Source organism: Synchiropus splendidus, chromosome 12 (genome assembly GCF_027744825.2).
Source record: "Synchiropus splendidus isolate RoL2022-P1 chromosome 12, RoL_Sspl_1.0, whole genome shotgun sequence".
NCBI lineage: Eukaryota > Metazoa > Chordata > Actinopteri > Syngnathiformes > Callionymidae > Synchiropus > Synchiropus splendidus.
Window position 1 is genome coordinate 19,849,787 of NC_071345.1, and position 283,748 is coordinate 20,133,534.

The 283,748-nt window shown below is 41.8% G+C and overlaps 20 protein-coding genes across 35 annotated transcripts in view; 11 read left to right on the forward strand and 9 right to left on the reverse strand.

Annotated features, from left to right (window-relative positions):
* Positions 1-1,439: 1,439 nt before the first annotated feature.
* Positions 1,440-5,832, reverse strand: fam210ab (family with sequence similarity 210 member Ab). 2 transcript variants are annotated; one of them, XM_053881238.1, is made up of 4 exons: positions 5,708-5,832; positions 3,881-4,302; positions 3,486-3,597; positions 1,440-2,179 (listed from the first exon to the last, which is right to left on the reverse strand). In XM_053881238.1, exons 2-4 carry the CDS (start codon positions 4,276-4,278, stop codon positions 1,868-1,870), a joined length of 822 nt encoding a protein of 273 aa, XP_053737213.1. In that variant the 5' UTR covers positions 4,279-4,302; positions 5,708-5,832; the 3' UTR covers positions 1,440-1,867. The 2 variants fall into 2 exon arrangements, with proteins under 2 accessions (XP_053737213.1, XP_053737212.1); XM_053881237.1 differs by lacking the exon at positions 5,708-5,832 and adding an exon at positions 5,375-5,661.
* A 26,280-nt stretch (positions 5,833-32,112) lies between these two features.
* Positions 32,113-54,765, forward strand: mc5ra (melanocortin 5a receptor). Its single transcript, XM_053880696.1, has 5 exons — positions 32,113-32,221; positions 45,688-45,904; positions 49,119-49,225; positions 51,685-51,873; positions 52,680-54,765. Exons 2-5 carry the CDS (start codon positions 45,749-45,751, stop codon positions 53,245-53,247), a joined length of 1,020 nt encoding a protein of 339 aa, XP_053736671.1. The 5' UTR covers positions 32,113-32,221; positions 45,688-45,748; the 3' UTR covers positions 53,248-54,765.
* Positions 54,766-56,032: 1,267 nt separating this feature from the next.
* mc2r (melanocortin 2 receptor) lies at positions 56,033-63,700 on the reverse strand. Its single transcript, XM_053881167.1, has 3 exons — positions 63,584-63,700; positions 59,875-60,388; positions 56,033-57,348 (listed from the first exon to the last, which is right to left on the reverse strand). The coding sequence occupies exons 2-3, from the start codon at positions 60,249-60,251 to the stop codon at positions 56,805-56,807; spliced, it is 921 nt and encodes a 306-aa protein (XP_053737142.1). The 5' UTR covers positions 60,252-60,388; positions 63,584-63,700; the 3' UTR covers positions 56,033-56,804.
* Positions 63,701-65,884: 2,184 nt separating this feature from the next.
* On the forward strand, positions 65,885-80,875 carry zdhhc3a (zinc finger DHHC-type palmitoyltransferase 3a). Of its 3 annotated transcripts, none has more exons than XM_053880807.1 (7): positions 65,885-65,985; positions 66,933-67,326; positions 68,210-68,334; positions 68,858-68,954; positions 69,353-69,434; positions 70,464-70,594; positions 77,301-80,875. In XM_053880807.1, the coding sequence occupies exons 2-7, from the start codon at positions 66,991-66,993 to the stop codon at positions 77,505-77,507; spliced, it is 978 nt and encodes a 325-aa protein (XP_053736782.1). In that variant the 5' UTR covers positions 65,885-65,985; positions 66,933-66,990; the 3' UTR covers positions 77,508-80,875. The 3 variants fall into 3 exon arrangements, with proteins under 3 accessions (XP_053736782.1, XP_053736783.1, XP_053736781.1); XM_053880808.1 differs by lacking the exon at positions 77,301-80,875 and adding an exon at positions 72,913-73,590 and having other exon boundaries at positions 65,904-66,088; XM_053880806.1 differs by having other exon boundaries at positions 65,908-66,088.
* LOC128768157 (transmembrane protein 42-like) lies at positions 78,868-80,694 on the reverse strand. Its single transcript, XM_053880810.1, has 3 exons — positions 80,480-80,694; positions 79,660-79,806; positions 78,868-79,580 (listed from the first exon to the last, which is right to left on the reverse strand). Exons 1-3 carry the CDS (start codon positions 80,633-80,635, stop codon positions 79,449-79,451), a joined length of 435 nt encoding a protein of 144 aa, XP_053736785.1. The 5' UTR covers positions 80,636-80,694; the 3' UTR covers positions 78,868-79,448.
* Positions 80,876-81,018: 143 nt separating the features above from the next.
* On the forward strand, positions 81,019-83,369 carry kiaa1143 (KIAA1143 ortholog). Its single transcript, XM_053880809.1, has 3 exons — positions 81,019-81,216; positions 81,646-81,796; positions 82,209-83,369. The coding sequence occupies exons 1-3, from the start codon at positions 81,019-81,021 to the stop codon at positions 82,412-82,414; spliced, it is 555 nt and encodes a 184-aa protein (XP_053736784.1). The 3' UTR covers positions 82,415-83,369.
* A 4,106-nt stretch (positions 83,370-87,475) lies between these two features.
* LOC128768249 (IgGFc-binding protein-like) lies at positions 87,476-105,205 on the forward strand. Its single transcript, XM_053881000.1, has 26 exons — positions 87,476-87,550; positions 91,693-91,740; positions 91,823-91,947; positions 92,311-92,391; positions 92,761-93,410; positions 93,803-94,230; positions 94,379-94,542; positions 94,832-95,002; positions 95,690-95,915; positions 95,979-96,224; positions 96,521-96,622; positions 97,789-97,936; positions 98,322-98,442; positions 98,991-99,323; positions 99,672-99,843; positions 100,204-100,301; positions 100,654-100,784; positions 100,879-101,048; positions 101,173-101,387; positions 101,466-101,660; positions 101,767-101,955; positions 102,025-102,434; positions 102,502-102,620; positions 103,232-103,428; positions 104,660-104,798; positions 105,040-105,205. The coding sequence occupies exons 2-26, from the start codon at positions 91,695-91,697 to the stop codon at positions 105,057-105,059; spliced, it is 4,896 nt and encodes a 1,631-aa protein (XP_053736975.1). The 5' UTR covers positions 87,476-87,550; positions 91,693-91,694; the 3' UTR covers positions 105,060-105,205.
* Positions 99,875-114,004, reverse strand: LOC128768250 (dysbindin-A-like). Of its 3 annotated transcripts, none has more exons than XM_053881004.1 (10): positions 113,830-114,004; positions 112,268-112,321; positions 111,741-111,791; positions 111,427-111,487; positions 111,011-111,146; positions 110,062-110,185; positions 109,752-109,774; positions 108,585-108,731; positions 108,283-108,414; positions 99,875-107,822 (listed from the first exon to the last, which is right to left on the reverse strand). In XM_053881004.1, exons 1-10 carry the CDS (start codon positions 113,883-113,885, stop codon positions 107,584-107,586), a joined length of 1,023 nt encoding a protein of 340 aa, XP_053736979.1. In that variant the 5' UTR covers positions 113,886-114,004; the 3' UTR covers positions 99,875-107,583. The 3 variants fall into 3 exon arrangements, with proteins under 3 accessions (XP_053736979.1, XP_053736977.1, XP_053736978.1); XM_053881002.1 differs by having other exon boundaries at positions 110,062-110,194; XM_053881003.1 differs by having other exon boundaries at positions 99,876-107,822; positions 110,062-110,194; positions 111,011-111,143.
* A 474-nt stretch (positions 114,005-114,478) lies between these two features.
* On the reverse strand, positions 114,479-125,213 carry LOC128768182 (serine/arginine repetitive matrix protein 1-like). 2 transcript variants are annotated; one of them, XM_053880868.1, is made up of 9 exons: positions 125,111-125,213; positions 124,580-124,646; positions 123,217-123,348; positions 121,764-122,385; positions 120,275-120,413; positions 119,429-119,601; positions 119,081-119,218; positions 118,117-118,349; positions 114,479-117,469 (listed from the first exon to the last, which is right to left on the reverse strand). In XM_053880868.1, exons 3-9 carry the CDS (start codon positions 123,259-123,261, stop codon positions 116,444-116,446), a joined length of 2,376 nt encoding a protein of 791 aa, XP_053736843.1. In that variant the 5' UTR covers positions 123,262-123,348; positions 124,580-124,646; positions 125,111-125,213; the 3' UTR covers positions 114,479-116,443. The 2 variants fall into 2 exon arrangements, with proteins under 2 accessions (XP_053736843.1, XP_053736844.1); XM_053880869.1 differs by lacking the exon at positions 125,111-125,213 and adding an exon at positions 124,894-125,040.
* Positions 125,214-127,386: 2,173 nt separating this feature from the next.
* On the forward strand, positions 127,387-133,882 carry LOC128768183 (uncharacterized). 2 transcript variants are annotated; one of them, XM_053880870.1, is made up of 8 exons: positions 127,387-128,386; positions 128,721-128,839; positions 129,901-130,004; positions 130,159-130,333; positions 130,407-130,515; positions 130,671-130,756; positions 131,980-132,050; positions 132,336-133,882. In XM_053880870.1, exons 1-8 carry the CDS (start codon positions 127,838-127,840, stop codon positions 133,373-133,375), a joined length of 2,253 nt encoding a protein of 750 aa, XP_053736845.1. In that variant the 5' UTR covers positions 127,387-127,837; the 3' UTR covers positions 133,376-133,882. The 2 variants fall into 2 exon arrangements, with proteins under 2 accessions (XP_053736845.1, XP_053736846.1); XM_053880871.1 differs by having other exon boundaries at positions 130,225-130,333.
* LOC128768184 (aldehyde dehydrogenase, mitochondrial-like) lies at positions 133,865-147,156 on the reverse strand. Its single transcript, XM_053880872.1, has 13 exons — positions 146,931-147,156; positions 141,773-141,877; positions 141,548-141,688; positions 141,001-141,080; positions 140,059-140,170; positions 139,194-139,322; positions 138,842-138,955; positions 137,723-137,825; positions 136,624-136,808; positions 135,863-136,027; positions 134,555-134,712; positions 134,241-134,355; positions 133,865-134,104 (listed from the first exon to the last, which is right to left on the reverse strand). Exons 1-13 carry the CDS (start codon positions 147,045-147,047, stop codon positions 134,072-134,074), a joined length of 1,557 nt encoding a protein of 518 aa, XP_053736847.1. The 5' UTR covers positions 147,048-147,156; the 3' UTR covers positions 133,865-134,071.
* An 8,893-nt stretch (positions 147,157-156,049) lies between these two features.
* fbl (fibrillarin) lies at positions 156,050-161,842 on the forward strand. The gene is made up of 9 exons (XM_053881011.1): positions 156,050-156,195; positions 157,325-157,462; positions 157,862-158,020; positions 158,161-158,255; positions 158,367-158,537; positions 159,088-159,220; positions 160,256-160,368; positions 160,927-161,072; positions 161,199-161,842. The coding sequence occupies exons 1-9, from the start codon at positions 156,186-156,188 to the stop codon at positions 161,221-161,223; spliced, it is 990 nt and encodes a 329-aa protein (XP_053736986.1). The 5' UTR covers positions 156,050-156,185; the 3' UTR covers positions 161,224-161,842.
* Positions 161,843-162,362: 520 nt separating this feature from the next.
* On the forward strand, positions 162,363-205,217 carry dyrk1b (dual-specificity tyrosine-(Y)-phosphorylation regulated kinase 1B). 2 transcript variants are annotated; one of them, XM_053882146.1, is made up of 13 exons: positions 162,363-163,017; positions 195,236-195,402; positions 197,876-197,995; positions 198,112-198,300; positions 198,681-198,828; positions 198,918-199,067; positions 200,686-200,822; positions 201,041-201,187; positions 201,263-201,403; positions 201,520-201,640; positions 202,291-202,473; positions 202,759-202,862; positions 203,607-205,217. In XM_053882146.1, the coding sequence occupies exons 2-13, from the start codon at positions 195,334-195,336 to the stop codon at positions 204,120-204,122; spliced, it is 2,025 nt and encodes a 674-aa protein (XP_053738121.1). In that variant the 5' UTR covers positions 162,363-163,017; positions 195,236-195,333; the 3' UTR covers positions 204,123-205,217. The 2 variants fall into 2 exon arrangements, with proteins under 2 accessions (XP_053738121.1, XP_053738120.1); XM_053882145.1 differs by lacking the exon at positions 162,363-163,017 and adding an exon at positions 184,857-186,717.
* Positions 205,218-206,247: 1,030 nt separating this feature from the next.
* ppox (protoporphyrinogen oxidase) lies at positions 206,248-214,347 on the forward strand. 2 transcript variants are annotated; one of them, XM_053882147.1, is made up of 14 exons: positions 206,248-206,534; positions 206,937-207,045; positions 207,709-207,799; positions 207,917-208,051; positions 209,477-209,592; positions 209,796-209,928; positions 210,103-210,247; positions 210,423-210,616; positions 211,323-211,383; positions 211,453-211,571; positions 211,643-211,756; positions 211,816-211,965; positions 213,704-213,746; positions 213,807-214,347. In XM_053882147.1, exons 3-14 carry the CDS (start codon positions 207,716-207,718, stop codon positions 213,941-213,943), a joined length of 1,431 nt encoding a protein of 476 aa, XP_053738122.1. In that variant the 5' UTR covers positions 206,248-206,534; positions 206,937-207,045; positions 207,709-207,715; the 3' UTR covers positions 213,944-214,347. The 2 variants fall into 2 exon arrangements, with proteins under 2 accessions (XP_053738122.1, XP_053738124.1); XM_053882149.1 differs by lacking the exon at positions 206,248-206,534 and adding an exon at positions 206,703-206,802.
* A 123-nt stretch (positions 214,348-214,470) lies between these two features.
* Positions 214,471-221,313, reverse strand: rbm42 (RNA binding motif protein 42). Its single transcript, XM_053882150.1, has 12 exons — positions 221,073-221,313; positions 220,073-220,129; positions 217,741-217,867; positions 217,590-217,659; positions 217,394-217,471; positions 216,532-216,647; positions 216,316-216,471; positions 216,119-216,253; positions 215,434-215,551; positions 215,268-215,365; positions 215,033-215,129; positions 214,471-214,653 (listed from the first exon to the last, which is right to left on the reverse strand). The coding sequence occupies exons 2-12, from the start codon at positions 220,126-220,128 to the stop codon at positions 214,541-214,543; spliced, it is 1,164 nt and encodes a 387-aa protein (XP_053738125.1). The 5' UTR covers position 220,129; positions 221,073-221,313; the 3' UTR covers positions 214,471-214,540.
* A 755-nt stretch (positions 221,314-222,068) lies between these two features.
* On the forward strand, positions 222,069-233,037 carry LOC128768118 (phosphatidylinositol-3-phosphatase SAC1-B). Of its 2 annotated transcripts, XM_053880742.1 has the most exons (20): positions 222,069-222,147; positions 223,409-223,506; positions 225,338-225,412; positions 225,636-225,763; positions 225,839-225,988; positions 226,253-226,312; positions 226,544-226,577; positions 226,697-226,798; positions 228,022-228,107; positions 228,194-228,280; positions 228,353-228,421; positions 228,502-228,581; positions 229,782-229,880; positions 229,984-230,122; positions 230,546-230,615; positions 230,695-230,767; positions 230,929-231,022; positions 231,212-231,304; positions 231,386-231,443; positions 232,014-233,037. In XM_053880742.1, the coding sequence occupies exons 1-20, from the start codon at positions 222,119-222,121 to the stop codon at positions 232,148-232,150; spliced, it is 1,761 nt and encodes a 586-aa protein (XP_053736717.1). In that variant the 5' UTR covers positions 222,069-222,118; the 3' UTR covers positions 232,151-233,037. The 2 variants fall into 2 exon arrangements, with proteins under 2 accessions (XP_053736717.1, XP_053736718.1); XM_053880743.1 differs by lacking the exons at positions 222,069-222,147; positions 223,409-223,506 and adding an exon at positions 224,660-224,862.
* Positions 233,038-233,876: 839 nt separating this feature from the next.
* pomgnt2 (protein O-linked mannose N-acetylglucosaminyltransferase 2 (beta 1,4-)) lies at positions 233,877-240,721 on the reverse strand. Of its 3 annotated transcripts, XM_053881063.1 has the most exons (4): positions 240,478-240,717; positions 240,353-240,409; positions 239,287-239,364; positions 233,877-236,914 (listed from the first exon to the last, which is right to left on the reverse strand). In XM_053881063.1, the coding sequence occupies exons 2-4, from the start codon at positions 240,397-240,399 to the stop codon at positions 235,021-235,023; spliced, it is 2,019 nt and encodes a 672-aa protein (XP_053737038.1). In that variant the 5' UTR covers positions 240,400-240,409; positions 240,478-240,717; the 3' UTR covers positions 233,877-235,020. The 3 variants fall into 3 exon arrangements, with proteins under 3 accessions (XP_053737038.1, XP_053737040.1, XP_053737039.1); XM_053881065.1 differs by lacking the exon at positions 240,353-240,409 and having other exon boundaries at positions 240,630-240,721; XM_053881064.1 differs by lacking the exon at positions 240,353-240,409.
* Positions 240,722-241,680: 959 nt separating this feature from the next.
* Positions 241,681-258,554, forward strand: snrka (SNF related kinase a). Its single transcript, XM_053881376.1, has 8 exons — positions 241,681-241,929; positions 242,429-243,140; positions 251,241-251,382; positions 251,949-252,161; positions 253,855-253,989; positions 254,211-254,412; positions 255,431-255,540; positions 255,639-258,554. Exons 2-8 carry the CDS (start codon positions 242,552-242,554, stop codon positions 256,684-256,686), a joined length of 2,439 nt encoding a protein of 812 aa, XP_053737351.1. The 5' UTR covers positions 241,681-241,929; positions 242,429-242,551; the 3' UTR covers positions 256,687-258,554.
* Positions 258,555-259,904: 1,350 nt separating this feature from the next.
* On the reverse strand, positions 259,905-278,932 carry ano10a (anoctamin 10a). Of its 3 annotated transcripts, none has more exons than XM_053880988.1 (14): positions 277,601-277,810; positions 277,378-277,520; positions 277,089-277,286; positions 273,818-273,952; positions 272,734-272,853; positions 272,477-272,661; positions 271,249-271,633; positions 270,647-270,702; positions 270,496-270,570; positions 270,148-270,336; positions 269,639-269,830; positions 268,051-268,179; positions 264,831-264,947; positions 259,905-260,774 (listed from the first exon to the last, which is right to left on the reverse strand). In XM_053880988.1, exons 2-14 carry the CDS (start codon positions 277,499-277,501, stop codon positions 260,745-260,747), a joined length of 1,935 nt encoding a protein of 644 aa, XP_053736963.1. In that variant the 5' UTR covers positions 277,502-277,520; positions 277,601-277,810; the 3' UTR covers positions 259,905-260,744. The 3 variants fall into 3 exon arrangements, with proteins under 3 accessions (XP_053736963.1, XP_053736962.1, XP_053736961.1); XM_053880987.1 differs by having other exon boundaries at positions 277,597-277,810; XM_053880986.1 differs by lacking the exon at positions 277,601-277,810 and adding an exon at positions 278,353-278,932 and having other exon boundaries at positions 259,906-260,774.
* The window catches only part of abhd5a (abhydrolase domain containing 5a), a 6,194-nt gene continuing 800 nt past the window's right edge, over positions 278,355-283,748 (forward strand). The window contains exons 1-7 of one of the 2 annotated variants that reach the window (XM_053880990.1): positions 278,356-278,630; positions 278,932-279,012; positions 279,726-279,811; positions 282,028-282,403; positions 282,889-283,043; positions 283,236-283,347; positions 283,421-283,607. In XM_053880990.1, the coding sequence (XP_053736965.1) occupies positions 278,596-278,630; positions 278,932-279,012; positions 279,726-279,811; positions 282,028-282,403; positions 282,889-283,043; positions 283,236-283,347; positions 283,421-283,607 (1,032 nt within the window). In that variant the 5' untranslated portion in view covers positions 278,356-278,595. Of the gene's footprint in view, positions 278,631-278,931; positions 279,013-279,725; positions 279,812-282,027; positions 282,404-282,888; positions 283,044-283,235; positions 283,348-283,420; positions 283,608-283,748 lie in introns of both variants that reach the window. The other variant, XM_053880991.1, reaches the window with a different exon arrangement.

Below are 283,748 nucleotides of genomic sequence, written 5' to 3' on the forward strand. Positions count from 1 at the left end.
GAGAAGAGGAATGATGCTCAGTCGATGCAAGACAGAATGCATGAATGTCAAAGAAGCACAGGCAGGAGGGTGGGTAAAGATGTGGGCGTTGAGCTGGTGAAAACAAATGAGTTCAAGTATTTGGCATCAGCCATGCAGTGATCGACAGTAAAGGAGGTGAAGAAGAGAGTGCAGTAGAGGTACAAAAGGTACTTGTGAAAAATATTGTACGACTAGTGAAAAATAAGCGTCAGAGATGAAGATGCACAGACTGAGGTGGTTTGGACAGGTGAAGAGGAGGAACAGAGAGCATGTTGGATGAAGACTGTTCTGGGCAAAAGAAGGAGAGGAAGACAACCGTTTGGGTTAATGGACGTGATAAAGGAAGATAGAGGTGTGAGTAGGGAGGATGCACAAGATAGATTACAGAGGAGAAGGCTCCACTTTAATCTCATGCTAGCATTTAACGACACAGTGGGCAGTGAAAAGTGTGTTCCAGGCATCTGGTAAACTGGAGGGATAAAACAATACAGCTGCACTACTGATGCCATTTGACATGCAAAAAACACGTGTGCCGCAGAAGGTGTGCTGGGTAGTTGGTTTTTTATGGACACTGTCGCCCAAATACACTGTCAATCACCATGATGCCACGTTCTAGCGCAATTCTAGAATGGAGATGAAATATATCTTGAATAGCCCACCATGACGATAATACAGATGTCAGTACAATAACCAAAGCTTCTGAGTCACACGTGGACCACCCATGCAACTGCTGCTCGGCCCTCTTCAAAGTCAGTCCTTCTGAACTTCAGTAGAAACAAAAGGAGCCAAAAGGATTCAAGAGATGAGTTGGACAGCTTGGGTCCCCGCTGACCCCCCGATCCTCTCCACTGCCTTAACAGTTGTCACATGTGAGCCATGCAGATCAGCTTCCCATCAGGACTCTTTCAGGACGTGCGGCTGAGCCTCGTCCTCTTCGCAGATGTCCCGGCGGGAGAAGCGGCAGCTGCAGCGGACTGCATAAACAACTCTACCTTCGTTTTGACAGTAGAGGTCACTATATCTTACATGAACCAGGATCACCGCCATCATCTTCTCCTTTTGTTTCTGACAGCAACCTGGGCAGGGTCCAGGACCATATGGACCCATGCAAGCTCCTGTCCAGTCGGACATGTCCTCATCTTTATTTCATGAGTCAGCAGACGGTGGAACCCAGGTGAATCTGAGTGCATTTGGGGGACTTCTACACCAGTGGACAGGCACTGGCAGCCCAAGAGCTCACACTCTTTGGCCATATGGCTGCGGTTGCAGTGCAGGCTGTGGACCACCTACTGCCACTCCAGTCGCTCTTCATGAATTTCTTCCAGTGAACCAGCACGTGAAGAACAAAGAGCTTCACGCCAGGAGCCAAGAATAATCATTCTGAACCCACGCAACACCACGACTTTGATTTAGTTGCAGTTTATTGAAATTTCCAGAACAGAAAACTCAGTCGGCTGACAGTCAACATTTTCTGAGCGTCTCCATATGGAACGAGCGTCGGCAACACATCCACACACGTAAACTGTTGGGACCTCTCTGGTTAGCATTAGCTGTAGTAGAAACACAATAGAAAAACTGTGAGCGACCACATGCAGACATCCAGCCTTCACAAAGGCTCTGACTAGATGGACAACAAGAAGTGTCAGCTGCAAGTGTGGATGAGCTCTGTGAGCTCTGGCACTGTCTCGGCACAGGAAACATCTCTAACAGGGTCTGGGAAAGTGCTCCGGAATCGTTCTGTCAGCTGGTCATTATGACCGGATGGTGACAACATGTGCTGAGTGAGTCGTGAGGTGAGGACAGTGAAAGAAAGTGCAAAGCGTCTCTGACGTGCAGCGATTCTGTCTTATTCTTTCTTCCTGAAGAAGGCTTTACTCTCAGACACCCTGTCTTTGGTTTCCTGAATTTTCTCAGACAGTTTATCTTTAGTCTCCTCCATCTTTTCAGAAAATCGTTCTTTTGTTTCTTCCATCTTTTCAGAAAATCTCTCCTTTGTCTCCTCCATCTTCTCCGTTAGTTTCTCCTTCGTCTCTTCCATTTTATCCTGGATGTAATCCTTCACCGGCGGCGGGGTGGACAAGTAGCCGTGCTTCCGGAGGTATTGTATGGACAGGGACGTTCCCCCCAGTGTGACCGTGTACCTGGCTGGAGTTGCTATCTGAGAGCAGACAAAGACATATCAGAGAAGACTCACCAATTCAGCCCGCAACCTCTGAGTTTTCAAAACCATATACTAGTGATTAGGGATGCTCTTTGGTGCCGATCACCATCCACCACCAATCACATGGATTTGTATTAAAAATGAGACCTGTGTACATGATGTGAAAACATGAACCGTTAAGTCATTTTCATTCAGACACGTATAACTCTTCAAGAAGGCAAAAAATAGGAAAAAAAATTACCAAAAGGACAACTAAAAAGCATTTAATTTGATGTGAGACGTTGCAGTTAGGTGAGTCTCTTGAGACTTTGCTATGTCCATGAAAGATTTACATACTGGCCGCTTGTAGTGGGACTCTGAGACACAGAGCGCTGCATTTCCACTCCGAACGTTTTCAAACATTTCAGACTAACCGATGCTGTACCTGTCTCCAAAACGGCGTCAGACTTGGTCGTTTCCGTCTCCGCATTAACAACACCTGAGAGAGGCTGCTCATCTAGCTTGGTGAAATGAATGATTATTTCTTGGGCAACTACCTTAGCGTTCCGAATGTCATACTGGGACCGGTGGGTGCAGCTAGGCTGCTGCTGAGGAAGCAGCAGTCTCACTTTCATGAGCCCGAAAAACTCTGTGCTCTGTCAAGTGTTGGAGTTTAAAATGTCGTGTTTAATTTGAAGGCACATCCCTGCACAACATCTTCCCGTGTATGTGCTGCAGGATGCTAACTTTAAATGACAGATTGAAAGAATCTTCATGGCAGACTGCTGCAAGTAGGGAGGAGCGGACACATCACAAACAGTGGGGCTTCACCAGAGCACTGGCTGTCACACATGATCAGTTGTTGAAATCAGCAGTGACAGGTAGTGATCGGAATTCACCGATCACGCTGAAATTGGCCGATCATGATCAGTGACCAATCATTTTACAGCAGACAGTGACTGGTGGCCTCTGTAAAGCAGGACCTGTTTCATGGAACCTCATCTACCTATCACTACCATATACCTTCAACGGGCCTAAAACAAAATTGACTTTGCGCTGTTATGTAGATGAGAAACAAAACACTGCAGACACAGCGCAGCAGACACCTCTGAGGCCTGAGGGCCGCTCTCTCAAGCTCACTCACCGTCTACCACATTTCACCCCAAAATAAAGCAGTCTGTTACATTATGATCATGAACGCAACAGCGTTTTCTTCTTTGCTGTTTGCGAGACACATAGTGCCACGTACAGGCATGGCATGCATCCTACACAGCTTTCCCATTTTCAGCAGGAAACCCAGGAGTGCATGTGCTGAACACGTTACCTTGTACATGGCGTAGGCAGTCAGAGCGTATCCGCTGGACGAGTCTCTCAGAAGACCCACCAATGACTCAGGAAGACCAATCATCTCTAGAAATGGCACCACGTTGATGCCTCTGCAGGAAGCATAAAAAAAATCACTTTGGCCCAATTCACAGAGAGAATAGCACAGACGTTACACAATTATTATTACAGATTGTGAGTCACTAGACTCTGATTTGGTCAAGTCCTTCACTTGTAAACAGATTAGTAATAACTGCACTGTATCCCTGGACAAATCATCATACGGATGGACTTGAGTAAGATGTGTTGAGAACAGATTGAACAACAAGACCCGTTGGTGACAGTGATTTCAGTATGAAAGTGAGAGTTGTGTTGGCCGGTTTGTTTTGAACTCACTGCATAGCAGCATAGTAGAAGCTTCCAAACCAGACGGTGGAGGTGACGACGTGCACAGGGATCAGCACCTTCCCGTACTGTTTGAAAGTCCTCTTAAACCTCTGTACCAGACCGATGGACTTGTCCTGCAGGGGGTCCACCTCTTCAGGAGTCGTCTCTCCTCTCAACTGTGTCGTGGACTGGGCGTCGCCCTCTGGGGGTTGATGTTTGGGCTGATGCGCTGCCCTGATGCTAGAAGAGGTCGACAGCAAGCAGCAGCCCGGTGAACGTGTTGGGCAGAGTCGAAGGCCCTTTGCTGCCACTGTCAGTTCATCAGTGGTGAGGGCTAACAGGAGGGGGCGCATCGTTGACACGCGTCTCAGTGTGCCATTGCACAAGACGTGCTTCAGTAAGCTCATCTTCAGGTGCACCTTCTGAGGCAGCTGCGGACAAGACAGAGGATCACAGTCAAACATAAAAACACATTATCCAAGACAAACTTAGAAGATCAACCAGGCTTGAAGTATCATGGTCCCTTTAGACTGAAGCATGTTGTGTAACACTACAAGAAAGCAGTGAATAAGGACAGAAATATTGTTTGTTTATTGTAGTTTTGTACTGTTAAGTGTTACAAAAAAAACCACTCTCTTTTCAGCAGCTTGTGAAATAAAAAAAACATGTGCGACTTGCTGGTCTTATCAGCGCCAATATAGCTGAACTTTACTGCAGCGCACTCAGAGAGCAAACCGCTCCTTCATTCCAGACATTGGTTGGCTCATAAATGCAGATAAAAGCTGATGTATAATCTTTCCCTTTTGTTCCTGTCATATTTGGGGACAGCGCAAGGTGCCTGTGCTCCGTTGTGACAACGGGGGTTTTCCCAATCTCAAGATTAAGATTCAGAAAAATGGTAGACAGAATCTGACGGGCGTCACAGAAAAGAGGTTTCCACTCCACTACCTGAACTTTGTATTAGATTGATCAATTGTAAGTAGCTATGTTACCTGCATTTTTTTATTTAATCTACTGTTGGACATGTCAGTTCTACATCAACTAACGTTATGCTGAAGTAATTTTAAGACACTTGTGAACTGGTGGTACAAATAGCAATTGTATTCTTTAAAACAGTACAAGGCTTTATTATGATAATCTTCAATATTTCAATCATTTGAGGGCGTGCAGTACACAGTGACGCCCAGTGTGAAGTGGAATGTTTCTTTTTGACCCCAGGCCTCATGCTACCGTCCCACTGTACGTCAGGTACAACTGGAAAACCTCAGACACACAAACCGGTACATGAACAATGATGTGAATAAAGTAAGGAAATGAAAGTAAGGAATTAAATCTTACTATGGGACACCGTTCAGGAAAATAAATGAGGTGCCAGCTGTGAACTTGAGGGCAAGTAACTCGGATCAGTTTTAGTGACGCTGCGATTCTATACCAGCACGACTCAATGTGTTTCAAAACTGCACAATATTGCGCAAATATCAGCGAACTCTGGAGGAAACAAACCGAGTGTGACTTCTGAGTCAGTCCAACTGCCATCACCGGAAGCCCGAGCTGACCGCTGCTAGCTTCACTCTGGCTTCTGCGTTGCTACTTGACATTGGTCAGTTTCATCAGCAGGCTCCGAGGTCAGCGCGGACAATCGGACTGATTTAACTCCTCCGCCTTTAGCGTCCAACTTAATACGGTTGTTTCACACTGAACTCAGACGAGCCAAACCTCTGACAGTTGCCAAAAAGTTAGCACTGAGCTAAGCTGCTGGACCAGGTGAGTACGTTAGTTCATAACCATCATTAAAAAAAATATTAACGCACCAAACAAAACGTCTAGGTCACTTACATAAACGTATCTAAGGGGAAATGGAGCCAGACTCCGCAGTCCAAACGGCCATTGCAGCCTACCGAGGCTGTGAGTAGTTCAAGGACCACATTGCACTGCCTGCATGGAACGAAGCATGTACCGCCACGCACAATGCATTATGGGAAACAAAGTTCTCCCCCCGCATTTCGAATGAGTGCATCAAAAGCCAAAAAACACAACTACCCAGCATGCAACGCGAAAACCTCTCCTCCCATTCGTGGAGCAGAGGCAGGTTTCGCTTACACTCTGCACCGCGGCTGACCTTCACGTTATCACTATTCTATCTTACTAGATTTATTGTTCGCAATGGTTATCCAAACATTAAGATAATACTGTCAGATATTTTCTGATTTGTGTCCATGTCAAGTGTTGGAGCGTTCGCTTTCGCTTTTTTTGTTCGTAAGTATCATATTAGTATCATATAAGTATCATATATTTTTCTCTTAAATTGACATGTCCAGACAAATGGCAAGTGTACTTAGAGTTAATGTACATTTGTGTCGCGGAAACATGGACGACAGCGCTCACGTCCCAACGCAGTGACCTTTTGAAGTGGTTAAGATCCGCCACTAGATGGCGCCCCAGTTTAAAGCTCGTCTCATTGGCCACCCACCGCAAGGCATTTTCTCTTTCCCTGTCATGGCGTTAGTACTGTATTAGTATCTTTTTGTATCGTTTTTGGATTGTTTTACTGGTGTTCGTCGCTACATATTGCAGTCCATTCAGCCTGATTAAAATATCTTGGGAATAAGTCAGGAAAATTAACAGAGAAGCAATTAAATGCAACAAAAACATGTCAGTTCATTCTTGTTTTCAGGTACAAGCACTTGAAAAAACGGATGACTTAACTGGTTAGGTTCATCAAGCGGAACCAGGTAGACCCCCTCACTCGAGTATTCCTACATCAAGTGTTGAAAATTACTCTTACAAGTTTAGAACACAGAACATATTTTGGAAGGAAGCTGTCCTGAAACCGCAGCTGTTGGTGAGTGACTGAGGGTGAACGACACAGTGAGAGGCTTTGAAAGATGAAGCCTTCACTGCCGTCGCTGTTATGAGTTGGACGGCGACTGTGAGTGGCCCAGCACCTAAAAATAAACAACCCGTGCATGTTCATTGAACAGAACGGCAGGACAGATGAATAGGTAAAAAGTGACACAATATGCTATTATGGACAAAGAATCATTCGCTTTTATTGGCGCCCACGTCCCCAGATCAAGACCTGGACTGAAGAACTACACTGTTTCTGTCATCGGTTGTGTATTATAGTCAGTTTTGTGTTCGTGTTGTGGGTGCGTATTGTTTTTTTTTTTGTTTGTGTGTTTAAGTCCTTCATGTGCTGCTAACCTTCAATGGTTTAGCAGAGTCATCAAAGACTGTCCATACTGTGTCATGGACCCTTCCGCCCCTTCAGTGACTTTTTTTTCCCCAAATGAGATTAAGATTTCAGAGTGTTCAAATTTTCTGCAGATCATTTTTAGATGTGTTCTGGGCAAGATGTCAGCTCGTCTGCAATGGAATACATAACCAGTCACATTTATTGGAGAGGGGCTTTACGTGAGAGAAAACACAATTTCTGAATTGAAGGTCAGGGTTTCATTACACTCAGGAAAAAAGGCTGAATGAAGCTGGTGGTTTTGATTGGATGAGTGTGCAGCAAACACAGATGTCTCTGTTAATTTGTTGATGTGCCTGCCACCCTGACAAGGCTCTCTGTGATGCAGAGCAAAACTGCATGCAGAGCAGTGAAACTGGGCTTAAAACGAAGACTTGTGGCTTTTAACAATAGTAAAAACCCTCCACAACCGTTCAGGTGTGTAGGAGGAGTGTACGCAGTTAAGCAGCAGTTATCTCTCAAAATTCATTTCTTACATATTCAGCAGATTTGTTGCACTGTCACGGTAACAAATCATGTCTTGGACGAGACGTAATTGGATTAAAAGGGCAAAACATCACATACTTCTGCATTCCACTCCAAATCTGATGCCATTACATGTGTGTTTGCTTGTTCTCATACTTTACTCAAGGGCAGAAATGAGGAAACCGGATGTTGGATTGGATAAAAACCTTTCATTTGAAAGCCTACTGTTGTGTAAATGGGTTTGTGTTGCTCCAGTATGGATCGCAGTTGATCAGAAAGAAGTGTGCTTTGGCCCTCCCAGTTGGTATGTTTCACACCCAAAGGACACATTTGGGAAAATCTAGTGCAACCTGCTGTTTGAGCAGTGGACTTAACATTGAAATCGTGCTGGTTGCATGCCCTTGAAATCAAAACGCAAAATTCCCATCTGACTCAACTGTGGCTGCTTTCAAACGGCCAGAATCTGAATCGTTGAGTTGAAATGTTTTATTCGGGTTTTCTGGTGATTTTATCTCCTAAATGAGTGAAGTAGTCTGTGAAAACACTCAGGTGGTAGTTTCAAGGTAGTTGCAGAAGTTTTTGTCAAGATCATTAGTACGGAGCGATAGTGCTTATTTTTATTAATTACAAACCCTCAAAGTGTTGGGAGACAACTTACTTGACAAAGTCAGATCCTTGTACAAACCTTCCTTTGATGCAAGCATGCCATGTTGAACACCCATACTTTTTTGTTGCTTGCAGTGTCTAGGGTTCAACTGCCATAGATAGGAGAATAACTGCAGCCTCGCTGAGCTATAATGTCTCTACCTCTATAACAGGGACTGTGTCATAGTTGGTGAGAATAAAAGATTAGGAATCTCTGCCTGGTAATTTTCCAGTATCAAGAATTTTAGGCACATTTCCTGAAAGGTGCAATTCCATAGAATGAGGAAGTCTGATCTACATATTGTGCTGTAGAAGGTGGAAATCCAAGGACTATGACAGTCATTTTCAAAACATACAAGCAAGCAAGCAAACAAACCAGGCCAGACCAGTGGTCTGGATTTTATTTTATGTAAAATTGTGTAAAATGATGTTTGATGTTTATAAAATCATACTAAACACAGTATTACACAATTCAGTTCAAGTCAATATACCAGGATGCATGAATTTCTTTCCATCTCCTCAAATACATTTTGTATTCCTCACATGCGAAGATAGATGGCATTTGTCATATATAGCACGACTTCGATATTGTTACACTATCACGATTGCCTGACGTGTCAGGTTTGTATTGGGCCTGTATCCTTCACTGCAGTGAGCTTCACCATCTGAGTGGAATTCTTGAAATTCCAGACACAGTTTAGTCATCAATGGAAAGAGCATGCTTGTGCTCAACATGAAAAATTCTGTCCATTAATGAATTTTGTTTATTCTTTTAAATGCACAAAAAAGCAACAGACAAAACAAAAACATAATATTATGATATAAAGATACATGATATCCGCCACATATAAACCACTGAAATATTTATTTAATATAGTGTAGCGACTACTGTCGGTGGTGAAAATATTAAATTTAGGTAAAACATCAGAAAAAGTGTCTTAATTTCAATGTTAATTTAGGGTTACAGTAATGTAAATATTTTAACCATGAGTTAGAGGATGTGTGATGTTCAAGACTAACTGGTTCAAAAGCTGAATAAACAGTTGTTTTTATCAATAAGATGACTGCTTCTTTGGCAACACCGGCATCATAATATACTGACACCTTTGGTTGTTGAAAGTTTGAAGTTAAACACTGCACATTAATTATGGCTGACTGAGCCACAAGGAGGCGCTGAGATACGCTATATTAACATCCATTTACTTCAGCTGCTTCCAAGAGGAGTGACTTTTGGAACCAGAGAGTCTGCCTATACAATGTTCCTATAAAGCTGCGCCTTTGGCTGTCATCGTATGGAATGCAAATCTTTGGACCTGTTCCCTTGCATGAGTGGACAGATCAACTCTATGTCCCATCTGAACCATGGGGAACAGTAACTTGCCCTCCGGAGCTACCATAACTGTACAGCATCTGTCTTCTTCTCAGACTTCTGTTTTCTCTGAAGACAAAATGCGTGACACAGTGGAGATGTTTCCCCTGTTCCCACAGCTCACCATGAAACATACACACAGTTTTTTTTCTTTAAATGGCAGCAAAATTGCGCTGTATATTTCTGAAGATTTGTTCAGCCACAATGGTCCCCCATGTTTCTTTATAATGGCAGTGAAGTTTTCCATTGAAAGTAATCTAACAAGATTGCCTCACGATTGTCACAGTTGGCCCTTTTCTCCTCGCTGATCCTGAGAGCGATCGTCATGGCTCGCAGCTTCTCGAAAGCTGCCATTTAAGAGCAAAAGATTTTTCATTTCACTTTCACTTAGAAGGACTCACATCAAACTATACACCTACTATGATGGAAGTCGGGGGGAAAAAAGAAAAGAAGTATTTGAGGCGCTCACTTACTGGACTGCTTTCACTCTTTCACTCCAGCCAAAGTGGAGTCACCACTATGACTCTGTCACATGAGGATTTTCAGCGTTTTTTTAAAACTTGTCACTGACCCCATACATGAAGATAAAAAGTCCGGTGTTTAATATTTCATTAATGTGCACAGGCTCATATACCACAATGCTCAGGAAGTCCTACAAGCCAGAAATCTCGTGTGATCATGCGGGACAAAACGCAAATGGCAATAAACATAAACATTTTAGCAGAAGAATTCCAAAAGGAATGAGTGCAGCACGTCCGTTTGCTCACCATACTTGCTGCCCGGACAACTCAAGGAACAGATCGGTGAGGACGGTTGCAGGCAAAATCGAGACTAAAACAGCCCAAACACCGTTATCTGTGAGGGCCCCATTAACTTTACCTGCAGAGAGAAATCTGTTTTTGTGGCTGAAGATTCGGATCCCATTCATCTGTAGCTGTTATCTACTGTAGAGTATTTGTACGTTTGCATTTCTCGTCTTGTATAAAAGCGAAGCAGGATTTTTAAATAAATGCACAAAGACAGTTAAATGTTCGTGTAAAACAAAAACTGAAGCCAAATGAATGTTGGACAGTAATTGTGTGCCTCACAGACTTGCATAGATGTGTCATCGTCACTAGATCTTGTTACACCTTAAACAGGGAAAGAGCTCCAGAGAGTTCCACTACTAACTCCAACGATATGAGAGAAAAGAAAGCACCACAGACTATGTTATAAAAGACTCTCAAATGAGCCGAGATCAGGGCCAGTAGCACTTAAGGTATTCGGTAGTTGCTTCTTTAGATGGTGTAGCGCGCTCTGCAGCCACCTCAGTGATGGCCTCTTGGATGCAAAGCTACTTCTAAGTGAATCAAATTCAGCGTTGTTGCACCAGCCGAGCCCCTTCGACTTTCAATGACGTTACAAGTGGAATATCCTATTGCCTGATCTGTGTGGCGTCAATCTAAACAACCTCTTCAGTTTCAGTATCTTTGAAGGTCATTGAAGAAACGCTAAGTGGTGACTGGATGGTCTGATGGCACCAGTGAAAGCACAAATCTGTGCTTCTTCCCAAATGATGAAGATCTTCATAAAAAAGAGTAGCGACATTACACATGTATCCATCCGTCGATAGCGAGCCTGGAACAAAGCTATAATGGTGTAGTGAACACACAGTAACGTCATTTAGGGTGTGGACTCATTACAGTTTATCATCCAGAGGCTGCAGCAAAGATTGTGGATTCGGAGTCACAGGATCTGCACTGGTGAGTAGGCGAGAGATGGCAATGTCATCTAATGATGTTAGTGGGCTGCCTGCTACTGTTTCAGCTGCTCTGACTGTTCAGAGCGGCACCATGAGAGGCCTCGAGAGCCTTTGAGCAGGAGGCGCATCTGAAAATGAAACGTGACTTTGTTCAAATCTGACCCCAGGTACAGATGGTACGCTACTGGGAATATTTGCAGTCCAGGAGGAGCACTCTCTCTCACAAAGGCTCTGTTTTAACACTAGGTAAAAACCAATGCGGTGCTGTGTCCCTGATGCTGACCCATGAGTGAAGATCTATTGAACTCAGGTCTAAGACAATTAAAATTGCACTTACCCCTTTGTCTGCAGCTAAAAACAGGTCATTACTATTACTATTAAAAGTGCACTCTGTCTACTGTGACCATTTCTAAAACCTGAACTGAAACTTCTCAAAGAGGTCTTATTTACACATGAAAGGAGCTGAGGAAAATGGCATGTTAAAATACCAAGCCGAACAGAACGAAGAGTTGTCTGTGAGTATGGCATTAAGAGCACAGGAGGTGTTTTTCACCCTGGTTAAAATCTTTGCTTAAATAGAGAGTGTCCAAGGTTCAGAACTAGCTGATGGTGCAGCAAATATGTGATCTGGAGGTGTTATCTGCCACCTTATATCTTGTACTCTGATATTTAAAAAGTATTAAAATGGTACAGTGGTCCAGCACGGAATCAGATGCACTCGATGCTTAAAACCAGCATTTAACATAGCGGGGTTTGACTGTTGTGCAATAATAAGATCAGACAAAAGTGACCATTCTTCCTGAACTGCCATCTGATAGTTATATAATGACTCTTTACAGATTTGTTTTGGGACTTATAGTAGTCCATCTTTCCCATACGTTCCTTTGTTTCTACAGCATTCTTTCTTTAATTCGTTGGTGGAATCGTTCAGCAGAGTTGTGAGGGGTGGGGTTGTTTCATTGCTTTGACAGAGGCGACAGGGAGGTTTGATGTTGATCTGGATCGTAGGCAGTTAAGATAGCAGGAGTGGATTATTCAGGTAAAAACAACTGTAGACCGTGAGTTAAAAAACACTGGTGGTGGTGGTAATACAAGTGCGAATAAGCTGGTCCTGGATATGGCCTTTCTTTTCGATGTGGGGTCATTAGTAAGGTGTATGAGGTTAAACAAGTCCAAAACATCAAGTTACTGGCCATGGGTTGAGAAGGACAGCAGACGTGGATGGTAAAAACCAGGACAAAAACTCGGAGAAATGATGATTTGTTGAAAACCTAGTGACAACAGCAGTTGTAAAGACAAGTCAGTGTCATCTGGGATCCAGAGGAGGAAGACAAGAAGACAAGAGAGCAAACAGTCAAGGTGAAACTCAATTAGATATCCTTCATTTGTTCCACAGTGAGGGAATTCAACAGCTGTGCAGCCAAGAATAAAAAACAAATGGGGAACAGGTACAGGACATTAGCAAGTGGTATCAACAATGTGCCTACCAGACCGTGAATAAGGGAAGTGGTGTGAATAAGACACATCATTAGGAATATCATGTAGACTTGAGAGATGTGGGTGCTGCTTATCCCTGAAATGGAACGTCTTCTATTATGACAGGCTTCGCCAACAGGAAACCGGACAGGTGTCGTGCAACGACTTGTGTGTGAACACATCCAGAGGCGACGGTCTGTTTTCACAGAGAACTCAACTGTGTTCGGGAAGTGAGAAAACCTCTCCACAAGCGCACATTGAAACGCAACAATGACTTGAGAAATCATTAGTGAGCTTCTCTATTGACGGCTGAAAATATCTTAACATCTTGTGACAAGAGGGTGACCAACACTTTTACACGCCTCGGACTGAGAAGAGCGTCATGCGAGCATATTTTGCATTTCATGTTTATTAACCTCTCGTGTCAGCTGAAGTTGAAAAAAAAAAACTACAGAACACCGTGTCTGTGACAACCAGGCTCAATGATTCTTTGTTTCATGTTTTCCACTCTAGCTGAGATTTGAATAGGCACTCGTCTGTCTTACATTCTGTGCAGTTGCAAAAGTTTATGGCTAAATATTTTTACTGAATCTAGCGGTGTGGCTATTCCTTTGCACAAAGAGCCTAAAGAACCACTGGGAGTGTATGATCATAACATTTCTCATGATACGATATTGACAAAAGATTTGGAATATATGGAGAGTTCTTGCCCCAAGTGGTGGAGTTTAAGTATCTCGGGGTCTTGTTCTCGAGTGAGGGAAAAGGGGAGCGTGAGATTGATAGACGGGTTGGTGCAGCGGCAGCAGTGATGCGGTCGCTGTATCGGACCGTCGTGGTGAAGAGGGAGCTGAGTCACAAGACGTATTTCTACGAGGAATGAATACAGGATCTACTATGAAAATTACTCGCAGAATTAAAAAAAAACCTCTTAAAAATAAATATGATTCATGATGATTAAACACTATCTAATCTAATAATAAATGTCCTACGACCCTTGTAGATTTTATGCAACATTATCAATTAGGAAAGGATTAGGAAAAAATGCAGATGCAAGTATAGATACATTTTTAAATATACTACAATGACAGAAATTGTAACCTTCATGGAAACAGTGGAAACATTCAATAGTTACATAATTTGATATAGAAAAGGGAACCATTTACGAAGATTAAAGGTGAAAGAGCAAATATAAAAAAAAAATCGGAATCAGGATCCATTGGCAGTCGCAGTGGAGCTGACATTATAGGACCAAACTTTTCATGGCACAGAGGTCCGGCACATTCCTGTCTAGTGATATGTCAGACAGAGGTCAAGAGGCTGGGCCAGACAACTCAGTTCGTTTGGAACAAAATTCTTTTGACAGATTTTCTGATCATTCACTCCTGATGCATTCACAAAATAAATAAATAAAAGAGCATTCAATCAAAATCTGTCACATTTTCAACTTTTGAGGTTTATGGCTGTGTTTAAAGGGGCCCTATCCCGCTCGCCACCAGAGAACAGTAGCAAGTCTCTTTTATCAAGACACAATGTACAGAACAGTTCTTCACATCCTGCTCCAACATTTTGATCTGCAGTGATCTTGAAGTCTCGTCTCACCTACTCAGTTCCAGTTGGTCAGGGTCACGCATCGGTCATGCCCGTCTGTGAGCGAGCCGAGCCTCTGCACTCTGCGCAGTCTGCGCCATGGAGCAGTCCAGCAGAAAACACACAGATTTCACAGTTTTCACAGAGTTCCGCTTGTGTCAGTTAAAAGACTGAAATGACCAAACTGAGCTCACATGTGGATCAGCTAGTGTCAGCACAAGCCTGCCAGACTCTCCTCTGAACCAACTGTCCCTGTCATGGCTGGTTTCACTTTATTTCAAGAGGAATCAACATGTTTTTCCCTTCGTCAAAGCAATGATTGACAGGCCAAGTCAGTCCTGCCAAGTTTCCGGAGGAGAGCCGGTCACGTGCTATGAAAAGTAAACCTGAAGTCTCAGTAACTACTTTTAACACAAGAGCTTCTTGTATTAAAGTTTGTCAGATTTTCTTTTCAAGGAGGGCAGCAGCTGCGTGAACAAGATGGACGGGGTCACCTGTCTCCAGATCAGCTCACCAGCTGCTTGTATTATAAAGACATGTATGATACGGATTCAAGTTAGCGCTTCTTATTGCCAGACTATGTGTGTACAGCAGAATGGGTGGTGGGAAGTGTTACACTGCAGTACCATACATTTCTGATGCCAGTTGTAATGCTGTTTTTGGGTTGTATTGAATCAAATTAAATAAAAACATACACAAAACAACATTGTTTATCAACTGTTTATCAAAGGAAAACCCGCCATGCGGGGAGCAAACTTCCTCATCAAGTCATCTGAGTTGAGACAGGAGGAAAAGAAAAACACGTCTGACTACTTAAGTGACAATTGGTACTGTAAAGCACAGTCCTGCTCCAAATGGTGTCTGTCCAAAAAAAAAAGAAGTCCTCACATTTCAATTGTTACAGAGTTGAGCTGCTCTTCAGATGTTTATATTAGTCTCAATGATTCATGTGGAGGAAAAGTAATTATTATTGATCTTTGTTTTTGAAACATGAATGTTTGTCGAGACTCACAACTTTGACCTCTGACACTTGACCTAGCTAATGCTGTCAATATTATGACTTGAAAGGACACTTTATTTCATTTTTGTTCAGCTGTCTAGGTCTAACCAATTTTGAATTTTTTGAATTTTCTCCATTCTCTTTTCAGTATTGTCAATGAATGTTGTAGATTGCCTTCATGGTTAATGAATTTCTGTCTGAAAACGACGTGTCAGAACACCTCACAGGTGTCGACGTTATATAATTGAAAAGGTTTTAGTGGCTTTCGTTGTGTCTTTTCAAAGAAATGATCTCATCTTTGGAAGGATGGATGGAGGATGAGAGGAGAGGAGCTGACAATTACTGTGTTCATATTTGCTGCCTTCTTTGTGGCGAGGGATGATGTTTGCAACATGTGTCCTGTTTGTGTGATGTCTTCCATCAGCTGTTTTCCATCAGTTCTTATTTTAGCTTCTTGCAGATTTTTTAAACATTTTTTTTCAGGCAACTGAACAGTGACCCTGCCGAGCAAAGGATACATGAGGTAATATGATGATGACTTTTTTGTCTGTGGTGAAGATGTGATCGACTGTATCTTCACTTGCTTCCTGTCGCAGGCTTTTCTGAGCACCATCATTTTTCTCCTTATCAGAAAACAGAATTTGACATGGTTTCTGTCGTGTTTGCTGGAACTGACTTGATTATGATTTCAACTTCACGTCCCACGTTGTCTCTGACTTATCTGTTCTGGTTTGGTTCTACATCTCTTTCAGCTGCCTCTGCTTCCTCAAAGATTCTTAGATTATTTGTCCTCGGTGTAGACTCCAGAGTATCATTCTTTTTCTGTCTTTCCTTCCACTTTCCTTTGGCGTTGTTCATGGCTGTGCCAGCCTGCATTGAACACACACTTCCCCTACGTCTCCTTCCAGACTCCACTTGTTCCCTCAGTTTCTATATCCCCAGAAATCCCCAGACTCATCATGTCCTTCTCTACGTGGTCCATCGTTGCTGTCATTGACTTCTTCTTTTTTAGTTATATTTTGGAATATTTCTAGTCATTGCAGCGTACATTTTTTCCATGAGCACATTTGTTGCCCGTGCTCAAAGCTGCCTCTTTGTCACAATCCCAGCTAGCATCAGAAGCGTATGCCTCCCTCTTGCTTTCTTTTTCGGTATGTCTGGTTCTTTTTTATCAAAGGATAAATCCCTCAATTCCCTCATGGTTTTCAGACACTGACATTTTCAAACTATATTATCAGGAGTCAGTTTTCTCGTGATGGCTTTTAAGCCATTGCTGTTGTGAGTATCTGTCTGCTTTGCAGACTTCAGTCTGGACTATGAAGCCTGAGGCGATCAAGGCATCCTTCCAGTGGTCTGGGAAATCTGCTGGGCTGCCAGCCAGACCCTGGTGTTTTTCAAATGAGGAACCAGAACCAACGCCAGAGAAGGTGACTGGCTACCCACTAAGTATCCTCTCTCGCCTATTAGCCTAGCATGCTGGAGGGAGAGTCACGGGCTGTTTACAAGGTGAGTCCTTCTGTCCCGGTTCTGGAGACGCTGCCTCTCGCCTGGAATTGGGTCCGCCAGTTACTTGGTGCGGATCCTTCTGCCAGGTGACAGCATGGACTGGAGCTGTCCTCCAGTTATACGGAGAGTTCTCCTCCAAGTGAGCAGCAAGCCCGAGACACAAGTCAGCCAAGTATCCTCTCAATAATTCAGCCCAGTAAAGTGCTGATATTCAAAAACTGTGTGTACTCCACCTCAGACACACCAGACTCCCTTGACTAAATACTCTTAAATGAAATGAAGCTTAAAGTACAACTGTGTATTTACAGTTTGGGACCACCACACACACACACACAGGTTCAGAAACAACACAACCTTTGGTAAAACTTACTGACATGCATGTTTAAATCCTTGTGTGCTCACTGGATCAATAGCTTTGTTGGTTGTATTGTACACATTAGTAATGCTACACGTAAATGTTAGGAGCCCTATTGTGCTTTCTTCAATATTTAAATCTCACATACTAGTAGAGCAGCTTGGCATCAAGACTGATGGCACTGGGCAGCACCTTCAGTGGTGACTGATGTCCACTGTTAATCATTTATTTATCTATTCATAATTTGTTATTTATTTAGCTTCTCTTACATGTAGTTGTGTTATGTTCCAAATGTACTTGCAAAACAATTAGGAACTCAGCCAGTGATACTCTTTTGCATCTCTTTATTTCCTGGTCTGCAGGACTACAAACACACCTATGTATAAGTGGGCAGGTGAATCACACTTGCACGATCTGTATTTCTACCCAACAGAAAGTAGTGCTTCTATTTTATAAAAATAAAATAACATTGTATTTTTGCAAATACATAACAATTCCTCCCTTCTAGCTATAATACCCTTATTATAGAGAAAACACGTATCATCTATAAAAGGAAAAAGAAATCTGAAGCACCATTATTTAAATAAAATCCAGACACCATATTGCCTATTGTTGTTATTTTCTTTTAACGTTTACAAACTACAAGTCCAATCTCTGTAGGGGTCTTCCTCTCCTCAAAGGGCAACGCCGTGCAGAGACATCTGGTTCGGATACACACTCAGGGTTGACAACCTCTGATGTTTGGTTGGTGTTGGTCTTGGCAGTGTCATCCAAGGCACCAAAAGCTTCATCTGAGTTCTGAGAAGGGTCCGCAGTTTGTACTGGTGTCTGCACTTGTAAGCATGATGCATCCAGCAGCTGGTCGACGTGCCTGCGCCAGACCACGTTGCAACCCACAGAAACGTTGTAGGATGATGGTCCTGTCTTCTCCACAGTCTCACCTGACTGCCACTATTGGTTAGGAGTACCCTAGCCAATACTTTCTGTCCAATATCAAAGGTCCTCAACCTTCTCTGCTGTTGGCTGGGCGAAGATTGTCTTTCCTGCACATGTTTCTGGATGTCTGGTTTTAATAAGTCCAGGCGTGATCTGAGTTTCCTTCCCAAGCACAACAACGCTGGTGTCTGTCCTGTTGTTGCATGGACAGTGTTTCTGTACGCCAGCATGAAGTTGGAAACCTTGTGTTGTAGTTGCAGTCGCTTTCTTAACCATGAATACTTCAGGCCACTTTGAATGTGCATCCACGACTACGAAAAACATATGGTCCAAAAATCGGCCAGCATAGTCCACATGTTTGCGCTGCCAGGGGGTCGCAGGCCACTCCCACGAGTGTACAGGTGCGGTTTGTGGTTGACGTGGAATTTGCTGACATCCTGTTCATGACTTGGACTAAGCCTCAATTTGGCTGTCCATGCCAGGCCACCACATGTAACTTCTAGCAAGACTTTTTATTTTTACCACACCTAAATGTCCTTGTGCAATGAAGTGAGAACTTTGGAGCGTAGTTTTGGTGGGACAACTACTCGTGCACCCCACATTATGCATCCTTGGCGGGTGGTCAGTTGATCTCGTCGGACAGAGAACTCTTTTAACAGAGGATCCACAGATGCAGAGGCCAACCATTCATAGTCAAGTTGTAGACCATTGACAGAGTTGGGTCATTCCTTGTTTCCGTTTGAGTTTGTGCACTTGTGATGGGTAGTGGTTCCATCTGTGAGATGTGTAAAACCAGGGCTGGGTCAGTAACATCTTCAACCTTGGGTAGTGGCAGGCGTGATAGACCATCAGCATTTGCATGGGACATGCTCACTTTGAAATCTCTGCAGATTCTGATTTTGTCGCTGTTCTTTTTTTCAACAGGCACTGTTGCCGTGGCCCACTAAGACCAATCGACTCTAGACAATATCCCTTGCTGCATCAGATGTCAAAGCTCAGCTTCCACTTTGGGACGTAGTGCGTATGGTACAGGACGTGACTTATGAAACCTTGGTTTCACCTTATCATCTAGCTCGATACGAGCTTTGATATTTCGCAGTGTACCAATGCCACCTCAGCACGTTTGTCCAATATCTGTTGTGCTTGTTTCTTTATGCCATCAGATCTTTCTTGGCTTGTGGTTTGCAGTGCTTTTATTGCATTCCAGTTCAGCTTTATGCTTTTCAGCCACTGTCGTCCAAATAATGGTACCCCTCCTTGTTTGAGCACATACAACTCCAGGTTGCACTTTTGATTCTCATATTTACTTTTACTTTCAGCTTCCCCACTGGGGAAGTGCATGTCTTAAATCTGACAGTTTCATTTCGGGGAAGTACCTCTTGTAATCTTCCAAACTTATGATGTACAATGCTGATCCAGTGTCCAGTTCGATTTTCAACTTGACACCATTCGCCTGTAACTTAATCCAAATGATCTCATTGTGATCATGTTCTGTTGAACACAACTCCATGCAAGCCATACTCTCTCTTTGAATCACTGGAATCTGTGTGTGTTACTTCATGAACTTTTCTGTCTCTTCTCTCCTCCCTGTTTCTATGTCTGTATTTTGACTTGCACATTTTCTGTATGTGTCCATTTGACACACGCTGTCGACACACTTTGTCTTTAAACCAGCAATCAGATGAGTTATGAGACTTTTTCCCACGTCTGTAACAGGGCTCAACACCTTTATCGTGTTGCTTAAATTGGATCTTGTGCAGGGAGTTGGCGGCTGTGTTTTTTCCTTGCAGCTCATCTGCATCTTTTGCAGCAGTTTCCAGAGGAATAGCAATCTCTAATGCCCGATTTAATGTCAGTCCACCTTGCGACAATAGGCGTTTTTGTATGCCCCACGTACGAGCTGGTCTCTCAGCGCATCTGAGAGCCCTTCCCCGAACTGACAATGCTCAGACAACCCGCGCAGCTCCGCCATATACTCCGACACAGACTCGCTCCTCAACTGATTTCTTTTGTGAAACCTGAAACGCTCCGCTATCACCAGTGGTGTCGGATTTGAATGTCGTCTCAGAACTTCTGTTATCTCGGCAAACGTTTTGTCTGTGGGTTTAATGGGAGCAATGAAGCTGCGCAACAAGGTATAAGTCTTTGCGGCCATGACGCTGAGCAGGACTGCAACTTTTCTGTCCCCATGCACTCTGTTTGCCAGACAGCACTGTTCCGCTCTCTCCAAATATGTCGTCCAATCTTCCAGCGTGCCATCAAAAACATCCATATGACCGACGCTAATTCTTTAAAAGGTCTACTTTACCAGCGGAAGGATAGCTTCGTCTCCGATGCACGTATACGCCTTTCTTGCAGGTGCATGTATTTGCAAAACAATTAGGAACTCAGCCAGTGATACTCTTTTGCATCTCTACAAACACACCTATGTATTAATGGATAGGCGAATCACGCATGCATGATCTCTGTATTTCTACCCAACAAAAAGTAGTGCTTCTATTTTATAAAAATAAAATAACATAGTATTTTTGCAAATACATAAGTTGTTTATTACGGTCTGTTTATTTATATAATTTGTTTAAATATTTAATGTGGGTTAACTTTGTGCTTTACGTTTGCTGTTGCTTCTTGTTTGCTGCATGCAAAACTCCTGTCCTACTTGGCTGCTGCCCATCTAGAAAGAAGCCAAATAAACAAACTAACAAAACAAAAACACTAAACTTAATCTATGGAGGCGTCATAGCAGGGTATTTAGGAAAAGCCAATACATGTTCCTCTCCCAAACAGAAAAAAGACCCATGTCAGTGAAAATGTTGCTCCACAAAGTCAGATGCTGTAGGTCATCAATCCCATGATCCTTTGCAGGTTACATGAACAAGCTTTTGTGGCATCAGGTCTAATGGCTCATTGAGTTTTATTAGCAAAGGTATTTTGTGTGGGCGCCACATTTGTTAATATTAAAGGCACATTTCTGGGAAATGGATGAACTCTTTGAAACTTAACTCTGAAGATCCAAGCATGGGAAATAGTTTAAATAAATCAACCTAATGATTTAATATAATTGTTTGGGCACTTATGTAACTAGGTTATGTAAATTTATGTCTCACAAACATCTGATTTATTATAGACTAACACTGGACATTTCTGGGAAGTTATAGTTAAAAACACATGCAAAGGACCGAGTCTGTATTGACAAGACAGGCGTGAAGATGCAGAACAGCCAGCAGGGATAAGTGTTCAGCAGCAGTAAACGGAATTGTCAATAAAGTTTTGAGATTCAGGACACGGGGTGACTGCTTATCAACAGCCGGGGGACTGGTTCATCACCCAAACCAGAAAAAAACATATTTGACTGTACCTACTGAACACAGTTGTATTTGACTTTTGCGATGAGTCAGTGTTTTTCATGAGCAGAAAGAACAACACAGACTGGCTGAACAATGAAACAAACAAAAAAAAAAATCCGACTCCTCGTCCAAAGGAGTAAAAAAAACAGCACGTCCTTCAATCTATACGCAGCCTGGCGCAACACTCATTGGGAAGTACATTCTGGACACAGTGCATTTAGAAATAAATATGACAGATAATTGTAGCCCCAAGCTCAGAGCCAAGTTAACAGATGGGATGAGCTGTTCATTCGTGTGTATATATATATATATATATATATATATATATATATATATATATATATATATATATATATATATGTGTGTGTGTGTGTGTGTGAAAGTGAGTGAGTGTGAATGAATGAAAATTATTACATTATATTTTTAGATTCAGTTTAGTCATCAGAGAGTGGAACAAGACAAACATCTTGATGTATTGACTGAGACATTTATTTCATAAACTGTTCATTTAGATTTGTCAGGTCAACTACATTTTTCTTATCAAGTATGTGCAAATTAAATTTTACATCTAAGATGTAATTCTGCCTTGTTCGGGATGTTTATGTTTATAAATCACCCAGAGGTTACTGATTATTATCATGGAAACAATTATTTAAGAAGAGATTTGCCGTAAAATGCTGACAGATTCCACAACTACTCACTCAGGAAGTGCACTTATGCAATGTTACTGACTCACGGACCGTCCATGATTATAATACGACAGTTTTCCCGTATAACGTCACTGTATTGTGACTAGCCTCAGGTCACCCATGACACCGGACAAGTCATCTGCTAATTAGTTTTTTTTTTTCTTTTTTTTTTTTTTTTCAGAAGCTAGAAGCTAGCAGAAACTATCTCCTCCTATGATACCGTGGTAACTGCACCCCCAGTCCGGGTTAGGAAACTCAATGAATCAGTTCTCATTGTTCACTCGAGAGAGTCGTCATCGCTATATGTTAAGGTGATGTACGGTATAGTAAACTGGAGACTCTGAAGTAAGGGAGGACAGTAGCTCAGTCAAAATGACCAATTCAAATTTATTTCCCAAAAGTCTGAATCATCGCAAATGGAAAGCTGGAAAATGTCCAACCAGTAGGTGACCTGCAATAAGAAAGGACTACAGTCTCCGGACTGTACCACTTCCAGTCGGCCATGTGCTGGGTTGTATGGAGGGTTCACATGCAAATTTGAGGGCAGCAGCTGGGAGGTGGAATTCTTGGAAACACACATTTTACTGGCCAAACCGTCCTAACTAAACCAAACAGCAAGTTTAATCCTGAATTTGAGGATGAAATAGACTGAACAAGGTTAAGGTTAGCCAATTATTTTGGATGGTTAGGGTTAGCACTATGTCAATGAGAAACGTCACAATGTCCAAACAAGGTTATAACTGTACTTGGCCCACCAGGCCAAAGTCTGCAGTGTGAAAGAACCCTTAAAAAAAGGTGTGAAGTTTCACAGGAGCAATTATGGTGTAAACCTTGTCTGGTGAAGCCCTCTCAGAATGGTGCAGAGTGGAACAACCATCCAAAGAGCAAAAAAAGATGAGGAAAAAATCCAAGACAGAGCAATTAAAATGCAAAATTACATTAGTGCCATCGACTTCACTGCTTAAAAGAAGAGTTGCCGGTGTTTAAAGCCTCTGCCTGGTGTGACGGAGGAACAGAACAGGAAGGAATGGTAGGAAATAGAAGCCTGAGAAGCAGAACCTGAGAGCCAGTCTGAGACTGGACACAAACTCAATCAATAAGACGTACACGTGTCTGAGGATTCTGAAGTGAAAGGCTTTTAAAACTGTAGAATCATGATACAGTTTCTGTCATTCATGCTCTTTCACGCCAATGCATAACCACTGTAGAGGCCAAAATGGAGTATTCTGAGACTGAACTAGTAAGATGTCTTCACCCTCACGCTGTCTTCTGATGAGGTGGTGATGAAAGGCTTCTTCAGCACCACTTTATATAAGACAACCTCCATCTGTGAGCAGCAGAAGGACAGACTTCATTAGTGAAGCGCAGCCACATCTCCTCAAGCTTTTGTTCCTCAACAATAATTGTTCCCTAGTAACAATAGCAGGGATACAGCGGTGAGTCTCAGCACATCCACCTACTTGTTGACGCAGTGAGTGAATAGATCACAGGTCACATTGGTGGATCGGCAACAAAGTATTTCTTCACAAATAATACATTCACTCATTTGCTACCGCCTTTGTTCACTTAAACCTTTATCCAACACCGTTGGTTTAGCATCTCTGTACTTTAATACTGTAGACCATAGACGGCATCAACCAGGATTTTAGTTGGGGAAGCTTGGAAATTGGAATTTTAAATTGAAGGAAATGTCTGACTTGTAAGAATCTGTAAAAATGTCTCTTTTTCTGTACTTTTCTGGAATGACTGAATGCAACCCTTCCTTGCTTAGCCTGTACAGTTGTATTATTAAAACCACCCCTCCTGCCACTGGAACAAAGGATTTTCTGCTTTCATGAACAATGCCACCAATGTACGGACAGATAAAGAAAGGAAATCAACATCTCGTTGTGTTTGGATGTCAGAATGTTCTAAACCTGTCTGCGTCTGCCATATCTCTGTTCTTTCAGGATCAACTCTTCATTAAATGGAAAATCTGCAGTCTCTTCCATGTCTTTTCCAGCCAATAGCTTGAGTCACAACACGACACCAAGCCGTCTTGTTCACTAGCTCAGGTAAACACCGGAAGCTCTTGATCCAGTCGGACAGGAAAAGGTTTTTACCATCCAATTCAATATATATATAACTGGATCTGTTTCTTATTGCGTCCTGATGGGCCCCTGTTTGCGTCCACAGTTGTAGCATGACATGGGCCTGGCTTTAGTATGGTGGAAATGGAGGGGTTGAGTTTGTATGAATCTATTGTTACCAAGACCATCAGACCTGTATGAACACCTCAGACCCCAGGCTTAATGATCCAGCATTCCAGCGTAGCTCGCAGCACCTGGGTGCGCAGCAGCAAAGTGCATGGCTGGCATGGCTGGACTGTTCTCCTGGACGCAGGTTTTCACTTCAGGATAAAGCACCCGCAGGTACCACTCCAGTACAGTGGTTCCCACTTGGTTCCCCTTGTCAAGTGGCCGTACTTCACTCCACTTGCAGAAAAGATCCTTCAACCAGGTGTAGTCTTATCTGGGCTGGTTTCACAGGCTCTGAACTACAGGCGGTTGGTCTCAGCATTGATCTTGAACTTCTTTAGAATGACAGTTTTCAGCCAATCAAAGTCGAACCTGCGAGCAGGATCCATGGCAATAAACGCAGTCTGTGCCTCTCCATGCTGTAGCTAAGCTCTCAAAGGTGGTCAGATAGTGCTTGATGGTCCAGCTTGGTCATCTGGAGTTGGCAGGTCAGGTGATGACATCTACCCAGTCTCTTGTGCTGCCTCCACCTCAAGCTGGAGCTGCGACACCAGCTGTGTCAGGATGGAAAACAAAATCATGGCCATTGCTGCGTTACGAAAGGAATATGACTGAGAGTTACATGTTCATAAACCTTTTGTGGTTGAGAGAGTTGTTGATGTACAGTATGTTTGATGTTTTATTTATTATAGTGCATTGAAATCCATTTCTCCTTCTTGTTTTTCTCTTCCTCCTTTCCACCTTTTGTATTAGTTCGGGTGTTAATCGATTGTGTGTTGGTTTGGGTTAAACCTCTCAGGGGGCTTCTGAGGTGAAACAGATGAATGCATCCTTTTCTTTGCAAGCTGGAAATCACATCTTTATTTAACAAAAAAAACCCCAACTAATCGATTCAGGGACGCTGGAAATAAAACTCCCGGATTGCAGATGATTGCAGTCACTTTCGTCATCACTCTGAGCAGGAAAAAAAAGTGCTCAAGGACAATTAAAAATGGAAGCAATTAGAAGGCACAATCAATTATAAGCCATTTCATGTTATTCAGCCAAATGTCAGACTTTCTGCTGCCCACACAGAAGGCAATGCATCTGTGCAGTGTGTGGCTTCCATAAAAGAATCTAAATAGTATAGTCACAGCCGCTGTAACTATCTCTTCCTGGCTTTTGTTTTGTGAGCCATCCTCCCGTTTCTCTCTCCATACCAGTAAAATGGCAGGCCCTCACTCGCCATGACTGTCGACTGAAGCCAAGATTATGAAGCCAAAATCTTTGTCTCTCTCAATCTATCGAATGGCTGTTGTCTTAGTATATATCACCCATTCATATGGGCCAGTAGTGGGCTGTGCTCACCCCATTCTACGAGCCAATGGACATTCATAAAATGAGATAAATCAGTTAGGAAGTCACCTGCTGCTGCATCCACTCACCATCCAGCTATCCGCAATTCTGGGGCCATTTCTTTCTCCTCTTGTTGAAGGGCAGTTCTTACTAGGGTGAAGTGGGAAGGCAGTTGACCCCCAGAGATGTAGACTTCAGTCCGCGACTTGGACTCAAGTGGCACTTACATCACACCTATTGACTTGAGACTTGACTTCTTCTGAAGGACAATGGACTCAAGACTCGACCCGAGACTGGACTCGGACTCGTACTTTGTGACTCGTTTCCATGCTGATCTCCAGCCCACATGCGTGCACAACCCGTGGCCAGCAGCTTAACGAATAACGGCCAATGTCAGCGCAGAATCAAAGATGATGCATCAAACACCAAACGTTAACATCAAACTGCTATTTATATATTCCATCTTCAGCAACTCTTCCATTAACATGAGCAGGAAGTAATCGCTGTATACACAGACATGAAAATTGTTTGCAGCATTAACGCGTTTCATGCTCGGCAGCTGTTAAATGGATATGTCAATAAAGTGTAATATTTAAAAACAATCAGTATGGCTCCTGATGATGTCATAGACATAACAATAGGGGGGGCTAAGTAGCCTGCATAGTGACTGACAATCGCTCCTGTTATTCTGTTGGACTTGTCTAGGACTCAGGACCAAAGACTTGACCTGCAAAAAATGACTCGTGAGCATCTCTGGTGGACCAAAACAACATCCCAATGGAGGTGTGAAAGTTACGAGCAGAGCAAGTAGTGAGCTCACTGACCAGGCTGTTCAATGTAGGCTTGAAGGCTGAGAGGTTGGAGAGGTGTGCTGTAGGATTGACCTCACCCCAGGGATCAGCCCATTCCTGTTTGCTATTGTTGTGGACAGACGGTGATGCGGGAGGAGGCCCCGTCAACCATGATGCTTGCTGACAAAAATGTGATCAGGAGTGAGAGTGAAGACAAGCTGAATGAGATACTGGAGAGAAGAGGAATGATGCTCAGTAGAAACCTCCTGCTTGTGAAAAATATTCTTCCAGTACTTAAGGATAGCAGACCAGATCGCAGCCTCTCAAGTCCCTGAAATCAGCCCAGCAACAACCATGTTAAAGTTGTGCTTTGTCATTAGAGATTAATGTACTTCACCACCCAGAAATGGTATGCAGCTGAGCCTTGAGAGACAGAGGTCTTGTCCTGACCAGTACATCCTTCCTCCATGTTACCAGTGCGAGACGAAGAGACTGAAACACTTTGTGCAGCACATAACACAATGCTGTCTGTTGTGAAACTCTATTGTTTAGTCAGTGAAATATCAGTGTGTTTTTATGGGGTACATCATTTCGTCAAACTTAATCTGAGACAAATGGTGGCGTTAGGTTCCACTCATTATCAAGTGACTCATGAAAATGGATAATCACCAGCCTGAAACCAGAAGAAGCATCTTCAGCATGACGGACTCATCTGCTCCACGTCAGTTACAGTTTGTGAGTGTGAAGCCAAGGGGCACAAAATCTTTATTAAGCTTTCAGACTAATTGCTGGAGCATTCTTGGCAAGTCCACATGTATTCATCAAGTGTATAAGATTCAGGGAAGGAACAAGACAAACAAATGTAATAGTCAAAACAGTGTCTTCTTCTCTCTGGGGTGAACTTCCAAAATTGACACAGAAGGGCAGACAAACTGTGTTTGGCTTTGTTTAACCTGTTTAACAGAGACAAACTAGTTCAGCAGTCATCTCACTGTAACTAGAGAAATAGAACAAACTCATTGCAGTGGCTGAATATTTACTTCCTATTCTTTTTCATGTGCGAGGGAGATTTGGTCGCATAATTGATCACAGTTTCTGCCTCAGGAGTCTATCAATAATCAATGTGTTTGCTTGCGCGCATCGGGATGAGATGAAAGCAGTCCAGTACATGTTTTGTATCCATACAAATTTTGATCAATATTTGCTGCGGTGTTTGTTTCACGCTTGTTGGTTAATATGCAAATACTCATATTGATTCCCTTTATGTAAAAAATTGTACCATCCGTTACGGATCACTTGCTCCAACGCCGTATTTGTGCTGGTATTGCTGTTCACAATATATCCACCGGGGAGAGCAGCCCACAGTCAAAAGTTTATGACAACAGCTAACTCTAAAACCAACATGGTGACTGTGAAGAAGTATTGAAAATGTCCTTCTCGCACAAAAGACGGAAAAAGAGGCGGCACAGTAGAAGGTGGTGGTCGGTACGGTGGTGAAATATATCGCGACTGGAGGACAGGGAATTTCCATCATTGGCATGTCTTCTTCACCCATATCTGTATGCTTTGCACCAACAACCAGAAATACGAACAAAATCGAAGCAGAGCATGGACAGAAGGCTTTGTCTGTGTCCAGATCTGTATGTAACATTGAGGTTCAATGGGCCTCAAGTGTCTGAGCTCTACAGCATTTTATTTCTAACCCTTGCTTTGTGAAACTGTTTTCATCTGCAAATAGACCGCAAATTGTTCCTAAGTGCATCTCTATCAATTGTGAAATTACAAATAATTGTGACATAATTGTGCAACAGTGCAAAATACAACCAGGCTTTTACACCACACTGCTTGCCTTATGATTTGCTTTAGAGTTTCACAGAAAAGGCTGCGTTCTGCTCTTAAACTTCTGTTCAGGAAGACACTGATCTCCATCGACTCAACCTCCTCAGTGAAATCCAGAAACAATTCATAACTACTGCTGGATTTCATCTTTCGCAGATACACATCTGTCATATAGTAACTGACTGTTGTCCAGACTTAAATGTTCATCTGACTGAGTCTGTTTATTGTGCTGTTGTTCTTTATTGACAGTCATGGCCCATGAGAATGAGGTTACCTCCTGTTTTTGTTTTTTGTTTTTTTTTATGCCACTCATCTAGCTTCTGATGAACCCTTCAGAAGGTTAGTGAAGTCGATTTGTTTTACAATAAATTTCAATTTTGATAAAACGCATTGTAAAGTGTTGACTCTGCAATTCTAACTGCACACATGAAAATTCAAATTCCATATTAATGACGCATTTAAATCACAGTGGAGTTCGTCCTCTTTGGCTTGATGGAGGAATATTCTGATGGCATGCCTTGTGCTTAACATCATTTTGGAAGTGTGATGGGTAAGTAGTAATGCTATAATTGGTGTTTAGGGGTTTTAGTTGAATAAGATCTTACTGTGCTTCAACAGGAATAATGGAAACTCAGTGGAACCTGTAGTAGTAAACAAGTTGTACTGTTTTGTACTGTTCATATTTGTCTGACCTGTTACTACTGTAAACATTCAGTCTCTCTCAGTACTTGTTTGGAATCCTGACCCCAAAAGATAAGCAGTCATCTGTTCATAATACAAGTAGTCACGGAAGACAGTCGAATCTCAATTTAGAACCCAAGTTTTACGTATTCACAGCCTGCATGCGGCTGGTTTGTGGACAGTGTGGCATTTTTTTTACTTCATGTGAGGCACTGGACGAGATCTTGCATAACTCTGTCCATTGAAAAAATGATGTCCAACAACCTTCTATACTATCAAGAAGTTTTGTGTGTAACTTGATGTGCAATGTGCGTGTTCCTCGGTCTTAGCCGATGTCTGCAGTGAACACATAAACCTGATATCAGCAGTGTTTTGTAACTCGCGACCACGATGACCTGCATATGTGTGGATTTATCTTAAGGCGCATTCACACAAGGTCTTTTGATACTTAGTTCTCGCTACCTGTCAACTTTGCCAGTTCGTCTTCTACTGAAAACAGAACCAGAAGAACTTGAAGTCACAGAGGTGCATTACTCAGTAAGTGACTAAGGCTATCCTTACACGGTCCATAAGTTTTGCTGGAAAACCAGGTACAGATCTGACACAAGCATTTTCGAGATCTTTGGTGGGAGAGACTACTGCTTGAGAGTCTGAAGAAAAGAGGCAGGTGAGCGGAGAATCTGGAGTCATCGGGATATCTCTCATCCCCTGAGCAGCATCCGGCATAGACCTGGAAGTAAGAGTTCAGAGTGGGGAGTCTGTGATAATGAAGCTTAGAATACCGGAAATTGAAAGTCTGGAGAAACTTGTTTTCATCCAAATCAGCTAATTTCACCCAAAATCTGATAAAATCAGAAATGAAGGAAGACGTGCGAAAACAAACAAATATGGTGGTATAGCTGGCTGCACTGACAGATCAATCTCAGACAAGAGGAAATGGTCAAGCTGGACGGGTTCATGACTTTGTCACAGCCAAACTGCACAGAAGCGCACATTCAGAGCTGGACACGCACCGGGCACCTCTTCACTTCTGGAGAGACGTCACTCACTCGGCAACCCCTCCCACATGCAGCGGCCACACACATAGACGAACAGCGCACCTGCAGCAGTCACTCTACAGTCACTCCTACAAAAGACTATTTTAAGGCTTGGAACGCATTATTTCTTTTTCCATTCATTGTAATGGAATGTAATGGAAAAATAGAATCAGATTTCGAACAAATCGCTTCTCGAACGGCCGTCTGGAACGGATTGTGGTCGAGAACCAAGGTACCACTGAACTTGTTCTCCGGACTTGTTCAACAACGTTGTTCTTCATTTATTTGCCGAGCTCCTTGGTCTGCATTGTGGCGATTGGTTGAGGAGATCATATGACACTTGAACTGCACTTCTTGATTGAACTTCACTTCTCTACTTCTGTGAGTTCTAAAGGTAAGTGGTTGAATTCATATGTACATGCCACTCTGCCTGTACGTACTGTACACACACACACTCACACACACACCAGGACCATACATCAATCAATATTAATTCAATTGAATTCTATGACATATGACATATTGTAATGCAACATAAGCAGTAAATTCTTCCTCAAGTCACTGATGGTCCAAGGTCACATGGCTAGGCTGTTGTCCTTCAGGACATTGAGGAATGCAGGTAGTGGAGAGATGTTTGGGAGCGTCATGGGTCATTGTAGATGCTGTATAACGCTGAAGTTCAGTTCAGAGGTTTCCCTCTCCTGTCTGACTTTTAAATAACTTAATTAAAGACGTCACGTGTTGAGACACAACTGTGGAGGAATGTAAACACCCGCCATGTTGAATGAGACAAACCCCACAGGGGGAGTGAAATATACAGCAGTTGCTGAAAAATAATTCCAGATGGCAGCAGCAGTGCTGAAGAATCTTACTTTACATGCCGTGCTCTCACACAGCTCTCGGCTCTCCATACAGAGGAGGATTTCAATCCTCAGTCACAGACAACATCACCAGACTACAATTAAAACATCACTGCTGGATAACCACCATGTTTGTTCATACATTTGTGTTTTCATTTCGATTGTAAAATGAACCATTCTTCCAGTGTGCTGTCATCACGTGACCAGTTCCAGTAAAAACCAGCAGAAACCAGAAGACTTTATGAAACACAAGTCAGTGAAGTATATCAATGTTCATATAACTGTTCAATGTTCATTCAATATTGTACACAAACACCCCTGAAATCCTTATAAAATGCTGCAAACAACCTATGTGGACTTCTATCAAGGTTTGAATTTGGCAGAGAATGTCTCCATTTCATTAATTTTCCCTAAACAAATCTTGTCATGGAAGTTGTGTCTTCATGAAGAGATGGAGACTTTTCTTGTTAGATGCCCAAACTACAGAGGCGGCCATCTTTACCCACCATCTACATCTATGACTGTCTTCTCCCGGCCAGCTCTGAGTCTCTTCATCCAGATCCATTGACCTGCTGACCAGAACCGCCACTGTACCACCAGCTCTTCCAAAACCACCATATCAGCATCCTGAGTGAAGAAATAAATACTTACTATACTATAACTTTCTACTGCTGCCATTTGCCATTTTCATCCATCCTTTTGAAATAAATGTTTTGCTTTCATACCACAGCGGTGCCGGGAAAGGAGTACATTGTCACGTTCTGTCACAGCTAAGATCACACTTCTGTTCTTCTGTCGTGCATGTGGAGGATTGGCTTCAGTGTTTTCTCCTGTCTGGTGTCAGAGCAGTTGCTACACCAGTGTCCAAAACTAATACAAGCGCTGCCTATTTACTTGTGCAATACTCCATTGATTTTGAGTGGATCCTTTCCATTGTTTTTCTGAGGGCTACAGTGCCGTAAATCCACCAGCAACAACCTCTGTGGGGGTGCTTCATTTCTGTCACTCACTGAATGTCGTGTTTGCACTGTCAGATGTGAAAGGAGGCGTTTCTCTGCCGCCCTCCTCCTTTTTCTCTCTCTCACTTTGTGAAACACACAGCAGCTCTGACAATGCCTCAGACCGTGATGCTCCTCTGAGACACCATCCAGTCCCTCCGAGCCGACCGTGGGTCCAGTTGGAGTCACTGCACGAGGGAGAGGTGAGTCATCTCTCGTGTGTATGTTCTAAAGACGACCTTTATTCAGTAACCTGTTACTCATGTTTTAGGGAAGATGTTTCACTGCGGCGCATGGTAACTTCGCATTTAGCTCAGGAGCTGGGGATGCTCAACTGTTCCTGACTTGTAATTACTGGCTTCAGGGGGTTTGAATGAAAGGAGCTCCCTTTCAGAGGCTCTTTATATTTTGGTACATTTGTCAGATAAATGGTGTTATGTAACAATGAATGAGAGGGACCAGATTTAGGAAAAGGTGAAATGAAACATTAGTTTCAGTCAGACATTTTGGCTTCTCTGTTGACATGAGCTGGCCATTAGAAGCTGCACTAGTGAATTGTCAGAGATTATGAATCTTTCAATCGGCATTAAGCATAGGATGCATAGTTTAGTGGCATGTGGCCAGATTTGCTTGAACTTGTTGAGCTCTGCATCAGTGAGAATAATTCATCGCCTCTGAACACGATAGCATGGACGTCCTGCTGCTCTCCTCCTCTCAAATTTGCCTTATTTCCTGTGCGAATCCTCCAAATTAAAAGGTGATGAATTGATGTTCTAATTCACTCCCAAAGCAATTCATCCTACTGTGGGGTTGTTTGTGTATATTAGCTGCAGATAAAAGCATCCTCCACAGAGAGCAGTGCCAGCCATCGTTGGAAAACGGACCAAAAAATTAGACAATAGCGTTCCAATTTACCACCTTTGAGGAAGGCGCCATTGAACATCCATGATTGTCGGTCTTCTTGACAATAGATGGTCAGCATGTTCACACTTTTGATGAAATATATCTTACCTCCGCCTTGACAAATGGCTTATAGCTTATTTGCTCCCTTTATCTGGGCTGGCAGCGTTCACATCACAGCACCAGTTGTGCATCCCAGACGCCTTCAAACCTCCTCCATGTCCTATCGTTTCAGGGGTTGTGTATGTAGTGTAGTCCCCAAAATAAAAAGTGACTTCTCATATGAGTTCCCATTATTTCCGCTTGGAGCCACAAGCAATCAAGGTTAAGGAGTGTCCCCTCAGAAGCATTATGCCAATAAAGCGGCACTATCTTTGGTTGAATATGAAATCTCCAAGGCGTTTCTGCTTCCAGAGGCCACAATTTTCAAAAATGTTTTTATTCTCTTTGCCCTCCGTGCGGTAACAGCCTGAAGAATCCTTCTGTTCCAGCATGCTACATGCTTGAATGACTGTCCCTCCAGGGGTGGAACAGCTGGTGGGAAAGCAAAGCTACAACAGGAAAGAAGACATAGATGTTTGATCTGCATTTTTTGGGGGGTAATATGATTGTGTGTCAAACTCTACAGCACAGATCTGATTTCTGAAGTGTATATGTGTATTTAACATACTCTGGGCACAGTAGCGTAGGAGACTGGAGGGTGACCACAGAGCAGACAAACTGGGGGTTCTCAAGAAGTCTGATGGTTTTCTGACAGTTGTAACGGTGAAGTGTTAAATGTCCTGCTCAAGAATGTGACTGTCAACAAAGCTCATCTCTAGTTTTGCTTCTTCTGGTCTGTTTACAATATAAGGCCAGACGGGTATGGTGTTTTAGCTTTTGTTCATTGCCAGCTAAAGCTATAAAGATAACTTGATTAACCCGAAATACCTCGACTACAACGTCACATTTATGGAATAATAATACTAATATGAAATCTTTAAAGCACCTTTTAGACCCGCCATGTCACAAGGTGCTTTACATAAGAACAGGATTAATATCAGCACAGGGCACAAAGGAATCAGGCATGGTAAACTGAAAGACAGCGATAACAAAGGGACTAGAGCACAGAGGTAAGTAAAAGATAACCAGCAAGGATAAAATTCCCCTTGGCAACTCTGTCTGTGGTGGTCAGTATATATAAATCATAGCTGGGAGCTAGACCGTGGCAACCTTTAAACGTTATTAGAAATACAGTTAAATCGATTCTAAAACACACAGCAAGCCAGTGTAGAGAGGCGCAAACTGGGGTGATGTGATGTTGTCTGCTATGAACAGTTAAAAGCCTAGCAGCCGGGTTTTGCATCTGTTGGAGGTGGGAGAGAGATTTTTCGGCAAAAGCAGAGAGGGAGTTGCAATAATGTAGGTGGGGGAATGTGAGCGTATGGGTGAGTTTTTCAAGGTCAGTGGGATTCAGCATTTGGTTTGACTTTTTAGATGACTCTGAGTTGTTGGAAGCAAATATGTAGGTGAAATGCTGACATGGAGTCAAAGATTACACCGTAGTTTCAGGCTGTGTGGGTTTTTTTGTCAAGTATGGATATGTTGGGACACGCTGAAACAGCAGGTAGGACTTGAGATAATGTGAGGTATAACTATATATATATATATATATATATATATATATATATATATATATATATATATATATATATATATATATATATATATATATATATATATATATATATATCAAAGGCACCACCATTGTACAATAACTAAATTCAACAGGACACTGTGTGATGGAGAGGAACTTTTGCATCATACAACTTTTACCAAAACAATTTCTTGTTTTGAGATAACTATCCCTCCCAAACCTCCCGCTTTGCCAAGCACATCACCAGAATCAGGCAACATGACATCAGGGGGACAAGCAGTTTGTCAACAAAGCAGCAAATAGAGGTCTTTTGTTTCATGCACTTGCCCTCTGGATTAAAGAGGAATGACGTCAATGTGACTGAATGATCACAGAAGTAAATCCAGGTTGCGACTGAACTGTGTCAAACTATATCTACAAACTATATATAAATTATTATGGTTCAAGACACGGGGAGGGACCCGAATGCAGTGATGAAAGTCGCAGGTGGCTGGAGCGAGTAAAAACAATTCTTTAATACAATAATCAAAACACAAAAAACGGACAGGAACTATAAACTGAGGACATCAACACCAAATGCGGAGTGAGGAAACACAGGCAGGGGCAGGGAGAAACCATGAGGACACGAAGCAACCATCTGGCCACGCAGACTGGAACCCGGGTGTAGAAATCAGCGGGGCTTGAGCATCTGATGAGCTCCAGCTGCGTGGCCATTAAGCTGGAGGGAACAAAGGAAAAGGAAACAAAACAGACAACAACAAAATAAAAGCCGGGGAAAATACACAAAATACACCTGACAAAAATATACGATTACAGACACCTTATGACTACAGGCTTGTAACAGCTCAGGGGTTCATACAGCTTCAGGAATAAGAATATAGTATGAGGCACTTTTGGTGTATGCTTTTTTTTTTTTTTTTTTTTACAAGAGTATAATAACAACTTGTAATTTTACATAATCTTGATGTACAGACTTATTGTTAGTGAACTTATTCCAGTTTTTGGCTGAATCATATTTTATTGTGAAGTGCATTCAATCCAAATAGGAACACATGCATGTGAATACAACAGGCTCTGATGGGTGCCATGAATGGCATTGTCTTTATTTGCATATTAATTATAATTCTAGAGAAATTAGGTCATTAGAACGCATTATAACACAACAGAGAAATGACCTGTTTTATTCTGCCGTTGTTTCAGTCATGTTAGTATTTGGTTCTACTGCGTAGGTTGCACATGTAAATATTTGTAGTATTCGGCTCTGTACATGACTAACAGCGTTTGTCTCTCTGGTGGATCAGGTACTTTCAGTACTCTTGATTCAACAAACACGTAATTTGTGCATGCAGTAAAATCTCAACCTCAAGTATCAGTATCAAGTAATTTATAGCGTCCTTTCTTGTAGGAATAGCGATGAGCACAACACGGAAAATCATGCGCAATGATCAAACTACTGTAGACATCTTCTTGGTGTCATCTGCAAATAGTGCATGGCTCACTCCACAGAATAAGACTCTTAGTATCAGCAGTCTGAGTCACAACCACTGTGAATGAATTAATGATGTAATCACAGGGAGGAAGTGAGAAAGTGAGGCTCGAACTTTTCAAGTCTGTCTAATTAATGCCCTCCACACATGCAGAGGGGATCTCGAGACAGCCGTCGGTGGCACAAGTGAGTCAGGAACCCACTCGCTGCGTTCAGACAAATTAAGAGACAGCTCTGGGACTCTAGAGACTCGCCAGAATAGCTCTGACTTTTTGTCTTATTTCCTGTATAAACAATCGTTTCAACTTGACTAAAATCCCAGTCAGTTCGCTGGCTCATTTGGTGAAGAGCAGCACGAAACTGGGGCTTGGGAGCGGTGGGTTGACCTGATCTATCTGTTCTGAGCAAGGGGTAACCCGAAACAAGCGTCATGATTCTTAGGCTAATATTTGTCAGAGCAGCACACAACCCTTTTGGATTTGTAAATTACCTCATATCACACAATACACACACCCATCCAGACAAATTAGCACATGAACATACCTGTCCATCAAGTCAACTGACCTGGATCACCATTTATTTACACAGCAGAAAGGCGGCCATGTGCCGCAGTTTAGCATTCCGACATGTTAGCCCGGTTCACCCATAGTAAGACCCGCCCAGTGTTGGTCATCATAGCATAAAAAGTAGTTAGGTGCAGTTACAAATTACACCTCTCTCCATTCACTCTGCACAGAAAAACTATTCTTCACAATCCACACATATATATATACATATATATATATATATGTGTGTGTGTGTGTATACAAATATTTGCCACAAGAAGCCACATTTTTAATTTGAATGAATGTGGTATATTGCTGAATCGAATGATGGACCCATACATACATTTAAACAACAAAATATTGTTCATTTTGCATCCATTTGACAATAGCACAATAAATCCCAATGGTGGCTATATTCAAGTTTTTATATCACTTTATTTAAACTAAATACTATACTAAAATATTTGTATAAGAATTTCAATTTTATAAGAATTTTAAGTACATTCAGAGTAGTGGAAACCCTGGTCATTATGTAGCGAAAAACCCCAACATATATAGATAGATAGATAGATAGATAGATATAGATTTAACAGTTTGCTCTCCAGACAACAGGGAACCTTTGGAAGTACACAAGTTCCTGGTCCACTGATCACTGTGATGCACAAGACACGTCGCAGCAAGGATGGGAACAACAAACATGGAGGAATCCCTGAACAAAAGCAAACAAAAGCATCTGTTTGCTTTTGCTCCAGATGTTTTTCGCTACACAATGGCCAGGGTTTTCCACTACACGGAATGGACTTGAAATTCTTATAAAATTAAAATTCTTACACAAATATTTTCAAGACATTAAAAGAGTTTTAGTTTAAATAAGGTTATATAAAAACTTGAATGAAGCCAGTAAAATGTATGAATTTTTAAAATACATGCACAAGACACATACGCCGGATGCAAACCAGGAACCTTGTGACACACAGGGATGTGCTTTAACCGCTCTACTGCCGCTAAGTCGCGTGACCAGCTGTTTAGGTGAGCCTTACATAGGATGTGGCTCTTTTCAGCATCACAGTAAAACAATGTGGGACTGGTTGGCCACGCCTGGCTTAGATTGTCCGAACGTTGAGTCAAACGGTCCATGGCGTGAACGTGTCTCGGTACATGCAAATCCCTCCCTCCTCAGTGTGATCAAGTTCTGGACAGCGACTCCAGATCAATAGAAAAGCCTTGTTTGTGCTTGGATCATCTGGGATCTCTGCACGTTGAGTAACTAACGTCTGACAACCATCAATAGTTTTATTAATGAATGAACATTACAATTGGTCGCCTCGCTGTGCTGGTGTGTTTAAATGGTGATTCACGGAAGCAAAAATCAGAACACGACCCACACAACACTTATGTCAGTGCCAGGACGTTCAATGGTGAAAGTGAGGTATCAAGACCGCTTCCAACAATTGTCTAGCTAGGATCTCAGTCATTCATTGATCATCGCTTCATACTGTTCATACTGTTTTGTCCTAGCAGCGTCTGTGCCGAGCGCGCACACTCGTGCATTGAGGAGCCCGGTTTTGCTACACATCTCATATAAGTTTGTCCACGGTATGCGTCTTACTCAGCAAGTTTCAGAAAGAAACAGCATACTTGAAAACGTGCATGAATAAAGGGGGGAATGTGCATGGATGGTCAGCTATATTTTTCCTTGAATTTTTCTGACAACACACATTTAAAAGAACAATGAAGGACTTTACATGCATATTTTGTTGGGCTGTCAATTTTTAATCTCATTTATTTGCACTAAGGCTGAGTTAACTCACGATTAATGGCAAATTAATTACACTTTTTTTTGTAACTGTTCTGAAACCTAAAGGCAGATTTTGTCACTGCTGAGATGTCGTCGCAGAGGTGTTCTCCGTTGTCGTGGCTGAATGTGTTTATGGACATACTCCTCGGCCTCAGTGTTGGAATTAAATATCTTGGTGTCACCGTGGTGCGTGGGAATTACACGAGCAGGGAAAAGAAATCCATGTCTTAGTCCAGCTTGTCTCAAAACTCGTCGGATTACATTGAATTCCTTTCAGTCTTTGATCACTTCAGCAGGCAGGTCCGGGAAGATGCTGATCCGATGTCCCTCATAACTCAGCGGCGGTTTGGAGCCAACTATTTGCAGCACTCGCTCTTTCACTGGGTCGTGGTGTAGTTTCGCGATAACGATGCGAGGCTTGCTGGACAGTCGGCCCATGCGATGCGCTCGGTAAAGCTTAATCCCGTGAGGAAAGTTGACTGTTCCCAGGATCTTCAGTAATAATTCAGTGACAAACGCCGTCGGGGAGCCTTTTTCCGCTTTCTCCGGGATCCCCATTATTTTTATGTTCTGTCTCCTTGACCGTGCCTCTAAGTCACAGAGTTTAGTTGTCAAGCTCCGGTTAAGCGACGTCAGCCGTTCACAAGTTCTCTCCAAGTCAGAAACGCGTGTCTCGTGGTCATCCCGAGCTTTCTCCAGTCCGGTTATTTGGGCTGAGTTTTCGGATAATGCTGCTTTTACGCCATTGAGTGACGACATCAATCCATCGAACCTGTTGTCCATCTTTTTGTCCATCTGTCTAATCGCTTCAAGTATAGATGACGAAGTATTTTGTGACGTGGCCTCGTGAGCCGGCGAGCCCTGTGAGGTGCCGGCGAGCCCTGTGAGGTGCTGGCGAGCCCTGTGAGGTGCTGGTGTGGTGTCGTCGGAGTGGTGCTCCTCTTCATCTCTCAAGTGCACATCCGACTCGGCGGGGAAGTTTTTCTTGCCTTTGACCATCTTGTCTGCCTCTTTCTTGTATTGTATAACATGTTGGAGATATGTATTTTAACTAAATATGCATAAAGTGGAAGAGCCGAAGAAAAACACGACTTATGCCATAGCCTGCTCAGTAGCGCCCCCGAAAGGCAGATTTTATCAACACACAAGTGGCCAATATTGCTTACAATGTAAAACTTTTATCATGTCTTTCCTGGGCCTCTGAGGTTATTCAGAAGAATGTTCTTCACAGTATCTGTTATGTTGGCTTGCTGTACTAGACAAATGTTTGCGTGAGGAAAGAATTATTGGCCACTCTTGTGTTGATGACATCTTCCTTTAGGTTACATTCAGAACAGATGAATCAAAAAGTGTGATTCACAAGTGAACTCCACTTCATATTGATGTGTGTTGATTCACTTAATTTAAATCAGTATATTGACAACACATGACAATTAAACTTCCCCAAAAGAAAGAATTAACATTTCAGCCTTTGTGTGTCTGTGGACACAGGTATTCTTCTGAAACTTCAAGCTGCCGCCTCCGTTTGTCTCTGTATTGGCTGCACTGGTAAAACAGTATAAGCTTTTTTTTTTTTTTTTTTTTGGTCTTTTTGTCTAAGTGCATGGACTACACCCCAAACATTAACTTTCATTTGAAACTGTCAGGTTCCTCATTTTCAAAAACGTCAGTGTTCCAATGTAGTGATGGGTAGATGAGGTATCATGAAACACAGACAACTAGCCAATTTCTATGTTATTTGGGTTGGCCTAAAAATTGTGCAAAACTAATTTTAAAAATAATTTTCTGGGTTATTGTGCTCATATTTCACCAAAAGTCTTGGGTTGTTTTGGTTATCCCATGTCTTGATTTGTTTTTTTTTCTTCTTTTTTTTTGTCTGCATTATTTGGCCAATATGACAAGTTTAAAAAACATTTTTCACATTTGTGTACAATTGTCTGTTTGTTCTCAGTTTGAGCAGCATTGCACAGGCAGTACAGCTGACAGCCTGCAACTTGCTGGTTTGAATCTAGCTGCAGCATATTGGAGTTGTTGAATCCCTGGCGATATTTTTGGTTGCATAAGCACTACATAATTATTAAAGAGCCTCTTAAAACATTTCAATGTAATTAAATAATGAATACAGTTTAGCTCATTTTGAGGTAGCATTAACCCCAAAATTTGGGTTTAAGGTACGTATAATATGTAATATATTTTAATATATTATTAATTTAACACCAAGACTGTGGGTCCCTTTGAACCGAAAAGTGGAGTTAAAAACAAACCAAAATGTCTTGCTTTTAACTCATCTTTTTAGAGCACGGCGTCACATTTTTCCAACAAAGCTGGAGTTTTCAGTCAGAAGAGGAGTGAGAGACTTTGAGGATGATCCCTTGAGAGAAAATGTGATCTTGGGTAAGCACACATTACTGCATTTTGAAACAGGTGCTGGGTTGTATAGAAACGCTTATGTAAAGCAGAGACTCTGCGTTTGATGGTCAGCAGCAGGACGTGTGACACTGACTTAATAAAACTGGAGTATTTAAGGACCTCAGCCAGCGCTTCTGAAAACAAGGTTGTTTAATGGTGCATGAGTCTTGAAAAACAATCGTCCCTGAACAATACTTTTCAATATTTTTAAGAAGTTAAGAAGAAAGGCCTTGTATAATAGCATTATATTTAATTTAAAAGAAGAAAAGCCTTACCAGAATAAAGCGGAGGTGTGGTGCACACACCTGCTTGTTTAACAGTAGCTCAAGTTTTCATGAAGCAAGATGCTAACTGAGGCTCCTGTCATGTTTCTCTGTCTCTAGAGTTAAATATACAACCGTCATAACTCCTCTTGGACATTATTATAGGAAGTTTTTTGTTCACATTCTCTGATGTGACAGACTAAAGCCTGATCCAGAGGGAATCAGAGTAAACAGCACGAAGAAGGAACCCACAAATATTACAGGTTTCCTGAAATTGTTAAAGCAGTTTGAGGAATGTATTCCAAACCTGGCTGAGAAAGACCATCAACTGAGAGACCTCCTCTCTTACTAGAAACAGTGGGTGTGGGGTGGATCTCAGCAGCAAGCGTATGATCATTTGAAAGGTTGGTCTTCACTGTTTTTGAGAGCTGTCAGCAGATGCATTGTCCTTTGGGTTGGGAGCAGCTCTCCAGGGGATAAGTTGGCGGTGAGACGTTGGGAGACATCTCATCAAGAATCAGACCACCACCTCAGTATGTTTATTGGCTATCAAGCGCTCAAAGGTCTTCCTCAATTTTTGTCTCAGCCTCATGAGCTACAGCTCCACAACCAACCACACACTAGCTAAAAGTCTGCAGCTGCCGCACTTACTTGTGCATCAGTCAGTCGAGAATCAGAGCAGAACTTGCAGCGGCTTTCTGGGCGGGTAAATGTGCAGGTTCATGTGAGAGCAACAGATGTGTTATTATCGGACACTGTTGAGCCTCACCAGTTTGAATCGAGCTGGACGCCACTGGATCAACCAAAAAAATACACACTGACTGACACTTATTATTCACAACCAAGTTCAGTTTGAAGAAAAACTTAATTTACAGTTTCTCTGTGCGTACTGAATCATTCAGCTATTTGCTCTAGATGGTGTCTTCTTTTCAAAAGAATGATGGTTTTCATCTTTGTTTACGTCCTTATTGTTTTTAAATATAAAATAGGAAAGTGGGACAAAACAGCATCAAAAGTGAGCAACAGTCATTGTCCACCAGGAGAGTAAAGTATTCACTGCATTTTCAACTCATACATTCTCAACCTCTCAAATTCCCTCCAAGGGACTTGGAGCAGAAAGTGAGGATTAACATAATGATGTGCAGCCATGGAACTCAGCCTTTTCCTTTCCAAATATCACTGAAGAATAGCTTTTTGTTGACAGCCTGTGAGGTGTGTCTGATCTTTGCTGGGGACTCGTGCACTCATTTGCCTCATAAGGTTTTGCTGTAGCCGCTCCTGGCAGTTGTTAATCCAGGCAGTCTTGGTGTATATTTGTTTTGGTTGGTCGGTGCACAGAACCCAGACGCTCCATTTCAATTGGCTCAATATTGCTATTTCAACATACATACATCGGCAGTTAACCACCACTTAGTCTCAACAGTACATGCTAAAATGGCTTTCCAGTGAATTAATCCGATAAAACATAGGGAGGGTTGGGAGTGTTTATTTTATTATTATTAAATTATGGTAATTTATGACTGACTTACGGAGGAACAAAAGCACTTGGTCTCTGTGCCACCGAGTGTTACGCATCATCCATTTGCAATTCTAAACAACACTCAAAACAGCAGGTTTGATGAATCACCCATTATTGATCACCAGGAACCTCTGTGTACATTTCATTATTTCAAGTGGTGATGGTTTTGACACATACTGCTTCAGAATAAATTGCACTTCACGCATCCTAAAATACCATTTCTGCGAAAGCAGCAGAAGAATCTCGTATTTTGTTTGTTAGTGCATGAGTTCACTACTTTTGCTAGCATCAGAACGTGGTTCTCTATCATCACAACAATTGAGGCTTTTCTGATGCATTCCTTTTTGCTGCTGTAAATTTGACATTTCTAGTCCTGCATTATCTCAAATTATATGATGAGATGTCGCAAGTGAATGCTCATCAGAGACTGGCCATTTTGCTTTGGTAGAGAGCTCAACACCTCAAGCTGAACCATTTTACCGACCTGTGAGGCAGGAATCTGGATTCCACCACCACTGCCTCTTGAACGGCAGCAGTCAGTTCATCAGCCAATTCAGTTTGTCTGGTTAGAAGTGTTTTTGAGTGCAGTTCATTCAGTCATAGACTGAATGACTGAGGCAAGAATCCATGGCTGACAACCTATTTTTGGCTTGAATATTAGAAGTTGCTCTTCAGAATCAGAATCAACTTTATTGCCATGGTCATTGGGGATCCCACCAACTAGGAAAGTGCTTTGGAATAAAGTGCTGCCAATCAAATAAAATATAATATATGCAATATGTGTAAAAATACAGATTGTTTGGTCATTGGTAGAAAAGAAACCCATCTAAACCTTTACATGAATAAATGGCCTTGTCAGTTTATTCATTGTGTTCCGGAGAAATATGAGCACTCTGTTAAACGTGATACAAGTTACATAGAGTGTGGACGCAGGAACGGAGCAGTATACGCAAATGTAATTAACACCCTTACTGTGGGGAGCCTTACAGAGGTGTCATCCTTCTTCTTCAAAGGAAAAAGCAATTTCAAGTGCTTTATATACATGAATGGTTTTGCACTTTTAATCTCTCTTCCAAATCAAAGTAAGAATGTGAGCCTGTGCGCTTCCCACTCAAGTATCTCTTACTCATTCTTTGGTTTATTCTTCTGTCATCTGAGTCTTTGATGTGGCTTTCTGACTCATCTGTTGCTTTTCCACTATTCCAATTCTCATCAATGGATGTCACTGGCCCAGTGACACTTTCTGTCATGGGTCACACGTTGAGCAGATTCCATAGTGGACCTTTTCTTTTGCTACTGCCTAAATGTAGTATGCAGTATGAGCATCATTTAAAATGGAAGACTCAAGAACAAGGACTTCGAGGATGAAGGAAATCCCTGTAGACTGAAAAATATGGCTTTAAAATATTTTGCTCTACCGTGAGTCTCCAGTGGCTGAATTGATATGCCAAGCTCCATCTTCAGATGATGCAAAGATTTTGCACTCAAAGAAACAATAACATCGATGGGGATTAGAATGTTACGACTGCATATCTGTATTCACCAAGCAGTGTGAGAGTCAAGTAGAAAGATTATTGAAGGCACAGTTAATAACCGGACTTGCATTGACAAAATGATAATGAGTAAAACCATCATGCCATATTGAATACATAATGGCTCTGAGGTATTCGTCCTTTTCATGCTTAATTAAATTTGAAGGTCAAAATAATGACACGGTCGGTGGATTCTTCACAATCCACCAAATAAAAATATCTGGACCACCGTTGGGACAATTTAAGTATCTTTTGAAACAATCAATATTGTTTCAAAAGACCTATTGAACGCTGCAGTATGGTCCTTCTCGCACACAAGTCTATATTTTGAGACATTGACATTAGAAAGACGGAACTGAAATCTGTCAGACGTGCATTCTCCTCCTGGGCAGAAGAGTGCCGAGACACACATAACCAAATCATAACCGAGGCAGTACGCTAGGTTGTGTTTACTACCGGTTGAGACAGTTGCACAGTACTGAGTAAATCAGAAACAACTTCATCTACATGCATCCTTGTGTGTGTCTAGTTCATGCACACATGCACAACATGACATTGACTAACATCTCAAACTTTATAAAGCAATGACTTCAAACCAGAGCATCTTCATGATGAGGGACTTACTGCATCATTTAGAAGGAGACTCCATTCTCTTGCAGTGGAAATTCCACCCCGTCACCCTCAGGCTCTTTTTGGTTTTGATCTTGTTTCTCTCAGTGAATCTCTTGTTCCGTCAGCTTAGGAACATTTTTTTTAATGATACATAGCATTCGCTGAAATATTTAAAAACACTCCATAGGTAGTTTTTTTTAATGTCTTAATGAGCCAGAGAAATTTGAAATGAACGGCTTCCTTGTGGTGACATGCTCATGCTCCACCACCCACAGATGTAAGATGGTTAGAGAGCACAGGGCTCTGAATCGTATGTGGAAAGTGGGAAAACAAATTTCTGTCCCGTGATGGCCAGCAGGCATGAGCAGTACTGTACAGAGACCATGATGACATGTACACATTAAAGCAAAGTATTTCAATGGTCATTTGAGAGTGTCACAAGTTTTCGTCAGGGGTTCCATTGCCTTCGAGGCGCAGTTAAGAAAGAAACAGATCAAATGAGCTTCCTCCATCAGCTGAGTCCACAATCACTGGATGCTTTTCTCATTTTTGAGCCTTGTGGCTCTTTCCAATTTTGTTTTCAAAGATCTCAAAAATATCTTGTTGGTTCAGTTGGCTGGAATAAATCAAACACATGTTTGTAACACAAGTTACACAATGCACAATAAGTTGTCTTGACGCTTCCCAAAAAATGTTCTTGACACAAATTACATCATTATATTTTCACATCTTGATAATAATATCTGCTGAATTTAATGGGGGCACTGGTTTATGAAATTTATGTTTTGGTACATTTTTAATCCTTGAAAAAAACAAATTACAGTGAGTGTTGCTTTGCGCTCTGGTCCAACACAAGTCTGAAAGCATCATTTCTGCATCCATGTCTTGACTGGTTCGATGATGTGTTTGGCTGTAAACAACTTTTCTTTGTTTCATTCTTATCAAAACCGTCTGACTCTTCTTTCTCAGTCTGCATGAAAATGCCCTTTTGACTGGGTCAGCACTGTCTTGGTCAAGAATTGCTGCCAGGATGAACATGTCTTACGAGGAGCAGATGATGAACTCCACCTGGAACTACAGCTACTCCTACTATGGCACCAACTACACCCTAGCACCGCCAGTGCTGCACCACACCGTCAGCACCTCGAAGCCTGCAGCATGTGAGCAGGTGCACATCGCTGTGGAGGTGAGTCCAGAAACATGCTGCTCTGAGCACTCTCCCACAACCGTCCACTGTTGAACTGCATGTCAAACACGTTCTAAACACACCAACTGGAGCAGCAACATATGGCCAACAGTGCCTCTTGTCTGTTTTCTCCATGTGGTGGTTTGTGAGAATATGTTTACAAGGGTTTGTCAAATGTTTTAGAAGCTACTGAGCTACTGAACTTTTATAGATGATAATGCACACTGACATTCTGATCAACCCATCCTCACTCCCATGGCGTATTATATTGACGTTGGGGAAACTATATTTTTACGTCCTCTGCAGACATCATTGTCGCAATGTGGAAACATCATGTTTCCGATTAAAGCATGGCCCGCCTTCGAGGCATAGCTTGACGTCGTGGGCAGCACGTCATGTAAAAGAAAGACGGATGTTGGGGTTAGGTAAGACGACCTTTCAGTCACAGTTACTTCCTGAGAAGGTATAGAGGGGAGCCATGTAAGGGCTGGTGACAGCTAACATGATTCAGTGATGAGAGCTTCTGAACGTCTAACCACATGAACCCTTTGCCTCGTGCTTCTCCTGTGAGTAAAGACCATGGCAGTGGGATATGTTGCCCTGAAAGACTTCTCCTAATAAAAGATTACATTTGGTTCCTACTGACACAATTGGAACAGTTTACATCAGGGGTTCCTGCATGCATTTTTTGGATCAGCCTGAGACCCCAGGTTTGGGTATTTAGGTACTCCACACTTCTGCATTAAGTTGGGTACGGCCAGGAGAACGGAAGGATGTGAGGATTGTGAGAACAGAAAAGATTGCACTGATATACATATGAAACATTGTTAATGGATGAAAGGATTTTGTGTATTTGATTCCATCTTAAGGGCAATGACTTCATAATCGTACTCATGTCTGTCTCCGACTCTAATGCTTCCTACAATTCAAACCTGGTGAACACTGTTCTCTTCCTGAGTTGTGCAGCTAAATTGCCATGGCCAGAGTGTACTGGTCCCCCCAAAAAAAGGCTGAAAGAAAAATTGGTTTGATTGAACCTTCAATACGGACTGAACTGAATAATAGTTGCACAAGGAAGTACTACATCACGAAAGCACTGACTGGATAATATACATGACTGGTACACACACTGCTTCTGTGGCATGTGTCTCACTTAGATCGCAGGGATCAGTCAGACAACAACAAGAACATAGAAGTGTTTTACCTCTGGGCAGTCAGTTCTGTGCAGGGCACACAGGTTCTAAGGATCTGAGACTGCAAATGAATCAAGTAAAAGCAGTACAACTAGGAGACTGGACCACTGCAACTGTGCATTACCAACAACAACCAACGTATGCTGAGAATACAAATAAAAGAAGATCACATTTTTACACTGACAAAATCTAGAAGGTTGAACTGTAACAATTAATGTACGGTGTGTGAAAGACCAACGCAGCTGAAGACCAGACCAAAGCAGGCACACTACACGGATGAGATTACAGGGTGAAGAGAAAAGTTGTGCGACTGTGATTACAGGGAATGACAGCCACACAAGTGGGCAATCAAATCGCAGAATCTCAGTGGTCCTCTAAGAGGCACTAGAGCTATGGCTCACACTCATCTGCATGAAAGCTGTGGACTACGATGAGGCACTCAGCAACTCAATGCAGAAAGGCTGCCTGCTCCTCCGCACCAGGAGAATGTTTCCTGCACAACTCACAGGTGGGACACTGAGGGAACATCTCTAGTCAGCCATATTCAGAAAAGCAATAGAAAATAAATGGAATGGATGAAACAACATGGATAAAAGGTCTCTCCTGGTCTGGAGGGTTCTGAGCTGCCTACCAGATGAGATGAGTTCCAAGAGTCCATGTGTGGGGTGACAAGAGTCCACCATAATGCTCCCTGCCCTCTCTCTAGTCCTCGAAGAGACTACTGATTGCTGATTTGTAACCGCCCAATTTGGTGACTCGTAACCACCCAATTTGGTGATTGTAACCGCCCATTTTGGTCATTTGTAACCGCCCATTTTGGTGATTGTAACCGCCCATGTTGGTGATTGTAACCGCCCAATTTGGTGACTCGTAACCGCCCAATTTGGTGACTCGTAACCACCCAATTTGGTGATTTGTAACCGCCCATTTTAGTGATTTGTAACCGCCCATGTTGGTGATTTGTAACCGCCCATGTAGGTGATTTGTAACCGCCCATTTTGGTGATTGTAACCGCCCATTTTGGTCATTTGTAGCTGCCCATGTTGGTGATTGTAACCGCCCATTTTGGTGACTCGTAACCACCCAATTTGGTGATTGTAACCGCCAATGTTGGTGATTGTAACCGCCCATGTTGGTGATTGTAACCGCCTATGTTGGTGATTGTAACCGCCCAATTTGGTGACTCGTAACCACCCAATTTGGTGATTGTAACCGCCTATGTTGGTGATTTGTAACCGCCCATTTTAGTGATTTGTAACCGCCCATGTTGGTGATTGTAACCGCCCATGTTGGTGATTTGTAACCGCCCATTTTGGTGATTGTAACCGCCCATTTTTGTCATTGGCAGCCGCCCATTTTGGTGATTGTAACCGCCCATTTTGGTCATTTGTAGCTGCCCATTTTGGTGATTGTAACCGCCCATGTTGGTGATTGTAACCCCCCATTTTGGTGACTCGTAACCACCCAATTTGGTGATTTGTAACCGCCCATTTTAGTAATTTGTAACCACCCATGTTGGTGATTTGTAACCGCACATTTTGGTGATGGTAACCGCCCATTTTTGTCATTCGTTGCCGCCCATTTTGGTGATTGTAACCGCCCAATTTCCTCTTTGTAACGGCCCATTTTGGTGACTCATAACCGCCCATTTTGGTGATTTGTAACCGCCCATTTTGGTGATTGCAACCGCCCATGTTGGTGATTTGTAGCCGCCCATTTTGGTGACTCATAATCGCCCATTTTGGTGATTTGTAACCGCCCAATTTCCTCTTTGTAACCGCCCATTTTGGTGACTCATAACCGCCCATTTTGGTGATTTGTAACCGCCCATTTTGCAGATTTATAACCACCCAGTTTGGTGATTTGTTACTGACTGGATCCAAGATGTTTTTGTTGCGAATGCCTTGCTTCACACGGCGCCACCATTGCAGCCACCTGACACGGTCACATTTTGAAATTGGCGTCCAAAAGCTCCCAGGCCTGGTGTCTCACCATTATTATGCTGTCTTTAAACTTGGCAGGTATTTCTGACCCTGGGAATCATCTCACTGCTGGAGAACATCCTGGTCATCACCGCCATCATCAAGAACAAGAACCTCCATTCACCTATGTACTTCTTTGTGTGCAGGTATGATATTTTGATGTCATGTACTATTGTAGAATGCAGTGAACATCTCATCAACATGAAAGAACTATCCTAAGTCACTGTTGTAAAAAGTTGGTTAATATTATCTGATGTGTACAGTGAATGTTCTGGGTGTCATTGAAGTCATGGAGAGCGTTTATAAATCTACCAAAACAAATGAGCTGTTCGTGATCTTGATTTAATATTCAAACAGTATTTTGCAATTGTTATTCCATTTGTGTAACTGCGCTTTTGATTTTGTATAAGTGTAGTGTTTTATTTATTGATTGTGAAGTTCAATGAAACGTTTTACAAATACACTTAATACTTGAACAGATAAATAGCATCAGAAAATGTTCTACAGTAATGTTTCACATTTCATTTAAAACAAAAAAGTTCAGGGAGATCCAAGGCCGAGTAGCATCCAGAGATGCCATTAGCGCGTTAACTTTGTAACTCAGTAGCTCAGTAATCAGATTAATGTTACTGTACTATAATTTTTGTAAGATATAAAAACACCACCTCAAAATTTCCCTTCTAATTTTGTTTGGACGATGACGGCTGCTAAATATAACTTGCAAAGTGACTTGTAATCTAACTTAGTTACTTTTAAATTCAGGTAATCTCAAAAGTAACAGAGTCACTTTTTAAGGGAGTAGTCAGTAGTCGGATTACTTCTTCAAGGTAACAGTGGCAACACTGGTGGCATCTCTGATCAAGTTTGGCCTATTGCTGGCGGACTACGCTGGTTGAGAAAGCATGGTGACATGGTTCTCCATGAAACCAATCGGTTGCTGTGGTACAATGCTGAGGACTGGATAGTGACTGCAGAGTTCTAAATTCATATGCTGTAGATTGATGGATTTAAAAAAAGAAAGAAAATAATATTAGAGGACAAAAAAATGCATATGTTGGAAAGGCAAGTCATATTGAACAGTGATTGTTGGTCTATCTCTAATGATACGAGCTGTGACTGTGCTCAGATTCATTCTTTGTTTTATGAGACTGAATTGTGTTTCTGTTCAGATGGTTGAGTTAAGTTGGCATGACAGTACAGATTTGTACTTTGCTGGTTCATAATGGTTAAAGTGAATGCCTGGATAAAAGAACAATGACTCATGACTCATGACAGACTCATGTACACAATTTGGTCCTATCAGTGACAAACACGTGGTTTACGGTTAGTTAGTTATGTCTTCCACTTCAATCTGATGTACACATCAAGTGTTTGTTTCACATGGTGAACTTTTCTCCCGAGCATTCAGTCTTGGTATACCACCTGCAATGAGGTGCCCCCGGGTACAATTCTACGTTGTGCGCTATTTTAACACAGATCTCACTAAATCAGCCAGTTAGAGTTTATTGAATGTATTTTGATTAGATCAGCTTCACTCATGAAGTCAAGGCAGTGAATATTTTCGCTCAGTGAGCCCAGGAAACATGCTTCGACTGTATGTTGCATGCCATTGCTTGCACAGTGTCAGGTGGAGTTGAAGTAGAGTGTCTCTGAGCTCACACAGAATATGGCTGGCTTCACACAGCACAGCGAACAGAGATATGATCATTGTATTTCAATGGTAAAAAAAATACTTTCCACAGGCAATAAAAGTTTTATCAAAATCGACTGTGGTTTTCATTGAAGACCAAATCATGCTGTTTTTGTTCCTTGCCTCGTGACTAGAGAGGCACAACTGTCTCTTGGCGGAACAACTTGGCGGTAATAAAAGCATTTCCATTTTCCAAATGGGAATAAGGTGACAATGAACAGATGATTAAAGTTAAGTGGTGCAATGGATTTCCATCTGGATCCAGGAATCGTTTGAAGGATTTGTTTCTGGTCCATAAAGATGCAGCACTGTACTGCCTTATTATAAAGACTGTCTAAAGCAACTGCCAAAATGGGTTGCTGTGTGTACTACATTTCTATAGGAATGCTGAAGAAAACCATTGGAGGCATACCGCAACTCACATTGGGGACCAACAGCCTCTCAGGAATGAGTGCTGTGTTCATTGACAGTGCTGTAGCTGAGGCTAAGTATTGGAATGACCCTTCAAAAGAAAGTCAAAGTTTTAAATACATAATATCCAGAACTAAAAAATGAACCCAAAGTTTAGTCGAATCAACACCAACAGGAAAAAGAGAAACAGCATGAGGAGGCGGGGCACAGGCGAAGGTCTCATTCGAACTCAAAGCCTCAGGTTTGGTGCTCCAGCAGAAAAATCACACAATTACAATGAGAGTGTTGCTGTGGATGTGACTGCGTCACAATGACATATTGTGTATTGGCAGGAAGCAAGATTTTTTTTGCAGGCGAATTGAAGCAAGTCTGAGTGTTCGTGCATCAGACCTCATTAAGTTCGCCTGAAACAATGTTGCATTTGTAGTTCACTTCATTTTTCTGTGAGTTATTTTTAGTACTGGTACAGCCCAAAGACACACCTTCCGCCTTTTATTTTTGCAGTTTGGCCGTTGCTGACATGCTGGTGAGTGTGTCCAACGCCTCGGAGACCATCATCATTTACCTGCTCAACAACAGACAGCTGGTGGTGGAGGACCACTTCATTCGGCACATGGATAACGTCTTTGACTCCATGATCTGCATCTCAGTGGTTGCGTCCATGTGCAGTCTACTTGCGATAGCTGTTGACAGGTGAGCTGCAGCATCTGTTGAGGTGATTTAACATGAAGAGATTTCCAGGACACAATCCACAATGTACAGCACATTCCCAATATTCTTATTCTGGCACTGTCCACTGGCCAAATTGCAAAACCAATACTCAAGAAAAACTCGGATGGTGGGGTGAACAGATCACAAGGTGAAGTGAATTCTAGGCCTAGAGGAAGGGTTAATAGCCCCATGTGAGACCCAACAAGACATCACCTAGAAGAGACACTAAAGGACAAAACACAGTGGTTGTTTTCTACTGTACAGACCTGGTCTTTATGGGAGAGGTGGATGACTGCCATCAGGTGCATCTAGCTGAGTTCTAATAGAAAGTTGGGTGGCCATTTGCACCAAACCAATTTGAGATGTCTGAGCTCTAAATAGTTCTTATATTTAGATGTGGCTCTCAGTTCACAACGCTTGCACATAGCAAAAGCGTAATTCTGGAGTTTGCAATGTAGGTCATGACCTTTGATCAACAGAATCTGACAATACCGTCAGTGTGACTATGTCCAAATAATTTTGGTAGCATTTTAGTTGTTTCATTACATGTGTGCTACCAAAATGATGATAAATAAATGAAAAATAAATAAAAGAATGTAACCACATTCTTTTACAACAACTTTTCTGGGGCTATTTTTTTTTATTCCTGCCACAATTGAAAGCTCTTGTGTGGACATGCAGTATCTATGGAATGATTTCAACCGTGCAGAACTCATTGGTTTTGGTAATAACAGAGCAAAATCTCTCCTAACACCCCTTTAATTGATGTGACGTTCTACTCTTGACAGGTATGTCACCATTTTCTATGCCTTGAGGTACCACAATATTATGACAGTCAAGCGAGCCGGATGCATCATCGGAGGAATCTGGACCTTCTGCACAGGCTGTGGGATCATCTTCATCATCTACTCAGACACAACCTCTGTCGTCATCTGCCTGGTTGCCGTCTTCTTCACCATGCTGCTGATTATGGCTTCACTTTACAGCCACATGTTCATGCTGGCTCGCTCGCACGTCAAGCGCATCGCCGCCTTACCTGGCTACAATTCCATCCACCAACGTGCGAGCATGAAGGGAGCGATCACACTCACCATCCTCCTTGGGATCTTCATTGTATGTTGGGCGCCCTTCTTCCTCCACCTAATCCTGATGATCTCCTGCCCACGGAACCTCTACTGCGTATGCTTCATGTCTCACTTCAACATGTACCTCATCCTGATCATGTGCAACTCCGTCATAGACCCGCTCATCTACGCTTTTCGGAGTCAGGAGATGAGAAAGACTTTCAAGGAGATCATCTGTTGCTACAACCTGAGAAACGTCTGCAACAACATCTCTCTGACGGGGAAGTGCTAAGGCTCTAAGTGCTAAGACAGTGAAGGAAATGTGGGACGACCCAAATTGGGGCAGCAAAATGACAGAGAAGGTTGAGTCAGATGTTCTGGGAAGTCACTTTCTTGTGTATAATGAAGCATTCATGTGTCCTGTGCTGGTGAAAGTGACTCACTGTGTTTTAAAAAATGCATCTGATATTCTGGTGAAGCTTTTTCAAAAGAGCAGCTTGTGGTACCTGAATTATTCTTTCAGCAAATATAATAGGACCATCTTGTACATGAACATCACCTTGTCCTTATTTTCCAGTGGTCTCTCTCTCTAAAGTGTATCCATATTTCCACGCTTTTTATTGTGCGTTGGTGTTTGACAGCTGCCTTATCTTCTTGTTGTTGCTTTTCCGCACTGATGATGGATGTTTATCCTGGAGTTTCAGACTCATCAGGATAATGTATCCCAGTAGTTTTGCCTTGTAGCTTTGGCTGTACAAAACATGGTATGAAGTACAAAACCAGCAACACTTGCCAAAACCACTTAGAGACTCCATCATTTTCCAGAAGAACACTTGTCACTTGCTCACAAAGATAAAGAGGACAACTTCACCAAACCCCATGACACATTTGTACCTCTTGTGTGTATTTGGGAATGAGCTCCAGTGACTTATGGTGTGTCTTGACTAATAGTGCTGCTGTGTATCGTGCTGTTCAGGACGTGTACCCAATGGAATTTTTATGATGTACGAGATAAGCAAATTCTAGGAGTCAAACTGATTTCAAGGTTTTAATGACACTTTGAGCGCTTTCAAACCAAATCAAAATAGAAACTTAAATAGAAACGACTACAGTGAATCACTAAGCTGTGTAAAGAGGAGTTAGAATCCGTGTGCATTAGCTGAGCCAGAGCAGGGTCATTGTACAATCCTGGCCAAACAGGTATCACTCAGCTTTCTCAACTCTTGGGTTCCCCAAACTCATCTCTGCTGACATACCTTCACTTGATGATGTTCCAGTCTGGCAGAGTGTGAGGTGTGAAGGCCCATTTTGACCATTCTCTGGCTTTCCTTGATGGATTTGGCCTGTCTCAGAGGCAAAAACTACCCTCCAGCACGAGTGGCCAGCCAGCACATGAGTAGGGACGTAAGGGGCTCCTCGCTCAGCCACAGTTCATGACAAACACACTGTATACCGAGCCATTGTAGAACCTTTAAGCTGTGAATCAGCCTTATCGAAAAGCACAGCTGACATGCTGTATTATTATTATTAACCCGTGTCACTTTAACTGATGTTGGTTTCTATGTAATGTGTGAGAAAATACTAGAAAACAATCCCATAGAATTTGACTGCGAAAGGCATCCGAGAATGTAAAAAGTGAAAGATTGAGATTGTTATATATTATTATAAAATTTTATTACTGAGATTTTCTTTTCTTTCTAATTGTTCATATCCAAGCTTGGAGTTTGTATATTGTAAACGAGATGTGAATATCTGTATTTATATATACTCTAGGGTGAAGTATTTGCTCCAGAAAATGTGTATAAATTGTATCAAGTAAATAAAGTTGCCTTGTTTGTTGCATCGTCATTGCTGGAGGGTTGCTGGAGAAACAGTTCCATCATTGCTAGACTTATCTTTCACCTGTCATTCTACAAAGACATCAGCATTCCAGTTGTTTGTGATGTTTACCCAGCATGAAAGTTACCAGGCTGTATGGCTATGCCGGCCTTCCACATGTGATGTGTTTTCTTCTTGTCAAGGGATACACTGAAATGAAAATGAGAAAACCAAAGCCGAAAATCCTGAACACCAATGGAACTATTGATGGCTATGGCTGTGTGCTTCACACACTAAAATGAATGCACTGCAACGTCAAAATGAGAACTGATATCACACTTGCATTATAACGTGGATCAAGTACAGTTGTGATGCATTTAACTGTTTCCTGGAAACAATACTTCTTTCTCTTAAATAAATGTGCTAAACATAGGTTTAACTAAATAACAAGTCGTATATTGAAAGCATATGCATAGAATGTTTGAGTAATAAAGTAAATTCACACTCATACCATAATCACAGTAAAAGTGGCGACACAATTGAAGGTGCTGGATTAAATGAACTTGAATAGACATTTATTCATATGTATCCTTTCTCAACCTGACTGATAAGCTCATGACTGTACCTATTGTGAGAGTTGCTTTATGTACATCTGAGGCCACCATAGTCTGCACAGAAAACTATTATTGAGCTAACTGTGCTACATGCTTGAGCTGATCAAGCTAACATAAACAAGGAAAATGTTACTTTCATGTCTACATCTGTTTTCATCAAAACATCCTCAATCCCCTGGTGTGATATATTGACGTTGGAAAAGTGGACTTTTGCATCCTACACTGACAAAAAAATCCAACCTTCAGCATAAAATGTTTCAATGGACTAAAAGAATGTTGTCCTTCCATAGTGTTCCTGGCGGGGCGGTGTACTGCGTGCGTTGGCAGGAGACAGGGAGATGTGCTGCCGCTCTCTTCAATGAAAACTGACTGGATGGCAGTTGCTATTTATTTAGCGCCGTACGTGGCACTCCTCCTTCATGACGGTACTGAAAGTCACGGATTGATGGCCTTTGAATAGCACTTTGACACGATATTATTGACTACAGCACCATCCCATGGCTTACCCTAAGGTCAACCTCTGTCTCTTTTCAGGTGTCATGCTATCATTGTGTCAACATCTAACACTGAAGGCTGCCTTTTTCGTCAGTACAGGACGCAAAAGGCAACTTTCCCAACATCAATTATATGTCATGGGAGTGAGGATGTGTTTCAACCATCAAACAAACTACCAGTATGTTTGCAATCCTCCAATTGTGCTCTTCCTGGGACGAGTAAAAAAAACATCTGACAGGTGTTGGTCAGACACAGCATGTGAGATAAGGAACAGTGTTTCAACGTGAGAGCTCAGCAAACTCTTTGTCACCGTGAAATTAGTTAAAAATTATTTAAAAAACACTTTCAGAACCAAGAAAACACAACATCAAACTTCAGGCCCTTTCATGGATTTCAAGCACCCACACAAACATTGCCTTTAGGTATTCTCTGTAAGAGACTGTAAATCATCTCAATAGTTAAGACATTTTGTGTCATATACATGTCATACATGAGACTTCAAAAGAAGCCCATCTTCCTCTCTAAAAAACGTGTAAAGGAAAATGAAGTGTTCAGTAGACATTATTGAAAGTACTAAAAGAAGTCAAAGAGCATGGGATGACCCAGACTGAAGGTCAAGATAAAAAGCGTTGAGGAAGAACATCTGCTGTGGCCTTGACAATTGATTTACCACTATACTTACAAACCCTGCTTTTCGCTTATCAGCTCTGTACTGCACTGAGATTGAGGACTCTCAACTAAGCACTAAACCAAGTGTGCTGTAGCTTTAAAAAAGTTTGAAAAATACTGGACTAGAATATGCGTTTAATAGTGTTTCATTAACCTTCGCCCAGTGCTCACTTTGGCTTTTTTTTTTTGTGTCACTCAAATATTTCATGATTCTGCACCTGAAATCTGTCACATTTCTTTGCAGCTTGTGCGTTCATTTTGAAAAAAGGAACATCTTCCTGAAGGTGTGCCTGAGCTCAGCACTACGGTAGGCGTAGATTGCTGGGTCAATGAGAGCGTGGCTCATCAGCAGCACCACATGAAGCTGGAAGAGTGATCGGTAACACTCACAATATGGGTTCATGGGACAGACTGCCATGATGATGAGGTGAAAAGAAAAAGGTGCCCAACAGACGATAAAAGCCCCAAAAAGGATGGTGAGTGTCAAGGCTCCCCTCGTGCTGGTGCCCCAACGCTGCTGTCGCTGACACCTCACACTCTGCCCTGTTGGAAGAGACGCGATCTCCCTGGCATGGATGCGAGCCAGCATGAACATATAGACGTACAGCAGGCAAATGATCACCAGTGAGATGAAGAAGAAGACCACAAAACAAATTAGGATGAACTTGTAGTCAGAGAACCAGATCATGAGGCCGGCCATGACACCACATGTTGTCCAGATGGCTCCCAAGATGGCTGCTGTGCGCCGCATGGTCATAATGTGGTGATACCGCAGGGCGTAGAAGATTGTTATGTATCTGCAAATAAAAAAGAGACACAGACAGACAGACAGAGAGAGAGAGAGTGAACATGAGCTTGTTAAATATAGTTGGGTCATTTGACTTCGCCAGACAAATCAGTTGGTTCCAGCACTAGATCTTGATGAACATCACAGACAGATCCCACAGGAGGAATTGAGTAATTCATGAAAAGTTGAATGTTGCCCAACAGTGACTCAACATTAACTTCAACTGATCCAGTAGAATGAGTTTGTTATTCAGCAAAATATTTTTACAGCGTTTGTGGCTGACATAAATGAAATACAGACACATAATGGAATCAAACTGTAAAACCTGAAATGTAAGAGTTTTTTTGGAGATTGCTTTTCCCAGACAGATTGTCAGCTTTATGTGTTTCTCAACAAAGTCCATCCTGAAGACACATGTGCGGGTTTGTCCAAACTTACTTACTTAAATCTTGCTCTGGAGATGAGTGCTCATGCAGTACACACGTTAAAGTATTCCCCAACATAGGTGGAAGAATCACTTAAAAATATTATTTTAGTAAACTGAAAATAAACATCAACAATCTATAATAATAGTCAACAGTGACCCTTGACCTTTCATAATTCGTTAAAAGTTGAAAAGTGCAGCATCTCACTAGAGACTTGCATGTTATATTACCCTATTTGTGCTGACATGTGATTTATTGTGTCTGCATTATAGGCACTTAAATCAGAGCAACATATAGTCATGTGTGGATACCAACCGTACCGCTGCATAGCTGCGTGTAAACAGCTCCATATGCTGTAATAAAACCCCAGCTGGACATATTTATACACTAATGTACCATAGGTTGCTCAGTATCTCACTCCTTTAGGACACAGGACAAAGAGAGAAAACAGATTTGCTGAAAGGTTTGTTATTTCCTATGTAAGACTCCTATGTAAAACTACAGCTTTAACAAGATTGTCCACACAGAGCAGCATACTAATGACGCCGCATAGTAAACAGTAGGCCATCAAAGCTGGAGATTTCTCTCTTGTTGCATTGCACAGCCAAATGAAATTCTGTCTTGTTATTCAATATGATTCGAAATTGAATTTGAGACTATTCAATGGAGATTATTGACTTGTTTGAAGAAATAATGTTTATGGCGGTTACTGTACTAGTTGCTGCCTTTTTTGAGGTGCAATTCAAGGCGTATGTGCTAAATCCTGCCTTAAGAGTCAAAGCACATTTGAGTCTATGTCGATGTTGGTGCTCAGCAGCTCAGCCCCCCAAATTTCCTCTGTTTTCTTTTAAAGACTTTAAACACTATATATACTCGGGAAAAACATTTGTAATCCAATTGATTCCAGAATGGTAACTAGCACAAGGAAGGATTTTTTGTTTAAATCTCCCATTTTCACAGTTAATTTTCTCTAATTTATTTTTTTTTTTTTGTGTGTGTGTTGTTATGCACATTTTTTTCTGATCAGAAAACCATTTTTGCGGTAGATTTGCCATATACTACTTTTGCTTTGGTTTTGTGTTGTACTTCCTGTCATGTTTCTTCTTTGTTCCGGAGAGCTTTACTTATATCATGTGCCTGGAACATGAATGGATCAGCCAATCCTTCGCACCAGAAGTGGGTGCCAGATAATTACACACAATGTAGTACAATATTCACGGTAAGAGTGAAACTGGGTTTTGTCATAAAAATCAGGGTTTATAGATGTGCTTTTGTTTTATTGCTTAAGTTTTGGCTGTTATGGGGGTGTTATCACCTGTTGTGTAAACCTATGGCGTCATATATTGACGTTAAGAAAGTGGACTTTTGTATTCAATATTATATTATTGATATTAGATATATTGATATTATATAAAGAGTGACATTTGGACACAAATTTAAAAGAATTTCTTTCTCTTGTTTGTTGGTTTAAAAACAAAAAAAATAGAAAAAAAATCTGTTTTACCTTTCCATTTTTGTTTCAAAACAACCAAATTGCTTTTATTTTGGAATCCACTGGTTGCATTAATTATCTGCACGGAAAACAAGCAGCCTTTCTATCAATGAATGCCAAAGGCTCAGGATGTCAATAATTTTACCAGGCAGACTTGCTGCCGTCAAATGGAAGCAAAGATATCACTTTCATTAAAATACATATGAATGTTCATCTTTGCACCCAGCATTTTCGCAATCATGTGTGCTGCATCGTGAAGTTACTGAAGAGTTATTATTCTAAAATAAGGATAAAGGAAACACATTCAGAAGTTCAGGAAAGTGACAAAGTGAATCAATCATGACTTCTGTATTCACTCCCACTTTCTTTAAACCATGCATCATGGCAAGTCTATCTATTGGGTTACGAGGCGTCCCTTTTACCTTTGCTGCCTCGTGGCTTCACAACTGCTCATCTCTGTTTACACAATTACTGACCTGGGAGTTTGAAATGCCAGTGGCAACCTGTGTATTTATTTGGAACATTATGGATTTCAAAAAGAAATCTCAGTCTAATACAGGAATCTGGTTTTGTCTGACATCTAAATGCCATTTGGTTTCCATGTGAGTCTGTTACTTACCGATCCATGGCAATTGCAAGGAAGCTGAAGATAGAGCCCACAAAGGACATGCAGAGCAGAAGGTCCATCACATCGTCCACTTTTCTTTCTGAGTTCCCTTCCTTTTCTAGCTGCCCAACGTCGGCAAACACAATCATCACAGTCTCAAAGGTTTTGGCCAGGCTGGCAGTGGTGTTGAAGGCCGCCAGGCTACAGATAAAGCAATACATGGGCGAGTGAAGGTTCCGGTTGCAGATGACTGCAACCACAACAAGTGCATTCTCCAGCAGGCTGACCACTCCGATGGTGAAGAAGACAGGGAAAGGCACGTTAACCTCTGGACAGGCTGACTGGTTGGTTACGCTCAGGTTCATGGTCGGCAGATGAGATGGCTCCATTAGTAAATGTTTTCAGTCCAGCTACCTCCTTGATGCCCTTAGATGATGGTTGAATGTCCAGTTCTTACTCACTTTTGAAGGAGCAGCTGAATATATACACACTTAGTTTATCTCCAGTTTGGTCTGAGCTATTTCACCTACAGAAACAAAGAATGCTTCCGTTAGTTTGTTGCCCACAAATTGTCTCCCTGCAAGCACAGTGTCACTGTGACTGTGATCAAACATGAAGAACTTCATTCATACTCCATTTCCCAAATGAATCGTACGACCTCTAGCCAAGGTCTGACAGCTCATTTCTGCTTCCCTAATCTCCCAAAACGTTCAGCCTCACTGATGCCACACAGAGCTTTAACAAACACTAGTAACAAATGACTATATATAATAATAGCTTGAGAGGTGAGGAAGATCAGAGAAACGACTGCAAAAGTTATGTAGTTCAATATGATAATGATGTTTAGAATACTCCCACCCCAAACTTAGCGTCACACTGAAAATTCTGCTAATATACAGTATGCCGTTTCCTCCATTTTCAAGCTACTAACCTTTGAAATAGTGATATCAATATTGAATATTTCATTGACAACATTCTGGCGCCTAAAAGGTTAATGTGAAAATAAAGAGCATAGATCATTTGTTTTTCCTCTGAATGCTTGTTCTTCTCTGGCTGATGTGTTTGTGCTTGCTGTGCAGCCATGAATTACTGTGAATGAAGAGATCATTTATTGTCTCATGACGTGGGTTGTCACTTTGTACAGTCTGTGATTGAAACATAAAGGCTAAGAGTACAAATAAGGGACAATCACAAGGGAAAAAAGACAAAAGGATTGAGAAGTCTAACTCAGTGCTGAAAGGGAAAGAAAAGTTATAAAAGCTGTTATTATGAAAGCGTTATTATACGAAAGTAATATTTATGAAATCATTATTACATGACATTATTATTTATGAAAGTATTATTGATGAAAGTATTGTTATGAAAGAGGTAGTCATGATCCTCACGTCAATTTAGTTCAATATTTCATCTAAATGGCCTCCCTCCCTGTCTTACATCATCCTATAAATCCCCATCCTAAAAAAAACAACAACATATTTTACTCTGCATCAAAGCTAGACTGATATAGGCCACTCCTCTCAGAAAATATACAGACTACAGTGCAAGGATGGTATCTGTTTTCCTTCTTAATCGACTCGTATGTGTCATAGAAATACCACTGTGTTGTTTTGAAGGAGTGAATGAAGAACACACATATGGTTATCACTGTGTTGTAATGAATAAAATATGATACTTTATTGACCCAATGTCTAAACCAGTTTTCCAACCTTTTTGAAGGCTCATGATGATGATGCCTTTTGTTTTATTTTTTTACAAACTTGACTATGAATGCAGACTATTTGCAGTAGATAATTGAATTATTGAGATGGGCTGAAATGAAAATTCATGGCTGAATCCGAGAGGTAACAAATTTTGAATTTAATAAATCAATTACAAAATTGATCAAAGCCGATTTCCCACATCATCAGTTCGGAACAAATGTGAAAATGAAACCTCAGTAATATCGCTGGATTTAATTCTGTATGGCAAAGAATAGCTGCAGATGTTGCCATTTATTCACAATTCATAAAACTATCTTGTTTTATGGACAACGAAAACATGAAAAGACTTACTTGTTTGTGTCTCTCAATTAAAGAGTGCTTCATGTTTTCAGTCTTTCGGTTGACAAAATGCCTTATGTATGATCCAATGTTGATCTCCTCAAACCACCTCAGCAATGTATTTATGAAAGACTGAAGTGACCAGCACAGTTAAATCAGTGTGCTGAGGGTGAGACAGGAGGCACTGTTGTTGTAGCCTTGAGAACTGCTTCACCAAGGCTGCCAAATTTGTTTGTCCTAACAGTTTGACCTGCAATTGAAAGACCCACCAAGTTTGACTGTGACGTTTCAGTCATAAAAGTCTTATTTGCGGTGAACGTTTTTGACCGAAAGTGGCCTATAGCTGAATTTATGTTTTTCAGCTGTAAATTTTTGGCGCATCCCTATTAATTTACTTCAAAATGTTTCCATACTTTCCATAATTGGCTGAAATTGGATGGTTTTCACAATCTGGTGCAGCACACTGGTGGAAAAACACTGATCTAAACAATGTCACAGCCATGAACTAGTGGTGCAGGCAGCATCTGTGTAATGTAAGTAATCTCAGTCACCCAGTGAAGGTCAGTCCCTGGTCTCACTGATCAATAGCGGTTTCACCACAGGTCAGAAAACATCACCGGGATGACAGTTCTGTTGAACCATGATGCAGCATTACAAACGTCTTACTCAAAAAACCCACCGAGGTCGAGCCAAGTGGAAGCTACAACTCTGATGGATTGGATTTTAATGCTGGTGGGCAGCAAGATCCTGCTGAACATTGGTCTGCTTCAGTAACCTCCAGTCATTCATGCACGCAAGCGTTGGGTAAACATATAGAATTATAGAAAAAGTCATCTTGGATTTTTTTTTTTTAAACAGTTGAATCATGTCAGATTAATTATTTTTATATATTAATTATTACTTTTTATTGTTGAATTTCACATTTTGAATTGAATTTGAAAAAGGATTTTTTTGTGTGTTTTTTAATTAATTTTTTTTTTTATTCACAGCCTTTTCATATTTGATATAAAAACTGCTTTAGGTGTTTTCTAAAATGTCTGATCGGGTCTTGTCTTCAGTAATCACATCTCACGTACAATGAGGTGTGTCAGAAAAGTTCCAGGAATGGTGTCACAAAAAATTATATTTCAAACCCAAACTACAAACTAAGAGGCTTCCCATTCAAAAGTCTGATCTCAGCTCTCTGCAGCCAACACGCTTTTTTCCACATGATTTTACACACAGAGAAAACTCCAGTCAGAAGCATTGGAATTGCTCCAGCAAGTGTACAGAGATGGGACGATGTCACGCTCTGGTGTTTTTGAAAAAGGTTTAAAGAAGGACAGGGAGGAGATAAAACGTGGACGATGACCCAGACAGACACTTCACTGTGGTGAAGTCCATTTAGTGTGAAAAAATTAGTCAGGCATTGAGTGATCACATCATTCACTAGATTAAAAGCTTTTTTTTATTAGGACTCCAGGTCATAGTTTGCTAAAATTGATGAAAAACTATTTTCCACAAAATCAGTTTACAGCAAAACGTCAGGAGCCAAACCTCAGTAAAATGGCTGAATTTAAATTCTTTATGGCATGGAATAGCTGCTGATGTTTCCAATTATTCATAGTTTATAGAACAACCTCGTTTTTGGACAACAGAATCATAAAAAGGCTTTGGAAAAGAGATTATATAAAGGGACTTACTTGTTTGTGGCTCTCGATTAAAGAGCGCTTTATGTTTTCAGGCCTTCAGTAGACAAATCATTAAATGTAATTTTTGATCCAACGTTGATCTCTTCAAACCACAGCAGCAATGCTTTTCTGAAAGACTGAGGTGACCAGCACGGTTAAGTCAGTGTTATTTTGGGCGAGACAGGAGGCACTGTTGTGGTAGCCTTGAGGACTGGTTCACCAAGGCTGCTACATTTGCTTATTCCAACAGTAATGAGTCCAGTTCAGAGCAGTTTGTTTTTTTGTGCTCTGAGAAACTGTCAGGTGAGCGGTGGGAAATGGACCATTTGTCTGAAGATATGATGACATTAATTCATGAACAATTAGAACCTGTTGACAATCTACGAATGAGAGATTACATGGATTTGGGAACATTCTCTCTATACACTATAGATCTATGCTGATGTCTATATTGGTCCGTCACTCGCAGCTTGACTCCTCTTCTCACACACACCCAGAGAGAAGAAGCCGGTCAAATGCGTAACAGGTTGTCAGGTTGTTTTCAAACCTGATGTATGTCTAAATTGACCACACACCTTCATGACTGATGATGAATGATGGAGTGTTCCTTGGAGTGTTTGCTGCGACACCAAAGACTGTCTAACAGAGCTCATGGCTAATCTAAGTCTCACTACAAGACTTGATCAGACTGCTTTTCCACGTTTTAATGGTTAGCTTTAACAGTGTATATTATAATTATATTATTATATTTCATATATATTATTGTATTTTTTTATACTTGACTGAAACTGTATATATATATATATATATATATATGAAAATTCGGACAATCTGACAAAGTAAAAAGACATTTGGTGGTCAGACAGAACACTTTCACAAAGGCGTGAAAAAAGCTGATGCAGACACCTGACAGATTAACAAAATAACCACAGGAAATGCAACAGAACAAAACAAGCCCAGGATGACCATTTACCATATGAAGTTTAGCAAATGAATTTGAGCTCTAAAACTCCACAGCTGACCAGGCAGGTACGTGGAATCAGCCCGAACTGTGTCCTGGTTACAAGCACTTATTCAGCCAAAATGACTGTTTAGTGCAATCTCCTCTCACGCGTTGTAATTAATTTGACATTTGCAATACACCTCCCTGCATGGAATAACGTTGCGTCTGAAACATTACTTATAGTGCAGTCAACATTTCACACAAACTGAAAAGGAGCAGAGTGAAGAACAGTTTTTATCATTTTCCCCTATAAGAGTGCTTGTGATGTGAAACTGTGTGTACGGTGTATTGTGCATTACAGTCAGCTTTTCAAAGCCAAAACAAAGCTACATGTAGATGACAATACAGTAGGAACTCTGCTGAAGACCCAGGTGCCAAATGCACCACCTACGCCTGAGGTAATGTGCTCACAGAGATATATCACTTATCTTTCATCAAGATGGAGGCACCTCAGGCGTCCATACAAACCCACTGAAGACCACAGAAATGTATCCCGACTGAAGTTAAAAGAGGCTGGGTTTTTTGAGGCAACTTGTGACGGGAAATGCTGAAAGGAGAAAACAGTTTATAAAAACCCTGACCACAAGCAGCCGGGAGAGATGAAGAGGTTGAGAGCGCGTGAATGGAGAGTGGTCAGCAATATTTCAATTGAATTGCTTTTCTCTGTCATTACATTATTGCTCTAATGAGACCATGTTATGCTGCTGCGAGGGACACACCTCACAAAACGGTAGCAGTCTTGTTGTTGTTGTTTCAAAAGATATATGCTGACGCATTCGTTCGTCATCGTAAATAAGCGATGATGCAGGTGTTGACTAGAACTGTGTATCAACGCTGACACCTCCTGGTCAAAGCTTGCAATCACTTGATCTATAAAACGGGGACGTTACGCCTAAACTGAAGGGGAAAACCAAGTGTTCCAGCATTCCCGTTGTAATATGATGCATTCATCTAACAGATTGATGATGATGATGATGAAGAGTTTACAGCCAACTCCAGAGGAATTCTATTTCACACCGTATTATTATTACTGTTGTTGATGCTCTCACTTATTTTGACTGAACATGGGAGTTTCCTATCAGAATTATATTGGAAAATGGTGATCGATTCTTTTAGTAATTAAAAATATATTTATAATAAATTATATTGGATAGGTAGATTATTGTAATATGTTTTCATCTGTGTATGACATGTATGTATGACATCACAATTTCAGTATTTCAACATTATGTGAAATGCATAACCCCACCCACTCTATCTTAGATGTATATTTAGATTCTCACTTTCCCAGGTTATTATTCCATTATCGTGATGAAGCTGCATACAAATAAAGTTGGGTGGAAAAAAAGAGGCGCTGGGAATGACGTCACGATCTACGGGGAGACGCTCTACCTTAGACATACAATAAAAGGTATATAGTGTCGGTAAAGAAAGTGTCAGGCATCTTGATTCTCTCGACTGCGTTTTTTTCCTTTCTGCATAACGCAAGGACACTGACAAAAATATGAAACCAGGTCAGTCATGGCTCACTTCTGTTGGTTAGCTTGACAGCTAAGCTAGGCTAATCATGTTCCACTCCTGCTCAGTAGTAGCTCTACTTAAAAAGTGGATGTTGTCTTCAGACGTTTCACACTCGGGTATTTGTTCATCTAACATGTGTTTCAGTGTCCGGTGCTCATGAGGCGTCCCAATACCTGCTAGCGTTAGGGAAGTGTGTCTTTTTGACAGTGAAATTAGCTGGTTAGCAACGTCACTTCGCAAGTCCACCTGAAACAAATTGTGTTTTCGTGAACGTTCGTTTCGTGAAAGGCTTCACAATACTGGTTAGAGACGTCTCTGCAACATGTAAACACAGAGACGACATTCTGAGGTGGCGTCGTTTTCGTTTGAGTCTAACCGAGCAACATTTTTGTGAGGGGAGCTCTTTTCCTTTGCTAATCTCGTTGTTTTTAGGTGGCTTATATAGTTTTGTGCACTTGTCATATGGAGAGTAGAGTTGGTTTTGAACACTGCTTTGTAGAGATGACTTGTATGCTGACGAGTTAGGGTGTGTTGCTTTTAAATGTCTCCGTAACAGTGATGTTTGCACAAAGTAGTTCTTCAAGACGATAATCTTCTCGAAGCAGCCTGGTAATAAGAAGTACAATGTTGTGAGGTTTTCTCCCAGTGATAACGGCTTTCATATTAGATGCCCAAACTAAAGTGGGAGTAACTCAGGTTAAATATAGACTTAGGCACGTTTCTTTGAAGGTTGGGAGTTTTTTTTCCTACGACCGTATTTTTATATGTATGTATGTATGTGTATATGTTCTAATGTTATAATATGTAACATGTTGTTCTCATGTTTACCCTCTCTAGCATGTAGTGACTAGGACTGAATCCTGAAGGTGGATCAGGTAGCGAGTTTAGATGAAGCATGAAGAGCCCAGTCCACCGATGCAGAGATGTGGAGCACACCCGAGGACAGGCTGGGCAAGGATCCAATTGCCTTCAGCCTGAACACCGCATCCCTATCTCCAAAGATGTTATCACTTCCTCGTCTGCCTCTGCCATGTGGTTCATAAGGGACATCTGTGGCATCGTCTGTGCCATTATCACTTGGCTGCTGGTATTCTACGCCGTGTTTGTGGTGCTATTCGTTTTGCTGTTGCCCTCCAAAAATCTAGTGTACAGCATTGTGAACGGATCTGTGTTCAACTCACTGGCCTTTCTTGCACTTGCCTCACACCTCAGGGCCATGTGCACCGACCCTGTAAGTTTTGTTTTTTATACACAAACTTTAAGTTTTTTGTCTGCGTTTTCTATCCTTATGAACACTAACTCATGAAGCGAAGAACAAGATCTTGTCAATAAAAAGCAATGTACTGTAATATCTAACACCTCTGCACCTCTGGAGCTATTGAAGAAGCTGAAAGGGCAACTACGTATATTTGTACATGGTTTCACCTTCTGTGTGTTCAGAAACACAAGTTAAAAAAGGCTTGAGACATTACAAGTGACAAAGTGGATTTTGAATAAATTAGTGAAGAAATATTTGTTACTTTTGTTCTGATTATTCGCACAACATGGTAGTGGGGACAATTTAGCAGGGCTATCAAAGTCATAGAGACATGAAATGTGGCACAGACGCAATGGTCTACATTTCCTCTACTCCTGATACCAGCAAATTGATTCCAGTGACTCACTGTTTCCTTCTGTGCTAAAAATGTTGGGTAACATGTATACTGTTGGACACAGAAGAAAACCTTAACTAAAATATTCTATAATTAATTATAAAAAAAAAAATTCCTGTAAATACCAGAAGACAAATAGAATTTTTGGGAAAACACCAGATGTTTGCTGAAATTGTTTTTGCCCAGTTCGCTGAGATCGCATCACAACCCATGCGTTTTTGTCTTGTTAATGACATTTTTAGGCTGAGGTGTACAACATCCTCCAGTTCGACCCAAGTAGAATGTGGATCTCGATTAAAGAGTGCTTTACGTTTTCAGGCCTTTGGTAGACAAATCATAAAATGTAATTTATGATCCAACGTTGATCTCCTCAAACCACAGCAGCAATGCATTTATGAAAGACTAATAATAATAATAAAACATGTGCTGTCTTACTAACAGTCTTCTTCTTTCTGTGTTCAGGGAGCAGTACCAAAAGGGAATGCAACTAAGGAATACATAGAGAGCCTTCAGCTAAAACCAGGCCAGGTGGTTTACAAGTGTCCCAAGTGCTGCAGCATCAAGCCTGACAGGGCTCACCACTGCAGGTTGGTGAGCCTCCTGAGCCACAAACGTCTATGGATAATAGAAAGACTTGATGCTCTCACTTATTTTGACTGAACATGGGAGTTTCATATCAGAATGATATTGGAAAATGGTGATCGATTCTTTTTAGGAATTAAAAATATATTTATAATAAATTATATTGGATAGGTAGATTATTGTAATATGTTTTCATCTGTTGGTAGTCAATGTATGACATCACAATTTCAGTATTTCAACATTATGTGAAATACTAGGAATGAAACTTTCCTTTTAGGGAGATACTGCTGTTACTATACTCATGTCAACAAATACTCTGGTCTTGTCAAGGCCTTCTGCATGCTGCGGTTTGTCCGTGATGGTGGATTAGCAATAGCTAATATAATATTATATTCTGAGACTTCATTTCTTACTGAAAATCATCAGGCATCCTGTTCACCTTAAACAACTGAATGACATCTGGATCGTGATTCATGTCGGACACTGCAAACTTACGCTTCTTCTGTTGCTTTCACTTGCTGTCAATAGTGTCTGTAAACGCTGCATAAGAAAGATGGATCACCACTGCCCGTGGGTCAACAACTGTGTTGGGGAGAACAACCAAAAGTACTTTGTGCTTTTCACAGTAAGTTGAAAAACACACATTTGCATACAAAAACACATCAGCCATTTTCAATAGTCATTGTCAATTTGGTTAGCACATGAGTATAGTTTGCTGTTGCATGTGAGTGAGTTGTTTATATATGTCAATCCATTTGTCACAGTTTGTTTACAGTTACGGGGATGTTTAAACAGTCCCCTAGTTGAGTCAGTACTTGGGAACAACATTGAAATACATCAACATTATGACCTTGGGATACAAAACATACTCAATTCATTCTGAGCTGAAGCCTCACATTCATAAGCTTTCTTTACGTTTGGGGGCTAAAAATGCAGTTATCTGAGCCTCATTTTTTATTGACAGTTTCACTTGATTTGTTCATTACTGTTTCCATCTTCTAAGCTTCTCTTTGTTGTTTGCAGATGTACATCGCGCTCATCTCTCTTCACTCTCTGATCATGGTGGTTTTTCATTTTCTCAACTGCTTTGAAGATGATTGGACAAGTAAGTTTCTATTGTGTCTCTCTATTGATAAATTTAGGACACAGAGGTTAAAATCAATGGGTCACCTCCATAAGTAAATGGAGCAGAGAAGAAGACAAATGAAAAATCTGCACAACATGATGGATCTGGAAAATGGATCTGACACTGAAACTGCTAGATTACTCTGGAGAAGAGACTTTAAAGATCAGAAGTAACGGACTGACAGTAATGAACAACATAACATAAAGGACATAACACAGACACAAGTGTTACACACAGCTGTAGGTGCAGAAATTGTTCTTCACTCTGCTTTTCAGTCTCTCTAAAGTGTGAGAATAAATATTGACTACAATAGATCCAGTCATCCTTTAAATGTCATTATAAAGTTGCCAACATGATTGCAAAAGTAAATGCATATGATGTTGTAACGTTTCTTGAATTGCTGTCCCAAATAAGCTTATGGGTGATAGCATATGATTTCAAGGGAATATGCCATATGGCAAAATTATGTATTTAATGCAAACAATGCAGATTGTTATTTATTATTAGATTTATATTATATTTTTTGTTGAATGTGTGGATTACTGCTGTCCTCCCCTTTTAATAAGATGCTACATTTAATGCACAAAATTTCTTGTCCATATGATAATCTGCATAATCAAATGGACAAGTAGGAAATCACAAAGACTTTTTTTTTCAAGTTTACAGTTCTTAAGTAATTTTTGCATCTTGACCAAATATTCAGTGAATGTGAATTGTTGTTTCACAGTTATTGACCATTAAATGAATTGTGAATTTAACCATAACATTCTCACTTCTACTAGTTTGAACATCTTCTGCTATGCCTGTCTGGAGTGGTGAGCATGTCATAGGTCATTTGTCAGCAGTAGCCTGTAGATCACCCTAGTGATGCTTCGCACGTATTTCTTTCATAGAAAAGTGTTAACCCACTGCAACAGTTTCCTTTTTTTCTTTCTTATTAGTTGGAGACTAGTGAGTCAGTATTTAAGTGCTTGTTGTGCTTGTCCTCTGCCTCTTTCCAATCTCCAGAGTGCAGTACCTTCTCTCCACCAGCAACTGTCATCCTTCTCATCCTCCTGTGCTTTGAGGGCCTCCTTTTCCTCATCTTCACATCTGTGATGTTTGGAACCCAAGTCCACTCCATCTGCACCGACGAGACAGTAAGTGTCACCCTCAATCTTGCTTGTTGTTGCTTCCTCCCTGTTTCTAGCTTTTTCTGCAAAACAAGGTCTCTGATTTTCCTGCCAATACTCACTTTCCCTCCTACCTTATATCCATCAGAGCATATCAATCTTCTTTTTACCTTTCACAAAAAGTGGAATTGACTCTTGAGAGTCCAAATATGTCAGTTATTTAAGAAAATACTATGTTATCTTTAAATGCCAAGCTCATGGTCATAGTGTCATTGCTGTAATGTGTAAAAAAATCTGTCCTTGATTTTCGAGGATTTTGTGAGCAGATTAAATCAGATATAAAGGTTGCAGGTCCACCTTTTTAAATGAGAGATTGCGTGTTTCATGAGAGTCAGGTTTATTGTCTTAAATATGAACACACATGGAATCCTGTGCCTGCAGATCAGTGTACTGTAAGAATAACAGTCTATGGCATGCAATAAATAAATATAACACACACAAGAGGGATAGGTACACAAGCACAAAATGAAATTGATCAGACAGAGTTAGAGGTTTTTGTACGTGGACTTGTCTTACCTTTATACCCAGTTCAACATTCCACTGAGGACCTTGCATTGCACTTTTGAGAAACTGGATACTCCGCTGTAATAGATGATGATATGGTATTATACCAGATAGCAAATCATCCATCATTGCATTATTATTCCTTACAATATTCCCATAGTATTTTAAATTCAAAGGAAGGGAAATGTAAAATTGTTCCATTTACACAGTAGCCTTTAGCTCTGTATTTATCTCTCCCTGTCTGTAATGTCCCAAGACGGTTTCTCGTCTAAAGATTTTAGCACCGAGAGCACCATCTAGTGGGTGTGATTATAAGGGCATCACAATAAGGGCAAGGTCATCAGCCCTTCACTCATGAAAACACTCATTTGTTTGTCGTGGGTTCTAAAATTCATAGATACAATCACATCTCGATACAAAGTGAGTGTGTAGTGTGAGAAAATATCCTTCATTCATTTATAGTTTTTGGCTCATTTTTGATATGTGACCCTCTCGATAATTATATGTGTAGTTAGATTTTGATTCAGTGTTTCTTCCAGCTGATCTAACAATATGGCTTTTCAGAGGGGAAGGACACTTATCAGATCGGTCACCAATAATCTTCCCATTATTCATCACCGACTAGGCATGCAATTGCAATTGCTTCCGCAGCCTACACACACAATGCTCCAGTGCTTTATAAACATCCATAATACAAAAGTAATGTGTTTTGAGTCATGTATATGGAAGTTTCTTAAGATGAGCTCTCCGTTTCATGGATAAATGAATTCAGTTGCTACCGAAAAACTCTGGAGCAGACTTGTCCTCTGCTGTAGTCTGCAATGACAGAGCAGGATGTTGCAGAGAGATGGTGAGAAGATTGTTCCTCAGCATCTCTGTATTAATTTCATCAATCATTCAGTGGCAATCCCACTAAGTTCATCACAGTTCAGAAATCTAAACCTAATCGTTTATCTAGTTCACATGCTGTTGTGCAAATGGCACAGACTTTGGGGATACTTCAGGTCTTTAACCTTTCTGGAAAATTTGAGTCTATTCTGGTACTTTGTACGTGCCCTTGGCATGGGTAGTGCAGCTCATCCAGAATGGCACACCAATGTGTGCTGTGGCAAGAAAGTTTGATGTGTCTCCCAACACAGTGTCAAGACCTGGCAGGAGAAACAGCACTCATTTAACCACTCACGACGACCAAGGATACCATCACCAACACACAACACCTGAGACAGATAGGCTTCAGCACTTTACTTGAAAGACCTCCACAGTCACCAGCTCACAGCTTTCTAATGGAAAAGAACATTTGCATCACAGATCACGGTGCAGCAGAAAAATGTTGTCTGTGTGTATTCTTTCTTTTCCTCCATTTCCTGCACAGATCACCAATGAAAGGATTGTTAATGAAATGGCACCACAGACAAAATCTTGTTACATATTAGCTGTTTAATTAACCTTTCAACATTTGTATGCCCAATCGTCAGCTTTGTGGGTGTGTGTGTGCTATTTTTCGCAAGCTGTGAAAGGTTGACCCTGTTCTGAAACATCCTTTTTTTTTAAGAATTATATGGTCACCGTAGAGACAGGTCCAGAGACACACTGTCTCCGTCAGCCCAGTCAGCCTTCCTTTGCTTCCCACTATCGGTGTGCCACTCATGGTCAACAGATAAAGAGATGCATTCGATAAAACAGAACTTAAATAAACTGGGACAACTGTCGAACACAGACAGGATAGTCTTCGGTGAGCGGGTCAGTAAAGCAATTGAAGTTTGCTTGTCTCTTGTTTCCAGGGTATAGAGCAATTGAAAAAGGAAGAGAGAAGATGGGCTAAAAAAACTAAATGGATGAACATGAGGGCTGTATTTGGACATCCTTTCTCCTTATTGTGGTTTAGCCCCTTCTCCACCCCTGAACATGGGAAGGCTGAGACCTACCAGTATGTGGTGTAGGAACATGTCACTTGGAGGTGGACAGTTTGGATCCGTCTTTGTCTCTTGGCTGAGATTGTGAGATTCTTAAAGCTTAAAACTGTTCACCTGCGCCATCGTCCCGTGTCTGCTTTCTCTGTTGTTAAAACACTGGGCCACTTTTTTGTTGTTTTTCATGCCAAAACAAATGAACTGCACAGTTTCTGAACTCTCATCACTGTGATGGTTCTTTTAGTTTTCCTGTGCTATTGTTTTATTGCTGTCTTCATTCTTAAGCAGCAACAGTAATCGCATCAGTAATGGCTTGGTGGCACATGAGAAAAAATGTCACGACCTCTTACACCAAGTGCATGTAAAATCCCAACATAGACTCTGTGCCAAACAAAAAATGCTTCAACCGGCTGTGCTGTAGGACAAGACAGAAGGGGATGAAACATGGCTGGAAAATGTTGTCAAACCCATCACACTAATGAAATACCTGACAGAATCTTTGACATATGAACTCTTCAAAGTAAATTCAAGTAAAAAAAAAAAAAAAAACACAATTGACTCATGATGCTCATGAGTTTCTCATTATTCTATATTTCTCCATTATTCTATATTCTATATTATTTCTCTATTATTCTATATTAAAATTCTGATCCAGATCGCAGCATCGGGTTTCAAAATAAGAGTCTGTGTAAACTTTATTTGTGGTCATTCATGTCTTTTCCCTCTTTTTGTAAGAAAAACAGATTTTTATTGCCATGAGGTTAGTGCTGCCGTTTGTGCCACAGTTGAGGACTGTGCTTCAGAATGATTGTTACATAATACATTCTGAGCTACTCATATCAGCTTTGTAAGGCTGCAGGATCCATTCAGAAGGACCATGCATGCATGGGACTTGGCCCTCCAACGATTTGCTTTTTCTACATGTGGAGCACCTGACAAAAAAAAATTACTTCATAGAGTCCAAGTGTCATTGGAGAATACTACGAAGGCATTCTGTGTTCTAAAGACCATTCGGTTTGCAAGCAGAGATGCAGATAAAAGCTTGCTGGAGTTGGCAACCTCTTACCTTGTCTTGAGAAATACTGTCTCAGTCCAGCTACTCCTTCCAGTACAGTGTTTTTCAACCTTCTTTTAAGCCACGGCCTCTGTTCATTGAAAAAATCCTGAAAAAAAACAACACATTTGTGAAAAATTCAAACTACTGACACACTTCTATTTTGGCATGATATTTGCAGAAACAAATTGCAAAAAAGATATTTGTTTAAAAATGTCTCCAGAAAGGGGTGGGGCTATATGGCAAAACTGTATCATGTCATGATTTATTTATTAATTTAAATAACTTTGGATTTCATCACAATCTCTTTTGCATGATCTTATTCTAGTTCAGGGAATTTCCAGACATATCTTTTAACATTATTCACCTCTGCTTGCTTCATAACTACAATGGTTCTTTATCTCTTCACAGTTTGGAGCGCATTTATTTGGCATTTAGTTTTAGGCTACTTTTAAACCACGAAGCAAACTTTGATGGTCTACGAGCGTCAAAGTTTGGAAGTGAGACGTCATGTTAGCCGTTAGCTCTGCTAGCGCTACTGTGCAGTGAGTTGTTGGTGTTGCGGGTCTGAGAGGGAACATCACTCTATTGTGAAGGTGTGTGGTCAAGTTAGAGGCACATCAGGTTTAAAAGAAAGAATCTGACCAAAGCCACGTAATCTGCTCACATTGGTACATCGTCATTATGTTCTAGTTGTTTGTGATTTAATGACATATCGCCCACCTCTCTCTCACGGCACATTGGTGTTCTGGGGCACATGGGTTGAAAAACACTGTTCTTGTTCATGAATCCCACTTGCCCATGATTTTGACCACATGGAAATCCAATGTACTTAAAAGTGTTGTCAACTTTTCATGATCTGAGAATTCGCACGTTTGCTTCTGGTGTGTTGTAAAGGTCCAATATTATGCAAGACTATCCAGCCAAGTACAGTAACACTGAAAACAAATCTGAACAAACAAATACTATATACTCCTTACGGCAGCTGATTCCAGTTTTATATCCGCATTTATTTTCCTTGGTCTGACGGCAACCCTCCTCAAACTCAAAAGTGATTAAGCAGAATTCCACTTCATCGGTACCAAACCCACTCGTTTATTATTATTATTATTATTATTATTATTATATAACACTGGTAATGATAATAGTAATAATAATAATTACCAGAAAATGTTAACTGTCCTGAAAAGTTTTATTTCCAAAGGAAGCTTGGGTTGTCCTCCCTAATTTCCTCCACATGCTTATTCATGACCTCAACAAGTGTGTGTGATTTCTTTTCTGCAGTAGCTGTTTCAAAATACAAGTCTGTGTGAATGGTACTTACAGCCTTCAATCCCCACAAGTGCATTTTGTGAGAGCAGAAGAGCCTCTGCTGCCTGTTGCTGTACATTGCTCTTATAAAGCCACTGAACCTGATCAATGGCCGTGCGTTACTTTTGCTTTGTGCCGCTCCAGTGTGAGCCTCTCTCTTGTGTGCGGTGAAGTGATTCCCTTAGTCTGAGTCACTGATTGTAAAATCGAGCTGGCTGTCAGTAACCAGTTGATTCAGTTAACAAGTCTGCTTAATATGGGACCTTTACATAAGTGTGTATCGTCATGATGAAGTAACTGTTCAATATGGCTAAAATGCTTCACTCCACTCACTCACACACACACACAAAGACATTCCTATTTTATTCATATATTGTGGGGACCGCTCAATAATGCTTCCCCAGCCTCTCACCACAACCCTAGCCTTAAAAAACACATGGCAAACCCTAAACAGGACCTAAATCAAAGTTAAATTCAGGTATAATGACCCTGTTATTCTGAAGCTCAAATTGAGGCTTAACCCTGTGGGGCCCAGCCAAATGTCCCCACAGTCCTTACAAGGACCCCCCCGCACACACGCACACACGTACACACTCACTTGGTGTGGTTAAAAACGTTACAGCCACATGCTGTCACGCTGCATGCTACCTTTTCTTTTGTTTGAGTTTTAAATGTGTTTTGGATGAACTTGTTTTACATTCTTCTGTGGAATTGAAGAGAGCGCTCTTCGTCAAAGCCAATGGATTTTAGCTGGACTGAAATTCGGCTAAAGTGACCCTGTATGATGCCACACATTTGTACATTTTGTTATCTTGCTGCTTTGTACATTGGGTTTCTTTTTTTGGCTGTGAACCGTTTGTTTGAATGAGCTGATGGACACCTGTTGTTTGAATCTCTTCTGATAAAGCGGCTCTGGTGGAGTTTTGTTTTTGTCCAAGAACTTGTGATTTCTGACGAGAGAATTCATTGTTCTCATTTGCTGCACTCTACGGTTCGTCTTGTATTTGATATTAAAGGTTTTCCAGGTTGCCACTCACCCGTCTCTTATATATCTATCCCAGTCTGTCATGCCACTCCCTGTCTAACTGTCTGTTTTGAAAGTGTTCAACATTCATTCATGTGTTGTGCTTGATAACGGCTCTTCCAAAAGCTCTCTGAAGCAGACAGTAGTCTTGTGTGAGGTAAGCTAGCTGCACCACTATCACAGGGTGTCGTCAAGAGCATGCAGGTCTGAATTGGAAAGTTGACAAACTCTTTGTGTCTTCACACTGGATGTTTCAGCCAAACATGAATGACTGCGCTTTTTTTTTTTTGTTTTGTTTTGATAACCGCATGGTATCATTTGTAGTTTTGAGAACTTTATCGTGTTGTGGGGCTGAATTTATTTCTTTTTTAATCTGCTATTTTAATAACCATACTCACGACTGTTTCCCTTCATCTTTTCTCTTATTTTAATGTACAGATTTGGACAGTGAAGAATGATACTTGGGTTTCACGTTCACCCATATGAGTCTCAACACTATTCTCTAAAATCTGTGTGTTATGACAAGGTCTGTTTATTCAATTTGTTGAAACAATCACTCAAACGTTACAATAGTTTGCTGAAGGCCATTCAACGTGGATAAAGACCATTGCACGTTAATATAATGTAGTTCCACATTAGTGAGCCCAATGTCAGCCAGGCTGAGGAGATGAAAATAAAAATGAACTCTTCTGTCTAGTCAACAGTTTTGAGTATTGTATTAAAATGGAGATGAACGATCACTTTGTTTTTACTTTGTTCAAATTTGGTTTTAAACCATTATGTCTCAGTTTCATTGTGGTGCTGCATGTCACAGACTCACATGCTTTTGCTCCTGTCAGCTGCTGACACTGGTTCTTTTTTCATCTGCAGGGAATCGAGCGTCTGAAGGGGGAGACAGGAAAGTGGGGGAAGGTGCCATGCTGGGAGGCCATGGAGATGGCCTTTGGTGGCTCTTTCTCCCTGTCCTGGTGCAGTCCCTTCTCCGGCCTAAGCTGTAAGACTAGTCCTCCCGCACACAGTAACGTTCCACAGGGGGAGATCATCGAGGAGGACGTCATTGAAATCCCACTCAACTAGAGAAGCAGGGCAGATGAACTCAGTTGAACCTTCCAGCGATTTCTGTGTGCTTTTCTTTCATATTCTACAAGTAGCTTAGTGAAGATGTCCTCTTATATATCAACTTTACCTCATAAGGTTTATGTAACGGTCCACCAAACATGTAAAATACCACTCAGTTAGTATCTTGTTCTGTAAATAAATTTGGTCACGGCAGGCAGCATGCACATGCCTGATGGTCCATCTGGTGGGTCACCAAATCCTCCCAGAGTGGAGGTCAGCATGGCCATTTTTGGTGACAGTTTGTCATTTTCACTTTACAGATATAAAAAGGATAATATGACCAGTTTCTCCAAAGTGCAATAGCCAGCCACTTTTTAAGCAAAGCAGTTGAAGGTGCTACTGAGGACTTGGTTCAGTGGGATGCTGCTTATGTGCAACACCGTAGCACAATCCTCACACAAGTTCCTGGTGTAACCACAATTTAAATGCACTTCAACGTTAAAATATGGGCTATATAGGCGGTTTTATGGTTCACCTTCATAAATTTGCAGTGGAGTATTTTCTGCTTTTCAAGGTCATAATTGTAAATCGTCCAAATTATTTTGTTCTATTTGTAAAGTGAAAACAGCGGCTGGATGTGTCATAAATACAATACATGGACTGCGGCTCGCCAGCCGGTCAGCGAGCTTCCTCAGGGGACCACTGGTCACAACAGAACTCTAACCCTAATGCTGCTCGAGATGTGCTGCTGAAGCAGGTTTTGTAACGTCAACCACTCTGTGCCTTATGGGTCTTCGACAGACAAGGTCCCAACCCTGTGTTGTTTTGATCCTTGACCTTTTTGTTGCATGACTATTACCTTGCACATGTCCTTCTTAGAAGATAACAGAGATTAACTGAATTTGAATTTTGGAGTTTTGAATGGATGTGGAGGAGACCGCAGATGCTGCTGGTTGGTGGGGGTGGTGAATTCTAATATGCACTACACAATTTTACAAGATGTACTTTCCGCTTTGTTAACACAACATATTTATGAACTCATCTCAAGAGGGCATAGCCATCAATAAAGTGAAAAGTGGGTCTTTGACTCAGTGGGATTCTTGTTGATGTTGGCATACAAATGCAATTCGAAGAAATACCGCAGTCATTGTTGATCCAAGAGTTTGGTGTCCACGTTCCGCAATGTTCGGTTTCCTTAAACGGCCAGGAGATGTTAGCTGATGTCTTCTGCTGAAAAGACTGGGACTTCCTCTTCAAAATTCCTCTATTTTGGACAAGGTTTTCCAACCTCTGGGTCTTGAACAAATAGCAGCTCTCATGGGTTTCCTTGTGGCCGTGCATCCGTGAGGGTTTTTTAGGCCTGTTAGCTCTGGCCAAGGAACCTTTTAGAATCCAAGTGACTCTGACACTGCTGTTTTAGCGTTTAACTTATGCTGTTGTTCTAAATATTCTTCAATTCATGGGCTAAATTTATTGTCCCACCTTTTGGTTTCCAAATAAAATATTTTTTGCATCGTCATTTGTTTTTATTGTTCCAAAGTCAGTAATGGATAATAATTTATTGCAAGTTGTTTCCAAAAACATTCTTATTGGGTCATTTATGTTGCTAAAGTCACTTTCTAACAGCAGCACTGGAAATGATGGAAGCTCTTGCATTAGAAAGAAAAACAATCTGTACAACCAGAAGCACACAGCTTGTGTTTGTTCATCCCCTTATGTTTGTGTGTCCACAACATAATCGATTCCATCGTGGGCCAATCACTGACCAGCCTGCTCCCTCAGGTCCTCAGGTCAGAGACATGGTCAGCTGCAGGAAAGTCCATCAAAGAGTATGAACCTGTCTGAACTCCTGCAGTACGTTGCATTTGTTGGCAGAACAGTGGCTGGGTCTTTGGAGCAAAGAGACATAAGTCTAACAGTTGGAGCAGTGTTAAAGTTGAGAGATGCTAAGTCCTCTCATTATTTGACTTTTTTGTCCTGGTCCTGGGGCGAGGATCCATGGAGAATTAAAAGCCCACACAGAGTGATGGTGATGCCAACCCACCACAGAGCTGCCTGAGCCTCTCCAAAGAGCCACCGCCCGAGTGCAGCCTGGTGGGTCAGAGGGAGAAAAAAACAGACGTTATAATCAGTCACAGCCCTGTCAGGAGAAGGGCTTTTGTCCGCTCACCGAAGCGATGAAGTTGGTCGCAGTGGTGGTGACAGTGGCTGTGGCTGAAGAGGAGCAGTGTCGGAGAGCCTTAGAGAAGAGGTTCCACATTACAGTGTTGCTGGTCAAGAGTAGCCCTCCACACAAGAGCCGCAGGGGGAGGTGGAGCTGGAATAGAAGTTGACTATTCAGAATGTCCCACTGTTACTGTGAAGTCTTGAAGCAGTTCCTCATGTTTCACAACTCCTAACGTCTTTGAGCGTGTGGTGATTCAAAGTGGTCTGTCAAATAAGCTATATAACTTATAAATGGGTTAGAGATCACACCAACTGTACCTGTTACTGTGTGCGATTACAGTACAGTCATTCAGGTTCTCAAGTCTGAAAGAAACATCCCTTGTATATTTAAGCACCTCCAGATGCTCAAGTAGCTCAAGACGTCATCAACTCACGCTGACCCATCACCTTTCATTTGATTTACATATCAAGATGCTACGGTGTTAGTACACTTAATACATGTGAAGACTGCCCCAACATTCTGCACATTTCTTTCCGATTTCGATTAGTATTTTTTAACCTTGTGTAACCGGCTAAAGACTTAGTCAAAAGAACTGCCAAACTTCAAACTTGTTTTGTCGCGTGAGCGTCTGTTTCCAGTGATGAATGAGTAGACCTGTACATTTATAAGACGTTGCTTCCAGAATCTAAACTATTACCACTTCCAGCTGGAGCTGAACTACGAACTGCTAACCTGAGTTGAGTGTTTGGAATTTAGACGACCAAACATATCAGTCCTCGTATGTGAGAGGAAGCAGGGAGTCGCTTCATTGGCAAGTACAAACCCAGTCGCAGGTTCCTGTTTGGATTCCGGACCAGCCGCTGAGGCTGGACTCACACATTAGGACCAGGTGGTCTGTCCCGAGAGACAGCTTCGCTAACAGAGACGAGGTAGCACCGAGGAGTCCCGCTAAAGCAGCATAGAACGATCCTGAAGTCATCTTGTTGAATTGAGACTCTCGCTTCCGTCAGAGTTCTTCTCAACGCGGGGATAAGAGTTGTTTTGATAGTCAAGTTATAATGTATGAAGCAATGGATGTCTTCAAAATAAAATAGAAAACGGAACCTGTTGATACAAATCGATCTTACTTTACATTATTTTTATTACTATTTCGATCGAACAAATAATTACACTACTATGCAGACAAGTACATTATTTCATGGACAGTTGTGGATGTACATGCACACAGTGACACAACTTTTATTTTAAACTGAGTAATCAGCTTCCTCATACACAGTATATACGTTCACTTGACAGCAGCGTTTACACCAATCACAGACCCGTCTGAAGTCATCTGACATTGCGCGACGCGGTCTCTTGTATATGACGTGGTTTTGTTTGGGTTCAACCTCACGCTCTGCTAGCGGGACCGAGAAAAGTCTCACCTTTTGTGTTTCTCATTCTGTAATGAATAAAGGAAAGGTCAGCGGAGTTTCGTGGGTGAAACCGGAAGAACCGACCTTTCTGAAAAAGTTTAAAAACGATGTTGGCTACAAAGAAGGTCCGAATGTTGATACAAAGGTAAATGGAGGCTCGTGGCGCGCGTCATTGGTTTGTCTGTGTGCGTGTGTGTAGCTATTGTTGCTTTCCAGCACAGCACTGCTACATTTCCAGATAATGAGAGTATCGACTAATATGATGTGAAACGCCAAATCCTGTTGAAGAGAACACTCGTAACGTCGGAGGGTGTTCTGCCCCCAGCGTTCTTGTCACATGCTGACAGGCTCTGAAGGACAGCTAGCTCTGAAGTCTGCTAGCTGAATGTCGAGTGCCTCCTCCCCGGTCTGAGACCGTTGCTTGCTTGGCACTTCTGATGGGGCAACATGCTGGTGCCAGTCACTTGTCAGGCTGGCTTCAATAGGTTAGATAGATTGCGTGTGGCAAATCCTGGTTGAAAGTGCAAAATGATGATAGCTCATCTGTCATTGAATTTTTTTGTTTTCTTCTCAGCGGCAGGAAATGCCGACGTTGGACGATGACAGTGGAAGCGATCGTGAGGATGAATTGCCCCAAGTAGTGGTTTTGAAAGAAGGAGACCTCACCACAGAGGAGGCAAATCAGCTGAAGGAAAAGCTTCATCCCAGCAATGCAAAAGACCAAGGTCAGACCAGTTGTGAGGTGCTGCTTGTGGTGTGGTGTGGTGGTTGTACTGGTCTACATATAGTCTGACTGGACAGATTTAGGCAGTTTTATTTCTTTGCATTATTTTCCCACTGTTATACTGTAATTCCCACAATACCAGGGCTCGTGCTAAAAGACATTCACAATGCAGATAGGATTGTGACAACACTGACTCCAATGGAACCGTTGGGATTTGGTTTCAATAATAAGGAAGAACACATTATATTATATTATATTATATTATATTATATTATATTATATTATATAGATTAGATTAGATGGCCATTGTTAGTCCCCAGTGTGATGTGAATAATGCTTTATACAATTTAATAATGTCACGTGTTGTTATAAAAAAAAAAACATTGGATAACATTACGCTGTTCTGTCAACAGAGGAGTCACAGGCTGATGGCAAAATCCTCTTCAAGAAACCGACCAAACGATCCTCCTCTGACAAGTTCCAAGGGATCACTGCCAGCTCCAGCAAGAAGAAGAAGGATGCAGGGGAGAAGGAGGAGAAGAAGGGGGCCAGTTCAGGAAAGAAAGTAAAAAACAACAGCCTTCTTTCTTTTGGGGGTGATGAAGAGGAAGAGGACTGATTACATCCGTCCGCTGTACTCGGGAGGAACCAAACAAGCATCGGAATTCATTGTGAAACTGCAATAACCATGTTCCAACAGTTTCAGTCTAATTTACTTTTTTAGGATTTCCACAAATGCACCTCTGTGAAGCGCAAACACATGCCGTCTTCCTGTAGTGGTCAGAAGGGTTCAGTGATGCAGACAGCATATGCATCACTGTTTCCAGCAGTGATGCATATGCTGTCTGTGAACTCGACATATTTCTATTGCTTTCGAATAACATCAGATGTAAAATGTAGTTTTGAAGTTCAGCCCAATGTCAAGAAACCAGCTTAGTTTCTATATACTTTGTTAGCCAAATCGTAGAGATAAACAGGCAGATGATGTTCCTTCACTCTTGTCCCAGGTACTTGTAACAGTCTGTAACAGGAATAATGCCGAGCCGGAATCTACCTTTCCGGCTTGCTTCCTTGGCCTCCTATTTTTCATACACCTAAATGTGTGTGTGTGTGCGAAACCATCCCTGGTGTTACTTTGTACTATATTATTCTGGAACTCCTTATTGTGGAATATATCTAGTACATTCAATGTTTTATTGAATATAGATTAGATAGATAGAAAAGGAGTTGTGACGTTTGATCAAGAAACGTTGCATTCTTCTCAATGTGATTTCATGGCTGTGTTTTAAATGTGTTCATGTTCAATGATTTTTTTTTTTACTTTGGAATAGTAAAGTGAGCTTGATGTCAGTTATCGTTGATGCTTATTTGGATATTAGAAAGAATGATTCTGACATGGCGTCCATATTAAATGCGCTTAAATTAAGGCCACCCAAGGACAAGATATAAACTGTTCTGTATTTTAAGGGGCCTCTGCTCAAATTAATATCACATCATGAAAAAAACAAGACAAGAGGGGCACCCGCAGAGATTCCCCTTTCCACCTGAAATGGCAGCAATAAACCTGCCTTTGGTCCAAATCCTGCGTGGACACTTCCATGGGAAGAAGCCGTTGATGAAGCTTTTCCAAGGGAAAGCTGTGATAATGCCTGGCAGCAGAATGACAGTAACCAGGCTGGTCAGCATGAGCACGTTGAACTACAGAGACTTGCTACGAGGGGATTTGGAAACATTTTGAGCCTTACACAGAAAGAGAATGACCATTGGATTTAACAGCTTTATTTTTCAACGTAGCCAGTCATTAAATTCCCAATTGGTAAACTCCTCATCTTGGTCACCTGACCAACCCTCCACAGCTACCAGCTCATCATGCTCAAATCATTGTTTAACACCGGGTCTGAGTATGTATAATAACAATAACAATAAATTTCCAATTATTTAGTTATTAGTATTTTTTCAATCATTAGTACACAGCAGTCTGAGACTGACAAGGATATTTCAGGTTTGGGTCCCGCCTAATCCATTGGTCACGGTCAGACATGCAGACTGGCAGGAGGCTCGTTCACTCTTTCTGCTCATTTCAGATACTTTATGTGTGAACGACTGGACTAACTTTTAATATGTGAACCATTTAGTGGTCTAAAAAAACTATGATTGACTATGATGGGTCACCTAACAGGTTGCTTTGTGCGACAGGTTAATGGCATCCAGAGCCTGGAAGCCAGAGTGAAGTACCAATGAACACATTTCGAAGGAATAAAATAGTGAACTTTACTGAACTGAGGGAGGCCATTCCTCAGATCACGGGAGTGTGACATCACATGGCTTCGCCATCACGCTTACTTTTGTTATGAAATCCTGCAACCAGCACCTGCTTGAGTCAGTTTTGCGATAATTGAGCGGTCGCATGAGTACTGCACATCAGCCATCTTTGTAGTCCTTGACACTCTCACAATGTAAAAGAGAGCAGTTTGAGAGAGGCGGCCAATTTTATAAACTTAAGCTGCTTTTCACTTTTAAAGATTTATACATTTTTGATGTGAAGCTGCAATTACCCTTCAAGTAGTGTTTCGCATATTATATTTTTAAAAACATATCCACACCTGGTGCAGTAACTAAGCAAGAGTTCAACATTTTAAGTCATAAAAGTCGGACATGCGGTCTCCTCAGTGTCTCTCCTCTCAACTCACTCCTATTCTCTACCTGCCCAACCTCATTGGGTGTTACCTGTTCCCCACTTACATTCATTCGTCCAGCATGTCCCCTTTGTGTCCATCCATTTCTGGTCATCGGAAGCAGCCCAGACAAGACCAATGACATCACCATTCCAACGTGGGACTAGCAATTCTGAACCCACGGAGTCTGGTCAGTAGAGGAGGGGATTCCAGGTGAACCTGTCTCTTGATAAGACATTCTATCGCTGGCCCTGTTCTACACCCCTTGCTTTGGAGCGGTAGCACTGTCATTTGATCTGAACTGTGACCTGCAGGACATTCACTGTCATCCTTGTAATGTTGACAGTGTTACATCCTGGGGGCACATCCGTGGGTGGACATGAATTCCACCCTTGGCACATGTTGGTTTAGATCTCTATCTGACAATTCGTTGGAGTCACAGGGATAAATGCCGACTTGGGTCAATATTAGCACTGACTTATTAAGTATCACATTATTGACATGCCACCTCTGATCAGGATCTCAAATACAACTGTCACTGTCCCGTGGCAATGTGTGTATTCCAAAGCTACTACTAACATCAAAACAGTAGACAGGCGAGGTTTTTTTTTTTTTTTTTCTTCAGGTAATCATCTTTATGAGATGATTTTGAATATGTAATTAATTTAAAAAAAATGCATCAGAATGTTTTATCAAAACGTTTATTGAACATATATGATGTTTATGATGTTACGTTAAGAAAACAGAGCGAGAGAGTGCAACATCACAAATGTTTTGGCAACAAAATGGTGCCACAGCACAGACAGGTTTCAGTCAAATTATTGGTCCAAGTCAAGGCATACAATAGGAAGGCAAGACTGGGTGGAAAAGTCTAAAACTCAAACTAAGGAGTAGATGGCACCGGTCAGAAAGCCGGCACCGACGGCGATAAATAATACCTGAAAACACGTGTCAAGAAAACGAATACACTTATGAGCAGCAGGGAGCCGGATGCAAGCCGAAGCATGGAGGACAGGAAATCCATCATGTGCCCAAATATCCAATGTAACAAAGTAACTCTCTGGAATTCAGGCGAAAGCCGCGAGAAAACGTTGTGTTCGTTCATGTTCCAGCACGAGCCAGTGTCTCTTTGAGATCAAACTGCCAACTGGTGGCGAGACCATTCATTGTAGCTGTAATTGTGCCCATCTTCTGTCAAGCGTACAAAACAGCACACCAAAGAGGAAATAGCCATACACAGAGTGGTAACAGGATCATGTCAGTAACCACCACCCCCTTATCGCCGTGTGGGCACCAGGTTTGTTTACAGTTTATCAGGAAATCTTTGGCCAGGAGCGCACAATGACGCAGTGAGAGACTGTATCCTTATATCAAATGTATGTGTGGTCGCCAGCTGAGACATGGCGGATTCCAGATCCTGGACAAGGCCAACTGGGGTCCATTACATAAATCTTGCTGACATGGCTGACCAGTTTATCCACGATCTAGAAGTCTACCTTGAAGATGAAAACAGAGAGCACCATCTTGAGGACCACTGCAGAGGGACGAAGACCTGTGATGAAATCAGACCAGGAATGACCAGGAACCAGGCAGAAGACGGGTGGTCGATTTGATGACTTGGCTGGGAGCAGGCAGTGCAGGTGGCATCATACTCCATATATCTGCGGAACTGCAACAGGAACAATACTGGACTCCAGGATGTTAGGAACCTCTGGAGGACTTGGGAGCTTTGAGAATGACGCCAGGAGGGCTCATACCAAGATCATGCTCTTGTTCTTGTGCCTCCAACTGGACCCAAAATGACAAGTCACTCCAATATTCTAATAACATTTGTGGCTTTACCGGCACTATTTGTCTGCATCCAACAGTCAACGACTTTTGATGACGAGGAGAGGTGCAGAAGAAGACGACTGCATCGGACACAGCTGGTGTGTAAACAAGTGTGTGTCTAGGCTTTCGCAGACGTGACTGTTGTCTGAGTTCATGTAGCAGCCTCACAGCAGAGTAAGCATAGACTTTATTTCATTTAATTTCCAGCACTTCCTCGACATCCTTGTCATTCTGTAAGCAGAGAATACAACACACCCAGGCTGGAAGCTGAAACTTTCCACATTCAGTTTCCAGTTCTTTTCAGATCACAATTGCCACAGAAGCCTGTGGCGACTCAAAGGAAATGTCAGTGGGAGAATGTCATGAAAGATTGGTAAAAATAAATCAATAGATAAACCAATAACCATAATATTCTTCATGTTATCAGCATTAATATACAGTAATTAATTACTAACACATTCAAGTATGTGAAAATAACACAATAAACCAATGTGTATGAACAAAGATAATGACGTAATATTAATAACATTAAATGTCATTTATTAAATTATGTCTATATTGTACTTCTGGATTTACAAATATGTAAGTTTTTCAAAGATAAAGATAAAAGGTTAATTGACATTCCAGTGTGTAACAGTGTAGCTACAGCACACTGTAGCAGGAACTTCAGTGCATCAGTACGTAATGACGTAAGTAATGTCATGGACACTGCTGCAGACTGCCACACATCAGGGCGCCTCATGTTTGTATGTATGTCTTTTTGGAGGTTTCACGTACCCTGTTCAAAGCCCTAAAGGGGACACATAACCCCACTTCAGGAGTGTTACTCCAGACAATGCCGTTTCTACTGTACTACTGGTGGAAGCGCACCGTTGCCCCCGACTTTATTGTCATTACCATTGAACTCTGCAGGACGAACAGTGTGTCCACACACACATATTCTCTGAGTATGGAACAAGAGTTGCCAGCCTTGATAATGGCTAAACCTGTTCAGGTGTTCGCCTTTTGGATCTCTCCGTGGAGTCAGCTAGCATATCATACGCTGAGTCAGAAATCTTTCATGGCTCACTTGTCACAAATAAGTCCTGCTGTCAAAACACATCCATTAGAAACATCACTATTCAGTTTGCTTTTCATTCAGGTGGAACACCTATAGTGGCCTGTTGTTTTTTGACTGCGGTTTCTTACAGGTATAAATTTCTCCCCACCCTGCTCTCTTCAGACTCTCTGATGGTGAAGAACAGAACCAGGTAGAGTTGGACCTCGATTAATTCTGTTATTTGTCTTCTGTGTTCATTTCCTTTTATACATCTTGCCAAGTGAAAGTTGGTGCGGACCAAGGTTTCTCTGGCTGAAAAGGAAGGTGTTGGATGGAAAGTAAAGTTAGAGGGAGATGGGTAGTTTTGGTGATGAGATTCTATTTTGTGTTTTACGTACCAATATCTTGTTACTATACTGAAGTACTATCTGAGTATCTGTAGCTTAAGATGCAAACTGTTCAGCAAAATTAATTTTTAAAATTAATTTTTACTAAAAAGCACCAGAATAGGTTTTTGTTTACCGCAGTATCATTGTACAGTGCTTCTTCCATTTGTGGTTTGAGGGAAGGAGTGAGGGAATGATATAAATGTCATCAATGTTGAGATTGTCTGGAACACAATGTGTCATCATCGAAAGTGTGGCAGTGCATTTGTTGTCATGGGTTCGCTATGGTAGGGTTGTTGTTTTTCATGGTGTGGAATGGTGCAGCGAGATTCCACAAAGGCAGCGCAAACTAACGTGGCAAACTCGCCGATGGCTCGCCTTCCACCAGCAGTGCAATAGCCAATCACACTCAAAATCCTTGTCACTCTCAGGTCACACATTGAGAAAAAAAACTGCCAACAGGCTGGTCTCAATAAAAGATACTGAATGAGGACCACTGTCAAAAAGAACTTGAGAGGTGGAGGAGAGAATGGAGGGATGGGGGATGATGTTGTCGATCTCTGGCACACAGTCAGCAAAGTTGAAAGGATGTTGGTGGCAAAATCCAGGACCAAGAAGCGACCTCTGCAGATTTTTTGAGAATTGGTTGCCACAGATTTATGGTGACACCATTGCAGAGTCTAGAGAACGCACTGACTTGGATACGCAGAATAGGGCTACACGATAATCGCTTAAAACATTGTCAAGCACGATAGTGACATCGCCAGGCAGTGTGATAGCTGATATCTATACTTTCTTTTTTCCTGACTTTTTGACTTTTATTTCACTCATTTAAGTATCACAACTGTTAATATAACAATTCCCTGTGCAGGTTTGTCATTTGTGATCCGTACGGTGCGACCATGACTGACTGTAATTGTCACAGGCCGGGGTGACTGTGACAGATGTTTTTGGTCACATGAGTCCCCATCACAGCATGATATGACGACGCAAATACACTTTGAAGAACAGATGACAACTCAGGATGCCTTAGCTGCAGTGACAAGAAAGATGAGTAGGAAGTAACCTGCTTACTGTCTCAAACCCAGGGCTTACTTTACATGTGGGCCGTCTTCCGTTTGTTTACTTTCTCTCGTATCACACGTTAGCGACCCATGTCTGACAACATGAACAATACAACATGTATGTACAACAGTATGTTTGTATTTCTTTTTAAAGCAACAATGTGTAACATTTAGACATAAATAGATTATTTTCAGATTTCTTGAGACGACAGGTTTCATTTTGAACAGTCCAAGTCGGAGTCAGACCCTCCAGCTCTCTGTTAAACGCGCCCTTGGACTATGTAACTTTCTCTGAGCGAGCCGCCCAAGGCGTGTTCTGTGCGTGGCGTCACAAGTCCCAACTCCACCCCACTGCAACACTTTACGACAGAAGAGCAGAGCGACCTCAGCAGCGAGTTGAGTTTCATCAGCATCATGTCAGAAGAATGGAATGACAGAGACAGATCCCCGACAAGTGTCAATATAGGAGATGCATTTACAGCCTGGTGAGAACTGAGAGCTACCAAAGGCTTTTCATCTGATCCTGTGGCGATGTTTCTACTCGACTTGTAAGTCAATTTTGTGTTCACTGCTGTCTCTGTTGTGTTGGCAAATCATTGTTTCTATATTAGTGTAGTGTACATATGTTTGCAGCGAAACAAGTGAACTGCAGTGCTAAAACGGGATAGATATACTTCGTGTATGGTGAAAATAGTTTATCAATAAAATGATTGCCAGTGAAAATGACTTGCTCACGTTCTAACACAGTTATGGATGTTTGTCTGCTGTTTGTCATATTGCACCGTCGAAGCATACAGTGAACATTTAGCTGGCCGAACCGATTAGCCACAATGCTAATAAGGCCTGTAAGGCATTCTTTGTGCTAACTGCGGGTCTTGGGTGTGTTATCAAATGCGGGGAACTTATTTTTGAGATGATAACAAATGTGTAAGTGTCCGTTAGTCATTTTACTGCGTTTATCACGGTAGTATAGTGTAGAGTAGTATATATAGTATATAGTATAGTATATAGTATAGTGTAGTGTAGTGTGTAGTATAGTGTAGATATATCCAGCGAAACATTTTCGCTCCGACATTAGCCGCTGGCATTTATCAGACAGAAAAATAGTCGATTCACTGTCATTTGCAGTGTTTATGGTCCATCTGGTTTGGACAAGTTTAACATTTTATATCTCATGTTCTATCTGTAGCTGCCGCCGTTGAGTCCTCTGATCTGCAGACCTGCTCGGAGCTGCAGAGAGACGCGACCAGCGCCACATTTCATCATTCCTGACAGTTGTTCTGGAACTGACTGAAGAAGAATTGTTCCTAACTCTGACGTCTGTGTCCATAGTCAACTCGTAATAAATGTGTGAACGGATGTTTGATCGCTCTTTGTGTGCTCCTCATTGAAACACACGAGAGTCATAATGTAATAAAGCCAGAGGAAAAACACTACTCCTTCATCTTTATTTTTCAACAGTGCTATGAACGACGGCGAGGCACCGCCATGGCTTGGATGAGCGCCGATGAGATGAACATGAACTGAACTCAAGTGTGCATTCCCTGCATTCCACCCGGACATATGAGGGAGAGAGACCCTGATGACGTTGCATCTTAATGATTTATTTCTCATAACTAAAAGATCGCAGTCAGTATATGGTTAAACTGCCCCCTTTGCTTCATTCTGAAACGTGCAGTCAAAATAAAGTTTTAGAATCTGGGTCCGTCGGTCTTGCAGCTGCTTCCGCCTCCTTCCTCTCCTCACTGGCTGCATGACGGAGTTCCATCTCTGATGTTGAATGATAGATGCTTCTAGAGTGGCCTTTGCAAGTATAAGCTGGACAGTGTTGTGTATATTGCCATCTGTGACTACATTTTTCGCTGTTTCGTCACGGTCTTTCCTCATAAACAAACGTGGGATTTTGGGTGGGACCGGAGACCCAGCTTTACAACAGCTTGCAATTACACTCATTTACCTGTGGCTCCACCAAAAACAAATATTTTCAATCCTGCCTACAGCTGCTTTAACAAACAACAGTGGGCTAGCATTCAGGCTAACCTTAACATCGTCATACCTCTAACAGAAAATGCTGTAGCTGGCACAGCACGACAGCCAATGACACGTGTCTGTTTGCAGGACCCTATTTGTTATTGTTATGGACATATTGAAGGCTGAGTTCCGTCAGGAGTCTTCAAGGATCACGATGTCATGATATTGATGATATAGTGATATGCAATGTGTGTAAAGAGGAGATGAAGGACGAGCTGGAGAGAAGATAAATGAAGCTCAGTAGAACCAAGACAAAATATATGAGAGTGGATGAGCGAGAGGAAGGAGCACAAGTGACGATGAGATAGTAGACACAGGGTGGATCAGACACACACCACTGTCAAATGGGAACTGTAACAGAAGAGTGGCAGCTACAGTGAAAGGGAAGCTCTCACACAAACATAAGAATCAGAGTTGGGAGAGTCAGAGTCAAAGATGCTCAGGTTCTCATTGGGAAAGATTAGGAAGGGCAAGATTAGAGACAAGTATATCACAGGGACAGCTCAAGCATGTTGGATGAAGAATATTAGAAATAGAAGCACCAGGCAACAGAGTTGACAAACTAATGGTTGTGCAGAGGAGGATATGAAGAGGAAAGGTGTGAGTAGGGAGGACACACACAGGATGGATGATAGTGAAGGAAGCTGCCTTGCTGTTTTAACCCCAGGCGGTTTTGTGTCTCTGTTGTACAACAACAAAACTTGCTGCTTCACTTACTGTTCAGCTGTGCATTGAAGTGCATTGCTGCTTAATTCGAGAAAAACAAATCCTGAGCTTAGTCACCTGGTAAACGAATAAGTCACTTGATGTCCTGATCTCTTTGGTTCTGTCATTTAAAATGACCTATATTTTTCTCTCTGTGGTTCATCCAGCAATGTACTTCAGATTGCTTGTCTGTGTGGCTGCGGCACTCATCACAGGTAAGAGGCCAGTGATATTACCATGATCATATCTAGTGATTTTAATATGTGGGTGCGTGTCTAAAACCTCACTCTTTTCCAGTCTGTCAAGGATGTGATGAAACAGGGACCGACTTCATTACTGCATTTCTTCCAAATTTCTACGGATACTCCAAACTACAACTGGTTATAACTGCTCAGGACTCCACGGCCAAAGTTCGTATATCGGTAAGAATATATTCATTTTATCATTTTATATTCAATTTTATATGTGTGCTAATCCAGTACAAATAAAAACATTTAGCCTTGTTTTCCTGCATTGCTTTGTTAGTCATTGTTTTTCTTCACAACATTTAAATAGGTGAAGAAAACAGGCTTCAGTTACACACAGTACTAGAGTCAAGAACATCCAGTCAATAAATTTCACTGATCTGTTTGTCCAAAAGTAGAAGATTAGTCTATAGACAAACCAAGTATAAGGGGGCAATGTCATAGCGAAGTTGATGCCAGATTAACGGTCCAAACCAGGCTGGAGTTTTCAGACGGTGTTGAAGCACAACAATAATGATCTGTTTCTCTTAATGCTTTCAGCGGGGTTCGAAACCCATCAAAACCTTAATGGTGAAGGCAGGTGTAAGCCACAAGGTTCAGGTCAAACAAAGTATCAAGAAGGTGAGCGACTGACAAAATTCATCCACTCTTAAATATCTGTCAAATTACAAAACATGTGCTCATGTTCGTACATATACGACAATTAGTGATGGGTAGATGAGGTGTCATGAAACAGTATTGCAGGGTTTGAGGCCATTAGTTGGCGCTCTTGGTTTAGACATGACGTGAGGTTTCATTGAATTAGTTGTTCAAGTCCAAACATTTTACAGCAGACAGTGCCACCTGGAGGCCTCTGAAAATCAAACCTGAAACCTCATTTACCTTTCAATACCGTGTCATGACACCTCATCTACCTATCATCAACTACAATGTATTATGTAATGTATACTGCAGTACTTTAATAGCAATCGCTTTTCGTTGTGTTTCCAGGGACTTCTCAATTTCTTCAAATCCAAACCTGTTTGTAAAACCCACTGGGTTGACCTCCCAAGGAATTTAATGCTGCAACGTCAGCTTGTTACTCCAAATTCAGCTATCCACATTTCATCCAGCAAAAGGATCTCAGTGGTCTCGTTCAATCGTCAGCGCTACTCTGGAGATGGAGCAGTGGTTTATCCTACAGACAAGCTGGGTAGTACGTACTATGCCTACACTCCAAAAGGAAGTTTGACGAGAATGGATAAGCTCCTCGCTATTGTGAACGGCCCTCGTCCCAACATAGTCAAAATTATACCATCTGCTGATGTGAGTATAAATAGACGGACCAAATGGCGCCGAAAGAAACCAGTGAGCTACCGCTTGGCACCATACGCATCCCTCCTTGTCCGAAGCAGAACATCCTTAACTGGGACCGGAATTTTTGCAAAAACACCATTGGCTGTCTTAGCAGGGAACCAGTGTCTGAAACTCAAACGGTTTTGTGAACATGTCTACGAGCAATTGCCCCCGGTGAGTCTTCTTGGTACCGAGTACATGGTTCCCAAACCAGGCCAAGCCATGAGCAAAAACTGGGCTGCGATTGTTGCTGTTGAAGACAACACTGACGTGACTGTCAATAAGTGCCGCCGTCCTCAAAAACAGTTGAGTCTACTACACACTTTGTATTTCACGCATTTGTCATGTCTATTATGTATTTTTATAAACATGAGTGACCTGGAATGCATGCAGTTTCTACACGAATAAAAGTAAAACATTGGGCCATCCATATATCACACTAAATACAGCTCTTGCTTTGGAATTCAATATGTACTTCCCAACCATTGAATCATTGAATGAGTTTATGCTCATTGGTGGCATCAGTTAAATTCATATTGGCCTCATTGTAAATCCATATTTCCTTATTATGCGCAGATCTAATAGACAGGGAGTGTCACTTTGGGGTTGTCTTCACACTGACACTCAGATATCATACTGTTTGTGTAAAGTGTGTGCTTTAAAATAAGTGAAATAATACGGAATTATCCTCCAACAGGAAGCTGATAAGGGCCGGCACACACACCGTGGTGGCCTTTCGCCAACCGATGATTGTGCAGAGCAACAAGCCAGTGATGGTTCTCCTTCTCAGCGACAACCACCCTCATGATCCGTTCATGTTGAGCCTGACGCCTTCCTCAAGGCTGGCAAGTGGCTGGACGGTGGAGACAATGGCTGGACTCTCCAGTACAGTGGCCATTGTGTCGGAAAGAGAGGGGGCTCACAGTGTGAGAGTTTGCTCAGCGGATACATGTTGGCCACTGAAATGGAACCAATTTCATGCAAATATGAAGAGGGTGTGGTCAAACGTGAAAGTTGGTCATTCGCAAAGTCATGTGACAGTCAGCGGAGACGCCCAAATGGCAGTGTATGTTTATGGAGGTAAACACCACCATGGGTATGGCGCAGCTGGTGTTTGTGCTGATGGTAAGAGACATTTACACCAAAGCTAATAACATGTTTGTCCCTGTCTGTGTGTGTGTGTGTGTGTGTGTATCTTTGTGACCAAGCTCATGTCTATGTTTAATAACGTTTCAGTAATAATCACAGTATCTTTACTGACTGATTTTTGCAGACAGTCCTCCACCCACACCACCGCCTGACCCCTGTGGGAATGTGAAATGCAGAGTCATGCAGAACTGTGTTGGAGGGAAGTGTGTCCATGCTTCCACAGCAACCTGCCATGCTGTGGGTGACCCCCACTACATGACATTTGATGGCCGACGTTTTGACTTCCAGGTGAGGAGGCAAACAAAGCATGATCGTTTTATATCATCTGTACAACAGATGTATTTCTTTTGTTTTCCGAAAAGTAGAATTGCATATAGCTAATAGCTGTGTCATTCTGCCAAAAACAGAACCGCATTCGCATAGTTGGTTGTTTGGGAGTGTGAGTGCTAAAAATCAAATGTATGAGCTGACTTTCTGCTACACAACAAAACTTTAGTGGATATTTAGCCTCAAAATGTAAGTTGGCGTCGTTGTTCTACTTTCATTTAAACCTCTGCCCTTGTTTTGTGTTGTCCAGGGTTCCTGCACATACATTATGACCACTGTCACCAAGACAGCGTCAGACTTGGTGCCATTCACTGTGACAACAAAGAATAATCACAGAGGAAACCGGCGAGTTTCATACGTGAAGACAGTGTCTGTCCACGTGTACAATCATGTGATTGTCATTGGCAGTCGCAAAGTCCTGGTAAGTCCCCAGCAGAGTCCTCTCTAAATTGAACTGACCATGTCGCTAAGTGACTGTCATTTCATTGGTTACTAACCTAGTAAAATGTATGAACTTTGATAGCTATGCGTCCATCTTTTCCACCCTTTTTCACCCACATATCTGAGGTCATATTGTGGAGGAGAGTTGTCAAAATAACACTTGCCACTCCCCAGACTACAGCCAACACAGAGTTTCAAACACAAGGCCACTGATCAGCAGAGGCCACACAAAAAGAAGCTCACGTTGATGTCATCCACATGTGGACGAAAAGGGCATTCTCCAGCAGTCTGTCTATTTACGCCGATGAGCATGGGTATTCTAAGCTGTCGCTTTGGCACATGCATGAGTCAGAGCCCATCCCCCAACCTGCAGCAGAACCTCAAGATACAGGATGCGATTCGAGGTTTCTCCGCTTCACACAGCTCAGACTAATGGTTTGCCTTTGAGCTGAATTCCATTTGGGACAGATTCAGCAGTAGCTTCCAGAGATGACCAAAATTTCATTTTGAGAAATGTGAACATGATTCCATTCTTTATGTTTGCCAGGAGAAATCTTAGTCTGACTCACTGTCCTGGTGGTGCATCCGTATGATTGTTGCACTCCTCTTTCATCTATCTGACATTTGCACGCAGTGTTTGTTTAATGACTATTATGTGTGTCGCTAGGTTGATGAAGAGCGGCAGAACCTCCCAATCACTTTGTCCGGTGGCCGAATCACTGTGAAAAAGATCTTCTCCAACTACATCCTCACCACAGACTTTGGGCTCACTGTGAAATATGACTGTAATATGAGGCTTTACATCACTGTAACATCATCATACTATCACCACCTAGGTGGTCTCTGTGGAAATTACAATGGAGACAAGACTGATGACCTGCCAGAACCTGCAGGTAAGGTTCTATACTGATGGACCAACGTAACCACCTCACGCTGACAAGCGGCTCTCCTGGCAGGCTCCAGTCTCTCCACTGTGCTGGCTATGATTCAGAAGTGGAAAGTGAAAGACTCTGACCTCTTCTGTCATGATAACTGTGGCGGCCAGTGTCCCAAATGTTCCAAACCCCAACAAATCCACTACAGCCAAATAAATCACTGTGGAATCCTTGTTGAGTCTGGTGGACCGTTCTCACGCTGTCATAAAGACGTCAACCCTGCCATATACCTGGACAACTGTGTCTATGATCTCTGCATCAATAAAGGTACACACCACTCTGATGATCTCATGTAGTAAGGGCACAAAGGAGTTAGTTAGTCAAGTTGAAGCAGAATGCTAATCCAGATTAAAATCAATGTCAATATAGTTTAACGGTCATATTTCATGTCCATCTCATGTACTCATCGCTGCTAGCAATGCAGCTTAGCTCAATAAACCTCCATCAGCTGGTCAGTATGCAGGTACGAGAGGAATCATGCCAAGTTCTTGATAAATTGAATTAGGATTCTTCCTTCTAGCATCCTTATAGAGTTTTGATGATATCCTCACTTCTATTACTAGGCTCCAAGCAGATCCTCTGTGACAGCCTAAATAGTTACCATGACGCCTGTGTGTCCAAGGAGTCGAAGGTCGACGTAAACTGGAGAAAAGAAGTGAAGTGTCGTGAGTATGAATCTTTAACTTTTGTGTTAACTTGTGGGGGCTGTGATGGACAGGCAACTGCTGACCCAAGACTCCAAGCTTTACACTTACTCTTCAAAGAATTTGTTTCCCACATATTCAGATGCAATACACATACTTTGCATGTGGATTTATGGCATTTTGCTGGATAGATTTTCTATCTGCTTATTCTATTGTTTATTGCTTGGATTGTTATGAGTCTGTGTGTGTGTGCCTGTGTATGTGTGTGCAAAGTTGTATAGCTATACTTGTGGGGACCTTTGCTATTTGGGGCTATTTGTAGGGACCTTTTGCTGGTCCCCACAAGGTTAAGTCTCAGTTTGAGAATTAAAGCTTCGAAATAACTGGGACAGTAATTAAATTTAAGTTTGGTTAAGAGCCCTGGTTATGGTTAGCCTTTTGTTTTGGATTGTTAGATTGAGGATGAGAGGCCTGGGAAAGTCAATGAAATGTCCCCACAAAACATACAAATATAACTGTGATGTTTGTGGGTATGTTTTGCCATACTTGTCAGTACCAAGTCTTATCAAGCCAGCTTCTCGTGAGGACATTTTGGCCTGTCTCCCAAGGTTTAGTGGGTTAAAACGTCAGTAAAAGTAGTTTGTTATGATAGGGCAAGTTTGGTTCAGAGTCCTGGTTAAGGTTAGCTATGTGTTTTGGAGGGTTAAGTTAAGGGTGAGAGGCTGGGGAAAGCATTATGCCAATCAAAGGTCCTCACAAAAATCTCAAAAGAAATGTGTGTTTTTGTGTTCTTGTACTTCGATCTTTGTGATAACCTGTATGAGTTTTTGATCAACAGAGTGAGGACATTTTTGCAAAGTGAGGGCCAGTCCTCACTTTGTCAAGCCTCAGTTTTAGGGTTAAAACTACAAAATAGCCAGTTTATTATATTATTCAGTTTGGTTAGGAGTAAAGGTTAGGTTTGTCCATTTGTTTTAGATGGATAAGTTTAGGGTGAGAAGGTAGATGAAATAATCCATCACGTCAATGAGCAGCCTCCACAAATATAGAGATGCAAACAGGTGTGTGTGTGTGTGTGTGTGAGAGAGAGAGATAGTGAGCGAGAATGACAGAGAGAGAGTCGTACTGTTTATTAGTTTTTTTTCTTAGCACTTCAAATCTGAAACATCATGATGTCCTGTCCGCAGCCATCCTCTGTCCTCCTGGAAGTCATTATGAGGAGTGTGGTTCGGCTTGTCCTGCATCCTGTTCATTCCCCAACAGCGAGAAGCAGTGCAAAGCCCTCTGTGTGGATGGATGCCAGTGTGACAAGGGCTTGGTGCTCAGCGGAGACAAGTAATTCAGGCATTCTAAATGTGGTCACAGCTCACACTGCCAAGGAGGTCATGTGATGATGATGATGATGATGATGATAAGAATGGCCTTTCTGGACATGTTGACCATGGGCAGGGATCATACTTCCAAAATGCAAAGTACTTTCTGGGTCCACGAACCTTTTGAAGGATTTGTCAAAGCAGTACAAGCTCTCATCGTCTTGTCTGACTGTAACTTGCTTTTTCATTTTGTTTTTGTCATGTCATTTTACTAGAATCTAAAGACTAGATTCCTTCATTAGCAGATCGGGCCATGAATGGTTGTAGTATAGTAAACAGATTTCTAGCTATGGCGGATCATCCATTTTAATATTCAAATGTATTTTTCTGTTGCTTGTGTCTCTCAGATGTGTTCCTAAGTCCAGCTGTGGATGTCAGTACCAGGACAAATATTACCTATCAGGCACTTCTTTCTGGGAGGACAAAAAATGCACTCGCAAGTGTCATTGCCTGAATCAGCAAGTCCAGGTGATGGAACTTTTCAGATGCTATATCCTGTTTAGGTGCCACTGCACCATGTGTGATGAAGGACAGGGTCTGTTTTCTCCCTCTTCCTTCTGGGATCCAGACTAGGATCCGTATCTTTCCCTGACTGTTGAACTGGAGGCACATAAAGAGTACTTAGGTCTGATGCTGGGTTCATTATCTTCACAGTATTGTTTCATTGTTTCAGTCATGTTTGTATCGTTGATTGTTATTGTTTTTTGTATCGTATTGTTTTGCTTATTTAACTGTATGTGGCTTGTTTTATCTTGACATTAACCACATTATTTAGAAGCATTTATATCCTGCTGATTTTTAATGCTGTCATCAGCAGGCCTCAAAGTATTCATCTTTTTTTTACCTTTCTGGGAAGCACCAATTTTGAAATAATGAGTGGTTATGTTAATGTTCATAAAGATTTTGGACTAAAGGCTGTCTACATTTACAAGAGAATGGAATGTTTCCGTTGTTAATCGCTGTATTTGACATTCAGTCGCACTGGTTTTTGATGATGTTGCCCTTAATTCCAACAGTGCACTTCCAAGACCTGCAAAAAGAATGAGCACTGCGCCTTGCTGGATGGCGTCAGGGACTGCTACCCAGTGTCCTACACAAGATGCCAGAGTGCCGGAGACCCTCACTACCAAACCTTTGACAAACGGCGGTTTAATTTCCAGGGCACCTGCACATATGTTCTATCTCAGCTCTCAAAATCCGCGGACAAGGAGCTGGAACCTTTTCGAGTGTTGGTACAGAATGAACACAGAGGCAGTAACAAGGCGGTGTCCTACACCAAGTCTTTCTCCATTACTCTGTTTGGCAACATCACCATCAGCATGAGCCGCAGCAGCCCCGGCGTCACCCTGGTGAGTTTCACACCCACAGGGACAGATATGCTGAAGGTTCACATGTCTATATCACATATCTGTGAGTGGTGTCAAATGTTATAGTCAGGATAGATGAACCACTTAAAGTTCATGACAGACTGTCTCATTTAAGTATCACATCCCTGGCATTTCCATGTTTCACACAACTTTGTCACTGGAACAAGAGAGTTTTGTGTCCTCATAAGAATTCAATATAGCATAATATTGCGTCTGAATGATGAAAGACCGTGGCAATGAACATACTGCAAGTCATCAGGTGTTTGGGTTATACTGTCTCGACGACAGTGTCTTCACCATCGTATCTACTGTCACATCTGTCATATCTAGGTAAACAATCGACCGGTGAACCTACCGTACATCCTGGACGACGGAAAGTTGACAGTGTTGCGGGAGGGATACTTTGCAGTTGTGAAGACATATTTTGGCCTGAAGCTATGGTTCAATTGGGACAGCCATGTTAGCATGAGGCTTCCCAGTACATACGCCTCTGCCACAGAAGGTATGCCACAACATTTCTGCATGAAAAGGGAATGTTTATTTCAATCTCCTCTAGTAGATCCCAGTCACATGCAACATCTTCATGACTTATTATTTGCATTTTATTGTATTGTTTCTGATACATTACATGTTGTGTATACAACATCTCATCTCATTGTACATTTCACAGATGTTTCACGATAGATAGATAGATAGATAGATAGATAGATAGATAGATAGATAGATAGATAGATAGATAGACAGATAGATAGATAGATAGATAGATAGATAGATAGATAGATAGATAGATAGATAGATAGATAGATAGATAGATTTCCAGCATGAAGGTGGATTTGAAAACAGAGTAAAATATCTTTTGCAGGGCTGTGTGGGAATAACAACGGCAAACCTAATGATGACTTGATAAAACCTGACGGTCAGCTGGCAGCAAATGACAATGTTTTTGGAGACAGCTGGAAGGTTGGTGAACAACTCTGCTCTATTAAATGAGTGTCATGCAATGCAACTCTTTTACACTCACACTTATTCACACATTCCACACTGTCCGTCTATAGTTTTTTCTGCGTCTCAAAAACTGTTTTGATACTATATTGACCTCACATCTACTGTAACTTGTACCTCATCACTCCAGCCAGTTAGTTGTGAGGACTTCTTCTTTTATAGAGTAATAATGCAACAAAGGTCCGTGAGTACGACAAGTGTGAGGCGGACCAAATTCTGAAATTCTTATCAATTCATTTTGGGGAGACAATAAAAAACGGTGACCAGGTATGTCTGTATTTTGCTCATGAAATGTGATGGATTTGAATAGGTTGGAGGAGAGCCTGGCTGCACCAGCAAATGCGCTGGTGATAGTTGTCCTCACTGCACTCCGGGAGAGCTCAATCATTACCGACAACGGCGCTACTGTGGCATCATAGCAGACAAGTCAGGACCATTTGGGTATGACAAAGCACTTCTCTAGTTTCTTAGTTCTCATCTATTTATTTGTTTTAATGGCTGCAATGGGTCAGAAACCTTTGTTTTCTCCCTCCAGAGACTGCCAGAGTAAAGTGAAGCATGAAGACTACATGGAGGACTGTGTCTTTGACCTGTGTATGTACGAAGGTCACGTCTCCGCTCTGTGCATCATCCTTTCAACATTCAGCAACGCTTGTCAGGAAGTGGGAGCAAGATTGAAGCCTTGGAGGACGGACGACTTTTGTCGTAAGACAGTGTCTAATTTTGCTTCATGATTCAGCCAAAAAATATTCATCCTTTGCTTGAATTGTAGCCCATCTTGCTCAAGTAGGGGAAACTTGGGTCATCACCAGGCTTTTTGTCTCAACAGCTTCCTCCTGTGGCGCTAACAGCCACTATGAGCTCTGTCCCTCCATCTGCCAGCCGACCTGCTCCAGTCTCACTGTCCCAGAGGACTGTGATGAAAGTGCCCGCTGTGTTGAAGCCTGTGTGTGTGATGATGGATTTCTGCTGAGCAATGACAAGTGTGTTCCTATAGCAGAATGTGGCTGTCAATATGATGGACAGTATTATCAGATTGGGCAGGTACTAGTTCAACTGTTTCCATGGCAACTATTGAGCCTCATCTTGAGTGTCTTGATTCCAATGTTCTGCCTTTTTCAGGCCTTCTTTCCTTTAGAGTCATGTGACACCCGATGTGAGTGTTCAGACAACGGGGCAATAGAGTGTGACAAAGCCTACATTTGCCCTGAAAATGAGAAGTGCGAGGTGAACAGCGGCCAGGCATCATGCGTTTACTCAGGTTTAGGATCCTGTTCTGTCTTTGGAATGCAAACAATTCAGTCCTTTGATGGGAAGGTATGGGAGAATTTGTGTTGTTTAGACATTTAACAGTTTATCTTTAAATGTTTTTTTAGTAATGTCTCAATGATTTTGACTAAGATCTTGAATGTTGATCTTACAGGTGTATCCTCTGTGGGGCGACTGTTGGTTCCACCTGTCAGAGGTGGAAATGGAGGCGGAGGGGAGGCCTGCGTTCTCAGTGTCAGTGCTTCAGCAGTCTGGGAAGGATGGGAGAGTCACTCGGAACGTGGAGCTGGAGGTTTATGACATCGGAATTACAATGGAGACTGGTGTTATTGGGGAGATTAAGGTACACCATTTTACACGCCTGGCCGACAAATCAGAATAGGCCACATGAGCTGTGATGTTTGTGTCTCAGGTTGATGATGACAGAACCTATCTACCTGTATATCTGTCTGATGGACGGATCAGAGTCCATCAAAATGGTATCAACATCATCACTGAGACAGACTTCGGTCTGAGTTTGTCATACGACACCGTCGCCAGCATCCTCTTACAGATTCCATCCACATACGCTGGCTCCCCCTCTGGTCTGTGCGGCAATTACAACGCAGATATTTGTGATGAAACTGAAGACCCGGCCAAGTTCCTAGTCAATGAAACCACTCCCTGTGAAGTGGGCTGTGGCACAACATCCTGTCCCAAACCAGACAGAAAGAAAATCCCAGAAGCTGAAAGTAAGTGTGACATCATCCGAGCTTGGTCTGGTCCGTTTGCTCGGTGCCACTCCACGGTTTCAGCTTCCACTGCCTTTGACGCCTGTGTCAGGTGAGAGCATGTGTGAAGGAAGGATGCACACACAAGAATGACTACTGAAAAGTGCTATGATTTCCAGGGAACTGTCCATGGATGGAGGAGGGGCTGACACTCTGTGTCGCCACATCCAGCACTATGTCACTGCTTGCCAACGTGCTGGAATACAGATAAATGAATGGAGGACGAAAGACTTCTGCCGTAAGTTTGAGTCCAGATATTTGTAACATGTTCAGGAAATGTGGATAATGGGACAAGAGACAGGTGACTTAATTTTAGGGTTCCATTTGGATTTTTTGAGCGATTTATCACTCAACAGAGAGAGGGAGGCAGTGCAAGCTCTGAAACATCCTTCTTCATGAGCTTCTTTACCACATCCATGGACCTCAGTTGTTGTCTTTCTCTCCCTCTTTTGCCTGGTATCTCCATCCCTGTCTCTCCTCTCCACATGTTACAGTAGAACCATCTGAGACTGGGCTTCCTAAACTCTTCTCCAAACCTTACTTCATGAGCTGTCCCTCTGATATACTGGATTGCATGATCTTGCCCTCCGAGTCACTCTCACTTAAAGCCATGGCATCTTCATCAATGATCTACTGTGTGTCAGAGCCACTGTCCCCAACATTATGGGAGGCTTCACTGCTGACCTTCTGCGTTTCAGCAGTGTAAAATGTCCCCCCTCCGCATGGAAGGAGTTGCTGCTATATGTGACATCTCGTGAGAGTGTATTGCACCGTCAGTTTGTTGACATTTTCCCTAAATTTGAACACATCTTTTTGTTGATTCTTCTCAACCTTTTTTTTCCCATACAGCTGTGACATGTCCACCCGGGAGTAGCTACAAACTGTGCTCCTCTTCTTGCTCCTCCACCTGCTTTTCCTTGGAGAAAGCAGACTCCTGCCCAGTGTGCCAGGAAGGTTGCCAGGCTGACAATGGCCTGATGTGGGATGGAAACCAATGTGTGTCTGTTGACAAATGCGGCTGTGTGTTGGATGGACGGTACTACAAGGTATTGAACTGTCTTTGTCGCCTAGTATTCTGGTGCACGGCTTAGATGAACAGCTCACTTCTAAAGGGGAGGTTTGCAGCAAAAAAGAAGGCCAAAAACATGACTCACCGTCTAAAATGGTTTATCACTTTTAGGAATTGATTGCTTAATCAGGTGTCTGTGCTACCTGAGTGCGGACTGTTAAATACCTGTTTTTCAGCAAGCACCTCCGGATACTGTTTGGGCAGATGAATGTGCTTATATCTATAGCATTCAGATTCAAACATGACTTCATTCGGACACTTTAGCTAAAGGTTAAAAGGGTCCTAAGAAAAGATCGTATTGTAGCCACCAAAATATTGGCTTTTCTACAGCTCAATCATGAACCCTTTGGTTCGCTCATGTCGCGTTTGGGTCAAACTGTGGCCTCATACACTACAGGCCAAAAGTTTGGACACGCCTTCTGATTCAGTGTTTTTTTTTTTTTTTTTTTACTACTTTCTACATTGTATATACATACTGAAGACATGAAATATATGAAGCAGGATATATGGAATCATGTAGCACAGAAGAAAAATGTTGGATAACTATGTTTCATATTTTAGATGACTCACAGTAGCCACCTTTTGCTTTGCTGGCAGCGCTGCAAACCCTTGGCCTTCTTCATAAGCCTCATGACGTAGTCACCTGTTGGAAAACCTGATCAGCTGACTACATCATGAAGCTCCTGGCAGAATGGCAAGAGTGAGGAAAGTCGTCATCCAAGCAAAGGGTGGCTGTTTTGAAGAATCTAAAATATCAAACATGTTTTGAGTATTTACACACGTCTTTGTTTACTACATAATTCCATATGTGCTCATTCATAGTTTTGATGGCTTCAGTGAGAATCTACAATGAAAACACATCGAATGAGAGGCGTGTCCAAAGTTTTGGCTTGTACTGTACTTCTACCTCAGTACTATTTGTACCTCTCACTGGCCAGTCAGTGGGTAGTGACATCAAGGAACATCCAAACCCTGTAAGGAGTAGGGGTTAAAACTGGCACCACGACCTGTGTCTCGGCCACAGACAATCCTAGTACAACAGCACATGTGTAGCGCTGAATCACAGGGAACCATGACAGTTGCAAAGGGCCATTAGACTGTTGGTCAAGACTTGATCCTTGAGCTGTGTGCGTGTTGTATTTTCCCACTGTGCCATCTACTGTAGTGAAATCCATGACGCCTTATCAATACGAAGTGTGTCCTCTCAGTCAGGACGGACGATGCTCCTCAATGACTGCTCCGAGAGCTGCACCTGCCAGTCTGGACAGTTCAAATGCTCACCAGCCAGCTGCAAGGAGGGGGAGGAATGCTCCAGCAAGAATGGAGTTTTCGGCTGTTATGCCACAGGTCAGCACAGAATGATCATGTTACACCATTTTTTGATGAATGACACAAGTGAAACTTGTTAAATAAAAGGACAGCAGGAATAATAGAACAGAGTTCTTTTGAGTTCCACTATATTGCACCAGAAACCTTAGCTTGTCAGTTCACAGCATTGTGTCATAGTACGACCTAAAACATATATGACATTGAGCTGGTTGGAAAAATCCACTGGAAGTGTTGTAACTGATGTACTTTGTTTTTGCAGTGCAACAAATCCCTGAATAGAAGTGACTGGCGCTTCTCTCTGCTGGTGTATTTACAAGGAATCGGGGCCTGCAACTGCAAACTGTTATCAATGTAAAGCTTCTTTTTTCCTTTGGGGCATTTAAAAATACAAAAAACAATATTAAATAAATATCTTTGAGCAAACTTAAGAATATTTGTCAGTGTTCTTGAGCATGTTCCATTTGGCTGGTGCTTTATCCAAGATGGATAAAGGGGAGAAAAGACTGAAGAGAAAAGATTGTTAGTCATTTTTCTGACCTCGTTGGGGATTAATAAGAATAAGAATAAGAATAAGGATAAGAGTGACTAGTAGTCACAATCATGGTGGGTGTTCCGGGACTCAAGCACCCACAGAGATTCTCCATTGACATTGCATTGTCATTGCATTCAATGCCAGTGTAGAAAATATCAACAAGCTGTTTTCAGCTTCAAAAAGCCAACTGCGGTCTCATTTCGATTTTTGAATGAAACCAATGTACCAGTGCAGCAACAGCACTATGGTGAGATCGTGAGATGAATGGAGGATCTGAGAGAGAAGATCTGATAGGTTTGGAGAAGCGAGGTGCTGATGGCCTTAAAATGTTACCTGGACCATTTTTGTTTAAGACATTTCATTTAACTTGTATTTAACCAGAAGCCAGTTGTTCCATTCACAGTGTTGTGGTGCTCTGAAAATCTAAGAAACTTATCTACCCTTTCAATTTGATTGTTGACAAGGATGAGGCAGGGATGTGGGAGGATATCATCAGAAAAATGCAGGTGGTAGTTAGTGACAAGAAAGTCTAAACCAAATTCACGGTTCAATACGAAGCCAGAAATGAGTGACGCATGAGAGGAAATACACAGAGAACAGTCACCACGGGGAGCAAATAAACTAGACGAGAAAACTATAGATTGATAAACTTTAATGCCTGTAGAACCAAAGATTTTGAAAAGGACTAGCAGCAGACTTGGGAACTAAAATGGCTTAACTGTTGGCTGAGGTTGTTGAGTTAACAAGGTTTTGTTCTTTATCTTCATCTTTTTTTATCTTTCATCTTTCTGGTGAGTGGGACTTCCTCCCTCTGTCTGGTGGAAACTGACACTGGACATTCAAAAACCAGCTCGATGATGAGTGAAGTAAGAACAACGGAAAATGTCAGCAGTCGGAAGTTTGAGGCAGGTGCAAGTGAGAAGAAGATGAGTGTATGCTGAGGACATCAGGCTTTTTTTATTGAAAAGGTAACAATAGAGAAGGTGGCATACTAAAAGAAATCGCCAAAGTAACCGGCTCATACACTAACTATGCAGCAGCTTCATGAAGAAACTGATATTTACCCATATATTAATATTGTCTTTCGCGTAATTGATTCAACATTAGTCTTTAGTGTTGTCATGCTGCCGACAAGCAAAAATTCCCATTGTGGGATGATTAAAGGCTATCCATCTAATGTTAAGTATTCTGAATGTAATGAGTCCAAACGGACAGCTGGCAGTAGCACTACACACTTCAGATGAGACAAACAAGACACGCAGAAGGAATGATAAAACCTTCAAACATAAATCCACATCACAGTGATTCAACCGCATGTTGTGTTGTAGAAATTCAAAATGTTTTCAGCTGTTTTTATGGGGAAACTATAGAGCGACCAGAAAAAATAAATACATTATACGGCTCCCAGCTAAACCTTGAAACCTTGTCTGTTGTGGAAAAATTTCATTAACCAATGAACAGAGTCCAAGCACGCAACCGCTGCCATTCCATACCCATGATGCCTTTTCACCACTGTCTTCAAATGTAACTAACATGAACCAGTGGTGCTCACCACCGAGTACAAAGTGTGGTAAAAATAAGGAAATCTGTTCTTCATTCTGCTCTGGATCCTGTCATGACATATGAATTGGCGGAGTGATAATGGATGCAGGGGATAAAACAGCTTGAGGGGGACTGGAGGACCGAACACTGATATCATCATCCACTACATTTTATATTGTGTACTGTTCCCAAGTCACCACCAAACACATGCAGAAGTCACTCACTGAACAAACACTTGAGGAAAAAGTCACTGATGTGAAGTCCGACATATTTTCACTTGCTTGATCCAATATGGCACCAACGAAGGCTGGCCTGGAATTATCGTGCGTTTTGTGATCAGCCTTTGTTATTTGTGGGTTATTTCTTTTATTTTATTCATGATAGCACTTTAAACCAAAGCACATTCCTAGTTGGTGGGATCCCCACTGACCACGGCATTTCTGATTCTGATTCTAAAGCATATGGGACATTCCCTCCACCATGTCACCAGACTTGACAGTGAGCATCCAACTACAAGCAATGGCTCTTTCAGAATTTATTTCAATGTGGCTCAAGAAGAGTTGAGCTGGGAGGCGTTGCACTACTCAAAACACATCCTGATTTGTCTTTTCATAATATATCAAAGCCTCACTCTGCTTACCAAAATGTCAGATTTCTGGAAACTTTAAATACATATTTACATCAAGAGAATCACTTGCAGGCAGGAGGTGGGGTTAATACCTCCTGGTGCTAAGTGGAGTCACTGTCAGAAGCCCTCAGTGGGGCAGGCTCTTGCAGGCTCACCAGGGACAGGTCTGGTTGAACCTCTTCCTCGTCCGACTGGACCAGGAAATCTTTGCACTCCTCACCAGTTGCTTCGTCTTCAGGCATCCATTCTGCATCCTGATTGGATAGTTGGTCGTTTGTGGGCGGGGCAAGGATCATGGGGCTTCTCATAGAGTCAGACGAATTTGACTCAAGGTCTGGACCTGGGGAAGGTAGAATTCATTTAGACACTGAGCTTCATCACATGATGATTAGCAGCTCACTTCTCCAGCATCCTCATTCATCAATACAAAACTCAGGAGATGACTGGTGTTTGAAATCTGGTTCGTACCAAGCCATGCATCTCACTCAAGAGCTCTCCTTGATCCTTTTAGGAGTAAAGGTGACCAATGAGGACGTTGCAGGGTGAATAAACTGAAATGACCCTTCACCTCATCACCACTTCAACCCCCCACAGATGTTAATATAAAAAAAAGCAAGAACCAGAAACAACATCCCAGCCAAATATGATCGACTGCTTAAAGAACATGTCAATAAGGTCATCGTGTGTCAAACATCACCTCAGGCTTCATGCTCACTTGTCCTCTAGATTAAACAGAAAATATGATCTTACATGTCACACAGAGTTTTTGGTGGGGGACTCACACACACACAGAAGACTACCTGAGGTGAGCGATGAACCGGTGCTAACGTCGTCCGCCGTGGAATTTAGGAAGTCATCCAGGGCTTCCTGGTCTGACAGATTTGTGACTGTCACCTGATCCAAAGCCAACACATCAGCCTCAGACGTCAGCTCTGCGCACAAACACACACCAAGTATTTTCACTGTCAGTCATCAATATTTGTGACTAGAACAGTGAAATCCATCTGTAGCTGTAGCAGTGATTGTTTTACACTCTGAGGTGCCATCGCTGCTTATTCACTGTTCATCACATTTGATTCAAACAGAGAAGCACATGGCTCACCTCTGTGCTGCAAGTGTCCAGTTGAGAGATATTGTTTAATGTCCTGGTTGAACGCTTCCTCGTAGACTTTCTGTCGTTCCTTGAGTTTCTGCTGCCTGGCCAGCTCCAGCTGCGCCACCTTCTGGGCATGCTCCATGTTCAGCTCCACTGAGAACATTCACGCACACTAGTCACGTCAAGTAGCTCACTGGCCATCACATATGGAATGCCAGGAGTGCCAGAGTTAAATGATAAAGAAGGAAATGGGATTGGAAATGGAGACATTAACTGGAAACAAAGTGGAAATACATTTCGAAATACATAAAAAATTGGCATAAATATAGTCATCTATCAGCCTATAAGGCCATACCTACTCACAGAAATAAAATGGAGATATGGAAAATAAATGAGGAAAAACATGGAAAAAAATAAAAATAAAAATGTAAATATGTGAGGAGGAAAAAGAGGAGTCGGTAAAAGAGATGTTGGGATGAACTTGTTTTAAATGTGTATAAACAAATAAAAAAAAGATATATGCATTTCCTTATCTATATTCTTATTTCTGTGACAATTTATGTCCTTATAGGCTAATAGCTGACTTGACTATATGCCAATTTTTACGTATTACGAAATCCATTTTCACATTGTTTCCAGTTAATGTCTCCATTTCCAATCCCTTCTTTATCCTTTAATTCTGGCACTCCTAATCACAAAGTGACAGGAACGATTTGTGATTGTGAAAAAGAGAAATAACAGATGCAGTTTAGTATTTAAGGACTGTGTCAATTGCTATATAAAGTGCCTCAAATGGCCATGCATCTTAGCCACTGCAAGAGGTTATAAATACCAACTGTTATCCAATACAATTCGGTGAGGGTTTTATGCCATTGGAATACCTATGTGTCAACAATGCTGAAGGTTGCCTTAGGACACAAAAGTGATTCCCAACATTCAATATATTACACCATGGCAGTGAAGACAGGTTGGCCACACACACCCACTTACACATCAGAGCGCCCTCTCCCGGCCATGCAGACATACAGGTTTTGTGTGAAGAGGAGCATTCTAGGACCTAAAGACTCCTACAGAGTCAAGTGGCTAATATCTATCAGTTGGAAAGGGGATTTCATCATTTTAGGTGGCCACCACGAGACAAGGACCATTTAAAAAGAGGTAATGATGACTTACCCTCCAGAGCCTCCATTTCTTTCCTGAAAAAATAAACAGTAGCAGTTATTTGTCTCGAAGAATGCAACATGAGGGGCTGGTTTCAGCAAGTCACAGTCACCACTCATCTACCATGTCAGAGGAAAGCCGAAAATACATGGAAACCAACTAACTCTCATAAATACAAAGCTGGCAGCTGGTTCGGTTTCCAGTACTGGACACATGACTTTGATAAACAGATGAATATAATTTACAGAATCGACACGTGTTTCACTAAATTTAAGGCGACGTGATATTTTCACTAGAACAAAAAAATGGTCACTAATTGCACCTTTTCTTTTTCTTGTAAACTTCAAGTTGGTTGACATGTTGCTGTTTGGCATTCTGTTGTTCGCACTGACAACACAGTGTCTCCAGGTACACCAGTCTGCTCTCCATCTCCTCGAAGTCTCCTTCTAGATGAGCTGCGACAGAAACACGAGACGCAGCCAGATTCTGAATGTTGTTCAGTTTGTTAACACGATCACAGCTCATAATTATTAATGAAAATATTTTTTTAATCTGGTGAATTTCATCTATCAGTTTCACGATCACTGCTAGGACACGAGTCTTCTCCCTCAACATCAATGATCCCCCTGTTCTGAATCTGGCTGAGGAGTCTGATGAGTGGTGCCAGTTCTAGCGTGTACTTTCTGTTGTCTGTTTTTGCAGGAGTGAGCTTCAGTCATGTCTAAACGCAAAATGGAGTACATTCATTTAACAAATCCAGTAGTTATGGCAACTATGGCAGAGAATCGTGTAGTCTGTTAGTAACATCATCCACAATGCAAACTGTTCTTAAGTTATTATACACATTATTTGCTTTGTTGTGTGCAGCACTACCTATTTTTCTTTATGTACTCCTGCATTGTCACTATAATTCTGAAATTTGATTTCCATTTATGTGTGTTTAACGTCAAACTGTTTGAATAATTATAGTTTCCATATTTGTATGCTTCAAAAACTGGTATTTTGAAAATAATCTCTAAAAAAGTGAGAACTGAGAATAATCAGAAGTCAAATGTTATAGACGTATTTTTGGCCCCCTCTCCCAGCTCTAGCTCTGTTGCATGTTGAAAAATCCTTAAAATCAGCATCATTTGATATTTAATAAAGAAACAAGTATCAGTAATAACAGCCGTTCATAGAAACCAAAATATCTTATTGACTTACATTTAATTTAATTATGAACTACATTTTGTCCAAGTAAGATGAAACCCAACATATCTCAGGTGCCATACCGATGGCTGCCGTGACGGCATCCAGTTCACTGATAAAGGTTGGTAAAGTTTGCAGTTGCTCCTGCAGCTGTGTGAGTGCCGATCGTCGCCTCTCCCAGTGAGCTGAGAGCATCACCACGTCCCCATCTACTGCCTGCTGACACAAGAAATATCTGTGAGTCACAGGTTCTGAATGCTAACTTGTTATATTGGAGCGTGGAGTAACCGAAACTTGTTCATTTTCTATTTCATTGATGTATTTTTCCTGTGCTGCATAACACAATAATCATCACACTTATTCTTAGATTTTTTTTGTTTGGACAAACCTAAACCAAAGGCTAATTAAACTGAGGAGAACTTTAACCACAAGTGAGACAACACTTTTCGCTGAACATTGGAGGAACTGGATGAGAACATGGCAGGTCAATGGAACTGACCTCAGCGGAATGGGCAGCATCTGTCGTTCTCTTGTGGAGCAAAAACCAGCTCTCCTCGTACCTGCCCATACGCACATTTACACACACACACACAAATAAGTTAGCGGGTCCAAGCACGGGTGTGATGACAAACCGTTTGTGTGAGTTCTTCTTCTGTGCAACTGAGGTTGAGGTTGCTTGTGCGCCATCAGCATATTGATGCATTGCCTGGTGTGCTGGTGCTTGTGTGCAAGCCACATGTCCACAGGTACATGTATATGGATCAATGCAGGTGAGAGATTTTGAATGAGTGTGCTGTGTTTTGAAGCATGTACCTGCTTAGGATCTCCAGGCCGGCACTAAAATGAGGGAAACTCTCCTCCAACCTGAAAAGAAGAAACCATTCATTACATTTAAAACTCCATTGCTGCTGCATAAAGACTAAAATAGATAAAGTGCTTACACTGCACACACAACACGCATATACACAACTACTGTGACAGCTACCCTGGTGCTAAGCTGAGGTGCAATGCACATTTGATAAATCTGGAGAGTGGGAGGGGTCATTCTCTGGGAGCAATGTGTTCATCCACGAGGCCATCGCAGCTCACGTATATTTGTTATTCCATTCGGGAGCATCAGGAATAACAAAAATGCCACACACTACATATAGCATGTGTGACAGAGCTCGGACAAGGTGTCTCCTAATCTTGGAACAGACTTTGTTGATGTTAAGTCGACATGTACTATTCACAGTGATGGAATAAATCCAGGAGATGAATGCTCACTATGAGCACTCTAGCTGATCGTAATAAAACTTCACATTCATGACTGATTTGTTTGTTGTTTCTTGGAAACTCACCGAGACTTTCGCTTCACTTTGCCTTCTTTGGATTTGTCCCCAAGAGTCTTGAATCTGGAGAAACAAAACAAGTTGTGATCACAAGATGGATCCATGGATCACTCAAATTGTTGACTCAATACACTGAGGGTAAGTGGGGTTAGAGTGTAACTATCACCTCTCAAACATAGTGTACATACACACAGACACTAATACATGTACTAATATGTGTCAGGTAAAAGGAACCTGCAACTCGACTTATTACAAGGAGTGAAAATGAAAATCAATTACAGCAGAGACCTCGTCTTCAGTCAAATGCTGTGACTGCTGCTTCTTCTTAGAGCGGTGATGCTAAACACTGCTTAACAATTGCTCTGGTTTGCTGATAAAAAAGCTTGATGCTCGTTGGGATTCTCGTGGTCGATATTATTTATTATGAGTGTAATAATAGGCGGGTGTAACTTTGCAGAATACACCCATTACATGGCTAACTCCAAGAAATTCACCCGCATCTTGTCAGCCAAACAGTTGAGTGAAACATCGTAAAACCAAATAAAATGTATAAATAGCATTGAAGAAAAAGTAAAGCTGATGACTAAGTCAATAGATCAAACCAAATCAGCAACTGTTTACAGTTTAATTTGAGTTCATTCAGGGGAAGCGCCCATGACCCCAGCATCTCCCCAAAGGACGCCCATCCTCAAATAAGAACAGAGTCCCTCAACGATATTGTGAAAGAAAGTCTGATGTCCGCAATCAAGTTCTCCTGTTTTGTTATAACAGGAAGTTTTGCCCTAGATTTTGACTAAAAGTAAGACCACAGTTGGGAAGCACCAGACAGGTTTCTGCAAACAGTGCCAACACACTCAGCTGGAATTGTGAAAGTCAGTGATCATTTTGCCTTTGTAAGTTCATTCAATAACTTGATACCTAATTTGAAAAGAAATATTGCCACTGCTCTTGATCTAAAACTTAAAATTAAGCATTGCGTTAAAGGACAGTTTGTATCTTGTATTATTCTATTGTAAGTCTTTTTTTAATTAAATTATTTTTTCTTAAACTGAACTCTGCAGTTATAATAGAACCGTAAGACTTTAAGCTCCAGCTAAAGATTTACTCAATTTCTTATACAAAGAGACATTGTTCTGTTGTCTAGCAATATACACCATAACAAGGCATTTTATTGAGATTTCATCTATTTTCGTTTTGTTGTATTTGATATTGGAGTAAACCCCAAATACTTAGGATTCAATAATATAGTTGCTGGACGATCCTAGGGCAATGTTTTACAAATGTTCAACGATAAAATAAGTCCAGCCATTGTCGCCAACGCAAGAGTGCGCTAACACTTTCTGACAAAAATATTTTGTGTCGAACTCCCACAAAATGACACTGTCAGTCATCACATGACAGTCACATGAAAACAGTTACATGTATGTGAGCAGTTCCTTATCTGCGAAACGAACGCCTTTCCAACAGAAACGCGTCCAGATACTTTAACACACGTTTACAAATGTGTTTTGTGCATATACACTCCTGTGTGGTGTCATAGATGTTAATGCTGTGAGAGAAGACGAACTAACCCTGTAGTTAAATCCTGCTGGACCATGTGAAGTCTTTCCCGGATGTTCCCGAACATGGTTCCGCTCAGCAAATGGAAGCTGTTACATGTATATCAAAAGACGTGAACAAAAAGAGAAAGTAAGATGAGCAATCTCTGGCCAGCAGAACTAGCAGGCTGACTGCACAGGGACGATTAATAATATTCCCTCAACTCAGACTGCGAGGCCCCGGTGTATGACGTGCAAAGTGTAGTGTCATGAAATGCGGATGACGTGCTGTTAATCTAAAGAACAACATCCCCATCAAAATAGCCACTGTGGACGATTTTTGTTTGTTTGTGATTCAAACATTTTAGAGTCATAATCATTAACAAATGAGTTTGTGAGAACTCGCCACTCCGCCTTTCAGACACTACTCAGGATAAACTATGTAGTTCCTCATTGGTCATAAGACAAATGGGCACACCACTGCCACCTTGTGTTTCGGAGTGGCAGCGTGCCTCATAACTACGACAAATATACCACATAACTAAAAATGTTTCCTCATCATTGTATTTATCTATTGTCTATCTTGTTGATCTGAGGTGGCATTTAAAGAAACGTTTCCATTTTTTCATTTATTGCTGTCATACATGAGAACAAACATATTTCCTGTCTAACAATTACATTGCTGCAAAAAGTAATGAAGACACAATTTTGTTTCGGCTAAAATTTATTACTTACAGTTTTACAAATTCCTCAAAATCCACTTTAAAGAATACCTGATGTTCCAGTACTGTCTGACCCTCCATTAATCATTAATCATACATTTAAAAACAATGGAGGAAAACGGGATATCATCAGATATCAGCAGTTAAACATGTCTCCCAACATTCCTCCTGCTCTTGGAACATAAGGTCTTCTGTCTTTAAATATCAAAGCGCACACACACAGACACGCACACAAATATTAAAAAAAAACAAAAAACATTTTACCTAAATCTGCATTTTTATCCGTTGTAGCACCTGGAGAAACAAGTTAACAAGATAAAATGTGAAAATTTAGGACTCTGTGACTCATATTGCAGAATGTTGTGCGTTACATTTCAAAAGGTGCAGGAGTCTCAGACCGATCTACAAAAGGGCTCTGGAGTCGCAGGCGTTGGTTGCAGCCAGTCAGCGACAGATCAGTGTGGCTTGTTTGGTTGCAGCTAAGACCTGCTTCCAGGGAAGCCCTTCCAGGTATCAGTTTGAGAGCCCTGGGCTCAAGGGTTGCTGGTGGTGCAACCCACTTGTAGTGTCTACTACTTGTCCCAGAGAGTCAGCCGATTCCTGAAACTTCAACTGGAAATATAAGGGTATTACTCATGAAAGAATTTAAAATGTGGACAGTTTGATGAAGGTAGAGCAGTAACCAAAGAGGAGGCAACAAAATTGCTCAACACACTGGCATCTACACACATTACACCACCCATCAGTGCCAGTGGTGAATGGCAAGGTAACAGTGAGGCAAGAGGGGATGATGTGGTCACATCTGAGGCTGCAACACTATTGGTTAGTTTAGTAGAGGTGTTGGGTGAAAGACACCACTGCTTGGAGATGGCGTGTCATCCGCAGTGCATAGCAGTTGGATGTGCAGTTTTTGACTGCATTATAATGGCCCATCAGTAGTCATAATGATCATTGCTGTTTGTGGAGGATTGTTGTTGAAAAATTCCACAAGATTTAAATGATGGAAATTTTGCATTTGAAAATAATAATTTAAAAAAAACATTAAGACAGTCACAGCTTTTCACATTGTGGCACTGGCTCCAATAAGAGCTGATTGTTTGCTCCAGTCCATCACAGGTTAGCATCCCCCAAATGAAGACAAAGACAACTCGAACAAGATCCCAACAAATCGCCCGCCCCTCTTCAACAGCTGGGCACATGAGAGTAGTAGCTGCTGGCAGCTGTGTAGGCGTCTGATTCAAGAGCAGATGACAGCACCAACCATTTCATGACGTCATCAGTGCGGGAGCCATGTGATTGTTTCAGTTCTCTAATAACTATTTAGACTTAGTTCAGATGCTCTAGAAGCTTCTGGATGGGTTCGGTTGGTGGAAAATAAGAATCAGCAGCTGCAACAGGGAACTCATGGAATGTTCTCTCTTAAGTGGGAGACATTTACAGCCTCACTAGTAACGAGTGGGCAAGCTTGCTTCTGTGTTTGGCTCCGTATTTTAGAATGCTAAACCTAAATCAAGAACGGACCAGCAGTCTGGCCTGAATAAAATCGGTGCTGCCCACACGCTCAGCAACAACAGAGGAAATTCAGTAGCATGTAAACAGCGCCTTCACAATTGCAGTGCAGGGTAAGCAAATACTTATAGTACATTTTTTCTTGCAAAATGGGGTCTTCATGTCAGTTTGATTCCAAGCTCTCCACCAGACTAGACCTGTCTAACTAAGTCAAACAGTACCAGCTTTTCACTACAACCAGGTTCCTCCAGCATCTCGTCTTCATAGAGGATCAAAAATATCTTACATCACAAACCAAAGTGTACCGTCAGTATCCAATTCTTTGGAACCAACTCATTATTAACATAACACTATCCGGTGCAGATTTCTAAATCATCGAGATCCAGTTCTGAGACCGGGCAGTTTCTCAGGAGGAGTTAGCGCCTAAGGATTCGAGGGCTGGTCCGAGTGGCTGAGGTAGAAGACTTGGTACGGCTAGGACGTCTTGTGGAGCCCTTGGAAGAACAGCGACTGTCCTTGTTGGAGTTCTCCGTGGAGTCTCTGGCAGCAAGGTCGGAGTTGTGAGTAGAAAAGTTGCTGGCTGGTGAGGTTAACCTGCTTGTACCATGTTTAGCACCTTTAGAAGCGGCGGCTCTGGTCACTGATCTAGAAACTGAAGTCCTTATTGTCTGGGTGGTTGTGGAGGAAACGTTCTCGCTTCTCTGCAAACATCTCGTCCTCATATGAATGCCGTTGATGCCGGTGACCGTACTGCGCTCACACTGAGTGATGACCTTCTCCACACACGGCTGCACCGCTGTGATGCTCACTAAACCAAACTCTCCATTCATCTTCTCCCGCATGTCTTCTGTGACTAAATTGCCTCTCATTTCTCTGTCATCAGACGGGCATTTTATCAGTCTAGCGTTGAGACAGTCATCCTTCTCCGCAGTCTCACCCACGGGACCGTCACCATCATCCATCTTGGGTGCCAGAGTCCTGCCCTGCTTCAACACTCTTCGGTTTGAAGGGTCTCGCTGTGGTGAAGTGGCTGGCTTTGTATCTGGTGGAAGACCTCTCTTCCTCCTGGACAACCTTATGATTCCAGAGCCGTCCCTACGCTGTCCCCTGAACGCACCATTGGTCAGCTGAGCTGCAGCCCTGCTTCCTGAGTTCTGATGGGGTCTGTTGGTCTTGGGCTTGCAATAGACCTTTAAAACACTTTGGTGGCTGAGAGGAAGGCGCGGATTCGGAGGCAGCTGGTGGTTACTGTTTTTGGAGAGGTGTTTATGGTTCCTATCCCGTGAGATGCCTTTGGATTGGCCTTTTACTTTACAGGTATTGCTAGGCTTTGGACTGGGGCCCGGGACTCGCCTGTCTCCGACCGCTTCCCGAGACTTAATGGGTGGGAGGGACCTGCCATTCGAGGCTCTTGATTGAGAGGGTCTGGGTGTCCTCACAGCCTGGAGCACCAGAGAAAGTATGGATATATTAAAACAACCTCATCCCCAGGACAGTAAAAGACAGTTCTTTGGTTCAATTCCGCCTTTTGAGAGAATATAACCATTTCACATTTGGATTTATGTTTTACTACTATTTTCTCCTTGATTTTTGTAACTTCACTTTTTTTCCTACTACATGTTTTTACCTTTCAAATCATATTTTAACTATTGCAGGGCCATTTAAGAAAATATTTTTTTTAAGAAAGTCCCATTATGGGAGACACGTACAAAAACACAAACAAAATACATAATACTTTCAGGTCATTTTTTTGCCACCCCATTACTGACAAGATGGACTCCATTTGAGATATTTAGGAGTGGGATTATCTCAGAACATCTGATATCAGAAACTAGAAAAGACGTTGTTTTTATTTGTCCCATGCCTCTTTATTATAAATTTGCGAGTGTGCACCGATAATGTTCAATTTCAGAGCACTTTTCAGGTTTGAAACTAACCGCCCACAGCTCCTCGAGACAAAGTAAGCTCTCCCCTAACATGATCCATATAAGGTATAAACTGAAACTGTTTTTCTGGTCGTGCAAAAAGGGAAACCAGTCCAACACCAGCAGTGGTCCGTTATTATTCATGAAATCTGAATAATGATCACCTTTTTATTCCTTTTGGCATTCAGGAGAAGCTGTCTGGGTCTCAGGTGACGTCTGGTGGCTCTTGACTTCCCATCACCACACTCCCCTTCCTTCATCTTCTTCTGCTGCTGCTGCTGCTCCGCCCCTCGCCTCTCCCTCTCTCTTATCCTCTGAGCTCGAGCACTTAGAGGGCAGAAAGGGCTGACCTTCACAGGTTCAGGGGTCCCGTTCAGAGACCCAGGGCTGCCCACTCCTGCAACATGATTTCATAAAATCAAACAGCTGCGTTCTTAAGAGGCAGAATCGAGTGGATACAAAAGTGAATATAGAGGGATTACTAAACTACACAGCAGGATAACACAAAACCATTTTTTTATGTTTTTATAATAAAAGCAAAATGACTAGAATCCATACATTATGCATGAAATATGGTTTATGTTGGGGGGCAAGGGGACACAAGATATTATTTATTAGTTCAAAGACCAACATTGCCAATAGAGGAAGTAAAAATCTGCTCACACCCTTTTCAACAAGAACATCTAACATGACAATAATAAATCATTTTCACTGGATGATTTTAAATTCAAGTAAAGCTGTGTATGAAAGACAGCTTCCTTTTGTTCCATTTTACTCTTGAGACTAACATTTTTAGTGATTTCAAGGCTAACCTCATAAACTTGCAATATCTCATGAAAAGTTCAGATTTTTACAAAGAGAAGACTTCCTCATTTTGCATCAGAGAGGCCATGAAAGAACAACAGGACAAAGTCATGGAATATTACTGGTATTTCAGAATGCTTTGTAGAATTATTTTGTAACAAAACTGATGAAGGTATTTCTCTTTGAACCCTTTTTATTTAAGTATAATAGCAGGGATCCAATTAAAGAAGATGCCTGTGAAGCTGTCACAATTTGATGCATGAGCTGTAGCTCCTCTCGTGGCCGTTTTAAATATGCAGCTTCTGTATGTGGCAGTTTCCTTACGGAAAAGGCTGACGTTCTTCCCATCAGGCTCTGTCGTGTGATTGATGGACAGACAGGAAGTCAGGTGCTGAAAGCCAAGATGTTCTTTGCTTTGTCTGCTTGCTAAGAAAGTCATGTTGTTGGGCAACGCTGCTGATCCTGTATCGAGAAAAGATCATGCAAAAAGTTTGCTAAAGTTAGCAAGGAAAAATAACACAATTATCATAACAGTACATCATACTATCACCAGTTTATATGGAAGAGAAAATCTGACTGACAACTGTAATCTTTCAAATGTAATTAACATGGAAACATACTCTACAGTGAGTAGATCAAACTAATAAAGCATAGAATCTCCATGGGTTTTACCTCTCAAACAGAGGAAGGACAGGAAGTCTTCGGTTTTGGGTCGACGTCTGGTCAGACAGGTGACTGTTGGGAGGTGGTGGGAGTTGTTACAGCGGTCCGGCATCATCACTGCAGACGGTCCTGGAGAGCTTGGAGGCGACTGAGCAAACTTCCTCTGCGCCTGCAGCCGTGGCCTGAGGATCAGCACATACACACACTCAGAGGAAGCATCCTGCCAAGCCTAAGACCACCCGCAACAGAATCTCCCAATCACACTGGAATCTGGATCCAGACAGCAATCCGTTGTTCTTTGTTCCATTTCACATATTTCATCCAAAACCATCCATAACTTTTCAAGTCATTTTGAACACAGAGGGAGACACATTGGCAGTGGTAATTGAGGGTTACGAAAATAATGATATATGTTGCAGATTATTCAAATTCACTGAGCATTTAATCAAAGCAAATTCCCTCATATTAACCTACTAATGCCCAGGAAACAGTACATTTTTACCTTTCGACACCTGGTCCTCCTTATCCCAGATGGCATAAGAAGGTCAAAGGTCAAAGGTCAAAGTCTCAAGACGTGAATATAATAGCTTATTCTTTAATTCTATTTATTTCCCCATCAATGCTTTTTCGGGGAGAGGCTAAATAATTGAGGGAATGCCCTACAGCTCTGAGTGCATCATCCGTCATGAGCCTCTCGGTTTGGTTTTCTATCATCCAAACTCCAATATCTATTCTCAACATTACTATTTTAGGACGCACATGACCACATTATTTCACAATGCTGTGAACATGTTTCCTTCTAAAGAAAGCTGATTTCAAACATTGAAAAAAAAATCAGAAATAACAAAATCTGACCTCTTGTTTGTCAGGTCTTCATTGTCACTGAGAAGGCTGGCAGGGGGGCAATGTTGAGGGCGTGTCGGTGGGCACCAGCTCCAGCTTTGATTGGTGGTCTGGAGGGGCTGACACTTGCTGGTATGGCTCACCACGGCACCTTTATGGAGCAAGAGATGATGTTACAAAAGGGACTGGGGATTGAAGAGAATTCAAAATGAATAGCAAGTTGACTTCTACACCAGCTATGTCAGTTAATAATGAACAGATAATAACTAGCTACTGCAACAGGGGCAGTTTCTTACAGTGACTAAACAAAAGCAAACATATCAAATCCAGTCCTTCACCGTTTTAAGATCAAACTTGTTTTACAAGTTAACTAACGTCATGAGAACGCAGTGGTTCTTGCTTGGAATCACATTGATGTGCTCATATTACACTACATTTTCCCATTTTTGGGTTCCAGGAGAGGCACAGAGTAGAAGATGAGTTCTACATATAAGAACACCGTGAGATGATTCCAGGGGTACAGTAAATTTGGGCTGCTGGACTGGACACACTGACCAATAACAAGTCGGCGATTAGCTATGCGGGTCAGGCCTACAGCAACGTTAAGGTCCATAAGCTCCATAAACTCCATAACCAGGTTATCCCACCAAGTTCTTATTTTCCTTCCATGATGGTTGAGGCATTTTCCAATGTCAGGATTCGCCAAGGGGCATCTGATCATACATGGGGGGCCTTGTCACAAGTCGCCATTCATCTTCATCTTTAGTGACCCTAAAGTGCACTGTCATGAGTTCGTAGTGCCCAAGTATCATGGATTTGCACTTCCATTTTAAACAATTCTGAAAATTAATGTGGAAGGGATGAGGGAAACTATTCCACCTGTACTGCAAAGCAATGCTCTTTCAAGTGTCATTTAGTTACATCACATTCCTAATGGACTTACAGGAAGTCCAATCAAACTGGCCTAACACTTTCCATCCACTTTGACCACAGATTGTAAAAATAGCCCAACTGCACTCTCATAGAAACGTTTTTCATCACAAAGATCTTATGTACGACGTCCTTGTAACAGCCTTTTTACTAGCAGCCTGTCAAATGCTCAGCAGTCTTTGGTCCTAACTTATTGAGGCTGTCCAGGGCTACCTAAATATGAAAATGGAAATGCCACTGAACATATATTCTGCATGTATAAATGAATCTCTGACCAGTAATTCTTAATAACTGTCACCACACCGCCAGCATGTGCCCCCCGTCCTCTGTAACATCTAACATTTGACTCTGTTGATGTCCATTGTACTTCACAAATGTGTTCCCAGTTCTCTTCTGCAATTGTAAGCCTATTTCCCTCTCCTGTTTTTCTTTTACGAAGTGTGTTCCCTCGTCACTACTCGAGGTGACTCGACATGTGAATTGTAACAAGTACCTTTTTATGACCCAAGCTTTGAAGCTGTCATCGTATCGTAACGTCACCTCTTGTCAGATTTGACAGTCAATCACTCACCAGTGAGTCTTCTGGGCAAGTGTGAGCGTAGACTGCGTGCTGGAATGTGGGCTTTCTGTGGCGTCCGTGTGTTTTCAGGAGCGCAAGTCTTCACCGATTTGCTCCGAGTGTTGCCTGTTTGTTTTGCAGTTCCGGGCTTCTTGCAGTGGAGCAGCGGCAGTTGTGTCTTGTGAGTCCGTAAAGTCCTGGTGGAACCAGAGGTGCTGTGGGACAGTCGCTTATGTCCTTGCTGGTGTTTGCTCTGAGCAGCTCTCTCTGCACACCGCTTTGATTGTGTCGAGTTCTTCTGTACAAACGTTCTTTTTGGCGCGTGTGAATCCTGAGAAGAGTTGTTTTTTTGCACTTTGCTGGCGTGTCCATGAGATCGTACCTGTTTCGGAATGTTTGCATTCTGTGTTTTCTTGTTCCTCTCGGTGTGTGTGCTCCGGGATCTGGGTTTGACTTCTTGCTGTGGTGGTTTTGCTTTCCGACGGTGTGTTGCAGTGCTGGAAGAGCATTTTAGTGTGCGTGTGTGTGAGTTGTAGTGTGTATGCCGGTGTGTATTCCTGAATTCTTTGAGGGAGAGGAAGAGAACTTTGCGGACCAGACGTTCCTCATACCAAGGCATCCCATCGCTGATGTCCTGCAGATACAAACAGATCGTCACAAGCATGAGTGACTGAATGTTTCCATCAGGCAGCAAAAAGCACAGATAGTGGCAGTTTACAATGAGCTAAAAATGGGTCTAAAACTCTAATTCAACCAGCCTCTACTTGACTGTGCCTAGAGGAAAACTAAATGATTTATTGCAAAAAGCACCTTATAATGAATCAGATAGAATCACAAAGAATAACAGTTTCAATTTAAGGGAAAGTTGTGATCCAAGATAAATCTTGTGTCATTTGTTTCATTCAAACATTAAGGAGCAAAATGGACAGAAAGATGATGCTGTATCAATAACAAACTTCAACATTCAACACCTAACTGACTCTGTGAAAGGGGCTCATTCAAAGTAACAGTTATTTTTAGGCAGGAAAGGTACATTTCTAGCATGTCAGTACACGAGTTTAGGAACTGCTGTGCAGCGAAAATAGTAAATATTGTTGTACGGTTACATGATCTATAATGCCAAAAATTGCGCACTAAAATAAATATCTTGTAAATAATGGTAGAATGATAAAGTATGAATAAACATGTTCTAATATTTGCATATATTTAATATTTGCAATAACTATTTGCTACAATGTGTATTTACAACTTAACTGCAATAACTAACATGTACAGAAAATGTGGGTCACATGTTCTGTAACAATGTGAGCCGCAGAAATTATATGGGGTTTTTTTTTACTATTCCTGTTGGGAATTTAACAAAAATGTAAACAAGTATCTGAAATCTGAGTGTATAGACCTGATGCAACAAGTACTAGTGAAGGTGCCAGCTGACCATTTTAAAGCATATTAGCAGCAGACTCACATATTTCTTCTTGATGATGTTCCGTTTGGGTCGGTCTGTACTCATCTTGCACGTGTAACTCTGTGGGGCACATGAATTATACCGGAACCCACTTCCTCATTATCTGATTCTCTCTCCAGACGTGACCCTTTTCTGAAAATGACAGGAAAGAGAAAAACAAAAGACGACTTTAAAGACTCACATATCAGTCACACGCAGTGTTAAATCTGGTGACATCTGCTGGTGGGTCTGCAGATTACTGTACGATTCGTGACCTCACCGTGGCCTCCCTAACTTGTTCTCTTTGTCCAACTTTCCATCTGATTTCTCACACCTTCTCCTTTATAGTCATCCCTGACTCTTCTAACGCTGCTTCTTGTCTTCATGGCAGGCCTCACTACTGCTGCCACTCATCACGCAGCACCCCTGACAGTCATCTCCAGCTGCCCCACCCTGTCTGCACTCTATTCTTCAGCTCCCTTGATGTCCATTAGTTTAATGGGATGACGACCGTGACTCTTCATCCTAAAACAAACAAAAGGTAGCCTCTTCTTCCGTTTGAACAGAGCTTTATTGCCATTTAACATTTACTTTCAAACTGTAAAAGTTGTCCAGCGTAATGGGCTTCAAACTTGCAAATGTCTCTTTATTTTCCCAGTTAATGCTTTCTATTGCATTGATTTTCGATGTGTGAATTACAATAGCAAAATTAATTTACAACATAGACATGTTTTCAACTTTTTCATGGCAACAGCACTATTCCATCTTTTTTAATTTTCAGTCCATAAATTGAGATTGTAGTAGGATCACGAGACGGTGAATCAATGTCCCGGGAAAAATGTGTGCAGAACCTCAATCTGATATCCTTGCTGGTGGCTAGAGGTGACTCACAACATCAGGTAACTCACTATATGATTTTAGTAAATGTGTGTATTTTTCATGAACATGTTTAAATGTAAGTTTATTTATTCTCATTTAATTATTGACAAAGCAATATTGTGTAATGCTCTAAGAGATTTCTCGCCATATGTGTCTCTTGGTCTATTTACATCAGCGGGACTGCGGTAAGGTTGTTGAAGGATGATTTACTACACACCAGGGCACTGAACCTTCGAGGGAGAACTGGTATGTTTACTCTTGGCCTGGTTCCTGGGGCTTCACCTGGATGGTATGCAGACAGGTAAGGCAGGGCATGGCCACACTGACTAGCTCAACCAGTGGTGACATTTACAGTGAGCGTCCTTGTTCAACGCTCTGCTATAGCTACTGACCACAAGAGCTGCAGACGGACCTTCTATGCTCATGATGCAACGGCCATCATGAACTACGTCATGACACAAGTGTGTTTGTTACCGGTCATTCCAACAAGCAGTGGAGAACCAACCTGCTACATTAGCTCGACCATCCTCGCAGTGGGAGCTGCCCTGCTCAGCGGCACCGAGATGGACGATCTGGAAGAGAAGAAGACGGAGTTGATCCGAGCTTGATCTCATCAGAGATTATCATGGAATCACGGCCCGGTGACTGTGCTCTACTCAGCACTGCTGGGTTGATGAAGGAATGAATGGGAGTGATGCTGGGTGTCCAGGCCGCACACACACACTCACACTGACACACACGAACAAACGAACACACCAGTGCCGCACCAATCAACGACGATTCAACCCCTTATCAACAACAAACTCTACGTGAATCCACCTTCCGCTGAACGGCTGACCGGTCCCCCTTCGGCCATCTGCGGACTGGCGATGCCCGTGACGGCCAATGTGGATGACAACTACATTCCCGTCCCGGTCACATAAAACAAAGCATCGATGTGGAGACTCGATCATCCGCCAGCAGCAGTGTAATAGACTCATCCAGAAAGCAATGCGCACACAAACAGCAGTTGCTTGAGACGGAGAGTGACACAAACCTGGGCCTGAGGAGCTCATCGACAACGGTGGGTCCCGGTTATTGAGCCCCTGAACTAGGGGTGCCGTTGGGAGCAAGGGAAACAACCCCGCTTGCATCTCGTTGCGCCGTTATTACAGTGTTTACGGTTGACTCGAGCCGGATTCAGACCATTCATTGTTCACGGAGTATTTCTGTCAGCATGTCGATGTTTGGAACGACGGAGAGGATAAAATAACATTACTGTTCAATAACATGCACAATCCTGTCTCTGTTGTCATTTTCTAAAGATACTGTATTTGTAGATTAGATCGTTAAAGAACACTGTTTTTATGGATCGACTCTGAGCTGGAATCCAGAAATTCAAGATAGAAAGATAATAGAAAAACATCCAAGATAGTCTCTTCAGTGCGAGAGGATGGTCAATGCCCGGGAGTTTCTTAGATATATCTAATATGTCTACTCACAGTGCAAACTCAGTGTCAACATAGAATAGAATAAAGGCTTCAATGAACAAAATCTAAAAAATAAAATAAATAAAATCCCGACACACAGAGATCATTTTCAGACAAGAAACACAGACAACTGGTATTTTTTTAAAAACAGTAACTTTGTTTCTGCCAGAACTAATTCGAGGAGAACTTTTGATGTTACATGATCCGGAAATTAAACTTGGTCCGCCATCATTTTGGTTCTCGTTCAATGTTTTGTCAATATTTATGCCGCTTTCCCTCTTCCCTGCAGTTTAGTTAAATGAACTTGTAAACGTCGCGCTTTAGATTCTCACAGGGGTCTGCGACTGAACATCTTGAACGCCGTAAACTACTGATGATGGTCATCAGTCGGATTCTGTTGAGCATCTACTGCAGTATTTATGGCTGAGGTTTTACTCTTTCCGAACGAAACGAAACGTTTCTTATTGAGTTCAGCAATTTCAATCTCATTTTCGTATTCAGGTGGGACCCCAATGTCCTGCAACAAGGTTGTTAGCCCCGTTTCTTCTTTTGGTGTGTTTTAAAAAAGATTCAGGGGAAATGCTGTACATCAGGGCATTGAGCAAACATTAGGTTTGTTGAGACAAAGATGCTTCTGGGGTAGGATGCATGAAGATGTAGAGCAGTGGGTTTTGAAAAGATGCAACAACCAAAACATTTGAGCACCATAGACATCATTCCTGGCTACGCATCCCTTTCAAGTAGAGGGAAAGTGTACTGGTGATCACAGATGTGTACATAAGGTTTAGTCAACCCATGGACCAAATTTTGAAAGTGCAGTGATTTTTGAGTGGCCCAAGCTTTATGGGGTGAGGAAAACTCGTACACATCACCCACAAGGACATCCCCCCGTGAGCGTTTTAATGGGACTCTTCATGACCTTTTACAAACCCTGCCCCCCGATAAGAAGTGGCATGAACATCTGCCTGAGCTTGAATATGCGTACAACATCACACCCCACCTGACCACAGGTTATTCAGCCAACCTGTTATTTGGGGTGCAACCATACCTTCCACTGGATGCTTTTTTAGGACAGGAAATGAACCGGAATTTGTGTTAGTGAAAGAAATCAGCAGGAGCTCCCCCACACTTAGATGACTTAGAAGTTCAGTATATCAACATGTTTCAGAACATGGCGCGATTAATATATATGACACGCTTCTGGAGGTGAAACCAGTACTGACTTCCAGAACAAGAGAGGGTAGGATGAGAGTAGAAGCACCCGTTCCCCTTCATAGTAGTAGTCAGAGAGACACTGCAGGACAACACAGAAGCCCTTCCATTTACCACAGTCGTCATACGATGGAGAGCTGCGGGAGACCTGCGTAATATGAGTTCACATGCTGGACACCTGCTGCATTGAATTGAGTTTTTTGTACTGCATTTTTGTGGATTCGATTTTGGTGGCTTAAGTGACACATTTATGATTTGTGAATATTATGATAATTTTGTGTCAAGTCTGTAGCCACTGTTGTTGTCTATGATTTCTATTGTTTTGTTTCTGTTTAGATTAGTTAGCCTCCTGTTACACTGGTCTCCAGACCATGAAATTAATGCAGCACTGTTGATTATCTACAGTCAGTCAGGAATAATGACCCACACGAAAAAAATCTTTTGGTGTGATTTGGACTTAATGATCCGGCCTCATATGTTTATGCTGGAGTCTGTTTGGCTCAAGATGATATAGAGTACATGAGCCTTTGTGAGCTCTAAGATTTAGTGAAAGAGATTTCCATATTTTTGTAGAGATTTCCTTTCATTCCCAGTTGGGCCACATCACTCCTTTGGGGCTTGTGGTGAACTGGAGCGACCTGGTGCTGAGTCACATAGTGGTTGACCAGAGGGATCTTTAATGTCCCTACTGTGGTTCACGGTAGCTTCCCTTCTGGTGTGAGCTTTTCTCACATGAGGAGATTCCAGTGGAGGTCCAGTCATTTGATCTAGTTCCAAGCTGGATCTGGCTCCTAACTGAGGGTCCAAGCTCTGCAGGAATTCCTGATCCACAACTCCCCAGTTGACATTCTTCATGCTTTGTTTCTGGGATTCAATACCAACCAGGTTTAAAGGTCCACAGTCAGAGTCATGTCCAAATGGCGCTGCCACGAATGACCTTGCCGATTTGCGTTTGCGTGCGATTATTTTGTCGAGCAGCAGGTGTCTCCACCCCTCAGCGTGCCACCAGGTGTCATAATGAAGCAGCCGGAGAGCGGAGAACAGGTTGAGTGGCCGCGCTAAGAGCTCCTGTCCTCTCAGTCATGAGGACGGTAGCTTGGCTCCTCGGCACGGTGGTCTGCGCTCTGACCGCTGGACGGCCGGTGCAGGTGTCTACGTGGCCGGAGGAATACGTTTCCACTGAAGCAAACAATAACGTGATCGGGACCCCTTCTTTCTATCGCCTTCCGGTCTACCAGCACGCAGATCGTCCGCTTGTTCCCCATCAGATGCTCCAGCCGCTTCCCCTGAGCGGTCCGGCTGTGTTTCAGTCCACAGTGGTTCCGGAGTTCTTTCGACCGCAGCCTGAACTACCATCGGCCTTCTACCAGCCTCTACGCAGATCGCTCCCCCATGAACTCTATGCGCTGCTGTTCCCGTCCAGCCTCCCGCCCCTGGCTGTGCCCGAGAGACGGGACCGCGCTGTGGAGGTTTGGTGCGGAACTGATCGGGTGACTGTCCGCGTGGACCGTCTCCAGGCGAACGCTTGGAGCGCCACAGTGTTCAGGGTGGGCTCGTGCCAGGCTGACCTCGTCAGCTCGCGCTTCCTCTTCTTCTACTTCAGACCAGCCGACTGCGGAGGACGATCTCAGGTGAGCTCCCACCTGTCACGCCTTCATTGACCCGCTGATGCGACCGACAGAGCGGTTCGTTTTAGACCAGGCAGAAGTATTCACCACCGAGAGGTATTGTTGAATATCGTGGAATGCGATCATTCCTGCTGATGGGACAGAGCAACCAACCCTGAGTGGATCTAGAGGATGTCAAATGAACTGCTGTAATAAGAAGGATGTGTACATGAGACATGTATCAGGAAAAGGAACTCTGCATGACTAGTTCTGTTGGTTTTGTTGTGTAATTTTCTGTTCATATGTACCCCATTTTTTAGTTTAAAAATCCAGACTTCTGGCCGCTGCTGTCTTTCAGGTGGTTGGCGGTCAGTTGGTGTACACACACATCCTGTCGTCCACACCGCCACTGTCCCCAGAGGGCCCGCTCATCAGAGCTGTGGCCCTCCACCTCCCCATCCACTGCTACTACAACAGGTGATTGTTTTCACACTATGAGGTCCTCGCTGGTGGATTTTATAGATGGTGCCAATTCTAATCTGGAACAAACTTTTAAAAGTACTTAACAACCTCCTCTTGGCAGCAGCCGTCTTAATTCTTTTCTGTTAGACCGCAGTGCAGCTTTCCATAGTGTTGATCATGAAGTTTTACCTGAGAGCCTCCAAATCAAAGCTGGTTCCAAGACACATCTCAGACAGGACTTCTTCAGTCACCACCGTCAGGATCCTTCCTTCATCAGTGTCCAGATGTACCTGCGGTGTTCCACTAGGTCCTATTTTCGGTCCCATGTTATTTTTGAGCGCCATGCTAACTCTTGGACAAATCATCCAGCATCACCACATCCTTCCACTGCTATGTGGTCGACACATTTACTGACCCATAATGTAATCTCAAGGAGTTGCTACTGTCCTAGCATGTCACGATGATCTCACCAGCTGGACGCCGCAAAATTTGCCTTCAGCATTAGTTTTTTCCTCACAAAACTCTCCTAGCTTCCCTGATAGCTTGGCTTCCTGTCCCAAAACATAAGTGAACTCTCGTCATGCTATTTTATTTATTATTATTTATTTTTTTCCCATGATCTCACATGCTGACTTAAAAACATACCTGCGGGATCATGTTCTCCCACCTGGACTACTGTAACTCTCTCCTCACTGGCATCAACAAGAAATCTCTGTCACTCCTCCAGCTGGTTCAGAACTCAGCAGCAAAACTTCCAACTGACTCTAGCATTGTAGAACTGCTGATGAAGCCAGCAAGGACCCTGTAATTCTCTGTTGTCCACAAGTCAAGACTTGGATCTAATGGCAACCAAGCCTTTCCTGTCAGGGTTTATAGGCTTTGGAGCAGAGAGCCAAAACGCTACATGTACCTCCATCTTTAAAGCACTCGTAAAACTCACTTTTATGTGGGTGCGTTTAAGTATTATCCAAACCTCCTACTTCTCAACACAGAGGCAGTTTCCCACTGATGGCACATCGACATCATCGGTAATTTCCTAACTAGACTTAGACGCGGAGTGCGCCTCTATTTTTCAGGTTCCATTACTCCTACCAGGTGGGCTATAGACCAATGGTTCAGCATGCTACCTTCCTAAGGAGTATGAAGAGTAAACTCCGCTTCAGCCTGGTTGTCAGCAACGGTAACACACCTTTTTCCCAATTATAAATATTTAAGATTCAAAGTTAGACAATGTCAGTGTGCTGACAGTATCAGCATGCTGACTGAGGAATGTTCAAACTTGTAGTTTGTCCTTGCTCGTATGTTTTAAGCAACGCTTGATCGTGCTTGTGTAGCTCAGTGGGAACCTCTACCTCCGGGCCACTGGTTTCACTTGGGAGAGCCGGTGTTTTTCGTGGCAGAGGCCAAGACGCTCTTACCAGGGGAGCGGCTCTATGTGGACTCGTGCTTTATCACGAGCGCCAAGGACCCAAACCTGGGTCTAAAAGTGGACATCATAACCAACTACGGGTTAGTGACATACCAACTTTTATTTCCACCGTCTTCTTCTGAGCAGTTGTCTAAGATTGGTGTTTTATTTCAGCTGCATGACTGACAGCCGTAGGGAAGGGAGCAGGTCCTGGATCTGGTCAGGAGGGGGCAGTGTTGTGAAGTTCTCCGTGGACACCTTCCTGTTCAGCCCCGTCTCCCAAGTGAGTGGCGTAGATCAGTCAGGCGTTAAGGTGCTCAAATTCCATCCCTTGTGCACTCTCCAAGATGAGAATGTTACATTTCTTTTCACCACAAAGATGTGAGCAGTCAGAGTGCAGTAATCCACATCACACATGTGTTGCTTGTTTGTTCACAGGTGCTGTTCCTTCACTGTTTCATGTCAGTAGATGTGAGCACCTCTCAGAAATCCAAGTTCTGCAACTACAACTTGTCCAGTGGCAGGTAAAGAGTCACTTCTGCGAATGAACTGAAGATGTTTGGTAACTTTTACTGGTAAAAGTATTCAACTTGCATGTTGAATGGAGAGGTGTTTCAAATGACTACATGCTTGCTAATATCGCATCACTGAATTTTGCGCTTGTGATGGCTCGATTGGAGTTTTTAGCTCCTTTACCAGGTCGCTACACCCTGGGAGAAGTCGTCATGAATGCCGAGTCCCCAATCTGATGAAGGGCACCAAACCTTTGACTAGTTGACTAGCGATTGTTTAATTTGGGATGGGGTTAGGTCACCTGGTGTCTTTTCTTGATTTGAAATGTAGACAGATTTTCTCAAGTGATGATCCAAATTTGAGTCATACATACATACGAGTATATACATATATATATATATATATACACACGTCACCTACTGGCATGTGAATTCCACGTTAGATGTCCAGGAGATCCTAGAAAATGAACCAAAACATATGACTGATAGTAATGGAAGGGTTGCTCGATGACATTGCATGCTCACCTCTTGGTGACATGAGAACACATGTCTCCCTGTTTGTCTTGTGTAACGTGCCTCACGATGAACTAGCGCAGGCCTGCAGGGTGGCATCACCAGGCGCGGTGTTGTGGGCACTCCTACAACAGCACCAGTGGAATGTTTGTTTCAACATCTCACAATAAAATCTGCAGTCTTGTGGTGGAAAATGTGGAGAATTGAAAAACATTTTAATTGGGTAGCTAAATAGTCGAGTAAGTTTGTGTTCAAATAAGCAACACTTTGCAGTAATCTGTATATTAAGCCAGTATTTGAATCAAAATTTTTATGTGTGAAGTGCAGTGAAAGAATTCTCATGTATTTTGCCAGGAGACATGATGCTATGCTGAGCAGTGAAAGCATGTTGTTTCCAGATGACTGTATTTATATTAAAACACTGTCAGGTCTGCAACGTCCAGACAAATGATCTATTGAAATATTCAGCTATATTCAAGAGGCTGCCAAGCTTTTCCAAAATCATTTCATTGGTTCAAAAGATATTTTTTCTCAAATCCTACTGAAAAAGTCTCAAGTGAAGCCTCACCATTGCAGGAATGACACGTCTTGACCAACCTACACTGTCATTGTGTTCATCTTCCAACTCAGTTACTCGTCAGAAGCTGAAAATAATTTGACGATAATAAGGTTTGGTGACAAATTTTCTCTTTTGATTTAATGAATCACTGTTTTATTTGAAGGTGGGAGGAGCTACATACATCTACCTCAGTGTGTGCCTGTTGTGACTTCAAATGTGCTGACTCAGAGAAAAGTGAGTCATGTCCAACATGTAATAATGGCAAGGAACTTTAATGAGCCACTGTATTGTCTTTTGTAAATGGTCTTGTCTTTTTAAATCCCTGAAAAGTGGTCTGTGGAACACTGTTTAGGCCTATTAATTCATTAATTCTTATTAATTATTTTCCTATTAATGAATACTATTTATTATTATTTGAAATTGCACTACTAAAATAAGATGATTACAAATGCTGGAACAGACACATTTCTTATTCTGTTCTTCACTCTGGACTTAAACTCGTGTCTGTCTCTTCCTTAGCTCTGACGAACATGGTCAGCAGTCATGGCTGGCGCACTGGACTAAAGTCCTCTCAGGACGAGGGAGGGATAGACTGGGAGGTGGAAGAGAGGACTGAAGGCAGACCCGATTTGCACTCCAGTCTCCCAGGGATTTCTGTCCAACAAGCTAAAGAAACTGACTTGAAGAACAGCAGGGGACCAAGTTGGGTGCCTGCTTCTGGAACAGAACCACAGGCTCAACTGCCTACGTCCACACATCAAGTAGAAGTGGAGGTCCGGAAGGAGACAAGCCCTGGAACCAATTCCTTACAATTTGGCGGGACGCTGCACCCCAGACCAAAATCCATTCTTGGAGTTGAAGAGTCTTCGGGTAGTGGAAATGTTTCATCTGACTTATTCACATATTCCGGTACCAACAGCTCATCAGGCTTTGGCAGTGATGGCTCTACTGCAGTCCTGATCACCAAGACATGTTCTGATGACGAGGAAGCAGACTGCCATCACAAGCCAAGGACAGAGAAGCACAATGAAACTTCAGGTCATTCAGTTCTCCAAGCTGGCAGCAAGTTTGGTTATTTTGGCTCCTCTGATGCTGAGAGTGCAGCTCCACCACACTCATCTGCAGGAGGAACTTCTGTGAATAACACCATTAAAAGCAACATATCTGACCAGCAAATGGAGCCTGAAAGGATACTGGACCCTGACATGGACGAGTACATGCTGTTGAAGTCGGACGAAGGAGGCAGTGGTGAGTCTGAGTGGCCAAGAGAGATGAACATGCTACCTGGTCAACAAACCAGAAGATCAGAATCTGGCCAGCCTGATCACCATGGAGAGTTCAAAGACCTCAGTTGTGCAGTCGGGTCCAACTGTGACTCTAGAACCAAAAAAGCAGGACCCCTCAGTCGTGGTCAGCACAGCAGAGCAGTGAAGATGAATGAACAAGATCCTGTCGCCACCAAGATCCTTCAAGAGCATGTCAGCCATTCTTCTGTAGTGGTAACTACGCTGCCTAACTCCAGCTTCACGGGCAGATGGGTCCGGTTCAGAGGTTTGTGAAGGGGGGGATCACAACTGAGGAGGCCTCTACTTCAGTTTAATCCACACCATCCATTCATGTCAGCAAATACAAGGGGCAACACTCAACACTCCAGGTAAATCCAGGCTGTGTGAGCTAAATGCTTCTACTGCTTTTTCTACTGTATGTGGAGCTGACAACAGGTGAACTGTAACAGCGTAGCAGCTGTGTGAGGAGTTTCTACATCCATTTATTCGACCTCAGATCCTTGGGCTTCCCTGCCAACACAGGATTTCATGGAATAAAAGGGTTTATAGTTCATAAAAGAATAATCTTTGTCTGGTTCTATCTTTTAGATAACAAATATACGTTGTTTGCAGTTTGTGTCCTTGGGCAGCTCCTAGATAAGACTCACCCCCCTCCACCACCCAATTTTCCGCAATGGAAACTCCTGATTCAGGTTACTGGTCATTTTCTGTCGCACAACATCACACTTAAGGAAAAAACACGACAAATATTGACCAACAGAATTTGTGCAAAAGCATTTATTGGACAAGAACAATATCTGATTTTATTAGCAAAATGAACCTGGCTGAAATTTCAACATGGAACTGGTGTGATCACAGCAAATCTTCACCTCTATGACAAGTTGTGTATTGCACACTGAAAGATTTGAGTAAATGGCACTTCTGGGTAAGTAAACCCTCCTTGCTCCGCAGCCTGTTGCCACTGCGTTACTAGGAGTTCTTCTGTGGCACTTTGATGGTCACCTGTTGGGAGAAAACGGAATTACCACAGTCATTGACCAGTGGTTAAACTGGGATTTTATTTTGAGCTTCTACTGCATTCCTTCCAGGGGGACAGCCTGACTACACACACTGTCTCACAGCGATGATTTACACTTACAGTTTTGACTTCTGTATAGTTGTCCAGGCCATACTGTCCCAGCTCCCGACCAATTCCTGAAGCTTTGTAGCCTCCGAAGGGAGCCTGGGCCCCGAACACATCATAGCAGTTGATCCTGTGAAGAGGGACACATTATCTAGTGAACATTCCAAACAGAAGTAATAAGCCAGCTGTAAACATTTTGTTTGAAAACATGAGAGCACACCTGGTGTGAGGGATGGCTTTACCCCCAGTGCTGTGAAAGCCATCCAACCCGCACTGACACCCCTTATGTGGCCTCACCCTGAGCTACAGTGCAAGCTGAAGTTTCATACCAGACAGTTCCAGCTCGAAGTCCGTTGCTGACGTAGTGAGCCTTGTCCAGATCTTTGGTGAACACGGCAGCGGCAAGCCCATACTGGCTGTTGTTGGCTCTCTCTAGCACCTCCTCTATGGTCTTAAATTTCAAGATCTGCATCACCGGCCCAAAGATCTGGAAAAGATAGCCATGGACATCAACAGGGAAGCAAAAAATGAAATGATTACCAACTATTCACATGAGGACATCATTAAATATGGTGCACTTCAAATTATGACATCCTTTTCTTTTTTTCCTCTAGTTTAGCGGGACGAAACACTATCTCTTGGCTTCAACTGGGAGTCCACATTGGTTTGTTGACAGAGAGCTGGTTATTTATAGCATTGCTGAACTTTCAAGGGTCGTGATCTTTCCGTTTGAAATTTAGCAGAGTGAAAAGACAGCACTGATGCATGAGAGGTCCTCAGTCCTTACAGAGAATGCACTTATTGCTCGCACAAAATTAAAGGACATACTTGAGCATTGAAACAAATTTCAATAAATCACATGGCATTTCCTAGAACAGAAACAATCATCTGCAGTAGCTCAACATCTTCATTTCATTTCTGTCCTGTTATACACCAATTTCTGGTGACCGATTCCGTTGGAGAAAATCACATCTTCAACTTTAGGACCGTGCCAGCTATGTTGAACTGAGCTACACTGCACATTTACTGAGAGTCAAACGCATCTTCACTCCGACAAAGTCACATACTGACCAAGACATTCTCACTCCAAAGGCACAACATACTGATGGTTTTTGTCCTAGTATGACTGCATTTCACACCGATGCATTAGGCTTTCAGTTGAAATAAACCTTTCCCCTCCCACAGTATTTCCTAACCTCCATAAGAAACAGTGGGGGTAGTCAACAGTTTCAATACTGTATGGGAACCTCGCAACAAGCTAAGCAGCAAATCTGGAGCCTGTTATAGTTACTACGTTACACAGGCAAATTGGGGCACTTGTAACTTCCGTCTGAGCAACACTTGTGCATGTGTTTCTAGGACTGTTTTGGAGTGAGACAAAACTGATAAGTGCCCCCAGTCAAGGGAGGTTGTAGTTTCATAGTAAGAGCATAGCGGAGAGCAGATTTGACTGACTCAGATTCTGAATGTGAATATTCAAACTCTTCAGCCAAGATGGGCCCAATGGAGAAAAGCTCAGTCTCATTGGCGCAGGATTATGATGTCATACTTTGAGGTAAACATTTCTCTGACCTTTTGTGGAGACGCTAGCCTTCTCATCAGTGCAAATTGCATTTCAATAGCTGTGGGTTGCCTACCTCCTCTCGCGCGATAGTCATGTTGTCCTGGACATCTCCGAACACAGTCGGCTGGATGAAGTATCCTCGGTCTGTGGCTGCGTCTCCTCCGCACATTAGTTTGGCTCCTTCTCTTTTGCCGCTGCTGATATAGCCCAAGATCTTACTGAACTGTTCCTGATCCACCTGGATGGGAGACGTGAGAGCACTGGAATGAGCATGTTTGGGACACACTCAAAACGACAAACGAACCCATAATGTTAGTGAGTCTCAAAATTTGCGGGAATGTCACAAATTTTTGTAGCTCATTCACAAGACACCAGTTGTGGTCAAAGATATTGCTGTAGTCATATGTTCTATATGACACTATGGCCCTAAGCAAAATGTCCAGTAAGCAGAGTTAATTAAAAAAATCAAGATAATGAAGGGAAAGTCTTTTTTTTTACATTAATTTACTATTACAGTTGTTCCTCACAGCACATCCTCCAACTCACCGTCTATACTGTAATAATGCAAGTCAACACAAGTTCTTTTGTTGAACTTCAACTGACCTGTGAATCACATGTTTTTCATGTTTCCTTCTTGTCATCTAACCCATTTGGAAGAAGCTGTGTTATTGAGCTGCACTTCATACCAACACAACACTCTCCAAAACACTGCTCAACCATTGGAGCATTAGAAAACAAACACATTTTACATTGTCCCCATTGTTATTTTGTGTTGATCGAAACAGAAACTTTTGTCCGTAGATACCTAATTTCACACTGAAACAGCAGTCTCACCTGTGGCCCCTGCTCAGTCTTGAAGTCGAAGGGGTTGCCCACCACTCGTCTTTTGGCTCTCTCCACACTGCGTTCAACAAACTCATCGTATATGTCGGCTTGGACGTAGGTGCGGGAACCAGCACAGCAGCACTGGCCTTGGTTGAAAAACAGAGCAAAATGCGACTGCTCGACTGCATCTTCCACTAGATGGAAAAAGGATGGAAAAGACAAACAACATTCAGACATGTATCTTGGACTTTCTAAGAATGAAAGGGATGAGGACAAAATGTCACCAAGAACTATGAAGTGTTTTTTTAAATTAAGCCATAACTACCAGTGTGTTGCAGTTGGGTCCTAAGTGCAACCAATGGACAACGACACGTTGGTCTGTCATAGTTTTAAGTATAAATACAACCTTTTTAACAGTATTTGAATAGCTCTCGTGATTTTCCTGTAGACCCAGCCAGAGTGCCGATCACCACTGATCACTGACACTGATCACATGGATTGACAATGAATTTGTAAGCGACCTACAGTGTACATGATGTGAAAAAATGAAACATTGAATCATTTTAATTCCCCACTTCAAGGAGGGGGAAAAAATCGAAAAATCTATTCTGTCCAAAGGACAACTGAAAACTATTTAATTCGATATATGATATGTCTGGTGAATCTCTTGAGAATTTGCCATGTCCTTGAAATATTAACATACTGACATCACAACCAGCGGGGCCAGCTGTCACACATAATCAGTTTTTGTGATCGACATTGACAGGTGGTGATCAGCCTTCACCAGTCCCGCTGATATCGGTCAATCATAATAGGTGACCATTCGATCGGCGCTCCCAAGTGGAGAGTTGACCTTGTTTGTTGCTAGTCATTGTCATGTTTGTCATCACACAATCACACAACTGAGAAGTTGTTGAGAACACGAGCTCATGTTCCTTTCGAATAATTATTAATTCTCTGTTTAATAGCTTGAACTAATAAAGTGCAAAGAACTACAAATATTTGTGCAGGATTCATGAATAATTATAAACATTTGCTATGTAAACCATATTAATTTAAGTGCTATAAAACAGTAGTAGTAAACAACAGCCTGTAGCTTCAGACGTACGGTTGGCATCAGATAGGATGATGTTGGGACTCTTGCCTCCCAACTCCAGCGTGACCTTCTTCAGGTTGCTGCTGCCAGACGCTTGCTGGATTAGCTGTCCCACCTGCAGGACAGACATTTTCGCTGCAATTGGACTGATCAGCACCATCTCATTCAACTAGATTTAAAGGATGTTTTCTTATTAGCCCCCCTTGTTTCCTCTGTCCTTCCCATGCTCTCTCACCTGTAAGGAACATTGTGGTATATTTTACTAATAAATAACTCCCAACATCACGTCATTGGACAGGGTACCAGGTGTCCTGCAGATTGCCAGTACTGAAATTAGAAGTCCTACTTTTAGGCAGGACGCCCTAGTTTTCCTAAAAATCATTTTAAGAAACCCTCACCAAGCCTTTCTATTAGGGCTCGACAATAAATCAATTCATTCAAAAACATGATCCAGGACACCTTAATTGTTGAAACATCAAGACAATCTATTTTCTCATGAACGTCCACTGCCTGCGCTCCTCTTCAGCTCCCGTATGTCTGAGGGAGCTGCCCCTCCCTCTGCTTCTCCTCTGAAATGAGGTCCCCTCCTTCCTTGGTGAATGGAATTTGTTTGGCTTCACAGCGTCTGACAGCGAATGAACCATGACCTACAGCAGAGCTGCTCCTAAGCTGTTGCTACCCCTAGTAGCAGTGGGAGAAACACTCCTCTCAGCCTCACAAAGCTACTGCTGTAGCCTCTACAGTACCTCTTCACAATGTGGTGGAGACCAGGTCCCTGTCGACATAGGGAAGAACTCTGAGTTCTCTCTGAGATCTATATGACTGGGTTGTGGTAATGCATGCAAGAAGTGTTTTTTTTCCATCACAACAGACTTGCACCAGTTTGTGTGTACACTATATTATCTGGTGCAGAATTTTGAAGACAAAAAATAACATTGCAAAAACTCTGTATTCTCCAAAAGTTGCCCCTCAGCACTGGAGCAAACACAGATTTAACATACTACTACAAAGATCAATAAGTGGCTAATCATCTACTTCAGGGGTTACAAACAATGTTTCACAGGCCAACAGACTCCGTGTTCCAGAACATGTATGTAATTCCCACATCTATTTGACTTCCTAGTGTCATACCTCTGTGGATCCAGTGAAAGCAACTTTGTCAACGTCCATGTGCCCTGAAACAGCAGCACCAGCAGTAGGACCCATGCCAGACAAGATGTTCACCACACCTTCAGGAAAACCAACCTTTGAAACACATTTGGAAGGACACCATCATTATTGAGTCACCACTTAGTAGATTTTATTTAAGACTGTGCCCCTGATCGCAGCTATTGTAAATCGCACACTTTTGCCGGGAGCATTATTTGTGATTGTTGATCCCAATCTGGTCCACAAACTCACAGGAGACAAAGCCATTCACCATCAGCCATTATTCAGGTACAATCAAACCTCAATTTCTTTCTAACATTATTCGGTGTCGTACCTCTTTGATCAGGCTGGCCACATAGAGGGCTGTCAGTGGAGTCTGCTCAGCCACTTTCATCACCACTGTGTTGCCGGTCGCCAGAGCCGGGCCAAGTTTCCATGCTTGCATCAACAGAGGGAAATTCCACTGAAAGAAACCAGGAGAAGTGCAAGAGGAACTTAAAGTAGGATGCAGTGTGTACTCACAAAGATCTGCTTCAACCAAAAATGTGGTGCAAACACGACAGTGGATGTGAAATTCAGATGGTCAACACAGAAAAGATGTCACACGCAAGTGCCAACTCTGACAGACCTGATAATACCTAGATGAATTAAAGTGTGCTGAATTTATCCTGCTTGTTATAACAAAGCGTAATATTCTAATTAAACAGTGTAAATCTATTTAAAGATCACAGGGTTTTTATGCAGCAAAAACTGTCATTATCCTGATTCATTTTCCCCTTATTCCTTTAATCATTCTTTTATCAACCCATTTTAAATACACTGTTACCTGCTAGATATTTAACAATCATTTTAATTCAACCCATCATGTTGCCATTATGCACAAAAGGCAGCAAACACAGATGCCTTCCTAGAGCATTATGACATGGATAGCAATGAAGATTAGGAGGGCAAGAGTTAAAAACAAATGCACATTGAAACTGGGCGTAAAAAGTCACCAGCTATCTGTTCACTTCATCAAACAAGTCAATAAATCCTTATGTTACTGGTCTGTCTTATTTAACTGATTTAGATTTCACACCTCAATCTGGATGGATTCATCATCTACATTACAACCAAACTGTCAACCATAGAGAGCAGTCCACTTATGCTCAATAAACTGACTGCCTGACTGAACTGGATGTGTGGTTGCCATGTCTCACCGGGATGATCTGTCCACACACTCCAACAGGCTCATGTCTGGTGTAGCAGAAGAAATCACCATCGATGGGGATTGTCTTTCCTTCCCACTTGTCAGCCCACCCAGCATAGTACCTGAACGCAAGTGAGAAGACATGAATAACCCTCCAGTTTTCTGGCTAGCACATCACACCTTGGAATGTTGGCAAGTTCACAGTTGAAGGTGGGAGTCAGTGATGGTGAAATAGCTGTAATTGTTGCGACAGAGTCAGGCCTCCAGAGCTATACAGCTTTTACTCTTCAACTTTTTCTCATGGCTCATAGCAGTGACAGCCCAGGAAAATGTCTCCATTTTATGGAAACCTTGGGACAGGGGAGAAACTAGAAGAGTGTGTCACTTCAGTTACAGCTGTTCAGCAGCGTTTCCACACCTGCTTTTCACTGCTGTCCAATACTGTGAGCAGATTCTGCACTGGGCACAACCCTACCTGCCTTCAAAACCTGGTTTTCAAGCACTGTTTTCTCTCAGGCCTGAACCCTTATGACTTAGCATGGACTGTACCACCTCATCTGAGCACCGTTTATTGGACTGCTTCTACAAGCTTCCTGTGGCAACTTACTTATGAGTGAATGATAAATGATAAAATAGTTAATAAATATATTAGTTAAATAAAACTACCAGAGAATTTAGGATTTACAAAGGAGTAACAGAATAATTACTCCGATCACAAGTTCAATTCAACTGAAACAATTACCAAATAGAGGAACAAATGCAGTTCTAATGTCCCACTGTACTGCAATATAGACCGCACTAGCTTGTTCACAAGCTGCAATTTGTTCTTTAATCAACAAGTCACAAGTGAGGAAAAAAAACTATAAATGCTTCCCAATGTCAGCGGACTAAGTTCAAAATGGAGTTAAAAAACATTCCAAGAAATGTCCAAGCAAAAAGTCCAGTCAGTTACCTGAGACACTTCACCACATTGGGCAGATCCACAGTGTAGGCCACAACGTATGGTTTTCCATTGTCAAGGGTTTCCAGCTCCTGTAAAGACCCATGTCAAACACTTGCACAAGCTTTTTAACAGTAGTTAAAGAATCTTAAATACACCGGAGGGGCAGAGATCACACAGTAATCGTGCAACAGAAGATATTTTCACTTGTCTTAGCAGGTTTTATCACACAATTCAAATTTTTATAAGCAGCAAATTAACTTACAGCAGTTAAATCTTGACATTGTGACAATGAAACATCGGTTTTGAGAAACATGGGAAAGAGACACAAATGCACGTTGGCGCAACAAACATCTACTAAGAGGTTACACTTAGTCGACAGATTAATTCTTCATCTATTGTGTGACAACTGCAGAATCAGAAGGATTTCAAATGGAAAAGCTTATCTGATTCATCATTACCTTCGTAAGGAGGTCAAATCATTGCTTATCACTAGTCGACCAGAAGGACAACTCCATAGCTAATGGTATGTTGGCAGGTACAGCGAAAGTCTACTTACAGCCAGATAGGCGGCGTCCCTCTCAATTGCATCAGCCAATTTGCTAATTAGCAATCCACGATGAGATGCGTCCATCCGTCTCCATGGTGACCCGAAGCGGAAGGCATCGCGTGCTGCTTTCACAGCTTTATCAACATCAGCCTGAAAACGAGTGTGAAATTACGCTTTTCATTGTCTTCATCTCTGAGCAGCACTCAACCAGGACCAGTAAGTGAACTGGTTCACCTTGTCAGCTTCCGCCACATGGCAGATGACCTCCCCAGTTGCTGGGTTGACTGTTGGGAATGTTTTCCCACTGACTGCATCCTGCCATTGATTGTTGATGAAGAGCTGAAATAAAAAAGCAAAACAAAATAAATATACTAGGGGTGTAAGAAAATATCGACACACTCAAATATCGCAATACTTGATCATGTTATATTGTTGTCATTGTTGTTGTCATTTTTTAAGTGGGCTATATCAATATATAATACATAGATATTTTGGATATGCTGCTGCATTTGTGACATGTTTCACAATGACATTTTATTTTTGTACACTGGAGTTATTTTCTTGATCAAAGGAGTGATTCATTCCTCTGTTGACCGTGAAATTTAACTGAAAGTCTAACTGGACTGACGCCTTAACTATGAACTTGTTTTGATGCACATACTGTACTGCATTGCCTTATTCTCCCCACAATACATACTTTGTCCCATTTAAACTTCTATTTATATAGAGTATATTATAAATGTAATATATGGTGCCTAGAACATACAAGGCATTGTCTTTGGCAAAATGAGAATTTTGACTCAATTTTAAGATCTTCAGCACTGAATATAACAATTGGCTAAATATTAGCATGTACCCTTGAACAATTTAAAGCAATCGCAAGACTTTGTCCTTGATCCAATTGGTCATACGTTTGAAATTTCCATGTTAGAACTCTGTTAATTGTTACATAAACTCTTTCAGTCATTGTATCTGATTTAAAGACATTTTGCGATAATTATCATCCATGCTGAAGGTAGGCACCAGTGCATTATGTCCATCCTCCATCAGAATATAGAGCTAGTTTTAACAAGGCCTGACAGTAAACACCATTTATGTTGCTATGACTCAGAAGCCCTACGGTAATTATTGTTACTAAAACACACAATGAAACTCAAGATTGAGTACAAAGATAGTAATGTCAACAGAGGAGGGAAGTTTTCTTTCTATGACAATGTTTTCTTCATTGCTAATGTTCTACCCCTCACGCCTGGTACTCCAGGTCTACATATCACTAAACCCCTCTTCCCAAATGCGAGGCATGAGACACACCCACTAGACCCGGTCCACTGCAAGACACACTCGTCTTTATTCTGAAACCAGGTTGGGTACTGAGCAAATGTTTGCCGTGTGTTTCACTCTTTGCTATTGCCTGGAAATGACAGGTTCCTGAGAGTCCGGATCAGGAATACTAGCTCACACTAGCAGTCACACCTTCTCATCACTCCTTCTGATCTGGACGCTGTCTTAAAATTACCCCGGGTTTAATTGTAAGCCATTCATAAATGAAATGTGTGGCATGATGAGAGCTTCACGGAACAAGCTCTTTAGTACATCCATTTAGGGCAACTTAATAAGAGGCCAGCACACTCAACTCTCATTAAGTATCAAATAGGGTTGAAACAGTTCAACAAACTTAAAGTTTGGCTCAGCCATTTTTTGGATTAACAAAAAAACTGAAAAGACAAGACAAATATAGCTTTGTCCACAACCAAATCCCACTATACTCTACTCACTATCAGCTTGGCTACGGGTAACATCCTAGACTAAAGAATCAATATTGAAGATAAAAGATCTACAACGTACATCAGATTTTTGAAGATCAGCAAAGTTTGTGGCACTCCACCCCTGGGGAGTGCGGGTGGAATTGAGTCACTGTATTTTCTCAGAACAAATAAAGCTGAAAAAAGGGTAAACATCAGGCTAGCAAACTGAATTCTCAAATACATGTATTAATAAACAAAAGGTGTAAAGTGAAAAAAAGACAATACATAGATGTGAAAATTCAAAAACATGTTAAACATGGAGACAACATTTAAATAATTAAGAAGTTTCTAAAATGTATGGTGGGTAAGCGCCACTCAATGCCACAGCCCGCCATTGAAACGATTAATTTAACTCTAGGCATATAATAAGGCAAAAATAACTTGCTATTGTTTTTTTTAACAAAAGTGTGTCGGTGTAAGGAGGATGAAATGTTTCCATGCAGCTCGGCAACTGCTCTTAGACATGCAATTATTCTGACGGGCGCTGTATGTGGCGTCATCATGAGCACTAAACATAGAGTTTAAATGCCAAGATTTGCTTCCAAGATCAGCCCTTTTTCACCGATAGCTACTCCCACTTTAAGGCGCTTCCCTGCACAGCATTTTCCCGTGCATCTGCTGCAGGATGCAAACTTCACATGACTGATCGAAAGAAGCTCCACAGCAGACATGCCACTGTCTAGTGAGCACTGAGTAGAGAGGAGCGGACACGTCACAGCCAGCGGGACTTCATCAGAGCGTCAGCTGTCACACGTGATCAGTTGTTGTGATCGGCATTCACCGATGACACTGAAATCAGCATATCATGATCGGTGACCGCTCGATCTAAGCATCCCTAATTACTTGCAGGGATGCAACCATCCAACTTTTATCGTACTGATCCAATACCAGTGTTTAAGTATTGACCTTTTCTCCATGCTGTGGGATAATACTGGTCATGCTTTGAGTAAAATGCAAAATGAATTGATGTGGAATTCCAAACTCAACATGTTACCTGCGCTACAGCAAGCTACTGAACCACTGCTGCACTGCTTCTCAAGGATTCTATTTCTTGCAGAGATATGAGCGAAACTACATCAATTTTGGAGTGGAACATACAGACAGGCAATCTACCTGTGAAAAGTGACGCAAATCCGGGAATATTTTTTCATAAAACATGTTTTCATGTTATTCGCATTTTACTGTGAGAGCAAAAGGGAAACCACAGCATGGGCTGCAGCTCTGTGCTATGAAACTGAAACACCCAGCCATTCGAATGTGGATGACTGAAGTTCATGCACTTACTTTTAATTGTACTTTGGACACAAGAAACTCTCAACAGTTGAGATTTGATTAGCTCCACCCGTGTGTTTCTTTGATGAGACTGCAGACGGTCAGCAGATTTATGACCCGCTCCATCTCTTTTCGCATGACTATATTATGAACTAAACTTGTGTTTGCTTATTTAATATTATTCATAATCATTCACACAACGAAGCATTCTCCTCAACACCCAGGTGCAGCTGCTGCGGACATCGATTCATTCACAGTATCCACAGGCCGATCCTACTTTAAGCAGCTGGATTGGGTCAATAGCCGATAACAAGATTCAAGAGCAAACAAATGAAGCCATGATTTTGAAGTAGATATTTTTGCCATATCGCCCCACCACCTATCAGATTTTTAAACAATTTAATTTTCTGCAAATAGCATACCAACATAGACAATAGGTCATACTATTGAACGATTTGTTGCTTGTGTTTTGACCATACTGGAGAAAGCAATACAATTGCAATATTGTCAAAATAAATCAGAATTAGATTAATTCCCCAACATGTTCAGTCGTGAACCAAATTCACTACCACAATTCCTTTACAGCTACTTAAGTTGTCAAAGCCTAGTTGTGAAAACATGGACACAATTACACATTTAATGCTAGTTAGAAATCCAAACAAAGAGGAGCAACATCTATGGATTAGAATGTCTACTTCAGGTCCAAAGCAATCCATCAAACCGAAGGTTGTGAGAGTCTTTATCTACTGCTTATGTTCAAACTGGCATATTCAACAACAAAATACAATCATTTGCCACCAAATGTGTTTTATCAAAAAACACGAGTCGGTTTTTCCTAAAATAATCCCACAGAGAAATTAAACACTGAACAGCCTAACCTCTTCACTACTGCAGTTTGGCCCGCACTATTTTGTTTTTGTTCCGCAGTTGTGTAACACATACTTCTGTATTCCCCTAACACTCCCACTCCTTTCAGGGTCAAAGTTTCATTTTGAACTTGTCTATTCTCCAGTGTGACTCAGCATATTTCACAGAATGAAGTATATAGTTACACTGAGGAGTAATGGGGCAACAGCATCTACGTGGCATCTTAAAGCCAGGATCAACCCTTATGTTCTCTAGTATAGGGGACTGGGAGATGGTCCAGTATTGTTTATGACTGACTGGATCAACTCTGTTTTACCGATACTTCCATTAAAGTAGAGGCGAAGGGGATATTCCACTAGAAAGGACAGAGCTCCTCATAGCACTAAGGTTGTGGACTGCTGGATTAACACCAAAGCAAAAAAACAAAACCAAACATTTGCAGGAACTGTTTTCCTAACGTGTACTAAAAATAGAGGGCATGTTGCCATCAGTCCATTGAGAATACATTACTTTCATTAAAGAGCAAAGATTGCGAGTCGTTTTTACAATTCATTAAGAATGGATGAAACATTAGTGTTGCTTCTGCCGCTCGATGTGTTAAATTGGCATCAAATCCTTCCACCTTAATATCAGTCACGACTCTCAATAACACATTCTGACATTTTTCATGAGCTTATTTGCACTGATTTTATGCTTATCCTAACATTAATAGTAAAACATTGCAGTGAATGCGCAGATTTGTTGTTCAAGTTCAGTTGTTTAGTCGTGAGGGTCATGTTGAAAAGGTATCAAGACAAAATACTCCAAAGCATCATGAGGAGGGGAAGACTGTAAAGACATTTATATGCTGGTAGATATAGGCAGCAGTTTAGTAGGTAGTTTGGCTGTGCAAAATTGGACCAATAAACCCACAGCAAGTTACTGTGAAATCAAGCAAGTGCAAGTGCAAGTGGAAATAAGCTTGTTGTTAAGTAATGTACAATACATTTTTTGAGGTTTGGCCTAAATATACTTGATCCCTTTAATAGGAGGTCACTTTTACAAACTTACGGTACCGGACAATCTCGTGGTTATGTAACAATAAACATGCGGTCGGCGCCACCGCAGTTATATAATGCAACTGCTAATTTTCCTCTTTTTATAATCATTGACATATTTATATCACTATTTGTTCAACTGTTTTATCAATTACCTCCAAGTACTGTGGACTCTGCCCTGCAAAGGAACCATAGTAGGACTTGTAGACTATCAACTATGGTCATTTAATTTGAGGTTATTCTAATAGTATTCATACACTTCAGCATGGATTATGCACATACACACATTTGTAATTCATTTAAATGTATTTGAAATAAACACCTGATGATATTCTTAAAGTTTTTAACTGAAAATCTGCCAGACATTCCTCAATTCTCTCCCCGCATGAGAGCGCACGTCCATAAACCTACCTTGTTGAAGTGGACATCAGGTTGGGTGTTGGGTGCTGGAACGGCGGCAGCAGAGTAGCGACAGGTCTGCAACAGGCTGAGCCTGGAGAGGCTCCTCGAAAGCACAGTCCGAATCATGTCGCTATCCCGCGGAAGAAAACCTGCCGGAGCTGTCGACGAGAGTGGCGCAGCAGGGAAACGACAGAGTACGTTTGACCACTGGTTTATCAGGATTAACTGTGGGATCCAATCGGCTCAAGCCATTTACCAACTCTCGCGAGATTAAATTGCAACCGCACTTTCAAACGCATCATCAATAGTGACGGATAAAAATGAAAAATAAAAGTCGTTGCCGTCTCATCATTAAAATATTGTTTTGTTGATTTATTTATTCATGAGACAACTTGAACAACAAAGCTGTTGAACGTTCTGTCGTAAGATGTTGAAGGTGCAGCACGATTTGGAAAAATGAACGTTGAAATGTTGTTTCGTTCTATTTAAAAAATCTGACCCAAGGATTGAAATCAGGAACCATTATTTGCACTCATTTGACACATAAACTGTATATACACATTTACTATAGCAAGTCCACTGAAAAATAAATGTGACTTCACAGCATATTATTGTAGGCAGCCTTTGCATTTGAAATGATATGCTCTATGAATTACATTGTTATATCCAGGTAAAACTCCAACAAATAAAACAACGATTAGAACTATTAACATGTTGTTTTTTCATAAAAGCTTGAGGCTGATAAGAAGACTAGTTACCGCTTTCCATGCACAGAACTAAAATCTGTCCCAAACAGTCGTTCATTGCTTCTCTCTATCTATCTATCTCTCTCTCTCTCTCTCTCTCTCTCTCTCTCTCTCTCTCTCTCTATATATATATATATATATATATATATATATATATATATATATATATATATATATATATATATATATATATACACGGTGTACGGTGTACCATGCGAGCAGGACCTGCTAACCCACATTCAGCATGTAAATCAGAGGAATGTATTACAGCTATTTCTGCACTTCCCTATCAATGTATTACCAACAACACTGATCCTGAGCTGGTTTGTTCAAATGCTACTTGGCTCTTGTACTGTTTCCATGACGTGTATTTCACTGATTTGAAGATGAGCTCTGATGAAAGACAGTGTCAAAATCATCTCGCTGCAGAAACCTATGAAGCCTGACTTCTGATTTGCTGCGTTTATTCATCATCAGTGTGAAGCACTTTCAGGATTCCATGCTCATGAATGAAATTATCGAATAGACATTCTTGCCATAGCGCATTGATCAGAAATAGCATGCAGGTTCACATAGAAATAATCCAGGGCAGCAAGTAAGGATGGCACAACACCTCATTTTCCCATCCAATAGCAATAATAGCAATACCGAAACGCCAAAACGGCACTGCAGCATTAAGATCAGTCAATACCAGTCTGGTGCGTTTATGAATGTGAGCTGCTTAATACTGGTAACTAAAAGCACCACAACACTGAAGTTGTGCACAATTGCTTTGGTATAGTAAAAACATAAGATTTTAACAGCATAAATAAAAGTGCACCATGAGAAAAATATTGACATGTCAAAGAGAATCTGAGGATATTTGTGCTTATGGACAAGATCAGAAAAAGAACTGAAGAAAACCTTCAGTTTCAGCCTGGATTGGATACAGATCACTGATAACTGTCCCTAACAACAAGTACATAAGTGTTTCCATGAGTTGTGATGGCAAGGTCAGTATGTATGCAAGTTTTTCAAATGGTTCTTAAGCAACAGTGGCTTTCATTGGTGACGTCTGATGGGGATGGGCCTCTGCTTTGCATCGCAACCAGTACACCTGCATTGGCCAATGGCAGATTCACTGAGCCCACTCCAAAACTTTCTGATAAGATAATAGATAATGGATTAGCAGCAACTGGGTTGCATTAATTCAAAGACTGTGTTCTTTAAAGCATGGGGAACAGCAACATCCTGATTCAGCACTGACTTTGTAGACAAATCGGAAACTTTATGACAGAAAAAAACAGTGTGTGAAAAGGGTTAACCCTAACTAACCTTAACCCTAACCCAGACAACACTGTTCCTGTTTCAGATTTTCTAAAGGATGCTGAAGCAGAAATGTAGAACAGACAGCCTGTGCAGTCAATGGATTTGGATTTCCTTTAGGAGTCAAGCTTAGAATAAAGGCTACAGGAACTATTTGGGAGGTCGGGGTTGGAACAAATAGGATGCTTTGTTTAGTGTCGACTCAGCTGGACATCGTGACTTCGCAGTTGCATTAAGGTGGCAGTTGCCATCCCAATACCGTACAGTCCACTCAAATGGAATGTAGTTCAAGAGCCCAACATGCTCGTCGACCCATTCTGTTACTATCAGTGGGTATCTTTCAGAGAAAAACTGAGCAAAGAGGTTTGTGCTCAGTTATGATCACAAAGGCTTGCTCATTGTGAGTAATGTGTCTCAGGGACCAAATAATGGACCAGAGTCTCACTTCACTTAGCCACTTACTAAACTCCTCTTAATTGAATAAAAGGACACACATTGTTACAAATCCCCTCCCTTTCTCTGGAAGGAGACCACTACACAGGCTTAACTTAAGGGAGTGGTGAATGAAACGGTAGAAAAGTGGTTATTAGAAGGTGTGAAATATAGTCGCTTATGAGATGACATAGAAACCACCAATCATCATATGTTTATATTAAATCAACAATTGAATAATCAGTATTGGCTAAAAGAAACCAGTCTCATTTAAATGAGGAAGTCATTCTTTTAATGAAAGTAAATATGACACCTGCAGACGAACCAACGCACGCTCACGCACACACATGAACAACTAACTGAACCTCATTCTCCTAAGAGATGCAAAAATATGACTAATGACAAAACATATTTTCTTTTGCGAGAAGGACTTTGTGCAGACCTGGAAGATTAACTCTTTGGACAGATGAGACTAAAATGAACTGGGACCAGAATGATGGGAGGAAGAAAGTTTGAAGAATAATTGGTCACAATCCAAAGCACACATCTTCAGTAAAACATGGTGGAGAATGTGTGATGGCACTGGGTCACTTGTGTTTATTGGTGATGTGACAAAAGACAGAAGTAGCCAGATGATTTCTGAAGTGTATAGGGATCCACTCTCTCCTCACATTCAGCCAAATGAAGCAACGTTGATTGGACAGTACCTTACAGGCAAAAATGGACAATGATGCAAAACATGCTGCAAAAGCAACCCATATCCTCACTTCAGGGAGTAAATGCTTACAAAGGATTCGCAACAAAATATTGAAAAGTAGCTTACAGTTATATTAATTTGTCCAAATACTTTTGATCCCCGAGTGTAAAAGTATAGTTTTGGTCAAAACCCTTTGAATTAAACCTTCAATTCCGTTGTAGTCGTTTTCTGGGTCAATATGTATGTGTGGACATTCTTAATATTTTACTGTGAAAGAGCAACAGGATCGGCCACATAAGGCTGTTGACTCGCTCTGCTCGGCTACTTCATGGAGTCCGACTATCACGGGGTGGTCCCGGAACATAAACCCCACGTTAAACAAGGGAACACTGTAATCCCTGCAGGAGTGCTGGAAGAAGTGAGTGAATCCCAGGAGCTGATGTAAATGCATGCAATTGTTGGGGCGCAATCACATGGTGATGACCACACTTGAGGCGCCACTGACCCAAGACAAACCCTGAAAAGTAACTCACGTGACCTCAAAGTCACTAGGTGAACATGTTGATGATGTTCTACGGAGAGCCAATCCTGTCACCGGGGACAGGGAGGTGGAAGAGACAGGGTCTAGTCTTTACTTAACACCTCCAGTTGTGGTTATGAGGGGCCAGAGAAGTGAGACTGGGGACAGCAAAGAAAAAGAGAGGTACAAGCGGCTACCGACAGTTACTGTGGTGCTGATGAGTATGGGTGGTTGAATTGAGTTTGGGTGCAGGGTAAATGAAAGAGAGAAATTGCGGGGAATATGGTGTACATGCTTGTCAGTGCCAGTCTTGGTGTGTCAGAGGTCAGATGATATCTGCCTATCTAAGAGCAAGGAGACGATTTGAGAAGGAGAAAGTGTTCTGAAATAGTTTCCATTTCCATTATTGCATTACTTTGTATTATATAACATTGCTTCTGTACTACAGACATCATTTCACCAGACATTTTAGAGAGACTGAAAAGAGCAAAGAACAGTCCTTATCATTTCTGCTCCTTTTTATTGCCATGCTACACAGCTGTGCCTATCTCATAAAGGCTTTGACACTAACAGGTTCAAGGGACATGTTTACTTCGCGTCACACATGATGGACAGTTAACTTGTGAGAAACGTATAAAAAAATATTGTCAAAATAATGGGTAGAGGAATATCATTTATTAAAGCTGTTCCAGCCTCCAGAGTGTTGGTTACCCCGACTGCGCTGGTAACTTGACTAACTTGATTATTGCTCTACAATATGCTTGGGTGCAAACAAAAAACAACTGTATGAGCTTCAAATGTGAATACTGTAAAGCTACAGTCAATTGGGTGTGAGGCCAGTTTCTCATCACTTGAGTGGAAGAGAGGTTGGTATGCAACTTCATACTTTTCTTCACTACTATTATCGTAACAACCACAACAACCACTATGTCTGTACTGTAGTATGTGAGAGAACGTCATTGTAATGCTATCAGGCAGATCAGTAATGTTTAAAGCCATTACAATATGGAATATGTTTCGAACTATGACAACTGAAGCACCCACTAAAGATGGTTTCAAATGAACGCTTTGAAGACACTTGATACATGACTCTAATTCAACTGTGTTGTTGTTTTAACTTGACTTTTTTTGTCTTACATTTCAGTAATATTGTATATGTTTTGTTTTGTTTTGTTTTTTAATTTTGTCTTGTCGTGTCAGTTTGCATGAAGTTATGTGATGTGTTTTATGTTGATTGGGTACCCCCAGAAGAGTTTCTGCTACTGCATTTGGTGGCAGCTAATGGGGATCACACATGGAGTTGGATTTTATCTTCACAACAGCATGCATTGTTCATAGAACAGACACATTAAATAATGACTGGATCGAGGCCGGTCCCTGTACAGATACACGTTATCATCATCACATCCAAACAGGTTGATTTTTGGAGTTCTTCGCTGGACTCACCGTGTGCACCCTTTTCTCCAAATTCTAAACTAATACAGGCTCAAAGAGGCCTGATAAATACTTTTCTGGCCAGACAGATAAGGAACCAAATATCCAATGTCACTGGCGCTTTGACAGTCCTGCTTGTTTTGAGATTATTGTTTTTAAACTTTGGCAAGATCAACCATTCCGGATGTTAGATGAGATACATGTTAGTATTTTTGAACCTTGGTGTGTCTAGTTGAGCTGCTTGTATTTGTTAATGTAATTTTTAGTGGTGGGACCTTAACAAGTCTGATGTTTGGATCCATCATTAGTTTCACTAATATACCAAATCCATTCAAATAAAATAAAGTGGCTTCATGTGGCAAATATTCTTATACCATTAAACTGTGATTAATTGAGATTAATTCATCACAAATTCTCTAATTAACTAGATCTTTTTTTTTATCAAATGCCACCCCTAGTAATTTGATCAATTATTTACCAACACTGGAAGATTCCTTGTTCCTGACTGGAACAATGGCAGTCAACCACTTTGATAGACATTTCCTTGTTCCTTTACTGAGAATTGTCCTGACATGGACAAACTGGCTTGACTGGTAAAATGAGGTGAACGGGCATAATGCTAATAAAAAAGTACATTTGCGATTCTCAAAGCTAGATAGGGAACAATGTAGGTGAGCGGTTACACTTGGACTTGCTCTAATAGGATTGATATATCTATCGAAAGAGTCATGCACATAAAAAAAAAACTCGATCTTTGGGCATAATTTGCTGTTTGTGTCCTAAAATAACATACTGATTTAACTTATTTGTCTTCTTGTTTTCTCAGCAGGTAATGACATGACATGAAAAATTTAGTCATGTAACAACAGATTTGTAGACTATTGATCAATTCTGGTAAAACAGCATCATAAGTACTGTATATAGTCAACAAAGTAAACAAAAGGAAAAAAATCACATGAAAACACAAAATGTTAGAAAGAAGACTAACCAGGTTTAACAATAACGCAACAAACCATGACATTCTTTCCTCCATGGAAAATTACCATGATCACCTGAGGTCCGCACAGACAATCCTTTTTAAGTAAGACGAACGATGTCACTGACACAGCAAAGTCGATCACAGTCACTGATGAGCCAACCCATCCCCTGCCCCCTCTTTCTCTTGACATCATGGAGCAGGACGTGTTCACTCAGTTCAGGAGGCTGAACCTTCGGAAGGCTGCGGGTCCAGACAGAGTTTCTCCTGCCATCCTGAAGCATTGTGCTACTGAGCTGTCTCCAGTGTTCACGGACATCTTCAATGCTTCCTTGGTGTCCTGTCATGTTCCTGCCTGCTTTAAGTCCTCCACTATCATTCCTGTTCCCAAGAAAGCCAGGATCACAGAACTCAATGACTGCAGACCGGTGGCACTGACGTCTGTAGTCATGAAGTCCTTTGAGCGCCTGGTTCTCTCTCACCTGAAATCTATCACTGCTTCTCACCTGGACTCATTGCAGTTTGCCTACAGAGCCAACAGATCTGTGGACCATGCAGTGAACCAGGCCCTTCATTTCGTTCTGGAGCATCTGGACTCCCCAAGAACCTATGCCAGGATCCTGTTTGTAGACTTCAGCTCTGCCTTTAACACAATTCTTCCAGCTCTGCTTGAAGACAAGCTTTGCCAGCTCAACGTGCCTGACTCCCTCTGCAGATGGATTACAGACTTCCTGACCAGTCGGAGTCAGCGAATCCTTCTCATCCTGGACATGGACTGTTTGTTCCTCTTCCCTCTGGCAGGAGGCTATGGTCGATCCAGACCAGAACCTCCCGTCTCAGGAACAGCTTTTATGTCAGCACTTTATTCCAAGACACTTTCCTAGTTGGTGGGATCCCCACTGACCATGGCAATAAATTTGATTCTGATTCAGATTCTGACTAAAAACACTGTTTTTTACTTGCTTTCATAGTCTACTCATTGGACTAATGCTCTTTCTTGATTTCAACTTTAACATATTTTAATTTTGATGCATTTATTATGAAACTCCAGAACGCCGCTACATAAGATCTTTTGTTTAATTGAAGTGCAAAAACCTACCCAGAAAAAGCAGACAGATTCAGTGTTTGTGGCACACATTACCGGATACCACACTCCGAGGCGAGGCCACCAAATTCAGCAATTTGAGGCAAACGACTCCATTTCAGGGACCAACCCAGTCACCAACAGCAGTGCAATTAAGTTAACTGTCTATAAAATAAAAAGCCAGACAAGCATCCACTCAGATTCCACGGTGGTATGTACCAACACAACTCAGTGAATTGCTAGCATGAGTAGCAGTACTACACACTTTAGAGTAAGGACTGTTGTTATTCATGATTCTGGACATGGAAGGAAGAGGAGGATTTCATTGTCGCCAGGCTTAGTCGAGTTTAGCAGTACATGGATTTAGTTTAGATGAGCTGGCTGTCCTGAGATTACCTGAATACACTCTGATAACTGCACGATGTTCTCGAGCTTTTCACACATGAACATGATCCATGCTAACTAACTGTTTTTCTTCATGTTCTAATAATGTCAAATAGTGAGGAGAGATCAAAATGTGAGCGTGGGTCCTAAGATGATGATGTCACTGGATGCATTTCCCTTTGCATGTCTGTAAATGTTTCCTCCTTTTCCCAGTGTAAAGTAGATTGGGTTTCCCTGTGAATGAATCTTGATGATTTTGCTAGGTTAGGTGCAGGTGACTGTTTCTGCTGCACTTCATCTATTACAAAACTATCTGTGGTCTGAAATGTACGAAACTGTGCATCATTGAGGTTCAGTCATTCCTGTACCAGACAGCTTGCTTCGTGTGCCAAGGAAGTCAGGGCGGCACAAGCCAACTGCAACCCCCGTAGCCTAGCGGCACTTTGTTTCTACTCTTCATCCATGCAGTTGAACGTGAATGATTCAGGCAGCAAGTCAATTGTGCAGTTGGTTTTGGAACTCTTAAAGAATGCTATGAAAGGCCCAGATAGACTTTCTTCCATTCATATGCTTCCCATGCATTCCCACTTTATTTGGAAATAGAGCAGTCCTGGTTGTAGATGTGAAGATTCTTTTACTTAGAAACGGCTCAGCAGTTGCAGGTTGGAATCATGAAATTAATCACTGTGTCCATCAAATAATGGCTATGAGTTTTGATTTATTCTACTTATAATAATGATAACAAAAGGCAGTGTTAAGCCAACATCATGCAGTAGAATTCGAAATGGACCGAGCTGAAGTTGCTGACTCCATTATCCGGGAACAATGCAGGACCAGAGGTTAAAAAGGCGACTTTTACATAAAGTAAATGTACAGTTCACTAGAGATTTAAACCGTGTCTGTCTCCCAAAAATTGTCTGGAAACTTCTCTGTCCCTTTGATCAATTAATCTCTAATCTACTCACTCCCGATGGAAACATGATAATCGTCAACACTGCCAATGCTAACGTTCTTCATGTCTTAGTGACACAGTGACTGTCTCTACCGTGCAACGTCCAAATCGCCATTTAAATAAATGTGATTTGAATTGTAAACGAATTGTATGTTGATCTACTGCGCCCTCTGTTGGACAGTTTAACGTGGCCTCCAACATACAGACGCTTTGTTTATATCGTACAGTTCTACACGTGGCTCTTGTAGGAGTGAAGTATTTACTCGACATGAAAGCGAATATCGTCCGACAGTCCCAACCTTTGAGAATGTTGAATTTACCCCGATGCTGGAGAACAGCACGCAGGGGGTTTACAGTTCTCCAAAACAAGTTGGACCATTGAGAAAGACAGCCAGAACTCACAGAGAACAGGCACACGGTACTTAACGATACACTCCACAAAACAAAGAAACAGATATACAGTGATGATTGTGAGCGGCAACTCTAGTGTCTTGATGTGAGGATGAACGAATTGAAGTATTTTATTTTCTTTTGGAAATGAGCTTACTTACCTACCCACACTCCGTACCAGGGGGTGGCGGTAGTGCATCAAGCCGTTGTTTGCCAAGCGCGATACCCCACAAGGAAGCAGATCTTCCTGCCTCACATGTGCTCCAGACCTGACGAGAGTTTGAGGAACACAGCCGAGCTGAACCGGCACAGCTGAAATAATCTAAATAAAACACAAAGGCAAAATGAAACCAGGTAGGTATGGTTTGAATGATACGATTTTAGACATTCAGCCTTCTCACTTAAATTTGTGATGCAATGACTGTTTTCTCGTGTTTATGGCCTGCTCGTCCTCGAATGGTCGTCGTCAAAAATGCTTAAAGTCGACTCAACGCTTTAAACATTGCATATGGGCCCACTATTTTTGTAGATTCTTTTGTAGATTCTCTTCTTTTGGAGGGTCGTTGTCGTGGGCAAGCTTAATTCTATGTGGGACTTCTGCGCCGCGTGTTGATCCGCACACGTGTTGAGTAACTTGAGGCCGCCGCAACAACCCAACAACTTGAACAGAAATTGAAATAGTGGATATATATTTACTTGGTTTGGTGGTACATGTTAACTACAGGACTCTATCTAATCTATCTAATTTTAAGTCTAGGCAACGTCCCCCTTATTTTGTACTCATCACCACGTGTCGATAAAACAGCGGAGTTACGGTTTGCAGTTGAGGATGTGAACATTCGGTGTTAGAAAAACACCCACCGGTGTCCTTACTGAGCTTACTGAAATGGAGAACAGTTATCTTTTTTGGTGCCTCAAGGTATTTTAAAATCTGCGATTTTCGCCTGACAACCATTTTACTCGAAAAGCACGTTTTTGAGCGTGTGCACGCTTTTCAGATCCTGTTAAGATAAGTACCTGAAGTTGGTACTCATTGTCTACGGGTTGTATGCGATTGACATAAATAGTCACTCAAATGATACGTGTATTTTTGACCACAGGTTGGCTGGTCATTAAAGGTTGTCACCCTGATGTGGTTGTAACCCAGGGCCATGCGCCATCAATGAATCTTCTAATACTTGTAAACAATAGACACGTGTCTTCAACAGATGTACAGGAAAACCTTGCCACCATTCAGGTGGTGACATTATGCACCTTCTAAGCAATGTAGTAGTGTTGTTTAGTAGTAAAAGTAACGTATTAACAGTTTTGTTAACTAACTTGGATTAACTGATTTATGTTGAAGTGATTCAAATTCTCTGGCGTATTAATGGCAGCAAATAGTAATAGAGTGGTGTTAAAGATGACTGTGCGATGCACCACTGGAAGGAATGGTTTCCTTGAAGTGGCAACTGTTTTCTGAGTTCCTGTGGGGTGGGTCCAGGTTTCAGTCCTCGAGGTGGTGGCAGAGGTGGAGGCAGAGGAGGATTCGGTGACCGTGGAGGTGGTCGAGGAGGATTCGGTGGACGAGGAGGATTCAGCGACCGCGGTGGACGTGGTGGTGGTGGATTCAGAGGAAGAGGTGAGGACAAATATTGGCTGTGTTGATTAGTAGTATGTGTCTGATAATACTGGTTTCTTGAGCTTTCTTTTACATCCTGTCTTGAAAAAACTCCTCAAATGTATTAAATTATTCAAGACAATATACTTGCCTTCTGAGTTAATATGTGGTGTCAAATTAAACAACTTTGGATTTGATTTAAAAATAAAGTGCTGAAACTCCGGTAGCAAATTGCCATGCTAACTTATAAACACATGCAAGCATCGCAGTGTGGTAAAAGAATGTTGCTAGAGGACCATGTTGGCGCATTGTGTCAATTTATTTTTTGACATGGCTTGTCCCACTTTCTATCTGTTACTTGCCATCAGTAGTCCTGGCTGTTAGTGGAAAAGTAGCGTCACTTACTTGTTGTCATTTTAGGTGGAGGATTCCGGTCACCCGAGGGTGGTGGATTTCGGGGACGTGGAGGCGGCAGAGGAACGCCAAGAGGAAGGGGAGGTCGAGGAGGTGGCGGTAGGGGCGGCAGAGGAGGCTTTGGTGCAGGGAAAAAGGTCCTGGTTGAGCCACACAGACATGAAGGTGAGGTTCACAGTCTATTCTTCAGTAACATGAGCAACCTGGTTTTTAACAACTGGTGATGGAGATGTTGGTTAAAAGATGGTTTCTGGTGTGGCACGGGAAAATATTCTCACCCCTGCATATGTATTTCTCCTCCTCAGGTGTGTTCATCTGCAGAGGTAAAGAGGACGCGCTGGTGACAAAGAATATGGTGATGGGAGAGTCTGTGTATGGAGAGAAGAGGATCAGTGTTGAGGTATATTTGATCAGGTGACATGCCAGTAACTGTAATGGAACTTTTAGAATAGATTGTCACACTCAACACACATGCCAGTGTAACAGAATCTTTGTACTCTGCATCTCTCAGGAAGGTGAAACGAAAATTGAATACAGGGCTTGGAATCCCTTCCGCTCCAAGTTGGCAGCTGCTATCTTGGGTGGAGTGGACCAGATTCACATCAAACCGGGGGCAAAGGTCATGTACCTTGGCGCAGCTTCTGGGACCACAGTCTCCCATGTTTCTGATATTGTTGGCCCAGTGAGTATTGTCCTTTTGTTTTTATTATATTCAGTGGAAATACTTGACCCTTTACAAGATAATTCTGACTGATGCTGCATGATATGGGAAAATGTCTTTTTCCTTTGCAAAAAAAAAATTGCCATATCTAGGAAGATTTATTGTTACCAAGGGTTTAGAAATAACAGCGAGGTACGGGCAGCACTGTTGGTCAGTCTTCAAGTCTACATGTTTTTGAAATCCAAAACAGTTCCATATTTCTGACGCTGACATTTTTTTTATTAATCTCATTCTTCCATCATCATCTTAACAATACAAAGAAAAAAAACAATGCTTTAATCATTATCATGCAGCCCTAATTGTGACTCAGATGATGAGTAAAAGAGTCTATTTAAGCGCTGCTGTACTTCCACTTAAGCCTAACATGCTAAACTAGTCACTAAGTGACTATCTTGATGGAAGCCTTTGGAAAAATGCCAGTCTCATTTTAATAATTGCTAATAAAATATTTGTACTCGCCATTAAAACAACCAGCTATACATCAACTAAATTAACATTCACTGTTTTTCAGGAAGGACTGGTCTATGCCGTGGAATTCTCTCACAGATCAGGTCGCGATCTCTTGAATGTGGCCAAGAAACGCACAAACATCATTCCGATCATTGAAGATGCACGACACCCACACAAATACCGGATGTTGGTCGGTAAGTCACAGGACAGCAATTTCAGACTAATTCATTATACTCTTTTCAATGTTTGCTTTATGGGTAATTTACGAGTTACTGGCCTAAATCTTTGAAAGGATCATCTGTGGGCCGTATGCCCCTTAGCTTATACTGATTTTCAGCAACTATTTTGGTGCTCCTTTCGGCCATGGATCTCTAGGTTTGAAGTGAACCCAGGATTGCTGGTGATTTTATTTACCAGGTGCTGCTCCTGAGCATTTCTGTCTTTTTTAAAACCTGACATCATAATCCCATAATAGCTCATGAGCACCATCTTCTGGTGACATTTTTGGAAGTAGATTAGATTGCCAATGATTACTTGTAGAAGGATGCACCACCTTCAGAGTGTCTACTTTTTTTGGGGGGATATTCACACTGAACTTCGCACCAGTGTTTTATTAAGTAATATGTGACCAAATTCGGGGCGACTTGGCTAGGGATGCAACTGCTCAAAAAACGTGTGGTTTGGATGGTATCATGGTTTGGACTTGTGTATCGGATAAAAAAATGAAAATAAGATTAAACAAACGTGGTCCAAAAACACTTCTGCCCTTTACGTAAAATAATTTAAATGATTTCAAAGTGTCTTGCAGCAAAGATGTGTTCTTTAAACATAATCGTGGTCTTCTAGCAGTACAGCCAAATTTGTGTCTGTATGACTTCTATGTAGGATTGCTGCACATTGCCACTGAGGAGTCATGGTTCCATAGCTTTCTGTTGCCTTGGACGTCTGTGTGAGAGTTGGCATCTCTTCTGTGATGCTGCTTCGAAAGCATGGCTATGGTCAATCTATATCCATGGTCACACTGCCTTAACAAGAACTACCTTAACAAGCCTCATCAACCAATCTGCGGACTATGGGCATGCCGAACTGTGGAGAGTGGTCAGTTGCACCACTGCTCTTAACCTGTTAGATATTATCTAGTGTAAACATGCTGTTCAGCTGCTGATCCAGAAGCCTGCCACATGAAGAGACATTGGAGGGCCGTCTTTCTGACTTGGTCTTTTCTACAGGAATGGTGGACGTGATCTTTGCAGACGTTGCTCAGCCGGACCAGACCAGAATCGTTGCTTTAAACGCGCACAATTTCTTGAAAAATGGAGGACACTTTGTCATTTCCATCAAGGTACGCTCATTTGACAAAGTGTCTTTATTGTACTATTGTCAATGATCATGGCTCCATTTATGATCAGTGTTGGACCAATTACCAGCATTTTTACCCACTTGCTTTTTAATAGTCCATCAGTTCCACATCTGCAATGTTTACAGCAGTGTGGAGTCTAAATTCGGGACATTAAAACATGGTCCTCTTAAGACTGTCTTGTTGTGGTCGGAGAATCAAATGTCATTAATTTATCAATGTTCCAAAATACACAAGAGCCATTACTGTCGAAATGTAGTTGTGACAACTTTTCAGGAAACTATTGAGCAGTGAATATTGTGCTCATCTGTTTAAAACGGCCTTGTATAGTTAAAGTAGACATTTCTTATTTGCAAGCGTGGTGAAGTTTAACAGTGTATATTTCCTTCGAAATTAAAGATTATGTCTAAATGTATGTATTGATATTGAATGTGCAGTTTTGCTTTAATGGAATATGTAGTAGTATTGCTTCCAGGAGCTGTGTGGAAGAGAGAAGTGATTATGAACAATCCTCATTTTCCAAATGTTTTCCTTGGTCTACAGGCAAACTGCATAGACTCGACAGCTGCTCCAGAGGCAGTCTTTGCTTCTGAGGTAAAAAAGATGAGCTCTGAGAACATGAAACCCCAGGAGCAGCTAACACTTGAGCCCTATGAGCGAGACCACGCTGTGGTTGTGGGCATTTACAGGTACATTACTACGCTGCTGTCAGACTAGCTCACATTTTTCTGTATTAACTGTCATGAAATACATTGGTGTTGAATGATCATTTATTTCTACGGCTGGTTGTTTTCATGCTTTTTTTTCCCTTTCAGACCTCCACCAAAGCAGAAGAAATGAGGTTTGGGAGCAGTCTGAAAAAGTTTACTGTTTTCTTTTATAAACTTTTTGTCGGTTCTATCTGCTGCCCTTCACACTGAAAGTATCCACAATATCAAGGCTGTACAAAACAGGCTGTGCCATTGCAGATGGTTGTCAGAATTAATGGAGGACGTTGTTTTGACCTTTTTAACGTGGTAAAGGTGCATGTATGATTAGGGCATCTGTAAATATGAGTGTCATCTGTGTGACTGTACACAGTGAAATGTCAAAGGATCAACTTTCTGTACCATACCCCTTGGAATAGGTTAAAGCAGAAATTTTAATTTCTCCTGAGGATGTCCCTTGATTTCTTTTTTTGTTGTACTGAAAGAAAAAGTTGATGTCTGTCTATAGAACTGGTTATTTTAATTTGTGGGGGCAATATTTTCCATGTATGGCCAAGCAATCACAGCAATCTGTGACTCAAGTTACATTTGCATTTACAACTACCCATGGTAAATTTAACTGATTCCTTTTTTGCTTGTATCATTTGTTAGCATAAAATATTAGGATTGTCAACAATGGATGCCTATACCCAACTCTGTATGACTGGCAACTTTGTTTTATTAAATGTGTTTTTGATCATCTCTGAATTGGGTTAATTGTGCAGACTTTTATGAGCTTATTGACACATTTAGTAGTAGTCATGGTTAATCTGACATAATGAAGTTGAAAACCTGTAGTTGACCTACACATACTTTTTGAAATGGAGTGGGAAAACTTACTTATTAACTACTGATGTACCCTACTTTTATGACAAGGTGGTCATCGATTCACAGCCAACAGATGTTTATTTTCCCTAATGGTCTGTGCAACCACCACATGACGCTGCGGAACAGAGCAAAACTTCCTGTCAAGTGATCAGTGGTCTGTTGCCTACAGAGTTGGCAAATGATTGGAAACTTGTAATATGAAGTTAGGAAAAGCCTCGTGTATTCTCAACATGATCTCTTTTGAGTGTCGATATTGTCCTTTTATTTATAAAGTACATACGCGGGTATGTCCAACGCTGGTTGAAGTTTCCCTCTATTATCCGCGGTAAATTTGTTTTGGCAGCCATTTTGTGGGGAATGTCAGGAACGCGCCGGGCCGTGCTCGCCTGGCGTCGGGAGTGCGCCCTCTATGCAGCCCCTCTACTCTGACTGATATTACCAACACGGAGGGGCTGGCCAGCGACGAACTAGCGGTAGCCCTGCTTTGCCAAATTATCTTAAGCTTTTCAGTGCTTCCGCTGGTTTTGTCCTGCGGATCAAACAGTTAGCCCGTAGCCGACAAGAAGCACGCAGTATGCAGAGTGTCTTATTCCAGATTCCATTGTTTTATTAGACATCTATTGCATGTTAGCCGAAGGCTAGCCGGCTAGCGCTAGCTTCATTTTCAATTAATGAGAAAAGGCAAACGGGGCTTTAAATTTACCTGACTCCTTGACTGTGCTTGCATGGCTCTTGAACTGAAGCCATTCACCTAGTTGAAGCAGCGGAAAGGACGGAGTTGGCGGTGCCATGGTGAAGGCGGCAGGCTGCCCACCTCCCCTCCGGCACGGCTAGATGATCGGTCTCCACTGACGGAGCACCGACGAATTACGCCTTTTAACTGGAGAGTAACCTTGCCGGGATTCTAACGGTAAACCGCTCAACGGTGTTTAATTTTGGATTCCTGCTGTGGAAGAGGGACCGCTGACCCGGGGGAGGGGGCTCTGTTCGCGTGGACGGAGGGAGAGAGGGGTTCTGAACATGGCTGCTACTCGGAACTTGGTTCGACACACCGCCTGAGGTAAGAAATAGCCGGTCCTTATTGTCTCTTTTGGGTTTTGTACATTACTGCTCCATGTGAATGTCAACTGCCTGAGCCGCGCTTGTTCAGGGGTGTCACTCAATCAGTGGCTCGCGTCTCTGGGATCATTTTTCGCTGCTGTCACCGGCCTCGTCCCGGTTCCTTTGCCGCTGTGGACGGAGGTGATGAAGGTGGCTCCGAGTGACACTGAGTCGCATTTGGAACTGGGATCTGTGCTGTCTAAAACGGTGATGATGCTGGACTACCAACCCTTTTAGATGAATCATGCCTCCCCCTGCGAACTGAAGCAGTGCCGTCTCAGGTGAGAGGACTGCCGTCATGTCTTTCATCTTATGCCTTGGTTTAGTGCAGACTTTGCTTGAAAATAGGCTAGCGACTGGAGCCGTGTGTCTGTGTGTGTATGCGCGTGTGTGTATCTAGGCAAGTTTCAGGATCCGCGCTGCTGCGACCTGACTCAAGTGAACGCACGACTCTAAACGGAAGCAGAGGGGGCTTGGATGGATAGAGGGTTCGTGGCAGCACGTTGAAGACGTTTCAATTGCCTGAGCTGGTCATTTACTCATTTTACGTTTGTGCATCGGTGGCAGTCAGCCGCCCCCCGTCTGTCCTCTGTGGCTCCGCAGCAGTTCATCTGCCATGGCAGCTAACGCTAGCTACGTACCGCATCAGCCACAGCCCCTTCCCTGCCCCGGAGTATATGGAGGAGAACGCTCAGCTGCTGGCTGATGAATGCTTCTCGGGAAGGCGGGAGGCTGGTGCTGCTGTGTTACTGGCAGAACCATGACTTGACATCTTGTCTGTCACCAGTATATGCTCTGGTATCTTAGCCTAGACAGATGCCTCACCTCATCAGTTTCACAGACTCTTCCAATTTGTATCTTGAGATGTCACTGGTCCTTGTCTATACATTTGCGGTTGTCATGACATCAGATAGATACCTGTGTGGAGATTCATTGCACTCTTCTGACTAGAGGTGCTTCCTTTGAACATGGGGCTGTCGATCAAATACAATTTGAATCTGAATGAATTCAATTCAATACAAATAACTAAATTAACCTCATATTAATGGCAGGTTAATCGCACATTTTGTATCTGTTTTAAGTCTAACTCAAAGCAAAATGTTATCAACACTAGAGTGGCCAATAATGCTTACATTGTTATGCTTTGAGCAAGTTTTTGAACCTTTACAGAGCTTCCGAGGTTAAAGAATGTTCTTGACAGTAGCTGTTATATTGGATTGTTTGTAGCAAACAAATGTTCTTGCCCACATGTTGCTTTTTTGCACTATCTCTGGCCACTGAATATTAGGAGTCTAGTTATTGCAACTTTCGTTTTTGCTGGCAGACTGGATTGTCAGCCTGATCCTGGACCTGCTGCCTAATTACAGTCAGTAGTGAGGGTCTCTATATCCAGCAGGGAGATGCATAGCCCCATAGCATTTGAAGGAAAGTATATCTCCACAAGATTCTCATTTGAAAACTCTTAAGTTCTGAGTCACCCAGGTCTTCTTCATGCAGTGAAAATTGATCCGGTGGTGTTCTTTAAACTGTTCCAGCAAAAAGTTATCGAAAGATGTGTTTTTGAATTAATCTGCAACATGCAATGTTAAGTGCTGCAGGAACCACCCAAGGCTCTCATGAAGCTCTCATCAAGCTTCATCGAGGGCTGCAGTGGGCCCACCGGCCAGACTTTACAGATGCCTGGTTTAAAGGCAATGCTTTAAATCTAGACATGTTTTTGTTCCTCCCCTCACCCATGGCTACCAACACTGAGTTATGATTGAAAGGACAAGATCACGAATACAAATGATTATTTTCCCCTCACAGGAGCTGTTGTTTTTTTGGTGAGGAGCTCAGCCAACAGCTAGAGTTAGAGTAGAACAACTCCAGCTCCTCATAGAAAGTTACAGAGGAGTATTCAACCCCTAAACTTGCTGTTATGCAATTTTATGTATTTCAATCAAAAATATTTAGCTCTAAGGAAGTGATGTTTTGGGCGCACTTTGTTTCATCCTACATACAACCCAGATTTGACTTGGACGTCAAGTGAACAGTACAAGGAACCAGCTCTGATATTAGATGCAATGAAATACAGAATAAAGGGGCAGTAAAATCACATTAGTGATCAGTAAAATGAAATAAAACAGTGAAATGACAGAATGCCATGTTTGTATCACAAGATACCAGAAACCTATTTTGATCTTTTGTATTTTCACATAATGCTATTTCTTTATTTCAATTTATGGAAAGAATTGTCTAATATCAGTGTTTGAAAGATTAAGTGCACTGACAATTAAGTGCAATGCAAGTGTTTCTTTTTTGGTATACAACCTTGATCATTAATGGAATACTGACCAAAAACAACAACGAACTTGTCTTGCCTTGCCTTGCCTTGCCTTGCCTTGTACTGACCACAGCGGACCAGTTTCTGGAATCTTCACCATCCAATTGCTTTAACCTGATGCTTCAGGTAGAAGGCTTGTTCACCTTTAGCAGTGTATAGGGATGATTGGTACCAGAACAGAGAAGATAGGTTCGTTCAAAGGTCAGGGAATAACGGCTGTCGAGGCATGGCCCCTTGATGGGAAATGCTTTCCCCCTTTTTAGAGAAATCTCTGCATCAGCAGTGCCCAAACCTGGTACTGATGGGTCCAAATTGTGAAGATTGAAGTCCAAAGGTCCAGGGTGGATGGCTACTAGGGCGGCAGCAGTGATGGCTGGTGAACAAAATAGAGGGGAGCTGAGCCAGTTTCACATTCAAAACATTTCTGTATATATAATTTAACAGAAGCAACAGCTGAAAAGTACTCCATTCTTACACACTTTCATATTACTCTTTCAGAACTGTAAAAATTAAATAAATAGTAAATATAATTTGTTGAAATGTTGGCAATGCTCACATTAAAATAGCAGTGAGACACAAATATGCTCCGTAAACTAAAAAATCTGTTATTTTGTTAATTAAATAACTAAAATGAAAAAAAAAATGTTAGTAGTCTGTGATCATTGAACATATTAATTTTTGGTTTTCAGAAAACTTGTCCACAACTAAGGTCTGTGGGTTGAACATTTTTGATTTTGTCTCCATGTCCCGCGACCTGCCAACCAACCTCACTCAACACCCCGGGTGAGCCGTGAGGCTTGCCATCATGGAGGAAAGGCGGTGATATGTACTCAGTTGTGGGTGCAGGTTGACCATACCGAGTTTTGATGAGAGTCTCTTTTCGCCCCCTGACGTGGAAATACGTCAATGATACATTCGACTAATGAATGGAACAACTTAACTCCGCATTATAGTATCTTATCTTGCTCCCCTACAACTACTAACCTATTGTTCAGAATATTATTTTTGTTTTCGTTTATTTTCGGTTTCTAACATCACGGCATACTTTGCCAATTGGTGGGGCAGCACTCTCCTCTGACCAGCCGTCACTGGTGCAACGGATCGACAAACTCACAGTTTGGGACTGATCATGATTTAGACTCACGGATCAGATAATTCTTTGGATTACCAAGAAAAATACAAGTTGAGACAAAACACTTTGGTCGATTAAGTAATTGTGTCACTGACACACCACTTCCACTTCCACTTCCTGGTCACTGTATTTCCACGTGTGCTGAATCACAGAGAGAGAGTGGCTACAAACATTTATGTGCCTGAATGTGCATGTGTATTAAAAGTAAACCTCAGTATATGTAAATGTGAAATGACATGCCAGCCGCTTATTTTTAAGTAATTAGACCCTGAAATAAAAATGTATAAAAAGTTAATATTATGGATGAAGGAATCACATGGGCTCAGCAAATAGAAATCAACTGTTTGTGACTGACTGAATGAGGTTATTTGCTGTAACCACTCACTATTTTCTAGGCATGCGCGAACATTTGGTGGCCGAATCGCGCAAAAAACAAACAAACCGGCATTCGGCTCTGGCGACAAATGTTCGTGGCGTGTGACGCAATCAAACACAGTGCAAATCAACAATGCAATGTAATAGAATATCCTTTTTAAGTACAAAAAAGCGCCGCAGAGGTGAAATGAGCTCTGCAAGACTGCTGACAAAACTCTGGGTCTCCACATCAGCGGTGACAGCACAGACTCCCCGGCTGACTGCCCGGTGGGCTGAGAACCGAACAGGACAACACAAGTGGAACTGATTTAGACTTTGCGACCCATGTCTCACACATTGTCTATGTCCAAGTATTAAGCGTTGCTCGTTCTGACCATTGTTATGGTGACACTTCACGTCAAAGTGTGATCCAACGTGTTCATCCAGTGTATAAAGTTTTTGGTTCTTATAAAGTGGAGAGTAAAAGTAAAATTGCAGTTTGCAATGAGTGTTCAACCAAACTATCTAGAACTTTTTATATGAAATTATCAGCCTAATATATAATGGAAACGTTTGTTTTTCAATAAGAATATTCAATCATGTAATTCACTTTAACTTTCATTGACAAACATGTCTGACTAATTATGCAATATTAACAAAAAGTAAAAAACTATTAGATATTCATTATTCGGCCAGGCATTTTACATTTTATTCAGCTTCGGCCTCTAATTACCAATTAGGTGCATCCCTTCTCTTTTGTCTCTTATGACCATAATTAGAAGAGATTCCCCACGGATTTCTATTATTTGTGTCCCTTGTGCGTCTATAAGTTTGTGTGACTGCCGACTTTCTCAAACCCCATTGACTTTCGTCTAATCACATGACTATGTGTTTCAGAATTCCAAATGCAAATTTTGCTACTGAATGAAAATGTCCGAATGACTTTGGTTTAACAATGCATACACCGCTGATCAGTGGTAATTGTTGCGTTGGATTTTCACTATTCACTAAAACTTTTGCTAGGAAACCTAAGCAATATAAACATTGTGAAATGATATTTATTTAAACACTGTTTACAAAGAGGTAGACATTTTCTGTACATGTGTACAGGGAGTTTGAGTATATGTGATATTTGTAAATGCTTTGGCTTAAGACAAAATGTGTCCGTCATCTTTTTTTTGTTGTTTATTTAATAGTCACCTTTCTCTTGAGCTAGGCATTGTTCCAGTGAAGGATCCCAATCCAATTATTGATTATTATGCAGATTATGTAGTGGTTGTTAAATATTAACTTTTTGTTCATGTTCACAGATTTAAAGGAACTGCAAGGAACCTGTTGACGTTGCTTGGCCTCTGGTAGCGGAGGCACATTGTTTACATTGTTGAGTACCAGCAAGTAGATCGTGTGTCAAATACCTGAACCACCAGAAATAAATAAACAAGACCTACAAAAAGATTGTAATATCTAACTATTATAGTTATTACTCAAAGTGTCGGCAATTTACATTAACAATTTAAAGCCAACGATATCATATTTAATACTTAAATTTAAACCTCTTTAAACCTTTGTTTGGAATGAGCAATTCATTGTCTTTAAATCACATTTTGTTTGTTATTGACACCAGAAAGTGTTAAACACTTTGACCTAATTTGGTACATAAATATTCACAATTGATAAATAAATTTCTATATAAATCAGAAAGGGGGGGAAAATTGCTGTCTGTCAGTTACTGTATACTGTATATAATGTTTCAGGCTTTCACAGGGTTGTGTTTCTGATTAAATTGTATTTAAATGCTATTTAGATTTAGGTTGTCCAAAGTCTCTGTCCAGTATATCTGGGAATTGCTCCGGTGGCTATCCCAGTGGGTAGACAATTACATTTTTCTAAGGGTTTGGTGATGTTTTGGGTCTTGACTACGGCAGCTGCATTTTGGGCAGTTCTTCCCTACTAACTTTCACACTAAAATGCTGGATGAGAACTTGAAACAGTTATCCCCAAATCAGATGGTTTGGACATGAGTGACTGTAGATATGTTACAAATGGAGATAACACGTAAAAAGAAGACAAATGATGAGGTTCATTAATGAAATAATGGAGGACATGAAGTGGATGGACATGAAGTGGATGGACATTCCTGCGGGCAGAAGATGGGCTCAGGTGGAGGAGGAGTGCCGTACATTTCTTTCAAAGTACTGAATTAATGGTCGATCTTTGATCAGCTACGATTGCTACGATGAAAGATTATTTTGCAATGATTTTCATTGCACACTTAACTCTGTTAACTGGAAGTCATGAAAAAAAGACAATTGAGTCTGCAGTAGAAATATCTTGATATTAGCTAAAGCAAGTTTCAAAATTAGGGAATTTATTTTAGATTTAGTTTGATTTAATACCCTTAAAACATCTTAAGACATGATAATCATTGCGCCTTATGCTTGTTGCCTTTGTTCCTAACATGTGTCGATTAGACTCCAGTGGGGATAGGTGATACACTGCCAAAAACTCCACGATGAGAATTTTGGTCCTTATAGGGTTTCTGACGTGATTGGTTCATATCAACACATACTTGTGTATTTGACGTACATCCGCTCCAGTATTGGCGGTAGAGTCCTCTTCCGCATCCCTGATTCGGATTCACTGATCGCGGACACACTCTAACAGGCAGCACTAATGCTACAACCTGGTGTCAGTTATGGTCCATAAACAAATTCTAAAATGCTTGAAGCATTCATGAAATCACCAAACATGACAATGAAAGACGACCACTTTAGTAGGGACAATTGTGACAAAGTTTTTTCATCACACTAGACAGGACTGACAGTTTGTATAATGATTTTGTGAATAGAATATGAAATCGTCATTTATTAACGTTATTTCTAATTGCTTCAGTTGCATCTAAGAAACGGCTCCAGATTGGTCAATAGCTATAGTAACAGCTCAATTCAACCAATATATAAAACTGGCAGACACGACTGGGTTCTAGGAGAGATGTGAAACATTGAATTTCTCATCTCCACACTTAGTTAAGTATTATATAGAAACATAAACAGATGATGATGCTTGAGACAAACAAAATAATTGTCAAACAGTTTTAAGAGAGACGGTCGTGTGTCAAACATATGCAATAGAATGAAAATGTGTTTATCGTGATAATTATCGTTATTGCTGAAATGACTGAATTTATCATGGTTTTTTTTTGTAAATATCGTCCCAAAACTCGAGGGACAGATGACTCCTAAAGGCATGTGGTACATACATTAATGTGGCAAAGCAGAATGGGTGGGCAAAAACCTGAGCCGTGTCATACAGCATATTACATTGTCTAATTTCTGACCAGCAGTGCCATTGATTCTATTGTGACATGAAAATAAATTTTGAATAACTTAACACTGAAACAGGTTCTCCAGGTTACAGCCTAGAAAACTGAATTATATTAGTCCGGTTAAGATTGAAAAAAATGCATGTAAACAGCTTGTCTGACTATGGAGAGAAATTCGGCTTGTGGTTAATATCTTTACTAAACTTGTATGTAGCTCTTCACTATGATCTGAATGAGTGAACGCCAAGTGCCAAATGTTGCAGTTTCTCTGTCAATTCTGTGCTTTGCCTGTTATGTCCAGCTGCACGTCCACAACGATTTTTTTTTTGTTGCAGTAAACTGTTATAAACGGAGCATTGCAATACTTTTGTGGCGTCCCCACCAAATTCTGGGGAGAGAGAAATACGAGAGACAAACTTGTGAGAAAGTTGCAATGGGCTGTAAACATGGTGGCAAATCCAATATGCCAGATCCATGAGGAGTGTGGACCAAAATATGGCAAGATGAATCAAATATTAAATCGCTTGAGTGGTTCAAGGTGCTGACTGTGCTTTGTGGTTGTGCTTGTTCTAAAATAGTGCCATCTGCTGTTTTGGCGGTGGAATTTATGGCACCAACATGTGACTTTTGACAGCTGCAAGTGCGTTTGGAGCAGAAGGCAAGCGATGATGGTCGGCTTTTATTTGATGTATGCAACAGAAAATATACATATTTGTCAATAGCAATGTATTTGTCGAGCATTTTCTGTTCGTTTGCGAAATGTTCTGCTCTTGTGAAACGGCATCTGAGCTCTCAGCAGTTTGGCATGACTTGTCCTCAGAAGCTCTCGTCCACCGTGGTGACGATGATAATGGCTCCAGGACGGTGATGCAGTTGAACCATTACTTCAATGTCCTGACTCTTTTGTTAAACTAGGTGATCGTACAGTATGATCGCTGCATACCAAGTACAATCTAGTGGTCTGACAACGTCTCCTTGCTACCTGTCAGCACTGTGTTGTAGTTGAACCAGAAGAACTGAAGAGCTCCACCCTTTGTTACTGTAACCATAGTCAATGATTGATTTGGTTAATACATATATCATTAACGTATCTGTAGCGAGGTATCAACCATCAAGATGTTAATATCACAAAATCAACACTAAGTCGTCATCATGTCTTTATGGAAATATGAACAGTAAAGTAGGCCTGAGCGATTTCTGCCATTTAAGCTGACATCGCAACAACAATGGAAGAATATCTGGACTGTGGGAAGTGCCTCATATGTTTACTCTTCATTTCGTTGTTGTGGTGTCCAGTGTCAAGCACAACGTCACGGTGATGCTTCACCGTTAAGCGTGATTCAAAATCTCCATGCAGTGCTTACTTTTTTGTTTTGTTGTTGAAAGTTCAAAAATGTATTGGATGCACTTTTTTGTTTCTTTTATTCTTTCACTGATAATTATTTAATATCTCTGATATTTATTTAAGCAAATGATAGTTATTCTACTCATTTATGTGGCTGGACGGCAATATTCCACTGTGATTAAAGGTTTTTGTATTTTTAGTTAAATTGTTAAATCAAGCTATGTTATATCATTGTATGCATCAATTAATTTTATCATCTTCTATCATATGTTGGCCTGGCTTACAGGGAAGACCTGTTGATTTCTGTTGGTCATACCATAGAATTGTGTGTTAAATATATTTAGTTAATAATGCAAATTAAACACTGTCATTTCCTGCTCGCCATTGATCGACAACTAAAGCAAAGACATCAGACTTTCTTCATCCTCTTGGATCATCGTGAAATTACATTTTTCTTTAAATGTGCTTTCACCTATAGTCATATAGCATCCTAGGGATATTGCGAAATCTGGCATGAATATCGATATATGAAAATTTGTCCATAATGTTCTGCTCTAGTGATTGGTATGATTATTCAAAAACCAAGGTCTTCCTAACTTCATAATAATGATTGTTTCATTCATTCCAAAATGAATCATATTAAATCCAGAATTGTTTTTTGATATTCAACATACAGTAGGAGAAACATCGTATTCAGAGGCGCTCTTACAATGCTTGATTCAAATGAATTTTGGAGCAGGATTCAGATGAATTTTTGCAACAGCTCCTTGATGGCGATTGAGCAGGTGATGTTTGCAAACTGTGAATTCTTTCCTACTCAGGAATAGTTTGGTGGATACATGCTCTTGCTGCTCGTCTTAAAAAACTAAGATTGTTCACTGAGCCTTCGTATGGGGTATAGAGGAAAGGCAAGTTCATGTTTCTCACCCCGACAGTAGAAAACACTCATCTCCATCTCCCTGGAAAAATATGGATGCAATAGAGAAATCTTTACATTAATCTGCCACTGTAGTTGTTAATCCTAGGTAGAACGTTGTGAAGCCCATAATCCTGAGAGTGGGTTACATGAACATGCTTGGTACTTAGGGTATCGATCAAAAACCTATGATACCAGTACCAATACCGATACCTTCATTCCAGTACAGTTCCTGAACGATATTTATTTCGCTACCAATTTTATAAAATGTAAATAAGAGCCTCCATTTTTTTCGTGTTTAAGTGAAAGTATATGTGTTAAAGTTATAGAAAATATGAGTAGAATGTTTGGGTATTCGTCACATACAGTACATGAAGTAAACTGACGCTGCTCTAGTTTGATAGTGAAAATCTTGTGTGAAAGTGAAATTGCACATTTGAAGGTGCTGGATATTAAAGAACTTGATTGAACTTTTAGAAATATTCGTCCATATTCAAAGTGACGATAAAGAATCCGTCATGATACAGGATTTACTTTTTGTCCACTATAGGCCACTGTACTCTGAGATGGTTGAAAACTATTTTTTGAGCTACGCGTGCTGCCTCCTTTGCTCAGCCATCCTCCAGTGTACTGAAACCTGGCACCGAATGACCACTTTTTGATTCTTGCTACGAACAAGGCATTTCGGTTGTTGCCATGAAAGAACCAAAGTTTGGTACCCAGTCCTATTGATACTATTGACAATAGGATTGAGTGGCAGAATTATTTTTATTGGAACTGAATGACTCTTAAATGCACGGGTGAAGATCCATGTTACTAATAATGAAGATAACTCAAGCACAATAGGTTCCCTTTAAACATGAACATGTGAATACCGAAAGAGGGTACTGCCATTTATATAACTGGACCAATCAATGCTTCTTTGTGTGAGTGAAAAGAAATAAGACTCAAAACAGCTCACCTACAGCCCTCTATTCAGTATAAAGAACATCTTAATATTGGCACCATAAATCAATGCTACTCTATTAATAGTGGATGTCTTATAGACTCTACAAGATCTTGTTACTACAAAAACAAAAACAGAGCAATCTGTTTGCCTTACATGTGTCTGCCATTTTTACATATAGATTTTATTCATTTCAAAAAGAACATTTTGTAACAAAACTCTTGTCAGTAGTTTTATCCTAATGACATTCTCCCCTGCAGTTTTAATAACATACGGCTTCCCTTTGATGGGATTTCACCCCCTAATTCTGTTTTGTTCAATTAAGTTTAAATATAAGACTTAAATTGGATTGAACTGATAGTGGCTTGATTTACTTTGCTAAATATCAATCTACTAACAGCTGACACATGAAATGTTACCCCTACAGTGTGGCACTGCCTTCCTTCTTTCTGTTCAGTGAAACATGGACCTAAATAGTGCAAACAACTAGGTTAGTGTCCTATAATGTGACCTGTGACATAACTCAGACACACATATACTGTCACTAGAGTGAGTCAGAAAATGACATTGAGTGCCTACCAAACGTGCAGAGAAAACTGTCTCACATAAACATTTTTAGATGTTGTGATCACATACAATATCAGGTGTACTCTGTGGGACCGCCCATCAGCCTGTATGACTTCACTGTCTTTGACTGACCTAAGGCCTGTCAATGTGTGTGTGGTAATTCAGAAGGGGGTGTTGCATGTGGCCCCTCCACCTGTCCTTACTGGTAATCTATTTCTGGTTCTTACACCGAACTCAGCTGTGTCTCGCCTGGCAACAGGAACTGTGTATATATATTTATACATATGTATGAATGCACGCACCCTCTTCTGCTGTCTTTCCTTCTGTTGCGCGTGTGAATGTGAGGGGATCTGCTGGGTTTGTTCGGGTGGGTGCATGTGTTTGTTATTTTTGTGGTACGCAGGCTCATGTGAACGGGGTGTAACTGCAGAAGTTTGACCCATTTGAACCCCCCCGCCTCCCGCTATAACAGGGATGATGCTAATGTTGGCATCTGTGTTCAGTTTTAATGAACTTCACATGACTGGATTTTTTTAATACATGGTGCTTAAACATTGTGTACGGTAATTATGTAATCTTTGACTGCAGTATTTAGCTAATAATTAATAGTAATGGATTACACATTCACTGGCTACATTGCTTTTCATTGCGTTAAAATCACATCATATTGGAGGCTATAAAACATACAGCAACACTGACTGCTTATGATACAGCATTTTTTAACATTTTGAAGACAGTTAAATAAAATTGAAAATCTATTGTTTTTTTAAGATTGATATTCAAATTAGCTCAAACTCCTAAAGCACCATGCAGTTGAAGTCTTCTGAACTTTCTGTAGTATAGCACATTTTAGCCTTTCATTCTCCGATCCAGATCTTGACTGCACTTACTACTAGTTGTCTGTTTAAATAAATGCTTATGGTGTACTGGTATTTATTTCGAATGCGTTAACTGTAGAACAGGGTCTGCCAACAGTTTCAATTTGGACATACCAGGTGTTAATGGGAAAATATGTTTAATAACTGAGTTTACACAACTGAATTTTGAGATGTAATGCTACTTTTGTCCTAATGAACAATGGCGAATTCAGAAGAGTCTAAACTATAATTTGTTTAATAATATTTATGGATATACTAGAATTACTGCTTTGCAAAACTTGATTGAGTACAGTAGCACTGCCCTGTGGTCCGGTCATGTAGTCCTCTGTTTGGCAAAACAATACTGTGGCTGAGTAACCTGACTGATCTTTATTCTGTCATGTTCCCGTCACACTAAGTCATACTGTCTTTCAAATTATCCTAGTGAGTCCTAAGTACTGTGCAGTGGGAGCTATAAACTCTAATACTCCTGAGGTTCGACAATGCTGTATTCAAAGTGTACGGTTATGAAAAAGTATGGCCTTTATCTTGAACTGATTTACGTACCTGAACATATTACTCAGCATATTGCAACAGAGTGGGAAATGTTTATTTGACCAACTATATTGGCCACATGGTGGCCTTGTGGTTAACACTCGCCTTGCAGCAAGGAGGTTGCGGGTTCGATCGCCGGGTCGGACCACCCTTCTGCATGGAGTTTGCATGTTCTCCCCCGTCATGCTGCTGCCGAGTGAACATCGAGTAGGGAGGAGTGGCCGCATCACAAACCAGCGGGGAGTTGTTGTGATCGGCAATGACAGGTAGTGATCGGCATTCACCAATCATGCTGAAATTGGCCCATCATAATCGGTGACTGATCGATTGGAGCATCCCTAATTTTGACAGTCTCAACAGTATTCAAGTTCAGTGAATTTTTCAGCGCAGGTGCACGTAGGTTCACTAGTGCTTTCTGCCACTGCTCAGCTCAACTCTTGGGTGACCAAGTGTCTGTTCCAAAAATTGTTCCTCAATCTTGTCCCAACTGTCCCGAAATTACAGTGCAGCTAAATCTGGAGTGAAAGGTAAAATTGTGATTATGTGGCTGCTGGAGAGACTTTTTCTTGGTGGCTGTTTTTAGTTTCTGTTACCGGAAACACTTTTGCTATTATTAACTTGACATGACTTGTTACAAAATGCTGATATTGCTCAGCATTCATTGTTTATCATGACTCCACCAGGAATTGATCGATTCAGTATTGATTATTTCTAATGGGGAAAACAATTTTCAATCTCATACCTTTTAAGATTCGAATGGCTTCTGGAATGAAACAATGGCGACTTTAGGTCCTGTCTTCACAATTGCATTCTGATTACTTGTTGATCATTGTCTGATTTTGCCACAGTCACACTCAGGAGGTCTCCACAGAGGCTGAGCTATCCTCATTGTGTTAAATGTTTCAGATAGTATTGGAAAAGTAGTATTTATGCCAGGCCTGTTGCAATAGACATCTTCTGAAAAAGAAACGGCCGAGACAAAAACTGAGATTTTAAAGCAGCTGTCTAAGATGAAGATGATGGCTAATACAAGTTGAGCTAAAGGAAGACATGTTTGGACTGATGATAAGACTGTCATTCATGAAATCAAGTTTTTTTTTCCCCAGTCTACCTTTTGGCCTATTTTGACATTCAGTTAATGACATGTATCAGTCTCTAAAATGGCATTGCTTCTTGAGTGAAGTGTGATGTCATATTCTTATGATGGTCTATTTGATTGTATTGATGATATGATGTCCTAATATCGGTCATAACAAAATAAATTAAGTTAATTTTGTGTTTGTTCTGATTGTCATGCCAGCCATGAAAAATATTTGTTAAGGTAGTTAAAAAATAATGATTGTTGGTTATTTTATCATTTCCACTGAGGTCTGCTCATTTGCCCATCGTCCTAACCGGGACATGCTTTGAGGAAAGTGGAGGTTGCACTTTAGTATGGTGTGTTTTGTTGCCTGGTCTTTGTTTACTCTTCCCTGAGCAGGTGGACTTACCTCCATACTCCCTGGATCCAGTTCCTGACAAGGGCAGTCTCGAATTAGTGCTCCCCCATATTCTTCCCTTTATGTACGTGCTTGAGCATGCACGCATGTGTGGCCGCATGCGTGTGTCCAAGACAGTAAGAATGTAGGGTGTGTATCTGGATTGTACTGTTTTTATCCTGTACGTAGACGGTATAATGGGTTTGCTATAATGTTTGTGTTACTAGCACCGCATTCCATTTATGCTTGCAAGTTATTTCACCTAGTGCTGATTTATAAAGAAAAGATTGTGGAAAATCACACATCCTCACTGATAGGCTAACACCAGGCAGCAGGTAGTTGATAGAACAAAGAGAAGTAAGGCTTCATGGGTTTCTGCAGCAAGACATCATGCTCTCTCTCCAGATGATAGAGAAAAATCTAGTTAGTGACTAAATAATAGGAGAACACGTTTAGAGAATAGGAACTGTAGGGCTGCAATGTCATTTTCTTGCCTACATTTTTAGAGACTCCCAACATTTTTTTCCCTACTATCTCCCTGATAACACAATGCACATATCAAACCTTCTGCAATATAAACTCCACTATATGAACTCTGATTTGACTAGCTATATAATGAGCAATATTTCTTGATTACTTGTAGGTTTTTACAAAAAGAAGAATTTCTGCCTTGTCTTTTGGGCATTTTCCCTGCAGCTAATTTCGTTGTTGCAAATAGCAATTCTTTCTTCACTATGAGTTTTCCCAGATGGCCAGACATAGTGCCTGGCACTGTTGCTTCTCAGAAAGGGGGCTGTGGTTTTCAATATGTTTTATGATTTTTAAAAAGAAATTGTTTTGTCATTCAATTGGACAATCATGAGGACATGGTAATGGACACAGTGTTTCCAATCTATTGGACGACCTGTGAGGCGTACCTAAGTTTCTGAGAAAACTTTAGATTGGCGCGTGGTTTCGTAGTTTTGTAGCCAACTGACTCATAATGTTGATCACTGTACAACTGATTATTGAGTGTTCATTCACAAATGATGTACTTGTTTTAGCAGTTTAATAATCTGTCACTGGTGAATTAGTCTATTTGTGTAGCAAATCCAGCTGACGACAAGGCCTCCTGGTTTGCAGCATGTCAAGTTTGGAGAGACTGAAGCTCAAGCCCGACTTAATGAAACAGCTGGCACACCTCGTCACTGAACACTTTAGACAGTTCTAAAACTGGTTTATTTTTTAATCAATGTAAATGTTTTTGCTGTGCTTTTTCACTATAAATTGACAGCAAGGTAATAAAGCGTGATGATAAAGAGTGTGTGGTAAATACTTTGCTTTACTTCCTCCTGGAAATGAAGTGTACATGCTTCAAATGGTGATAATAATGTCAGAAAACATGCTAACTAGGGCATAGATATTTCCCCACTTTTTCCCAAAGACACAAACCATGCCATTCTATCCTGATGAATCATTGTGTACAGTTTTTAATGTGAGCAGATAGGTTTGCGAAAACATGGAGTCCAACCCAAGAGGGCAGTTGAGATACATTGAGAATCCCTATTAGCAGCTAGTAGTGAGATTGTGATGCAACATGTTGGGTTTGAAAATTTATATTTTGCTCATTTATATGGGAATAATAGTAAAAATGGTTGGAAAACAGGATCAAATTCAAACGAATTCAATCTCTGCTGGCTACGTCTGCTTATAGTGGGTACGGAATAGCAGGTAAAATACCGAGTTGGCCTTACTGCACTGATGTAACAAAACATGGCTGGCATAGTAATCCCCAAATGTCTGATCACACCTATGGTCATAATCTGTAGTTCATGACCCAAAGTAAGAGATCACTTGGAAGGCTGGGTTTGTAATTCCCGAACTGTTGCCCCAAAACCCGGCGATTAAATACTGATAAGGATAAGAATGAATCTCAACAAATTCCTGGGAAATTATTGTGTTTATTAATTTTTCTTTATCTTGCATTGTCCTGAAGATACATTTCAATCTAAAATGTGTGTCCACCTGCGTTTGTAGTTCATCTGCCTCTAGTTTTGATTGTGTCTTCTTACTGATTCTATTTTTTTCTGGAACTATAGTAGTAGTAATAATAATAATAATAATAATAATAATAATAATGTGTAGCCACATAACAATTATGTCATCAACGTAACTACTAAGGAAACATCTTTAAATATTGTTGATGACCGTGATCAGGGACACGGTGTGTCCCTAGCAATTGGTCCCTCACTAATCAACCCATTTTTTGGAGAGTTGGGAATTCTCAACGAACATACGTTCCTAGATATCAGGATGAACATAAATAACAATATCCAAAAATCCAGTATATATCAATGTCCAATATTCAATTTGACATGTAATGTTGAAGTACACATCACAGCTCGGACAGATTTCCCTGATTTGTCTCTTGTGAAGATAACAATTATACAAAGTTAATACCTTGTGATTAATGGACCTTTATTAATAATCGTGGAAAGTTTTTTGATCATCTTGATACTCGGCCGTCACCCTACTTGGATACATCTCTCCTCATTCACTACCAGCGGTCACCGTCTTCTTAATCTGACGGTGAAGACACACCTGTCCAAAATTTTGTGTGTGCATTCTCTTGTCGCAGGCGTGAGCGAATGTCTGATACTAAAATTGAGTACATTTGTTCAGCTAATATCTTTGCATGGTCATCTGTTGGTTTCACTTACGATCACAAAGTCTGTTAGTAGTATTAGCCACCAAGCAAACCGTTTTCGATATGGCTTGACAACACTTCCACTTGGTTGTATTTATTTTATCTGCTTTGTTGTTGTACTGTTATAATTTTCTACATTTGTTGAGTGTAATTGTTGTGATATCCTTTATGTATTGCATTTATAATTTGTCAATTTGTTTTTCTTTGGTATTTATCAAAGTTTGTTGTTAATGAGAGTTTTTCAGGGCTCACCACAGGACATTAAAGTGAGAACACTGGTTCCTCACCAGCAAGCATGACATTCAGAAAGCTAAGCAAATTGCCCAAAAAATAATTATTAATTTCACCGAGCTAGGTGACCAGCCTTTCTCTGATGTCATTTACATGGAGATGGAAACGACCCAATCCGTTTTGTGTCAGATGTTGCGTTCGTTTGCCACCTGAATCTGAAATTTGAAAATGTCCACAGAGGGAACTTTAATAAACGCAGCGATGGAAGACAAGTGCTTCCTCTCTCTCTCTCTCTCTCTCTCTCTGTCTCTCTCCCTCTCTCAGAGACCCACTACAAGCAGCCAGTTTGTAAATATTTCACAGACATAGCAAAGTCTGCTAGCGCTTCACTAAACTGCATAGTCTCACATCAAATTTTTCAGTTGTTCTTCTGACAGAGTAGTTGCTGCATTCTGCAAGGTTTTTCTTTTTTCCTTGTTGAAGAGGTATGTAAAAACATGTCCAAATTTGAACTATTCAATGGTTCAGTTTTTTCACATTGTATACAGAGAAGATCTCATCATAACTACATTTTGATTACAAATTGATTGTCAATCCAACGGCACTCTGGTTGATCAGTATCGGTGATTGGAGCATCCCTAAATTATAGGTTTCATTACAGATACTTAAAATAACTGGCATTTTGAAAACAAAATCAAAGAAGATTCATGGAAAGAAAATGTGACAACAAAAATACAAAAAAAAAAATATATATATATATATTTTTTTCAATAATGCTCATCTGTACTTAAGAAGCCGTGTTTTATCCGAGACACCTTCCACATCTTTCATTGTACTGTCTTGGATCTGTTGCCCTCCCATCAGCTGCCATTATGTCTAATAGTCAGACTCCTTGTTCATCTTTGCCATCTGTGAGACCACCAGGTTTGTCGTGTCTGCCATGGCTGTCTTAGAGCTATAGAGGCATCCCTCAGCTTTGACCCTGTGCTGCCACCTCCTTTACTCGATGCTTGCATCTGTGGATGGTCACACTTAGAAACATTTGAAATTAATTTTAATGTCATTTTTATGGTGGTCATTTGTTTACATAATCAGGAGAAAAATATGTATGTGGTTACATAGCCTTCAATAGATTTTAAAATTAGTTGCCGATGGAAATGTGTTGATGAATGAAATAGAATGAATAGATGGTTGGGATGGATAGGTTTTTACATTTACTATTATTATAGTTTGTATTTTAATGTCTATATTTTCTGTCTCTTTTCTCTCTTTTGGTCTATCTATGTTATATGTTAATGTTCTAAAACTCAATTACTAAATTAACTAAATTAGGAATATCTAGTGGATGTAAAACCTCTCATCTGTCTGTTAAAATATTCATAATTGGCTTATCAACATTCTAATAATTGCTGTTCAAAACATGTGACTTGATGAACAAGTGGGCCATGAAGGAAAAGGGTTCAGGACACTGTCCTGTCATGGTGTGGGGCCAAGGGCAAATAAATGTGTCTAATAAGCTGCCCCAAATAGTATTAAAGTAAAGTAAACTCTGTATTCAAATTCATTTCATTTGTTAACCTCTGATTGTTTATAAATTACTGCTGCTCATGTAAAACATAAGCACAGCATGGGCAGCAACATCGCCTTGGGCTTGAAACTAGTCCTATATTTTATTCCTATTTTCCTGTGTCATGCCTGCTTCATTTTGTTTTTGTCTCTCTGGCTCCGCCAAGTGCTGAAAAGCAGGAGGGTATCTCCGAGTGTGGAGTAGTCCTCTACTCCTCTCTGAAAGCACCCTGCAGTAGCAGCATGGTAATTCTGCTCCTCTATCTTTCCTCTGCATCGTGTTTACCTAGCAACAAGCATCACCCGCGGCTGGCCATCCCATTGGTCACTTGAAAACGCACCGGGGACCAATGGCAGAGCTGTTGCCATGGTACAGCGTATAGTTGCCGGGTGGAATTTTGCTGCAAGGCACGTGAGTCTCGGAGTCTGCTTGCCTCCCCGCTCTGCTGTTGCAATCTCGGCTGTCTGGTGTTTCGTGCCACAGAACCACTGACTTTCCTCCACATCTATGCAATATAACTCTATTTATCAGCCCTCCGCAAGTGTGTCAAGCCAAACTACTGAGGCTTAGCTACGTTTCCATTAATGCTATAACTGTGCGTTTAAGACCGGACCTGACAGCATGCGAATCCACTGCTCCACTGTATTAATCCGCTTTTAATTGGCTCTATTTCTGCCTGCGTAATATGCTGTATCACCACCCGAAAATCTTCTGAATACTTTCATTCATCTGAGCATATTTATGGATATATTTCTACTTATGTACCATTTATGAATAAATATGCTGCGAACACATTTATTTCGAAACATGATTTACATACAAGCTGAAAAACACACAGAAAAAGTCATTATCACTCATTCTGCTATAATAATGATAATATCAGTAGTATGTTACATTTTTTTGTCTCACAAGTTAGAAAATGAAATGTTAATGCAGCAGGTTGCATTATTGGCAATGTGCCGAAATAAATGCAAACAACAGACAAGTGTTAATAAATAAACAGAGCGCAAAAATATTATTTACTGGGACATATTTTACCACATACATAGTCTGTATTACTTGAACTGACAATGAACAAAAGAAACAATTGAAATTTGAGGCCAGACACACTTAAGTGAGTAAAGCCAGAAGCCAAAGACAATTATGCTGTTTGCTTTTCACTTTTAACACTGTTCTAATGTCCAAGGTTTTTTTTTTTTTTTAATATTGCAAAATGAAAGGCAGAGCTTGGGGGTGAAATTAACGTATCTATTGTTTTTAAATATTACAACACCCTGTTACTTAATTTGAAAAATACACCCTAAAATGTCAATTTAATTGCCCAGTTCTTTTCATCCTCAACAAGTTTCAAAATAATTGATACAATCCCATGAATCATATTTTCTCTCTTAACATGTATTTTAAACCTAATACAGTTTCTCAGCCAATGTTTCAAGGTTAACTGTCCCAAAGGTAGGTTGGATCCATCCGACTGTGAGAAAACTCTATTTAACAGCCTTTTCGCACCAGCAAGATATTATTTCTGTTACAATAATGTGATCTAAAGAAAGTAAATATTCTTTATTTTTATAATATATTATTATAAGTGGCACATATTATCTTACTATTATCATACTTGACACCCAACAGACCCAAGTAGTAACTAAGTTTATCTGAAATTATCTGCTACTCAAACTGCTGCTTACTTATTTTATCGACACTATTATTTTGAGATCAAATTTATATCTATCAAACTTGCTTGTTGAACAACACAAATCCATATGTGAGATTATTCAGGGTTCTGATGAAAGCTTCTTGTACTTTATCTCTGTGACATTAAACATGTAATGTTACCTCAGTCAAAAATCTGACTATGTATAGTATTAATTCCCAAATCAATTTGAGTGTTGGTCCTACTATACTGCTATGCTCTATACATAATACAGAAAAGTTTAAATTTGCTTTAAAAAAAATGCAATGCAATGTTGTAAAAATAAATCATGATACAAATTCTCAGTTGTTCAGCCATGGTGACGTGTTAACATAAAGACACTATTAAGTAGTCACATATGTTTTGTTTTGTTTTATTCCAGAACTCTTCTCCCTTTTGAGCAGATCCCACCATGATAAATGTATGAGAAGGTGAAAACTAATATTACAAAGTTCAATAGTGACAAACTTCACATGTGACCCAGCACTCCTATCACTGTTAACCTTTACCTTTAAAGTAGGTGATTAGATGATGTTCATATACGTTGTTGGGTGAGCGTGAAGGAAATTGTGTTGGCCTCATTTCATGGAACTAATTTCAGCATGAGTGGTTTTTGGGGGTGAATTTCCCTTTAAGCTGAAGAGGCTGTCAGCTGGTTTATGACACTGTTTGTGTGCTGAGCTGTTCCCAGGCAGCATTGTGCCTGATTTAGCCAGAATGCTCGGATAGCAACAGGAACAACTTTTAGCTTTGGCTGTTCTGGGAGGGGAAGTCTGTGGAGTCACTCAAGTGACCATGTGCTTATGGAAGCCCTTTGCCCCGCTCTCCCTCCCTCCCTCTCCGTCCGCCTGTATTCCTACCAACCCCCCAGCTCTTGCCCCCACCCCCTCTCTCTTGCTCCATTTCTACCTGACATCTTCAAACTATTTCCGCGTCATTCCTGCATCGCGCCGTTGGATGATACACTGGGAAACCAAGCTGGAAGCTCCTCCTATGACCGGTCTCTCGCCCAATCATAGCTCAAGATGGGAGTTTATGTAGCCTATAGGAGCGCAGCTGCCGTGGCGTCGGGTAGCAACAGAGTCTTTAGAGAGTGCGTGCTGTGTGAGGGAGAGGCTGCTTGCAGCCAAGCAAACACAAGTAGAAACATTCAAAAAGACTCAATGAAAGGAAGGACCCTTTGTGTGTTTCATGACACAATAACATAAAACTGATACAAAAATGAAGTAATTCACTTCCTCTTGATCATTGTTCATTTGATAATAAAAAAAGTTGTTGCTTAGTCTTCAGTAAAGTCCATAATAAATATAATATTAATATAAATAAATGTAATATACATTTTGTTGTTATTTAACTTATGCTTGATCAACGGTGCAATTCACTTGTGGATACAATGGTTCCAGAACAACGTGTATGGTCTTTTTTGTCAAGGGAATACACTAAGAACGTTTTATTAGACTTGTTTATCGGGCTGTAATGCGGGGGAAATAAGTAAAGGTTCTCTATATATGTGTATAAAGTTCCAGTATATATATCCCGTTGTTACTATAAATGGACAGGACCGGAGAGGTCTGTTTGGGACAGACTACTACAAACTGAGGGATGGTTGCTGTCCAGTTAGCTTGCTGGCCACCATTTTCGCGGAGCTTTGTTTTCCAGAATTACGGTGTTTTCAACGTTTGTGTAAATATAACTTTGTATTGTGTTTGTGGTGTGTTTAAATATACCCCTCGTGATTTTCGTGGAGTTGCATGAGGCTGCAGCAGACAGGTCCGGCTTTGACCCCCTGTCCCAACAAAATGGTACGTTCCCAATCCTTGGGTGGGGAGCGGTGTGGGAGCGCAGCACGGATTCTGTATAACGGGGAAGCACTGAAAGCGAAACGGGCGAGAAACATGATTCGAGAGCGCCCCTGTGATGGTTTCCACCATGAAGGAATTGAAAAACTCCCCTAATTCTGCAAACGGCTTAAGAAACAGATGAGGACAGTAAGTGAAAAGAGAGCGGAAGCGAGGGGAAGAGGAGGTGCGTCCACCAGCGATCCAAGGCATCTGACAGCAAGCTCAGGAACTTACTGGACCTGTACTGTAAAGTTTTACTCAGAGGTTCTGTTCGATCCCATTGTCTTTATGTGATTACCTCAGGGGCTTCCAGGAGTTTGGTAAACGAAAGGACCGTATCGTCGAGAGTTTGGGAATATAAAACACGCCCCTGCTGCTCGTCGAAACACTGAAACCCTGACACCGGATCTATACCTTTGCTCTCCACGTCTCTCTTTTGCTCGATATGCTTCGCCACCTCACTCGTGTAAACTGTCGTGTGGATCCGCTTGCGTGGATATCGAGTTAAGGGAACTTTGATGTGGAAGTACACGTCCCGTGAGCTGGACACTGAACAGGACTCTGCTTTGTTTGCGCAACCTCTTGTTGTGACAGATCGTCGTTGTGGTGTGCGGGGATTACTTTGTTGTCTGGCCGCTTAGAGGGGCTCTTCTGCACTCTTCACCCAGCGTCTGCTGTAGGAGGGTGAAGGGAGATCACAGCCTCGGTGACATTGTCAGTGGAGGGTCTCTCTGTGTGTGTCACTGGATTAATCTGCGATAACATCACTCCACACTGCCGTGCTTTGTCCAGTGACCAGTCCTCCCAGAAAGCACCAGTGAATTGGACCTATTTTTGGAGTGAGGGATGGGGTAAAAGTGGGCAGCTGGAAACCCAACTCCCCCTCCGCCACTTTTTCTTCCACTCTTCCATCACATTACCTTGCTCAGCTTAGCCTGGCCCACCAGCCAGAATGCTGGGCAAGCCTGGCTAGACCAGGGTCCCCTTACAACCAGTTGCAAGAAAGGACAGGTTGAAGTGATTTTGCTGTCTGGCCATGAAGTCTTACTATTCCTCTGAGCGCTGGCTGGACTGAATTCTACTGTAAAAAGGCTGTGCTTGACCGGAGTACACCAGGCTTGAATACAACCACAATATGGCAAGGGAACTTTATTTGTGCACTTTAGGTTAAACCCACCCTGGGAGAGCCAATAAGCTAGTTTATTTTGCTGTATTCATTCTTGGACACTAACAAACCCTTGTTGACAAACAGATTGAGTGTAACATCTACTTTTGACTACCTAAAAAGTCACCAGCAGTCTGGAGCAGTACAAAAGTCCACCACACAGAAATTTACAACTGAAGCTAACCAAATATTATATAACTCCCCCAACCCCAAGAAACAGAGTATATATGTAGAATGAAAAATCTATGTCTATAGTGTAACTTCACAGAAGTTGCATTTATATTTTTACTTCAGAGAGACAAGCTGCCTGTAAGCCAATTGATTGCCTTAGAAACCACAGTAACAAAAGAAGGAAGAGAGGAAAAGCCAGAGAAGAAGGTGCCTTTGATTGGTTGGCTGGTTTCCCACACCGTTTCAAGAATTATTCACATTTTCATATTGAACTCTGGGATTTAAAACACACCTAAAGACGGTTACCTTAAGCCCCCACTGCTGTTGTCACTTATTAGATGGTACCCACCTGCCAAAACATTTAATTGAAGTGTTTCCCTGCTGGATTGACCTACTGCCCAAGAGTTTCCATGGTGATCACATCAACATCGGTGGAGGACAAGCCGGTGCCCTCATGCAGGATGGTCCAGTCCGAACCCTGGATAGCCTCAGCATTGCTCCGCAAGAACAAGAGTCAGTACACACACACACACACACACACACACACACACACACACACACGCACATGCACACGTATATGTTTGTATTGCTATTCCTGTGGGGACATTGTGAGGTTTCTCATTGCCATAATGCTTTGCCCGGCCTCTCACCCTTAACTTAACCCTCCAAAACACATGGCTAACCTTAACTAGGACTCTGACCCAAACTGAAACCCAATTATAATCACCACATTATTTTGAAGTCTTCATTCTCAAATTGAGGTTTGGACCTGTGGGAACCCACCATTTCTACTTCCATCTTTTTGAATGTTTGAAACAACCGATAAGTGATCACCAGCTTATAACCGATAAGTGATCACTATCTTATAACCTTTCAACCATTTTAATATTTTAAGCCTCTGTGGCTGTTTTAGACTTACTCGGTCCTCATGTGTCAGTTTGGCCAGGATGTGTTTTGTGCTGCCTCTGCCTGACAGTTTGCTAATTCCAGTCCATCTCACAGGGACACACAGCTGCTGGGTAAAATGTCAGAGTCACAGTATTATTATTACACTCATCAAGTTAAAGTTAAGTTAAGAAAGACCTTTCCAGCCATTTAATTAGGATTCATCAGTGTTCAAAAATAATACACTTGTATGCATTTCAGTTTTAGACTGACCAGTTTAAACAATTTAAACATCCTCTTTCGTCCTTGCCATGTAGTGAGGTCCAAAGTTTCAAGATTAAATGAAAAAGAAAAGGACATTCATCTGAGCTATTGAGGTACCTCAAGACTAGATAATTTTAAACTGGAATGAAACTGTAGCTTGAATATGAAGGTCAACAACATGTATAAATGATGGTACAAATGCTGTGTATTGCATTTTCGAAAGTGACCCAATCTGTACCGGTAAATACATTCATTGAGATGTTAAACAAAACCTTTTCTTGTGTGGTTCTCCACCGGCAGGTTTGGGGTTCATGGAGTTAAAGCAGCGGTCATTGGGGTCATAAGCTGCCCTTTCATTTATATTTGCGAGCAGTGTCTTCTATCTTCTCATAAGCGGCTGAATATATTTTTTCATCATGTGACTTTTAAATATATTTGTTTTTTTTTCGGCTGTGAAGGTGTTTTTGAACACCTGTCACATGATTGACAGCAGCAGAGTTGAAGCTGTGATCCAAGAGCCACATGTCTGAGATCTCTTTGAGAGTTGCTTACCAATGTTCTCAGTCCTGAACTAAATTGAAGCCTGAGATGTTGTCATTTCTCACCACCACAGTAATTTCTGAATCTTTTGTTGATACAGCCGTGAACCAATCACCATACTTTTACACTTTAACCTGGCAATCTTGGAGTTTACTCCATTTTTGTTATCTTGAATGAGTTAACACTCCTTTTTGAAAAAGATGTGACTGTCTGTTTCAGAAAGCTATTGTCAATCATTGGCTGGTATTGCTAGCTTGTCAAGCATACTGTGTGCCATGAGAGGATTACACTTTATGGCTCGTTTGTTTAGCTGTTCATACAACTGGATGCCTGATGGCTCATTTATTTTTTAAGCTTGGTCACCCTTTCAGTTTGAATTTAGAAAAAAAAAAATCACTTAATCACTTGAACATAACAACATGAAAACATGTCTGAGGTGTACAGTTATTTGAATTTGATCAAATAAGTTCTATGCCATGATGTATGATGATCTATTGATGTTAAAGGAACTTGTACTTCTGAAAGCTCCCTCATCATTGGTTAATTTGGGTCTTAAGAGGCTTGGCATTTAGGTGAAATAACACTGCTTTTGCATTTCATAGTTAGATATGGATTTCTGATAGCACAGTGCAGAAAAGTTTCAAAGTTGTTTCATTGTTCTCTTGACTTGCTATTTCATCAGCTATGGTGTCACAAAACAAGGAGAACTCTAACAGTGATCTGACCAGCTGATAGTTTCGACCGATATTACTGTTTAAAATGTATTATTTTTGGTACCAACTACCACAAAATCCACTCACTGTGTGTTGCGCGATTGTGATGAGCGAGTGTGCTGTTGAAGGCAGTAGAGTGGAGAAAAGGTCTATATATGATTAGATCAATGGGGAAGAACTCTAGTGACATTTCAGGTCGCCGCATTCATTGACAATGGAATATGATATTATTAATTTTGTTGTTGTTCTCAGCTCCTTTTACATCTCCACTGCACTGATGTAGGCTATGACTTTGACCAATCACAACAAAGAAACCGAGGCACTGAGGGAAATTAGACATTTCTTCTGCATATAATTAATGTTCAAGGCGTATTTTGTTAGAAGAAACATAGTGTAAGCTTTCCCTGACCTTTTTTACTGCATTCATTTGATTACTGAGTGTTAAGCAGGTGGAACTATGTTGTGATATGTGACTGAGGTGCCTCAACATGGGCTGACCGTGAGAGATGAATGCTCTTCAAGAATGTCCAAATGTTACTGTAAATTCAAAAAGTCTCCAAGTGAGATGCTAACCTGGTCACTTTTGGGTGCTTGAGGGACTTGAGCTCGTGCTCACTTACAATATTGGCCTCGACTGCTACTTGGGCAATGGTGTCAATTTGTATTGTGTTGTATAATGCCATTCCTACTGGAAGGTTGTCTACGCCACTCTTAAGGGTGATTTGTTTTGAGTAAGGCCATGTGAGTTCAAATACATGAAATGCGTCAGAGTTATACTTGATTTACATGGACCTCTGCACTCTGCTTGACACTCATGGTTGCTACCATAGCAAATAAAGAGCTGGTTAGCATGGTATTCTGGAACTCATTGAGAAACCACACAAGTTGTCCACCAGGATATTGTTATTAGGCGTGGTTAAGAGGTGAAGTGGTCTGATGAATGCATTTCTATGAAACATTTTTAAATTATTCCAATCTAGCACCAACTTCTAGCTTTTCTGGCTTCTAGCACATACTTCCCTGCTCCTATTGTTACCATTAAAACTGTAATGGTGCCCCCTCTTGGTTTAAATGGTGTCTTGACTCTCAGCTTTCCTCCCTTCAATAAGAGTCCAGCTGCTTGTTTGTTTGTTTTGCTAAACAACTGAGTCGACATACCCCATGTCATCTCAGGGTTAGGACGTTTTTTGAGAATTGGCAAACTTTCAGTCATTCAGCACAGTTATAGTGTCTTTGTACATCAGAAAACAAAAACTGTTGACAAGGTTTCAGATCACCTGCCAGAGTCCACCAGATCATGAACACACAGGCACACACAAGACATCCATGATTATATAGTACAAGGTCTATAATGTAGTTGTTGAGAATGTATTTGCTCCTATTTCATCCCTGGGTTTGATTGGCCCTTCTGACTGTGTTGTCCAGAATTGTCAGCCAACTACTGTTATTTTCTAACATCATGCAAGTTTCTTCGCTTTAAGGTTGGTCCCTGCATTGTTGCCATTCCAGTTCATTGTTTGTGTGGCTGATCACATCCCCCCTCTTCTATTGATGTCCACAATTCATTGACTCTTGTTGAATGTGTGGCTAGATGTTGGTTTTATCAGACACAACCTTTGTGTCTGATATGTGTTTATCTATCCTTGAATTCATCACTACTTTCATCAATACTTTATGTTTACATTGATTTGGCCGGTTTTTAGCTTTGGACCTACTATCCTCCAACTGATTGGCCATTTTTATTTCGTTGTTTTAGGTTGGCCAAAACTTTTCAACTCATGAATATCAAATAGAAGTATGGCTGATAAAATAACTGGCAGTTACATACCAAAACAGAGAACATTGTCAGATCGTTTTTGATGTCCACAGTTATAAGGGCAAACAGTGGCCTGTTGGCTTGACTCAGTAGGTTTTGAATGTTTGTAGTTTATCCGGCGCTACAACTCGTATATCACATCCTACATCCAGCTTAAGTCCTATTAAATATGACTTGCGTTTAGAGATATTTCCTGATGTTACAACTGACAAAAATGTTCGACAGCCGTATACAGTATTGTATGGTTTATTTATTTGTTTCACCACCCAACTTGTTGTTGTTAATTCCATACATCTTTCTAGCTTACATTTTGTCTGCTCTCGGACATACAAAAATGTTACGGTACACATTATGCTGTACATTAAAATTGAGAAAAAACTGATCTACATCACCAATCGCAGTCATTTTTACCTTTAAAAAGTGAGCTCTGTTTAGAAGTTAGAAGCGTAATAGGCCAGGATACACATTTTACTTTTTGTTGCTGATGAATGGTCTGCACATCTGTGTAGTAGTGGGTTTTTACCATTGTGGTTTGAAATATGTTAAAAATAAAATTATGGTCTTAATATTTCTAATTCAACATTTGTTCTAATGTATTTCATGGTAAAAATAATAATAATAAGAAACAGTCTTCCAAAACATCTGGCTGGATTATTTAGTAACATGAGCCATAAGCTGATACTTCTGTCTGATCCAGGGGGTGAATAATGTGGACGGTGATACTGTGTAAAACCACTAGTTCTTCAGAAACAAAATGTGTTTCTAATCGATTATTCTGTTTCAAACTGTTGAGTTCCGATACTTTTTATGTAAAATAATTCTTACATAAGTTCAGGTAAATACATTTCATTTCAAGGAAATCTAACAGTCTAACAGTCTAAAAGATAGAAACTGTTACACTTTAATGCCAATTATACTACATGGGTAAAGCATATATATTATGAACTGGAGCACATTAAAGAAAGAGAATCACTGAGGTGAAAAACTTATTAGATTTTTTTTTTTCTATGAGTGATGAAATTACAAGACAGAAGATAGCTTCAAAGCTAATTTGAGGAAATAAAACACCTGGTGAAGTAAGTCAAAATAAAAATACAATCTAGCATTCGGTGAATTCTGCTTCCCAATTAAATGTCATTCTGCTCTAATTGTCATTCTCATTTAAACAAAATAACATTAGGTTCATGTGTGAAATATTGTTCTGCGACACCCATGTCATTTAAAGATAGAAGGTTAAACATGAATAAAATCGAGTTAAGAAGAATGTTTTATATTCAACTGTCTCTATTTACTGGTAGCTGTGTGTTTTACTGACTGACATCTGTTGTGTTTATTTTAGGTAGCATATTATGCTACTCGCTTTTTAACCGTAGCAGAAATGAAAACATAAAATGCAATGGTCATTGATGTCATACTGTTGTGGAATTTTTTGCACCTCCGTATAAAAAGCAGACCATGTGGGTGTTTGAAGAGTTTGACACACTTTTTTCCTTCTCTATTAAAAGCGTTGTACTCTCTACTGAGACATAAAGGAGGCACCTATTCATTGTGTCATAATCACATGACACATTCTTTCATAAATCTGAAGAGAACTCTGTTTATGTGAAAGCAGGATTCCGATCATCAGCATTTGTTCACCCTGAGGCTATTGTTGGGTTTAGTGTGTAAATAATGGAGTTAACTGCCAATATGTGGTTGTTGGCATTTGTGTTCCATCTACATTACTGTGCAAGACATACAGTAAATCGTGTGACTGCAAAGTCCAGATCTTTGTGCCATAACTCTGCACAGCTCTTCAACCCCTATTGTTAATATTTTTAATGAGTGAAAGAAGATGGTGTTTCAAGTGGCTTGCAAAAATCACATTCTTTCTAAGATTATAAATAATTATTAAACTATAAACTGTTCTACACTTAATTATAGTTTTAAAAAACAATCTTGGCTGGAGCCACTGTATATAGCATGTTTACTGTCGTTTTCTTCTGTTTCTTCAGTTGGTGTAAACATAAGACATTCCTTCTTTCAGTTTATTGTATTTAAGCAGCTCGATGATATCAGTGACTACAAGATTTAATAATGCTTTAAAACAGCAATTAAGTGAACTTTGCATACATAGGTCATCAGAATATTCATTGCAGTGCATGCTGGGAATGCCTTCTTGGCATTGATCTCAATCTTACAGTATGTAATATTTGTTAATGGTACTGTATTTTGGGTGGCTGTGTATATAGAGATCTGAAAGGTGGTATCTAAAATGGTATAATAATAATAATAATAACAATAATTATCATTATTATTGAAATCAAGGCTCACAAACATTGACAAGCCTATCCTATCAATATTCGTGGCCACACAAATGTGGCCACAAAGACTGGTTTGACCGTCTGGTCCTCGAGCATAGTTCCTCATGGCTAAGGGCAGGACAGAACCGCCAGGTATCAACATTGTCAGAGCTGGTTTGGCCAGGGACATAGATTTCTTCTATGGTTCGTCCCGAGAAACCGAAATTATTCACTCGTGAAGACATGCAATGTATGTAAGTGCAAGTTCATTATTTCGATTGCAGTAATTCTCAAGACTTAGACCTAACTCAAATGACATAAACAAAATATAAACTCATGTCAGCTGTAATTATCAAAACATGAATGATCATTCCATGAGTAACTATAGACTTTCTTGTAAATAAGGAAGTTTAACTAGGAAGTATGCCATGTCAGACACACATCTGCATATACTTACATATTCCATCTCTGCACTGTTAGAACCATTGTTAAAACAGCTGTAATATAATGTAGAATGTTTGCTGGTGTGCTTGGTCATCACCTTGATGTCAGCAGACTGTTGTGTTGTGATTTTCCGCCTGGAGTGACGTGAGTGTTGAACGCATAATGCTGTTGCATCATTATACATTTCCACAACACAAGTGCTGGTGATGATGGCATTAACATGGACGCGCTACGAGGGGAAGGTGAGAGAGCTGCAGTGGCAATGGATGGATACATCGACAACAGAATGTGGAATCGGAGCTGGAGTGTTTTGAAAAAGCACCAGGCATGATGAGGAAAAGGGGAGGAGAGAGAGCGGTAGGGTGGGTTGGGTTGCTAGGGGAGAGTCTATCAGACTGCCTGTGAGAGCGCGACTTCTATTGGAAGCCACTTGCTGAGCAGCAGAGAGGCGGAAGAGGAGGGAGAGAGGCAGCTAATGAGTATTGTGGGCTGGTTGCTGAGACAGCATTGGGTTTATTTATAGAGAGGTGGCCAGCCAGCCCTTAGATACCAGCAGCGAATCAGCTGACAGAGAAAGAGGGGGCTCCGGCCAATGGCAGCGCAAGAAGGGGGATGCCAGAGTAAGGAAGTTCTGTGAGTGCTTCTTGGGCTCTTAAAGAGACGGGGCAGATTTCTCAGTACTAGGCAGATATTCTCGCCCTCCCTCCAGCAGCGTCATGTCTGTAAGCAGGCCAGGACCCACACCACCACAACAGTCCCACTAACACAAAGTGGATACCACTTAACACACAAACGCTTTCTGCCTCAGAAACATTAAGAGGCATGCATAACAAGGACAAATTCAATAAATAAAAAAATACCATTTCATATAAAATATTATTGTTCAAATAGGCAACAGCTTATTACGCATCTTCTCTATAATTGTCGCTGTAGAAAAAACATAGCTTTAAATGTGCGCATCATGTCCAACATTGTCCTCAACTTCCACACTCACCAGTTACTTGACTGACATACATAACCACCAGTCTAAGGCCTCTGTTTTGGGTAGATTGTGATCTTTTCATGTCATTTTTTTACAAGCTAGAAAGATCCTCAAAAGTTGTTTGATACTCTCCACCATCACAAGTGCTCCATCTGCACAGGTGAAACATCGAGGTGGTTTACCTGGAGTAATCATGCATGTGGCATAGCTGGGAAAAGTCACAAGCATTCAGTTAACCTTTTTGCTTGAATGTTTTTTAATGCATCTGAAGGTTTTTGTTGTTGTTGTTTGTTAATTATAGAGCAGACAAGAAGGAAACGACAGAAGCAAACAATTTTTGTATATTAGTCACTTAAATACTAGATACATGTTCTGTTAATGTATGTTGCCATATTATGGAGCTGCTGGATCAAAATCTATTGTCTTCCTCCAGAAAATTGCTTTTCTTTCACGATTCCATTCCCTATGTGTTGTTACTAATAGTAATTAGTTTTTGTTGAAAAAAAAAAAGAGAATGTAATTCAGACAAATCAAATGGAAGGGGGAAAAAGGGTCTGTGTTGGCACAGGTGTGCTTTTGATTTTAACAACTCAAAAAGTTGTCTATTGGTGTCTAGCAACTTCATTTATGAATCAGGTAGTTATTCTTATCATCAGACAGTTTCAGATGAACTGTTGATTGTGGGAAGATTGAGTGCTGTGCTCTACTTCAAATGGAAGGGTGCAACTATTGCCAGTGATAGTTGAGACACTTGAGGTCTGGTGAACCTTCTATATAGGAAGTAAGTTAAAATTCTTGACAGGTGTGCTTGATTTCAGAGTGATTTCAGAGTTCTTGGATATTGAACAATGAGTGAGTAATACTTGACCCGTCCAATTTAGGGTTGAGTTGTTGTTCAGAAAACTGTAGTGTTGTTGTACTTATTTACAAATACAAATGTAACAGAACTGAATCTGAAGTTGAACTGTCTTATGTGTTTCTGTGATTTAAGTAACAACAACTGAACGTAACAACAGTTCATGTGTTTTCTGGTTGTCTGTATAATTGGGATTGGTGGGGTATCCCTTCTTTAATCAACTCCCCCTCTCTCCCCCTCTTTTCTCAGGTGTAAGCAGCTCAGGATGTCCGCCCACCTCCTCCTCCTCCTCCTCCTCCTCCTCCTCCTCCTCCACTGCCCAGGGCTTCTCCCTCGCTGAGCCAGCCATGACCAGCCAGCACACACATACACACCCCTCCTTCAGCTCTATCCACTCCATGGCCGAGCAGCAGCAGGTAACACTGACCTAACAAGCACTCTATCTATGGTCCCTTTAGGTCAACGTATTAGCCATGGACCTGAGTGGTGAATATTCCTCTCTGATCATGACTTCTGAACTGTCCATTATCTGACCATTTTTGTCCCTAATAACTAATTTACATATCTTGGAACTTTTCATCCACTCCTGCTATTTAAAAAAAAGTCTGTGACACCAAATCAAATATTTTGTCGACAAACAATAGCAACATAATCAAGCTGTAGATCACAAATGAATAGTGAATGGACAAACTTCTGTACATCATTTTTGCATGAGTCTTCACTACTTCGAATCATGGTTCTTGGAGCTCGATGAGAACAGTCTGTCGTCAAAGTGATTTAATGTAACGCAGCATCATTAAAACAATTATATAAACTGTTCTCATCCTGTACAAGAGGCTTTGCGGCTTCATGAACAGTATTTCACAGAGTAGGTTCAGTGAAAACATCTTATTAAACAATGAAGTTTCAAACAAGAAATCAAGTTAGTCGGAATGTTTATCAAACTTACACTGAAGATGGCCTGAAAATTAAAAACATGAACATGTACAAAAGAAAACGTGCTGTTCAAGGTTGCGGGGAGTGCTTAAACTATCCAAATAAAATATGTTTGTTCATTTTGTAAAACGCAAATTGACAAAGAGACATAAATATTGTTATCTGTTGCTGCTGATGGTATGTTGATGTTATTGTGGGCACCAAATGTTAATATTCTTCTTGGCTGATGTTGAACTAGCAGCGTATACAAGCGTTTTCTGGACTGTCGAAAGTTTCAGCTGTTGTCAGCCTTCTAGCTTCAACATGGAAAAAAATGATACAGCTCAACTAATAAGTCAATCAATAGTGTGTGCAGAGAATTCCAAAATATGTGACCCACTGGTAGATGTAACTTTTATGGCCACATGCTCACAAAACACAACTCAATTCTTTTTCGTACTTGTGCTGCCATCTAATGGGCTTTGCTATTGGTTTATTCCCTTCTCAGGCATTGCCTTTGCCCTGAAAGATATAGGGGGAACTAGGGGAAGCCCCTTATATAAGCCTTCACTACTGCACATCGGCCCTTTTTTTCCACTCACTCTTGATTTTCGTGCAATTGTACTCTCACTATCCGCTGTCCCTATGGAATCAGAAGAAGTGCACATGTGCTGCCTCCATTGCCCACTATGATCTTCTTGCTTCCTGCTTTTTCTGCCTGGTTCAGGAGGGGGTGGGGAGTATATCAAATATATTTCTAGGCAAATACGACGCCTTATAAGGGAGTAATAACCAATAGCGAAGTCCATTAGAGGGTTACGCATATTCTCACAGAACTGAGGTTACATCCATGTAACTAGTGCTCCTGATATGCCGCTGTCAGTCAAAAAAAAAAAAAAAAAAAAAAAAGACAGTCGGTGCATGTTCAGGCACGTGAACATATCATGGTTCATGTTGGGCCGCGGTGGACCAATACTCCACTCAGACTCCAAACTCGCCCCACTGGACTCACCCCATCGACCAATTCTCTGACAGCGTGGAGGGTTGCAATTTGGGAATCGAGCCAGGTGGCTTTAGAAGTGCAGCTGTCCCTCTCAGATTTTAGCAAGTGACCCAACACATGCCATCTCTTGCCAAGTCTACCTGGCACAATGTCCCACCAATGGCACTTGAAACTGTGGTGCACAGACCATATTACAGAGCAGTCTGACATGTAATTCGCCAATAAATAAAACGGCTGTCAAATTCTGTCAAATATCACCCAGTTGTGAAATTAAATGATATATAATGGGATCTCTGATCACTCGACTTTTGTCCGACAGATCTCTCTCCACTTCAGCCTCATCTTCACAAACTTAGCTCTGTGTTTTGCACCACCACAATATTATGAGATCAAGAATGATTTTTAAAAGGATCAAGTTACTACTTTGTGACTATGTGATTGTATTATCTAATGAGCCATTAGTGAGTGTTGTATCAATGTTTTTGAAACGTAATGATTCTGCCGTTTTAATTTGGATAAATGATTTTGGCTGTGTCCAAAATCATTTATCTTAATTTATCTTAAATATTAATCGATGACAGAGCAATACTTGAGCCATTCACTTGGGGGTCAGACAAATAAAAATGTATTGTTGTTGCACTGATGAACAAATACAATTGTAAGAAAACCTAATATGAAATTTCACTTATTTATAGCCCTCTACTGTGTACGTCTTTGAGGGACGTCCCCTAATCCCAATCTCCAGGAGTGAACCCAGGATCAGGTGGCAGGAGTACAGTGGCACTGTGATCACTCTTATCGTAACCTTAGCCAATTAAGATACTTGCGAGAGCTGCACACACTTGGGGCTAGTGGTGGTAGTGATTTTTTTTTTTACCCCACGCCTCTTATTTAGATGGTAAACTGATGTGTAAGAGTAATGATAGAACCGCTCAGTTAGCTAAAACTGAAAACTGCGCTCTCTTTTACAGGTGCTGTCTGATATGACCATACTCCAGCGGAGAATCCCCCCGAGTTTCAGAGACCCTGCCAGCGCCCCTTTAAGGAAACTCTCCGTTGACCTCATCAAAACTTATAAGCACATCAATGAGGTATTGCTTGTGCACTTGTTCATGTACCTCTGTGGGTGAATCAGTGTCACATTAATGTTATGTGAGTCAATATCAAATGATCAGTCCGTTGATAACGGTCCATGTTCTCGCCACAGGTGTACTATACTAAGAAGAAGCGACGGGCCCAGCAGGTCCCTCCAGAGGACAGCAGCACCAAGAAGGAGAGAAAAGTCTACAACGATGGCTATGATGATGACAACTATGACTACATTGTTAAAAATGGGGAAAAGTGGCTGGACCGCTATGAGATAGACTCATTGATTGGGAAAGGCTCCTTCGGACAGGTTTGTGCCTCATAGATCACATTTGAAAGGAAAATAGAAGTGGAAGTGTTTCCAGTGTTGTATGAGTTGAAACATTGGCAGTGGTAGTAAACACTATAGAGGTATCATCTGTGTATGTTAGGACCCAGCCAGTTGTTGATTTTTTAGGTAACTAAGAACAAATTGTCAAGTGATCCATTTAAACTTCTGAAATCTTAACTGTCTTCCACAGAACTGCATTGTTTGTGTGTTAATGATTAGTAATAGCTGTTTATCACTCTGCTTCCTCACTATTGGATGACTTAATGCAGTCTAATCAGAGGGAAAATTATTTCAATATTCAGAGGTGCCTGGCTCGGTATTGTCTCACTCATGCTCCTCTGTGGTTGTTGAACCTCCAGGTCGTGAAAGCCTACGACCACCACGAGCAGGAATGGGTTGCCATTAAGATCATCAAGAACAAAAAAGCGTTTCTAAACCAGGCACAGATTGAACTAAGACTTCTGGAGCTCATGAACAAGCATGACACTGAGATGAAATATTACATAGGTGAGATAAGCAACATACCTACGGACGTTTCAAATGGTTTGATTGGACCGATGTTAACACTGTCGTTATCCCTTCTCTGTCTATTGCAGTCCACCTGAAGCGTCACTTTATGTTTAGGAACCATCTGTGTTTGGTATTTGAGTTATTAAGCTATAACTTATATGATCTTCTGAGAAATACCAATTTTAGAGGCGTCTCCCTCAATCTCACCAGGAAATTCGCACAGCAGCTCTGTACAGGTAAGTGCACACACACACACATGCACACACACACGCATGTTTGTATTGCTGTCCCTGTGGGGACATTGTTTCTCATTGACATAATGCTTTCCCCAGCCTCTCGCACTAAGCCAATCAAGCCAAACAAATTGAAGTTTAATCTTGTGGGGTCCAGCCAAATGTACCTGCCACCCTGAACAGGACTAAGCGGTAGTGCACTTAAGATGGATGGACTTTCAGTTGAATATTTTTAATGAACGTGTGCAAAACAACACAGCAAGGCTGCATGAAAACTCAGGTCACTGGTACTTAGATGCAGCATTGAGTCTTGTAATTGCACATTTGTAAGTTGAAATCAGTTACAATATTATTGCGTTGTTGTCATTAAGAAATCTTTTCATAAGGAAAGCATCATTAATAAAGTTAAATTTGTCAAAGTTATTGAGACCATTTTTGTTTGAGTAGCTACGCATCAAAATGTTGTGTATGTAATTACTTAACATTTACAAAACAATTGGAACATTCACATTCCTGTATATGCCAGTGTGATGTATCATCTTTCTACACTTGGAAAAGTCATGTTAAGTTTCATCAAGAGTGAACTTGATAATAAAAATAAAAGTTGTAGAACACTAACATGACGTGAATAATATTGTGGGAATAGCGTCGTAAGATGACCACCAATACAAATATAAAGAAGCCGGATCATTACGATTTGATTGTTGTCAAGTACATACTGGAAAGAAGAGAAATTAAAGTCAGTAGAAACGCATGCCTGTAAATGAGAAGGAGTCAAGTGAAGAATAAGAAGACAACAGAGGTGATGGAAACAGCTGAGCTCAAGTATTTGGAATCAATCATGCAGAGTAATGGACAGGGATTGAATGAGGTGAAGAGAAGAGTGCAGGCAGGGTGGGGTCCGGTCAGGTGTGATCTGTGACTGAAGAGTGCCATCTTGAGTGAAAGCGCAACTTTAAAAGACAGTTTTGAAACCTGCCATGATGTATGGCCCAGAGACAGTAGCTCTGGCACAAAGGCAGGAAGTTAGAAGTGGCCGAGTTGACGATGCTCAGGTTTTCAATGGAAGGGACTAGGAAGGAAGAGATAGGGACAGCTCATGGAGAAGTTTAGATGCAGAGTGTTGGAGATGAAGGTACCGTGTTAAACAACAAGATGAAGACCAGTTTCATGGATCTGTTAAATGAGGACATGAAGACAATTGGTTTGAGTTGGGGGAATGTTCAAGATTGATGATAATCAGAAGAAGGATAACTTTAAATCTTTAAAGGAAAAAAATCTGATTTATATTTACTATAGGTCACTATGAATCCAACCAGCCCAGTTGATGGGAAAAAGTGATGTGCTTGCATGCACGTATGTTTCCATAACAATAACGTTTATCACTGTCAGAAGGTTAGTTTCGAATAATTATAAGGTACAAGAGAAAAATATGATAGAATGTGAAAAGATAAATAATTTGTTATTTTTATCTGGCCATTGTTATCTAGTCATTTTGGTCCAAAACCTGACAAGGTAGAATACATTTTCAGTTATGTTGTGCCTATTTCTACTGTCAATATTAGACAAGCTATTAATGAATATCCTTTTCTCTCTCCCCTGCTCTTTTTCTCTTTTACAGCTTTATTATTTCTGGCCACTCCAGAGCTGTCAATCATCCACTGCGACTTGAAACCAGAGAACATCCTCCTTTGTAATCCCAAGAGATCTGCCATCAAGATAGTTGACTTTGGATCATCGTGCCAGCTTGGGCAAAGGGTGTGTTTCTGTGCATCATCAATGATAACCCCTCCCATCTGTGTGCTGAAAAATTCAGGACAGAATAAACCCATTTTCCGAGTCTCCTCATTAACATGGCTCCAAGTAAATCACTGAGGGCGCTCTCGCGTTACTTGTAGAACAACTACAATTGTTTGTGTATGAAACGTGTCAATGGTGTTTCTAAATGTGCTCTGTCCTCATGCTTTTCCATGCAGATTTACCAGTATATACAGAGCCGGTTCTACCGGTCCCCTGAGGTTCTGTTGGGAATGCCCTATGACCTGGCCATCGACATGTGGTCTCTAGGTTGTATCTTGGTGGAGATGCACACTGGAGAGCCCCTTTTCAGTGGTTCCAATGAGGTACAGTGCTCAGACATGTCAACCATCTTCACGTCAAGGAACTTTGTTTTTCGAACTATTCATATGTGTGTGCAGGTCGACCAAATGAATAAGATTGTGGAGGTTCTGGGCGTCCCTCCCAGCCACATGCTGGATGCAGCTCCAAAAGCCAGGAAGTATTTTGACAAACTGTCAGATGGTTTGTGGACAGTGAAGAAAAACAAGGACATTAAGAAGGTGATTATGTTCTCTGAAAATTGTCACACTATAAACACATATTGAACAGTGTTGTGGTTGTGGTAAATACTGTGAGACAAAAAAAATCTTGACAAAGAAGTTCTCGTTCCTTGCAGGAGTATAAGCCACCAGCCACACGACGTCTTCATGAAATTTTAGGTGTGGAGACTGGAGGACCCGGGGGCCGGAGGGCAGGGGAGCCGGGACACGCCCCCTGTGACTACCTGAAGTTTAAAGGTGAGCTAGACCAATTAGAGCGGTTAAACTGGAGTACAAATGAAGATGAGAAGAGTGACTGGAGAAACCATTAGGAAGAATGAAGAATTTAAAATACACTTGTGTTCATGAGCCTCTCTGTTAATGTGGAAACAACAAGATGTACCCTTTCTTTATTTGTCTGTTTGGGGCAATTCGAAGGTGTTAAATAGGTATGAGGGGCTTTTCACACTGCAGATTTTGTCTCGAGACGCAGTGCGTTGGGCTCAGTGTCCGCCATGTGAACAAAAGCGAACCATTTTTTGGCCCCGGACTTGATCCTGCCTGAAGAGCTGCACCTTGTCTCTCTCGCTAGATGCCAAAAACTCTCGACTTAACTGTTATGATAGGCATTATTTTTAAAATGTTGAATTCAGTTCAATTCATTTTTTTGAAACCAGAAGGCTAATTGTGTGGTGGTGCTTACTTCTTGTACAATAGCGCCATCTTCTGGCCAGCCAAATGATGATACATTTCCACTTGTTAAGGCCACAAAAAGGAGAGAAATTATTACACCCTCTGATCACTGACCAATCTTTGAAGTAAATCACCCACGAAATTATCCAAATGTTTATGAAGTCATGTTGATTGTCCAATCCTGCACCCCTTACGAGCTTGATGTGTTTTAACAGACCTGATCCTACGCATGCTGGACTACGACCCGAAAAGTCGCATCACACCATTCTACGCTCTTCAGCACAATTTCTTTAAGAAGACGACCGACGAAGGAACCAACACCAGTTCATCGACATCCACCTCTCCTGCCATGGACCACTCCCATTCAACCTCCACGACTAGCTCTGTTTCTAGTTCTGGTATGAGTCCCACAAGTCCTTTTCACTGCTCATGTTGCAACATTACGGTACTCCACAATACAACAAAGTCGACCCATGCGCACTCAATTATTGGGTTTCGAGGTAAACTCAAATGTTATCAAAAATACATCAGGGGCAGGATTGTGAAAAGAATTACAAATAATAATGGAAATTCTTTTGTCATCATTTGGTGAATGCTGTTGGAAAATCAAATATTGTAAAGATGTGTTTTACATCTAAACTAGTTGACCTATTGACTTTATTTGTGCCTTGTGTGACCACTAGGCGGCTCCAGTGGTTCTTCCAACGACAACCGCAACTACCGCTACAGTAACCGCTACTACAACTCTGCTGTTACACATTCAGACTACGAGATGACCAGCCCTCAGGTACGCACGCACACACACATGCTTTTATTTCTATCCTTGTGGACTCATTGTTAGGTTAGGCATTGTCATATTGCTTTCACCAGCCGCTCACCCTAAACCTAATCATTCGAAACACATGGCTATCCTGAACCAGGACTCTGGACCAAACTTGAACCTAAATTATAATAACCCAGTTATTTTTTCAACCTGCCAAATGTCCCCACAATGTCATACAGTCCTGACAAGGATAGTGTTTTGTCAGGAATCGGTCCCCACAAAGTAGGATCAACAGTCCCACTCACATATGTTTGTGTTTCTCCCTTTGTGGGGACATTGTAAGGTTTCTCATTGACATAATGCCTTCCTCAGCCGCTTACCCTAAACCTAACCACCGAAAACAATTGACTAAAAACTGGCCAAACTAAAATCTAAAATTATCTCTTGGGTGACACGCTCAGGCTTGAGGCTACAGTGCGATCATGAGCTGTGAATTAATGTGAGTGTGATAGAGGCACTAAAAGATCCTAATAAATGATGGTTGCAATGGGTGCAGGAAAAGTAATTATTGGAAGTTTTAATCAAAATTTGTACAACCGGTATAAATACATTGAACACATATAGCTGGGCATGGTGGTGTAAAATACCTGCCCTCATATTAGTCTCACATAATATGCTATATCATGCTGCTCTTGTGATCAGGTAACTCCTGAAAACCAAGTCACGTAGGCACGACTCTGAGGTGTATGTCTTCACTGCCCCTTGCAGGCTCCCTCCCAGCAGCAGATGAGGATGTGGCCAGGTAGTGAAGGTGGAGGTGGGGGTCAGGACCCAGCATACACCCAGTTGCTGCTCCACAAGCCGGCTGCCTCCCAACAACACCAGCGCCACTTCTTAGATCCGCCCCATCACCCCCACCCCACTTACTCCCACCACGGGAACGGCGGGCGCAGCCTGCGGCAGGGTGGGCAGACGGGCATCGGCGGAGGGGGCGGCCAGCAGGGATCCTCGCCCCAAATGAGTGACAGCATGGATGTGGGCGTGTCCCTAGGGTTGCACCACCTGGGGGCGGTGTCTTCCATGGAGGCTTCTCAGTTCGGCTCGGCCTCCCTGCCCCTCGCTCTGCCAATCGGACTGTCGGCCTTCCGGACTCGGACGGCTCCGACCGCCCCTGGGCCACAAGCCCCGCCCCCTGAGGACTACTACCCTGCCTCCAACAACAATAACCCCGCTGCAGGGGGCAGAGGGAGGCCGGACTCAGACGAGGGTCCGGCCAACTCTTGATAAAACCTGAACCATGCCCTAAAGCCATACAATTTTAACTACAACTACTACAACTACACACATCCAGCCAGAGTTCAGAGACAAAGAGATGAACTTTGTGCTGCAGGAGACAGTTTGTACTGCATGAGAGGAGGAAGAGGAGATGGAGGAGGAGTAAAGAGGAGGATTCTGGGAAAACTCTTCTTTTATCCTGTTATAGGTTTTTTGTCTTTTGATGCGACTGTAACTGAAATGAATGATTGTGACAAGTTATTATTATTATTATTATTGTTAATATTTGATTTTTCTTTTCTGTGTTTTGAGGAGTTGTGTGTTCTACTTGGTTGTTTGAGCCTGGAGAGGAGGAGGAGAATGAAGAAGAACGAAGACGAGAGGAATCATGCCTTTTTCTTTTCACTCCATATGGAGGCAGGACTGGGCGAAGAGCACACAGTCACGGTCAAACTAGTTACAATCGAGATCAGAGAATAGCTTTCACACACCCATAGACACACAGACACACACATGCCGCAGATGAAGGTTCAGAAGACCACAACACTGTAAACAGGACTTGTGGATTTTCTCTGGTGTCTTTTACAAAGCTTTTATTTGAAGCGAATAGCTTCCCTGCATCGCGGAGAGTGTGTGTTTGTGTGTGCGTGTCGTGTTGGGAGAGAAGATGATGGGACACTGATGCCTTCCTGGCACTCACAGGGATCTACTTCTCATCCTCCCCTCAGTCTTCTGCTCTCCTCTCCCTCTACCCCTCCTCCTCCTGGTGTGTTTCTCCTCCAGACAGCTCCTCCTCTCTGTGCTGCTAGTCATCATGACAACTGGTCCGGATTGCTGCTAAAGATCCAACACAGATCAATAAAGAAATAAAAAATAGAAACAGAAATAAAAAAAAAACTTTTTAACCCTTCTGCTTAAGAGAAAAGGATAAAGTAAGAACCACTGCATCTCAATGTATTTATTACTATTTAACAAGAAAAAACAAACTGAAAGTAACCCTTTTTTCTGCTCTTCTTTGTTTGGTTGCCTTCTTTCTGCAGGTGAGCTCTGATTGGCTATTGTAACAGTGACAGTAACTGGCGACAAGGGAATGTCGCTGGTCTTGGGGAGGGGGGATTGGGGGGAGGGGAGGGTTCGGGGCAAAAATAAAGTTGGATATATAATAAGAATAAAGAGTATACTTTTGCACACCAAAGTCAATCAAACCACAGATCTCCGCTTTTCTTCCTATACTAACCTGACTCAGGACTCATGGAGCCTGTCTACACACCACATGCACTCTGAGAGGTCACAGCTCTGCTACAGGACAGTCTAAAAATATGTGTCATTCGTAAGCAAATATTTTCATATGAAAACATTCAGATATCATCAACCTGTAAAGAACAGGTCACCATCTACTGCTAACCGTCAATATCTAGTCATCAGCTATAACATGACATTTTGCTACTAGGTCAACTGTCAGCTTCAACATTTTGCTGCTCTCATATGACATCTGTGAGAACCTTTCTTCTTTTTGGTACTGACCACTGCCACCCTTCCTTATAACTGCTTTTCATCTGCCAAGAGTCGTGAGTTAAGGATGAACATCTGATATTTAATGAAGAGCTTTGTGCCTGGACAATTCAAAAGTACCATTCATGGTGTAGAAAGATGTGCACAACAATGCTTTCAACAAGGAGCACAGAAACACAAGTGATTCTCACTTAATACAGTAAGTAAAGTATCTCATTCAAAGGAAAGAAACATACATGTTTATGGTGCAGGTTCAGAGAACCTTTAAAAAGAGCATTCCCACTAAGTTCTAAACTTATTTCACTGAGTGTGAAATAAGTACTGAGTACTGAGTGTGTTGAGTACTTCCCTGGGCCACTATAGGTTACATTTCTAGGCCAGTGTGGACTGCAAGGGATACACCGACCTCCGAGGCAAATTCACCTTGCAATATCATCGGTTGTTGATCGAATGATCGAATGAAACTAAATCCACCCGTTATAATTACTGGGCAAAACGATGACCGAATTATCCCCTTTATTAACGTTTTTTTGTTATTCTTTATTGCCACTAGATGGCAATACTGATCATCTTTATGAAACGTCATCGCCTCAGTTGTATGTAGAAGAAGACGGACATACAAGTTTGCTTAGAATTATTTTTGGGAGTCCATGCGTGTTTCGTAAACTGTATTAACAAAATTATCTAGTTGAGAGCATGATTTGTGATGCGATTTTGACATGACATGTTCTCTTAAAATTTCCTTTGTGTTGTATTGGGATTTTATCAGATAAGGAGTAAGCTGATGTAACGGGATGCCAAACAATCTGTACTCTCTGAAAGAAAAAACGGGTGAATAATTTTGGTCACGTCGCTCGTTGAAGACGGTGTTCCCACAGAAGTCGTGTACTTCGCGCTGCGCGGACACAGGTAACGTCGTTTATTTTGTGCTACCAGTTAGGATGTTTTTGTTGCATTGCTTTCATTCAGAAGTGGTGAGGTTTGTCATTCAGAATGAGGGAGACTCACGTCAGCTATGTTGTGTCAGCGGGTGTCACGCTGTCAAATAGCTGCCCAGTTACTGCGTTGAGACAGAGTTTTCAAAGTGAAAATAATTCATGTGACTAATATCTCTTTGAAGTCTTAAGACGGCTAAAAAGCTTTAAGGTGTTTCCACTATTTTGCCCAACCCCCGTAGGTATGTATAACTGACAGCCAGTAACATTCATTGAAATGTGCGTTCTGTTATCAACATTTGTCAGACCCTCTCTGCATTGTTTTAAATAGCAAAATAGCGTTTGTGCATAAACAATTGTGGTTCATTTTTTTCAGGGTGTGAGAGGGGCAGATCGGCCAGAGTGAAGGCAGTGAAAGGTATCATCAAGGCTCTGTTCTTCTGCAGTCCTCTGAACACGAGAACATCCCAGGACCGCCGTGAAAGGTAGCTAAAACCAACATTTATTGTCGAATGTCAAGGTCGTTCACAGAAAACAAGCGCTTGTTTTAGGCCAGGTCAGTTGTGATGTCCTTGAGGAAGAAGCAGCAATATCAGTGATATGTTTTCTCTGCTTCAACAACATTACAAAATCATGAGGTGAGCTGAAGCTCTTGGTTTTTCCTTACGTTTTCAAGAAAGGCTGAACAAAAGAAGCATTTAAGTTTTTTTTTCTAAACGTTTGTTCTTCCTCTCAAAAAAAAAAAAAAGGCCTCCTGAGCAGGTGTGTCTTAACCAGACACACAGAGATTATACAGCACATTCAGTACGAAGGTCTCTGACCTTTGATGGATTTGTCAGAATGTCTACTGCTGGTACTTTACAGAACATAATTGAAACTGCTACATTAAGTTGAAGTGGGTTCATAAATAATAAAGTATTGTATCTAAACATTCGTGTTTTCACTGACTGACATGCTCATTTTTTGTCTGCTGTAAGCAGCTGAATCATGATAGACGAACTGTTTCTATATCTTCCTGTACAGATCACTTAGGCCCGACACACCCTACACACCTCCCACACACACACACACACACTCACACACACACAGAGTTCTTCTTGGTTGTTTCTTTGTCCAGTTAGTGACCAGCTCACCTTTTATTTTTGCAGTTCGCCAATGAGAACTGTAGCGGTCCTTGGTGGGGGTATAGGGGGACTGGCAGCATCTTACTACCTGGCCAAAAGCCCTCTGGTTTCCAAGGTAAATGACTGTCACCCATTAACCTTTATTGCTGAACCCCTCCACATGCTCACATTTTTTATTTAGTTGTCTATTTACTCTCATGTCTCTGATCAGCTGCCTGTGACTTCTGTTCAGGTCATCCTGCTAGAGTGCAGTGATCGGGTCGGAGGTTGGCTGTGGTCCACCAGGAGGCCTGATGGAGCGGTTTTTGAACACGGACCAAGAGGGATCCGACCAGTGGGAGCAGTGGGTCGTAACACTCTCAACATGGTCAGTGCCACCTGTGCTGTGTCTCATACTCTATTTACGCCAAACCTTTGATAGCAGCACACACTCAAATGTTGTTCAGATTGAAGTTACACCAACTGCACCGGGCTTCATATTTGCAGCTTATCTTGTTTAAATGACGCCATGTTGCCTGTCTCACTTGTGTGACAATGGGTCTTAAAGGGTTATCAGCACACTATTCAAGACTGGTTGTAGGAGCTTGTTACAAAACATCCTTGTTTGCACGTGCAAATTGCTACTTTAGTTTACTTAGTTCACTCATTTAATTCTTTTTAATTTTGTCACTATTACTATGTCACTATTTTATATATCTGAGTTTACCTTAGACGCCAGTAAACTTGTGCCAGTTTTAACTGGTTTCACTCAATGCTTAGTTTTTATTAGTGTTAAATGTTTCTCACCTATAACCATCTGGAGCAAAGGACTCAGTGCTTACACTCAAACACATCAGGAGCAGGGATCAAACCGGCAAGATGATGCTTTTGCCTAAACTACCACCATCGCATCAGTCAGCATAGTTGTCCACACAAGAGACGTCACAGACTTGACATGCCGCGCCTGGCTGTCTGCTGTCGTAAAAACCAGCCCGGCCAAAAACCAATGGATTTTAAATCATCTCAAAGTGCTCTTTTATGAATTAAATAAAGATGAAAACGAAGGACAATTAGTTTTGTAAACAGACACTGCAATTTCATTGAGTCATTGTTTTATGAAAAACAAAATGATTTACAAATCTAGTTTTTGTTTTGATGTTAACTATCAGAAATGCACTTGCGTTTAAGAGTTGCATTGCAGGTTTAAATAGACATGGAATGAAGTGAGAGTGCTGACAATATGGGCTGCAGTGGTGTAGCTGAACTAGACCAGAAATATGATGAAACTCTCTGGAAACCTTCAATAAAAGCCTGAATCTCTTGTGGGTTTTCTTTGAGATGCAGGCTTTCTGCTAAATGAGAGCCACCATACATCAGAAAAATGGTCTCTTTTTAAAGATGACTCATCGCATGATCAAACGTGTTTAAACAAAGTGGACATATGGTAAAAAAAGTGATAACACATAACACATCGTGGAGGTGACTTGAACGTGATGGTTTTTGGCGTGTTTTTCACAGAAAAATCCAGATAGAAACCTCATAATGACCGGAGCCCGTTGCTTGCGGAACTTAGCGCATTCTGGCTGGACATATTAAGAGACGGCTCACTGCTGAGTAGAGAGAGATTTACTTCTCATGATTAGAAACTCAATGTTTTTATTGTCACCAATTCAGTGAGTGGCAAAACATTCCCCATTTTTTTCTCTCTCACATCTTCATTGGCTTTGTTCCGTTCCATTCTGGAGTCTCATCAGTTTTCATCAAACTGTTTTTATCATAATGACTCCATGACTAAACACTTGTTTGTCTTCAGGTGGATGACCTGGGTTTGGCGGATGAGATTCTGCCAGTGACCTACAGTCACATGGCTTCTAAGAACAGATACCTCTATGTCAACAAGAAGCTCCACAAGATGCCTTCTGGGTTGAGGTGACTGCCCGTCTGTTGTTGATGTGTTGCGTGTCCTGATAGTCAGAAATAAGTTAACAAGTCTCTAGAGTGTTGTTCTGAACTTGAGTGTGGCTCAAGCCTTCACCATCTGTGCGTTTTCATTCGTCATCTGAATGCTCATTGGTAATGTCAGGCTCAGGAAAGTTAAAGTGTTGTTTTACGTCCCCCTCTCTCTCCTCCAGTGGACTTTTGAGGACCGTCCCTCCCTTCTCACGTCCCCTTCTGCTGAGCATCGCTAAGGAGCCCCTGAGGAGCAGGGGCGAGGACGACGATGAGTCTGTCCATTCCTTCGTTTCCAGGAGGTTCGACAGAGAGGTGGTTCCCACACACTTGATCACAGGGTGGTGTAGAACATACCAGAGCCCTCGGGTTCTGTCCGCTCATGACATCTGCTGACTTGAACACGCTGCTTCCTTGCTCACCACTAGGGGACGGTGGTGGCCGTTCCCTTTGGAGACATTCACTGTGAGCTTTTCTTCTGGTGTCCAGCTGGCAGATATTGCTGTGGACAGTCTGTGCCGGGGTGTGTTTGCTGGCGACTGCCGGAAGCTGAGTTTGCGCTCATGTTTCCCCATCCTCTACAACGCAGAGCAGCAAAGAGGCTCGGTGGTCCTGGGGATGTTGCTGGGCTCAGGTACTCTGGACCACTGAACCTTGTCATATGTGGAAATGAGCTTCCCCATCGGGATTTCATGGAGCAAAGGACACAACCACCGTGATCATCACATTTTGATGCGTTGACGTGGAAATAGGATAGTCACTTCAGTTGGCCTCCTGAGCTCTTTGATTTCATGTGTGCAACCCTGCAGGTCCTACACCGGGGCTGACTCCAGGTCCTCTGAGCCAGAGGTCGCTGAAGGAATCCTGGGCTCAGTGGTCGCTGAAAAGAGGGGTGCAGTCCCTCCCCGAGCGCCTGAGTGACTTCCTGCAGCAGAGCGAGAGAGTGGAGCTGCACAAGAACACTCCGGTCACAAGCGTCACCCCCTCAGTCTCAGGGTGGACGGTGAGTGCGTCTCAGTTGTCACTAACTTTCAGAGCAAAGGTCATTATGATTATAGATTGTGTAGTGTCATGTGCCACTGACAGATGGTGAAAACAAAAGCATCAGTTGGCGTGTTTATCCTTCCTTCCTGTCTCTGTTTTTCTTTTTCATTCTTGGTTTCCTCAGATTTTGTTCCTGTATTTATTTGTCTTACAAATGTATTTTACTGCTATCAAGCCTTCTTGCTGCCGGTGTCGTCTTTTCAGTGTATTTTTATTGGGATAGTTTCATCATCTTTATACTCTTAATTACTAGACACTAGTGATACAATTAATAAACACAGTTTCTGTGATTTGTACTGCTGCTGCTGCTGTTAGAGATGAGATGCTCCATCACGTTCATCACCCCCAGTCCAAGTAAACTCTAGAGTGGAGGCCGAAAGTACAACCAGATCTGGGCTGTGTTCCGGGAGCACGCCTCCTAGAGGGCAATAGTTGCAGGCAGGGATGGCTCAGTGCCACTTTTTCACATGCCATACCGATACAGCGGCCTTGAGGATTGATGGATCTGATCCTATTAGGCGTGAACTGCTTGACCCTGACTCCTAAAAGCACCGCTGCTCTGCACCATTGTAAAGTCAAATGTCTCAGTGAACTGAAAAGCTAGTTCTGAGTGAAGTAGGGGGAAGAGTCGCGGCTCTGTAACTGCTCTGTCGGTGGTTGTTCAGATCAGGACAGAGGACGGCAACCTGTCAGCTGACCACATCATCTCGGCGTTGCCTGCTAAAGGTGAAACATTTCTTTGTGTATTTTGACGGACTGTGTCGTTATGTCCACTCACGACGTCTCTGTGTCCAGTTCTGTCCTCCATCCTCCCCGCGTCCTGTCAGTCCCTCATCCAGAACCTGCAGCGAGTCACCATGGCGACCGTGGCTGTGGTGAACCTGCAGTACGAGGGTTCTGTCCTTCCTGTCGCGGTGAGGGGCTGAACTGTTGGTGCTTTGGGCTGAGGAGTGACAATGTCGCTGATGATGTCACCGTGTCTCAGGGATTTGGACATTTAATCCCATCATTTGAAGACCCTGGATTACTGGGGGTGGTCTACGATTCAGTTCCTTTTCCTGAACACAATCGGACAAGTGGAGAGACCACGAGATTGACGGTACACACCCAAACACGTTATTGTCATACACGCACAGACCAACACACGCGGCTTCCTAGGTGATGCTGGGAGGGGCCTGGTTCCAGAAGGCGTTTGGGTCTCCAGTAGAAGTGACCGAAGACGTCCTGCTCAGCAGAGCCACTGCAGCAGTGCGCTGTCACCTGGGGGTGAACACGGCGCCCAGCTGGAGCTGTGTGTCTCTTGAGAAGGTACAAGATTTTATTATTTCTGGGGTATTTTATTTCTGGCGTCCCCAAAAATGCCATGTTCAAAATTATTCATAACCCGACAATCTTTCAACAAAAAATGCCAAATGTGGTCATTTTTGTCTACTACTGACTTCAAGATGTCACAATGAAGTAAACATTGTTGGCCGAATGTTAAAGTGAAAAAAGACATCTTACCATAACAGTATAAATAGGGGGAAAGTGTTCTGGTCATCATGGTCAAGAAGAAGGAGCTCAGCTCTGCGTCAGCGTCTTGTTCGTAGCCACAGTGAAGGAAAAGGTTACAAGACTATTTCAGGCAGTATGATGTCCCTGTTTCAACTGTCCAGAGCATAATTAATAAGTACAAGAGGTTCAACAGCGTTAAAAACCTCAGTGGCCATAGCCAAGGTGTCCCCCAAACTTGCGAGGAAAATCTGCCGAGAGGTCAACACCAACCCACAGATGACCACGAGGGCCCTAATGGAAACACTTGACCAGGCAGGGACAAAGGTGCCACGGTCCACCATGGACATAAACCTCAGAAGACACTGCTACTGCTGTAAACGTCATCTGAAGCAAGATCTCAGCTTTTGGTCAACTATCCTGTGGTCTGATGAGACAAAGTTGGAGTTATTCGGCCATATGGACGCTCAGTATGTCTGGAGGAAGAAAGGAGAAGCTTATCGGCCAAAGAACACCGTGCCTACTGTCAAGTATGGTGGTGGAAGCATAATGGTATGGGGATGTTTCTCCTCCAGTGGCACAGGGAATCTCGCCAAGGTCCAAGGAACCATGAAAAAGGAGGATTACATCAGGATACTTGATGAAAATGTGAAGCCATCCGCTGTGAAACTCCAGCTTGGCCACAACTGGACATACCAGCAAGACAACGATCCGAAACACACTGCCAAGGTGGTGAAGAAATGGTTCAAGGACAATGATGTCAATGTCCTGGAATGGCCAAGTCAAAGTCCTGACCTCAATCCCATTGAGAACTTGTGGCATCACTTGAAGATCAGAGTAATGGCGAGGAGACCAACAAACCTGACCCAGCTCGCCAACATCCCACCGGAGACATGCAGGAAGCTTGTGGACACGTACAGGAATCATCCAGAAGCGGTCATAAAGAATAAAGGCTATGCCATTGACTATTAAATAAGACAATGGACTAGGGTATGAATAATTTTGAACATGACATTTTTGGGACTCCATTAATAAAATACCCCAGCAATATATATTTTTTAATTTTGTATTTTTGTCATACTTTCAATTGTTGGACACGTTTAACTGACACACAAATTTGAATAAAATAATTCATTTAATCAGAGTTTCAAATACATTCAGAGTGGCGGAAACCCTGGCCATTGTGTAGTGAAAAACATCCCTGAACCAAAGCAAACAGATGCTTTTGTTTGCTTTGGTTCAGGGATTCCTGCATGTTTGTTGTTGTTGTTATCATCCTAGCTGCCACGTGTCTTGTGCATCAGGGTTCTGTGTTGTCTGGAGAGCAAACTGTTCAATTAAAATAAAACGATTAAATCCGATTAAAACGTGTTGTGATAAATTAATTACTTAACTAATTAACTTGTTAAAGTCCCACCACTAATATATATATATATTTACATCCATATACATATGTATATACAGAGGTATAGATATATGTATATATATCTATACCTTTCCCCTTTTCCACCCATGACTCGCTTTCATGCCAGCTAATGCTGCAGTGTCTCCGCAGGACTGCATCCCTCAGTATGAACTGGGCCACTCCAGGAGAGTTGGTGAGCAGCCGTCGCCTCTGGATCGACTGGTGTGTGACACTGACAGTTGCGTGTTTGCAGAGTCCATGTGGCACTTCATCAAGGAGAAGAGCCTGCCGCTGACGCTCATTGGAGCGTCCTACGCTGGTGTGTCGGTGAACGATGTCATCTTCAGTGCTCGTACTGGTGTGGAAAAGCTGCTGGGAACCACAGTGTGACCCAGTTGATTGAAACTAATCTGGGTGCTGGGTTATTGATTGCTAGCAGCAAACTCATCTGATGTTGTTTACTAGAACATTATGTTTACATGCACAGAACCCATCAAACCAGGTGTCCACTTCTTGTGACCAAGTAGTAGTTCCAGACTTTGGGTCAGAAATCCAGGTGCAAGGGTCCTTATGAAGCATCCCACCAGGGTCTGATGATCGTCTTTTAGCTCTCGGGAGTTCCACATCCATGTCACACCCAACATGAGCTGCTTCAGTGAGTGCATGTAAACATAATGTATGCCCATGTGACTGCCTTATCATTATTTATTTCAGTACTTCTCCAGCAAAAATGACCACTGTCAGGTCAGTCTCCACAATAAATGACTTTAGTAATGACTGTGACTCCATTTTGACATCTCAGTGAATTAGTAACTATTCCATCATCATTTCTAAAAAAGACGTTATTACTTGATGTACACAACGTCTGTTGTGTACATCACAATGTCTATACACAACAACTGAACTGATGCCTGAAGACAAGTTGAATTTATTTTATTTAAAAATATGAACACAACTAAACACAGAGAGCAGGGTCTGATTCAGACCCTATCGAAGGCCCAGCTTCTTCTTCTCCTTCTGTTTTTTGCGCACCACCTCTATGTTCCGGTCCTTCCACATGCTCTTCCTTAACTTGATGGGACGACTGCCAACATACTTCCCTGCACAGAGAGAGGACGGCTGACTGTTATTATCAACGGCTAGTGTAACGGCCAGACAGCAGTCATCCTACAGACCCAAGATCAGGGCAGCGCCGTGAAAATAACAAGGTGTTCTAACATAACTTCCATTAAAGCCATCAAAAATTCAGGTGGCTTTGATTCTGATCAGAAGAGATGAACACACAGAGAGCTCACGGACCGCGACAGCTTAAGTGTCACATCATGAACGAGCACCAAGATGAGCAGCAGAACTGAAGCTGTAGTTGGAGCTTGTGCTGCCAGATCCTCCACATCAGAAGAAATGGAATCATGGTCAATCTAAGACTGTCTTTGTGTTTAAGTCGATACACTACATAGACTATGGACTACAGACACTGACCGTTCATCTCTCTCATGGCTCTCACGTAGTCGTTGGGATCTTTGAAGCTGACGAAGCCGTAGCCTTTGGTCTTCCCAGTGCGCTTGTCTCTCACCACCTGGTGGACATGACATTAGCTCACACCAACATGAAGCACACAACTGGAAGATCAGGCCAGATAGAGCTGGTCTGACTGGCTGAGACTCCATTTACATTCCATTACATGGACAAGAGCGAGGGCAGTCAGACAACTGACCTTGGCTTTGAGGAAGGACGGGTATCTACTGAAAGCTCTGGCGAGGATGTCGTCGTTGACCTCGTTACCCAGGTCACCACAGAAAATACGGAAATCGTCTGCGGACAACAGAAACACAGTGTGAGGAGCGCATCAGCTGCATGGAAGTCCAACGTGCCAGTCATACCTGCGTCCCACTCCAGCAGACTCTGGTCCTCCCAGCTGGAGCCCGCCGCTGTCCGGATGCATTTCCTCACTTTGTCTGACTTCCCCTTCTTTTTGTCCTCATGGATAACTTCAACAGGCTGGAGAAACAAAAACAACATGAAGATTGACCACCTTCATAAAGATCAGCTCAACAAGCCTGGTCCTCAACCTTCCAACCACAATCTGTAACTCTACACAGCCGAAGCATTATAAACTAGCAGAAAAGTAACTCAAATTGTTGCACTCATAAAAGTAGTGTTTACCTGTCTCTTAAAGAAAGCACATTTCACACCTGCCCTGGGTGATAGTCATTTGCTGCAGTAGACAGACGGAGGAAGGAGTGGACTGGAGGAACTCATGAGTTCTACCTGAAGCACCTTGGTGGATTTTCAACTGAGCTGACTGATATCGCCATGTTCAGAGAACAGCAGCAGAAAGCGCCAGAGTTAGTGGAAAAATTGGACCTTCATGTGCAGTATTTAGGTGAACTACAGTATTAATACCAACGTTTGTGTTAATTCATTGGTCGTGTGCTCACTTCAGTCTCGGTGTGCGACGTGTCTATTTTAGCTGATGATTACAGGTCAGAACACAGGAGCAGTAAAACGTATATCACTCCATGGACATGGTCAGAGGTCAGGATCAGGATCAGGCTGTCCGTGTACCTCGGGGCGTGGCAGCTCCCTCTCTGGCATGCTGGGCCCGATCATAGCCACGCTATCTTCAAGATCTCTCCTGTCCAGGAGTCCAGCCGCCATCACCGCTGCCTGCTGCTCCGCCACTCGTGCCGCCAGCTCTTCCTGTGAGACAAGTCATGACCCTTGACCTCCAATCTAAATCAGCAGCTGCAGCAGGGCTTTACCATCCTGGCCTGTCTCTGATCGCGGGGGTCTGCCCGAGCTGGTGCCGGTGGGGCGCAGTACACAGTGGGTGCGGCCTGGATGACTGACGGTGAGGGTTTGATGGGAGCAGGTGCAGCACCTCTTGATGCCGACGCCACCATGGAGACCATCTCAGCCTGGAGAAGAGCACTGTCAGCGCAAATGATCACAGCTGGGGGGCGCATATCCAAACCTACCTGAGGGGGTGCAGATAGGTGCGACATGGGCTGGGACACCACCGAGGCCGTCGGGTTCTGGAGGTTCGGGGGCAGCATCATGGGAGGAGGTGGAGGAGGCCGGGGCATGGGAGGAGCTAGTTGAGGAGCACATATGATCAACTGCTGACTGTGCAGGAAACGTCACTAAGAATGAAGAGATGGGATCTAAAAAAACGTTAATAATGGAAACATCAGTAGTTTGATTTCTACTGAAATCACGACCACAATAAGACTACAATGGATGGGAGAACATGATGTTTGATGACAGCACAGTGATATTAAGACAGAACACGAATATGAACAAGAGCAAGAGGACTGGGCATGAGGCAGTGGAGTTCCTGGAACACAGTTAAGTATTTGGGGTCAATCGATCATAGGAACAGATATAAAAAAAAGGTGAAAAGTAGAGTGCAGACAGGGTGGCGCAGCTGGAGACCATGGTCAGGTGTATTCTGAGACAGAAGAGTGGCAGCTAGAGTGAAAGGGAGGCTCGACAGGACAGCAGTGAGACCTGCCATGATGTACAGCAGGTTATGATGGATGACAAGAAGCAGAATTAGAGATGAAGATGCTCAGGTTTCCATTGAGTGGGATGAGGAAGGACAGAATCAGAAGCCAGTATATAAGAGGGACATTTGGAGAAGTTTGGAGGCACAGTTAGGGAGGCCAGACTCTAGTGGACGGAAAATGAAAGAAGTGAAGGTACTGGTTGACAGGAGAAGAGGAAGAAACCATTGAAGCTCATGGACGTGAGGCCAAGCGTCAACAATAGCGTGGAGAGGTAGATTTAGGCCAGATACCAATCGGCACTAAAATATTGAAGTATGACGGAAGAGCTCACCAGGTCTCTGCAGGATGTGGGGGACGAAGGCAGGTCTCATCATGGGGGGAGGAGGAGGACGTGCAGGCACTGGAGGGGCTAGAAAATGACACAATTTTTCTATAATCTATAAACAAGGTAGCTCTGACATTAAAAAAATGTGGCAGGAATTGTAATTTCACTAAGTGATATTGTTCGCAGGGGTCTGTTTAATCACCTGCTCCAACAAAAGATGAAGGTGGAGGGCCAACAAATGTCCCAGCTCTGGCATCCAATGTTTGCTGAACCTATGGAGATGACAACAAGCAAAGGAGGACACAGCATCAGAACCTAGCAAGGAGCCTGCTGACTGTGGATGGACCACACACCTGTCTGTAAGTGTTGGTGCCAATGATGGGTCGCACCATTCCGACTGCTAGAGCCATCGGCACCCCTTCAATGACAGTTGGACTGCCTGACACTGTCACAGGAGCACCCAGGACCTCCTGCTCAAACCTGCAGCCAGAAAGACGGGGACACCAAGCAGAGCAAGTGAGTCATGCTATAAGATTTGTTTAGATATTCATTTTCAAGTTGCGATGATAGTTTGGCTTTTTTCCAGCAGTTCAAATGACACATGAATACAGAGACAGGTATAACTAAAATAATAATAATAATCATAATAATAATAATTGATTAACCATTTTCCACTTCAATTGTTTGGTCCAACCAACTTTCACCTGTACTCTCTGATTGGTCGCTTTTCTGCTGCTGGAGTATTTGACCAAAGCAGCAGCTGAGGGAGGCAGTGTGTGTGTGTGAGGCTGTATAAGTGATGATAGCATGAAAGTTGAGAGCCAAAAGAAAATCATACAAATGCTAAACAGACAGCCAGCTGGACGTGCCTGACTCCCTCTGCAGATGGATTACAGACTTCCTGACCAGCCGAAGTCAGCGTGTGCGGCTGGGGACGACTGTCTCTGACACTCGGACCCTCAACATTGGGTCTCCTCAGGGCTGTGTTCTCTCTCCATGGCTCTTCTCCCTGTACACTAACTGCTGCACCTCCAGCCACGAGTCCGTGAAGCTGATCAAGTTTGCGGACGACACCACCATCATCGGGCTCATCTCAGATGGAGATGAGTCGGCTTACAGGAGGGAGGTGGAGCGGCTGGTGTCCTGGTGCAGCCACAACAACCTGGAGCTCAACGCTCAGAAGACAGTGGAGATGGTCATGGACTTCAGGAGAGTAACAGCTCCTCTGTCCCCTCTCATTTTGGCTGGTTCACCTATTCCTATTGTAGACTCCTTCTGCTTCCTGGGAACCACCATCACTGAGGACCTCAAATGGGAGCCAACCATCAGGTCCCTCATCAGGAAGGCCCAGCAGAGAATGTTCTTTCTGAGGCAGCTACGAAAACTACGACTGCCGACGAAGTTGCTGGTGGAGTTCTACACAGCCATCATCCAGTCCATCCTCACCTCCTCTATCACCGTCTGGTACAACAGTGCCACCTCCAGGGACAAGAGCAGACTGCAGCGCATCGTACGTTCTGCTGAGAAGGTGATCGGTTGCAGCCTGCCACCTCTTCATGACCTGTATGCCTCTAGGACCCAGAGACGTGCAGGTCGGATCAGAGCCGACCCTTCTCACCCTGGACATAGACTGTTTGTTCCTCTTCCCTCTGGCAGGAGGCTACTCCATCCAGACCAGAGCCTCCCGTCACAGGAACAGCTTCTTTCCCTCGGCCGTCAGACTGTTGAATTCATGAACAGCCTTGTTGTAATGTTATTCTATTTATTTTATTGTATTTGTTTTTTGTTGCACTTTATTCCAAGGCACTTTCCTAGTCAGTGGGCTCCCCACTGACCATGGCAATAAATTTGATTCTGATTCTGATTCTGATATCGGAAAAACTACTCAATTGCATGCATTGAACGAATTAAGAAGCCATCGTATATACAAAAACATTTACAATGCTTGAAAATGAAATAAATATCGTTTCGTTTGCCAAATTTATTGAGACCAATACACAGTGCATCTATAGAACGTGCTGAACTCCCCCTTAACAAATATGTGTTGGTCGTTTACAAAAATAAAAACAAAAAGAAAGGTACTCATTTTCATTCAGGAACCTCATGAATTGCTGTTGTTCCCCACTGCTGCATGACTAACAGAAATATGAACAATAATGACATGACGACATTACACATTCAGAATCCATCTGAAGTCACTCATATCATACGACTACTAATACTCTATACTACATTTTTTAAGTGCACTGCTCACAAAAAGTTAGGGATATTGTAATTACATGAGTGTTTTTGCTATTTCATCTGAATTTTAATGAAGCAATGCAGTACAATGTGATGCAAGTATGTCATGCAGGTCAACGGATTAGAGGACAATCATTCATTGTGAACATGAATTATGTCCTAATGTATATTTGACATTTTAATAGTTGGTGCTAATGCAATCAAAATAATTATGAGCAGCAAATTCATTTCAGACAAAATGTGAGCACAACTCCCTCACAGGCATGTGAGCGGATGCATCACTTTTTCATCAGCACATGTACTGAAATTGTCACACTACAGCCAAGCACCCTAAAATATTCTCTGTAGACAGACCCCATCTAGGTGAGCAGTATGTTGACAAACACCGCACATGGTGCTTATGTCATACTTCATTTGTCTTGTTATGATAAGTTTATCACTCACAGAGCCATCTCTGCCTCCATCTCCTTCAGACGCTCCTCTCCAGACTTCATCGACATCCTAGGGGAGAAGATCAGGCACATTCTAATATTTTCAACAAAGCATTGAACATATTATGCACAAATAGTACAGATTTTAAGATCTAGCATAGTTGTGTGTGACAGGTTTACCATGCTTATTATGTTCAGCATTTTGCACATTGAGTTCATGTTTTACACTTTATTACTTTCTTTTAATCTTCTCCACTACGTGCTGTTAGAGGAAAGACAGCAAACAAAATGTCCGTTCCTTTCCCTATCTCACTCACGTTGGACTCCCAAATCACAAAAACTTCACCAGGTATTGCTCAACTGACAGCCTCAAAGTTACTCTCCTCCCGGCCAACTCTGCTCACTGACAGACTTTCTCCATCCTTTCACCAAAGAACTCTAGACACCTTGTTGACCTGCACAGCTTCCAGTCCTGTCTCTCTCTAGCTTCTTTGTCCTCCACCTCTGCTGCCAAAAGTGCAGACACATGTTTCATTCAAACTAAAAAAAATGTTTGCAATAATTTCACTCTTCCTTCTCCCTAGTTACTTATGTTAACTACCTTAGAAGTGAATGCCATGCATCAATTTTGATGATTATGATGCAGAATATTAGATGAATGTGTCCTGTCAAAAGGCAACTTCAAAACTCTCTCCACCCTTGTCTGCAGCAGTTCAACTGGTCTCCCTAGTCTTGAAATGGACTTACTGACCATCTACTCCAGTCAGCATCAATTGGTTCACAGTATGTTAAATCATCGCATAGCACTAGCATCACCCATAGACATTGTTGGAACAGCAGAAGGTGGAGTTGTTCAGACAGTATTAACGGTGTGTATTGTATCGGTACCAGTATTGTAAAAAAACATTTGTTTTAGTAATCCCAGCACTACTGGCATAAACTGTGGTAACACTGCATCCACAGAGTTTCTTCTGGCATAAATGTAGCACAACTTCGAAGTTAAACGCACTTACTTTGCTTTCCGACCAGCAGGCTTTCAGCGCAGTGCCAGAAAAGAATTAAAAAAAGCGGGGTTGAGCGGCTAAACAAGGAAGTCGACGATACACCATCGACGACAAATGTGCAAAGCACGTTGATTATAGCGAAGACATAAGAAGAATTCCAGAAAATCGCGGCTCTTCAGAAAGAAACAAAAAAGAGCAAGTGGCACTTCTTATTTGCTACTTTTAGCAAGCTGTGAGTCGAGACGAGCGTTTCCAGGTTACTGAGTGCGGGTTTCCGTTTTCTGTGACACGAGTGCTGCCATCTACTGGTCTGGATGAAGACTTACACAAATCTAAACTAAAATCCACATCTGTGAAAATCTACAATAAAGTAAATAGGACAATCCTGTATTTATTTTAGATTTTCACAGAATCAAATATACAGCGACTACAATGTCCAGCAAAAGAAAAAAAAAAACAAAACGCAAAAACAATATCCAGTCTTCAGAAAAAAAAGAAAAAAAAAACTTTCCTAGCCTTGTGGAGATGCTTCTTATGTTCTAATGCTTCTTTGGTGAATTGGCGATGCAGTGTAACGCCTGACTAGATGCAAATGAGCAACATAATTAGTTGGACAAATATTTGTACAATGACATCAATAATTATGTGGGATAACAAACATTTTCTATACGACTGCACCCTCAGGAAATTTTGAAACTTTTATGTAAACAGTTAATTAATACGACACAAAAATAAACGATATGACGATGAAATAATACATTTTTCATCGTACTCTTCGAATGTCTGCTCGGTTTCACTCTGACCTCATGAAAATGTGTAAATACAGGATAAAAAAAACGTGCCAAAATAGAAATGGAAAATGGGAAGAAATAAGAAAATGTAGAACCCTTCGCTTTATTTCCGAGCAACAGGAGAGAAAGAAAGGCTGTTACGGATTGTTCTTTGACTAACATCTAGTGGCGATGCGATGGTAGTGCGTCTCCCGCCACAAGCGTGTGCCGGAAGTAGTCGGTGGGCCGTCGATTGACACGTCACTGAGGTCAGACCGGAGGAAGATGGCGAGCACCTATGAGACTTTTAATTTGTAAGTTGTGTTGATAAATCCATTCATGAGATTGTTGGCCATGTTACAGGCGATGGGAGAGGCGATGCCCCTCTGTCCTCAGGCGTGTTTCGCTGCGGTAGAACACGGCGCTATATATCTTGGTGTCGGTGTTACCATTCAACTGGCTCGGCAAATAGCGTCAATCCTCGGTCCGATGCGAGTAACCCTGCTAAACCTGTTTAGATGTTGAACAAAGCTGTGGCCTGACGAACTTCAAATGCTCGAAACAATCGAAAGCACTTGGTGCCAAGCTTCTGAGCCTGGTTTAGCTAGGCTCACTTTCAATAGCTCACCGTTGCACTCACAGTCCTCCTCGAGCTTGAAGTCTCTCGAAGCAGGCATCACATATTCGTCCATACATCCTCGCATATCCTGCTACCATGGATGTTACATCGTGGTGCTCGCATTTTGACCCGATAGGCACCGCGTACTGCACACTGATGAGAAAACGAGACTGATAAAATGCTGGATATACATCCTGAGAAACTGTTAAGGTGTGATGTCGATTTGAAGAGCCCACGTAAATGTTGGATTGCTGAGCCTTAGAATGAGTTTAACCAGTGATTTTTTTTTTATTTCAAAGGTGTGTTTTTTTTTTTGTGAGATGACATATTAATTAATTGTCATTACATTATGTTTCTCTCAGGCCATTTCAAAAATAACGAAAGTCATCCGTGAGTGCCTCGTGGCCTGTAGTCATCTCATTTCAATACTGTAATTGAATTTCAAATTATTCCATACCTGAGGCCATAATAATGAAACAAAGATCGTTCTGGTTGTACTGTGTTGACGTCAATGCTGGATCAGAAAAATGTTTGATCTGTACTATTTTCTATATTGTGCTTTAGAATGCCCTACACGCGCAGCTATAACCAAGAAAACGTTTGAAATTCAACATTACATTACCATGAAGAAGTTGATCCGTAACTTACACCTCAGTATGTAAATAACTGGAAGCCTGAATATGCTAAAATATTGTAAACTACATTTAAATAGCCAGAGAATAAAGCTCACTCACTGTGGCAAGTGCATGGTCGGTGTAGTTCAGTGATGGAGTTCTGTCCTTCATCTGTCATATCATATCTGTTGTGTACACAGTTCATTGTCAATCCCATGCTAAAAGATGGATCGGCACTAGCCTAGCAGCTAGCTCAGTCAAGCTTCTGAGGATGACTACATGTGTAAAACCACGTGGTGGATTGCTGGTGTATTATCATGCAGTTGTGGTCTTTGTCCTCAGGCGGACCACACCAGAGAAGTTCTACATTGAAGCCTGCGATGATGGTTGTGAGGATGTTCTTGCGATTGACCGAGTTTCCACAGAGATGACCCTCACAGGTGAGTTGTTTTCTTAATTTTTTTAATGGATGTTTTATTAAGCTTTATTAAGAAATGTTGAAATCAATTTAGTGATTCCACATTATTGGCTGTAGACCAGCGTTTTTCAACTTTTTTCAGGCTGTGGCACACTTTCTACAGTGAAAAAATCCTGAGACACACCATCAAAGAACCTTTGCTTAGTCCAAAGTCCTGTAGAAAATCCCTTTTAATTTGTGAAACATTGTAGCCAATGACACTCAGTGATTTTTCTATTGTGTATTTGTTTTAAAATGTTTCCCCAGAAAGGGGTGTGGCAATATGGCAAAAATACGCCATGATTTATTTATTTCTTTTAAATAACTAATTTTATCACAATGTCTTTTGCATGATTTTATTCTAGTTTGAGGAATTTCCATGGATTCCATGGAGTCTCCTCATGTTGGTAGCTTGTCAACAAGCTGTTATTGTTCATTATTTGATGTCATCATATTGCCCACCTCTATCTGTGGACAAATTAGCTGAAATATATTAGTCCACACCATTTTCGTCTGTATTGAACGTGTCTGCTGCTTCATCAGCATTTCTTCAGAATTCGCACTGTAATGTTCTGCAAAGTGCAGTTTGAGACAGCTATGAGGGACATTTGTCACGTCTATTGAAATTCTTAATGACATTTTTTTCAGCTGCACTCGAACCTGTGAAAACTGATGAGTTTAGATCAGGGGTCGGAGTGTGAAATACCGTCAGAACTAAACACAGTTTCTTTGACTTCTTTCCAATTCACCCCCTCTTGTTAGGCCACTTTAATAAATATAGTCGCTTGTGAGGTGCCATCACCCCCAACAGCCAGCTCAGTAATGGTGGCTTCCCGTGATGCTTTGCAGCCCAGTCAACCAATCGCAGTTGTGAAAATAAATAAATAAAATAAATAAATTCTGGAATTTTGCGAGCAATCTAGCTTCACGCTGCCACGATTCCGGCTACATTCCTGTCACATCAGACCCCAATGAACTTAGCGCCGTGTTATTGACATTAAAGTGCTACATTGCGCTGACTAGCTGTAGAGGCTGAGCCATGATGTAGAGATCAACCACTGTGATTGGTTGAATGGACTGCAAAGCATCATGGGAACTGTTTAGGTCACTGTAACACTGTAAAGTCACATTGACGACACTAATATTGGCTGGAGGTTTCACAGAAACATCAGATAGTTAAGATAGTTTTCGAGAAATTAAAAGGTGACAAGAGTAGTCAGGCAGGTTGTAGCGGGTGGAAACTGCCAGATGTACTCTGTGACTTAATAGTGGCAGGTAAATTGTAAACAATGGCAGGAAGCTGAAATGGAACCCTGAGGAAGATGCTCAGCATTTCACTGTGAGTGACTAGAAACTACAAGATTAGAAACAAGTGTATCAGAGGGACAGCTCATGCTGAATGAGTTGCAGGAAATGTTTGGGAAACCAGACTGTGGAGAGAAACAGGGGACATGGTTGGTTGAAGAATTCTACAAACTTTGATAGCTTTCTTCTATATTTACTTTGTTTCATTTAAGTACTATTTCATTGCGTGAAATACTAAATAAACATTTATTTCATATTTAAACAAGGCTACAGGATACAGGTTAGAGTTTTGGCAAGCTATCATTATACTGAAAGGTCAAATTACCTTGATAAAATTCAAGCTACTGTGACCTGAATGAAAGAGCACCTACACTGAGAGAATATAACATTCTCAAATCAGTTTTGAATGAAACCAGGATTGAGGATTGAAAAGTAGAATTGGATTGGTCTCACCTGTAGGTCACTGTATGAATTGAGAGCACACTAACTGACTACTGTCTGTTGTCCAGGGAGGAGGGACATCCCAGTATCTGCAGAGACCAGGCCAATATGTGGAATCATGGGAACCATACGTTTAGTGGCTGGTGGGTACTACCTCCAATGTTTGACATGAGGCAGCAATGTCTTCTGTCGTTCCACGGTAACATCTATATTATTGTTTAACAAGCTGATGAAATGACGTTTTTGGAAACGTATCCTCAGATTCAGAGGCTCTGAATCCAGAGTCCTGCTGCTTCATGAAATGGCACAATTAACTATTTCAGTTTTTCATTTCAGTAAGAGGTAAAATCTCGAAATTTTCTACAGGCGTGTACTTGATCGTCATCACAAAGAAGAAGAAGATAGGAGAGCTGTGGGGCCACTCTGTGTGGAAGGCCCTGGACTTCGACATCATCTCCTATAAAAAGACAATACTGCACCTAACTGATAACCAGGTTTATGATTTAGCTGTAAATAAATGTACAATAAAGGTTGAACCTGGATGGCACAGTTTTTCTCTCCTCCTCCAGATGCAAGACAACAAGACTTTCCTCTCAATGCTCAACAATGTTCTTCACACTGACGGCTTCTACTTCGCCACAGACTACGACTTGACTCACAGTTTGCAGCGCTTGGCCAACACCAGCCCTGAATTTCAAGAGATGAGTCTCCTGGAGCGGGTGAGGAGAATGCCTTGCTGGGGGCTGAGCATTAGTTCTTCAGTCCATGTTCAGATATGTGTCCCTCTTTGTAAAATCATTTCAATTACAGAAGTCACATTCATATTATTTTTTATTATATTATATATTATATTAAGGCATATTATTTTTTTATAATTTAAAATGATTCCCGGCAGTGATGCCGATTCTCTTCTGCAGGTTGTGCAGTTGTGGGCTTTTATATACTGCTTTTGTTACTACTTTTATAACTACTCTAATTTTCAGGCAGATCAGCGTTTCGTCTGGAATGGCCACCTGTTGAGGGAATTCATGACTCAGCCAGAGGTGAAAAAAGAACTTGATCAGAATATTCGTCACTTCTGAGATAATTATATAAGATAATTGCATTGAAACCAGTGGTGCAATGATTTAGTAAAATGCTACACTATTCTGCTATCCGCACGTTTCCGTTCTGCTAATTTTATTTATTTATTTTTCTTTATGCCCATAATCACAAAACATGTCTGTGACGATGTCATGTCTTTGTCATAAGCTAATTCTCATCTCCCTGTCTAGTTACACAAGTTTGTGTATCCTGTGGTCCATGGCTGTATCCTTTGATAAGAATGACCAGTGACTAGAATGCTTCTGAACCTTCGTGGTGAATTTTGTCTACTCATTGCACAGCAAGCTTAACAAGATGAGTCCCTTGACTCTGACTGTCTTCAGTCATCATCATGAAGTCCAGCTGCATCAATGGAAAAGTCTTTGAATGGAGCATTATCTCCAGGAGGAGCTGTTTCAGAGCTGGGGTCCGCTACTATGTGCGAGGTATGCTTCCTCTCCCCTGTACGCTCTGTAATTGATGTTAATGGCTCGAGACCTGAGGGACGCTGGTTAGTATTTACCCAATGAAATGTATTTATGATGTAAATTATGTCAACTGAGTTATGAACTTGACCGCGCACATGCACACACCAAAGGTTTATTGCCAAACAATGCATCCTAATGATTCCCTTCATTTTTGCACATGCAACAAAATACCAAAATAAAACACATTTGTAATTGTCCAAGTTTTAGCTTCATTTCTACTGCTTAGCTTTTTCAATTCTGAAAGCCCATTTGCTGAAAAGGGAGGCAGGCATTGTAGTTACTTGTGTCATTAGCTGGTATGAAGGTTCTTCTACGTCAGGTGTCACCTGATTTTCTTGGCTAGCTCAGGGAGGGTCTGTGTTGTCTATGTTCTTCGTCTGTTAGCACCTATTTCTCCTGCTGTAAATATAAAAAAATGAAGCCACTGACTTGGGAGAACTAGAAGTTTTCCCCAACTTACTGGCCTGAATGGCATTCTTTGGTGGAGGACATTTACTGATAACATGTTGAATGTTGGAACACACAACGCACTTCCTTTAATTTTGTGAATGTTCTGAACTGAACAAACTTGACGTCTTCAGCTTTAGCTGACATACAACCTCTGAGCTGAACTGAAAATGCACATGTAAATCAGAATTCATTGTAGACCAACATAGGTATGATGAATAACGGAAGTGATTATATACAACATTGTAAGCCTTAGATCTGTAATATGTTACAATGACAGAGAAAAATCAAGACCCAACAACAAGGCTGGTGGGGAAATTTCCTCATGTAATTGAATTCATTTTTTTCCCCCTCGCTCTATCTGAGCCTTCATACTTTCATTGTCCAGTTTCAAATTCTGTCAGATTCATTCAAAATACAATGTAAGTGATAAATGTGTGTGTTGAAATGCAGTAGAATCACAGACTTGCTAGGGTTCTCCCCAGAGAATGTTCAACACACAGCTGTTCAACAAGGAGCAGGTCTGCGCCTTTTAAGGCAGAATGTTGTAGAAGACCAAGAAAGATGCACAATGCGTGCCAACTCTCAAAACCTGTGTAGTCATCTCAATGCAGGGAAAAGTCCTGGAGAGAACCCTGCTATCATTTGTATAAATACACCTTTCCTGAATTGAGGTGCAACATCTGGTACTCACTGGCCTAGGTAATGACTCACAGGTTTGTTGTTGCATGCAGGCATTGATTCTGAAGGTCACGCTGCCAACTATGTGGAGACGGAGCAGATTGTTCAGTACAACAATGCCAAGGCTTCCCTCGTTCAGGTGAGAAGCACAGCAGCATCACTGCATGAGATAATATAAACCCATGACTGAACATGTTTGACCCTCCATGTTGCTTGTCCTGACAGACAAGGGGCTCAATTCCTCTATACTGGTCTCAGAGGCCTAATCTAAAGTACAAGCCAAAGCCACAGATCAACAAAGCAGTCAACCACGTGAGTCGTCGGAACAAACTGGACTATCTCTGAGCACCACAATCCTAACCCTTCTTCCTTTATTTGCTTCAGTTGGATGGATTCCAGAGACATTTTGACTCCCAAATAATACTCTACGGAAAGCAAGTCATCCTGAACCTGGTGAGAGATTGTCTGGACGTTTGCTTTGAAGCTGTTTAACACTGCTGACTGGGATGTTGACTGGGCCATGATGTTGACAGATTAACCAGAAGGGATCAGAGAAGCCCCTTGAGTTGGCGTTTGACAAGTTGGTGACCAGCCTGGCAAATGGCACTATTAAGTAAGTGATGTACACATAATTATTAGTTCAGTATTCGCTCCCCTGACTTATACATCTGACGGTAAATGCTCTGTGTAAAGAAGAACAGAATTTCTATACAATAGTGTAGTTCTGTATATCAGACATTGTCCTCAACTGTCCTCAACAACACTATTTAAGTGTTTTTCAACCTTTTTCAAGCTACGGCATCCTTGGTTCATTGAAAAAATCCCAGGGCTCACCACCAAAGGAACCTCAGCCAAAGCGCACTTGTGCTTATGGTTCTATAGAAATCCCTATTCATTTGTGAAAAACTGTAGCTACTGACACTGTTGTTATTTTGCCAGGCCATTTGCAATTAACAAATTGCAGAAAAGGCACTTGTTTCGAATGTGTCCAGAAAGGCATGGGCAATATGGCAAAATACACCATGATTTATTTATTTACTTACTTTAAATAACTGTTATTATTGTAGTTTTGAGTTTCCAGACAAATCAGTAGCATTCTTTCCTGAACTTGCCTAATAAAAACAATGATTCTTTCTTTCTTCACATTTTGGAGCACATTTATTTTGTTGTGAATTTAGTTTTTTGCCAACTTTGACAGTCCATGAGTAGCAATAAAGTTTTGAAGTAAGATGTCACGTTAGCCATTAGCACTGTTATCTATGCCGTGCAGTCAGTCTTTGGCGTAGCGCGATCACTCCCTCCATCGTTCTATCGTGAAAGTGTGTGGTCAAATTAGAGGCGCATCAGGTTTAACAGCTGGAAGTTGAACGACTGACTGACATATCTGCGCACACACACTGTAGCTCTACAGTATAGTGTACAGTATAGAAAGAATGTCAGCGAATGTTGCTCCTCAACACATTGTAATTGTTCATGATTTAATATCATCATATCACCCACCTCTATCTCTGGACAGATGACATGAAATTGGATCATTTTCCCATGGCACACCTGACAGTCTCTCCCGGCACACTAGTGTGCTGCAGCGCCCCGGTTGAAAAACACTGGACTATTCCACTGTGATCGTACTTAAAACAGCGGTTGAAGACCATAATAACTGCTCGATACATTTGTGTCTCATTAAAACATTCCACCTTTCTCACTAGCATTAGCAAATGCCTAGACATTGAGCTTAGCCCACCTTTGGAAGTGTCTCTCTTTAGTCGGGTTGAAGTCTCCTCTTGTCCCTGAAGCCGTTAACTGTTTCATGCAGGTATGTAGCCTTTGACTTCCACAAAGAGTGCAGTCGAATGAGATGGCACCGCCTGCGGATCCTGTTGGACATGGTTGCTGATATGCAGAATGAGTTTGGGTCAGTATCCTTTTCTCAAATCACTTCCAGCACATGGACAAACAGTACATTGATGAGTGATCATTCAAAGGGCTGCATAACAATGTGGTCCGTGTGGATTCAGGTATTTCCTGGTGGACGTGGATGGTAATGTGTTGTCCAACCAGGAGGGTACGTTTAGAAGCAACTGCATGGACTGTCTGGACCGCACCAATGTCATCCAGAGCCTGCTGGCCCGTCGCTCGCTGCAATCACAGCTTCAGGTAGCACGCATGCAAACCCAGTTGGTAGTCATCACGGCAAGAATGGAAAAGGAATCATTGGCTATTTAACCACTGATCATGATGAAGCAGTTATTCTGGTGCTGTAGGGCTGGTAGGTGATGTTAAAGGATGAAGATAAGACTTCACAGACAACACTGAGTGTTCCATCTTCACTGTTTTCCTGTTTTTATAAATTGCATTTCCTCCTTTGGATTCAGCTTTAAACATCCCTAGAACCCTTGGATGTATCAGATAATGTTGCAGAACTTTCTACGAGTTCATGTTTCATGATCAATGGGATTTTTGTTTATTATAGAGATAAATTGTCATAGCTTACTGACAGCAGTCTTTCGACCCGCTATGAGGTTGGCAATTCCTGAGTCGTCAGATGCCTGGCATTCACGTGCCTGTAAATATTTGCAGAAAATGGGAGTCCTGCATCCGAGTCAGCAGATTGAAGAGCAAGCAGACTTTGAGAAGATGTTTAAGAACGGTAGGTTATCTGTTGATTTCTGGAGCGCAAAGACAAGCTACATGAGAGTAACTAATTGGTTCCTGTCTGTCACCCGCAGCTTGGGCTGACAATGCGGATGCTTGTGCTAAGCAGTATGCTGGCACTGGAGCTTTGAAGACCGACTTCACCAGGTCAGTCCCGCTGCTACTCAAGTCAGACACTAGATCAATGTCTCCATTTCCACACGGCAAAACAGTGTGAACTGAAAGGTGGTTAGTTGGTGGCGATAGTGATGTCAGCCCTATCATGTTTTCATGTTTATTGAACTGGGTTTTCTGTTTTGTCCCTCCAGGACAGGGAAGAGGACTCAGTGGGGGCTGGTGATGGATGGCTGGAACTCTATGATCCGATATTACAAAAACAACTTTTCTGATGGCTTCAGACAGGTGAGTTGGTAAAGCTTTGATTTTGCACAGAGGATGGATATCACGGAACAACATCCCTAAAATCCCTTTACATTCTAATAAAAGAAAAGAGTCTATCCCATTTCTGCACTTGCTAAGTTTTTGTCTGTTATGCTCACCTCGGAAATGACTTAACACAGAAGAGCACTAACTTATCATGGTGCTGTGCAGGACTCAATTGATCTGTTCCTGGGCAACTATGCAGTGGATGAGGCTGATCTGGTGACTCCGCTGCGAGACCCCAAAGACTGGAAATTTTTAACCGTGAGTGACAGTTATAACAGAGCTGTTTATCTACCAATGTTTCTGAGTGGAAGGATGAACTGTGTTCTCCTTTCTTTCTAGCTGCCCATCATCATGGTGGTTGCCTTCTCCATGTGCATCATCTGCCTGCTGATGGCTGGTAAGATGCTCTTCAGTTCCTCTGGAATCATTAGAAGTAAATCTCATTGTAATCTGCAGCCGCCCTCACCTGGTCTGTTCCTTCAGGTGTCCAGGCAGCAAACAAAATTTCCTGTCATTGATGATGTTTCTTTTGAGAAAGAAAAAAAAAACCCTAAAAAAAAAACCCTCATAAAATCACCATCTTTCATGATGTTCCACAAGCATGTGTGATCACTGGAGATTTCTAGCTTGAAGGACGAGCTTATCGAACAGACTTCTTTATCTTCCTGTGTGGGGTCTCTGACAGAAAGCACGGCTAACTGTAATTCACAAACGTATATATCCATCCAAGGTCTTGGTATACATTTGCCTCACGTTCTTGTTTCAATTGGGTTTGTACATTAACGGGATAGTGCATAAGTAGCGTTGGCCACTGTTGTCGCTTTACATCCAAGACGAGCACGATGAATGGCTATTGTTGATTTTGCTACATCGATATCTTGAATGTATATATCTAGAGAGATAGAGAGATACCATAGCAATATACATCATCCAGCCCTAACTCTGAATGTGTGTGCTCCCCCTACAGGTGAGACATGGACAGAGACGCTAGCTTACGTCCTGTTCTGGGGAACAGCAAGCGTGGTCACCGGAGGCCTCATCCTCTTCAACGGCCGGGACTTTGTCGACGCACCCAAGTTGGTCCAGAAAGAGAAGCTGGACTGAATGTGTGTGTGTGGAAAGCAGCTTAGCCCTGGCGAGCTCACCACCTCATCCTCTACCTCTTCATCACTCTACCCTCAGCATCAGACTCGGCGGGCCTGTAGCCTTTACTAAGGGAGTGGGTGCTGTGGAGAAGGGTGGGGGGCAGCAGGGCTCGGTCGTGCACAAGGATGCAAAAGAAAGACTGGGAGTGTACTGACCTGCTGCTGTCCACACGACCACCACACAGACTGATCTTTTCGATGAACCTCACTGGTATGTTCAGACTGAATGTGACAGACACAGCTGTTGGAGTTGGTGTTCGATGCTATGACAACATTGTGTGCTCGGATCAAATTGTAAATGAATTTCTGTATATTCAAAAATGCCTTTATCACTGGTTACTCTAGAACTCATGTCAGTCTTCAAAGCTAGTGAGGCATTCTGTTATAGGACCTCAACACTTTCAAAAAGTAAGTGCTTTCCATTTGGTGTGATGGAAGGACCACACACGTACTTTGATGCAGCTCCACTGATCTGATTCGGTCTGCAAGTGCTGCAGGCTTAGACAAATGTGTAGTTGATCCACTCCTCTCCATCATTTCAGTGAAATATACTAACTATAGAAGCCACCTCGGAAACTGATGATTCATAAATAACAGCTGAAAAGTCTGGAATCCTCATTCGGGACCATTCAAACTGTAACATCTTTAGGTAGAATTAAAATGACAACACACTTACAATAGACTTGTGGAAGCAGCGCCTGCTTCAAACCAAACTATTGTCTTAAAGATGCATTTTTTTTAAATTCATGTATGATTAAACACAAGTTGCATATGTTGGTGAAACTTTTGGTTTTTTTGTTGTTGACAGAAATGGGTCTATTGAGTAAATTAATTAAATATTATCTTATGCTTGTATGAAAATGGCCTGTTTGATTTGTCTAAGAAAATTACACAAAGTGCCTGGACATATTTTCCTCCAAACATATTGGCATTGAAGAGCAGAAAACTGAAAAACCTGTGTCCACCATTCAGGTTTTCACAGAGTGCTTCATGGTGATTTAGTGATCAGGGCTGGAGCCACACAGCAGCAAGGACTGATCCAGCGTAAGACAACTCTGCTTTTCAAATGAAGCTGTCCCGTCAGTGGTGTCGGAATAAGTTGTTTGCATTTACTCCACGCACATGAGCTATTCTACTATCTACCAACATCATTGATGACTCTATGCTGAGCACAGACTAGCGGCATATTCGAAATACACTCATACCTGAAAAAAAGTAGTCAGCCACTGCTGTCTGAAAGGTGAGAGAGATCTGTCATTTTAATCAGAGGTGCGCTTCAACTGGGAGAGAGAAAATGATAAAGAAAAATCCAGGAAGTAACATTGTATTATGATGGATTTTGCTTTTGTTAGTAAGAAAAGTTCAACTCAATGCTTGGCACAATGGTAACATTTCCTCTAAGCCTTCCTCAGGTTTGGCCCTTTACTCCAAGTGGGTCTCCTCTAGAGTGGTGATGTGATTTCCTGGATTTTTTTTCTTTTTCTTTTGTCTCTCAGAGTCGAACTTGTAAATCAGTGGCTGACAAAATACGTTTTTTGCCACACTGTATGACTTAATTATGACAGGCCTCGCCATAATACATAATTTTTTAAATATATGAATAATTTAAGGCAGGGGGCACCAACCTTTTAGCAACCGCAAGCTACCGCAAGGGCAGTGTGTGACCCGAAGGGCTGCCATTGGTTTAGTACACACTTCTGAAATCCTGATGTATAATGGATGATTAATGATATTCCTCTGAATTACTTATCTCAGTGCCGAGTTTTCACAATAATTACCAATGGTGTAACAAAAAAAGAAAAAAAATCAAACACAATAAGATGGTTATTACAAGAAAATTTAAATTATGGTTATCTTTTCAATCGCCCATAGTCTGCTCCCTTGGTCTCTGTGGGGTACCATGTTGGTGACCCCTGATTTATGGGAACAAAAGAGCACCAAACACAGATCCACTTTCCTTTAATGCACACCAGCTGGGCCAACACCATTCTGATCATTTCTCAAATTTCAATCTTGGTTAAACGCCAGTGCAGGCAGAGTACATGTAAACATGCACTGCGATTTCAGGTCTGAAACAAACGGCAACACAAATGTATTCATCTCCAGATGAGCAGCTTGTCTGGGAACAAATGTCCCCTTCACTTCAGAGGCTGATCTAACATTGACGATTAGGTCTTGATACAGAGAAGAAAAGATGCTGGTGTGCAACATCATCCCAGTCTAGAGCCCACATATTAATGCGGTGATATTTAATAGGTTTCATTTTGTCAAAACAACAAAAAATAGAATGACAAAGCACAACTTTAATTGGCAACTGACACCCAACTACTGAAGCACAACTGTGCTACAACTATTTTTTACTAGAATATTTACCCCTTGCAGTAAGTTTGGCATCAAATTTATCTTGCTTTATAGTATGACGAACGCGAATTAATGCCTTGTGAGAGTGAGGATTTGTCCCCAGTCTTATCAAGTCCCTCAGTTATATCAAATCTCAGTCACAGACTCATAGGGAGGTGGAAAAAGAGTTGAGAAATTATACAGCACACTTATCTTTACTAACGCTACATCTGAGTTATATATTAATTTGCCCATAAATAAATCTGCAGGTTTAGACTCTGTTTAAAAAGGTCAGGATCCGACACAGAATTGTAGGATACAGTAGCTCTAAGTCTTTTTCTCCTCCAGCTGGTTCTGCAGGTTGGACAAAAAACACATCACTGCAACAGTAAAAATTCTCCAGCAGTTTCACAGATAGAAAACCTCAGTCATCATTCCCACAAGATTGTCGGGGATAGACACAGCCCTGCTTCTACGACAAAAACACATCTATGTTTTGCATGTCAGGACGTCCGCAAAAGGGCCCAGAAGGTTCTTGTTGAAGATACACCTGACCCACACCAGGTACGTTGTGAAAGGCTTGATGTTTTCAGAAAAGGTGTAGTTTTGTTGGGGAAGGATATAAGGCATGTAGGTGTTCTCTCCCTGTTCCTGAATCCAGACTTCATACTTGACCTCTCTGACTTTTAGGAATTTCAGGTTCCATGGAATCTGCCAGGAAACTAACAGCTTGGCCTCGCTGCTGGTCTGAACCGAGGTTTGACACCAAGCTTCCCTGACGCGACCTGGATGAACCATGTTGGCTATTCTGGATTTCTTCATGCTGGGCTTGGTCCTCAGGCCCTCCTTGAGGACGACTAGGAATGAAGGAATGTCTATCAATGTGTCCTGGTAGATTCGGAAAAGCCACTCTGGATTGCGGCAGCACAGGTGCCTTGGAACGTCTTTGCTGTTGAGTATTCGCTCCTGCTCTGCCTTCTCCAAGTGCGCGATGCCTCCTTGTTCCCACGGCCGGTCCGGATACGTGACTGTGTTTTCCTCCTTCGAGTTCCTCCAGGAAACGTAGTGCAGGTCCATACCTTGGAGCGTGGCAAGGGTTTTATATGGAGTGTACTGCTCGGGATTGACAGCAAAGGGGAAAAGTTCAACAACAGTTGCACCTTTGGGGAGAAAGAGTGAGGTAATAAGCTGAGCTCCGTGCATGCTGACCAACATGGAGGCCCCGCTAACCACTTGGACGATGCTCGGGAAGGACTGCTCCTCCAGAGACACTGAAAACACCCTCATTTTGAACTCCTGTGCCAGTGCCATGATGAGCTCAGCTTCGTTTAGGATGAGTCGTGTAGTGGAGCGACTGAACACAACGATGTACTCATCTTTCTTCTCAGGCTCATTCTCAGCACTAACTCTGTCGTTTTCCACCTCATCGACCTTAGTGATATTCAGTTTAAACATTAGGGTTCTTGCAAACTGTCGAATCTCATTGCCCGAGACCAGGATGTTGGCTTTGGGCCCCTGTGGCTGGACAAATCCATACTGGTACCACGTGGTCATCTTGGACAAGCCGACATAAGACTTGGTGAAGCACATGAGCTTTCCGAAGTTCTTCAGCTGCTCCTTGAGGAGCGGCTGTTTGCTGCTGAGCAGTCTGTAGAGGTCAAAATGCTGACCTTCACCCCATCCTTCCATGAACACCAGCCGTGCCTCGTCATCCAGGTCCAGATACTGCTTCATGGTATAGAAAGCTGGCAGTAAGTCGTCGTGGAACACATGCATGAGGTTGTCGGGATTGAACCGGTTTAAAATGAGAGTCACATCCGGGACGAACACCGGCTTGGACATGAGCTTCAACGCAGCGACGGGGAGTTCCAGGAAGTTAAAATACTGGGTGTTGTGATCCTCCACTGAGGACAGATCCAGCAGGGCAGGCTGAAATCGCCTGGATCCCAGGTTTGGCAGCATGACAGAGGAATTTGAGTGGAAGAACACAAACTCCTCTGCCTCTGAAGAGTAGCAGAGGTAGTCGAAGCGGCAGATGCGGTCCGTGTGCATCTTGCCTGTGCAGACCATGCGGGTGCCATGTTGATGCAGAGCCTGAAGGGCCACATGATAGTCGATGCGGCCCTGCGAGATCTCCTGGGACTGCTGAGTCATGTGCAGCTCTTCCTCCAGGCTGGCAGCATGCTCACTCAGACTGGAGTACTTCCACAGCAGCGCCGCAAGCATTGACACCAAGAGTCCATTTAGGAGCGCACCCACACTCATCCTGCAGCCTGCCACAGAAGCCCGCATCTCTGCTGCCGCTACGGTTCCAACTTCCAACTCCAACCGTCCTCCAGCCGCTGAGCAAAATGCACGGACATCAGCTAGCAGACGTATGGATCTGAGGTTTCACAGGGAAGTGGAGGAGGGAAGAAGGAGGAAAACAAATTAGGATACAAGAAGTACATTCAATTGCATTTAAGGGGGCAAACAAAACTAAAGCTCATCCATTACGTTTAACTTGGAAGACTGATACACACATACAGGGGATACTAGAGTTCCTACTAGATACTAGAGGTCTGAACGATATGGAGAGAAAAAACAACACTACATTAGTATGGGTTCAGTGAAAAACGCATTGTGGAGAAAAATAACATTATGATCCAAAGGGATGTAAAAAGTCGGGCATATGCCACTGGCTGGCTTTAGCTGTCGATCAACAGAAAGCAGGAATTAGCTGGTAGCTATACATTGAAAGGTGAAGGTGAAGCTGAAGTTTGCCATAGCATTACATGCAGAGTGAGCAGGGGAAATTCAGATAGTTAACTTAGAGATCTTCTCATCTTGAATGTTCTCCATATAGACATGATAAAGACAAAGTGATGACTTTGCAATATCCATATCTTGAAGGTTCATCTCTCAATATTATTATGATATATCTTTCAGCCCTAATTCGTCCTTTTTTGGAGAATGGAAGAGTGACATCTGAAACATAGTTACTTTACCTGTCTCACTAAGATTTACAGGCACTGACTCCCAGATTGACCCACTGCCTGATCTGAGCCGGTGAAGCAGCAATGTAATGGGCCTCATGTGCAGAAAAACAACAGTTATATTGTAACTACCATTTCTATAACAGAGTCCTTCAATAGCAATCATTTGAAAACCTCTGTGTATTTAATATATTTTATGCATAGTATCAGTTAAGCATTTTTAAATTTACTAAATTATGTATCGTGTATTTTGAAATATGTCAACCATACACTCAAGAGGTGGGTAGATTTATTTCACAGTGGTCTGCGTGCATGTTTCCTGTATATTTCTCTGGTCTTCAAAAGCTGCTCCTAGTGCTCGCATGTTAGCTCAGCCTTTCTACTACACGACAAAATGCCCTCAAGCCCAAGTTCCCAAACACTCAAATGTCAACACAGCAGGAGATTTTAGCGGGCACAAAGAACAGTCATCAGCCTCGCCAGGACCCGCCACAATGTCCACAACTTTTATGCTATTCCTGAATTCCACTTTCTAGCTTAAAACATGGATTGGAAACAGCATTAGAGACATGTTTCTACATCCTAAACTGATGACATGGCCAGTGACATGACATGGATGGAATTAATCAATTTGGGAAGGGCAGTTGAGATATGACAGCAGTTGAGATATCAAATGTGAGCATTGCAGTACAGCCTCCAGAGCTGCATGTACTCACTGTTGCATAACCAATTCAGGCACACAAACAAGGTTCAAGCCAGCACTGTGTCACTTGCCATCATGGCAGGCCATGGACCTCTCCTCAAAGAAATAGTTTTCTTGATACCACATTTCATAGTTAGTAATTGTACGACAAATGGGCAGATTAGTTTTTCATACCTATGACATTTGTAGCATTTTGCAGGCTCTACAAAATCAACATCACAGAACAGCCTGTGAATGGCATTCTTTAAAGGAAAAGTAGTTCAAACACAAGCCACAATCAGTGGCCACATAACTATTGAAGTCTTATTTTTAACAGAAGGCTTCTCTTAATGCTTAAAAACACATAAACTGTGCAGCTTTACCATTGACTCACAACACAACATACAGTTTTCATCTGAAACAGTCACCTGCTTTGCCATCTGTCAACAAATTTCCTTTCATTGACATCCATTTTTAGAATTTTACAGACAAATTCTCCACATTTATAATCTACACTTGCTAGCCTGCTAGTTTAAGCTAAAATTACTTGGCAGCCCATATTTACCGCACGGACAAGAGTTTGACACAAGATCGGCACCTTCATCTGACAGTGGTGTACCAGAACATGCAGCAAGCAGTATGGCCATGGTGACTAAGGTCTAAGGTCTCGGCGATGTGACCCGAAATGCTACAACAGTGAAAGTCTATAATTGGCGGAAGAACTCATGGAATTGAGGAAGAAAATGAACTGGCGCACTTCTTCCTTAGCTTAGCTGAAGGTTTTGCCTGAAGACGGTTGACTCCAAACTAACGCCAAAAGGAGGTGGAAGAGGATGAAGCAAGTTCTATATGAACTGGAAGGCAGAATGGACCCCAACTAAACTTACCGAAGGACATGTGAATATTACACAGAAAATTAACTCACACACGCACAAGCACTTTAAAATGATTAACATGATTTGTGATGAATCTTAGTTGTAGGAGGCTACATGTAAATGCTGACCACCTGGGGAACATTTCCAATCACTGAACAAGTTGAAGGTCATAGCAGTTGAAATGAGGAACTAAATTCAAGAAACGAGATATACAATGCCTCACCTGTCAGCTGGGACTAAAGACACTGGGGTCAGAAGCAGGGAACTCCAGAAGGAAGGTATAGACAATGTGATGAAGCACCTAAAGGATAAAATATATATTGAGAGGTTTTAAACATTGACCTGAAACAGGTGCGCATATACAGAATATTCTGAGTCCCTCAGAATCAAAAAACAGAAGACACAATAGATAAGATTGATAAACACAAAACATCATATGTTGAAACAAATGCTTGGAATATGTGCAGTCACAGTTAACAGGGATGGATGTATCAGTAACAGCAGTGACCAAGACAAGTCATGGGTATTTTAAGATCAGCATGATAAATCAATTAGTTCTTTTTTATTTCTGCCGCTGTCCTATGTTAGAGAAGAAAGAACGTGAGGACAAATAACATTACAAATCACTTGACACGTTCATTCATATCATGAATTCTCAGGAGAGAAACACTTCCTCGACTACCCAGTGTCCACTTGCCAGGGTTAAGTGTAACTGGAACCAGACACATCCTGTCTGTGCACAGGTTGCCAGTCTATTTCTGGATTCAGAGACAGCACCTGACAGCAGACATAGAAATGAACAGCAAGTTTACAGCACCTACACTCAAAATTGTGTTTTCTTTTTCTCACAAGATGTATTGTGTTGGGTTTCTGCTTCAACAGCATGTGCATAAACAGTCCTCCCTTCTATAAGAATGATAAAAACTATCAATTTGAAACATATTCACACAACAGACAGACACAACAGTTTAGACTTGTAGCTTGGTCATTTCTACTAGAAAGTTTTGACGTGCCACTGAAGCAACCCGCAGTCATTGCAGTGCTTTGACATAAACCTACCATTGAATGCTGAAAAACATTCCATTCGTCCATCATATATAGTATATGTACTGTAATACCAATACATATATATATAACCACATGTATGGACTTCAGAAACATAAGTAGGTCATATATTGCTTGAATCTGAGGAAAGAGGATACCGGTACAATAATCTATAGACACAGACAGACACTACGGTAAGGAAATATTTTAGGGCTCAATGCGAAGAGGAGCTGCCCAGCGCTGACCTGGTGTCAGTTGCAGCATCCTCTGAGGTGCAGCTGAACGGGCTCATCCCCAACGTTCTGGCGTTCAGTGACAGGCGGATTCAGTTAGAAGCCGTTCATTAGCACCACCATCGGTTCATGCTTACCTTCAGTTTGAAATCCAACAGTGTCGCTTTTGTCTGCGATGATGATTTAGAGGCTAGCTCAGAAAAGCGGCGTTTAAGATGACCCACGGACGAACAATGACGCGAGTCGTATAAAGACTGTGTACAAAATACAAGAAATGTTCTCTACTTGCCAGTTTATCTGGTTGGACCCCTCCACGACAGTTTTCTTAACATTTAAACCAAAATAGAAACGGAATTGTAGCTGCACTGACGCCAAGCTCCTCCTACCACCAGCTGAAATCCCGTACGTACATCTCGCGATAAAGTGTCACCCGAGTATTAAAGGTGCATTTTCAAGAGATTTGTGTGTTGCCGCATTGTTTCACTGGTTTACTTTTTGCACAAAATGCGCCAACTCTCACGTCACGAAGGATTTAAATTGGAAGTTTACAGACACACGTTGTAGAATATGGATTGAATAAATCGATATATATTTAACTATTACTTATTGTAATATAAATACAATATATATTTCGCTTCCTGCATCTACTCATCAGCTTTCATGACCTTTATTTGATCATCCTCAGTGTTCACCTTTATCTGCTACCAGAACTCAATTTGGCCTCCCACTTCATTCTAACTTTTGTGTTGGTTTGACGAAGTAAGGTTAGAAAAATGTTCAATGAATGGGCAACATGCGTTATACTGTTTACCACTAGATGGCCCTTCACTCCAGTGTATTGAAAATGAGTGTTGCATTTGAGCTGTTTTCTTACGGACGTAAACTTCAGACTCAAACACGAACAAACTCTGTATATATATATATATATATATATATATATATATATATATATATATATATATATATATATATATATATATATATATATATATATATATACATATTCCTGCCTGTGAACTGTCCCAAAATGGATAGACGTCAAACTAGAAGGCAGTTAGTGATGCCACAGTGGTGCCTTCAGGACCTTCCATAATAATAATAATAATAATAATAATAAATAATATATAATTATTATATATATATATATATATATATATATATATATATATATATATATATATATATATATATATATATATATATATATATATATATCCAAATAATAATTAATAATATTAATAACTTCACAATTTATCTGATAAGGTAAAATCTAACAATGTTTCTTCAGTCAATAGGTTGCTCCCGACCAATCGGAGGTTTCACGTTTTCCTTGCTTGTACACTCCTCCATGGGAACGTAAAGGCATCACTGCAGCCTTGTCTGGGAGGATACAACCACACTGACTCAACTACCGCTTCCAGCGATGCGATGCCTCGATCTACGCCTGGACCTTATCCGCTGGCGACAAGCTTGTCGTGGGAAAATTGCCCTCTTCGATAATTTTGGGTAGGGTCTTTAAAACGGGACTGAAAGGGTCTCTGTGAAACAAGGACCCCGGGCTTTATGATTATCGAGGAACGAAGTACGAGGTGAGCTAACACATTTAGCATGCTACATGCTAAATGTTGTGTTGGGCTTATTCACTGTGTATCAGTCAACACCGTATCCCTACAAATACACAACGCGATTCAAAAGGACCAGTTACAATACGAATGTTAAGACTGTTTTGTTTACTGTTTGCTCAAGCGCTGCGCAGCGTTTTCCCCTTCCACGGCTAACGTTGACAATCAATGAGCATGGGGAAGGCATGCTAATGTTTGGTGCGAGTGTGCGCTGTCGAAGGGCCGCCGTCTACTGGGAACTTCAGCGTGGCCACCGGGACGAGGCAATATCTACAAATTATGTCGAGACGGCGGAAATGCTCTTAAGATTTTTCTGAAATCAACACCTGGTGGTACATGGTGATATCAGCATGTCAAAGAGCCGCCTGTCAACACAAGCCCAACCCCAGCGAGCTGAACATTGCATTGCACAGTAATTCTTCTCTCTATACAAGGATTTTCATCTTGATTTTTCTCTCTCCAACAGGAAGCTGGAGATATGGCATTCTCTCTCAGTCGTAACAATCTGAACTAAGCTGGAACGACTCGACTCAGTCCACCAGTCCCAGCCAGCTGAGGGGGCCTCCCGTCCCTATTACTCTCTCCAGCTATGGCCGGCTTCAAGCGGGGCTATGATGGAAAAATTGCAGGCTTGTACGATTTGGATAAAACCCTGGGCCGTGGTCACTTCGCTGTGGTCAAGCTCGCACGCCATGTCTTTACTGGAGAGAAGGTGGCAGTCAAGGTGATCGACAAGACTAAGCTTGATACAGTGGCAACAGGACATCTTTTTCAAGAAGTTCGTTGTATGAAGCTTGTTCAGCACCCCAACATTGTGCGTCTGTATGAAGTCATTGACACTCAGACTAAGCTTTACCTCATTCTGGAACTTGGTGATGGAGGTGATATGTTTGACTACATCATGAAGCATGAAGAGGGCCTGAATGAAGAGCTGGCTAAGAAGTATTTCGCCCAGATTGTTCATGCGATCTCTTACTGCCATAGGTTGCATGTGGTGCACAGAGACCTAAAGCCAGAGAATGTTGTGTTCTTTGAGAAACAAGGGCTGGTGAAGCTCACAGACTTTGGATTCAGCAACAAGTTTCAGCCTGGGAAGAAGTTGACTACAAGCTGTGGGTCGCTGGCATATTCTGCTCCAGAAATACTGCTGGGGGACGAGTATGATGCACCTGCTGTAGGTATGTAAAAACTCAAACACTTCACTGCTCTTCATCAAGTGCGAACATATGTGATGTTGACACAGAAAACACATTTACGCATCACACCAAAGACTAGTGACAGAACTATTCATTTAATTTAAAAACTTTTAGAGGTCTGGGACTACGGTTGTTCTTATGGGAAATTAGATGTACAAAATCTGATGCCATACTTCTCTTGGATATAAACATGATGCAGGAAATCCCAACTATTTCATGGCAGACTCCTCCACAGTTGCATTGTCATCAATTTGCCTAAGTTATTAGATGGTGGTGCCTGTTAACTCTGCTGCAGCTCGGCACATTTTCGAAATCCCATCCGACGCATGGAGTTTCAAATCTCACCTGCATCGTGTATCATATTTCGAAACTTCGGGTTTGACATTCTCTGTTGTCCATTTTGGATTCATACACCAAAATGTGAAAGCTACTGTCAAATGAACGCATTATTATCTGCGTTTATTAGTTGTGTGGATTTATATATGCAGAATTTACAGAATTCATTATCTCAGACCATATGTGTGTGAGCCTCACTGTTCCCACTCCAAACATCTTTGGTTAATTTATTTCATTTCAATTAATTTAATTAATTGATTTATTGGGGGGAAACTTACTGCAATTGATTACCTGAGTAACTCAAGAATCAATTTGCTAGAATTTTTTTTTATGGCTGCTTTCCACTGATGGAGGATGGACGGAATAACCTATAAGGTCTGGACTAAAAGATAAAAAAAAAAGAATGTGGTTACTTCACAGAACCAGAACTGTTGATTGAATTTTGATGTTCGATTGCTGCAGCACTTTCAGAGTATTTTGAGTACATGAGTCAGGATAAGCTCTTACCTGAGATTTTGATCCAGGGTGTCCGTCGCCCGGGGGGTGGAGGGGAAGAGACCTGCTGACTTTGTTTTCATTTTCATTTTTACCATGGTTCATGACAAGCAAAGATGCCCCAAAAAGGCAAAATGCTCCTCAGATTAAAGGGATTCCAGTAATAGTATTTTTGTAAACAGTTGTTGAAAGTTTCAAAGTGATCTCCTTTTTTTATCCTGTCAGACATCCAATCTGGCATTGTGCTATTCCATGCCATGTCAGCCAATTGAAATCAAGTGTCATAACTCGTAAGATGAGGATAACTGTGCATTGTTGCCAAAAAAAAGTGTTGTTGGGCCACAAAGGCATGAGAGTTTGCGACTGCTCTAATTTTGTGAAATTACGGTCGAAAAACACCAGCTTGCTGGCACTACGATCAGGGCATTGATACAGGCATGAACGATTGCAAATTTAGGGTTTCCTGTCGAAACACCTTGTGTGTCAAAACTGAAAGTTCATGGTTTTGTGTTAGAACGCGGATGTGTTTCATATGAAGGGAGCAGCTTTCACTGAGCTTCACGGATGGTTACAGGCAGGCTATCACCTGATTCACACGCTTCCATTTCTCCCCACCATCTTATCTGTTTATTTGTTCTGGTCGATGAACACATGCTCTCCCTGGCAACTCTGACCTCACTGTTAATCGGTTGCTAGATGCCTGTGTAACACGGTGTGTCTCTGTTAGCCTGCTGATTGAGGTCTTGATTTTCCCTGATGTTTATGAAGATTATTTCTCCATCACTGGCACCACAAGCCTGTGTGGCCTATGAAATATATTGTGACGTGTCTATGCCAAATTGTAACCCTGATTATTTAATGTTTTCTATGATTATTTCCCCATCATCACAGACATTACTCAATAATTTGCTTATCTCTTGGCTGACTGCTCCAGTGGGACTCGGCAGCTTAATTGTGCTATTGCCTTAGTCTCTGCATGTGACCGTGGTCAGTGCCTGCTCCTGTGAGCTTCTTCGCCGGATAGCGATGTTGGAGGTTCTACGGACGACCACTTGGACACTAAATGGCGGCGAGTTGTTTCGCAAATGGAATCAGACCTGTGCGCATCTTTATTTAATCATTTCTTTGTTGCCATTCATGTCAAGAATCAAGCAAGGCTGGTTCCGACTGTTGTCATGTCGACTCTTCATTGAAAAGTGTTTTCCAGAGTCTGCATACAGTGTTGAAGTTTTCAGTCCTTAAAGTGTTGCAGAGCGCAACAATAGAATTTCAGTTTGAAATGAGTGTCCAGCCTATCTAGAGCCTTCAGCCTATTCTATAATGGAAACTTTTATTATTATTATTATTATTGAAAAGCAAAGTCTGAAATGCAAAAAAACTTTTATTCAGCTTCAACCATGAATTTTCATTTTAGTCCATCCCTCAAAGTGACTGTATGTTGGTGGCATACAATTAGTGATGTTACATGTTTTAATACACAAACACTTGTTAACTGACAAAAATGCTCGATACCATTGTAATGCAAATATACACTAACCAAACAGCTTGACATTTACTGATCAGTCTTGCATTTGAGAGACGAATACATTTGCTTGACAGGAACATGTCTGCACTGTGACCTCTGCAATACTGATGAATGCCCAAATATGGTGGCTGAACCGTGTCTTGTCCTCATACCAAACGTGCTGCCAGCCAGGCAAACAAGATACACATGCTACATTTATACTTCAGTTTGTGGCGTTGTGGTAAAGATGGGTCAGCTACTAAGTTCGGGCTAATTGTCAAGTATTTTTTCAGTCTGATTGGTTTAGCCCAGAAGTGGTTGTGTTGTTAGGGAAAGAATCATATGTCCAACCAATATTATCATCCTTGTTATACTTTGTGATTGCTGTGTGATTTGCGATTCTCATGACATGAAGAAGAGATAATCAGTCTGTGAAAATGTTGGCGTTACACACTAATAATGGTTTGGCTGGTGTGCATGCATGCTCATTTCCTGCATGTCACGTTGTGAGGTCAGGAGCATTATCCGCCGAAATGGTTCTTAAGTGTCATATAAGCAGCAACCTGTTATCACTGACTGTTGAAACTAAAATGCCTTAATATACTTGCTGAAATGCTGCAGTTATTTTTTTGAGGTGATAAACACATCAAGAAGCCTTTCAGTGGACTGACCAAATTTCAGGTTTATTAGCTGGAAATCGGGGAGCAGAGTACCGGGGTGGTGTGCGTCTGACAGAGAGAGCTCTTGAACAGCTGCTATCTAAAGTACTTCCTGCCTTTGACAAAACCAGTTATGCCCTTGATGTATTAAGTGTGGCTGCAATTGACTGTAAGAATGGGATGAGTTTTTACAGGCCTTTGTTTTCTGGCTCACAACCACTTGTTGGTTATGTGGTCGGACATTTTCCATTCTCTGTGTTCTTGCTGCAGTACAGTGAGTCTGAGTGTAAATCACTGCTGGTGTCATTAGTTATCTGCAGCCTTTGCGTGACTTTAATCTGCCTGCTCGACTTGTTATTTTCTGTTTCCTGTTTTACTTGCTTTTGCATCGTCACCCAACTAGTCGCGAAGACTTTTTTTTTTTAACAATTGACTTTATTGTCTGTATTTCAGTACATGCTGGGCCTAAATTATGCAGACTGTTTACCCAGTTCAGTTATTCCATTTATTCAGACAACATTCCATCCTCCACAGGTCATCAGGAAGTATCTGAAAGGTGTGGCGTTTGAGATTGGTTAAATTTATTTTCCTTCTACTTTACAGTTGTGCACCAGTGTTTTAAGTCATTAAACTGTACTGTCGTACATAAGGTAACAAAGTGTGAGATTGTTCTAATATCAACGTTTTTTTCACTGCAAGTTTTTCGTTTTCGGCAGTCGCCTTGGCATCCCTCCCCTCTGGCCTTTAGGAAAGGAATCCAGGGGGGTTTCCTTTGTCACAAGGCAACGGATATCTTTTGTCACGTTTTTTTAAGCTACTCATTGACATAGAAGGTGCTGTAGATGGAGTATAAATATAGCACAGTCAGGAAGCAAGTCAGCTGGCTCGTCAGGTGTGCGAAACTTTTCTTTTAGTTCTCTTCCAATGCAGTCATTTGTTGATCTCACTACTTTTGCTGACCCACAGTGACATAGTTTTACTGGTCTGGGCAGATAATTACGTGGAACACCATTTGTTGCTCAACCACTCATTTTTTGCAATTTTTTCCCAGAAGGTCTAGAAGAAGAAGAAAGAAGAAGAAGGTCTAAACTTCCTCATTGAACTATGGGTGGTTGTTGTCTTTGATCTCCATTTACTTTGAACACTGAAGCCTTGGGCCATTATTATAACCTTTGAAAGTCCAAATGCTTGGCATGGGGGACAAATACACATTAGATTTTTGCACTGGTATTGGTAATATGTGATCCCAAATTCCGTTCTTGACAGTGTCTGAACCCAAACGTAGGCAGGTTGAGTTCATTATTAGGGATGCCCCGAACGACTTTCATGTTACCAATACAGATTCCTGGGCTTTGGGTATTGACCGATACCAGTCTAGTATTAACCATCTTTCCATGTTGTGGGATAACAATGGTCATTCTTTAAGCAAAAAGGCAAAAATTACCTTTTGTGGAATTACAAACTTGATATTTATTGAAACAACATGTTTTCCAAATGTTGCCTTTGCTACTTCACTGCTGCTGCACTGCTTCAAATCGACAAGGACCTTCTTGCAGAGCTACGTGTAGCACCGCTCCAAGTGGAGTGGAGAGGAACAAACTGAAAAGAAATGAACTTGTGCAAAGTCATAATAATAAAACACTGTTATAGTAAAACACTGTGTTGACTTGCATTTTACTAAATTAAGGAAGAGGATTAGGGCCACTGAAGAAAAAATATGGCAGAATTCTAACTTTAAAGTCTCAGAATTCTCACTTTAAAGTCAGAATTCTGCCATTTCCTTTCTTCACTGGCCCTAATCCTCTTCCGTATTAACTAAACTTGGGTCATGTACTATTTTATTATTCATAATCGATCGCTCAATAAAGCACCTCAACACATGCGCAGCAGCTGTGGACATCCGTTCAAGTCATTCAAGTCAGTGACAAACTAGTGATCCTCTCAGCTTTGGGCGGAAATTGAAAACTCTGCTGCAGCAACGCTGTATCTGCTGAGAGCCATGTTATCATTATGACAACGACGCGCATGGCATCAACGTGAGCACTAAATATAGAATTTAAATGCCAGAATCAACTCCTGGATCTGCAATTTTTCACCAATACCCGCTCCCAATTTAATGGCTGGATTGGATTACCCAATACCAGGATCGGCATTGTTGCATCCCTATTCATTATTTGTTTTCTTTCCACATGACTGACTGACTGAGTGAGTGAAACACTATTATTCAGGCTCGGACCCAAATTAGACAAGAATAGTGGTGCATTATCTTCTCCTGAGTGCATCATCGTCTGCACTGTACTATGAATTTTTTAGTTGTGGTGTACCAGTACTGACCTCCAGATTGTATAAATGTTCTTATATTTTGACCTTTGTTGTGGATACATATACAAAAATATATATCCAACAGGTTTTGCTTATGAGTAGAAGAGCACCTTGTTAGACCAGAACCATGTGGATCATATGTTGCAAGCAGAATTCCAAAGCATGAATTCCAAAGTAAACCGCAGCTCTATTATGAGTGACAGGAGCGTGTCTCAACATGCTTTGTTCACATTTCAGCATGCAAAAAAAAAAAGAAAAAAAATACACGTGTGCATTAAAAAAAATCATTTGCATGGTTCGACTGGTCTGACTGTTTTCTAGTTAGTTGTCGTCTTTGATACTTTTTTATTTTTTATTTTTTTTAGACTTTCCTACAGCTGGAAAGAGGCCCAGACTGGCATCTTCTTCTTAAAAGCTGCCTCTTGTGTCTTCATAGATATAATTTGTCCAGTATTTTGTAGCTCTACTCAAAAAGAGAGAACACTGTGGCAAAAAAACAAACAAACAAGAGGAATAGACTGGTGCATGATCTGCAAATAGATGAATCATTGGTCCACTGGTCTTTGTCTGTGGTGAATACACAAACATGGTTTCAAGGAGGTCACACAAATCAAATATACGGCTTTGTTGCATGGCTATATTATGATATTAAAATCTGAAATCTAATCTAATTGTGCCATTGGTGTTTCAGAACGAATTTGATGGCCTCTCTGAGACAAATGGTCTCAGAGAGGCCAGTAATACAGCTACACTTCCTCCGATGATAATTCATTGGAACTAGATGGACTTCAGTTCGCTGCACCACCTTTATAAGCAGCCTCTGAATTGCGCCGCTTATAAAGAGGAATGGCAGAATCAGCAGCATGAAAATGTGGTCTGTCAGAAGAAAGGGCAGCCACTGTCCACTATATATTTTGTTTTTCTTGGTTGTCACTCATGTGAAAGTTGGATACTATACTTAGTTAAATGCAAAATTGAGGCTTCACAATATTACCATGGGTGAAATATTACTGCAAATTACTTATTTTTCCCATGAGGTCTTCACTAACAGTACGCACGTTTTTGTACATGTACATTACACTTAAGTCAAAGCCATACTTTCGTCCCAAGTATCACCAGAAATGATCTGGTGTGGTTTCCAGAATAAGAAATTAATTAATAAATAGATGAATTCTTCTCCAAACCCTGATGGTACTCATCTTCCTGCCAAGTCACTGGCTTTACTCAAATTTGTCTGTTTAGTCTCGGACTTTGAAGGGAATATCTCAGTTATACTTCAAAACACACTGCTGCAACACACACAATTCTCGTTGGACACGCACACACACACACACACACACACACACACACACACACACACACACACACACACACACACACACACACACATACTTGCATAAAAATACTTTTTTTTGGATGCTACCTGGAATACAAAATGAAGTCATGAATTGTGACAAAGATGGTGTTCGCTACCTTAACAGATTGTCTTGCTGTTCGTTTTTGACTCTTTTAAAAGTGAATATGATCACCTTCTTAACTCCTTCATCACCGTCCTCACCTCAAATACTTTTGGTATTTGGTCCTTTAGTCAAAGATTCAGTCATAAAGTTGTATAGATCAGTGATTCTTAACCATAGGGCCGAGGCCCATTGTTGGGCCGTGAGTGCCTCCTAGAGGCCCGCTAGAAGTTTTTTTGTTTTTACACCTCTGGGCTGTGAGATTCTTACTTTTAATTCACTTGCCACATATGGTGGCAGTAGTGTGTCATTGAATTGACTGCAAATTTGTGATAGTCACCTACTATGAAGAAGTTCTCTCAAAGAAAAAAAGAAAGTTATGCCGCCCCCAACAGTAAAATATGTGTTGGAGCGTTTTTTAAAATTAATTAATTTATTTTATTCTGAATTTTATTCATGGCGTGCAGTCTTTCCAATTTTCTCAACAGTTTGCATCAAGAGTGTTTTTTCTTATTTTTTTCTTTAGTAAATTTGATGAACATGACTTCCTGCAGGTTGGACTTTTTGATGACAAATATCTTGGCGCCGATCACATGGTTTCATGTCACTGCACATGGTTTGGGTTTGTTTACATGTTTGGTTATTGAGCACGAGTGAAAACAGTAATTCTGAAGTCAGTAATCACAGTGATGAATCAGTTCTACTCCTTCAATGGGCCCTGGACCCATTTGTTCTGGAAAAGGTGGGCCGCCAGATCAGAAAGGTTAAGAACCCCAGCTCTAGATCAAACAGTTTGGGTCCAATGAATTCTGGGTCTAGACAGAAAGTCGAAGAGCGAGTTAAAGTCATGTCACCTGAAAGTCCGTGAGGCAGACTCTGATTCAGCTGGACATGATGTGGAACTGCTTAGTGATGTAGTTTAGGATTGAGATGTTTGCTGATGTTATCTTACAGCCACTTGCTGCTCCAAGTGAGTTCACTGTCTGGTGTCGACAAAACCACAAGGAGTCAAATTCCAAGGCCAAATCAAGCGGTGGAATGCTTGAGTAGTTCAAATATGTAATTATATTTTTTGTTGGATGCTTGTTTGATGCAGACTTCAGTCCTGTGAAGCTTTTCCTAGTTCACTGTGCATTAAGGTAGCTGTGTCAGCAACCTGTTCCAACATCTGGCCAATGACAATCGGTCGCTTTGAACTGAAGGAGATATTCTCATTCATTAAATGTGCAACTTTTCATTTTAATAGATAGAAGATATCGAAGATATCATTGGTTAACTAAAAACTCTTCTTTTTTCCCGTCTGCCTCAGATATCTGGAGTCTTGGTGTGATCCTCTTCATGCTGGTATGTGGCCAACCACCATTCCAGGAAGCTAACGACAGCGAGACTCTCACCATGATCATGGACTGCAAATATACCGTACCTGCCCATGTCTCCAATGTCTGCAGAGAGTGAGTAATGTATCTGTGTGCTCTTTGATGTTTGACAGTCCGAGGAGACACGATGCAACTTAGTCTTCGCAAAAGTATTTGCTAGTGTCATTAGATCCCATTTGCCTGCAAACTCTATCAAGTGTACTATGTGCTTCTCCCAGAGTGGATCATGTTGAATCTAGTCTAAGCTTAACAGTCGGATGATTCCTCATTGTTGCTATGTCATAGTGTCCACTTCCTGCTTGCTGTCAGTTCTGTAATCCTAGATGTGCTGTACACCTGCTCCTACTTCAAATGGCTACGGTTGGATCGCAAGTTGTTTCATTCCTGATTATGACAGAAGCCAAGCTGGACAAGCATTGTCGCTTTGGGTTTACACATGTTAAAGCTGCACTGTTAGCATTATGGATGATCCTCTTTTTTTAATCTCAACTAGAAGTAGATGTGTAGAGGAGCTAATGTTTCTGACATTATAGCTCTGCTGTTAAATCAATTAACCCCTTGAATGTCTTTATTTGTTTCATGGACAAATTGTTTTTCTGTTGTTTTTCTCCACACTCACCTCTTTCTCACACTTCTTCCAGTCTGATAGACAGAATGCTTCAGAGGGACCCCAAAAAGAGAGCATCTCTAGAGCAGATTGAGAGTCATGCCTGGCTGCAAGGAGTGGACCCATCTCCAGCCACTAAGTACAACACTCCCCTGGTCTCCCACAAAAACCTGTCTGAAGAAGAACACAACAGCATCATCCAGCGCATGGTTCTTGGAGATATTGCCGACCGAGAGGCCATTGTGGAGTATGTTTCCTCCCCACTAACTTAACTTTATTAGCTGATCATAGCCTCTGAATGTTCACATTCTTGCTCTGTGTTCCCACCTCTCTTGCAAGGCTCGGAGTAGCAGAGTAGTATTTCCTTTTTCTTTACGTCCATGGTTACTGTTTTGTCATTTGACTTATAAGTAGGTCTCCAAATGGCATTAAGACATACACAAAATACTACACTGTGTATTAAAGAGGCCCTCACATCCAATTTTTCTTCTTAAATAATCTATTCTCACATTCTGAGTAGCTTCCCACAAAATAACATATAAAATGTTTGTAATTTTGAAGTTCTAACAAGTTGAAGTTTGCAATACAACTGGCTCGCTCAACAACACTGTACACAAGGACGACAAACAATTACAAACATAGGGAGATGAGCCGTGCCTGCGAGTCCAGTCCAGTTTCTACTTATCAAAAATGTGTCCGGTTTAAAAAGCAAAGAAGCATCTGTTCATCAAAATAAAATATCAAGTTATTTCAGCATTTCGACATTTCACCTCGTGTCACGGCGAAACCATGTCACGCCACGCTTGTTTTGTTTATGCATATTATTGAAGTCGTTTCGGAATGGACTTCAAAAACCATAGTTTTGCCATCCAAATATATAATATGGTGTCAGGTTCTGCTGATGGTGGTGCTTTCACACAGCCTTTTAGCATCTGTGGGATAAACGTGGCCTCTGGGCTGAGTGTGGTCTGTCGGTCGACCTGCATTGGATGCTCACTAAGAAAGATGTTCTGAAGATCTTCAAAGCCACATCCTGCCGCTGTGATGAACTCCTACACCAGGTTACATTTATGGCTCTGCAAAGGCAGCTGTTGAGTTCACAGAAAACAAGTTCACAGTTCACCAAGAGACTAACTACATATCTAGTCATTAAAGTCGCTATGCTCACACTTCTTAAACAGGCAACTTTTAATTTTGACATTAAAGTTATCAGTTAGCCCAGCATTAGATACAGGAAAATGTCAATAATGTCCGGTGAAATTGAACTGTACCATCCTGAGTTAAAAAGTTCGATTTAACATTTTGATGTGGAGAAGTTTGAAGACAAAGAGGCCAAACTCAGACGGTTCAGACATGTGGTGGGCAGGGAGATGGTGGATGAATGTTACAAATGGAAGCACCAGGTAAAAGAAGAAGTGGGGGATCAGTATTGAGGTTCAATTATGTGATAATTCAGGATATGAAGAGGACAGGTGTCTCAAGGGAGGATGATGAAGAAGGATGGAAGATTATAAAATCCAGATGACCTTTATTTAATAGGACTTGGCCTTTCGATGGCAAGCTTCCATGTTTGTGTCAATACTATTAGGTGGGTCAATAGTGACAAACCTGTAAGTTATTCCCCACCTGGAGTGGTCAGTATGTATCAGCTAGTTATATTCACAGACCATCATTGAGCAGGGACAATGCAATGACATAGCTGTGTCACTGAATGATCAAGGACATTTTAGTGCGAACAACACATGTATCCTGGGGGATGAGGAAATAAATGTAAAGTATGTGCTATAAGATGTACTTGCACAAATGAGTGATGAACAATTACGAGAATTAAATACTTTTTGTCTGTTAACTCTGTGTAGATGGGGTGGTTTAAAGTCCTGTTACTGCAGGAAAAGGTGTGGTTTCCCCTCACCGTATTAATGGCACCTTTTCTGTTTAAGAGCCCTGGAGACCAACAAGTACAACCATATTACAGCCACCTACTACCTGCTTGCTGAGAGAATCCTGAGGGAGAAGCAGGAGAAAGAGGTCCAGACCCGCTCCTCCAGCCCAAGTAACATCAAGGCCCACTTTAGGTAATATTTCTCATTGACGTTGGTTGGTGGGTTGCGCCCTGCCGTTTTCTCATAAGCAGAACTGGGGAGTACGTTGTGGTTTGACCTGGTGACGAGCAGAGAGAGGGTTGAGTAAAGTAGACAATTATATCAGGGGCTAAGAAGGGTGCTGACTCATTGCTATGATATACACTGACCGCGATTGTAATACCACAGCTCACTTGTCCATGTCTACATCACAGGCAGTCATGGCCCACCAGGGTGGATATGCACCAGGACATCGAAGATAGTTTGGCAGCGTCTTCGATCTCTCATGCTGGAGGCCCCCAGTCTCCTGCTCGCAGTGCTGAAAACCTGCTCAACGGTCACAGGCCTAAAGGTCTGATGGAGTTGAACCTCAGAGAGGAGAGTACCGTGACCGACTCAGCGATGCTGCCTGCACAGGTACCAGCTCGTCCCACGTGTGCACACACTGACTGGCTAGATTCTTCCACGTATCAAAACACTCCACCGATACTTGACCTACAGACTCAACTGTAACCTCCCTGCTGATGCCACAGTTATTAATTTTGACCCAAATGATAGCATTCCAACTTGCATCACCCTCATTGCGATACCACTCTTAGTGAGTCTAAAAATACCCAATCTTACTCTCACAAACAGCCTGAAGCCATTCTTACTGATTTCACCTCAACCAAATAGCCTCCATAACCATTCTGTCCAGACCTAGCTCTTCAGATGCCACCTCAAATGACTCCTCACTCTCAGATGTTACCCCACAGCTGCCAACCCTCAGATTAGGGATGGGTGAACAATGTACCGCCAAACACAATCTCCACGATGACAGTTCTACATCTCACAATAAATTCGGTAAACACACGGCTCACTCAGTGCATTGGACACATGAACATGACGGCGCGCCATGCTCTCCAGCTGGAGAGTGCGGCGTTTGACAGCCGACACCGATGAACCTGGATAATGACACTGGTTGACTTTGAGGAGAGAGAATTGTGAAAAGGTTTTTCATCACACAAGACAAATGCCTGACATTATGTACAATGATTTCAAGAAAATAGAATATGACTAAATAATAATTTATTCAGATTATTTCTATTCTATTCAGTTCCTAATTTTTTCAATAGCATCCAGACTGGCCCATAGTAAACTGTTAAGAGACATGAGATTCAGCAGACAGACGGCTCAATTTAACCCCTAAATAAAGCTGGCATAAACAAATAATAATGTTGGAGACAAACTCCACTAGTTTCATCAAGTTTCATCCTAAAACACTTTCAAGAGAGACTGTAGTGTCCAACATATGTAATAGAATGAAAACTTTATCATGATAATTATCATTATCGCTGAAATTACAACATTTATCATGATAACTTTTTTTGTCCATATTGCCCATCCCTACCTCAGACGCCACCCCAACTGAGAACTAACTTTGCTCTCTCTCAAGGGCCCAAGTGCCGCTGCCTCCAGGTCCACTCCTGGTCTTACCTCGGGGTCCCTCAGGGCCCCCACAACGTCCACCTCAGTAGCAGCAAAACAGAGGACTTGCTTATTCAGGTAGGACATGTTTCATTGTGAAGCATTTCTCTAGAATGTAAAGTAGTGACAGACTGACACAATTCTTCAAGTTCTCAGTGGCACTGTTTTGTTTTTAGGGTGGAGGAGGATGATGAGGAGGAGGAAGAGCAAGATCCAACTCCGCTTCAGACCCAGGTGATCCTGCGTCGCAAGACTCCATCCATCACCAACCGACTCACCTCCAGGAAGAGTGCTCCAGTGCTGAATCAGATCTTTGAGGAGGAAGGGGAGTCGGACGACGACTTTGACACAGAAGAGGGTCTCCCCCCCAAACTGAGCCGGCTCAAGATGAATATCGCTGGAAACACCAGTGTCAGTGCCGGGGCTTCGGCATCACCGAGTTCATCCCAGAAACGTTACCACCGCCGCAAGAGCCAGGGCCGAGGCTCGTCCTGCTCCAGCTCCGAGACCAGTGATGACGATTCGGAGAACCACCGACGTCGCCTGGACAAGGACTCCGGCTTCAGCTACAGCTGGAACAGAAGAGACAGCAGCGAAGGACCACCAGGCAGCTCGGGGGGCAATGGTGGCGGCAGCAGCTCAGGAAATGGGAAACCATCGGGTGACGGAGGAGGAAGTTCAGGTCCAGACCGGGGGAGTCCTCCTGGCGGGGGAGAAAATGGGGGCAGTGGAAGTGGAGGAGGTGGAGGGCGAAGTGCAGGACAGGACAGTCCCTCCAGCTGCTGCAACAACAGCCGCACAAACCCCTCCCTCAGTACAGAGCTGCTCCACAGTCTCAAGCTCATGAGCCTGTGTCTTAGCTCGCAGATGCAACATCACCGAGGCCGGTCTGGGCGAGGCGGCGGGTCCAAGTTTATCTTCGACCCTCAGAACCTCTCAGCAGCTAGCGTGAAGGTTCAGGAGAAGTCCACCTGGAGGATGTGCGTCTCCTCTTCCGTGAGCTTGGACGGCATCATCCTCCCCACTGCCTCCCTGCCTCGCTCTCACACTGCGCAGCAGCAGCGCAGGATGGACTCTCACAGCAGCCTGAGCGCTCTGAAGAACGGCGTGCTTCAACTACCTCTGTGTGACAAGACCATTTCCCTCAACATCCAGCACGGTGGGGGATCCAGAGATGGTCTTCTCTGTACCTCAGCTGCTGCCAGCTGCTGCCAGGTCATCTGAAACTACACACACTATCCACTCCATGTTTTATGTCTAAAGTGCTTTATTGTTTTTAACATCTTTTACCCTGCAGACAAAGGTATTTTTGTAGACGTTTTGTTCCCATCTTTAAGATCCAACAGAACCGCAACCCTCTTCTTTCCTTAAATGTCACAACCAGATGATTCACCTTTCTTTACAGATTTTAAAGTCTGAAATGGTTACTATAGTTACTCAAGATCTTTGCCATGATTTTTTTTTTAATGTGTGTCCACTTTTTAAGTCCCTCTTTATTGACTGAATCCACATGAAGGAGTATTTGCAGCCATGTGGTCAAAATTTGTGGCTTTTTCTTGCAGTGGAAGAGTCCGTGACAGTGGAGTAGAACTGCAGAGACAGTGGCTAGCACTAGCTTAATAGATCATCTAGACATGTGTAAAAAGCTTTGTAGACGCCTGAAATAAAAGCAGACTGGATCACCAGCTGTTGAAACATTACATCCTCTGAGGCAGATGCTTGATGTCTGGGAGAAGCTCGGAGTAGAACCAAGTCATTTATTGAGGGGGACCTGTGTAATTACCCTCACCCACTAGAAAATAGTAAACGCTCTTCACATTCAGTAAAACTCCCAGATTGTGTCTTGACACACGCTGAAAGAAAACATTAAAAAACCAACTTCAAATTAAACATTAAACAAAAAAACAATGACCAATGCTCCTGAAAGCATGGTTGAACTTATCACCACCTAAATTAACAAATAAATAAATCTCAAGTACTAAATACTACAGTGAATCAGAGAGTAGTTCTCTGATCCTGCAGGTGAAGACACAGAGACACGGTGCAATATTCTCGCTGACCACACCATGTCTGGATGTGACGTATTCACATTTATCCTCGGAGTAGGTGTTACAAGCTTCAGGTGTAAATATGCTGTAAAATAGTTTGAGGCTTCATAAGAAATACACTTCTCTTAAAATAACTTTGAAGAAGAGAACAGCTGACAAAGAAAAAAAATACTTATTTGTATGTGTGTCTTCTCTTGCAAGGAAAGTGTTCCCAACAAACCTCAGCTGGGTCTCTGCTGCTGAAGACGCGTCAGAGTGGACACTCCTGTTCAAACTGACATGCGCACGCGCCCCGACGATAGGCACACACACACACACACACACACGTATAGACAAATTGAAGCATATATATGCACTTCTCCAATAATCACACACAGAGGGGAGACATCTGTCCTGAGCTACTGCAACCCTCAGCTAAAAGCCCTTTAATCACAAACACACACTCTGCTGGTGAGTGTGTCTGTGTGCGTCGTCGTATCTGCTGATGAGCAACTACATTTACACCCAGAAATCTAAAGTGACGTCTGCGTTGACATGTGTTTAATATGTAAATATGAGCTGTTCAAAGGTATAGTTTATTTTTCAAAAAAAAATGGGATAACTTGTAAATTTACTTTTTTAAGCTTGAAGTGAGCAGGAAAGGAGCTGAGAGAGTAAAGGGCATTGGCAATAAGCTAAAGGTTGTTTTGCAGCTAACTGTACAGTTTGGTTTGTATGAGTTGATATTTTTGTTATCCGGACTGGAGCAGCATTGTTCTGTTCACAAGCGTGTAAATCTGGTGCTGCTGCTTCTTGTACAGTTCTGTTGCTGATGATACGTAGTTTACGCGCGTGCGACGAGACGTGCTGGTGTTGCTGTGCTCGTCGCCCTCTCATATATCCAGGCCAGTGATGTGCATGTGTATCGCCGTCCCTACCCTGAGGGCAAGACGATACTGGACCAAAACAGCAGAAGAAGAAGAAGAAACCTTGATGTGATTGTTCCTTATTACTTCCTGTTGTCCAATGTTACATATACGAACAATAAACTGTCTCAGAAATGTGCCTCATGCTTTTGTTTCTCGTGCCTTTTTATTCTTGAATGCATTTCTCCATTTTAAGGTTTCTGAGTGTGTTCAGCGGCAAACACAGCAGCAGACAACTGGACCTGTGGAGGGAAATAAACCTGTTGATGTCCACTGGCAGCCGGAGTAATAGACCTGTTTGCTCCTTCGGCAGCAGTCTGACATGACAGAAGAATGGCTGGGCAAGACCACCACTTTAGTCCTGCTTATCCTCAGTAGGCGACAGACGTCTGCATAGACCTCCGCCTCAATGTTCCTTCCCTGGTCACTGTGAAGTCCTTCTGGAACACCAAAGTGGGTGGATATCTCCTCAACCAGTTGCCTAATTCAGATGCTGGGTATGGTCCTTTTCATAGGGCTCCCCACCAGATACTGCTGCAGTGGGATGAGCGACTGGCATCACTGTCCAGAATAACACTTTCTCTGGATCCGTGGCCTCAACATGATCCAAGTCCAGCTTGATGGATCACAGCGGACACCTCTTGCAAATGGAACAATGCCTCCCGTTGGATTGAGTGGTGTCTGCCTCAGCAGGAGCCACTGGCCGTGGCCACGACCATTCAAACCGATGCTCCGACAAGGAGTCAGTGTAACTGAACAAAGTGACGCTCTGAAGATCAGCATGAATCCTGCAGGCAACCCACTGCCAGCAAGCAGGGAGAGGAAGACAGCTTTTGGGTGATACACGCAACGGAAGCAAGCCAGGAAGTGTCACAACTGCAGGAAGCACACATTACCACAGGACCCACAATGTGTCTCAGGAAGTCTATCAGCAACTCGACAGGCTGCAGCCTGCTGATCTTCAGCCAGCCTGCTGAGGAACGCAGGAACTGGCAGGACGACGATGAATTTCAGAAGTAGGTTTTATTGCAGTAACATGTTTAACCATCTTCATCTGTTGAAGAAACTAAACTTTGGAATCAAAGACAAATGGCGAGTTTGTCAAATCTATTTTTCACCTCTCTAACCAAAGTTTCACATGAAGATGCAGAGCTGAAGGCAGCAGCAGCCACAGTGACAACGTGTCAAAGCACTTTTGTGCAGCCACAATTCCAATTGATAAAAAAATGTTCATACAGTACAGAGTACTGAGCCACTTCGTTGAACTTGCAGCCAATAATGCGATGACCATGTGATGCAGCAGTGGCTACAACAAGACATGACGGCAGCCTTCATTGCAGGCATAAGAATTCTTCTATTTTCATACACAACTATGAGACCGTCTCTAGTCTTTCATAAAGTGCAGCACAGCTCTTCAGAGCTTGGAGTAAGACAGTTAGTCTTCTCATACAAGTGTCTCCTGAACAGAGCTTTGGTATTACAGTGATCGTACAGCAGTTCTGCAGTATGAGACACCAGCTTTTGTCAGACCGATTTCAGCACTGATCATTAACTCACACATACATATGCTGAATGTTGAACAGGGACGGAGGCGTCTCAGTCTAAATGCAGAGGCAAGGATGAAAAATGACACAGAGACATCCACAGATGAGTATTTTTTGACCCTGGCATTTATTTCTCTCACCTAATAGTCAACAGATAAGACACTTTTCTCCCTCAGGTTCCTGCAATTCAACTCAGCAAATTTGTTATTGATAATAGGCCCTTTGGTTCTACTGTTTTAACTTGTCCACGGACCTTAACTGAAGGTAGAAACAGTAGATGGTCCAGTCACTGCCAAAATAAAAACAATGATTCAGCACAAAATGCTTAATGTCGTCACTTTTGAAGAAAAAGACTTGGTTTTCCAGATCAACACAGTGGGACGGCCCGTTTGGTCAGTCCCATCGCTCCACTCCTGCTGCATCACTTCCTCTCAACGTCTGCAGCCAATAACGTGTAAAAGCCTCTGAATACAGAATGGCCACTAACATTTGTTCTCAATCCCAGAGCAGGGAATATACAGTGGTAGTATACAGGTGGGTACGTGCTGATCGTTGGTGTGACCTCCGGGGTGAAGGTCATCACTGCTTTGCTGCTCGTGCCCAAACTACAGTACAAGTTGAAGCCAGCATGACCAAAGTGTCACAAGTTTTGCTACAGAGTGCCATGAAGTCCAGCATTCAAGAAACAAGCCACCAAGGAAAGTGCCTGCGCAGGGTGGGTGACACGTTAAAGCTTTTCATCGGGTCAGCAGATGAAGCCACCTCTTTTCTCCTCGCTGGATGATCTACCTGCTTTCCGAAGCTTCAAGCATTTTCTGAAACACAAAAGGCACACAGAGTTATGAGGGGTAGCTGGAGGTACTGCGTGAACGTGTGTCCTGGGGTGGAGTTGTGCACCGCTCAAACGTCCTCACGCATGACAGACAGCGGGGTAAGAAAACAGGACGCCAGTTCTGCAGTGTGTCAGTGCGATGAATTCATGCCTGTTTCAGATTTAAGAGTAAGAAAGTTCAGGCTACTTGTCACAGACCAAGGAGGGTCAGCACTTCCTCATTTAAATCCAGGCCATGCTTAGATCTACAATAAAACTCATCTATGTTTAAAGTGATTTCACACTTCCATACTTGGTTGTCTTTCCCCTTTGAACACACCAAACAACCATTCACTCACTTGGATGTTGAGACTTAATAAAAATTAAAAATGGTAAGTAACTGGAACGTGCTGAACTTGGCTGTGACATCATACCAGGGTCGAGTTCTCACTTTCAAGGTACCTGGAACGCAGCACGTGTCCAGTAGCGCATACATAAACACCCACTGGAAAAGACGACTTATGCAGTGTTATTCTCTACATAAGGAATAAAAGGGTTGCAAATGTTGTGTCATCTATGACTGACACGAGCAAGAATCAATGTCAACATTTCCAGTCCAAGAAAATGAAGCATGGTGGGTGGCTCTGGAAATTTCCACTTCCCAAATGTATCTTCTGGCCAACCTTGACACAAGTGACAAGTGACTTCTGGCCAACCTTCCTGTTAACTGAGAGTCCGTGTGCAGAAACTACACCAAATAACGAGAGCAGACAGTTGGGTGAACAGCAGAAACCAAGTGCTCAAGATAGAATGTCAAAGATGAGCAACTCCAGAACATGTGAACAGGGACTGTTGACATCTGTCAGAGGACATGCTTTCACACAGTTTTGCCAGGTACCAGGTACGTCAGTGCAGTGGCTAAGGTCGACATTCTTACACTGAATGAAACATGTCTCTCGATCCACATATGCCCAGAAACCTGTACTCTACACAGATGTTAAACATTTTCGCTACCTGATTTTTTTCGTTACCTGAAATCGCCCCCTTAGGCTCACTCTTTCCTGTTCAAAGACCAATCTCTCATTATATTCAGTTGAGTGGACCAGTAGTAGAGCTTTAGGTTCGGTATGCAGAGCAGAGTGTACGAGTAGCACACTACTCATTTGAGTACTCACTGAGGTTAATCACATTTGTTTTCCCCAACTGCGCAGTGCCCTAAAGTGCTATTGGTTTCATGGTAGTGGTACCCATTCTATGGGTACAAGTACTCAAGCCTGGTATCAAAATCGGTGCATCCCTATTCAAAAGTGAAGTATTCAACCCCTAAATTATGTTAAGGACAACACCTGCATCTGTACTCAGATGAACATCAGTATGACGATACAATGGATCCTATTTGGCAATCCTCGACAGGGTGTAAAAACTATCGAGGGTTAAAGTAATCCAGCATTGAGCAAGATTTATGGGGATTGGTGTAAAGCAGTGGAGTCAAATTGATGCACAAAAGGCGGGTGCGGGTTTTTGTTCCAACCCTGCAAACACAGATCAGTTAGCCAATCAGATGTCAGCTGAAATAAGCAGCACCAGACAGATTACAGCTTCAGACAACTGGTGACATGGTGTCTTCTCCATTGGTTGCAACAAAAGCCTGCACCCACTGCAGCCCTTGGAGGAGCGGTTTGACTCCTGTGGTGTAAAGGGTGAACTGTCTCAGACTGAGATTAATTTGTCGACCATATGTCGACCAAGCCACAGTCTGCAGTGACCAGCTATCAAGTACAAATGAGGCTGTAGGATGTGAATCACTTGCTGTGGAAGACTTGCCCAGAGAGGTGCTCAGGTGTACATTTCAAATCGCCAGCCAGAAAACCTAAACCTTAGCACAAATGCTTCAACATGTGATATGAATTGGAGTGATTAGTGATTAGGAGCATGAACTTGTCCGAGTCTGATTTTTATTCTGCATGTAACTGCACTCAATGTTATTGTTCTAGAGTAGGGCAGCTGGGCACATTTCCGACCTCCAGTCAACAGAACCAGAACAAAATCACCTGAGGATCCATCTTCAGGATGAGGTTTGAGGACGAAAAATGACCGTGAAGCCTCCAGTCAAGGCCCTCTGCAGGTGGACATCTCCATAAAAGCTCAACATCAAGAGAGTAGAACGACTCTAACCAGAATCGCTGGCGTCAGTACCCTGCTCTCAAGTTTGCATTTGAAACAACTTTAACTTATAAATAATAATCCTTTCTCAAACAGGTCGATAAAGCTCATAAATCTCTCTCTTGTGAGCTTGACTTGTCCACCTCGGGCCGCCAGAGTCAGAGACCACTGGTCGGCCAGACTTGTGCTTCCAGCTCGGCTGATCAGACTAAAATAAACCATGATTATGTTGTTGTTACAAGTAACGCTGCTGTCTTTTTTGCTGTCTTTGTTTCTCTCTGGCATGCAAAGGCAACTCTGTCGAGTGCACCATGAACCCCTGCCTCTTCCTTTAGCTTTAGCTTAGTGTCATGACATGTTTGACCAGCCACTTGTGACTTCAATAGAAATCAAACCATCCTTTAGATGTGAGGCATCTCTCATTGTTCACTTAGCCATTACTTGCTGTACATTCCACTGCAGTGTCTCTCAGTGGATGATGTTTTTATGCGTGAGAAATCCACCGTCTTGTTTGGGAAATGCCAAGAGGTTGGTCCTCCCTTGTTTTGGAGCCTTCTGACCAATAACTGATAGGCCATAAAAGGGTTACAGCTGACCCTGCACTTGCTTATAACTGAGGTTGTCAGTGAATGTGCCACACCATCACCGGCAGTGTTCTCTTAAAGGAAATCATTAGAGGAAAGGACGGTCACTCATGTATGGGTCATGGTGGTTAGTCTGTCTTCTGGCAGCCTTCGTGCATTTCACTGCAGAGCCACACTTTTCACCAAAGGCTTCGGGGCGTCGATACACCAACACACTAGTTACTCACCGAACATTGAGCTGCCGCTGCAGAACCAAGAGAACACACGTCATGTGAGCTCTGACAGACACCACAGGTGCAGGTTAGAGCAGGTGAGTCACACATGGCAGCCTCATGGTTAGTGGCCAGACACTTGAGGACCAAACGGTTCACAGACTGGTCTCATGTGATGGAAGGTCAGCAGGCCAAAATGTCACAGTAGGAATTGTGAACATGTATTGTAGATAATGAAACATGTTTCAACAAGGAAAAACATGAATAGAGCAGAATAATAACTTCATATAAGGCTTTTTCTCAAAATCCATAAATTGTAGCTCAGAAGCAATAATGAAGCATAAAGATATGCTTTCCCATCTTTCAGCAAATTCTCTTCAACTGCACAGATTTCCCAGTTTTTGGTTGTTGACATTTCTATTCTGTGCTGGCTCGAACACATTGAATGGCCACCGTGAACACAATAACCTCCTTAGCTCACGATCTCGACGAGTATTCGAGCTGATCTACTTTTGAATCTGATTCTAGACACAATAACTGACTCAGAGGGCTGAATCTGGTCCTGTGGCCTTGAGTATCAGGATGATGACTCAGTAGTTTTCCTGAACTCAGTCGGCAGATTCATTAACACTTGCTGATACTGCTTGCTAAGATGAGACCCTTTTGTTGTGCATTAGTTAGGTATGACATTTGACAGACAGTCCCTCAAAACGTGTCCACAAATGTTATTCGGCCTGGTCTGAAGCTTATTGTGGACGTAAATATTAACCATAACATAGTTAAATAGTCTGTGCCTGATACCCGGTCCAAAAGGACTTGCACTTAAGTACAAATGGAACGGAAGTGGAGGTTTGTTGAGTTGGTCTTTCCTCTTCTTTCTCTGTCCCACCATCAGCTCTGAGTCATTTGTCCAAGATGTAGTCGCTGTTTTCCGTTACAATTTGGTCAGTGATTATACTCTGAAGTCAAACATACAAAGCAGCTTAAAGTGCCTGAGACCACTGGCAGAACTGACTGCAGCAGTCATGCATTATCAGTGCAATTGTGCCAGGACATGATGAACTAAAGCAAAGTTTCATCTTGTGACGGACGTGGTCTCACCTTTTTCTTCAAGGCCTCCAAGGACTCGAACTCAAGACGGGAGAGTTTGATCTGGATGTGTTTGGGAACATCTGGGATGAGGAAGGTCAGGATGAATTTGAAGGCCAGAAGTCCGTGCTGGAGAGGAAGAAACGAAGTTGAGCTAAATGTCAATCTTTCTTATCAAATTCCATCTGAGGTTGGTTCAGTCTTTCTGATGATCGGAACTAAAGTGAGCAATCCCTCATTCATGTATCCAGTATTTCAACACTGGACAGTGTGTGTCTCAGCACTCTCCAGTGACATCATCAGGGCGCATCAAGTGACACTTAACCTTTTCAGGCACATAATTTGACATTTGAGAAGCCATTGTTCCCACGAACCTGGAGTTTTCCCACAAAAGCACAGTTTTAAAATCACATAATCCGGCCAATGAACTTTTTACTTTTTTAATGCTGGCTACATTTAGTTTTTTGTGTGTTAGAATGAACTTGACAGGTCCATCACATGAACAGCTTCACTTCGGCTCGTGCTTCTTGGTTGAAAACTATGAAGCAACAAAAAAGTAATAGTGAAAAATGTTAAATGAAAAATGTCGAACATGCCCAACACTAACACAACCCCAACCTGGCATGTGAATAACGTCCACTAATGAAGGAATATGTTTACAACACAGTTTCCTTATTTCCTGGAGCTCTTGAATTGCAGAGCACTGACTCAGCAAAAACTCCTTTTTTGACGCGTCAGTCACTCATTAAAAGATGATATATACTCTCTGAATGGAGTGTTCACCAGAGCAGATAAGGCTGGTGCATCAGCATTACATGATCTGAATTGGTTTATTGCTTGCTTCCATAATGAATAGCCGTCATTCTATGATGATACTAAAGTCAAATGACTTTTCATGACCTCCCTCTCCTCGCCCTTCTGGACGCATCACTGTGAAACATGGCATGTGTTTCTCAGGCTGTCTGGCTGGTTGCCTGGTAACTGCTCAGCCATGCAAGTCAGAGCTGGATGGTAATTACCCAGGTATTATAGCAGAGCTGCGGCAGATCCCTGAGCTGCAACACTCCCGGTTCAGCCCTTGTCTTAGCAACAGACCCGATCATAAAAACCTCCGACATAAAAATAAGTGCCCCAAACTGTGCTCTTGTCCCAGCATCAGTCAGGTTCGTCTGACGTCTAACATGCACTACTCTTCACTTAGTTTTGAATCAACAACACTAAACATAGATCACAGCAGTGACACAACACGATCAAGATAGTGATGTAGCACAGTGACGCGACACATCCGAGGATCAGCTCTATCAGCTGACAGGTGAGTCACTGAAAACAATCCCACCAGCTACACCATCTACTACACTATCACTTCTTTTCTCCTCCTCATTCAGGTCTTGTTTTTTTTTTTGCGGTGGGACAAATTGAATTCATAATCAAGTCAGGATACATGTGAAGACAACCCTTGCTAAAGACGCCGACATGTGACAGCTGTGTTCACCAGATCTCCAAGACTTACCGAGTAAATGTCTCAAACAATGGCAAGAGAAGAAAGCTGTAGGTTCAGTAATTGCATTGTAACGTAGTGAACCTTTCCATCTAAAATGAGCAAAGCATATGACTGCATGGATGCTATATTTAAGGATACAGTGGCTCATGCTCCTTTTGACATGAAATGCCCCTTCAGGAGCTTCTACATTTGACCTCAGCATTGGTACTTGGAACAAAACTCTCTGTACGCATGCAGCTGCCTTCATTCCTGCCTTTCTCACTTCTCCCCATAGACTTGTGGTGGACAACAGTGATCAAATATAGTTTGGTCATTTATAACATGAAGTTATTAGGCTGCCAAGCTGCTCTGAGAAGCCTATGTATCACCAAGATCGGCTTGGTCTTCCTCCTTCACCAAAGCAGTCGCAGATGCCAGATGTGTAAAGGAGTCTCCCAAAATGTTTTCACATCTCACCTCTACTGCTGAGACCAAAACAAAGAGGAGACAAATGAATCCAAGGAACTTTGACGTGTTGTCAACCCTGGATCCAGAGATGAACACACAATTTAAAGAAGTATTATCACGGCAGTTAAATTATTCTGTTGGAAGTTACCAAAACTGCATGTAAATTCATTGACTCCCTGACACAACTGGCAGCACTCTCCTTTGCTGAGGTCACAGGCAGGACAGAGATGAGTCAGTCTCCATCTTAAATGAATTACATAATATTAAAACATAAATGGATGGAGGAACAATATTGTAGCTGACCACATACAAACGTGGACATCAAGAAACATGCTGATGTGAGTATGTGTAAATGAGGCCTGTATCTTCAGTCACCAGGAAGCCACACGCAAGCTACAGGTCTTTCTTCAGTTTTACAGCCGTCTCACATTAAGGTCCCATAGTTTCTATCTTGACATTGTAGAGTAATGTGACTCAAAATGACAACAGTGGCTTGTTCACAAGGATTATCATCAGAGCAAAAGGAAGGACAAGCAGCCAAGTGTTGTTTCTGCCTGACAGAGCGCTGCTTTATAATCCCCACAAGCAGATTAATTCTCCACATTTAATCCATTCACAAACTCTGAGCCCGGGCCTGCACACTGGAGGGCACAGTGGCAGAAGCACAAATCTGATGACCATGATGTCATTCACTCAAATATCTCGGCCATCTGTCTACAGACTCCGATTATGAACCTCCCAGCTACTTATCTTTAGATCTGGACGACACAAGGCCAACATCAAAACATTGTTTTCAGTAGAATGATTTCTTTTTTTTGTCTGTTTTAAAACATTTATTTTCCACCAGTATATTTTTTTGTTAGCATTCTTTTAATTTCATTTTTTGAAATAGTTCAAAATAAAGACATCAACACAAAAATAAATAAATAAATGATTAAAAATAAAAGAAACTAATAGTAAGATGTCATTAATTACAGGAATGAATACAAGCAATGGTATATTCCACCAGATTTTTCCAAACGGTTTGGAGGTGGCTAGAATTACTCTCGAGTGTTTACAACAGTCTGACATCAGGGTTTGACTGTCACTTGCACCAATTTTGAAACCTTGAGAACTGTTTTTCATAGAGTCCATTATTATTGCATAAAAAGATCAAGAAAGGATTTCATTCTACTCATACCCCATATGTCCAACAAACACACTCATCCCTTGAAAACTAAGATCTTCAGTTGAAGTTAGCAGTGGGAAAATAAAGTTCTAAATATTTGTATGGGAAATTCTTACCTCAATCGCCACTGTCCAGAGGATGAGCTGCATTTCCGAGTCTGTGAAGTAAGCCTTGACTTGTGGGGACATGCCGATGAGTGCACAGTTGGTCACCACAGCGATAACACTCATGGTTTCGAAGGCCAGCTTGACATCAACAGAGTGGGAGAGGACGTGTCAGAAGCGTGCAAGACATTCTTATATTCGTCTTATCCACCACCATTTGACCACTCTTGATCATATAAAGTACCTATCCTCTTCAGTACTTCAGACTTACTTATTTTGTTTATTTTTATCTCTTCGGAAGAAAGCTTTGGGATCTTTATCACTATGCCTCAAAACCCATATGTAACCACGTCATCAACCTTTCATGTTCATAGGTAGGTTGTTTCCCTTAATGTATTTTTAAAATGTATTTTATCACACTACTTTTTACATTTATTTCAATTTCAACAACCATATTGTGAGGGGCCTGTTTAACATACTGGCCAGGTTGGAAAACAATCTCATGCCAGATGTTGATCATTTCCTTTTCCCACTCTTCAGTTTCCACTACAGTATTTTTCAAATTCCTGGCAGCGTTGACATGTAATATAACAGGGCCTATGTTTTCTCTCCTACACATTCAATATATCATCCATCACTGAAGCTCTTGCCCCAATATTGGGAACACAGGATCATTTACCTGTCTGCACTTTCACACTACCCAGTACTGCTGGTGACATATAGCTCCACTTCCCCCACCCGACTCTCAGCCCTTCCTCAGTGCGATGAAGTTTGACAACTCCAAATCAATAGAGAAGTCTTCTTTGTGCTCTCTGATCATGTAGTGAACATGTGCACAGTCAAAGTCACCAGTGAGATGAGGCCATCACAAGTACACATGTGAATGATACTGACAGCTGCAAGTGATCGTCTTGACATGCATTTGTTCAAATAGTTATTGACAGAGAAGACAATTCTCTTGTTTTGAGAACATATATTTGACTTCAATGAGACCCGTAGAACCTCCACAGTTGATGTCTGGCTGTGCGGTAAACAGAAGAGTGTGCTCTCCACATGTGACATGAGAATACAAAACAGGCCACACACACAGCTCCGCTCAAATAAAACACCAGTTTGAGTGAGCACATACGTAGACAGCTGGGAGTGAACTAGGGAACGTGGGATGGTGGGCACATAGTACAATTGCACTTTGTGCGAGTTTCCAGTGCAGCGGCGTTTGGACGAATGCTTATACCAAGTGGATATTTGCACTGTACGTCTCCTGCTTCCACACCACATCTAGCACTCACCCACACCACCGGAGTCTATGGCCTTGGGAGCTGGTGCTGATGAAAATGTTGATGGAAGCCTATAATTTTTGGGGAGCACGGCCTGGTTGAGGTTTTTCAAGTGTTTCATTAACACCTTTAGATTGCAATAGTGGGAATTTTTTGAGGAAACCCAGGCATGCTCATGATCACTTCAGGCCATTGACTCCTGGTCAAACATGACATTTGAGATCACTGCTTGGATCATTCACGGCTACATCAAGCATCTGCTTTTGTTGGCTTTTAAAGATCAGAGCTAGAAAGGAAAGCTTTGACAGACTGTGGCTCCTCACCTGCCAGACTCCAATGTTGGCAGCGGGCTCAGAGAAGGGTCGTTTGAACACCCGACACATCTTGAAGGCGTCGGAGTAAACCTCTGTGATGTTGTTCAACACCACCAACACAGCAGCCAGAGGGTAGACGCAGGAAAAGAGGCTGACGTAGCCGAACAGCAGGAACAGTTCCAGGTAGTCGTCGAATGTTCCCTGAAAAGCAGCACCTTCTTCAAACATGAACTTAAAACACAACTGCTAAATAACTGTTCCTACCAAGTTATGTTGTGAATCAATGGACCATGTTTTGTTGTCTCTGATTAAGATTTCAGGAATCAAGGTAACTGATGGGAAAATTCAGTCACATAAAGTTAATAACTTTACAGAAAATCCTAGGGTGCCACTGTAAGTAAATCTAACTGACTCATGAATAAGTGCTTTAGACAGAATGTTTTGACAGTAACAAGTGTTTCTGCACACTTCAATAACACAGGAGGAACTGACCACATGGCACACTAACATGGACTTACCAAGTACGTGCTCATATCAGCCTCCAGACGGACCTGCTCTGCCAGAGTTAACTCATTGTCCGTCATGGTTCTCTTCTTTTTGACTTTGTGGATCATCTTCTTGTTTCGCCTCCTCTGGAGCCAGTAGGGCAAGAAAGCCTCCATAAACTGGTTCAAGATCTGACTGGTGATCAGCAGCGTGGCCAGACTCTAGTGGCAGAAGAAACAAAACAAGGCCTTCACAGTGGAGCACAGCTTATTGACACTCTGAGAACAGTTATGTGGCGACTCGGAGGTCAAATTCATAGTTGTGGAAATGAATTGTTTTCATTAATAAAAGGCAGTTAAGCGGGGAGCAAGGTGACTGACCTGCCGCAACAACGCCATGTCTTGCATTAAAAAGGCAATGTAGAACAGCGAAGCAAAACAGTTGAAGAAGTTGAACTGTAAAACAGGAACGATTGTTGTGATTCTGTCCAGATGAAAAGAACACACAGATGTAGAAATGATGGAAACTCACGACAAGAACTTTGAGGATCAAATGGTTCTGATATGATGATTCCAGCCTGTGATTCTCTGTCGACATCAACAATATCAAGAGTTATATTAGCTGGCGTTACCAGGTACGGCTTCTACATTACATCAACATCCCAAAAGCCCACTCCAAGTCTTCATTTCCAGCTAAAACTTAGTTACTATTGACTTGAATAGGGTGTATTTATTCAGCAAAAATTGATATATCAAAGATATATTAAGTGACAGTTATTGACATTATTTTGTTTATGCTCATCACACTTCTTAAAATCAGTCCAAGGATTCTATAAATCTAGTCTTACTGAAACAATTCTGAATCGAATGTAAACCTGAGAAACACAGAGAGTCACAGTAGCCCTAGCAAACCCTTAGTATTACCATTAAAAAGATGGACATAAATGGATGGAGGAATATAATGTGTTCGTACTTATATATATATATATATATATATATATATATATATATATATATATATATATATATATATATATATATATATATATATATATATATATTAATAACTGGCTATAGTGGTTGATACACAATCGTTCACGGGGCAACAGTACAACACCACACCCCACAACTCACCCCACTCCGTCAGGAACTCAGCAGCATATCTATAGATTAGGTTCATGACCTCAATGACCACTGCATAGATAATACTGGGGATGAAAACCAGGATTCCCGTCCAGAAGGTGGGCTCCTGGTCATGAATCATCAGAACGAAACCCTCCATTCGGAAGTAGACCATCATAACAAAGAGGGAAAGGTAAAGGCAGATCAGGACGAAGGGCAGAGACACCAGGTAGATGCGGAGTTGCCTCTTGGCGTTGGGGTACTGTGGCTCCTCACGTCCAGTCACAGGGTTAAACCCAAGGACGCCATGGAATCCAGGACGTGGTTCTTCAAAGGCCTTTTTTCTGCACAGTGTTCCCCAGCTGTAAGCCAGCGAGGCACACGAACGCTTCCATAGCTGATGAAGAGTTCAGATAAAATATCACTGTTATACACTGCGTAATATTAAGAGTCACAAAGAGGGACTTTACACTATGAACTCATGTTTGAGTCGTCTCAAGTCTGAATACATCACGCCTTTGAATTAAATCTTTACATGGTCGAGATCGATCGAAGACTCTATGCCGAAAAGACAGTCTGATGAGGAATGACATGATGAATGTCTCAACCTTTCTGGGGTGAAGTAAGTGCTGAGATGTGAGTTCAAACTACTGTACACATGGTGTGCAGCTGTGTCATTTGGGATTTGCAGTGGCAGTTGCAATATTGAGGTGCACAATAATCTCCACTGTTGCTGGAGAGCTAAACACCGGATCTCCCTGATTGCACAAGGTCACCAGGTACCTTTGGTGGAGCAATGTTAGAGGGCAGGGGAAAAGAGGCCCAAGCCTGGACTGCTGACGGTTTGTGAGCAGTGGCACTTGCGGCCACCTATCTGACAGGAAATCTCTTAGAGGGACTGGGAAAGCTCATCTATAAGGAGTATGATGGCACGGTGGATGTTCATGGAAATACAGTCGACAGAAGTGAACAGAATCCTGGCATGGACTGACTGTGTGTACATTGTTAAACTACTTTTTTATTATTGGTTATAATTGTGCGTGTACACCTGCAGGATGTTCATTATAGAAAATGCAATGCAATGGACAGGCAAATGGAGCATTAATAATGATGCTAATTCATTAACTGATGTACCTCTGCACACCACACTTACTTTGAAGTCAAGTTAACAATCAGATGAATACCGTAATACAAAAGTTGGAAGAGTTTTCTGTGGACCCAAGTCAAAAACAGCCCTTACCTCCAGAATAACCGTGCACCAGATGAGGTTAAAAACAGCAAAGACCACATATTTGTCGTAATCCTCCCAGTCAAACAGATAGTAAGGCACACCAATGAGAGCCATAGGCATCAAGGCCAACGTGAAGTACTCCAAAAAACCGAAGTACAGGGCCTGACTCTCGCCAAAATAGTGTCTGATGCTATCTGCAGTAGAAGAAAAGATTGACATGTGTGGCTCACTCTGGAATCAAGCCCATGATAGTCATTGCTACTCACCAAGAGGCTGGAAGGAGAAGCGCACTTTTTTGTACCAGGAGAAACAAAGCCTTTTAAGTTCTTCTTTTTCATGCAGTGGGAAGATTTGGATCAGCAGACCTTTGGATTGCAATCTGCGAACTTCAGATGTGGCAAATTAAAACAAACAAAAAAACAACAACTGTACATTTTTAACAAATACAAAAGTGATTGATGAGCACAGATTGACTCATATTGCTATATTTCTGAAATAAAAATAAAAAAAATATAAATTTTTTACAGAAACAGATTTTGGTATTGTATTTAATCATTCAACATCTATTTTGGGTCAAGAGATTGGCACGTTTTGACTGTAATTCATTAAAAGAAATGTATCTCTCAAAGTGAAAATACCAAAATAATGTTTTATTTCCACCCACACTATGATTTCATTTGCCTGATATAATTGACATGCGTTTTATCCTTCTAACTGTTGCTTATTGGACTGTAAGTGGAATTAATTATTTAACCAGAGCTCGTCCGAAACCGTTGAAACCATTGAACCGTTGAAAACTGCGAAAAAAAAAAAAAAAAAGAAAAATCCAGAAAATCTTCACAACATCCACAAATCCAAATGAACCAATGGAACATCACAAATGTAATAAGTCTTCCAGACAAACCCAGTATTTCCTCTTATCTTGGATGAAGGAAGCAGCGTTTGCACACCTGTCCTACAGAAACCTGATGGAATATTTGGATGTTATGTACCACACTCTACAAGGGCCACAGCCGTACGCACAACTAGCACTTTTACACCGCCCGCACCTCAAAATCAAGGACCCCATCATAGCATTACACATATCTTAGGATGAATGATGAACATGGTCAATCATTTCATTGGCACTGGTAAGAGCTTGCATCATCTATTCCTTCCCCCTGGCAAGCTAGCTGTTTCCTTAAAAAAATACATGAAAGACACACACATTAGCATATTTATGATTTAGGATGTGGAAGACAAGTGGGCAGAGGCACTTTCCTCCTGTTCTTCTTATCCTATATTACTTGACATGGGAAATATTAAAATCTATGAGTTGCGTACAGGTTTACGAGTGACTGTAAAACTCACCGATAGATTTCCCCGGGTAGAGTTTCGCCTCCACATGACCTGGAACGTGAGTCTCATCTTTGGCTCTTAAAGTGTCCAGCTCATGTTTAATGATGTACTGACACTCAGCCATGCTGAGGAAGCCGTCGCCCTCTCCTGGAGACAGGGCAGCACAAAGTAATTCATGTAGGGTGGAAAAGGGAGAACAGCAACTCACACTGAAATAAGCAGCAGGTGTACTCTATCAGCACCTGAGCAATCATGAGGGAATGGACTAACTCTCATGCATTTTAGAACTGCAAATGTGACATATGCTCTTAAGACTAACATACATTTTTTTCATACATATATTTATTAATTTTCATAATTACAAATATATACAAATACAAATGACAAACAAATACAAAGATAAAGAAGGAAAACAACAATACACATTCCACTCCACCCCCCCACCCTCAATACCAACTTACAGTGTACAAAATCCAGTCACATAAAATCACGTTCACAGCAAATAAAGAAAAGGTTACTCTTGTTGTCAAATCGCATAAAAGGTGTCCAGATATCATAGGAGTCATGCACTTTCCCCTGTGTAATATAGGTCACTTTTTTGAGAGCCAGATTGCTGGACATCCATTGACCAAGTGTTGGAGCTGAAACATTTTTCCATTTCAATGCAACAACATGTTTGGTCTGTAGCAAACAGAAAATTATAATTTTTTTCTAATGTGCATTAATAGAAATAGAAACTTGTGTCGAATAGCCAATGGAGGATCCAAAGGAATCTTTATTTTTGTTATTTTTGAGATCGAGTCCATTATATCCTTCAAGAATTTTTGTAATTCTTCACACTCTCACATACAGTGGAACACTCTCCCCTTCTCCTTGTTACATTTAACACGGACATCTGGTATATTGGGATTAAAATGGTTTTTAATTTTACCAGTGTAATATAAATTCTATGAAGGCATTTGAACTGTAATAGACTGAATCTGGTGTTGATTGTTTGACATTTAAAACAGATTTCCTCCCATTCTTCCACTGATATTTCAGTTTGAAGATCATTCCTCCAAGCATGAAGATTTGAATGAGAGTTCTCCTTAGATCCACTTAGTAATAGATGGTAAAACTTCGACATATGACCAGTTTTACACAGATTCTGGACAGTGAGGTTTTCAATTGAGGAAAGTGTGGGTTCCAAACATGAGCCACTGGTAGTCACAACATAATTTCTCAATCGCAGATATTTAGAAAAATGTTTTCTAGGAATATGATAGTCATCCGATATCCTCGTGGTATAAATGTCCAACCACCTTCTAAATCCTGTATCAGATTTGCCTGGTTTGAAATCATCATTACCGCAGACTGGAGAAAAACGTGATCGGAGAACGTAATTTTTCATTTAAGAAAGCATGTGACTGGTGCCATACTAAAATAGTATTTCTAAGAAAAGGATTCAAAGTGTTTTTAATAAGCATGCGGAATTGTGCAGAATAAAGATATGATTTTAGAGGGAGCTTAACTGAATGGTTGTCTATATTTACCCAAGATAGGGCATCAGAAACAAGACTGAAAAAGTACAAAAACTTTGGCAGAACTGATATTTTTATAATGTTAACACAACCAATCATTGAGATAGGCATGCTATTCCATCTCTCAAATGAGTTCAATATTCCTTGTGCTACAGGATCATAATTGAGAGAGGCAATGTCATCTATATTTGGAGAAAATTTTAATACCAAAATAGGTAAAACCATCAAGACTAAGATTAAATTGTGTATGTATTGGAGGGGACCTTCTCTCTTTGTCATTTAAGAGTAGGAGAGAGCTTTTCTATTTGTTTATTTTGTATCCCGAAAACTCACCAAATGCCTTTAAAAGGTTTGTTACTGACTGTAGTGAGGTGTTTATGTTTATTAAAAATACAATAACATCATCTGTAAAAAGAGACAATTTTTCTTTATTGCAGCTATGCCAGGCTTTTGAAGTATTGCTATGGCTAGTGGCTCTATTGCAAACAAAAATAATAATGATGATAATGGGCATCCCTGTCTCTGATCTGGAGAGAGTGAAGGGGCCCGATCTTTGATCATTGGTAGATATTATTGCAGTTGGATCTGTGTATAGCATTCTCAGCCATTTGAGATACTTGTCTCCAAAACCAAATCTCATGAGAACCTCAAATAGATAACGCCATTCTATCCTATCAAAAGCTTTTTCAGCATCTAGGGATAAGATGCGTGGTCAGCAGCATTCTTTCTGGCGTGTCGTATATTTAACAGTCTATGTGTATTATGATATGCTTGTCTGCCCTGTACAAACCCATTCTGATCTGGCAGAATTATTTTGGGCATGTGAGTAACAATTCTTCTGGCCAGTACTTTACACAATACTTTGGTGTCACAAGACATAAGGGAAATGGGCGGATAGGAGGACAAGCCTAATGTAGGATTATCTCAACAGTAAATGGCCCCCAAATGCTGGACATGTCTGGACTGCAATGGCAATCGCTCTTGGCTTCCTTGTCAGTTGCTTCACCTCATGGAACGACATTAGCCAATGGACTCAGCAGGCCAAGGTTGGTGAGCATCAGCAGGAACTAGGTGATGTTGTAGTAAAATGGTAGTAGGCTGAGATTTCACATTTGAAACATCATTTATCATGACATAATCAGTCCTTTGTCCACTTGCAAGAGTTAAGTGAAGCATTTTAGTTGAAAGAGAGGGAGCTTGACACCACAACAGCGGAGTCTTTTGACACTGACTGTGTGTGTGTGTGCCTCATATATCACATTTTGATATATGAGATTAACATTTGTCAGATTCAGGCAGTGTAATATTGTGCCTGCTAACAAGATGGTGGCAGATAAACCATTCAAAGTCAAAATATTACAGCAGATTGAAATAAACATTACAGTCATTCATTCAGATTACTGTATGATGTTTCTGTTGCTGTGTAAACAGGGCCAAAATTAGAGCTTTTTTCAGTGCTCAATAGTAGAATAATATAGTATTATTATTAATATTTGGAATATTATCATGAAATATTCATGATGACAAAATGAAACATTTTGGTTCAAGCAATCCCAACGAATGCAAATAAGAAGAACAATCACAATTCAATCACATCTAGAAGTTATACTATACTAAAAAAAAACCCACTGAATATCGGGGAAAACCTTTACAAAACTTGCAAGCCCTATAAACCTGTGTTTTCCTAACAACTCCACGCGAGCACAAACACACACTTGTGTGGAAGCCTACAGTGCTCTACTAAATTAAGAGGCGGTGCTTACCATGAAAGTTTTTGAAGTTGTTCTTGTTTGCGCATGTGAAGCCCCTCATAGATCCGTCATTGAATTCCTTGAAGAGACCTGCTTCCTCAGCCCCAGAAAGAAGCCGACTCCAAGACGCCCCCACCACAAACAGGTTTGGGTTTTCCTTCTTATCAGCATCAAATCCCAAACTCAGTTGCTCGATTAGCAGCTCAGCACCTGTGAGGGGAAAACGGATGAGAAAAATAATGTCAAGCAATAATATCAGTACATCACAACCTGAATAATGCTGCATGCTGATATGATTTACCTCCATTTTGTTGAGAGTCTCGTATCCTACGAAGTAGCCATGTAACGGCCTCCTCCTTCACGTCCGGAGCCAGCTCCAGCACCACCAGGGGGGTGAATGTGCCACTGAACTCCTGCGGCATCATCTACTCTCATGGAAGCTCCCTTCAGTACACGATCAACAGATAAACAATGTGGGAATCAAAATCTTAGCGGTATAAAAAGTAATTAAAATACATACATACAGTAATAACTTCAAGGATGTGCTCCCTTTCACACGCATCATTACACAAATATACTATTCCCATATAGAACGTTTGTTGTATGACATCATGTTTAGAGTTGTTAACTCAAGGAGAGACGTTTCTGTAAACAGTGGAAGGGCTTCATGAATACAAATGTATTTCCAACTGAATTTTCAGATTCATTTCACCTCAAATCAAGTTATTTAAGATAAGAAAAGATTCATATTTTTGGTATTGAGATTTAATTCGCTTACTCTGACTCAATTCGTTGCAAGGGTTTTAAGTCATATTAATCAGACTGAACGCAAAGCGTCTACACGGTTCGAGTGTCCATACTAAAATAGATCACGATATTTATACATGGCGTGGCCAGTTATGGACTGGCTGGGCCGTACCACCGACGTGGGCGTGGCTGTCTAGTTGGAAGCAGGGGCAGAAATGCGGTGGACTGATCCATACTTAATCACAACAGGATGAATTTCTCAAAATGTTGGAAATCGAAGTTTAATGGTTGCCAGGTTTCAGCTTGCACGGTTGTCACTTCTGTTGACTAAGGTCGCACCGTTAACAATGAGGTGGACGAATACATGCAATATGACTAGTTTTGTTGGCATTTTTAACTACACGAGAGAATAATTTAAGGCATTCCTCAACGTGCCAAAATAGGGCATGAACCCCCACATTTACATTTACTTTGCATGGCTCTTTAAACGATCATAGTTCACAGAGAAGACAGATGTTATTCAACTCACCGATCGTCTTTAAAACTGAGACTTGTTTCGTTGAAGCAACTTCCGCAATGACTGGCGAGGCAGTGGCAGTGTGCGCTTGATTTGTTTTCTGAATGCCTGTTGGAAGGGTGGAGATCACACTTCGCAGCGGACCGCTTGTCGGCGAGGTGACTGCGAAAATACCATTTATCTTGTTGACAACATATGAGACCGCAGTAGCAGGGGTACCGGTGTAGATACCGGGAATCGAGGAAGTGTCCCACCATGGCTGTATCGCGAACAGAGGCTGCGGACAGTGGGTGAGTCCACCGAATCAGCTTGACGCCACTCGGTTACGCATGAGCGCGTACGCGTATTCCGCTCGCTTGACACACAACTTCCATGTAGTCTGTGCCTTGTACTGAGTCGTGTTGCCACAAGTTCACTTGTCCCCAGGTGAGCTCACTCTATGTTGACCACATCCCTTGCACTCTTTAAAACTGTGTTGTTGTAACTGGAATAACATCAAGATTAAGTATGGAAAGTGAAAGTGAGGTTCGAGTCCTTATGTTTCATAGTCCGCCGGTGCTCTTTGACCTCTTGTTTTGTTTGTGACTGCAGGGTCGTTCGGAGAATGTGGTCCGCTCTCGGTTCTCACAGTCTGCTTAGCGGCGTGTGGAGCTTTATGGGTACCACAGTGAGGTAAACGTGTCTTTCCCTCCCTTCTCCTGGGCAAGGCTGTGCTATAATGAGAGCAATTCGACAGTCTTTGATGTTGTCAGCGGTCAAAAGCAGCAATGCCACATGCAGATAAAAACTATTCACCAAATCCTTTCTTCTTGAGTTTACAATATTTTGATAATCCTGTTATATTTAGTTGTAATGGAAGCAGTAACCGAAACAAGGTGTTTAGAAGGGACTAAGGGCTCAGAATCATCTCAGTTGCAATGTATTTTTATACATAAGATATACAAGAAATTGTGTATGAATTAGTCCCTCTTTTTTTCTGGTGCGAGAGTGTGGGATTGTAGCTATGTCTTAGTGAAATTGCCACAAACTAACTTGACAAAAAGCAACAAACAAGCAACAAAAGTTTTGCTGGTTTTGGTTCTTTGTATCAATGACCCTTGTTGAGAACAGGTTCATGGCTGATGAGGATGTCTGTTGTTTCCCCTGTCTATGTACAGTCCTAAAAAAGAGGGCTGTTGTTGTTATGGTGGCTCTCAGTCTTGACCATGCAGATGAAGATTTTTTGTTGAAGCATTAATCATAGAGAGGAGGGAGCTACTCAGAAATTATCAGTATGCACGAGCTCAAGTACCTTCATATAAACAAGGCTGGTATTCTCTGACTTTTTGTTTGTTGGTCGTCGAACTTCATGTGGTCCTGTTAAGCATTTTGACATCTCTGTGTAGGTGGTGGTGGATCCCTGACTGGTTGCCATCGTGGTGTCCGACTTCCCAAAGCCAGCTGAAGTCTGCTGAAGAACAAATGTTGAGATGTAAGAGCACTATTTGAAGATGCACAGGATGAAGACCTCATATGTTACATGACTTCTATTCATAAGTATGTTCAATGAAAGCTTGTTACAAAAAGGCAGTCCATTCAAAATGGTCTGTACGGTTGTGATTCTCTTCATCCCAGCCCTCCGCTCTTTTTGAAAAGACAAAATAAATGCGGAAACGAATCTTTATTTTGTCAGAGATCTAGAAGATGCTATGTATGGGCTATAACAAAACATGGATTTACATGGTTGCATAATGAATTATCCAGTTACATAGTTGCAAAATGAAGTCATCCGCATGGTCTGCGTCACCATTCCACATGATGTAGACCGTTCAGTCTCTGTGCAGACATAGGCAGATGAACATGCATAGTGCATCTCACACAAACGCACACCGGTCATTCACAAACTGTCAGTTTTATATTTCATTATTTAAATTCCCTTGTGTTATTAACAACCATAAACATGTCAAGCTTTTCACCAGAAAGGTCAGATTTTTACTCCTCCACCACATTTGTTTTAGATAGATTGCCATCCTTGTTGATGCTGTTAAACCTTTCATCAGCTCTAGATTTTCACATTCTCTTGTCAGCTAGTAATGTTACCGCCGTCTCCAGATGTAGATGAATAACTTCTTTCATGTTTGAGTTTAGAGTTTACCTTTCTGACCTTGTTGATCACTGGTGTTTGTCCAGATCCTCGATGTTACCTATTCCTATTTCTATCACCCACACTTTTGCCTCCCCTGGTGTTCTGCAGAGTTTAATGAAGGTTTTACAACTTTAGAAGTAACATGGTCTCACGTCATTCAAAAACATTGCAACACCAATGGTTTTGGGGTGAAGTAGAAGTTTGAGTTGTTGCTTAGGGCCCAAATGCTGCAGGTGTACTGGTGCCGTCTCTCTGCAGTTCTCTGAAACTGCTTATCATTCTTCCCCTGACCTTTGGCCCGGTTCCCCAGGAATTGGAGAAGCAGAGTTTCGAGTGTTTGCTTGTGTCTTAATATCATGTTATATGCCTTTTTCTCTTGGGTGAATATTTATTTGGTGTATGTCAGTTATAATTTACCATTTACATTCATGACTGTGCATTGAACTTCCTATATGACTGTGAAATGCCAAACAGACAAATGGTAATACTGATTGAAAATACAGATATCATTTGAGTCTGTAGTGTAATTCTTTTTAAAAAAATAAATAAATAAAATAACGGCAAAGGGAGTAAAATTAAAGAGAACACTATAATAACAGCCTAGATCTGAATGAATGAAATATTCTTATTAAATACTTCTCTTTACATAGCTGAATGTGCTCATACATAAATTATCCATGGAAATCAAATGTATTAACCCATGGAGGTTTGGATTTGGAGTCGCACGCAAGTGGAAAAACACACTAGCAGCTGATCCAACTTTGTTATGTCCTTAAAACAAGTCAGAATTGTGTTCTCCTCGTCTATTCCATTTGCACAGCTGCATGTGAAATTGACACAAATTGACAAATTGTCACATCAAGTGCACAGATTGATCTCACTGTCAGTGTAACTGACTTGTAGTTATATTGTGTTACAGTGTTTGAGCATTATATGTTAATATATAACATATTCTTAGTGTAATGAGCTCAAATGGACAGAAGATGGCAGCAGAGCTCCATTATGACACATGAGTGGAACGGCATGCATAAGAAAAACATTGGTAAAGCCACATTTGTCACCAAACAGTCACATGAAAGTTGCATTATCATAGTGCTTCAACTGTTTAATGAAATCCAAACCTCTGTGTGGCATATTACAATTCAGTAGTGAAAGTACACAACACAACCAAAATCATATGACTTGTAAATGATCATGTTTTGCAGTCAGCCCTAAATGTTTCAGTGAAATATTATATTAAGTGTATGCTATGTACAGGGCAAAAAAAGAAAGGATCTGGGATATTTTTTGTTTGTATTTGATTGTATTTTTGTTTTCTTCCTAACACCTGAGATAAATTGGTTTGTGTTTGCACTATCAAAACGCAGCGTACCCAAACGTGTGTATGTATAAACTACGTTATATGTGACGGTCCTGGGTTGAAATCAGTCTTGAGGAAACTTGCATTCGGAACAGATTGGTATGTTCGTGTGTGTGTGTGTGGGTGTGTGTGTGTGTGTGTCCATTGGTGTATCTGTCCCAAGAGTTATTCTCCTCATGACCGGATTTCTTCTTATTTCCAGGTGTTGTCAGCAACATCTGTAAGCAGTACATCCAGATCTCCAACAACAACTCTCTCTGGACTCTAACCATTTGCACTGACCAAGTAAAGGACAAAACACCCTTGGTTCTCCTCCATGGATTCGGAGGTGGAGTGGGTCTCTGGGCACAGAACCTGGATGCGCTGTCGATGTGTCGGCCTGTCTTCGCTCTGGACCTGCTGGGCTTCGGCCAGAGCAGTAGACCTGTTTTCTCTTTGCATGCCCAGGAAGCTGAGGAGCAATTTATAGAATCCATAGAACAATGGAGAGCCAAAGTAGGTTTGGAGACCATGGTGCTGCTCGGCCACAACCTCGGTGGATACCTGTCGATATCTTATGCTATCAAATACCCTGAGAGGTATGTTGTGACATGTATGATACAAGTTCCATTATCTAAGCCAGGTTATCCAAGTTCCTACCTCATGTAAGCCATGTTTGTCAACTTACCTAGATCCGGCCTGGTATTGCAAATTAATTTACCAACGCAGGTATTTTGTATTTTGGCCGACCACATTACAATTAGATCTCATTTTGGTTCCACGATGTCCCTTTGTCTTCCCCTCCTCTTCCATGAAGAACGGGCTATTGTTGTAGATTTAGTGTTGGAGAACACACAGCACATACGCTGGGGTATCTGTTTTCATAGAGATGACAGTCCACCGCAAACGTCATTGAAACATGCGATGCTGTAAATGCATTCAGCTACAGTGTCTGACAACACCATCACTGGGCCCTTGGCCAGTGGATGCTAAAACCACTTGTATTGTAAAGCGCCTATGTAGTGCTATTCTGAGAGTTATAAAAACTCTGCTGTTTGTGAATAGTTCTTCATGTTCTCTGCAGAGTAAAGCACATTGTCCTTGTGGAGCCCTGGGGCATCTCTGAGCACCCAGACACAGTGGAGACGGATCGCCCCATTCCTGTGTGGATCAAAGCCCTGGGAGCCATGTTCAGCCCTTTCAATCCGCTGGCTGGCCTGCGACTTGTGGGACCACTGGGTAAGATGAGGGATGTGAGAACCAGGGGAAGGAATTGGTGGAGCCATCATGACTGAATGAGAAACCTCTACATTACAGCTGCCTGTTATCCATCAGTATAGATGCCTTTAGTTAGATTTAGATACCCGAAGTTTTCCACAAAAACGCTACTTTAACACTTATGTATGGATCATCCACTGTGTGGTTTACCAGGTCCTAGTCTGGTCCAGACACTAAGGCCCGATTTCAAGAGGAAGTTCTCATCCATGTTCAATGACAACACCGTGGCCGAGTACATATACCACTTAAATGTCCAAAGCCCCAGGTTGGTGATATCAGCGTCAACACCTCGTTTGGTTGTTTGGTGACTTATTTCACTGTCTACTTTGTGCTCTCAGTGGAGAGACAGCTTTTAAGAACATGACTCTTCCCAATGGCTGGGCCAAGAGACCCATGCTGCCGAGAATTGAGCAGCTCTGTGCCTCCATTCCCATCGCCATCATTTATGGCTCGCGCTCCAGCATCGACAGCAACTCTGGCAGCTTGGTGAGAGACAAGAGGCCAAATTCCCATGTGGACATAATAGTAAGTGGATGTTTATTGAACAGTCAACACTGTTAGCTTGTGTAAGGTCTCTGAAATGTAAAGACACCTTTAGATAGAAAGGGTAGTTACATTAGAGCACCGGCAAGACTCAATGTTCAAAAATGTTTACATGGAAAGGTA

Bases quoted from the DNA above. Each gene is read 5' to 3' on its own strand.
- LOC128768157 (XM_053880810.1), bottom strand. From the start codon at position 80,635: ATGACTTCAGGATCGTTCTATGCTGCTTTAGCGGGACTCCTCGGTGCT. The intron at 79,807-80,479 runs GTTTGTACTTGC...CTTCTATTCCAG, and splicing joins AAACAGGAACCTGCGACTGG to CTCCACCTCCCCCTGCGGCT. The intron at 79,581-79,659 runs GTGAGCGGACAA...CTGACCCACCAG, and splicing joins CGACCAACTTCATCGCTTCG to GCTGCACTCGGGCGGTGGCT.
- LOC128768183 (XM_053880870.1), top strand. From the start codon at position 127,838: ATGAGGACGGTAGCTTGGCTCCTCGGCACGGTGGTCTGCGCTCTGACC. The intron at 128,387-128,720 runs GTGAGCTCCCAC...GCTGTCTTTCAG, and splicing joins ACTGCGGAGGACGATCTCAG to GTGGTTGGCGGTCAGTTGGT. The intron at 130,334-130,406 runs GTTAGTGACATA...GTTTTATTTCAG, and splicing joins GACATCATAACCAACTACGG to CTGCATGACTGACAGCCGTA.
- mc5ra (XM_053880696.1), top strand. From the start codon at position 45,749: ATGAACATGTCTTACGAGGAGCAGATGATGAACTCCACCTGGAACTAC. The intron at 49,226-51,684 runs GTATGATATTTT...TTATTTTTGCAG, and splicing joins ATGTACTTCTTTGTGTGCAG to TTTGGCCGTTGCTGACATGC. The intron at 51,874-52,679 runs GTGAGCTGCAGC...TACTCTTGACAG, and splicing joins CTTGCGATAGCTGTTGACAG to GTATGTCACCATTTTCTATG.
- dyrk1b (XM_053882145.1), top strand. From the start codon at position 186,615: ATGGTGATCACATCAACATCGGTGGAGGACAAGCCGGTGCCCTCATGC. The intron at 195,403-197,875 runs GTAACACTGACC...TCTCTTTTACAG, and splicing joins CCATGGCCGAGCAGCAGCAG to GTGCTGTCTGATATGACCAT. The intron at 198,829-198,917 runs GTGAGATAAGCA...TGTCTATTGCAG, and splicing joins TGAGATGAAATATTACATAG to TCCACCTGAAGCGTCACTTT.
- mc2r (XM_053881167.1), bottom strand. From the start codon at position 60,251: ATGGAGCCATCTCATCTGCCGACCATGAACCTGAGCGTAACCAACCAG. The intron at 57,349-59,874 runs GTAAGTAACAGA...TTTTATTTGCAG, and splicing joins CTTGCAATTGCCATGGATCG to ATACATAACAATCTTCTACG.
- ppox (XM_053882147.1), top strand. From the start codon at position 207,716: ATGAGAACTGTAGCGGTCCTTGGTGGGGGTATAGGGGGACTGGCAGCA. The intron at 207,800-207,916 runs GTAAATGACTGT...ACTTCTGTTCAG, and splicing joins AAAGCCCTCTGGTTTCCAAG to GTCATCCTGCTAGAGTGCAG. The intron at 210,617-211,322 runs GTGAGTGCGTCT...GTGGTTGTTCAG, and splicing joins CCTCAGTCTCAGGGTGGACG to ATCAGGACAGAGGACGGCAA.
- ano10a (XM_053880988.1), bottom strand. From the start codon at position 277,501: ATGATGCCGCAGGAGTTCAGTGGCACATTCACCCCCCTGGTGGTGCTG. The intron at 277,287-277,377 runs GTAAATCATATC...TTCCCCTCACAG, and splicing joins AGACTCTCAACAAAATGGAG to GTGCTGAGCTGCTAATCGAG. The intron at 260,775-264,830 runs GTGAGACCACGT...TTTGTGTTTCAG, and splicing joins TGGAGGCCTTGAAGAAAAAG to AAAATGCTTGAAGCTTCGGA.
- LOC128768118 (XM_053880742.1), top strand. From the start codon at position 222,119: ATGGCGAGCACCTATGAGACTTTTAATTT. The intron at 230,123-230,545 runs GTAGCACGCATG...AAATATTTGCAG, and splicing joins CGCTGCAATCACAGCTTCAG to AAAATGGGAGTCCTGCATCC. The intron at 231,444-232,013 runs GTAAGATGCTCT...CTCCCCCTACAG, and splicing joins CATCTGCCTGCTGATGGCTG to GTGAGACATGGACAGAGACG.
- fbl (XM_053881011.1), top strand. The intron at 158,021-158,160 runs GTGAGGTTCACA...TCTCCTCCTCAG, and splicing joins TGAGCCACACAGACATGAAG to GTGTGTTCATCTGCAGAGGT. The intron at 160,369-160,926 runs GTACGCTCATTT...CTTGGTCTACAG, and splicing joins ACTTTGTCATTTCCATCAAG to GCAAACTGCATAGACTCGAC.
- LOC128768249 (XM_053881000.1), top strand. From the start codon at position 91,695: ATGTACTTCAGATTGCTTGTCTGTGTGGCTGCGGCACTCATCACAG. The intron at 97,937-98,321 runs GTAATTCAGGCA...TGTGTCTCTCAG, and splicing joins TTGGTGCTCAGCGGAGACAA to ATGTGTTCCTAAGTCCAGCT. The intron at 100,302-100,653 runs GTTGGTGAACAA...GGATTTGAATAG, and splicing joins TTTTTGGAGACAGCTGGAAG to GTTGGAGGAGAGCCTGGCTG.
- LOC128768182 (XM_053880868.1), bottom strand. From the start codon at position 123,261: ATGAGTACAGACCGACCCAAACGGAACATCATCAAGAAGAAATAT. The intron at 122,386-123,216 runs GTGAGTCTGCTG...TTGTATCTGCAG, and splicing joins ACATCATCAAGAAGAAATAT to GACATCAGCGATGGGATGCC. The intron at 119,219-119,428 runs GTAAAACCCATG...TTCTCGATACAG, and splicing joins GTCCTTCCTCTGTTTGAGAG to GATCAGCAGCGTTGCCCAAC.
- LOC128768250 (XM_053881002.1), bottom strand. From the start codon at position 113,885: ATGTTCGGGAACATCCGGGAAAGACTTCACATGGTCCAGCAGGATTTA. The intron at 108,732-109,751 runs GTAAGTCATCAT...GAATGTTCTCAG, and splicing joins AGAAATGGAGGCTCTGGAGG to TGGAGCTGAACATGGAGCAT. The intron at 108,415-108,584 runs GTGAGCCATGTG...GTTTGTGCGCAG, and splicing joins TGGACACTTGCAGCACAGAG to AGCTGACGTCTGAGGCTGAT.
- snrka (XM_053881376.1), top strand. From the start codon at position 242,552: ATGGCCGGCTTCAAGCGGGGCTATGATGGAAAAATTGCAGGCTTGTAC. The intron at 253,990-254,210 runs GTAATATTTCTC...TCTACATCACAG, and splicing joins AACATCAAGGCCCACTTTAG to GCAGTCATGGCCCACCAGGG. The intron at 254,413-255,430 runs GTACCAGCTCGT...CTCTCTCTCAAG, and splicing joins CAGCGATGCTGCCTGCACAG to GGCCCAAGTGCCGCTGCCTC.
- kiaa1143 (XM_053880809.1), top strand. From the start codon at position 81,019: ATGACGTGGTTTTGTTTGGGTTCAACCTCACGCTCTGCTAGCGGGACC. The intron at 81,217-81,645 runs GTAAATGGAGGC...TTTTCTTCTCAG, and splicing joins GTCCGAATGTTGATACAAAG to CGGCAGGAAATGCCGACGTT. The intron at 81,797-82,208 runs GTCAGACCAGTT...TTCTGTCAACAG, and splicing joins CAGCAATGCAAAAGACCAAG to AGGAGTCACAGGCTGATGGC.
- rbm42 (XM_053882150.1), bottom strand. From the start codon at position 220,128: ATGTCGATGAAGTCTGGAGAGGAGCGTCTGAAGGAGATGGAGGCAGAG. The intron at 217,472-217,589 runs GTGATTAAACAG...GTCATTTTCTAG, and splicing joins TTCATCTTTTGTTGGAGCAG to CCCCTCCAGTGCCTGCACGT. The intron at 216,472-216,531 runs GTAGGTTTGGAT...GCTCTTCTCCAG, and splicing joins ACCTATCTGCACCCCCTCAG to GCTGAGATGGTCTCCATGGT.
- fam210ab (XM_053881237.1), bottom strand. From the start codon at position 5,407: ATGGCAGTTGGACTGACTCAGAAGTCACACTCG. The intron at 4,303-5,374 runs GTTTGTTTCCTC...TCTTGTCCGCAG, and splicing joins TGACTCAGAAGTCACACTCG to CTGCCTCAGAAGGTGCACCT. The intron at 3,598-3,880 runs GTGAGTTCAAAA...TGCTTCCTGCAG, and splicing joins TTCTACTATGCTGCTATGCA to AGGCATCAACGTGGTGCCAT.
- pomgnt2 (XM_053881063.1), bottom strand. From the start codon at position 240,399: ATGAGCCCGTTCAGCTGCACCTCAGAGGATGCTGCAACTGACACCAG. The intron at 239,365-240,352 runs GTCAGCGCTGGG...TTTATCCTTTAG, and splicing joins GATGCTGCAACTGACACCAG to GTGCTTCATCACATTGTCTA. The intron at 236,915-239,286 runs GTGAGGCATTGT...GTGAAACCTCAG, and splicing joins TCTTTAGTCCCAGCTGACAG to ATCCATACGTCTGCTAGCTG.
- LOC128768184 (XM_053880872.1), bottom strand. From the start codon at position 147,047: ATGATTCGGACTGTGCTTTCGAGGAGCCTCTCCAGGCTCAGCCTGTTG. The intron at 138,956-139,193 runs GTACGACACCGA...TGTGTTTCAAAG, and splicing joins TGGCCAGCCTGATCAAAGAG to GTTGGTTTTCCTGAAGGTGT. The intron at 136,028-136,623 runs GTGAGACTGCTG...TCTCCCATCCAG, and splicing joins AGACTGAGCAGGGGCCACAG to GTGGATCAGGAACAGTTCAG.
- zdhhc3a (XM_053880807.1), top strand. From the start codon at position 66,991: ATGAAGAGCCCAGTCCACCGATGCAGAGATGTGGAGCACACCCGAGGA. The intron at 67,327-68,209 runs GTAAGTTTTGTT...TTCTGTGTTCAG, and splicing joins GGGCCATGTGCACCGACCCT to GGAGCAGTACCAAAAGGGAA. The intron at 68,335-68,857 runs GTTGGTGAGCCT...TGCTGTCAATAG, and splicing joins GACAGGGCTCACCACTGCAG to TGTCTGTAAACGCTGCATAA.